This window comes from Pleurodeles waltl, chromosome 9, assembly GCF_031143425.1.
Source record: "Pleurodeles waltl isolate 20211129_DDA chromosome 9, aPleWal1.hap1.20221129, whole genome shotgun sequence".
Taxonomy (NCBI): domain Eukaryota; kingdom Metazoa; phylum Chordata; class Amphibia; order Caudata; family Salamandridae; genus Pleurodeles; species Pleurodeles waltl.
In genome coordinates this window covers 1,121,563,173-1,121,851,530 of record NC_090448.1, presented here as the reverse complement: position 1 = coordinate 1,121,851,530, position 288,358 = coordinate 1,121,563,173, and the positions used below count along the sequence as shown (strand labels likewise).

Genomic DNA, 288,358 nt, shown 5'->3' with positions numbered 1-288,358 from the left:
TCAGTGGCTTCACCAGAACCGATTGAGTTTGGCACAGACCGACACAGGATCCCGCATCCTAGCACCAGGGACAAGAAGGTACTACTCTTAGTGGCTGAACCCACTCCCATACCCGGCTCGAGCACCATAATGGTTGGTCTGAAATTGTGACTTCAGACAAGTCCATGGCGACCAGAGGACTGCAATTTATTGCTTTGCGCCTTTTGGAGCTAATTTTATCTGAAACCATAAAAGCTCATATCTCTGACTCTACTGATTAGATTTTAATGTTATTTTACTTTTTTTAAATTACACTCTTTTTCTTAGTTGGTTTGGGATTTTTCTGTTGGGTTTTCACTTTTTAACTATTTGTGTGCTGCAATAATACGTTTACATAATGCCTCTAAACTTAGTTACCAGAAGGTTGAGCACAGGTTAATTTATAAGCTTTTGTGGTTCACCCTTGCAAGGACTGTGTTTATTATTTGAGTGGGGCCACCCCCCTCAACTAATAATGCAATTTCTTACATTCATTTTATTAGCAAACTATAATGATATAGTAACTTCCTAAGTACAGAATTTGATATAAATCAGATATAAATTTATTCACTATTAATTCAAGATGATGATAATGTAAGCAGCATCCCTGAACTGATTCTATGATAATCAACAACTAGAACTTTTACTTGATAACATATAATGAAGGACAGCAAATTATTACTGTTGAACAGAGGAGTTTAAAAATGGTTTTTTTATGGCTTTAAATATTAGGTTATAAACCTAATGTTATAGAATAAGGAGCCGCACAATAAAGACTAACTAACCAGTATGATATACATTTAATATAACACTTTCCAAAGTGGCTACTAATGCAAGCACTGTCACAACTCTTCAGTTGAATAATGAGAACTAATATAGAACCATATTTAAAGAGTGGCTCTGCCATCTCACCTAATATGGTCACTGCAAACAAGTTTATTAGTGTGGTGAAACATAGGGGGTATTCACAAAGGTAATTTACACCTGTAAGTAATTTACACATGAATGTTTATCCTTACAATTTAGAGTTTAAAAAACTACTTTTGATACTTTTTTGGGTATTTTTTGGCAATACTTACCTTAGAAGTGGAGTTTGTCCATAGCAATTGGCTTACTCCTTTGTGGGTGGTTGGATGTCTGTCCCTAATCCCCTCCCAATCATCTCTTAACACCTTCTTACTCATCCCTAAACTTTACCTATTTTGTAGTAAATAGGATCACATTTTCAACCACTGCTCTTGTCCCTCTCCCATTTACTACTAAGTAGTAGGCTTACATGTGTGAGGATCTTCCCACAGAAAAGAGAGGTGAAGTAGAGGTAAAGATTTGCACTTGTAGGTTTATCAATAGCATTTTGAAGTACTTTAATAGTACTATTTTAATACTATGAATTTACTAGAAAATGCTGTTTGTGAATAGGGCCCATAGAGTGTGATCCCCAAAAAATGCTTTCGGGGGCGCAAAATATGAACATTTATGTTACTGTTGCTCGAAGCAGATCATTTAGAAGAGAGGATATACTAACAGTGAAAGTGCAGAAGAAGGTAACTTAGTACCAATCCCTGTATCCCACTTAATATGGATGCTACAAAAAAAAAGATTAAGACATAGAGTGCAGCCATAAATGGAAAGCTTTCAAAATGAACAAGACATCTAGGTATATGGAACTAAGAAACTGTCACACCCCCAGGAAGAAGATGCAAGCACCCAGAGTTACCAGCATTTTCAGGGGTATGGTCTGTCCACGAAGAAGACAAATTCAGTGTCAACCTTAACTGAGCACACTTATTAGAAGGGAGTGGACTTACTTGCAGAGGGAGAAGAGAATCCTTGAAAGTCTGCGTTAAGAACCCAATGTCTGCTCTCATAACATCTAAGCCAGAGATCACTGAATATCAGTGGCGGCTCCTCCGCTAGGGCAGAGGAGCGCTACCTCCTGCCAGCAGCCGCAGCTGCAAAACGTCTACAAGAAAATGATAATAAACTCTGTTTAATATCCTTTTCTTGTAAACACTTGGGCCACGGACTCTGAGGAGCACTGAGGGGGAGTGCGCAGCACTCCCCCTCAGTGCGCATGTATGTTTGGCTGGCCGTCTCAGGCCGGCGAAACACACATGCGCACAGGGCTCTCTCTGTGTTGCCGGGCTGGAGAGAACATGCACAGGCTCCCAGTCTGCCTGAAGCGCCCTGGTTGGGCGCTCCCAGCCAATCTTGATGCTGCTCTGAGGAGCCTCAGGACTGGCCGCACGACAGGCTGGGAGCCTGTGCTTTCTGTCATGAAGAAGGAGTGGCGGTGCGGCGACAAAGGTAGCTTCCTTCCTCCCGCACGTGTGCGCCACCCCACCCCTTTACAGGCAGCAAACTGCGACTGTTGAATTTTCTCATTACCCTAGACATTCTCTATGAGTGAACACAGTCAGATAAGGTGATCTTGATCCACCCTGTGAGAAGTGGAGAGGGAATCAAAACATGTGACAACTTACAATGAAGAGCTAATGAAACTATACCATAGTGTTGCCCCATGTGAGAGGGACATCACTATCATTGAGCGTATGCTCTGTGCAGTCAGTGAAGAAATAAAAAGTGATAACTTGACTCATTAATATGAAAGCCATAATTGCAAAAGTATTGACCTTGCCTGTGAGAGCTTATACAAGTAAGTAAGAGAGATAGCCTGATCTCTCTCCAAGATCTGAATGAGCAAGGATATGTGGAATAAACTTGAGTCTTGAGGACACAGAAACAAAGTAATTAGCTGAGATAGAAGATCTACAACATTAGAAGGCAGCTGTACACATTGCTAGCTCTATATCCTTGTCATTCCGATCAGAGAGAGACTCATCAAGACAGATACCAGGTAGGACCAGAAATAAGCAGAGAGATAAGACAAGTCAGCATGAGGAACATGCACAAACAGACTGAGGCATTCCATTTTTGTTTCAAATGAGGAGAAAATAGCACATCCTGTGAATCCAACGCAGGTAACATAGTGATTGAGGGCCCACAGATACTTGAGGCCACAGGGAATTGGAAGAGAGGGGTCTCCGGGAGGGAAAACACAAGAAGAAGAAGGAAAGCTTACACTCTCTAACTAATAAGAAGCAAGCAAATGTGAATGACTCTAACAAATAAGAAGCAAGTAAATGTGAGTGACAATGTGAGTGACAATGAAGCCATCCAATGATAAGCGCTTTAAACCCACTGTAATATAAAAATACATCTTGCAACTGACAACACATGAGCTGTCTAGTAGACAAGACTAAAAGTGACCTAATATATGAAAATAACTGAACGAACTATCTATTATGGCTTAATCCAGTTTATGTAGTGCCACGTAAAATTATGTATATATTTAAGTAGTAGCTTTAGAACCCATCAAACATGCATCCCAAAACTCCATTATATAAGTTATATCACTATTTGTCATACTGTTGTAGTGAATGGCTTCTAGACTAGGGTTCATTTTAAAAAGGAAATCCTATTCCAGTAACACTCTAATAGGTTATCAACAGTGTTTAGTATTGTCTCCACTGCTTTTAATTTGTAATTCCAAGAGACCTCAATTTTCTTCTTAAGTCTCAACACTCTATCATCACCTTTTCTCTGTGACGTACTGTTTGAATTCCAGTAAATCTAATCTCTGTAATACATTGTCCCTTATGTTCATTTTCAAATTCTTCTTTCTCAATCCCCTTATATGTTCTTGTAATCTAAACTTTAATTTCCTGATCGTAGAGCCCACATAAACTTTATGACATAGGTGATTATATAAATATGGAATGTTGTGTTACAGTTTATAAAGTCACATGTTTTAAATATCCTGCTTTCTGTGATGTCTGAGAAATTGTTTTGGCTTCCATTAGTGAATGGGCAGCAACTACATCATCCACATTTAAAGAAACATTTTTCTGTTGATAACATTACAGTACTACACTTTTGTTTCTTGTACACTAATGTGTCACTTGGGCTTAACATGTCACTTAATGTCGCATTACATCTGCATGTTATTTGAAGCTTTATACTCAATTATTTAAACACAAACAGATCTATCTGCAGTAGATGCAAATGTCTATTGATTATACCATATAACTTAGCATTCTCAGCAGTATACTGAATGACAAAATGCACATTATCCTTAGTAAAGCTATTCTTCCTCAATAAAGGTTTAGTTTTTAATAGCTCTTTCCTTTCTTTTCTATTTGCTCTATTTAATGCCTTATTTATCATTTTCTCAAAATAACCTCCTCCTATAGCTTCACAGGTATTTCTTCTTCTTTCTGGTGGAATTTCCCATTACTGCAACACTTTCTGGCCCTACATATGATGTCTATGATGAGATGAGGTTGGGTGACGCGTGCTATTGCCAAAAGTTTTTGACTACAAAGAGTGTTGTGCTATATGCAAAGTTCACAATCAGGAACGCTGAAAGGTTTACTACAGAATTCTAGAAAGAGTATTGGTTGTAATTGTTCTGATTCAGAAAGCATGAAATAGTTTCAAGTTATCCTCAAACCTTTTCCAAATCAAGAAAAGATAGTCAATAAAGCGACCACAAAAATGTTATTTTGTTTAACCACTAGTATGTCATTGTTCCCTATTGCTCCCTCTCAGGCCTCCACACAAGACAGTTAGCATAAGTGGGAGCACATATGGAGACTACTGCTCTTCTCCTGAGTTTCTTGTATAGGCATTTTGGATATAGAAATAAATTGTTATGCAGTGCAAAGGTGGCCATTTCAGGTAACGTCTGATTGCGCATAAAGAAATGTTCAGATTTCGTTAAGAAAAATTCCTTAATCTCATTAAGCCCTTGTATATAAACAATACATGTTATCATGACTTAACATTGATGGTGGCCACGATGCAATCAGGCTCCCATGGAATGTCATAAATTCGATTCAGTAAATCATTGGTGTGGCTAATGCATGGTGGCAATGTTCAGACCAATGGCCTCAAAAAGACATTGATAAACTCAGAGAGATGATTTGTGTTGGAGTACCCTGTCTGACCACTCTATTTAGAGTCGGTGGACCATCAGCTTCCCCTCAGTGTTGCTGCAGTTGCCTCCATCAACAGAAGGCTTACTCCAATAGCTTGATGTGATTCTGGTCATAGGAGTATGGGCATCACACTGCCAGCCATATATAGGGCTGATGGATTTCTGTCCTTTTTCTGTTTGTCAATGCCATGTTTCCCTGGTAGTGACATATAGAACAATTAAAATGATGCCCCGCCCACCAGGACCATTTGGGGACCTTTAATTCTTTATTTTTTCAAAGCAAACTTCCACTTTGGGAGTTTGTTTCTGAGAAACATAATATTTGGTGGATGGCTGTCAAAACTGAAGGTAGCCATCAACCATATGTTTAGTACCTTCAGAGAAATTATATTGATGGTGGTTCCTCTTAAGGTATTGAGTGTAGGTGGTTTCTCTGAAGGCATTGAGATCAACACTGGGCTGATGAGGATCTCTATTGGGTATTGGTTTAAGACACAGCACAAGAGAAACAGGAAAAATAACATGTGTAGGAGATGGAGGATGGGGCAATGGAAACTACAGTCACGGGGGAAAATAGCTTCTAAGGCAGGGTCTGAAACACACTGCACTAGCCCCACACGGGCACCGGCAGCTGCCTTGCAGGTCAGAGAGGGCAGATAAGTGGAAAGGGTTAGTGGACGCATAAGGCAGTGCCTGGCAACATTGTCTTTGTCGACTACCTTGCTTGACAGTATAGTTCTTACCTAAAAATAATTCCCACACTTTTGCAGTATTTCCACCATAATCTGTTTTCTAGGTCACATTTCTCTCTTCTAGTGTTTTTTACATTGCACCACTACGCCCTGTGATTGGGTTTAATCGACATGGAACCCAATTGTGTCCTGGCTTTATATTTCCACTTTTAGTTTGGTGACTACAATTCAGCTTTGTGTCGGAAAGGAGTACTAGTTATCTTCGACTCTCAGGCAATTTTCCCGGTTTGCCTGGGAGCTAGTTACAGTGACGCCTGACCTCACACTTGGTAAGCGGCCTCAAGTATTTCTGTAGTACTTACCAGTTATATGAACCCTCTTCCCTTATCTGTTACTCATTGTCTTCAGTTTTCTCTCTTGGCAGTGAGTCATAATATGCCTCTGTGATGCTGTGCCATCCAGTGTCTTAGAAAGTCAACTCAAGATATTCTTCGAAACATCCTGCTGGTAATGAGTGTTTTCTCTCTCTAATCCAATGCCCACTGCAGGAAAGTGCCACTTTTGGCATGGTTAACCCCCCCACACAAACATCTTATGCCTGATATTGATGCTGACTTGACTAAGAGTGTGCTGGGATCCTGCTAACCAGGCCCCAGCACCAGTGTTCTTTCCCTAAAATGTACCATTGTTCCCACAATTGGCACACCCCCGGCACACAACTAAGATCCCTGCAAAAGGTACCAGTGGTAGCAAGAGCTTTGTGACCAGGGAGGGTCCCTAAGGGCTGCAGCACGTATTGTGCCACCCTAAGGGACCCCTCACCAAGCACATGCACATTGCCATGGCAGATTGTGTGTGTTGGTGGGAAGAAAAAAGGTAAAGTGGACCCTCTCAGGGTGCCATGCCCACCAACCACTGCCTGTGGCATAGGTAAGTCACACCCCTAGCAGCCCTTGCAGCCCTACAGCAGGGTGCACTATTCCACAGGAGAGGGCATAGCTGCATGAGCAATATGTCCCTACAGTGTCTAAGTCCATTCTTAAGTTTGACACTGTAAGTGCATTGTGGCCATATTAAGTACATGGGCTGGGAATTCGTCATTACGAACTCCACAGCTCCAAGATGGCTTCACTGAAGGCTGGGAAGTTTTGTATCAAACTTCTCAGCACAATAAACCCACACTGATGGCAGTGATGGATTTATTGCAAGGTCCACACACAGGGCATCTTAGAGATGCCCCCTGTAACCTAACCAACCCTTTAGTGTTAGGCTGACCAGTCTGTGCCAGCCTGCTACTAACAGATGAGTTTCTGACCCCATGGGGTGAGATCCTTTGTACTCTCTGGGGTCAGAAACAAAGCCTGCTCCTGGGGGAGGTGCTTCACACCTCCCCTCTGCAGAAACTGTAGCACTTGGCAGTGAGCCTCAAAGGCTCAGGCCTTCTGTTACAGTACCCCAGGGCACTCCAGCTTGTGGGGATGCACGCTCCATGTACGAAACCCCACTTTTGGAGGCAAGTCCGGTGGGAAAATTAGGTAAAACAGGGAGGAGTCACCACCCCAGATAGGACCCCCCCCTAAGGTGTCCAGAGCTGAAGTGACCCCCCTACCTGCAGAATCCTCCATCTTAGTTTGGAAGACAGGGACCAATAGGGTTAGGAATATGCCCCCCTCCCAATGGGAGTAGGTACATGAAGGGTGTAGCCACCCTTAGGGACAGTAGCCTTTGGCTACTGCCCTCTGACCCCTGTAACGCCCCTAAATCAAGGATTTAAGGGCACCCTTGAACCTAGCTCACTAGATTCCTGGCAACATCAAGAAGAAAAGAAGAAAAATGCAAGAAGAAGGACTGCTAAGCTGAACCCAGCAGAGAAGACTCCAGACGCCTACTGACTTGGCCCCAGCCCTACTGGCCTGTCTGCAGCTTCAGAAGCCCTGCTATAAAATGGCAACGCATCCGGCAGGACCAGTGACCTTTACAAACCCCCAGAGGACTGCCTGCCCACCAGAAGCCCAACAACTCCCGAGGACAGTGGCCCTGTTCACAAGAAATTCCAAGAAGGGCTCCAGAACCGCCCTGGATCCGAGAGTCATGCCCACTCTGCACATGACACCCACAGCCCGTGTACAGGTGGCCCACTGGTTAAAAGTAGGTCTGCAGGCGATTACCTACTTGTGTCCACTCTGGGTTGACCCCTCCTGGCCAACACGATGACGCCTGCAGCCTAAATTTAGAGGACTTCCCTGACCGCAAGAGAACTGGACAAAGATACCCAACGCCCAAAGGTACCTGTGCACCCACAGCCCCCTGTCCTTGGGGAATCCGACCAATGGTCCAGCAACGTTCAGCAGGTAGCCCTCTTCCTTGTCCAGGCTTTGGTTTTCCAGAACCAACCCCCTGGACCCAGCCTGCAGCATCTTTGTGACCCCAAGGGTCCCCGTATTGAAAAGCATAAGGAGCCCGACGCTGTGTTTGAACCCTGCACCCGTCCAGCCCCGTGTTGCTGGTGGTGTATGTTTAGTGTCATCTTGAACCTTGACCAGAGGACAGCCTACCTCCCATAGACTGGAACTGAAGGTCGAGTACTTAGCACAAAACTGCACTAACACTTCCACACCCCACCCCCCTCACCCCCAGGACTGTTCTGAAAATTGCAGTGTCAACTTTTGAAAGTGAAAAGTGTTACTTGCCTGTAAACTGTTTTATGTGCCAAACCTAAACAAAGTACATTTGATACATATGCACGATACATACTTACAACTGTACTTACCTGAAACAAGAAACTCTTGGTTGTAGAAATAAAGCAACAAATATATTTTCTCATATAAATACATTGGCCTGAAGTTAGTCATTTAGTGTGTGCCTCATTTCTGGACTGTGTGTGGACAACAAATGCTTTGCCATACCCTCTGATAAGCCTAACTGCTCGTCCACACTAACACAAAGAGAGTATTAGTATTTAGCCTCTGTTAAGCCTCTGGGGAATCCCTGGACTCTGTGCACACTATATCTCATTTTGATATAGTATACACAGAACCAGTTTCCTACAACCATTCATTCTCTTTTTAGAGTCCGGCATTCCCTATTTACCTGGAGAGTGATACAGGAAGTAGGATCACATAAAAGGGGGCAAGGCAGAATTAACCTTGCTGTCCTTCAGCCTTAATTATTGCTATAGTGATTTCACCTGACATCATTTCGAAAATTCTTTAATCAAACGTCCTTTAATAAACACATCTTCAATTCCTTTCATATGTTGACGGTCCATTGTCAATTCTATGGGGGATTTACTAAAAGGAAATGTTGCCAATTCTTCACATTCTATTACTGTTTAGTCATCTTGGTATATTCAAATTTATTATGCTCTATCAGTTTGCTTATCAAAACCAATCTCCATAGGCTTAGACCTGCAATATTCTCCCTCGGGCCACACCAGTTTGCCCTATTGGGTATGGTATTGAAAACCAAAGACCATAGACATGCGAGGGGCAAAAAATCAATATGTAGTCTCAATAGTGTTGACTTCAATTAATTGACTAATAATTCTGTGGCCAACATGTTTAATGATAGACAGTAAGATGGGATAGGTTGAGGCGCCTTGCCACATACGTTCAAATCACGAACAAGAGAGATTGAGCTAAAACAATGTGACCAAAACCCTAGGCTTCATCCAGGCAACATGAATTAAACCTAGGGCTCAGGAATTGTGTGTGTAGCAGAAAATGTATATTAATTCTGAGAGCTGAATTTCGTTTATGGTAGAGCTTCTACACAGAGGTTTATTTACAAACCCTGTGGTGCAGGGGAAAGGGCGGAAATGCACCGTATCTCAAACATACAGCACATTTCTGTCCTCTCTCCCAATGCTGGTGCACAAATTGCTGTCTAGCACCAATGCAGGCACCCTTGCACCATGGTGCAAGGATGCCTGCATTGTGGGAATAACTGTTTTTGTGCAGGAAAGGACACCAACCTGCACAAAAACAATCAAAAGAGGTGTTTTCCTCTTTCTATGTGTGATGCAGAATGCAGCATACATAGAAAGAGGAAAAAACAGGGCGAAATAAAGATGTGTGAAAGGGGTCCATATTTACAAGGCCATGAAAAGACACGCAAGGTAGCTTTGCTTTGCCTTGTAAATATGGGCTGACACATTGCGCCACCAGCATAAAAAATGATGCTCCGGTGGCGCAGTGTGCCGATAGGGCTTCGTAAATGAGGCCCATAGTTTTTTTGTGTATTGTTTAGTTACAGGTGTTGATTTTTCATTAACTACTATAATAGTTATAGGTTTATGTATATATTATTTTTTCTAATGTAATTAGTTTTTTGTAAATTATTTTATAGTGATTGTGTACTGTAATATACACGTTAAAGATTTCTTATTGAATACATTAAAGGTAATACTATTAGGAATTCAACCTAGAAGCCAGCTGTAGGAAACTGCCCTTTTTGACATGGTCACCCCCAGTTTTTGCCTGGTATTCGATAAACTTTTGTCTGAAAGTGCACTGGGTTCCTGCTAACCAGCTCCCCAATGCCAGATCTCTTTCACTAAAATTGTGCAATTGTTTCCCAATTGACAATACCGCTGGTCCCACTGTAAGTCTCTAGTAAATGGTACCCCTGGTACCTAGGGCATAGGTAACAGAGAGGGTCCCCAAGGGCTGCAGCACGTATTGTGCCAGTCTCAGGGACCCCTCACCTAGCACATGCAAACTGCCATTGCAGGCTTTGTGTCTTGGTGCAGCTAAAAGTGAAAACACGACATGGTACACAGCCTGTGTGCCATGTCTGCTAACACTGCATGCAATATATGTAAGTCAACCCTACAGCAGGCCTCACAGCACTAAGGCAGGGTACACTATATTACATGTGAGGGCATATCTGTAAGAGCAGATATGCCCCTGCTATGACTTTTTCAATTCTTAGACATAGTGAGTGAACAGGGAAACCATTTTAAGTACATGTGCTGGACTCTGGTCACTACAAGTTCCCAAGCTACATGATGCCTTCACTGAAAATAGAGATACTTAGTATCAAACATCTCATATTAATAAAACCCTCACTGATGCCAGTGATGGATTTATTAATACATGCACCCAGAGGGTACTACCAGTGTGCGGACTGTCTAGTTTTAGCCAGCCTGCCACTACCAGACATGATTCTGACCCCAAAGGGTGAGAGCCTTTGCTCCCGGGAGGTCAGAAACAAAGCCTGTTCTGGGAGAGGTGTTTACACACCCCACCCAACAGGATGACCTGCAAATCTGCATTCCAAGGCACAGGGCTTCAAAGAAGCCCACCACCCTTGGTATGCAAATCTGGCTTCACTCAAAGGAGAGATGCCGACCCCCCTGCCCCAGGGACCATTTGGCACCTGGACAGGCAGGACATTTAGTATTCAGAAAGGTTTGTCCACCCCTCAGGTCAGTCCCACCCCTAAGGTGTGCTGCCTAATGTGGACACAACATTTAGAAATCTTCCATCTTGGTGTTGGCAGATTAAGGAACTCTGGGACAGGGTTATGCCCATTTCCAGCAGGAAGTGGTCATATAGGGGGGTATAGTGACCTCAGATGTAAGTAGCCTATTGGCTATTACCCTACACTCCCCACAATAATCGTAAATTCAGTATTTAGGGGAGCCCCTGGCACCAGGAAATCAGATTCTTGATGACATACAAAGAAGGGCACTCCAGAGCCGCAAAAGCAAAGTCTGAGGAAAAAGCACCTGACTTAGCCCCAGCCCTGCCTGCCTGTCTGTTGTCCCCACTGATCTGCACCAAAGTCGACTCGTCCTGTGATCTCTGTGCCTCCAAAAGCCTGGGAGGACTGCCTGCCTTCACATAGACCCAGAAATTCATGTGGCGCAGCGGAGCTGCTTCCCTGCATCTTGCACTCACCCCAAGAGACCTTAGAGGACTCTTGACTGCAAAAACCCAGCCCCGGAAAGCACCACTCCACCCATGCTGCATAGCTGGAGCTGAAGTGCCAATGTGGTCCCCCAGCCCTTCAGAGACAAAGTCTACCTTGGACCTGTCAACTGTGGACTCACGCCGCCGCCTGCAGCCTCTGCCCGCAGGCCCTCTCAACCGCAAGTGCTCCTGTTGGAGAAATCTGATGCCTTAGGACACCTCTGCGCTTGTCCCCTCTGGCAAATGAAGAAGAGGACCAACGGTGTCTCTCCATCCCCGACCATCTCAAGACTCAAACCCACCAGTTGTTTTTCCTCGACTGGACTCTTTGTCCAAACCTGCAGTCTCTTTTCAACAGGACCAATCCCCATTGACTAACACTGGGAACCCAGCCACCCCAGTGCCGCCTGGTGTGACCTGTTGGTATGGTCTTGACCTTTGCCCAATACTTACCTTAAGTCTAGGAGATTGGTCCCGTAAGTCGCATACTGTACCTGTTTGCTGTATTTGTTTTTCCTCCATAGGATAAGATTGCAGCTTCCAAAAATTCCATGTCGACTTTTCAAAACTGTGAAGCTTTTTCTTACAAAACTGATTGTATTGATTCAGGTGCCTAAACATATATGAAGATGCTTGCTATTTTTGTAAATTGGTGTGGATCTCCTTATTGAGTCGTGAGTCTCATTTATTGACTGTGTGTGTATTTGCAGATGTTTGACACTCCTCTCTGATAAGCTTAAAGCTGCTCGACCACACTAGCCCCTAAAGAGAACACCTTAGGATTGCTAGAGTAAGACCCTGTCCCTCTAGTAAGGAAACCCCTGGATTCTTTGCACAATATAGCTCATTTTGATCTATCATTTAAATAGGCAGCTTCCTACACAAGCATGCTGAGGGATGGAAGGATTGTACTTGGCACTTGAAGAGGACATACTGTCCAGCAAGAAAGGCTCAGTGTGTTCTCACCATGTGGAGCTCCTACAGTAACATAATGACCCCAGGGAGCAATCCAGGAGCAACCTGTGCTATGTGGCTCTCTGTGCAGTCGAATTAGGTCTGTTTCAAAGCATTAATCAGCATCACCCAGCAGCTTCCCTTCGGCCAAATGACTGATGCCATTACTGCCAATGACAAGGTAATTGAATTGCCATCAGCGGGAAGCCCTGAAATGGCTCGGCATTTGTAACTGCCCCCTAAAACGATGAGAACACTCAGCCTAGACGCCACGACCCTCGCAAGCTGAGTGCCAATCTGCAGTCTGCCCAGAGGGCTGCTGCTGCTGAGGACTGGTGCTCCTAAGTAAATCTGTCTCCTTGACCCCACCTGTGTGGATTACCCTGCACACTGCAGACGCTGTAGTAGCCTGAAATTAAGGAGTTAATCCCATGAGGGTGGAAATGCCACCTGTGGCCACCACAACATCTGATTTGCTGTTGACCATCATTAGGTCACTGCGGAGTTTAAATCTACCTGGGAACGAGAGGGACTGAGGTGCTGCATTAATTTGTGAGATTTTTTGTGCATTCTGCACCTGATCCTAACCCTTGTCTTAGCCCATAGAACAGCGGGGATGGTAATAGTGGGATTTCCAACTACAGCAGGAGAGAATACAATTACCATGAAGCAGGAAGCAGTGTAGTGTCTCACTGTTAATGCACAACGTATGCCTCTGTGATGTGCTAATTAGAGTGTGTAGTATATACTTCTGCTGTGAGATTCAAATCAAATCAAATCAAAAACATTTATAAAGCGCGCTACTCACCCGTGAGGGTCTCAAGGCGCTAGGGGGAGGGGGTTACTGCTGCTCGAAGAGACAGGTCTTGAGTTGCCTCCGGAAAGCAAGGTGGTCCTGGGTGGTCCTGAGGTTGGTGGGGAGGGAATTCCATGTCTTGGCCGCCAGGTAGGAGAAGGATTTCCCACCTGCCGTGATGCGGCGGATGCGAGGGACGGCGGTGAGTGCGAGGTTGGCGGAGCGAAGTTGACGGGTGGGCGTGTAGAAACTGAGGCGACGGTTGATGTATTCGGGTCCCTTGTTGTGGAGGGCTTTGTGTGCGTGGGTGAGGAGCCGGAAGGTGATCCTTTTGCTGACGGGAAGCCAATGCAGGTGTCTCAGGTGGGCGGAGATGTGGCTGTTGTGGGGTATGTCGAGGACGAGGCGGGAGGAGGCGTTTTGTATTCGCTGCAGACGTTTCTGGAGTTTAGTGGTGGTTCCTGCGTATAGGGTGTTTCCGTAGTCCAGGCGGCTCGTGACGAGGGCGTGGGTCACAGTCTTTCTGGTGTCGGCGGGGATCCAGCGGAAGATCTTTCGGAGCATGCGGAGAGTGAGGAAGCAGGAAGATGATACGGCGTTGACTTGTTTGGTCATGGTGAGAAGTGGGTCCAGGATGAATCCGAGGTTGCGTGCGTGGTCTGAGGGGGTTGGTGCGGTGCCAAGGGCCATGGGCCACCAGGAGTCGTCCCAGGCGGAAGGGGTGTTTCCGAGGATGAGGACTTCCGTTTTGTCTGAGTTCAGTTTCAGACGGCTGAGTTTCATCCATTCTGCGACGTCTTTCATTCCATCTTGCAGGTTGGTCTTGGCGCTGGTGGGGTCCTTGGTGAGGGAGAGTATCAGTTGAGTGTCGTAGGTGTAGGAGGTGATGTTGATGTTGTGTTTGCGTACGATGTCGGCGAGGGGGCTCATGTAGACATTGAAGAGAGTCGGGCTGAGCGAGGAGCCTTGTGGGACGCCGCAGATGATTTCGGTGGGGTCTGAGCGGAACGGTGGGAGGTAGACTCTTTGGGAGCGGTTGGAGAGGAAAGAGGTGATCCAGTCCACGGCCTGTCCTTGGATACCGGTGGAGCGGAGGCGGGCTATTAGGGTTCGGTGGCAGACGGTGTCGAAGGCAGCCGAGAGGTCGAGGAGGATGAGGGCGACTGTTTCTCCGTTGTCCATCAGAGATCTGATGTCGTCTGTGACTGAGATGAGGGCGGTTTCTGTGCTGTGATTGGCTCGGAATCCGGACTGAGAGGGGTCGAGTAGGTTGTTGTCTTCAAGGAAGTTGGTAAGTTGCTTGTTGACGGTCTTCTCTATGACTTTGGCAGGGAAGGGGAGGAGCGAGATGGGGCGGAAGTTCTTCAGGTCGCTGGGGTCCACCGTGGGTTTCTTCAGTAGGGCGTTGACTTCTGCGTGTTTCCAGCTCTCGGGGAAGGTGGCAGAGACAAACGAGCTGTTGATGGTGGTCTGGAGATGCGGGGCGATGATGTTGTCGGCTTTGTTGAAGATGAAGTGTGGGCAGGGGTCCGAGGGGGCACCGGAGTGGATGGAGTTCATGGTAGCTTTGGTCTCTTCCGTGCTGATGTGAGTCCAGGCGTTGAGGGTGATGGCTGGGGTTGTAGGTTCAGTGGTGGTTGGCTGGGTCTGGTGTCCGAAACTGTCGTGTAGGTCGGTGATCTTACGATGGAAGAAGGTGGCGAGGGAGTTGCAGAGGTCTTGTGAGGGCGTGATGGCGTTGGTGTTGGCGTTAGGATTGGAGAGCTCTTTGACAAAGTTGAAGAGTTCTTTGCTGTTGTGAGTGTTCTTGTCCAGTCTGTCTGTGAAGGAAGTTCTTTTGGTGGCGCGGATCAGTTGGTGGTGTTCGCGGGTGGCGTTTTTGAGGGCAGACATGTTTTCTGCGGTGTGGTCCTTGCGCCAGGCTTTCTCGAGGGTGCAGCAGGTTTTTTTAGATTCCTTGAGGGTGTCTGTGAACCAAAGAGGTTTCCTGGTGTTGGTCTGTCTTGGGAGGCGTCTGAGGGGTGCGAGGTTGTCCGCGCTTTTGGTGATCCAATGCGTGAGGCTGAGGGCTGCGTCGTTGGGGTCGGTGGAGAAGGTGGGTTGGTTGTCGCTGAAAGTGTCGAGAAGCTGTTCCGTGGGGATTTTGTTCCAATGTCTGCATGGGATGGGTTGTGTGCAGAGGTGGAGAGTCTCGCGTCGGAAGGTGAAGTGGACACATCTGTGGTCGGTCCAGTGTATTACGGAGGAGTGGCTGAAGGATACGTGGTTGCTGGCGGAGAAGATGGGGTTGAGCGTGTGTCCGGCGAGGTGGGTGGGGGTGTTCACCAGTTGCTTGAGACCGAGGTTGGCAAGGTTGTCGAGCAGGGTGGTGGTGTTGGGGTCGTTGTTCTGTTCCAGGTGGAAGTTGAGGTCACCGAGGAGGATGTAGTCCGGCGAGGCAAGGGCGTGCGGGGAGATGAAGTCAGTGATAGATTCGCTGAAGAGGGCGCGTGGTCCAGGGGGTCTGTAGATGAGAGTTCCTCTGAGGGTGGTCCTGGGGTCGGTGTGGATCTGGAAGTGCAGGTGTTCGGAGGCGAGGGGGGTGTCTTCGGTGGAGGTGGTGACGTTGATGGAGTCCTTGAAGACGATGGCGATTCCTCCACCGACTTGGTTGGTGCGGTCTCTCCTGGAGATCTTGTAGCCGTAGGGGATGGCGATGTCGGGGGCCGAAGAGGCGTTCATCCAGGTCTCAGTGATGAAGGCGACGTCCGGTGCGGTGGAGTCCAGGAGGTCCCATAGTTCAATGGCGTGCTTGTGGACGGAGCGTGCGTTGATCAGGATGCATTTGAGGTGGTTGTTGGCGCGTGGGCTGGCGGGCGGGGTGGTTTCGCGGTGGAAGGTGAGTTTGCAGGTGAGGCATGCGAAGGGTCCATGGGTGTGTTTAGGGTTGGCTTGGAGGCAGGTTCTGGAGCGCCCCGGGTTGAGGGCGTGGAGGGTGTTGGGGTCGTAGTGGTGCTGTGGGGTTTGGGAGTGCTGGCGGCCAGGGGTCGTGGCGCTGGGCGCGGTCCAGGCGCGGACGGGCGCAGACGGGCAGGCACGCCAGCGGCCGCCATAAGAGGGAGGAGGGGGGGAAGAGGGGTCAGCTGGGGGCGGGGGCGGGAGGGGGGGGGCGACGAATGGGAGCAGGGGGGGCGGGGCCGAGCAGGAGGTGGCGGCGGGAAAGCGGAGGGTGGGGGGTCAGGTAGAGGGGAGGGGAGAAAAGATGGGGGAGGGGAGATTACAGAGGAGGAGGGGAGTCAGGAAGAACAGAAGAGGAGGAGAGAAGAGTCAAGAAGAAGAGTCCAGAAGAAGTGGAGAGAAGAGTCAAGAGAGAAGAGATTAAAACTACCTCCTCTTTATTAAAGATTTGCACTAAACTTGACATCTCATCATTGTGTCTGTTGTTTGACTTTTGAGCTCTGAGCTCTAGCCCCCATGCTCCCTTTCTGAGAAGCTGCCTGTTACTCCTTGCTTTTGCTACCCTGAGAGTCAAGTGTGGGAAGGGTTGTACTTTGCCAAGTTTGCAGAGCTACAGTAGGATGCATCCAAGAACGCCGCCAGCAAACAAACGTAACCACCACAGTTGCGACCCAGTGTCCCCTGTCTGGCATGTGGCACTGCTGATCTGCCAGTGCAGAACAAAAAGTTGGAAGACACCATCAAAAATGTGAAGTTCACTCATTGCCGATGCTTGTGAAACTAGAGATAATAGGTTTCAGTCTGACACTCAGCTCTGATGCTGAAGCGAGTAAGGCAGAATAGATGTGTTTGAGATGAGTTTAAGAAAGCTCCGTGGGCCCTGCGACAGTGTGTCATGCTGAATTGGCCCTGATGCCTAACAAAGTAAACATTGAGGCAGACAACGTATTCATACTCTTGCCTCTAAAGAAACCAGTCATATCCTGGGCAGAACCATCAGCAGTTGGGATAAACACACCATCTATCCAGTAGCCAACCAATTAAGAGCAACTGAGTTTCTTTCTACCAGTACTGAACCCCTTCCACCAGCCTATTGTAATGTCTGAGACCTGACATCCCTACTATGCTCTCAACATTAAGATAAATATACAGCTCTGCTGGTGGCTGCCAAAATGTTCATGTTACTGATGACAAAGAAAACAAACATTGAGCAAACCAATGGGTCTAGCTTAAGAGAAAGCAATGGGCTTTGTCAGTGTATTTTAGCCATGTTGTACAGCAGCGCAGCTGAAAGTAAAAGGTTATATTATGCAGCCGGCTCTAGCCACATCATAGTGCTTCTGCTCTTGCTGTCCGGATGAGAGAAAAGATGAAGGAAGCAAGAGCATGTGAGGAGACAACATGGAGGTTGTGGGAAAAACTGCTATGATGTGACCAGTGCTAGCTGTGTCACAGCACTTTTTTTTGTTTATTACGGGGTGTGAGGTTGGAGGGAACATGAACGGGAGAGAGGTGTGAGGCAATTTGGAGGGAAAGGAGGGGAGGTGGGAGGCAACACAGAGCGAGGGTATGGGCGACAACATAGGGAAGGAGGGCAAATTGGGGCAATAGAGGGGGAGGGAGTGTGAGTCGAGGCAACACGCACAACAAGGGTGAAAGAGGGACTGGGAGCAAGTACACAGGCAACAGAGGATGGGATGAGGAGAAGCTGAGGACAACAGAAGGTGGGGAGCTGGAGCACGGGCAACAAATGAAGCAGGGAGGTAGGGGGGGGGCATACAAAAATATGGACAACAACCGAATGAGGGAGGGCGGGCTGGAGCTAGCAACAACACAGACAGCAATGGAAAAAGGGAGGGCAAGTGAGTACAGTTGACAATATGGACAACAATAGAAGGAGTAAGGATGGGGGCAATCAACAACATGGACATCAAAGAGAAAGGGATGTGGGGTCAAGCAACACAGATGAGTGAAGGAGGGAGGAACATGCAGGATGGAGAAGTACACAAGGGAGCCAGCTGAAAAAGAGGCAGTCTGGTAGAGTATTTAAACACAAATTCAAAAGTCGGGCCAAACAACTTAGCACTGGAAGGACACAGGTAATATTTCCCTGCTCCAGGCGAAGGACAAACAAATGAAGAGGAAGTAAGTCTATGGCACATGATCAAAAAGAAGCGAGCAAATATGAGTGAAGATGAAGCCAACCAATGATAAGCAATGGGTGGCCTTTAAGCCCACTGTTAGAAAACAAAACACAAGCATTCAGTCTCTAGAAAGACAGAAATGTGTTGTCAGTACAACCTCAGGAGAGTCGTAAAATACTACTCTAGTCTCTCCATGATGACAATCGAATGCTAGGATTTAACAATTCTTCCAATCTGTTTCCAAGACTGTTCTACTGGCAGTATATTAGCCACAAAAGGTGACTGGTATTGCAACAACTGTACATACTACATAACCAAGAACATACAATTCAAGAAGATAGAGATGTAACAACTTCAAATCAGTCAGCCTATAGATATGGCCTGCGTGGATGTTCTATCATTGGCACCTGACAGCAAGAGAGTTGAAAACATCTGTGCCAATACAGATCACTTAATTAGGTTAACGCAGACAGTCCCATGCAAAGACCAGAAAGTTTATACTGCGGTCACAGTGCTCTAGAAGAAATGATTTGGGCAATACAGCGGGTCAGCTAAACTGCATACTCTGGCTAAGATCAGGCCTTGAAGAGCAAATTCATTATGTTGGATCTGATAGGGGTCCGGAAGGCCAGAGGTACACCTTATCATCCTCAGTGTGCTGCTCAGATAGAACGATTCAAAAGGACATACTGGTCATCCTGAAGTACCACCAAAGTCAAAGTGTCAGTTTGTGGAAGCAACCTGTTATACACTGCCACACCAGCAGAGGAAAGAATCCTTCTGGTTTTCTCCCTACAGCCAATCTTTACCCTTTACATGGAGATAGAAATTAAAACAGTAACTTTCTGCTTGATGGTTCTTTTAATGCCCACCTACGAAAAACATGCTCACAAACTCTTTGGGAGCGGCAAGGTCCATTATATAGAAGGGATGGCTACCAATACTAGATTGTGTATAAATGAAGGGGTGGTGTAGCGGAAGTCTCCCCTGTAAGGAGCCCTACATGGCAGAGGTGTTTATCAGTGTTGGATGCAAAACAAAGTTCCGAGTATATGTACCCAATACTTTGTATGCAAAGGTGAACATGTGCAGCATTTGTGCTTCTATCCAGTCCCACTATCCAACAAACTAACAGGTCCCTATGTGACTAGGGGAAGTGAGCTCGCTTGCCACAGATGTGAATCACTGCTTTGTCTTTTTGTGCCTTTTAAGTACAATGTGCAGAAGACAACTGCTTTTCTCGAATGGCAAGTACTGGGTTAATCTGCAGTTGCTGTGGCTCCCTTGTGTGATGTATTTGTCTAGCTGAAGTTTATCCTGAAGAGGCGTCCTCCAGACCAGCAGGCCAAAACTGTTCCCCATCTCACCAAGCGGTCACGCAGGGGAAAAATTAGCATCCATGTTTATGGAAGTGCATTAAACATAAACAGTGCAACTGTATGAAAACATTGCATATTTCAGACAGCTCTTGAATTTTGTAACAATCTTGCAGATTCCATGCAAGGGGAGTCGTGCCTCCAAACAGGCGCCCCAGTAGGAAAGAAATGCCTAGAAATAGCGTTACTAGAAAGGGAGGCGGGTCTCCTCTCTCGCTCAGATCTATCAGATCAGTGTTTGCACTGGGCTCATTGAATGCCCGTTGTATTTTCAGCAGTAAACATAACTGAAGGTGCGGTACATGGTGGAGGAGGATGATGCGAGCAGTTGACCATATCGCCCAGTGATGGAGGTACCCAGGCTGACCTTCAGGAGACAAGGAGGTGGAGCGGCTAAGCGTGTGGTGCCGCGTGTCTAAGTCCGGTTACTGCCACGCCATAATGGAGGCAACGCAGCACTGGCAGGCCTGGCAAAGTTGTCACGTGTCCAACGGATGAAAGAAAGGACCACACAGCACAAGGAAAGGCTCTCTAACCTGGCACGGCAGAAGAAAAGGGGCTATAAAATCCTTTCTTGCGTGGTCAACCTTTTGCGTCCCAGCGTGGTTGCTTTAATGCACGGGCGTCAGTTTCCAAAGAGCACGTGAGCCTTCTCAGCAGACTGCAGGATCCTGCTGGGCTGCGTGCGCGTCTCAGTAACATCCGTGGCGTGCTCTCACTGAGCAAATAACCCGCGCTGCTTGTGTGTTTTAAAATACTGTACCATTCGCAATCCTAAACACACTTTTACATTAACAAAATTATCACATCTTATTTGCTAAGTAATGACAGACGTGCAAGTTTTAAATGTACTAGGCAAGGTAATGTGACATGTGTTTGGGTATGTTTTGAGTTTGAGTGATTACAGCTCTATTACTCCTTCAAGTGGGAGAGGGATACACGTGGTTTACAGTTGGTGAAATTTGCGTTGGATTTGCTCATGCTTGTTGTGAGAGGGAACAAGAATGGATGATTCATAGCTTATTTACTGAGACCACGCACAGTCCCACAGAACCAGCTGCTCACAAGCCTCTGAATACAGAGCCTGTCCTATGGTCCAGTACTGCCCATACTAGGGCCCATATTTATGAGCGGCTTGCCCCGCCGCTGCGTCACTTTTAGTGTTGCAGTGGTGGTGTAAACCTCTCAACCATATCTATAAGGGCACGAAAAGACACTTTAGGTGGCTTTGAATGGCCTCATAAATATGGAGTAAGGCAAGGCGGTGCAAATCACTGCGTTGCGTACTCTGTGACAGGGCGGCGTTCAATGGGTGTTGCAGTGGGTTTTCTCATTCATGACGCATCCCCAAATTTGCAAGAGCCTGTAAACCTAGCAATGCGCCAAAACCTTAAACTTCCCCAAGGGGGGGCCAACGAGGAGGAATATCTTCATTTTTCCTTGTTTGCTCATCTTTCTATGTGTGCTGCATTGTGCAGCACATATAGAAACAGGAAAAAGCTTCCTGGGATTGTTTTGGTGCAGGAAGGTGCCTCTTCCTACACAAAAACAATCCTGCCGACAACGTAGAAAACCTTGCGTCATGGTGCAAGCATGCCTGCGTTGGCGCTAGGCAGCCAAAACAACACCAGCATTGTTGGAAGGGATAGGAATGCACAGTATCGCAAAGGTACAGTGCATCCCTGCCCTTTCCTTTTGACGCAGGGCAGCGTAGTGCAACAAAATGACTTGCTGCGCTGCCCTGCACCTAATTCTCTTAAATTTGGCCCCAGGTGCACACAGTTTGGCCACAACAGGTTAATTGTGTCCTTGGTCAAGCCCTGCACAAGAACCCCTCTTTTCCAAACAAAATTAACATGACCTTTGGCTGAGTGCAGTCACTTCTGGATGCAGGGCTTCATCCCCTCCAAACAACCTGTGCATGTTCTTCAGTGTGCATTGTGGGCTTTGGGCACACTGTCTGGCCTACTGCCATGTTCTGTGCCCAAGCTTTCTCCCAAAAAAGTAGCAGCGTAAATCCTTTATCCCCATGCAATGACCTTTTGGTGCCAGGGCTGGACCTAGCAACAGGTCCAGTGCCAGCACCCTTAACATGAAGGCCAGTTATGTGCTATCCTCAGTCATGCACAGTGGGCTCTATGTGCAGCGCCGGGCTTAAAACCAGGCTCTGGCCCACCAAAGCAGCGATACTCAACCTTTCATCGTATGTAGGTGACATAGGTTTTTTTTAAATCTGTGGATCATGATCCTCATATCATACCATGGAATTGAGGACCCATATTTGAGGGTGTGGACAGGATTCGATTTTCCAGATTCAAGGATCCGGATCTAGAAATCCAAAATCCAGAGCTGGGACATTTGTGATAATTACAGTTGCATTTAAAAAAAATATTTGGGTTGAAGATCTGTCCCACTGAGAGCCCGCCACTTGCATTGTCCCTCGGTTCAGGGGATGCTTTCTGTTCTATTTATGTGTTCCCTAACATTTTTTCCAGAAAGTAGGTCTCAGTGCCTCAGTCCTGTAATGTCTACTGAATCAAAAAATGACAGTTTCAGCTAGCTAATCACACTGACCGGATTTACAAATCGTCCAAGGATCTGAAACTCTACAGTTGACCAATGGAAAAAAAAAACAATCTCTGGTCCACTCAGATACCATTAATTTTCAATTTTTGATTAACAGATTTGGAAAATCCAATAGGGCAGCCCAAATTGCCATAATATCTTCACATATTTCCCTTCATTTGACCACTAGGTATTTTTGCATTTTTCCTAAAACCAATCAAAAGAGTGAAATTCTGGCTTAAGGTTTTTCCAGTTGGTGCAGCAGTTTTCCCTACTGGATTTAACATAATTTCTCGGATCCTCAGGTGTATAATTTTGTGCCTGTAAAAGATCTTATCAGAATTCTCCAGGATTGAGTAAATGGATGTGAATCAAACTTTAGGAATGTTTTATGACGTTTTGACACACAGCATCAAAACTATTAATGATTTGCAAAAATTAATTGCCTAAGGAGCATGTGATGGAACCAAAACTACAGAGTTGTGACTGAAACTGTTTATAAATACAAAAAGGGATATATTACTGCTGGACCAAAGCAGGATTGTTTCCTCGTCAGTGATGGTTTATCATCAGCATATTAGTAGTAAGGTTTCCTGAGTTCTTGAGGATGATTGTAGGAAATTGAATTCAAATATGAAAGGTGGTTGTCACCAAAATGGATCATAGTGGTACTCTCTCTGGCAAACTAGGTGAGCTACATTAAGGCTGCCAATTTAGATTTGCTGGTTTCAGTTAGTCACATTACCTACTACAAACCTTTTAAGGACTAGACCATCACTGCCGGTGCTCTGTTCGTGGATTTTATGCAGTTTGTTGGGAGTCTTCACAGTGCCTCAGTCCTTTTCTGAGGGCTTCAAACAGGTATGAGTATTAACTCCTTTGCCTCTGATTGTACTCTGGGGACTCAGGGCACATGTGAGCTCTTTTTACTTTCCCTTCTACTCTACTTAATGAGCCCCTTTGCCAGGCCTTGGGGTGCCAATCACACCCTGGTTTCCACCTCCACAAAGCAATGAGTATACCTCGGCTACGACCATGAGTGCTGCAGAGTGCGTGTGAATCCAGGCGTGTAGATGACCTTGAGAAGCAGCAGCTGTAAAATGTGCAACGCGTTGCTTTCTCTGACACTGCCTCCGCGCCTTCACTGATGTATGACTGACTGTGGAGCTGGGCAGTGGAGCAGAGCGTGTCCTCCCAGGTGCCAAATATGAGTGTTAAACCTCAGCACAGGGGCAAAGAAATCCCGGGCAGGTATTGAAATCCGTGAATACTTACTCTGAGTTTGTCTTGTATTGATTTATTGATTTTATTGTTTCGTTTTATAGCACTTAGGCAACCAATGAGCCACTTCAAAGCACTTTGAAAGCCGAAGTAAAATAGGAAAGACACTGAATGAATATTAAGAAAGGGACAGGACAAAACCTTGTGGAAGAGGTGAGTTTTCAGTAGTTTCCTTAACCTAGGCAAATTATCCTCCGATCAGAACGGTAAGGGAACCAAGTGCCAAACTGACTACCCTTGGCAATGGGTGATCTGCCACCAAAGCGTGAGCAAACCGTGAGTTGCTGTGGGCAGCTTATCTTAGGCGTCTGGTGAGATGGTGAGGCAGCAGGGGTTGCACACCACCATAATGACCATAGCTGCTGTGCATCTCTATGTCACGTGAAACAGCTTCAGTCTTTGCTGCCCTTTTAGCCAACATCCATTGCATTCTGAGGTCTATGGCTCTGTTTTTGATTGTGCAGCTGTAGGAGGCTGGACTGGCTTGTAGTGAGTACCAAGGGGTACTTGCACCTTGCACCAGTCCCAGTTATCCCTTATTAGTGTATAGGGTGTCTAGCAGCTTAGGCTGATAGATAATGGTAGCTTAGCAGAGCAGCTTAGGCTGAACTAGGAGACGTGTGAAGCTACTACAGTACCACTTAGTGTCATATGCACAATATCATAAGAAAACACAATACACAGTTATACTAAAAATAAAGGTACTTTATTTTTATGACAATATGCCAAAGTATCTTAGAGTGTACCCTCAGTGAGAGGATAGGAAATATACACAAGATATATATACACAATAGCAAAAATATGCAGTATAGTCTTAGAAAACAGTGCAAACAATGTATAGTTACAATAGGATGCAATGGGGAAACATAGGGATAGGGGCAACACAAACCATATACTCCAAAAGTGGAATGCGAACCACGAATGGACCCCAAACCTATGTGACCTTGTAGAGGGTCGCTGGGACTATTAGAAAATAGTGAGAGTTAGAAAAATAACCCTCCCCAAGACCCTGAAAAGTGAGTGCAAAGTGCACTAAAGTTCCCCTAAGGACAAAATAGTCGTGTTAGAGGAATAATGCAGGAAAGACACAAACCAGCAATGCAACAACTGTGGATTTCCAATCTAGGGTACCTGTGGAACAAGGGGACCAAGTCCAAAAGTCACAAGCAAGTCGGAGATGGGCAGATGCCCAGGAAATGCCAGCTGCGGGTGCAAAGAAGCTTCGACTGGACAGAAGAAGCTGAGGTTTCTGCAGGAACGAAAAGGGCTAGAGACTTCCCCTTTGGTGGACGGATCCCACTCGCCTTGGGGAGTCGTGCAGAAGTGTTTTCCCGCCGAAAGGACGCCAACAAGCTTTGCTAGGCACAAATCGTGCGTTTGGCGTTTTTGGACGCTGCTGGGGCCCAGGAGGGACCAGGAGGTCGCAAATTAGACCTGAAGAGAGAGGGGACGTCGAGCAATACAAAGAGCCCTCACTGAAGCAGGTAGCACCCGGAGAAGTGCCAGAAACAGGCACTACGAGGATGCGTGAAACGGTGCTCGCCGAAGTTGCACAAAGGAGTCCCACGTCGCCGGAGACCAACTTAGAAAGTCGTGCAATGCAGGTTAGAGTGCCGTGGACCCAGGCTTGGCTGTGCACAAAGGATTTCCGCCGGAAGTGCACAGGGGCCGGAGTAGCTGCAAAGTCGCGGTTCCCAGCAATGCAGCCCAGCGAGGTGAGGCAAGGACTTACCTCCACCAAACTTGGGCTGAAGAGTCACTGGACTGTGGGGGTCACTTGGACAGCGTCGCTGGATTCGAGGGACCTCGCTCGTCGTGCTGAGAGGAGACCCAAGGGACCGGTAATGCAGCTTTTTGGTGCCTGCGGTTGCAGGGGGAAGATTCCGTCGACCCACGGGAGATTTCTTCGGAGCTTCTGGTGCAGAGAGGAGGCAGACTACCCCCACAGCATGCACAAGCAGGAAAACAGTCGAGAAGGCGGCAGGATCAGCGTTACAGAGTTGCAGTAGTCATCTTTGCTACTATGTTGCAGGTTTGCAGGCCTCCAGCGCGGTCAGCAGTCGATTCCTTATCAGAAGGTGAAGAGGGAGATGCAGAGGAACTCGGATGAGCTCTTGCATTCGTTATCTAAAGTTTCCCCAGAGACAGAGACCCTAAATAGCCAGAAAAGAGGGTTTGGCTACTTAGGAGAGAGGATAGGCTACTAACACCTGAAGGAGCCTATCAGCGGGAGTCTCTGACGTCACCTGGTGGCACTGGCCACTCAGAGCAGTCCAGTGTGCCAGCAGCACCTCTTTTTCCAAGATGGCAGAGGTCTGGAGCACACTGGAGGAGCTCTGGACACCTCCCAGGGGAGGTGCAGGTCAGGGGAGTGGTCACTCCCCTTTCCTTTGTCCAGTTTCGCGCCAGAGCAGGGGCTAAGGGGTCCCTGAACCGGTGTAGACTGGCTTATGCAGAATTGGGCACCTCTGTGCCCAACAAAGCATTTCCAGAGGCTGGGGGAGGCTACTCCTCCCCTGCCTTCACACCATTTTCCAAAGGGAGAGGGTGTCACACCCTCTCTCAGAGGAAGTTCTTTGTTCTGCCATCCTGGGCCAGGCCTGGCTGGACCCCAGGAGGGCAGCTGCCTGTCTGAGGGGTTGGCAGCAGCAGCAGCTGCAGTGAAACCCCAGGAAGGGCAGTTTGGCAGTACCAGGGTCTGTGCTACAGACCACTGGGATCATGGGATTGTGCCAACTATGCCAGGATGGTATAGAGGGGGCAATTCCATGATCATAGACATGTTACATGGCCATATTCGGAGTTACCATGGTGAAGCTACATATAGGTAGTGACCTATATGTAGTGCACGCGTGTAATGGTGTCCCCGCACTCACAAAGTTCAGGGAATTGGCTCTGAACAATGTGGGGGCACCTTGGCTAGTGCCAGGGTGCCCTCACACTAAGTAACTTTGCACCTAACCTTTACCAGGTAAAGGTTAGACATATAGGTGACTTATAAGTTACTTAAGTGCAGTGTAAAATGGCTGTGAAATAACGTGGACGTTATTTCACTCAGGCTGCAGTGGCAGGCCTGTGTAAGAATTGTCAGAGCTCCCTATGGGTGGCAAAAGAAATGCTGCAGCCCATAGGGATCTCCTGGAACCCCAATACCCTGGGTACCTCAGTACCATATACTAGGGAATTATAAGGGTGTTCCAGTAAGCCAATGTAAATTGGTAAAAATGGTCACTAGCCTGTCAGTGACAATTTGGAAAGAAATGAGAGAGCATAACCACTGAGGTTCTGATTAGCAGAGCCTCAGTGAGACAGTTAGTCACTACACAGGTAACACATTCAGGCACACTTATGAGCACTGGGGCCCTGGGTTACCAGGGTCCCAGTGACACATACAACTAAAACAACATATATACAGTGAAAAATGGGGGTAACATGCCAGGCAAGATGGTACTTTCCTACAGCAGCCCTGGGCACAAATGCATAAGAAGGAAGCAAGGCACTTCTGAGTTACAGTCACCACATGACTCCATGTCATCAGGTACACAGAGTTCCAGTCTTGGACTTTTGTTTTACAATTCGTTGTTTTCAGGTGTGTTGGCTCCATTAAAATAACGAAGACAGCAACTCCCAGAATCCCTTAGGCTGTTAACCGAAGCACTGGAAAATTGCTATCCATAATGCTACAGAGCCATCCGATAACCATATGTTGACTCAAAATCTAGAAGTCGCTGAACTGTCAAATATTATGCACATGTGATAAAAAATGATCTTAAAATCACCAGTTCACAAACTGAAATAATGTGAAATGGTACGGAATTCACTAAGAGACATGTTTGAAAACACCACCCGTGATAAAGAGGGAATCCTCCGATCAAACTGTTTTATCGAGCAAGCTGAGCAGATAAATGTTCTGGTTACTTACCGGAAATCTTCATTACTCCAGGTCCAAGTCCACCCCCATACAGCCCTGGGTCCTCTCCCCCCCTCCACTCCCTCTGGGGGGATTGATTATATGTGATTCTTTTTGCTGTGGTTTGCCTGCTATTACAAGATGTGTGTTTCCAACTTCCCCCTTTGTATTGGCCCCTGGGTAATGGTGGCCATGCTGAGGGAAGTTATTTGAGTCAGCTAGGGACTAGCCTCTGCCAGAAGGAGATGATACCTCAATAGTATGGACTGGATCTGGGAGGATGGAAATGGAGGTAATGGCATCTTCCCATGGTTGTCATTTGGGTGGAAGACATAGATTGACACAACCGATCCCGGAGACGTTACTGTTCTGTGAATGTACTGTTACCTGCATTTAAAAACACAGGCAGGGGCTGACCGGATTCAAGATGGCCGCACTGTTTGGGATCTACTATCCCAAATCCAGCGTTTCCTCGTACATGTTCCAGGCGCTGAGGTGCTGCTGTGACTGGAGTATTAGGAAAGATGTGAGCCCATCAAGTATTGAAAACAGGGTCCAGCCACTGTACCAGTCAGCCCAGTGACTCCCCTGCATGTCCCCCCAGTGTGAGTGGCATACTTGCCAACATTCTGTGATGAAAAAGAGGGAGGCTTATTCGTATTTTGGATTTGCTCATAACTTCTCACAGTGATGACAGTAGTGTAAACTACATTATGACACTGAGGAATGAAGCGTACTGGTCCAACAGGGGATGCAGAGGACAGTTTCTGACAATTGCTGAACTGGTCACACACCAGTTGGAACAAGCTTTGGCAAAGCCAAAAGGTCTGGCTTTGGCAAGCTGATGCAATAGTTAAATTTCTTTTTAATTTTTATTTCAAGAATGTGCCACAAAAATAAAAAAGGTAAACATGCCACCACCTAAACGTGGAAGCCATACACTTGTGATAAAAATGTTGAAATTAAAAATAATTAAATTGTTTTAATAGAACAGTATGGGTGCTCTCTAGCAGGCAGGTGCACTTAGAACATGTACAGAAACCCTTTTGAGGTCGAGCCAACCAGACTGCACAAGCTGTCTGGTTTTGAAAGACTTATTTTAGACTTACCAAGAATAAACAGGGCGTAACAGCCCTTCGCTTACCATTGGTTGGCTTTATTGTCGTTCTTATTTGATGGCTTTCCTTGTCGCAGCCTGTCCATCTTGTCTTTGAACTGCCTTTGGAGCATACTCACTTCATCAGTGCTCTGATTTACTCGCTTCTATTCTTTCACTGCTCTCTTTCAGGGATCTGTTGTTTTTCTTTTTGGTTAAGCACGCCACAAAAATGCCTGTGTTTTCCAGGTCTCTTCTTCTTACCCCTGTGAGCTCCCTCCAAATGCCAACCATTCCATGCTCTGTGTTTCTGACTCGCATACTTCCCCACCCTTTTTGGCTCCATGTTGTTCTCACATTCTTGTGCTTCTCCCCTGCTCTCAGTATTGCTGTCACTTTTGTGTTGTTCTGCCCCACCACACATTCTGTTCTCTCCATGTGTGCTTCTCCACATCCCTGTTTTGCTCTCTGCCTTGCAATGCGTTTTCCTTCCTTTCCTCTACCTGCTCCCCCCATTGACTTCTCCGTTATCCCTCAACCCGTGATACCTATGTTTTTTAATTTTATGCTTTAAAATCTTAGGCCCATATTTATGGAAAATGGTGCGCTAACACAGTTGTGCGTCATTTTCGTTAACGAAATTCCTTAAAGTCATCTGTGTGCCATATTTATGAAATGACGCACAATGGCTGTAAGGAATGGCTAGAGTAAAAAAAAAAGACGCTAGCCGTGGGGGGGTATGGGGCTAGGGGGAATTACGCTAGTGGGTCTGAAATGACGGTAGGCTGGTTAGCGGCAACATTTCTGCCGCTATTTAGCCCAGAGTCATTTTTTGACGAACAAGCAGCCAAAAAAATCCACCACCCCATGCCCACCACAGGCGACCAGTGACCCCTGGGCAAGCCCTACATACCCAGTGCCAGGCAGGGGGCTCCATGTAAGGGGCCCCCAGTGGCACACCACACACACACACAAACACTTACCTGCAACTTACCTGAGATGGTCTCCCTCCTCCTGTAGTGTCCCTGTGGTGTGGGTGTTGCTGGGGATTGGGGTGGACATCATTGTGCCCATTCCATGGTGTTTAGCCATGGATATGGGCCTACCTGCACTCTAACGCCTGGTCTGACCCAGGCATTAAATAATGGCACTAAGCGAGCTTAGCACCATTATTTAGGCACGCCTTCCACCCGCGCGTCGTTTCTGCGCCGGGAGTTGAACATGGCACTGGGGGCTAGCGTCATTTTTAGGATGGGAACGCCTACCTTGGATCTCATTGACGCAAGGTGGTTTTGCGCAGCCTAGAAGTGGCGCTAACTCCAATATTTTGACGCTAGACGGGTCTAGTGTCAAAATATAAATATGGAGTTATGTTAGCACTGCTTTAGCGCCAAAATAAAGGGTGCTAAGGCGACGCTAAGGTTCCATAAACATGGGCCTTAATCTTTTAATGATTCAAGTGGTGTGCACCATATTGGACCAGTGAATAAAAAGTCAAACCAAATCCCGCCAATGTCATTCACTGATGCACACATGTGCCATCATGTCATTTTTTTAAAAATTGATGATGCTGCACAGCGCCGGGAAAAAGTCTAGCACTGTAGAGCATCGCTAAAAGGCATTGGCAAAGCCAGTAGGTCCCAAAGTTAAGGTCTGTTGGTTTTACTAATACTTGTGAATATTGAAGCTCATTACAAGAATATATGATTCCTAGAGATTGGCTGATGGGTTACTCCGTCATAATCGTGACAGATATTCCGTCCGCAGTATTACAAGTGCCATGGGATATAATGGACTTGCAGTACAGAGGATGGGATATCTAGCATGTTTGTAAATCGCCCACCAAGCTCTAAATCAGGCCCATAGTTTGAACACACAAAAATGATCAAAAACGATTCTAAAAAAATATAAAGCAATGAAAGAAAAAAGCCCTCAATTGTCTTTAAGGCCTACATGAAGCAGTGAGGTTGCATGCTGAAGTCTAGTAGTACAATGTTTCATCAAAAGGCAGATGTGGGATGGACAGATAGAGGCTACCTGTTTTACAGTGCTTTACTTCATGAGTTCAAAACTCACCTATAATCTTAGCTTGCCCACATTTCAGTATGATGATATATTTAGATTTACCCTAATGAGTGCATTTTGTATTAAGAGTTAATCATAGTTAGTTTGTTTAAATTAAGTTAGCCATAGTCTCTGTAGGCCTCGATGTGAATGGTCCTTATTAAATTAAATGTTGTCTTTCGGCTTGCTGTGCATCATCTTTTCTCTTGTTTAAGAAGCAAATCTCCAGCAGTCAAAATGCATCTCTAAATGAGCTGAACAGTAAATCGTAGCACCTGTGCATGAGATGAACCAGTGGAAGAAGAATGCTCCCTGGCATCTCTGAAGGTCGCAGCATTAACAGATCTTCCAAGGGATGAGTAATAGAAGCGGGCCCACGCTGAGAGTTTGTAATTGTTTAGTTTTGATTGGTTTCTTCTCCGTGGGAACAGTAAGTGTCCACTGTGTTAAATTCTATAGTTTAATTGTGTTCTCCTTGTGTTGTCCTTTTGCCATTCTTCAGACCCGATGTGTCTTTTATGCCTGTCCCTAGAGTTAATCTCTTCAGCAAGCACATTTCTTCTTTTCCTTATTTGAACCTTCATTTGGTTCTGCCTCAGAGGCTATATTTGCAGACACTTGCTACTTAAAACTTCTTTGACTTAATTTCTGGAACCTTAGGCGTTAGGGAGTTTATTTCAGGGGAACCAAACCTATTATGATTTGACTACAAACTTTTTTACTTGCCGTTGTATTTGCTATTCTGACTTGCTTGGACTAATTTGATTTATGCTGTAACCAGATGATTATAGATTTGAGACTAATTTAATTCATTTGCTCATAAACTCTCATGGTTTACAAATCTGATACCCTGGCATTCTTGAGCAGCACAATGTGAATATGGTTCATTATTATTGATAGGCAATTGATCTGCCGATGCTAAGCCTCAAGTCGAGTCAAAGGTTCATCCTCTTGGGGACAGCTGAGACTTCAGACTTGCACCAAACCTTTGCACAGTGCAGACATTGTTCTTGTCTACTAAGTTACTGTTTACTCAGACAGAGACAGTGTTTCCGACCTACAGTGCTTGTCCTAAAGATAAAAGCCAAAGCGCCTTACAGACGTGGACCGTCATGTTGCCTTTTGCTCATACTAGCCAACGTGACAAATAAACAAACATAAACAAAAAGAGTGAGTTTTCACCCTAAAGCTGTCTCTGCCTTCAGTGCCTCTCTCCTCAATCTTTGCTTTCCTCTCATATGTGAGGACACTTTTAGAGGAAATTTTCTGGATTTAATTCCTGGCTGCCTTGTCTGGGCATTTTTTTATTTTACTCAATTGGTCGCGGCAGGTGTAGGGGCAAAGTGGTGTGGCACAAAACAAAAGCACAACCCCCAACCCCCCAAAAAAACGTACCTGCCGCATAGGTGCATCCCCGCTCTTCAGACTCCACCACAGGCTCCCAGACTGCCCTGTGGCCAATCCTAATGCTGCTCTCATGCTGCTGGAGTGGCCTGAGCACCCTCGTTGTGCGCTCCCAGGCAGACTGGGAGCCTGTGCCTGCTGTCTCCAACCCGGCAACACAGCTCGGATTGGAGACAGCTCAGTGCACATGTTGGTTTGCCGTCCTGAGATGGGCAGCCAAACCCATATGCACACTGACAGTAGTATCACCACTCCTCCTCCTACCTGCCTGTCATCCCCCATGGCCCCGCCCCCTCGAAAAATAAAACAATGATAAACATGGTTTATTATCATTTTATTTTTCAAGTTTTGCAGCTGCTGGAGGGCGGGACGCTCCTCCGCCACAGCGGAGGAGCTGCCGCTGGTCTCAATGCAGAGGGTGCAGGCTGAAATTGGCGGGCTGCAGAACTGTCCAAAAAGCAGTAGTCTACTGACTAAATTGGTATAGTTAGCAAGCATGGAGTTGTGTCGCGCTGTTGTGCAAGAGGCAAAAGGGCGGACGTTGCATTTCACTCTTTACCGATCCACAACATGAGAGATGGGTGTAGGGGGAGAGCAGTCTGGAATGCATTCGTAAGTTGAGTGTGTAAGGCTGGCGCGGCTGTTCCCTTTGACAACAGCGTATTACCAGATCCACAAATTGAATTGTTAGTGCCTGGAAAACATGTAAACTCACTTGTGTGGCATCTGAGAGAAGAAATTGAAAAGTGGACTTCTTTGCACCTCAAATCACAGCAAACAAAAGTCACCAAAAGACAGTGATGAGCGATCCCAGAATAGAAGAAGATGACGGTGGGGAAGAAGATCTTGTACCCGTCCATGAAAGCTATGCATGCTGATCATAGTTAAAAACACAAACATAACTGAGTCTGCTGTGAGAAGCATTTTTGTACCAAATGATTTTATGGATTTTTTCTGAACAGAGAAATGACCCTGGGGTCAAGAGAACAGTAGCAAAATACTATTACTTAAGAGTACAGTACTGAGCCTGAAAGTCATCAAATACCAATTATATTTAGAGAATATAAATCCATGCAGTCATCAGTTCAGAGCTGAGATGTTAAAAAAATAAATAAATGAAAGCAACTTAAGAGGACAAGAAAGAAACTGACTGAGAAAACCATCAGTGAAGATTTTGGGTTATGCAGGCAGTACATATAATTAGTAATCAGACAGTAAAATATTTGATGTCAAATTTCACATATCAGTTAATGGGTGGCTGGTGGTCAATCAAAGTAGAAGATATTTCATATCAGCTGCTGTCTTGAGGGAACCATTAGTTACCTCAAGTCAAGGCGGTTTGGTCTTTCTAGGTAATTACCTATCTTATTCCATAAAGTTTTCAAGTGTCCTTGGCTTTTTGATGCATTCGGTCGGTTCTCTTCCAATCCCATGAGGTCACCTTAGTGCACATGGTTAGCAGTAAATCCGCCAACAATAGATCTGATAAGCTGATGTAGTAGAGGGTCCTTCACAAAGATTCCCAATACTTCGGTAAATACGTTCACTGGTATATAGATATGAAAAATCTTTTTCAGATATGATTAAGTATGTGACCCGATTGGAGATACAAACCTGTGTCCATACAGCATACAGTAAAGATAGCTTTTGGCCTCAGGGCAGTTCCAATTTTTGTCAGTGGCTAACTTAAACAGTTTATCTGTGGTGCCCAATAAATCCACTAGCTATATTAGTAACTACACTGTAGTAATATTGGGCTGATCGTAGCCAAGCTGGAATATTTCCAGATGTAGTTCCAATGTTTGTTTACTAATGGAGACAAACCCATGGCCACAAGTTATTCATTCCATTTTTTATACTTTTTAAATAGTGTCAAGATTTACTAGGTGATAGTAGTTTATACATTTTACATGGTAAACCAAGGTAGAGAAACTGCCCTACTTCGAAATCAGCACCTATAATTTAAAATACAAATGTAGTAGTCAATGTTTTGAAGCCCACTTTGTATTTAAATCAATGCATCCCTGATAGATGAATATCAGAAGCACATTTTCCCAACATCAACAATTACTGGGTTTGCCTAATTTTCTCTGTAAATGATTTTCCTTTTCAATTTAATTCGTTTGTTATACCACAGAGAAGTTGGGGTAGATTTAAACATTTTACTTTGCAATCTCTTACCTGGCTGTTACAAGGACAGTGTCTAGTAACAGCAATTATGATTGGAATGATAGTCATGAGGATAGAGGCATAGTTTCATAATGCACTGAATGGACCTGTGATGTTGAAAGTGAGTCTTTAACACGTTGTTGCGGCTACTGGAAAGAGCTTTATAGGCATGAAATTGGTTTTAAGACCTCTTTCAGTTGACACAAAAACATTACAATTCGAGACCCAATTGTCTGCCTCCTAATCCATGCCTACCTCTAAAATCAGGTTCGTGTCAAGTTCTTAAGGGCTGACATCCTCATGTCGTTCTGGCGTCTGCTTTTGAGAATGACTTTGTAAACACCTTTCAGCCTGCACATTTGTCATTCCTCTTGAGTAAGTTACATTCCACACTTAGTTCATAAGCAACATGGTAAAAAGATCATGCGGCACTTGTAAGACCTCTTCATGAGATCACACATTTTCTTATAATTTTCACCACCATGTCATTGCTATCAACATTTAACCATTTTTAGGTTTCACGTGCGACAGCGCATGTCCTGCAGGAGCTCCTGCTTGCGAGAGCTATTGTATACAACAAAGAGCTTCCAGCCCGCCCACTGAGTAACATTGGTTGGCTTCATTGACACTCTTATATACTGCCTTCTAATTGGCCAGCACATGCTGGCTTCACCTCCTCTTCTTTTGGCTGGTTCCGCTGAGCGTGCTGTGATTTAGGCATTACTTTTATTTCTTCATCTATCTTGTCTTCCATGTTGAACCTCTTTCCATTTATAGATATGTCTTACTATGATGCATGATCTTCAAATAAGTCATTTTCTCCATTGAAATGGATGTCTACTGTGGCAACAGATATTATCTGCTTTTATTCTGAAAACGGAAGTTATCTGCTTCCAAATGTATTTTCAGTAAGATATGGACCTGGTTGCAATTGCTTTCTTTATGTGATAGGACTTTGCCAACCGTCATATTTTCTTTTCACTCATGGAGAGATTAATGGATTTGCTCCCTTTTGAGATGGTGACACGAGAAATGCTTGAAAAGATCCAGTTTATTCAGTCACAAGTAATGATCCCTGGCAGGCAGCCACATCTCCACCAACTGCCGCCTCACAATTCCACTCCTTTACAGAACCTTCTTTTCCTAACCATTCCAATATTCCAAGCAGGAGCAGTAATGAAAATCATATAACAAGAATATAATACTCAGAACCACAGGGTGTTTTTAAAAGACCTAACAAGCATGGGAAAGCCAATAGGTCCCTCCTTTGACTAATGGCTCTGCCAGTGCCTTTTGTTCATGTAGTACAGCATGTGCCTTGCCAACTTTGACAGTTGTTTTTAGCCATGCAGTACAGTATTGCATCTGCTGTGCAGCATGGCTAAAAATAATAATTAAAGAAGGACTTCGATGCCTCCAGCACTAATGTACGTTTTTAAAACAAAAGCACATTAGCCCTGGCTGCAACACAGTGTTTTTTTAAATTACTTTTAACCGCACTGCAAAGCATCTCCCCAGATGTACAGCAAAACATTGCCAAAGTCAATAGCTCTCATAGGCGAGACCTGCTGGCTTTGCCAATGCTTGTTCCAGACAACCACAACCAAAGGACTGCTTAACAACTTCAGGTACAGCTGCAACAACATGTGTTTCTACACATTCAGATTCGTTTTGAACATGAGACAGAAAGTCTTGACAAGCAATCAACTGCCCAATTGTTTTTTACAGATCCAAACATTTTATCATAAGAATACACCTGTACTTTTGAGCTGATGCAATCAATGTGGGCTGTGAAAATAACTCCCTGCTGGAAGAGACAAAATACTTGAACAATGGTTTGTGATTGGTCCTCAACACACACTGTTTCCACAGACATGGCTGAAATTATCTATGGTATGAACACAAGCCAGGAGCTCCGTCTCCTTGAGAGTATATTTACGTTCAGTTTCATTGAAAGTCCAAGAACAAAGCAGGGGAGGCTGGCAACTACCGAGAGTGGTGGGGTGGGCAAATGGGTGGGTGTGGGTGCATGCATGCCCGTGATATATGAAAGGAGGGGGGACATAAAATAAATTTAAAAAAAAATAACTTAGATTGCAGCGAGGATGAAGTGTCTGTCAGACACTTCATCCTCGCTGCGGTTTCCTTCTTCACTTCAAGCTCAATCAGAGGCCCCATCCAACTCCCTTAACCAATCCTGGCGCTGTTCTCATGTTGTTAATCAGCATGAGAGCAGTGCCAGGATTGGGGGAGTGGCCTCTCTTGACGCTTCCGAGGGCAGTGGAGGCCTCTGCTTGCTCTCAACCCAGCTGTCCAAGAGAGCTGGGTTGAGAGGTTTAAAGTGCAGATGTCTGGCTGGCCGTCGTAAGACAGCCGACCAAAGAGACAGCCTATCACTTCTCCCATCTACTAGCACTCAGCTAGCCCTGCCCCATCCTGACACTCGGTTTCAGGACAAGTGATGAAAAATGGTAATAAATTAATGTTATTGCCATTTTATTTTTCATCTCTGGGCAGTGCCTGAGGGCATTGTTGCCAGTGGGGTCAATCAATCATAATACTTGTAAAGCGCGACTAGTCACCCGCTGGGGTGATGCTCTTCCCCTCGAACGGAGGAGCCGCCCCCGGCAAAAGCTGCATTCCTTTCAGGGTTACCTGTTTCTGTGAGGGGACTACTTCCTCCAGACCATACACACTTGAATTTTCAGTAACAATCAGTTTCTAGAGTCAGGAGCAAGGGTGGTTGTATGACATCAACTGATTACTTTTTTGGTACAATGCTGTTCTCAGAAATTGAATGCACAGAGTAGCCTGGATTGAACTAACACGCCCTTCTCACCACTGAGAACCAGTCTTTTTTCTGTTCATCTTGGACAAACCTTTCCAACCACTTCTTGATGAGTTCAGTGTCCTTTGTGAAAGCTAAAATGGCATGTTGGGAACATTTAACACAACCTTCCGAGTCCTTAAACAACAGGAACATTGCTATGTGTAAGACTGAAGCTGTAGAAGCTTCTTTAACAAAAGCATACAAAATGAGTAATGAAGACCTTCAATGGCCTTAATTCCAGTATAAGTTCTATTTGATGGTAAGCTTTTCTCATGGAGAGGATTGTGAACACAGTGACTCCCTCCAGCTTTATGATAACTTCTTTTAAATTTTAGATAGCAGATGGTTGTCAATCACAATTCAAACATCCACAGCCCTCAAATCCACACTTAGGGCTTCATTACGACTTTGGCAGTCTGATGGTAAGACCGCCCTCTTGGCAGCTGACAAAAGACGGCCATGTTGGCCATCATCTGACCGCTGTATTATGAGTTACACAGCTCACTCGGCCAAAAAACAGCCAAGTTCCTGAAACCGCCAGGACAGTGGAGGATGGACAAAAGGTGGTTGGACCACCAGCACCGCCAGCCCGACACAAATCATCCGATCAAATTACGATCCCCAATCACGAAAGCGGTTCTTCCGTTACGGAAAACCATTGGCTGTGGGAACCGCATCGGTCTGAAGTCACATGAGTCAGAACACTACACCACTTTGGATAGTTTGAATACCCCACACCTGACACACATTCACACACCTGACACACCTAGTCACTGCACTATATAACACACCCCTACACAAAACACAATCCTTTGCGACCAGAACACCACACATATCCACAGACAAGCAACATTTTAGAGGGATACAAAAAGCAAGGATAGGCACCCATACACATTTCACTATGGACACATCCCACACCTGAACAACATACACAATAAAAAATTAACTAGCACACACAATACACAAAAACCATCACCCACTCACATCACAGCACCCACAACTCATCACTAACATTTTTTTCATCCTTTTTTCACTACCTCACCGTCTTTACCAACACTACCATGTCTCCCCCAAAACATCCATGAGTTCAGGATCATGGTGGACGAAATTGTCAGGATAGAGCCATATCTATTCGGATCACAGGTCCAGCACACATCAATGGCCACGGAAATGAAGTTGTTGCAAAGGATAGTCGGCAGGGTGAATGCTGTAGTAGTGTGTTGTTTGCGTATGTGCATGTGTGTGCCTGTACGTGAGTGTGTGTGTCAGTGTGAAGTTGTGTGTGTGTGAGTGTCGCCCTCGCACCCCCTTCCTGATTGTATGTTGTGTGAGTGTACAAACATTGACAACATACAACAGTTACAGGTAAGTGTTTGTACTTTCAGTTGCAGTCCTCGGTGAACATTCCGAAGTCTTTGGGCAAGCAGGAGCAGCGGGTTGACGTCTAGTTCTAGTTCCATGGCGACTCTGGATGAATATGGCATCCTGAAGGTGAGTATCTCCCTTTTCTGCAGTTCGTTTCCGTCTGGGTTTCCATGGTGGTACAACTGCAGAGGAAAGCTTGGCTGCCTCGTAATCTGTCCGGTGTAAACATGGTTTCCGCCGCCCTGCAGGTGCCATCTGTTGCGGTCTGACCGCAGTGGCGGTGCCATTGGTGCTTTGGCTATATTCTGTTGGGAATACCACCATGGTCATCATTTGGCAGTCTTCTCCACCAGCCTTTTGGCAGTACAACCGCCTCCGCTAACATGGAAGTTCTGAGACCCCCAAACCCGTAATGAGGTCCATAGTCATGGTTTGCTTTCTCCATCAAGAAAATGAACTGGCAAGCTCTCCCTCCCTCTCGAGTGCATTCAACACTTTGGAAGGCGCCTGGGGGCCTGGAGTAAAGGATTAACAATTGCCTTTGTTCAACACAGGGTACAAAAGTCTGAAGCACTAGAAGATTTTTATACAATGGAGTAGCAAGGTTAAAGCAAGTAGGGAAGATCGGCCTCTCTAGCCCCAGTTTGGTAGTAAAAGGCAGACATTACTGGGGGGGCACCAGTGGTGTAACAAAGGGCCGTGCAGCCCCCAAGGTGTGGGGGCGAGCTCTAGGGAGGCCCCTCAGCACAGTACACTGCACACTGCGCACGGGCGGCAGGCTCCTGACTGGGTCCGTCGGGAGTGGGCCCCCTCAAAGTACTTTGCAAGGGGTCCCCTCAAGTTTTGTCACGCCACTGGGGAGCACTGGGTCCCTGTGGCATGCATTCTCAATGTACTGTTACACACCCTGATACTGTGCTGTCGCATGGTTTTCTTTCGCATAAACGATTGTGAACATCCTATTGGCAGTAGTGAGGGACTGTGTAAGTAAACCCCATCCAAAATGTTAAAGTTTATTTTGTAACTATAGCCAAAGGAAGTGGTACGTGTATCGAAGGCAAATGAGTAAACATACAGGAAGAAATACCCTGTGTAAGCATGGGAGAGGGGTTTGTAAATATGCTGGCATTGTTCCGACAGGGCCCAGACTACTTCCTGTTTCCTTATCTGCTCAATCAGAAGTCACTAAAGTAACAGCCCACTCTGTTGATGACCAAAGCCAAGAGCGAACGACCCCAGGATCAAGTCTTTATTGAAGGCACTATGCCTTTTTCTAACCAATAAATAATGCCCCCACCTTTCAGTTTTTTGTGATTTTTACAGATACATACGTACAGAACTTTTACTGTCTCTATTTCTTTTAAAATAGGGATGAATGCAGAAAATAGGTTTACTTTTGGACAATTCTCACCACTGACAATCAAATCATGAGTGCTAGGTCAAAAGCTGTGCAGATTGACAGGTAGGGTAATAAAAAAAATACAAGAATTCCAAATGACACTTAAATAACTACAGTGGTACAGCTGTTTAAGGTATTCTACAAAACAAATGATTTTAAATGACAGTAAATGGCTAAAACCTATTGGATATTCAAACAAGAGTAAACATTTGTTTTTTTAGTCCTCATACACCTCTGACCTTCAATCAACTCCATATCGCCTGCCAACACTTCTCATATATGAAGATAACTGATGCCAGGGAAACCGTAACTCTCTCATTTAAACCTTGGCGCAGATTAGCGTCGATGGTAAGAGAGTCATCTAGTTCCTAATCATAGGACATAGAGGGGGTCATTCCGACCCCGGCGGGCGGCGGGAGCCGCCCGCCTGGAGGGAGCCGCCAAATGGCCGCTCCGCGGTCGAAAGACCGCGGAGGCCATTCTGGCTTTCCCGCTGGGCTGGCGGGCGACCGCCAGAAGGCCGCCCGCCAGCCCAGCGGGAAACCCCTCCCCACGAGGAAGCCGGCTCCGAATGGAGCCGGCGGAGTGGGTATGTGCGACGGGTGCAGTGGCACCCGTCGCGTATTTCAGTGTCTGCAAAGCAGACACTGAAATACAAAGTGGGGCCCTCTTAGGGGCTGCGCCGCCATGGGGGATTCCCAGGGCAGCGGAAAACCGGCGGGAGACCGCCGGTTTTCCTTGTCTGACCGCGGCCAAACCGCCGCGGTCAGAATGCCCTGCGGGGCACCGCCAGCCTGTTGGCGGTGCTCCCGCATCCCCGGCCCCGGCGAATGACCCCCAGAGTGATTAGTACGCCCGAGTAATATATTATTCTACAGTGCCCTTCCATTCCCACAAGCGCGACCATATTTTGATTTTCTTTTCCTTATTTAATTTACTCCCTCCACATCCAATTTTGATGCAACAATCAAGACATTAAGCAAGTCCATATAGGAAGGAGAAGACACTAATATCCATTTCCGACAATTTCCCTCCTAGCCAGGAGTATTGCATAAAGAAGTATTGTCCTTGCTGCTCTGCTACTTGTTTCACCCTCCTCCGGTGTAATAAAGATGACTAAAGAAAGGGTTGGAGAAATATGTTACTGGGTAATACTTGAAAGTGTTTTGCATACTTTTTCCCAAAAACAGAAAACCCCTGGGCATTCTAGAAACATATGGGTATCGGACGTCACTGGTAGACCACATTTTGCACAATCAACTTCTTCTCCTAGTCTAGCTGGGGAGAAAAAGGCCCTGTGCAAAGTGAAAAGATGATTCCTCCTTAATGAAACTGGTTTAACTATCTTAAATACCATTCGCATTGATGATCCCCACCACAATTGCACCTGCTCTGGAGGCATCACTCCCCCCCCAGAGAGAAACAGGCAATTCAAAGTCGCCATCGAGGTATCCAACATACCACAATACTATTTTGAAACTTTCTGTAATCTCCAGTGGTTGTTAATCAAATTGTCCTCTAACTGATTTACAGACCCCAAAGTAACTTTGGCCCCTTGTGTCCAGTTCCTTAATTGAACATACTTCAATCTTGAAAGGGATCCTCCTGTCCGTCCTGTAAGTTCCTCCCAAGATAACAAAACCCCTCCCTTAGTTAGGTCTCCCCAAAATTCGATCCCTGCCTTCTTGAGAGGCAAAGCCAATACATCTGTTAAACATTCAGGGGTTCCCGGGGAGTCCCAAACCGGAGCCCACTGACTGTAATATTCTATTTTTGCCACTTGGCGCAACTTAAACCAAGCCTTAGCTGCATCCTGCAGTATTTTCAATTTCACTTTCTTAAAGAATTTGGGGTCACCAAACTTGTATAAGAAGTATTTTGCTGCACCTTTTTCTGTAACTACCAAGGAACTAAACATTGTCCCTGCCGCTGAGTGGTCTGTGGAGGAAAACAACATTCTGATATTCTTAAGATGAAATGCCCATGCATAATATTGCATATCGGGAAGAGTCAGGCCCCCCTTTTCTTTTCTCTACGCAGTTTCTTCCATGCAATCCTGGGACCCTTTTGCGCCCAAATAAAAGAGTTTCTTTTCTGTGAAACATAGCCAGGAGTTTTTTATCCATATGCAGGAGAATAGAGTTACAAAGAAAATTCAATTTAGGTAAAATTATCATTTTAACCAAATTAACCCTCCCAATAACTGTAAGTGGAAGATGTAGCCAACCTAACATTAACTTACTACACTCTGTTATAACAGACCTAATGTTTACCACAGGTATTTGTTGCAAATTCTGAACAATTGATCATCCTAAGTACCTCGTAGAATTAGTAGTACCCCAATTGTCAACCTTAGAATTCCACACCATTATCTCAGTCTTTTCAGGGTAAATATGATAGCCCAAGATCTTCCCAAATTTCTCTGTAATGTCCAATAAAGTAGGTAACGTTGTAGATAGGTCAGAAGTATAAACCAAGAGGTCGTCAGCAAACAAAGCAACTTTCTTCACCCACCCCTTACTGCTAAAAGGGAGAATTCTCGAATCCTGCCTAATCCTCCTAGCCAAGCTTCTATATACAAATTGAACAACAGAGGAGAAAGAGGGCAACCCTGTCTTGTACCCCTAGTAATCTTAAAAGAATCTGTTAGCCTTCCATTAACCATCACCCTGGCCACAGGTGCCTGATAAATTAGTCGAATGACACAACAAAATTTAAGCCCCAAATTACTACGGTCAAGAACCGTATGTAAATATTTCCAATTGACTCTGTCGAAAGCCTTCATTGCATCTAAAGCTATAACAGCCAAAGGTTCTTGATATGTGGTAGCTAGATCAATAGCCCCAATTAAATTAAATGTATGTTCATATAAGAACATATCCCGGATAAATCCTTTCTGGTCCGGGTGAATCAGATCACTCACCACCCCATTTAACCTATTAGCCAATATCTTAGCAAACAACTTACAATCGCTATTTAACTAGGAAATTGGTCTATAAGACTCACATTTCAATGGGGATTTCCCAGTTTTTAAAATAAGGGAAATAGTGGCCTTGCGCCAAGAAGCGGGCAGTGGGACTCCTTTCTCAAAGCTCTCTGAAAACAATTGAAGAATTAATGGAACTATAGAGTCGCTCAAAACCTTATATAACTCAACCGGAATACCATCCGGCCCCGGGGCTTTGCCACTCTTACTTTCTTTTAAGACTGCTCTTATTTCCCCCTCAGTAATGGGCCTAGTCAAATAATTATGTTTGCTGTGCACAAGACAAGGAAGCATATCCATATCCAACCACTCACCAATCACCTCTTCCCTCACTTCCCTCTCCTCCGTGTAAAGCACTGAAGAAAACTTATAACAAGCCTCTTCTATAGCCTCCGGAAGTGTAAGACTAACCCCTGACTGACTGTCCACTAATTCCTTAACCATATTTCGTGCCTGATCTTTTTTACCCTTCCAAGCTAATAGTTTTCCCACATTGTCTCCATATTCAAAGTGAATTTGTTCCCTTGCCTCCCATCGCTTTGCAATCCTTGCTTGTAATATAGATTTGATCTGTAGTTTTATTGGCTCATCCTATTACTCAAATACACCTTATCCCAACCCTACTCATAATGAGTAATATATAACAAGATTTCCTGCTCTAAATGTTTCAATTCCTCCCTATACTGCTTATTTCTATAGCTCACAAGACTTATAATTCTGCCCCTCATCACTGCCTTGATGGTATCCCAAACTACAATTTTAGGTGAGGATCCTTGATTAGTTCTAAAACAAAATCATCAGTCTCCTTAGGAAGATAACAAATAACCTCCTCCTCCAATAAGAGGGTCCGATCTATGGTCCATCTCACCCCACCTACCTCCTGAGGGCAGCTCAATCTTAAAGTTAAAGTTACTGCTGCGTGATCTGATAAATGGGCAGGTGAATACGTGATATCCTCTACTAGATCACACACCATGTTATCAACTAAAATATAATCAATTCGAGAGGCATGATCATACTTCCTATTATGAAATGAAAATTCCTGCTTGCCCCCAACCCTCTGCCTCCACAAATCACATAGGGGCTGATTACAACTTTGGCGGAGTGGGTTAATCCGTCCCAAATGTGACGGATATCCCGCCTGCCGTATTACGAGTCCATTATATCCTATGGAACTCGTCCAGATCATGGTTTTCTCAAGCAAATTACATAAGTCCATTCTTTCATATAGACACAATATAGCCTTTATTATTAAGCAAAATATTACATTTGCCTGTAGCCTGTGATCCATTTGTTTGCAACACGTTTCGATCATTGGAACTTTTTCACAGCAAAGATCTTTTCACAGAAACTTCGACAAACGTGTTGTGATCCTGAAGCATTTCTGCTACTCTGTATTGTACATCCATGTATTGATTACTGATACACTTGTGAATCCATCCATGGTGTGTAATTGTTGCATTTGAAGTAATTCCTGAACGTAAGTCCTGTATATTGGGTGCTTCACTGAGCTCATGTGGTCCCAATTTGGTATAGCGCGTTTAAACAGGAGCTATCTGCATTTTAGAGCATACCTGGTCAGTAAGATATCTGGGGACGGTTTAAAGGCAACTTTGAATGTATACCTGCAAGGCATTTCTGGAGATTTGTGATGAATAGACTATTTTAGAGTACATCAGACCAGTACCCGTTGTCATACCTGGATAAGAAATTCAGTGTGAATTTTAAAGCTCAATGATTTATAACAAAAGATACTGGTCCAGCAACAGTGATGTGATGTACGTGGTATACAATTTAATGTCAGCTCACAGGGTCTAGAGATGTTGAGTTTCTCTCTTCAAGAGCTTTATGAAAATATTTGGTTAATGGTTGCATTTCAAATCACTTTTGTCAAGTTACAGTGGTGAACATTTGATTTAAAGATCACTTGATATCAGGGACATGGAATCTCCCAATGAAAGGAAATGTTGAAAAATGTGGGAACATTTTAAGTATTTCATTTTGGTGTGAGGATTGCCAACTGATGAAAGGGGAACTCAAAAGGATGATGGGTGGGTAGCTTGATTTAATGTCAGGTACTGCTGCACCGGGTGCTGACCTGGATGTGGGAGGGGGTTGCGCTGACCTCAGGGGGGCGCTATGTGTAGCAATAACTTACGAAACATGCGATTTAAAAGTACCTGCTGAAAAGTTCCTTGTGTGTCCTGCCTTCAGGAAGCAATTAAAATGCCTGGATAACTCCTCTGATTAATGTTCTTGCTAGAGAGAGAGATGGGAGTTTTGTCTAGTGGCAGTTTTGACTCAATATAAAGTAGCGCAGAGGGTTCATTTGCCTACTGCAAAGAACAGAACTATGTTTTACGTGGACAGCTGAGTGGATTAGTAAAACCAGACTTTATCTGCGCATTAAAACAAATGTAATATAAGTGAGATATGGGCTATGGAGAGATGAGTGGCACTTTTGCCAGGTGTTAGTGTGGGAATCCGAGGAGGAGGACATGGGGGGGGGGAAGGGGTGCCAAAAAAGATTGAGGCACCGGGCGCCACCAACGCCAAAGCCGGCCGTGCCCACTCTAGGCAGAGAGCAGCCAAATGCAAAACAGCTTTGGTCCTGCTCCAACAGAAGGAAGCCAACCCAAACCACCAGGCCAAATCCCCTCTGAACTAAAACAAAACCAGTGCAGACCAGATTTGGCCTAATTTGCGCCTCATCAGTGAGGTTTTCTATGACACAGCAAGCATGGGACCCACATCTGGGCAGACATATTGCACCTAGATTGTCACACTGAGAAAAAAAGTGATGGGTGGACATTTAGAATTTATCTCAACCATGGGTAATTACAGTCCATCATTTTTGCCCTCTATTCCTTTCTAGATAGAGGCAGTCTTAAACAAATTAGCTTTGGTTTTTCTCCATTCCAATCCAGCACAAACTACAAGGAGATTTTCGAAAATAAGGACAGTGTTCTAATTTAAAGCAAACCGGGCCATTAATGTTGGTGAGAATTTAAGAAAGCCCATATATCAAAGGAACCTTTTTATCATAGTCATATAGGTAATTCCTACAGTAAGAACACCAAGCACCTCACAGCAGATGAGGCCCTGCTAAAGTCTCCTATGAACTTTATCTACAACAGCACAGGCCAATACGTTTTAACCATGGTAAAAAAAGAATTTAAATATGGGGATGGTCGTTGTGTGGGAGTACAGACAAGGACATACATGTTCGACTTAAATATAATTTGTACTCCTGAGCAATTTCATAACCTGAAAATAGTTCGGAGTCATTTGTGACAGCTCTTAAGTGATGTTTGCTCTAAGTAATCCAGCCTTGAGATCATAAGTGCTTGGATTAATGTTCTCTTGATAGCACCAAGGAGCAGAGGCAGGATTTTCTTAATGACTTTAACCATTAGCAAACAAGTCGAAGTTTGGTTCTTTGAGATCCAAAAGTGAGGTTTTCGTGAAGATTCTGCCTAAATTTGCAGCTGAGGAAGATGGAATTGGAGGAGGGCTAAAAGAGCAGGCTACCAGCTCATAGAGATGCTGAAAATAATCACCTCACTTTTGTCTGAGGGCAGGTTAAGATGATTAGAATCTTGCCAATGGGCCACAGTGCTAAGTCAATTTTTAAATTGCTCTTGAAAGTTAGTCATGTTGCCATTTAGCCTGGGGATTATTGGAGTATAGTCTGCAAAACCATAGCACCACTGGCTGAAAGCATCTATGAGTGGAATGCACTGACGTAAAAAATGTCACTGCAGCCCCTATGGTGTGCGGTGCGGAGCTCCACGGGGCCCCGAGTGAGCCCAGAAGGGGGCCCCCTCCATGCTCTTTGCAGGGGGACCCCCTCCAGTTTTGTTATGCCACTGGTGGAATGGCATAGATGTCGAACAGTAGTAAGTTTGAAAAAACATGCAGTGCTTGAGCTGATAGGCTCAAATTCAGACCAAAATCAGCCAAGCTGAATGGCCTGAAACCATTCTTTCACAATTGGATAATGTGTCAAAGGCAGCCAGTAGATATAATGAAATAGTTTACCTACCAGAATGCAGGCTCATGCGGATGTCATTGCAGGCAGATACAAGAACACTTTCAGTGCTTATGTGAGGTTTAAATTTAGATCAGAAAGGTTTCAAGAAGTTGAATTCCTCCACAAAGATGAAGAATTGATGATTGATAAGAAGTTCTGCTATTTTGGCGGGGAGATAAAGAAGAGCAAAAGCTTGTTTCCAGAGATCAGGGACAACACCTGATTTGAAAGAGGAGTTACAATCAGCTGTGAGAAAGGGGGCTGAAGAGGATGTCACAGAATTGGCTACTTTAGAAGAGCAGGGATGAAGAGGAGAACCTGAGCAGACGACAGTGATAAAAAACTGTGTTCTGACTCACAGTGGAGACAAAGTAGGATTTACTGTGATAGTTGATCAAGGTTGTTTCAGGGAAGAAACTGATAGAGCAAGAGAGACCTTATGAAGAGACAATAGAAACTTAACCATTTTCTCATAGAAGAAGTCAGATAGTTGAGATCAAAGCAACTGAGAGGGAAGAATCATGGAGGATGCAGATTCTGAATGTGCCAGACTTTTATAGGTGGCAAAGGTTTCTTTACTGGTTTTGGCTACAGTAGAGGCAACTTTAGCAATAACAAGCCTAAAAGAATGTGCAGTAGGCTTCTAAACATTTTTAATTCATGTTTATAAGTGAATTTGTGTTTGGGAATGAGAGAGTCTCCAAAGGCATTCAAGTTTTTTCACTTTCTTTTGACATCCGCCAGCTCTGTGGTGTACCAAGGGGCAGAAGTAAATGACCGAAACTAAGGGTTAGAGGGCATAATAGATGCCATAATCTCCAGCAAATGTGAAGAATGCTTTACCTGTTAATTCAAGGGCACCTGTTATCTCATCTGCACCAGAAGTCATCAAGGGAAGAAGTCTCACTTTGTATTTCACATGTCTATGCACCCAAGAAAGAGACTCATGGAGGCAGTTTTTCTCCAAAACGCGTGGTATATTTCTGCTTATGTTTCATGGGAATTGTAATTTTCACAAGTGCTTTTTTACAAGAATATTTTAGAATAAGGAAACTCCATAACATTTACCTTCATAGGTGTAGACAATGAGATTTTCAAGCACGTCAGATAAAATATTTATTTTTTCACTGCTCTTTGTCCTGGGTAATAATGGCATTGCACTGCTCCATGCTGGTGTAGCCCTCCGCCTCCCTCAAAAGGTGCAAGGGCTGGTAAGGACAGTAAAGTTTCCGACTTGAGCCTAAAGGTTTATAATGGGCTCAGGTAGAGGACAAGAACTTCCTAAAAGTCGACAAGTTACTCCCCTTGTAGACAGGTGGGCTCTGGTTAAGACTTCTTGTCAGAGGAGACGGGGAACAGCAGTTTACATGGTGGTAAATGATGCAGGAATCTCTTTGCACTCCTTCCTTGTTCTGTATATTTTTGGTTAATGGGACTGAATCTAAACTGCGCCCTTAGGTAGTTACACCTGCCCGGCTGACCGTAAAAGTAACAGAAAGATGTTCTGTGGTTCAGATGTTCTCAAAAGTCTATGTGAATTGTTTCATTACCGGGGTCTTGAACAGTGGCATAACGCAAAGTGATCGGGCCTCTCTGCAGAATGTGATCAGGGGCCCTAAAGTCTACCATTTCTCACAGATATTCATTGATTTTAAACTGAATGGGGGGCCCAGAAGTTTGGAGGCCCCATAAATGGATGCCCCACTTATGGCCAGGTAGGCATTGCAGGGGCCTGTGTTACGCCCTTGGCTATGAACTGTGTTGCTTGGGCTGCCTGAGAAATGTAGGCTCTCAGGGTACATTGTGGGCAAGCACAGGGACCTGTCAGTTTACTGCTTCCTCCCTTTTCAGCAAGCCTAGCATTTCTGTCCCACCTGCGACTGTGTCTCATCCATTCATTCACTTTCACATAGTGCTATTTACTTTCTGCCTTATTTACTGTTTTCACGGTGCTTTTCTATCACTCACCCACTGAACAGTGCCCCTTCCTCACTGACTTAAACTTAGTTTATACATAATTATCTCTCACTGTCAGCCAGTCACCCAATCACTGAATGGGGCTTCTTTCTCATTCACCATCTATGCAGCACGTTTCTACAGCTTATTACCTCTAAGATGGAAACTGACTCCCTGATTCTGGCAGCTTTAAAGCACTCTAGCAGAGGGGACATGGTGGGGCAGACATACCTGTGTAAATAGGCAACACCTCTCTCTTGCAGCCAGAGACACCCCTGGGTCATCCTTAAAGATGGACTATTGAGTCGCGTGGCAAACTGGCGGACCCTCACATCGAACTTACAGTGAGCACAGCTCTTTCTTCAGGTGCACCCTACCAGGTGCACTCTACCCCCATTCATGAAAATGGCCTTACATCAGCTGTTTGGTCCAGAGCATTTAACAAAGGTGCCTATTGGCCGCTTCCAGACGTGTACCTTCAGATGAGGTCTCCCTGTGAAACCTGAGGATCAGGCAGATTCCAACAAGAGCCTGTCCTCTGTCTTGCTAGCTCCACTGCACTGCAAGATCGAGCTGTTTCATTGCAATACAGTGCCCATGTTAGGGAAGTCACTCATTCAGAGGAACAGTGACCCTGCAGTCTGTGAATGGTAAGGCGCACAACAGTAATAGTGATGTCATAAGCCCACCATCAAAAGGCCTGCATCAGTTTCTAGAGTAAGATGACTCTTCTCGTTCTTATCAAGCGCTGAAAGCAGTTTGTGCTGCGCGTGTGCCGCGTGTGTAGCTCATGATGAGTGTCAAAGTCTAGACATACAGGATGATTGCTCACCTGTTTCCAAGATGTTTTGAAGTAACCAGAACCCCCACGGTCTGTGTTGATATCAAAAAGTTTTGGAGAAGGATGAGCTACGGAAAGTAGTGCCAACTGCCAGAGATGGAAAAGGCTGATGGCGTAAAATGTTACCGGTGCCACAACCATGACCGGCACTGATGGCTGCATCTTCAGGCAAGCAGACGACAAACTAGAGTAATCACATCATTGGTTACAAGGAGTTTACCTGGAGAATGTTTACTTGCATGACAGGAGCCAATAGAAATGGAGATTGTGTCTCTGGACCATTAGTACCGACAGTAAGGGTTGAAGCTAACAGGACTGGAGAGAGCAGCCCTGGGCAATGCTCACAGAACGGATTTAGGCACAACTACCAGAGCAGTTCAGACAGGAAGCCAACAGCATAGAGATAATGAAACAGACCATCTCCCACTAGTAAAATGGGCTTGATCACTAGAGAGCCCAATCCTGGGGATGAATTGTTAGACCTGTGACAGCAGCCACAATCTTTCCACTCATCCATCCCTCCTGCTTGCCCATGGCTTCCTTGGAAAGAGACAAAGAAAGCGACAGCCCAGACAGGAGAAGGGACAAAAGAGATGCAACCTCTTGGAGAACTGGTGGATGATACCTCTTTCAGAAAAACAAATACTGAAGACGGCCTCCAAAGCAGAAACCTCGCGCTTATTTCTCTTCAGGTTCAGGATTTTCTGCTCGTTAGCCGAAAATTGGTGACGTCTCGTAGCAACTTGGACACGGTTATTATATGCACATTTGACCCTAGAAAGTAATATAATTGCACTGCAATGTGTAAAAAGTGACAAATAAAATAAATGCAAGTATTTTGTATCAAAGGCGCTTAAAGAAAATATATCAATGTAATGTATTAAAAAATACATATATTATTTCACTACAATGTATTAAAAAATAAACGTTAAATAAAACAGATAGTGTGATTTCGCTCTCACATGCATGACAAAGAAGTTACTGTATTGCAGACAGGTACAGGAAAGTCATCAGTAATTTAAAGGGGCCATTCTTTTTTTCAAATTAGTCACCACTGGATGCAAACAATGCGACCAAGGATGATTTATAGAAGCCTTTACCGGGACCGAAGCGCACACATTTGTAGGGAGAGCAACACGCAAGTAGTTTTGGTCTTGAAACAACAGACACACAATTTTTCTTAAAGTCTCTGTTGGAAAAGTCAAGAAAAACTTATGGATGTGTGCTTTGCGCAAAGACTGGAAGTAAAGCAAACTGTTCTTGTGAAATATGCAAGCTTTCTTTAAATGTCAGTGAACAAAGTACAATTGTGTTCATACCAGCACCAAGAGCAGTTCTGCTGGAAAGCACTTCTGGCCTCATTTCAAGTGCGGCGGGTGGCCTCCACCTCTCTGGCAGCATACTGTCCATGGGCGTGGCGGATGCCCTCTCAGCACTGATGACTACTGCGGAGGCGCTATGCTTATTGGCCTCGCTCTGCTTTCTCTTTGTTCTTTTTGGAACAGTCTTAAACCTGGAGTTTGTTAAAAATACAAGGGCCACAACGAGCTAGGTGTTTTCTGCCTGTGCATCAGAGCCATTCATTGAATTGCCTGCCTTGGATTGCCCAGACTTGCCTGGCAGTGCTTGGCATGGAAATCCAGTGACGGTGCCCCCGCCCCACACAGGGTGATGCTACTGACACTTTCACTTGATAGTTCAGTGGCAGAAGGGCCTGCAGGTCAAATTATCTGCTAATGGAAAAAGCTGAAGACTTGCGGACAGGAAACTTGTGGTTCCGCTAACTCTAAATAAGCCTAGAACCACTCTTTTTGTGCTGTGTGAATAGGAGCATCCCAGTCTATTGCAGAGAACCTGCTTCTCACTCAGAGGCCCGTAATCTAGCAGAACGTGGTGAAAGGCAGCAGCTGGAGAATCCTTTCAGAAATGACAGAGAACTTCCCACTTTCAGGTGTTTTGAGAAAGGTGGCCATAATTCACCAATTCATACCAGAAGATGCCTCTAATTGTTTCATGGCGGGAACTGAGCAGAAGTCGGCATTGATCTGTCCCAGGGGAGTCATGCACATAGGCTCTGCTATGAGGGGTGCCAGCCTGATCATGGCTTGGTGTCAATATTACACAATATAGCAGTGATAAAAGTTGTTGAGTTGCAGGAAATAAGTCCAATGGTGCCTGTTAAATGCTTACTGCAATTGGAGAGCTAAATATGAGGCTATTTAGGATCGAGGGAAAGTTGGCATGTGTGGCACTGCACGCCGCAGCAAAACAAAACTTGAATCTCTCGGGGAAATATTATGATTGCATAAAATGAGAGGGAAGCCAGAGTCTTCTCACTTCCCAAAGCAGTTTGCATTTGGTAGTCATTGGAGACAGTGTCTTGTGGTTGAAGCATCAGGTTGAAACTTTTGACTTCCTACTTTTTGCACTATCTTGAATATTCAGGTTGTTCTCACAATCATTACCATTTTCAAGACCTTGAATATTTGTAACTATTCTGTGCTCGCACAATTTCCTATCACGTTTTTGAGTTTTTTGGCACATTCATAGTTTGCATTTTGTGACTCTCCTGTCTTCATCATCGGCATTGGACATATCATCATTTTCACGGATTTACAAGACTTAAGATACTTTAAACTTATGGGCTCTGAACTTTCTAGTAAGCCCATAAGATTCTTATGCAAAAGCTACAGCACAAGGCTTTTCAAATTATAACCAGTGTTTTCTTATAGTTCCATTAAGAGTACTGTATTGAGTCTCACAGAAGAAAGTGCAGATTTAGAGGAATTATTACTTGAGGTAGTTAGATATAAGGATTGTGTAGAGTCCGTGCCCTCGTCTCTACTCAGATATGGAACGTGAGGGGAAGCAAGAGCGTGGGTGAGCTAGAGGGAGTAGTGGGGAGTGCGAGGGAGGATGCAGGTGAGTGTGGGCAGAGAGGGGTGGTGGTTGGAGAGACTGGCGGTCGTTGGAGGTGCCGATCCTCCTTTGGCAAATAAAATGCATATACTTCCAGTACTGCATCTTTCTGTGATGACTCTGCAGATTGTATATGATATGATTGTTACAAGTTTTTTTTTTAATCTGGTATTGTTTCATTGCAGACTTCCATAAGCAGATCTGAAGGAACTGTGATAAGCCTTGCATCTGTGTTTTCTCTTTCTAATCCCAGCCCCCTAGTATACCTCCGTCAACAAGTTGTTGTCCAGAGATTTTCATTTTTGATTTGTGTTTTTGGATCATTAGAGTAGTAATTTAGCTTGGATAGACATTGCTGATCTGGCCTGAATTTTTCTGGATGAAATTTTTAAAAATGGCAGATGTGTTGCAGATTTCAGGAACCATGTGACCTATATTCTTCATTTTGGTGTCAAGACATAGGTTTTAGGGGGTCAAGTAGTCTTATAGAGACAGCAAATAACTCCTCAGAGCAACTCTTCTACCATTTTCCAAAATGGCAGCTATAAAAGAGGAAGAAGGGACAAATAATGTTTATCACTCCTATTTTCATAGTTCACTTTATTTATTTGTTTCGGCAATCGCTTGTGGTATATTTGCAGAATGTCGAACATTTCAGAAGAGCATATCGATGGGGACATCTTTTTGTAGTACAGGTTTTGCAAGTACATGTATGTGTACGTTCTGTGGGTGGAGGCTTTAAACATTTTGTAGGTTTTACCATCCCATCAATATCTTCCCAACTAAAAGCCACACAGCTGTTTCTCTACATATGCATGATCCAGAACATTTACACTCTTCTGATCAAGTAGAACACTCTTTTAATGCGTCCATGCACAGAATATGATGTCCATAGAAGGTCACTTAGTGCTACTGATCTCTTGAACTCACTGTACCGAAGATCATCAAATGTGCAACAGTCAGAACTCATTTTCCACACATGCAAAGGGTATTTGTCTACATCTTGAAAGTCACATTTTTCTTCTGTCTCAGCAAATCCTTTTAGAAATGTCACTGGTTCAACAGTTAAAGCTCCAATCTTTGGTCCAATTTTGCTCATATTGTCATCACCCTTAAGAATATGTGCCTTGTACTCGGCATCACTGGGTCAAGTTTCCTGGACGGAATATGAAGCAGGATTAAGTGTTAATTTTTGATCCAGGCAAGAAAGGTCAATTGTTTCACTTGTAGTCATTTGTCTGATTCTCTCACTATCTTTGAAAGATAGTTCAAGAGAACTGTCAAAAACAATGTGCAGTTCTTGCAAGGTGCACACTGACTTTTATATCTGTAGAACCTCCTAAATGACCCCGTCGAAGTTTTGCCCCAAACTAAGCAACAGTATCCACAGCTCTAAAATAAATTCCAAAATGTGCATGCTCATCTTGAAGACCATCTTTTCTGCCAATTTTCGGTGATGAAGGAATTTTCTGTATTGTAACTGACATTTCTATGAGCATTCCAGTCAAATTTCATGATCTTTATCCAATGATGGGTGTTTTCCACATGAAAAAAGTTGTGTTGCATTGTGCAGGAAGTTATCTCAGTGGATGTGGCATAGACGATGCACTTATTGAGGCTGAAATCTTTGGAAGCAAAACTGTCCGATCAGTATTGAGCGGAACTCATTATGTTGGGTTATACATTTACAGCTTCCGTTGCTTATGCCTACAGCAGACACCGCTTGTTTTCCAGCAGCTACATCTTTGGTACAGTCTTGAAAAATCACCATAGCAGTATCATGTGTGCTGGATGTTCCAAACAAAGAAGATCTGTCTTCAAAACCAAAATTATCAAGAGCAGCAATTTTAAATCCTTTCCTTGCAAAGTGACTTGGAAGTGGTGTGCTGTTGTATTCACAAGATTTTACCACATGAGTTGCTAACAAGTTCCTGCTCCGTATTGTGCCATTATAACTTGTTCATACACCAATTCTGTTATTTAAGTGATTAGCTCTCTACTTTTGCACTTGTCATAGAATGCGTGGGCATTCATCATGTGAAGCAGAGTTGCCGTGATGTAATTCATAAAACATGATTTGGAAAAAACAGTACATTTGCACAGTATAAGCCCATCAGTTCATGGGGGTGCTACTGATCTCTTGAACTCACTGTACCGAAGATCATCAAATGTGCAACAGTCAGAACTCATTTTCCACACATGCAAAGGGTATTTGTCTACATCTTTAAAGTCACATTTTTCTTCTGTCTCAGCAAATCCTTTTAGAAATGTCACTGGTTCAACAGTTAAAGCTCCAAGCTTTGGTCCAATTTTGCTCATATTGTGATCACCCTTAAGAATATGTGCCTTGTACTCAGCATCTCTGGGTCAAGTTTCCTGGACGGAATATGAAGCGGGATTAAGTGATAATTTTTGATTCAGGCAAGAAAGGTCAATTGTTTCACTTGTAGTCATTTGTCTGATTCTCTCACTATCTTTGAAAGATAGTTCAAGATAACTGTCAAAAACAATGTGCAGTTCTTGCAAGGTGCACACTGACTTTTATATCTGTAGAAACTCCTAAATGACCCCGTCGAAGTTTTGCCCCAAACTAAGCAACAGTATCCACAGCTCTAAAATAAATTCCAAAATGTGCATGCTCATCTTGAAGACCATCTTTTCTGCCAATTTTCGGTGATGAAGGTATTTTCTGTATTGTAACTGACATTTCTATGAGCATTCCAGTCGAATTTCATGATCTTTATCCAATGATGGGTGTTTTCCACATGAAAAAAGTTGTGTTGCAGTGTGCAGAAAGTTCTCAGTGGATGTGGCATAGACGATGCACTTATTGAGGCTGAAATCTTTGGAAGCAAAACTGTCCGATCAGTATCGAGCAGAACTCATTATGTTGGGTTATACATTTACAGCTTCCTTTGCTTATGCCTACAGCAGACACCGCTTGTTTTCCAGCAGCTACATCTTTGGTACAGTCTTGAATAAAGCACCATAGCAGTATCATGTGTGCTGGATGTTCCAAACAAAGAAGATCTGTCTTCAAAACCAAAATTATCAAGAGCAGCAATTTTAAATCCTTTCCTTGTAAAGTGACTTGGAAGTGGTGTGCTGTTGTATTCACAAGATTTTACCACATGAGTTGCTAACAAGTTCCTGCTCCGTACTGTGCCATTATAACTTGTTCATACACCAATTCTGTTATTTAAGTGATTAGCTCTCTACTTTTGCACTTGTCATAGAATGCGTGGGCATTCATCATGTGTAGCAGAGTTGCCGTGATGTAATTCATAAAACATGATTTGGAAAAGACAGTACATTTGCAAAGTATAAGCCCATCAGTTCATGGGGTTGTCTTCCACTTCTTCGAGTATATCTTCAGAGCCATCATCAATGGTGTTGGCTTCTGTTCCGAACTCAAGAACTTTAATTTGTAACAGTTTTGCTTTGCTGATATTAAGCAGTGATGTAAAAAATGTTAAGACAAAATCGGGAGGGGGACAATGGCTAGAAGGCACAGCGCTCCTGGTGCTGCTCGGTTGTGACAGGGAGGTGCAGAAAACAGATCCGCGTTTGATATCCATGGGACTGTTACTGCTAAGCCTAGGATCGCCATGCGATGGGATCGAGGGCCACTGCCGATGATTGGGGAATGGCACACTGACATGTTATATTGCAACACACAAACAGATGCATTTAATTAACTTGCTCCTCCAACCAGCAGACCTACACAATATTGGTGAGCTTATAAGAAGTACCTTCTCGGAAAAGAAACGGGTGAACCTGAGGGAGGTGGGTCTCGGGCCACAGGGAACGCTAGCCCCAGAAACACCCTGCAAGTGTTGAATGGGCTCTGGGTACCAACGGACGGCTGAGATCTATAACGTATTAAAGTTGGGGGCTAGGGTGGATGCTGGGAAGGTCCTCATTGAGTGGTACTGTTTTGGTCCAAACTCATTGCTGTAGTAAGAGAATATGCATATAATACAGTATTTGACTGTGAGAGATACATTGAAATTGTAATGTGTGAAGATGCAATTGAACCTTGTTTAAGAGTTTTATTAAAAAAAAGCATAAATAAAGATATTTTTTTTAAAAAGACAACATCGGGCATTCTTGTTGACTCCCATGATTTGCAGAGCCCTGGGCATCACAAAATTTGTCATTAAGTCCAAAATCTAAATTTTTCAGGACATTTCTTAAAATAGTTCCTGCTGATTTTACTGTATCCTGTGATCTTATTTTGGCAGCAAGAACTCCAGGAATCAAGTCAGCTGAGAATACCATAAGTGGCTCATCCTTTTTGTTAGACTGAGAAAAACTATTCTGTCATTGTACATTCTCACAAAAAAACTCAATTTCATTATTATGGATCAATACAGTTTCATCAGTGTTGACCATTTTTTGTTCTCAACGAGTGTAAACCCTTAGCCACCACCCAAGAGTGGCTTTAAAACTTAATTTGATTTTTTAAAGAGTGCAAGCTTAACTGAAGGCTGGCGGTTACGTTGCTGCTGGGAGCTCATTGTATATTCATATTTGCGACTGTATAGATGCATGAAGCTCGGGTGGACATACAACTCCACTACAAATACATTCACTTCACTGTTTAGATCAGCTACTCAGCTGAAAAATGTATCTTGAAAGAAACTAGCTGCAGATAAAAACATGTTTGCCCTTTGAGACTTACAAACACTGTACTTTGTTCTTTCGTCAATCCTTTTGGCCTTTGTTCTGGCTAAACCACACATAACACAATGAAAATCCTCTGCTTTCTGATCAGTTGTTGGAGGCTGATGAGGGGCAGCCATCGGTCTTCTAAGTGGGTGGGCACTGAGTTTGGTTGTCGTCGATTTCTCAGAGCACTCAGATTTTTGTTGTGATTCACTGGTTTCTGCTATATTTTTTACACATTTTTTCCAGGCTTTTTTCCTTTGTATTCGACTTGAAACACTTGTTTTTACAATGATAAAATATTTGATCCTCTTCACCCATCAGTTTCAATCTTTTGTGAACTTCATCCTGTCATATTTCTGCAGCATCTCTAACTCTGTCAGCCACAGTTGCTTTTCTTACTGATTAGTTTGGCATATGACACATTTTTCTTTGCTGAAAGAGTTTTCAGATTTTGTAGTTAGCAACACTCTGTCAGGAGGTAAAGATCCTCTTCTACCACCTGCTTCACTCATGTTTACAAATTTGAATCAAAGGAAAACCTGAAACAAACATAATATTAAAATAAATTACCAATATGATGTCAATACACATCATTATAGAGCCGCTATTTTGGAAAATGGCAGATGGGATTGCTCTGAGGAGTTATTTTATGTCTCTATAAGACTACTTGACCCCCCAAACTTATGTTTTGACACCAAAATGAAGTATATAGGTCTCATGGTTCCTGAAATATTACATCATCACTGCAACACATCTGCCATTTCTACAAATGTTGTCCAGAAACAAATTGTCACAGATTAGCGATGTCAACCCAAGCTAAATTACTTCGATAATGGTACAAAAACACAAATCAAAAATTTAAATCTCTGGACAACCATTTTTTACAGAGGCATATCAAGGGGCCAGGACTATTCTTCCTGTTCCCCTTTTCACCCCTGTATGGGCTGCTGGGATTTATGTTTCACTTAGAAGTCACAGTCTCTCTGTGGAGGGGAACAGGATTAGCTTCTTGGGATTCCTGCAGACCTGTAATGAAAATCAGTGAACTACGACACCTTGTCTATGAAACACTGCTGTGCTTCATTTCACACAGCAGTGTTGATTCCTGGAAGTACACTTTGTATTTGAGTTGGACAATTGTCTTTGCCATAGCCTGATCACAGCTGTGGCCCACCTAACCCATGATACCTTAGTGTTGTTGGCACAGGAACGTGTAGTTCTCTCAGCACTATCACTTCCAGTGATACATATATTTCATGCAAGACACTAGGACACATTTGAACTCTTGTCCATGGGCAGGGCCATGGGAATTATGTGACTGTGTATTGTTTTCCACAGAGTTAGAAACTTACTATACCTGCCACATAATCCACCATCTGCCCCATAATTTGCAGATTTCAATAACTACATTGTTTGTAGCTCCAACAGATCAAAAGATACTAAAATAAGTGACATAGTGGTGTGAAGTGAAATATCTTTTGCATGGGCTAACTTTTCAGTTACTGATTGCTTTGTTCAGGTGTTAATGAGGTATTGATATTTTATCCAGACAGCATTACTGTGTATTGAAATGACAAAATATTGAAATAATGCTGCAACACAAGGTACCACAATATGCTGAATTATTTGCTTTTTCAAGCTGCGTCATTTAGTCAACCCTACTGCATACTTTGGTCTACACCTGCTACATAACTCCAGTGTCTCTGTCTCCAGTGGTGTAATGATTCAAGCTTCATAGCTGCCTCTTCCATCTGTATTATTAGAATGCTTGTAAAATTTTTCCATGAGAGCATCTTGGGGCATGAGATCTGTTATTTCTACAAGGCTTATGATGCCCACCATGGCTCGCTCTAGTACAATTTACATGTTAATCAGTGCTTTGAACTCTCTCCTGTTTCTGGAGAAGTACAGGTCGCAGGTGGTGTGAAAGGAGGTCTCCTGGACTGTCAGAGACCAGACAATCTTTTATGGTGAGGTTGTGTTTATGCAGTTGGGAAATCTATTTCTTTATCTGTGACAGAGATAGGGGTGATTTAACTGAATATGGAACCCATTACTTGTACTGTATGGGTATTGTTACATATTCATGAGGAAATGTAAGCATTTCCCGAGTATAGCAATCGTTTCTTTCTCTACATCAAGAATCCTTTCTCAGTTTCTGTCAAGGCTCTGCTGGTGCAGGAGCTGCACAATATCAGGCCTCTTGGGTCTTTTTTAACTAAAATGGCCCATACCCCACAGCGTTGATGTCCACTAATGGTTCCATGTTGCCATTGGGATTACAGACAGCAAAGGTGGTATCACTTTGGCATAGACCCTTTGTTTTTTTAAATATCTTGTGGTGGCTGCTTGTATCTACATATCTCTAGTTAACTTTTCAGAGATTTAATAATACGTCGATGTTGAGTCTGTGTTCTCTGAGTCACTGCAGTTTGATCCTCAACTGAATGTGGTTCTCCTGGCGGGTGCTGGTTATATGGCTCAATTAAATTGATTATTGATTTCCTTCAGTATGATGGTCATTTCACACTAGTCCATGCTCCTGGCATTGTGAATTAAATGAATGTAGACTTCTGCTGTGCCAGATATTCTTATGGAGACCAGGCTCCCTCATAAGTGACGTACATTTTTATGTCAGCTGTCATTCTCTGTGGCCAACGATCTGTGAGTTTTCTACTTCTGTGGAACCACCCTCCCAGTGGAAGCATGTCTTGACTCTCAAATGTAGTAATTCTCATCCTTGTGGTGGCTACTGATGGCCGGGGAGAGAAGATGTTTAGATTATTTAGTGGTCAAGACGTTTACCACTGAGCTGTCTCAATGATATCTCTACCTTGAATGATGATGTCACACTTCAGGTGGGGCACCATTCTGCGTTTAGATGATGTGCATTTTATTGTCAATGTCTCATTTGTCAAGTCCCTCTATATCAGCTTCTGGGCTTGGATTTACCATGTGGATGGCCTCTCTCCTTCTCCGTGAGATCTCTTGTAGTTGCTGTTGTCACTCAAGCAGCATTTCCTGGAGGAGCAGTTATCCTTTCTGCATTTTGAGCATTGTCTCAACCTAGTTCAGTTATCTTGTTGTGGAAGTGATCCTTCTCATTAGTCCCAGTGCATGGGCTTTTAATTTTGGGTACCCTTCTGTATCTTTGGGTCTTGCCACCTCCGTTACTTTCTCTCAGAGCTTGCTTTGGGGTTTCCGTTAGATACTCACTGATCTGAGCAAGGTCTTTAAGAGGGCGGCTCTGGTATGGCATAGCTCAGTGCTCATCCACATTGCTGGGTTCACTGGCAGTTTGATCCCGGGTCCCTTCAGAAATTGCTGTATGAGCATTGCTGGCTTCCATCCAACAGTGATGTGCATGCAAAACTCTTCTCTTGAGTCAGGTACAGAACATTATCACACAAACTGTTGGAGGATTGTGTGATGTGACCAGTGACTCCACCATAGAGTATTGCGCAATTCATGCAGGAAACAGTTCAGTCTGCCTCCATTCCAGCCTACTCGAGGGTGGTGAGGCCTGAAAGGTTGGAGTGTTGTTCAAGTCCACACTGTTGTGCCACAGCCTCTCTGTATTCCCCACCATACTGCTGAAGGCTCCTTCTTTTCCTGTGAAATGCCACTGTGGTCTTAACAGTGGCGGCTGGTACTCTTTGAAAATGGTGGGGCAAGTAAAGTGCCCCAGCACTACACCCCTCCTTCCAAAACCCCAAAGTAAACCACTCCCCCTCCAAAAGTCCAAACCATAACACTAAGTACAAAATAAACACAACTTCTACACTCACATGCATTACACACATACATGCATTATACACATAGATGCATTACACACACGCACATTTTTTTTAAACAGCACTAACCCACGGGCTGTGCGTCCTCCTCTGTGCTCTTCTTCTTTGCCAATGCCAGAAGAGCTGCCCTAACCAATCCAGGCGCTGCTCTCATGCTGGTAATCAGCATGAGAGCAGCGCCTGGATTGGATGGAGCAGCCTAGCTGGACGCTCCTTCAGGACCTTAAGGCCTGTGCTGGGTCTTCACCCAGTTGTCTTAAGACAGCTAAGTGGAGAGCTTTAAAGTGCACAAGTCACTTTAGCATGCGCAAAACAGCGGTCCAAAGTGACATGTGCACTTTGGAGCATCCAGGCAAGCCAGTGCCCCAGTCCTTTGCTGCCAATCGGCAGCAGACGACACGCCTAGCATGACACTGGGCTAGTGCGCGCTGCACCAGTAAAAATAGAATGCCAATGAAAGCTTTTCACTGCCATTTTATTTTTGCCTGTGCGGCTCGAAGCGGTCGGGGGGGGCGACGCTCCCCAGCCCTCGAAAAGAAACCGCTACTGGGCATTAATCTACACTTCCCCTAACATACAAATATGCACCAAGATAGCTTATCAATAATCCATTTAATTCTTAGGCCATGTGGATGTTCATGAAACAGTTGTGCGAATGCGACTGGGGAAGTACCTCCTTGCGCCAATTGACTTGCTGGGAAAGTTGGGAAAGGATAGCTTTGTAAAGACCCAACCCAACCTTATGCACCAACAATTAGATCTCTGTGGTAGGGATTTCACAGATGATAAGGTTGGTCTGGTTATTTGTGTGTAGCTCAAGCCTTTTATCTTTGAGGGTAGTCATGTCTGAAGTTTTGTTATGGTTGTGTCCACTCAGGAGGAGTGTTGTGTTGATGAGGCTTCGCCGACGGCAGGCCGCATGAGGTAATAATGACCACACGCCTACAGATATATATTTTCACAACTTGTGTTCGGTCAGGCTGGTTACCTTGTGGTCAGCGTTACCTGAACCATACCTGCCAACCTCCTTTATTTATTGCCTGTCCCCCACATGGTGTGGGGCTACACTAATAGTACTCAGCATGAAGGGGGTCTAACACTTCGACCCCTCACTCTCGATGAGCAACCTCATAGTGCCTGTGACCAGTTGCGTCACTGGCATGACACTACATTCCTCCCCAAAATAAAACAAAACTTCACAAAATAAAAGTTCAGGCAGCATTCACTGCCTCAACACATTACACCAGATGATCCCTCAGTCTCTGAGACGGTACTGGATTGCCCCAAGGTTCATACCTGGTGTGGGAATTAGAGGTTCGCCTGCATGACCTCTATCCAACGGTCTTGTGTCACAGCTTGGTGGAGAAAAAAGGGGCACCATGGGAGGAGAGCTATCAGTTTCCGACAGCTCATCTTGGTCAACTTCATGAGGATCATTCTCCGCCTCATATTCCGACTGGCGGGGAGAATCTTTTGAACATGGATATATTCCGGGAGACCTTTTCCGCCCCTCGTCGGACAATGACCATCGTGCCTTGTCAGCAGATGATAGTCCACAGGACTCTCTAAAACATCAAGCGAAACTTGCTCCCAAAGGTTTGGTCCTTGAGGAGCACCAGATCTCCAACCTTCAGATCAGAGGATTTTGCACGCTGGCGTCGATTAGCTTTGTCATTTGCTTCTTTTCTCTTCCGGTGCACTAGCAGATCGTGCACCAGGGTGGGTGTCCAGAGAGGATGGTGCGGAATGGGATCTGCAACCACCCGCCCCATGCATAGGTGCCCAGATATGGCCCCATGGTCGAGGCGGGGTCTGGCGTTAGTTTCACAAAAAGGAATAAACGGACGTTTCTGGGGCTTGTTGACAGGCTGGTGCTATTCAGATGACTTTATTTAATGTTTGCATGAACCTTTTGACTTCTCCGTTAGCCTGAGGCCAGCAAGGGGTACTCTCCCCGGTGATGTATGGCCAGTGACTTGAGCTAGGACTACAGCTCTTGGCTTTAAAATGAGGGTCCATTATTCGTTTTCAGTTCTGATATCAGGCCATGTGTGGCCAGAATTATTTCTACCTTGGGAATCACCTCACTGTCATTAAGGGATGGTTTGACTTCCACTTCTGGATACTTTGAACAGTCATCTATCACCACCATGGTGTGCCGCCCATCGGGGAGACTCCCAAAATCCAGGCTGGCTGATACCCACGGCTGTTGTGGTCCCCTTTCAGTCTCTATGACCGCAGATCGGCTGGGCTCCCCTGAGGCTTGGCACCATTAATAGGACCGAACTAGCGCCTCGACTTTCTTGTCCATCAAGGGGAACCAGACCTTGGTCCTTAGTCAATTTTTCATTTTTCACCATTCCTTGATGTCCGTTGTGAGCTAACCGGACGGCACAGTCGGTGAGGGTAGAAGGAATAACCAGCCTGTGTGTTCTCAGTAGGCACCCTTCTGGGTCAACAGTCAGCTCCTGCCTGACATGATAACGACTTCCCATGACTCGCCAGGCTTCTGGGGTGAGTTGGGCCCACTGTTTCTTCACAGCGTGCCATTGATTGGTAGATATGACGCTTAGTGCCTTCTGGAGGCACTTGTCTTGGATGGTTGCTTGACGAATGTCCTCAGTGCAAGATGGGAGTGGTCGAGACTGGTTGGCGATGTACCTCACATACTTTTCCATCTTCCGGGCTTCGCTCTCTTCTTCCTCAGTGGCTGCCCTTGGATGACGAGACAGTTAATCCTCTGGGTTGTGTGATCCTGGGGGGCAGTCAATGAGGGAATTGTACTCTTGTAGTTGGAGCATCCATTTCTCAATCCCTGGGGGCCGCTTTGACACAGTGCCATTGAACAGCGGGATGAGTGGCTTATGGTCGGTGGTATCGGTGAAGGGATTGCCTTAGACATACAGATGGAAATGCCTAAACCCCCAGTGTATCGCAATCGCCTCCTTTTCGATCTGGGAATATCTTTGCTCTGTTTCAGCTAGAGAACTGCTCACGTATGCAATTGGTGCCCATTCACCACCGTGGTGTCTCTGCAATAGTACTGCGCCCAGTCCTTCGGGACCTGCATCAATGGCAATTGTGGTATCTTTGCGAGGATCAAAGTACCTGAGAATAGTATTCGCCGAGAAAGCATCCTTGGTGGCATGGAACAATGTATCCTGAGTTGCGCCCCATGACCAGGGTGCTGACGCTTTGGTGAGGTCTCGGATCAGTTGGGTGAGTGTCGAGAGGTCTTTGATGAACCATCTGCAGTAGCTTACCATCCCTAGGAAACTGCAGACTTCCAACACTGTGATCGGCGGTAGGGCTTCTTTGATGTCTCGTACTTTCTCCAGGTCGGGAGCTACTCCTTCGGAAGAGAACACATATCTGAAGAACTGGAGTTTTTGTTTCAGAAGCTCATATTTGCTGCAATGGAGCATCAGGCCTGTGCTCTGTATTTGTTAGAGTTTGCCCTTTAACCTCACATTGTGTTCTGTTATTGTTTTGACATACACCAGGATGTAGTTGCTGATGTTAACGACACCGGGGAGACCTGCGATGGTTCTTAGTTAACGTTCTGAAACACCTCTGCGGCGCTTGATATCCCAAAGTTCAGCCTCTTGTAGCGCAGGAGGCCTATGTGCATTGAGAAAGTTGTGATGTAGTGATATTCCTCTGCGAGAACCAGTTGATGATATCCAGACCGCAGATCTAGCTTGGAGACCCAGCTGGCCCCGCTCAACTTGCAGATCAGGTCCTCGATCGTGGGGGTTAGATGTCGCTCCCTTTTTATCGCCACATTTGGTAGCCTCATGTCTATGCATATGCCTACTTCGCCCAGTTGCTTGGGTTTACAGGCTACTGTGATCGGAGATACCCAGGTCGTGGACCTGGTTACCTTTTCGATGATTCTAGCTTTATCAAGCTTGTCTAGCTCCTTTTCCACTTGTGGCCACGGATTAAATGTGACGCATCGGTGTCAGATGGCCACTGGCTGTATGGAACTACTGATGTACAGCGGCAGCCGATGCCGCTTAACACCTCTGGGAACTCTTCTAGTATGTCTGCCACCGATCCTTGGTGCACCTCAAATGCATAGTCAGTATGCCAAGTGTCTCTGCTGTCTTGCACCCTAGCAGCATGCCTTGGCCGTCCTCCATGACATACACTTGGGCTTCTAGAGACTGCAGTCCATGAGTTATTGTCGTCTTGAATCTGCCTCGCAGGTTGAGCAGGCGAACCTGGTCATACGCAAATACTTTCACCTTGGCAGGAAGGAGACTGGGAGGTGGAGTCATGTGATGGTAGGCATCTGAGGACATGATATTGATGGAGGCTCCCGTGTGTATTACCTCAAGGGTGGGGTGTTCTTCTACTAGTATTCGGCATTGGGGTGGTCTCCATGGAGCCTGGGTTGCTGACCCTATGGCGAAGATTGAGTAAATATTGTGTTCTTTGCCATCATCGTCCATGTCACTGTTGCTATCTGGTGTGCTGATGGTAGCATTTACAGTTCTGTGGGCAGCCTTTGTTTTGCTTGACCAACATACCTTCAGGAAGTGATTGATCTTCCCACATCTGACACATCATTTCCCTCTTACTTGGCATTCTGTGGAGCGCTGTGTGGGCCCTTAGCAGTATCCACACGTTCGGGTGGTGGGTTGTTCCTTTTGGTGTTGGGCTTACTAGCCTTTGGCTTGACAGCATTGACAGGTTCCTCCTTGATTGGTCTTTACAGTGCGGCTTCCATATGGGACGTTCGAGCCTTCGATAACTCTTTGGTCTGCCCCATCAACAGGATGTCAGCTAGAGACCTCCCTGACTCCTCTAGGATCCTTTTGCGTAGTTTGGCTGAGGTACATCTTTGAATAATCTGCCCCCTGATTTCCTCCTTTTCTCTCCGGCAAACCTAAAGGTGCTAGCTAGCTCTTTTAGTCGCATGTGGAACATGTCAATGGACTCATCTGCTAGTTCCCTGGCTTGTCGAAATACAAATAGTTCATAGTCTGTATTTGCCATGGGATGGAAGTGAACATTGACGGCAGGGATGAGCGTGAGGTGCACCTTGGGGGTGGCTTCTGTAAGCGTTTTGTAGATCATGTGTATGTCCTTGCACCCCAGGTGAAGAGTAATTTCTTGTTTCTGGTTTTTTTTGTATTTTGGTGGCTTCGAAAAACAGCAATACTCTATCAACGCAGTCCTTCCATCTGGGAGCTTGGGCCTACGGGCACCTTCTCTGACAAAAGTCTTAATGGAACGAATGGTGGTCATGTTAAATGAACTTTTGTTGTACTTTGGCAGCTTTGTGGGGGTACTCAGGATGGTGCTGTGGGCCTCACTAGCGTTGCGGTAGTGTGCCTGGTGATTTCTGGGACCCCTGAGGAGTGTGTCTGCTGCTGTGGAGTGAGTTTCCCTTTTTGTTTTTTCCTGTCTCCTTTTTTTTGGAGACTGCCCCTCTTATTGTATGATCTCTTTTCTCACACAGTTCCCACATTGTGTCCCTTATTAATGTAGAGAGCTGGTGCCTGTGTGTGTTGTCTGTTTCGTTTTTTCCTTTCCAGTGGTGGGGCAGAGGCTGTAGGCAGCGGGCTAGCGCGGAGGAGCAGGTGTGGAACGAGCCACGTGCATGCCGGCAGGGTGAGCTTACCGCGTCAGGGCGCATGCCCACTTCTGGCAGTAGGCGGCACCGTGTGCGGCCTCCGGGTCCCCTCTGGGAGCTCGCACAGTGCTGGACCGGCTCACGGACAAGGAGGCAGCCGGGGGTAGGGATGGGCGGGCAGTGGCACTGAGGTTATGCATGGGTGCAGTGAACAAGTCTGCACACAGCGCTATTCCAGCTGCACGTCTGCCTCGGAGTCCGGGGCGCAGATTGTCCAAATACACCCTTGTCACCAGAATGTTGTGTTGACAGGGCTTCGCCGACAGCAGGCCGTACAAGGTAATAATGACCACACACACACACACACACACATTTATATTTTCACAACTCGTGGTCGGTCAGGCTTGTTACTGGGTGCTCAGCATAGCCTAAATCACACCTGTCTACCTCCTCTATTTATCACCTGTGCCTGATGTGATGTGGGGCTACACTATTAGCACTCATTATGAAGGGGGGTCTAATACTTCGATCCCTCGCTCTCAACTAGCAACTTAGTAGTGCACGCAACCACATGCGTCACAGGAGGGACACTACAGAAGAGGTGGCACTACTTAGAGTACAGCCAGTGCTTTAAATCAGTGGTTTCCAACCTTTTGATTTCTGTGGACCCCCACTTTAACATTAATGGAACCCAGGGACCCCCACTGAATCATCATTGGAATCCGGGAACCCCCGCCTGAGTCATTACTGGAAGCTGGGGACCTAATGTGTCAATATTTGTTAATGTTTTTTAATTTTCTAGGCTCTCGCGGACCCCCTGGTTGTGAACCACTGCTTTAAATGGAAAAACAGAAGTGCAGGTACTCGCTATCCAGAGTACCTGCTGGTGTCTGAGAAGTGCAGGTTTTCTTACATTAAATGTATTGCAGCAGTGCTGAGAAGATAAGGTACTCTCCTTTTCAAATTAAAGAAGTGCAGATACTCAGTGCTCGATAGTACCTGCGCATTTAAAGTACTGAGTACAGCAATAGGCAACACTAAGGGCACTAGAAAAGGCAGGGGCAATACAGGTAGTTTTACTACGAAAAAGAGTTCACATTCGGTATTTTTAAAAAAACAAGACGACTGGTAAAAACGTTGACACTCGGGCGTCTCATAAATTTCTTAAGCGTGGGCAAGCATGTGAAAAAAAGAAGTCGGAAAAGAATACAAATTGCAGCAAGAGCCCTCCCTCCACGCCCACTCGGTGCCTCTGTTTCGGGCATTATCTGCCTCGCACAGCAGCGCGAGGCGCAGCGTTGGCGCGCGGAGGGACGGGTTCCAGGAAGGAATGTCCCGAACATCGGTGAGCGGAGCGCGCAGACGGCGGAGATGCGATCCACGCATAGCTCACCCCGCCTCCTCCAATCCGAGGCGCGCCTGGGAGCGGTGGGCGGAGCCTGAAGGTACACAGCGAGGGCCGGAGCCCGGGCGCTGAATCAGAGAGAATAGGGAGAGCAGGAGGCGTGGAGAGACCGACCGTGCGCAGCCAGAGGTGCAGAGAGCAGCCGACAGCAGACCATGGCATCCAAGTGCCCAAAATGCGACAAGACCGTGTATTTTGGTGAGCGCGCGTGATTTTTTTAAATTCCTCTCAGACCTCTGACTCCTATTTTATTTTCAGTTCATAAATATGTACTTTTGCCTAAGCATGCTGTGCACCTGTCCCATTCTCCTACAGGGTTTCTTATTTTGGTGGCTGCCACGTTATTTTGGTGTTTGCTTCTTTGAACAGACGTCTGCACCTCTCATCCATCTTGCTTCAACACAAAAGGGTGATGCTATTATAATTGGCTTTCTCCGCTGCCTGCTCTCCTTTCATCCCCACTCTGTGCTTGCGGTGCTGAGGATGCTGCTGCCGAGGCGTGGCCGACTCCTTCCTTTTCGAATCGTGCCAAAAAACATTTCTAACGAGGCGCTACAATAGCTGCACGCTGTTTCCTATCTATTGCAAGGTTTGGAAAGGGACGGCAGCCTTGATATGCATTGTTTTTTTTCCTCCAGGATATTATGAAATCAGGACACAATGAGGACAGGAGCAGGCAGCTTTGCTGCCAGCAGAAGCCGGAACCAAAGTCAGTCACGAATGCCATGGAAACGCCCTAGGCATGTCGGTGTACCATGTGCACTTACATAACAACCACTAATGTATGCACAGCGCAAGCTGGTATGTGGAACATTCCCACACTTCGTGCATGCGTGCATAGTATGTGGGCACTACAGATTCGGGCAGCCTAGGAGGAAGAGAATGGCATTAGAAATGCATTTTCGGGCAGCTTCACAAAAAGAGCCACACATTGATCTGTGCGTGTTTGTTTTAGCCAGGTTTGCTGATTCTCCACATAGTGTATGTACTCTTAGTTTCCCAATTCGGACTTCAGCCCCTTCTTTCTCCCCTGGGGTCGCTAGACCAGCTCATCTGAAATGTGATGTTTATACATATATGAGGTGACCAAGTGCCCCATGCAGTGTGAAGAATGCACCCCCTCCGCCCTCATCCTACTCTAGGAGCCCTCTTGGAGAGGTGCCCAGAGTGGATTTATATGGGTTCTTTAAAAACATATAAATGAACATTTTGGTTGTCTCTACTCATGGTGTTTGAAACACTGCATTTAAAAGAACACACCCCTCATCTTGGACCCTTCCCTTGTGCCTACTGCAATGCTCTTATTCGGGAACCTAAGTCTGCTTTTGATACTTAATCACCATTAAACAGTTTACTTTGAAAACTATTTTTTCTCCAAGGATTGTGTATGTTTTTTAGTTTTCACGAGGATAATCTCCTGCCAGCTTTCCTCTCATTGTAAATGATATCAAACTTCCTTCTGCCCTGGAGACTCGCGCTGCCGCTTCTCTTCAGAGCTTGTGTGTGGTTGTGTGGGTACATCCCTCAATTTCCTCAAGTATTCAGTCGTGTTTATTTATTTTGTAAGTGACTGCCGTCGACTGTGAGTGGGAGTTCACAAACCCTTGAGAAGAATGGCTGCCTCGCGTTCCTCTCCAGTGCATCCTTATTTAATAAAACATCCAACGCATCTCCTCTCTCTAATACCATTATCTCTTTACGCTCTCAGCCAATCTCTTAAGGTTTCCCAGCCGTGTTTGTTTTTTAGATTTTTGCTGCAAACGTGACTTGCCATTCGGTCAAAGAACCTCAGTAAATGTTTTTAGATTCCTTTTGGGGCAGGTGTACGTTATTGGATGGATCATGGTGTGTGGGTGGGGGGGCGATCTTTTGGGTCGTATCCCACTCTATCATTTCCCACCCACTATGCCAATCTAGACAGAAACCAGACATATGCAAATCAGCCTTAGTCCTGCCCCAATAGTAATAGCCCAGCCCAGACTGCAAAAACTGGTGCACAATGTCACAGCGGCCAAAAAACGGTTTGGGGCTACATGGGCCTTACGACGCACAGGATTTATTTTGATTATAGGAATTAGTCTGGTTGAGGATGTTTGATAAAGAGTGAAAAGAGCAGTGTGTATTCATCGTTGAAGTGTAATCAACCAATCAAGGATTTGTAGCACACGGCTCATCGCCCATAGGGTCTCAAGGTGCTGTATGTGGGCGTGCTGCTCAGTCGAAGAGCCAGGTCTTGAGGTTCTTCATGAACTGCTTCAGTGATGCCGTCTACCTGAGCTTGAGTGTAAGTGTGGTAGATTTGTAGGGGAGTTTCAAGGAGTGTCCTAGTTTGATTTTTAAGGAGAATATTGAGGTGCAGTCAATGACTGATATCCATGGTTTGCAGACAGTTGAGTCTGATAGCTAGTAGGGTCTTAATAGTGCATGCAAGTCGATGAGGGGGATGCCACAATGAGGTATGATTTTCAAGGTAAATGGAGGTGTCAACAGATTCAGAGAGTGTGAGAAAGGTTTGTACCTATTCTTTAAGTTGTTGTTTTTTTATTCTAGTACTATTTGTATGAAAGTGTTCTCATGTTGATTTTGAGAGTTAGAGTGTTAGGTGATAGCCAGGGTTGTGGATGTGAAGTAGTTGTTTACTGGGATGGAAAGTGCGTATGTAAAACACGTTTTAAAGGTTTGTTTCATCCTAAAGTCAAAGTGACCACAGGCGTTGTTGGGTCATAGTAGGGTGCGGTCATTCTGCAATGCGAATCTGGTGTAGGGGATTCAGGAAGGGAGTCTTTTCATTTAGAAACGGGGATATGCTGGGAATACGTTGACTTGCATGTGCAATATGTTATGGTCAGACAGGAAGGTAAAATAGTTTAGATTGGATTAGAGGAGGATAGTGAGCTAAGTATAAGTATGGGGTAAATGATTAGAGGGACATTACAAGACTTGGGCTTGTAGTCGATTGTCAGAGTCAGGTTAACATCACCAAGAAGGATGACAGGAGTGGACGGTTCAAGTGTGTCAAGAACAGTATTGAGTTAAAGAAGAGACTAATCGTTGCAACTAGCTGGCGAGTGTGCGCGCATTCAAGAGTACCATGACTGATATGCAGTGACTTCAAACAAGTACAGTAAGTAGTATTTGTGGGAATGGTGGTTGAGTGGTGTGTGGAGGAGTATACCGTCTTCCCTTCCTCTGTGGGCGTATCTGGACATATGGGATAAAGTGGAGAGGTCAGTGTGGAGGGCTGCAGGTGTAGCCGAGTACTTGGGTCTCTGTAATGGCAGTAAAGTGTAATGTGGGGATGAGAGAGCTGAAAATGCTTACACCTGCAGTACACGGTGTGGTATATTTTTTAAAGTAAGCTGTAGTGCTTACTGGTGTTTCACGCCACAGAATAGTTAGCAGTGTTGAAGGTGAGATTTTATGGGAGTTAGGTAGAGAAACATGGCTTCGCTGTGTAGTTTACCATGACCAAAGGCCAGCGCTCTAAGGCCACGTATGCTCACAGGTGCAGTAGATTCATATGCCTTTGTCCGTTTACTGGGCAGTGCTGTAACACAGGTAAAAAGGTTAATATGCCAAGGAGAGAGGAGGGATGTAGGACTCTGAAGTCAGGCCCCAAAACTGCATTAAACGATGGAGACTGGAGCACACACAGGCAATAGAGTTGCAGAAGATCATACATTGTGTATTGCTGAAATGGAACTTGACAGAGAGGTTTCAGACGCAACGTTTAGAGTCTCAATTGCAAAATGCAATACGTCTTCCATGCACCAAATCAGAGAGAAGCTCGATTAAGTTTAGCATATCAAATACCTCTGTGCTAGAGTCAAACCACCTCTGACCCAGTAGCCATAGTTCCACACTGTACAGAACAGCGTACGTGAAAGGTGACCTCTTTGTCAATTCAGTACCTCTGGATTGAAGATCAATACTAAAGCAATTAGAAGGGCACTAAACTCCGACATCAAAGAAGAGAAAAGAACCAAGCAAGAATATCTAGAAAGAGAATCCAGTAGAAGTTCCAGTAGAAGTTCCAAGGGACAACAATAGTAGCAAGGGAGCTAAGAACATTAAAAAAACAAGGGAACCAATTTGTTGTAACACATCTATCAAGCACATTCTTACATTTGAAAAGACTCTACTTTATCTTGGATTGAGAACCTTTCGTAACACCTTATTGGCAGACCACCATCCAATGGCAATTTAAGTGGCTTGCCAACAACTCTTCCAGACCTAAAAAAAAGATTCCACAACGACAATTCAGCTGATGTTCAGTTTATTGCACTATCAATCATTTTATTGCAGTGCCTCACGTAAATGCATGATCATTACTCAGAATTTATCACCAATTGCACAAGTGGGATTCAGAAAGGAGGCATGCACTGTGTTTAATCTCTACACTTGTGAAAACTGCAGTAGACAATTGTGTTACGTGGATTATTCGTCACCATTGAATCATGTTGGAGGCTGCGTTGCATGGGTATTGATCAAATTATCTGGTCTTGGCTAAGAATGTTTAGTACCAAGACTTGGTTATGATCAGGCTTGGGTTGGGAGACACACTGTCCTGAACCGTTCACATCAAGACCACGAGTTGGCCTAGAGTCATATAATGTATACTTAGCTGACACACCTGATGCCCTACTGCCGGCTTGATCCTTTCCCTTGTAACTGGGTCTAAAGATTCTATGGTTACTACTCTGCGCAGGTGATCTGGTGCCAATAGACCCCATTGCTTCTGTGTTATAAAGACATTCTGATCTTTATGGAGTGTACAGTGTTGCTGATCATGTGTGTAAAGTTGAAAGGAATGGTGTTTGGGTGTGGCCACAACAAAATATTTAGATGGGCATTTATTGGTAAACCACTAGAATTAATTTAGGAATATCTTTTATTCGCTCCTTAAACTGGGCTATTCATCTGAAAATCCTTGAATCCAGACACTAAGAGCCCGATTCACAAAGATACTTATGTTTAGTACAGTTTTGCACTTGTGGCAAAATCTACGGATTCAGAGCGGAATCTTTGCACAGCGCACTGCAGAGAGTGTGCAGTGTGGTGTGTCCACTTTGAGTGCAGAGATACCGCCACAAGTGTGGAGACTCCGCACTCATAACTTTAGTACACATCAATATCTTTGCGAAACAGGCCCTAACTATTAGTCACAGACAGTTTAATCTCAGTTGAACCACAAATGGGTGCCTTTAGAAGTAGAGCAATGTTGGTTTTAATGCGCGTGGCTAGTCCAAATAGTTTAGCTGATTTGAAAATGAATGTATAACCAGCTATCAAGTTTGCTCTTAGGAGAACAATCCCACGGGTGCCAGAGATGCATTAATGCATGGGAAAACTGGGCAATTGCCTAGGGCCTCCAGCTTTCAAGGGGCCTCCTGGTAATATTTTTCAAACCCGATCTCACTTTTGTCGACTTGTCAGAGCCGGTGCTTAATTTGTAAATAGAATGTGCTGGTGCCCAAAGCCCTCCTCTTAAACATGTGGCTGCTGCAATTGAATGTGTGAACACAGAATACTGAGGCAGAGTAATCCTGAAGCCATCTCGAGTCTCTTCAATCCATTTACAGCCACTTGCTGCCCCTTCAGCTCACCCTTGCAGCTTTCTGCTTTCTCCCATTGTGACGCTTTTTCGTTTTTCTCTTTCTTCGTTTTTCCCATATGTGTCTTTTGCTCACAGTAATTCTTGAGGCAGAAAAATAAGCGCCGGCTCTGAAAAATAAGTGCCGGTGCTCTGCACCGGAATCAACAAGCACAAATTAAGCACTGGTCAGAGCCTCTCTTTGCCTTATTCTAATTCACCTCTGTCTTTTTCTCTCTCTTTCTAGCCTGTGGCATTTTAAGGATTTTTGGGCCCCTTGGCAAGGCATATTTCTGCTGTCTTTTGTGTGAAAGTTTAAGTATTAGTCCAAGTTGTTTAGCATAAGGCAGGCTTAAATTATCAGAAATTAGGTAATAAAATTCAAAGTTGTTCTGATGAAGGGGCCCCAAAATATATCTATCCCAGGACCCCAAAGATCCTTAAGATGACACTGACTGGCCCTAATATGCTTGTAACAAGGGTGAGCCGCAGTGTCGCTGCTTACCATCATAAGCCAGCGCTTCTGTGTGTCCGGTGTTTAGAACTTCCTGTTCCGGGTACCTTGGTGCTTTCTGATGGGGACATATGACCTATCCCAATAATCAGAGTGAAGGGTTGACCATTTTTAATAAAATGAATTCTTAACTGTTCATTAAGTAGTGGTTGAAATTACTTGGATCTCTCATGTAAAATAGAGGGTGTGAATATTAACGAGGCAGCTAATTGAATTCAGTTTGATTGTGACCTGGTTATTCACCTAAAAGTTTAGGTTGGTTTAGCTGCTAGGCATGGACGTCATTTAGGAGTCGCAGCTGCGACCCCTGGCTTGTCCTTTGCGACCCCTGACCCAGGCTTGGAATAATAAGTCCCCAAAAACACAGTCGTGGCTTTCATTACCAGCGTCAGGCTCCAGCATCCACGTATGCTAATTTTTTATTACAACAACAGTGAATAATCGATCTTTCACTATTAATGTAATAAAAAGGTGGAGCAGCAGGATCTGGAATGAACTTTCACTGCCATCTTAGGTAAGTAAATTAAATCGATTTTCAGTTCATGTCGTGTGAGTGCATGTGTTGGAGAGAGAATATGAGTGACAGAGCACGAGTATGTGTGAGCATGAATGTTAGTATGTGGGATAGTGTGTGTTTGTGTGCAAGTGAGCGAGTGAGAAAGTATTGGTGAGTGAGAGTAAAAGTGAGCAAGAGAGTGCAAATGAGTGAGTCGGGTGGGGGTGAGTGCAAGTGTTGTGATGTCGTGAGGGTTAATGTCGTGTGACATCACTTCTGTGACATAATCATGGTCAAAGGGTGTATGATATCACTTCCGCTACCCCTGGCATTTTTGTGAATCGACGCCCATACTGGTAGGTATTTGGCACTAAAATACAAACAATATTTACCATCTCTGACCTAAAGTACGCAGGGCTTACTTGAGGTATTGTCTGCAGTAGATACGTTTTAAACACAGAAGGCTCGTGGAGTACGGTTCAGAGAAAGTCTAATGGTTGCCAATCAAAACCCAGATGCATTACAATGCATGAACTTGGTACAGGCATCAGAGTCGGCCGCAGACAGGGATATATTTTTGGTTAATATTCATTGCACATTGTCCACCATCAGGGATTAACAATTTATGCTTCTGTTGAGATTGTCCGACCAGTTCACGATGCTTATTTTATTAGGTTTTATAGAATAATATTCTGTTAAATATGTTTTCTTGAATCAAAGCTTATTATGTTTTAAAGCTACATCGTGTGTTTTTAATACTGTTATTATTATATATATTTTTTTTTTTACAAAAATTGTGAACAAAGAATACTGGGAATTTGGGTGATTTCTTAAATTAATACCGGTAGGTGCTCTAATATAATTGATCTCATTTGCATTTCTCTTTTGTTAAAACACTCACTTCGCAGATGTATTGTTACCATGGAAACCTGCTGCTTAAACAAGGGATGAGTTTGCAGGAAAGTGGGGGGCGTTTATTACAGTTGTTCTTTGTGTTTGGGATGCTCTGTGCCTCTCTCGGGTGTCCGGGTCTTGTAAGTAACGAGTTTTAGGGGGTAAATTGCCTCCTGCCCTTGACCATATGTTAATTCTGCCTCCACGTGAGTTCTTTTAGCTCTGTGCCTACAGCGCACATTGCAGAACTTTTCTATGCGGAAATCTGGACCACGAACCTTTTCTCCCAAAAATGAATCCTCTGCTTTTACACATATTATTATTTTAATTTATTTGTCAGAGAGGAGACTCTTGTTGGCAGCAAATAGCTGAATTTGGTTCTCCGAACGTAAAAGTAAAATGAGAGTATAATAAGAAAGTCACTTGTTCAAGGTTAGAAAGGTACTTGGGTCATGGTCTTCTCACTATTTTTCATGGTGGGCGAGGGCTGAAACATTAAAATGATGATAATTCCCGCTGCCTGCCCCCCAGAGCCGCAGTTGTTTAAATCACGAACCATATCTTATTATTATAGGTTACGTTGGTGTCCCTTTCAGTTTTTTACTTCTTTTGTTTGTCGTACTTCCCTCCTTATTTTTCTCTGTGTTTCCTATTTATTCTTCATTGATATTGGTGTGTATATATATATATATATATATATATATATATATATTATATATATATATATATATATATGTAACGCTCACGTCAACTTTGAATTGATAATTCCAAAGTCTTTGAGGTTCTTCGTTACTAACTTACGATTTAGATCTTTTTGTTGCCTGAATGTACGTTTAACAATGTTAGTTTTTCTATAACTTTACTAAACATATTCGAGTTAAACATAATTTAGATGTGCCCAGGTGTACCCAGTAAGGTCACAGAGTTCTCCAGAGAGCTCAGGTGTGCACACAGACATCTGAATCTTTGGGCAGATGGAAAACATTCTCGGAATGTGCGGCTTCATACTTAGGTGATCCCAATGAATGAGTCACAGACATAAAGCACCATCAGGCTGTGTAGTTGTAAAAAAAAAGATGCAGGAACCGATGAACCACGATAAGGCAATGAAGATTAAAATGCACAGATTTCATCTATAACCAGAACCAATCAGGTGCTGTCTACCACTAACGGCTTCCCATACACTTCACCGCCTAGCTTCTAACAGGCCTTCTCTCCACCCTGCAGTTGCCTCCTCCTAAGCAGGCTTCTAGCAATCACAAAAACAATGCAGTGCAATTGTCCTTCATGTAACCTTCCACCAAAAGTAGTTCCATGGAGAGTGTGCTGTCGTACAAAAATATTATGAAATACATCAATGTTTCTGGTAGCTGTTAACGGGATAAGAGTTTGATTGGTTCCCAGACATTACCATGGCACCCCCTAAACTACCTCTTACAACTTCCTCTAACACCACTGATCTTTACGGCCAGCTCTAACCGACCGACCTGTCACCAAAGCCTTGTTAACCCCAGCCTGTTCCCCACCGTACACAACCTCTGATGTTGTGTATGGCAGTCTAGAGGGACACTGCGGGTGGGATCACTATCCCAAGGGCATGCGTGTGGCTATGAAAGTCTTAGCTTGCAGCCTTTTATCTTATCTGTAGAGGAAACTGGTGAGTGGCCAGAGTATCAGGCTCACACTCAACAAATATAAGTAGGTTTGTTACTGGTGTAGCTCCAAAAGTCAGGTCACGCGTTATAAACTTTCAATGTATAATGCTCATCTGCAGTGAGTCAGGGAATCTATTTCCTTTACAAATTGGGGCCAGATTGACAAAAATGTAAGATAAATACGGGAAGAGAGCTCCACCTCTGCTTGAATGTACTTTTCCTACACTTTGTATTTACAAGCATTCCAAGGAGCAGACCCCGGACAGCTGTGCCTGGCGCAGGCTTCCAGGCGCTCTCCTGGGAAGGTTAGGTGGTTTTCTATGCAGGTTCTAGTTTCTTCCCCGTAGAGTTCTCCAGGGTAGACATCTCTCCACAACGGGAATTGGATTCCCTCTGCTAATGCATTTTCTTCTCCTTGGGGAAAATATTATTTCCTGTGAGCAAAGCACTTCCCAATAAACGTGGGAGTGGTATGCTCTCATCATCGACAGGTAGTCCCCTACTCCTTGGCCGGAGTAAATTTCTGACCCTTTCCAGGGTGAAAAGTGGATAGAGAGGAGTTTGCGACTGCACAGAAACATACGTTTGTGGGCATTCCCAAACCTCCAAGGGCTCTGTGCCTTTTAAAGCTCATTCCTCTTCCCCATGAGTAACATTTATTACTGTGTAAGCCTCCTTACTTGTGGGTAGGATCTCTGTCACTATAAGTGGAACTTTGCATGCCAGGTATCTTTTAAAGAACTTTTGCCAGGCGTGCAAAGTGTAAATATGGTCATTGACATATGTTGGCAACCAGATTTACCTGTGTGAAGTGAGCCCTTGGTTTTTAGAGTCATAAAATCCCCAAAAAAGGGTAATTGCTTATAGATCCTGGAGAGCGTATGTTCCACAGTCTAGCATCTTCTAAAGTCGACTGGAATCTCCAAAGGCATGATGGCCCTTGATATGAGTTTCCTCATAAATCCTGATTGAAGTGGAAAGTGGAGTTCGTTAAAATTGGAATTACGAGATTTGCATTAACCTGCAAATTTTGTGGGGTTTTTTTCAAACGCGTTTTGCATTTAAAATGAAGGCAGAATTAATCTGGGAAAAAAGAGCATTGAAAAAAGTCTTTCAAAAACATTGACTCTCTGGGTTATTACTCATTCTGAGGGTGAAATCTCACAATGCTTTGATGATAACGCACCCACTAATAATATACCCTATGTTATTGGCCACTTCACGTATGGCTTTACCATGCCGTTTTTCACACGGACATCACAAGGCCTTTGTGTTTTTCACTAGTGAGATGCTCTTTTCTAAGAAAGACAAGAACACAAGTTTGGGAGTCCACCACTTATGAATTGGTTACGTAATTTGGTACCGCTGTATGGCACCCTTGCCCCCTCTAATATCCCACTCTCCAGAGATCACCAGTCACTGGACTAGAGTAGGGGGATGGCATAAGTTGATTGAAACATATAATTGGTGGTGACCCACAAGTCAGTTTCATCAATGTGCCTTCATAAACACCAGTCTAGGCACCTAAACATGCTCCCTCAGCCCTGGCTGTCTGCTGTTGGCTGCAGGCATCTTGGGGGCAGGTATGGGGCTTAGGAAATGTAGCCCACTATTGATCTGCTGTGGCACGGTGGGATTTACAATGAGTGCTGTGGAGCACTCGTAAATGGGGGTTACGATTACAGAGAGGAATTTTATGCTTAGAGGCCACAAATAATTGCATGTCTCTTGTCATGCGATTACAGCCATGAATCCGGTTCCGTTGCCCCCTAACTGAACACAGTGCCACAGGTTATGATTACAGGCATGAATCCGGTTCCATGGGCTATGATTACAGGCATGAATCCGGTTCCATGGGCTATGATTACAGGCATGAATCTGGTTCCTTGGGCTATGATTACAGACATGAATCCGGTTCTGTGGGCTATGATCACAGCTATGAATCCAGTGCCTTGGGCTATGATTATAGGCATGAATCCGGTTCCGTGGGCTATGATTACAGGCATGAATCCGGTTCCTTGGGCTATGATTACAGGCATGAATCCGGTTCCATGGGCTATGATTAGAGGCATGAATCCGGTGCCTTGGGCTATGATTAGAGGCATGAATCCGGTTCCATGGGCTATGACTACAGGCATGAATCCGGTTCCATGGGCTATGATTACAGGCATGAATCCGGTTCCGTGGGCTATGATTACAGGCATGAATCCGGTTCCAAGGGCTATGATTACAGACATTAATCCGGTTCCATGGGCTATGATTACAGGCATGAATCCGGTTCCTTGGGCTTTGATTACAGGCATGAGTCCAGTTCCTTGGGCTATGATTACAGGCATGAATCCGGTTCCATGGGGTATGACTACAGGCATGAATCCGGTTCCATGGGCTATGATTACAGGCATGAATCCGGTTCCTTGGGCTATGATTACAGGCATGAATCCGGTTCCATGGGCTATGATTACAGGCATTAATCCGGTTCCGTGGGCTATGATTACAGGCATGAATCCGGTTCCGTGGGCTATGATTACAGGCATGAATCCGGTGCCTTGGGCTATGATTACAGGCATGAATCCGGTTCCGTGGGCTTTGATTTCAGGCAAGAATCCGGTTCTGTGGGCTATGATCACAGCTATGAATCCAGTGCCTGGGCCCCATGGATACTGACACAAATCTTGTGCTGTGGGGCAATTTTTTAGATGCCGGAAAGACCTGCTTATTATTATTGATAACTGCGACAAAGAGAACGTTGAGTCATTATTACTGATGCAAGAATAATTGCATATATTTTATTTTTCCTGAAAAATGTTTTATTTATTTATCTATCAAATGTGCATTTACACATAGATGTGCCTTGTCAAAATGCATAATTATTATAATTTCTTTGTGGTGGATACAGAAATGCTGAGTATCCTGTAGGCAGCAGCAGGTGTACCGATGCCCAGGAGTGGATATTTCCTCGAGGAGCAAGTAGGCGCTTGCCTCGTGTTCAGGGGATGGTCACTCTGGGTTGTCTCGCGATGAGCTGAATGCGAATTCAGAGGATGGAAATGTCAGTTTCCAGCATTACCACTTTAACAGTAGGGCATTTCTGTTTCCATGCTGGCATCCTGATGTAATCCAACCACTTCCCTTGTTTGGTGGGAAAAAGGGCGTGCTGGCCATCTCACGGAAGTCAAATAAAGGTGTGGATTTGGCAAATTTGGAAATGATTTGTCATTGGCGACCACAACTGAATATCATCTGTTTGTCTCCTATCTGTGGGCCCTTCATAAAATATTTGGTGTAGTTGGGATTTGGAAAATCGTATTAGGAAGCACTGGTTAAGGGCCCTTCCTATGTGGCACAATGATCACCCGAAATGAGGCATCAGCATATACTAGCAGTGTTATTGGTGAAACATTGGCACTGCCAAGCTGGACAGCACATTGCCGAGTTAAGGTAGTAGGCGACACGAAACGTCTGCTCTGTGCATTTGGTGTGCACTGAGCATTGCCAGGATTGCAAAAGGGCGGGAGCCTGTAAAATATTTATCAAAGAAAATCTGTAACTTTTGATACTTTCTGCCGCTTCTGATGTTTTTTTCTTTTGTTTCATTGCTCAGCTGCTGCATATTTTTCTGTGTTTTGGCACAAAAACCCAGGCGCATTTGTCCAGTGAGCCACCGGCTGTGCAGTGTTTTATAGTTTGCAAGAAATACCTTCATACGTGACTTAAAGTTAACAACCTTTGGGTCTAGTTCCACAGAGCTGCACTGATAGATGCTCCTGACCCCATGTGGTCTTAGAGGGAAAGTGTGAACGCGCCTTTTATTTACGCCCCGCCCCCTGGCTTTCTTTTACATGAAGAGGAGGAGTGCGATGGGGACGAAGGAGCCCTGAAAGCATCCTCCAGTGTTTACCTTAGACTTTACGGCTACATTAACACTTAAAACAAAGTATATTTGTTTTGGGATTATAGTGCTCCTTCGTGGCCACTCAAGAAGGCACGAAACAGAGTTTTCACTCGTTTCTTTGTAACATGTTTTTGAGACGTCGTGTGGTCTTCCTCACAGATGCAGACAGTTTTTAGGTCTCGCCTGCGTCTGCACGTGCGGCATGCGTTCTCGCTTGCAAGAGATAGTGTATTGAAGGACTTTTAGCCCGTCCATTGCTTGACATTAGTTGGCTTCACTGTCACTCTTATTTGCTGCCTTCTAATTGGTCAGCACACACTGGCTTCACTCCATCTTCTTTCAGTTGGAGCATGTGCTAAGTACTGATTGCTTAAGCTTTTATTGCTCTCCTTCCGCTGATCGTGCTGTGATACGGTACTACTTTTATTTTTTCTACTTCTGCGTCCTCCTTGTGAACCTCTTGCCATTTGTAGCTATGTTTTATTATGCCACATGCACTTCTTAGAAGCCCTCTGAAATGGATGTTTAGTGTGACAACAGATTTTACCTGCTTTTATTGTGACAAGGAATGTTATCGGTTTCCAAATATATTTTCACTAAGACGTGGACATGGACGGAATTGTTTTCCTTATGTAATGGGTATTTTTGCCAAATGCTATATTTTTTTCTTTTTCACGCATAGGGAGGCCAGCTGATTTTCCCAGAATCACAGGGCTGTTGTGCTGAGACCCAACAAGCTTTGGCAAAACCAATAAGTCTCATCTTTGACAAAATTGGCTCTAATATTGCTTTTTGTTTATGCGTGCAGCATTGGCATTACCCACTTTAGCAATGATTTGTAGTCATGCTGTTCAATATCTAAATTACACCATTCGCCAACATCATTGTTCAATACCACCCAGTCCCAAAACATAACCATCATCCCCCACGCCGACGACGCCAAACTCATCCTCTCATTGACGTACAAGACAGCCACCACCAGAACCAACTTTACTACCAGCATGGCCATGATAGGAGGTTGGATGAGGACCAACTGCTTGAAGCTCAACTCCGACAAGAAGGAAGTACTGATCCTCAGAAAAAATACCTACCCATGGGACTCCAGCTGGTGGAGCTAGGATCAACACCCATCAACCATGCAAAAATTCTGGGTATCATTCTAGACAAGCTCAACAGTACAGCACAAATCAACACAGTGAGCACCTCTTGCTTCCACATCCTACGCATGCTACATAAGGTCTTCAAGTGGCGGCCACAGAATACCAGAAGGATTGTCATACAAGCACTGATCACAAGCAGGCTTGACTATGGCAATGAACTCCACAGTGGAATCTCCAAGCAAGGTCTACACAGACTCCAGGCCATACACATTGCCACTGCAAGACTCATACTCAACCTCCAATGCCACACCCACATCACACTTCAAGGAGCTTCACTGGCTCTCCATTCACACATGATGCCAAACCAAACTTCTCTCGCACAAATACAAAGCCTTTCACAACAGTGGGCCAGCATAGCCAAACAGCCACATGCACTACCACTAGTCTTCTAGACACCTATGCTTTGTCTCACATGCACTCGCACACACATAACATAACATAGTTTTTAGGTCTGGCCCTAGCCCAGAAGAAAAAAATGTTGGGATGGCGCGGCTGCAATTGCCATTAAATAGATGCATGCATTTGTCACCATGTATACACGTGCTCAGAACGTGTATAAATAATGATGCCGCACCATTTTCTTTTCTTTTATTTACCAATTCAAGATGAAGAATCCCACTTAGATCCGTAAATAAAACAATGAAATTGTTTTAGCAACAAAGTGCAACTTAAAATAAGTAAGGCCCCCAGGGGTGGGAGGAGCGTAACAGGAGTGGGTGGGGAAAGCGGCTAGGGAAGAAGGGCAAAAGTAGCATGAGAGAGAGAGCAACACAGAGCATGGATGTGGCAAGGGGGACAAACACAGAGTGAGCAACACATGGGGAAGGGAGTGAGCAACATAGTAGGAAGGGACCAACACAAGGGTGGGGTTTAGTAGTGCACGAGGGAGAAAGCAATGCAGAATATGGGTTTGGATAGTTAGCAGGAGAAATAGCACATAAGGGCTAGAGCTGGAATACAAACACACTGTGATTGCGTGCTTGTCCAGAAGAATAAGGTTGTTCCTATAAAGTGAGCAGTAAAAGGACATTTCAGCCAATCAAAAAGATGGTAAAGAGCATATGGTCAATGAGAGCAACAAACAAAAGAAGAGGTATGCAAGCCATCAAATAAGGAGCAAGAAAATGAGAATGACAATCAAGCCAACCAATGGTAAGCAGTGGTCTTGCTGTAGGCCTACTGTATGTTCACAATAGGTCTTTTGCAACCGAACAGCATGGCCTGTCTGGTAGGTGAGACGTAAAATTACCCAATACCGAATTCCATAATGTTTTAATTCATAAAGGATAATATTTTTAATGCTCCCCTCAGGCCATGATTGTGAGTTACACACTACTGGCATAATTTCTGGGATTTTGTGTTATAGATGTTACATGAAACTCCGAAACTTACGCCATTATTCCACGTCAGATTTAAAGTCTATTTGTGTAAAAATCCTATCAGTGGAGCACAGTAACAAGGTGAACAAACAGACCGAGAGTGGCTTATTGCTTTATGTATTTATTTTTTGCATTATGTTTTAAGCACAAAATGCGGGAATCCGAGAATGCATTTCACGCTAAAATATAGCAGTAAAAACCACATTTGCATTTTGTGTAATTTCACGTAGTTTTTCTGAAAAAACACAAAAGGGAGTTATGGAAAATGTTCACACCCCTACTTTCGACCGAGAAGAGAAAGTTATTAGCAATAGAGTCTAGCAAAACAGGGAAACTTCTCTTTTTTCTGTTCCTCCAGTATTGCCCTTCACCTGCCTTAAATCGTCCACAGCCATTTGTGTCCTATGCAGATGTTGTGCCGCCTCCTGTCCCCTCGCCAGATACAGCTGAAGGCACTCAGGAATGTGTCAGTGCGGGCCTGCACATTCCTGCAGCATGGAGACCACAGGAATGCAAGAGTGCCAGCTCCAAGGGCTTTCCCAGCAGAGACAGGGTGCAGTGCCATGTGTAGGTCTCCTGTGGTACCCGTACAGCATCCTCACCAGACTTCACCTCAGTACAAAATGTGTACTGCTCCACCCAAAATAAATATGGGATTTTCACAGTAATGGCAAGGAATAAAGGGAAGGTAAAAACGGACATTCCTGGGGGGTTTAATTGGAAACCCACCGTAGTTTACTTGTCTGTACAGTATACAACAGCAGAGAACTTGATGAGGCTGTCACTCCTCGCCGGATTTATTCAATTACACTCATGACTCTCCTTTGAAATTCAGAAGCTGTTCATTAACAGGCGAATTTTGCATTAGAAATTGAGCCTGCTGGAGAAAAGATGAGACAAATTTCCAGTAATGAATTGCTTCAGGTCGAGGTGAGTGGGGCTTGCAGCTGTGCAGAAGCGAAGGCAAGATCTCAGCTCACAATTGGATGGTGGGGCAGTGGCTGGAGTAACAGCGCTGATGCTACAGTGCCAACCCTGGGGCAGCTGGGACAGTACTGAGTGTAAGGTGGAAGCATTGAGGGCAAGTGAATCTGGAGTGAAAGGAAGTGCAGTGGCTGCTGCTGCTATTATGTGCGTGCGCTGGCAGTGCTGAGGTTTCAGCCGCAGTGACGATTCTGGACTGGCAGTGCAGTGTTGCCTATAAAGCGAGTGCCTGGGATGTACCGCCGGTGGAGAGATCACATTCTAAAGTACACAAAAAAGTGCTGGATGGAATGCTTGAATTAATCTCAGCCAATGGTGATTACTCTGGCCAGCAATCCTGCCAGATGTTCTTTTGGCCACCATTCCATCTCACACAGGAACCAGTCATATGCAAATCAGCTGTGATAGTGCTCCTATAGTAATGGCCCGCCCTGTACTGCCACAATAGGTCCCCTCTAAATGAGAAACAAGCAACAATAGTCTTGTATAGGTCTATTTGGGCCTCTTTAGTAAGGTGCTGCTATATTCATATCACGTTGTGAGCATGAGACCCACGTATGGGCATAACCGTTGCACTTAGAGTGTCATCCTAAGGAAAAACAGAAAAGTGATTGGTCGATTGCTTGAATTAATCTCAGCCACTGGTAATTACTCTGGGCTGCAAACCTGCCGGATGTTCTTTGTGGCCACCATTCCATCTCACACAGGAACCAGTCATATGCAAATCAGCCTTGGCAATGCTCTATAGGAATGGTCCACTCTGAACTACCACAATAGGTCCCATCTAAATGAGAAACAGGCAACCACAGTCTCTTTTAGGTCTGTTTGGGTCTCTTCAGTAGGCTGCCACTTTATTCATATCACGTTGTGAGCATGAGACCCACGTATGGGCATAACCGCTGCACTTAGATGGCCGTTCTTAGGAAAAACAGAACAGTGATGGGTCGATTGCTTGAATTAATGTCAGCCACTGGTAATAACTCTGGCCACAATCCAGTCCATTGTTATTTTGTCCTGACCCCTATTAAAAGGGACACAAGCAAGCTGTAGATAGATTTTGGCATATGTTGCCATCATTAGTAGGGTGCAGCCTAATTCTTATGGCATAGTGAACATGGGTCCCATGTCTGGGCATCCCTCAGTGCGACGCTTTAAGTGTGATGGGTATGCCTAGAAGTGGTACTGTGCTCTCTTTGCCAGTGGAACCAAGCGCTTCTCTACTTACTAGGCACAAATAGCCCATTGCTGGTCTGGTATTGCTTGGGTTCCAGTTTAGTGGAGCTTGACCTGGCAGTTTTTCTAAACTGGGATTATTGTATTCAAGGCAAGACACTGATACACACAAGGCCATCGTTTTGCTGTAATTCAGTTCCTCAGAGGTACACCGCAAATATTCCTTAAGATTCCAGCAGCAGGGAGTCTGTGGCCTCGTTCCAACCATAATCGAAGCTCACAGGTCTTCCAGAGAGAGATTGTTTATGAACCATTTAAAGGCCCTTGTTTCTGAAAATTTGTTAGTTAATACATTATTATAATAATAGAATAGAACTAAGCCAATGGATGTGCAGTGCAGAGTCCCATCAACCCAGCCTGTGGTCAGAATATGAATATTTCCTGCACAACAGTGGTGTGAGAGTGTATACCATGTGATTCTGCCTTCGTGGTGGTTCATAGACATCAACCGAAGTAACATACCACACCTACCACGGCAAAGCTAGTGACCTGAACAGTGGCGGCTGCCATTGAACAGGGGTGGCGGGCGGTGGTGTGGGGGAGGTGGATGGGAAAGGGGGAAATAAAAAAAAGAAAGGAAAAAAAAACACTTACGTCTTTCCTACAAACTTAGAAGGGTTCGTCTCCTCTGTCCTCTTCCTGGAAGCACACAGGCTTATAGACTCCCCTCCAATCATGACAATGCTGTCACCAGCATGACAGCAGTGCCGTGATTGCCGTGAGCGCTTTGCTTTGGCGCTCACAGAGGGAGTGGCACCCTGTGCACTTTCTGCTCCCGACTGTTCAAGACAGCCAGGTGGAGAAATGCGAACTGTGCATGTCTGTTTGGCTGTCCCAACACAGCCGGACAAAGAGACATGCACATTTATATTGCACCAACCACTAGCCCCGTCTGTCCCCGCCCTAACCTGGCACACTGAAAAATAAAACAATATTAATGCTGCGTTATTATCGTTTTATTTTTCCTCCCCCTTCTGCTGAAAGCAGAGGGGTGACGCTCCTCCGCCTTAATGGAGGAGCCGTCCCTGGACCTGAATCGTCAAACTACACCTACCACATACACATATTCTCCAAGTTGGAGCTCAATCTTATGTCTTACAGGAGAAGCAACACAAGTTTCATGCATTTCTAAATGCCTAATTTTCTATTTTCTTTTATAGACATGCTAGGTGATAAAAGGCGTGCACCCTTTATTCAGATCACACCTCTATAATGTTGACTGGCGATCCCTTTTATTATCAGTATGTGTACATAGAAGCCGGTGCTTCTGTGAGTGAGGAATTGTTTCTGCTTGTCTTTCACTCTCCTGAAATTCTGAGATCTAACTAACTACATGAAACTATATCACTGGGCTCTTCCTGATTTGCTTAAGCTAGAATGTCCTTTTCTTTGTGCTGAACTGTTTAGAGATGCACAGAAACACACTCAAAACTGGTTTCCTACTGAGATACTTTATGAGGTGCTCGCTGATTGGCTGAGAGAGTGGAGAAGGGATGTCAGCAGACATTGGCTAGAACAGAAAGGGGTGCACCAGCTTAAAGTTGGTTCAAATGAATTGTATGAGCACTCAGGAAGTAGTAGCCCCGATGTCTAGGTGGCTTGCAAAACAACTGTAGAGCTTTATTCACGCCTCGCAAGTTGGCAACACCACAATATTTTTTACATCTTTTAGGTGGGTTCCATTATAAAGTCCATTACAATGAATGCATTGTTTGTCCAGAGTGAGAGTGTAGTGTTAACCTCTGATTGTACCAGTAACAGGTCACTGATTAACCTAACGGAAGCGCATTGTTTGGTATGTTGCTGGCTCATTGATTGGCCTGACATCAGCGCCTTAATGTCCCAGTATCAGCTTAATCATTGGCCTAGCACATGCACGTCAATTGGTTATAGGTTGGCCTAACACTCTGCTACCCTGTGCCAGCCCATTGACATAAACACATTGATTGGCCCAGAATCAGCTCATTTTTTGGCCTTGCAGAGATGCACTGCTCATCCCAGTAAAATCTCGCTGAATGGCCTGACATGAACAGATTGATGGGCCCAGTACTAGCTCACTGATTGGCTAAGGCTAACATAAGAGCACTGGTTTGCAAACATTGTCTCATGGGTTGGCCCAGTACATTGATTGCCCGAAGAATAGTTAATTGATTCGCCTAAAGTAAATACTTTAACTGACCTAGCACCAGCTCACTGTTTGCTGCATTAGGCAAGTAGAGGACCCTTCACACACCAACATTCTGCCCAGACATTTCGACACCCACATAAGCAAGCAAGAGATGATGGTTGTTCAGGTGCATCGTGGACAGTGAGGATGGCTTTGTTGAGCATACCTGTAGGCGTCAGGCAGACAGGTTGCAGCTCTTGTATTGGGCCCGAACCACTAATGACAGTGGTGCCCCCAGCCCAGCTGACCTGAGTCTGCTGCAATGCACCCTGAGGCCGGTCACCCGCTTCAAAGCGGTATGGTCTGGGTTTAGCCTGCAGTGTGATGCAACCACCAGTACCAGTTAGGCCAGCAGAGGGTCTAAAGTAGGGCTGTTTAGCCAGGCAAATGGCATCGACTGGCCGGTGGGTCCCTCCCAAGGCCACATCCATGACTGCTTGGAAATCAGTTAGTAGGCTGCCCTTAACTGGCTGTTTGCGGAGTGGGCTCTGCAGTCTGATCCTGCAGGCAGTCGGCCAATCGGATCACCTATGCTTCAGTGTGGGGGTCACTGTTGTCCTTTGGAGGGGCCCCACCCCTTGTAATACCCACAGTATTGGTCATGCCAATAAATAAAGACCTGGATGAAAGCAGGCCATATGTTGGACAATGCTGAAGGCAGACCTTCCTTTGGCTCTGCCCCACACTTTAAATGGGGCCGAGGATTACTAAGGCATCCGACAATTTCTAGCAGATGTCAAGTTACCATCCGGCTGTAAATGAGCCCCTTAAACACTTGGGTCAGAAAATCTAAACAAAATCCAATCTCATAGTGTTAGCCACAATGGTGCTCTGAATCCGGTACACAACAAAGGGGGCTGGGAGGAGTGCAAGAAGCGTTCACCTGTGTAGTATTAATGACCGCAGAGCTGGTCAGTAATACTAGTTATTGATCCTCACGGATCTTAGAGGGTAAGGGACCATAGCGTTAAAATCCGGCTGCAATACCCTGTTAGCTATTATGAGAGCCCAAGCTGATAACCTCTGTTTTTTTAAGCCTGATTACCTGCCCTCCACCAACCCAAGAAAAGAAAGTTCTAAAAAGAAATGCAAAGGGCTTCCTTACTTTAAGGACATAACACTTTGCAAGACTTGGAAGTAGTTTTATGTATAGCAGGTGAGTGAAGTTACACACAGCATCACAGGTGTGAAGGAAGGATGGTGTGGGGGCTCTGTTAAAATGAACTACAGACCTAATGAATGTACGCCCCAGACAGGCAAGGCCTCTAGTCTGTTAGCCCACCTTTCTTTGCGTACAGGTAACATTTTTTTTAATTTTACCCAGCAGCCCTTGTGTGCTCCACGCGCCCGTAGCCCGCTTGCCAGCATCGTTTATATTTATTTTTTTCTCTCGTGGTTGCCGGAGGCTGAAGGATATTAGGAGAAGGCTTGCGCTTGCAGTCTCAGGATCAGTTCTAAATGAGGGAGATGGGTTGGGGGGTCACAAATAGATGTTAGGTGAATGAGGTGGCATGTTGATATTTGGGTGGGTAAACAACTGAATTGAGAAAGTCGTATTTTAGCACGACTTTGAAAACTAGCAGACCGCATTTTAAAATAATTCACAATATTTTTTAAAGGATTGAATGAATTGCGCTTTTTAGAAGGGCACAAAGTACACCCACTACCCCCCTCCTGACTTTGTGCTTTTGTTTATGTAAACGTCCATCTGTAGTAATTTAGCCATGAGAGGAACCTAGAGACCGAGGTCACAGTTGCTTCCACCCCCGGGGTGTTTTGGACAGATGGAGCAGTCCTCTTTAAGCACCACTTGCCACGGGTGCTACAGGAGTGGGACTTGGGTTGTGTGCATTTTAGGGGGGCCTGTTTTCTTCCGCTGTTCAGTCCTCTTTTCAGATATTTTTTGGGTCGTTATAGTACGGTTTTTATAGGGAGATGGTGAAATGAGTGAGTGTTTTCAGTATTCTGATTCCCATTTTTAGGTCTGGCCCATAGACCGCTTAAGCTGTGTGAGTCTCCCTTATGTTTTAAAAAAAATACATACATATACATACATACATATGCATACATACATGACGTTTGGTCAGCTCTCTTCGTCTATTGAGCTGTTCAGTTGCTTCACAATTATTATCCACAAACTACAGCACACAGCATTGAGCAGTGGGTCAGCCCACTTCATCCATTGGCTGCCTTGTACTGTGAGTGATGTCACTTTTCCTGATCACATGCACAAGGCCCCTGAAAAGTACTACAATTCAGTTCATTGGCTGGTGCGCATCGGCTGCACTGCATATGACAAAATATATTTATACAAAAAATGGCATGCTTGCTAAGTCCAGGCCTATTTGCTTTGTCAGCGCTTATATTTGAGATTGTTATTGGTTTAGGATTGTGTAAGGAGTGGTTCTGTTTTTGTCAACTGTGGGTTGGAACAGACATGTTCAATTACTTAGGTGGGTAGATGCGGCTTATAGAATGGTAAGATGGGGGAGTGTTACTTACAGATTTTAGAACAGAGACATTGGGCCGGAGCTGGCCTGATAACATGGATACAGCCCATCTCCGAGTGCTTGGCCGCATGGTAAACCAGTATGACAGAAGACCAGAAATGTCCTGAGCGGGAGGTCATTGGGGATTGAAGACTGGACATTTGGGTCCAAGTAAATGGAAATAGGAGATAGGTAGGCACGGGAAGTGACGGAGGACAAGTAGGCACAAGAATGGGGTAACCCTTGTTGCTTGGGGCCTCCTTTCTCTTCTTCAAACCTTGCTACTGGAGCAGGTATTACACATGGCTAGACTCTTGAAGGAGCTGACCCTTAATCCAGTCTTCTCTTCTTTTCTCTCCCTTCCCTTCTCTTCTCTTCTCTTCTCTTCTCTTCTCTTCTCTTCTCTTCTCTTCTCTTCTCTTCTCTTCTCTTCTCTTCTCCTCCATGCACAGACACACACACTCACACATATATGTATATACACACAAATGCGATATATTTCGATTTATATAGGTAATAGAAATAGAGTATGTATAGTAATTTACGTATGAGTGAAATGTGTCTATAAGTTCTGGTGTATGTGTAATGCTGTGTGTTTCTGATGGATATATAGGTATGGGACTAAGCACTGAGTGCTGTGCCTATATAAGTGCTGGTGTGTGCCTGCAATGTTTGTGTGTGTTTGTGATGGGTGTATTGGTATGAGACTTTGTGCAGTGACCATCTGTGTGGTCATAAAAAGGTTACGTTGAACTATATTTTCTCTGTCTTTGGAATACTCTACGGAAGATGTCTCTCAAATCGGCTTCTGTTGTATTTTTCTGTTGGGAAGGCTATTGGTAATAGTCACTACAGGGCTGTTTTGATCAGAAGAATGGTACTGATAGGACGTGGAGCTTGAAAGCTAAGTTCAATGTATTCATTGGTCTGCCAAGAAAGCTAAGCTTCTCACGTCCTCGGGTCTTATTTTTAACTTCCAGAGGACATCCAGCTGCAAAGATCATGCAGCGTTGCCAGCGATGTATGACAACAGCAGTGCACTTGGCTGAGTTAAGAAGTCCTAAGAACGTCCACTTGCCCCAGCAACAAACTGTTCCCTGTTTACATACAAACTCCTTGGAAACTCTATCCCTCTTTTTCTCCTTTCTAATAACTACTTACTTCCTCTTGTTTGCCTGCAGTGTTGAAGATTGCTCGCCCTGTTGCTTCCATCACGCATCACCAAAGCAAGCCGGATCTATTCCTGATATGTTTTTCAAAATGGTGCCTCCAGCTCATTATTGGGACACCTACTTTGCCCGGCCCTCTCACTACATGTATGGTTTCAGCATAGGTGAAGAAATAGCTATAAAAGCCACTGTTTCCCTTGAAGGGTTGCTTGGAATGTATCTGCCTCTTATGACTGTCTCTTGTTTCTCCTCTGGACCTTTCCTGCCATTGACTACGTGCCCTTTGCACTTGGAGCTTTGCCTTTAGATCAAACATCTGTCCCTCCCAAGATCAGGTAAAGATCTGGCTCTTTGGGAAGTGGCATTCATAGCTGCACTTGAGATGGTGTTGATCCCAACATCTGTTCCAGGGTCACTTTGATGATTGCACATTAGCTCTGGATGAGACATTTATCTAAAATTCATACCACCCTGTTGCATGCAGTGTCTAGAAACAAGGATATATTTTCCTTTGTCTTCTTTGAATGGAATTTAAAAAGGGTGGGTTTGCCTGTGCCATCTAAGCAGGTTGATAGGTTTTCCATTTCTTGGATGAGACATATAAATTCATTTTATAACCTCTCTGAGATACTATTCGTATCAATAGGGAATCCTCCTTTGTGCATGTGCCAAAATGGGCCATTATCAGGAGGCTACCACATGGGGAAATCAATGATAATATCCTCCCATAAGACCCTTTATTCCGCTGTTCATTTTCTGTCTTCGTTCTGCCATCCTGGCCATGGCCATCTGCCTGCAACTCCCGCTCAGTTCAAGACTCTGCTATTAAAAGGAAAAGTCCTCATTTTGAGGATGCCATCTTCTTTGGAACTAACAACGTGAGGATGGAAAGCTGTTGTGCAATACAATCGGGAAAACAGAAACATGGGATAAAAATATTTGGGCAGAGTACAGGTAAGATTATGGCTCAAGATTATGGCAAGGCTAAGGTATAGTCTGAGGGAAAGATTAGCGTGTAAAGTAAGAGACGAGGTTCATGGAAGGGGCATAGGCGGTTTCACCCCACGAATAAATAGGTGTTTTCAAAACCAATAGGCCAGACCATAGCTAGCTGATTTGATGGTTAGATTGTTTTTAGATTTATTGGAAACGTGCACAAAAATATAAATATACTGCCCAAGTATGGCTGCTACATGCTTGCAAAACAAATGTTACATTTAAATATAAATTGACCATGACAAATAATGCAATAGCATTGAAATGTGCTCCTTTTTATGTGAACGTACAAATGGGACCTGGTGAAATGTAATCAGTCACAGTTCAGGAGAGCTAATGGGTAAAGTCGCCTCACCTGTTGTTCAGTGATGTATGGCTTGGAGGGTGAAAGAAAATGTGAATGACAGTTGAACAGACCAGTGGTTGATTAGGGCTCACCCAAAACTGCTCTGTGAATGTACACATGTATATGTTTTCTATTTATGATTCTTTATGACACGAGGTAGGCAAGACACTTAGGGCCATATGTACAAACACATTTTCCCATAGACACAGAATAGGCAAAACTGCTTGCTACATCTGGCCCTAAATGCTGTCTCTGGGTCAGACCTTACAAAGGAAAATCCGAAACTTGTCTCAGATTTCCTGAAAATAAAATAAACCATGATTATTGTCAAAATCATTTAAAAATATCAGCACCTGACAATCCCTCCACGATTAAATTAACCGTCGTAAATAAATCTCACTGTGATTCATCTTATTGAATGTCCAACTTTTAGACATTCAGTGTGTTTGACTCCTAAAGTAACGTTTGGCCTTAAAAACTTTTTACGGGGCCTTCATAAACTTAAACTGCCATGTTCTTATCAAAACATGGGGAGATTGCTGTAGCCAGGTCAGTATGCAGCTTTATACAATTAGATCCTACTGGGCAACTGCTGTCTTGAACAACTGTGGAACATATTAGGCCTACCCTGCCAGACAGTGCATGCTATTCATTTGCAAACAGACCTGTTTCAGCTTATGGTGGGCTTAGAGCCTGCCCCCTGCACATGACAGGTTGGCTTTATTGTCACTCCTATTTGATTGCTTTCTACTTGTTAACTAGTGTAGGCTTTCTTTACTCTTTTTGCGTCTGTCCCTCCCTTGGAGCATGGCCTCATTACTTGTGTCGGTCCACTGCTTCCTTTTCAGGCACTATTTTTTTCTTTTGAGTTAATTGCCCCTTAAGCTTGCATGTGTTTTCCATCTGTCTGCTTCATGTACTTCTTTTCCCCTTGCTCTACACTCCTTGTTGCTCTTTCTCGCCTGTGTGCTTCCCCCACCACATCATGCACTCACCCTCATGTGCTTCCCCCTAATTGATTTCTTATCCATGTGCTTCACATCCCAACTCCACCTTCCATTCTTTCGGCCATGTAATTTTTCACATTCGCGTTCTATATTGTTGTCTCATCCAAGTTGTGTACTTCTCTCTGTGTTGCTTCCACCCACTGTTGCTTCTGGCCCTCCCCCATGCTTTCTATGTTGTTTTTGTTCCCCTGCTGTCTGAGTTGCTTCGCCTCGTTTACCATTCCTATTGCTTCCCTCCGTGCCCTCTGTATTGCTTTGCTTTCCCCCCTTTTGCTCTATTTTTTGGGGGTAAAAAATTTAAAACACGCCTGCATCATCTTGCACTGCTGGGGCCGCTTCGTAGAACCATTTTTAGGTCGAGCGCGCAAGCGCTGTGGCCTCTTGTAATCTATTTTGGGCTTTTAACCACGCCCACCGCACGCCCATCATTATCACTCGTTCGTGGGCTTGCCTTTCAAAATCCTTTGTTATCAATGGTAAATGCTTTACGTTTATCCCTCCTTGGGGCCGTTTTGTTACCCTTGTGGCCATCAACCCTGTTACATGGATAATTGTATGTTTGCCGATACGGTTGACTGCGAGTGAACTTCTTTTTCCTTTTGTGTCTCTCCTTTGCGCCCATGCTCATGACGGCCGTAGTGCTTTGAATTGGCGTGCTTATGTCAACTGTTTTACTTTTCATTTTCAATTTATGTGGCAAGTTAAGTCCAGTCAGGAATTTACAACCCTAATAGCTCTAAGTCGAGCACATGCAAGACCCACTGCATTGCAAATGCTTGTTGTTTTTTTCCCCTCTACAGTCATGCTGCACAGCATCGGAATATGTTGTAGAGCACATCTAAAACAAATGCTGTTGTGCAGTTGTGTAGCAAACATTGCCAGTTGTATGGCTCCGTAGAACGGTCAGTGTCTGGATACTCTCTGAAATGGTTCTGACTTTTCATCAGAAAATTGTGTTTTTGATGGTGCAAGGTTAGTGAAGATTTGTTTGTCCAGTGTATTACGCAATAATGCCTCAAGGATTTTAGTAGTATACTATGCACGTGCTGATGCACTTTGCAGTGATGTACGGATGTCATTGTCCAGCCTAAGACGTGGAATTGGTAAATGTTGAAATGAGACTTGCCTCGGACACACAGTTGTGGCCTATTCGGCTGAATGAATTGAGAGATTGAGTGGGAGTGAGAGGCATACCCTGGTCCACCCTGGGTTTCCTAGTGCACCACAAAGTTTACAAAAAAACAGCTGGGACCCAGCCTGGCAGCATTCTCCCAACGGCACTAATACAGCACAGACTTTTCCTGTTTTTGGAAGGATAAACGATGAGTTATGTCTTGGTTTACGTGCGGATTTTGCCACTTGTTTGGTTTAAGACACGATAAAGTGCTGGAAACCTATGTTTTTTCGCTGGCACATAAATTGACTGCTTGAAACAAAGGCCTCTAACTGCTTATTTCCTCTCTGACATCTTAACTCATTCAGTTTTAGGCTGATCTAATATTTCCTGTCTTTATCTCCTCTGTTTGGCTTCTTTATCGGCTTCTGCACACCCTGCGGGTGGGCGGGCGCACTGCCTCTCAGTCTTGGTGAGGTTGACACAGGGAGAACAGTGAACTCTCAGCTCTTTATTCTCATATTGGTATATGAGCTGTGAAATGACACAGAGGGACTCAATAACCCAGAGAGGTGTTAAAGCCTCAGGATGCCTTTGACAGGCGTTAATATGACCTTTGGAAGTATTTTATGTCATATAATGTACCAACTAAAACTTATATCATTCAGTTTTCTCTCTGTCTCATTTAAAGTCATATTCCTTCTTTTTCTGTTTGATGTTCACTCAGCCCTCCTCCGTTATTGTGATTTTAAAACTTGCATGCATTTTTTTTTAACCAAAGCTACACTACAACAATGGGCAAAAGGGATAACAAATTACACAACAACTGTGGAGGGTATAGTTAAGATACATTATGTACAATACTGAGGCAAGTGAGTATATACCAGACCTTACAGGATTGCTAACTTTCCATGGCAGTTTCAATCTATTACTATCAATAACTGATGAACAGTCTAGATATGGAATACCGATTTTCTTATTATGCATTATTAATGATGAATGTAGTAAGTTGTGTAGATAGCCATAGCTTATTGGTTTTTCTCCCCGGCGTCAGTGGTGTGGACCAGACTTTCTTTTCCACCCGGCCTTTAAACAAATCTTTGACTCTTGTCCAGCAAGAACATTCTCTTTGCCAATAACCCGATAAGATTGGCAGGGCTCAGGAAATGGAAATGATCTCGTTAGGAAATTAGTTCATTTTCTCAAACGCTCATTGTCTCTGACCGAGAGACATGGTGGAGGGCCAGTATGCGTCAGTGCAGTGCGGGCGTCTTGAAAGTCCAGAGTTACATTCATCCGGCTGATCAGCGCAGACAGTGGCAATACCGTCATGCCCGAAAAACTTACTACAGCAGGTGTCCCAGGTACATGGAGCTTCTCAGGGCAGAAAGCAGTGAGTTTCTGGAAATTTGCTTGAATATGCTCCATCAGAGTGGGAGCTTGGACTGTGACATGACTAGGGCCAGTGAGGATTTGCTTGTCGCTGTTTAATTCAAATCAGATTCAGTGCTGGTTAGACCCCTGTTTGCCTCTGAGGTTGCATCTTTAGTCTGCATGAAGCAAGTCGGTGATTTTGCACCACTTAATTAAGTCACTGCATTTAAGTGGACCGAGGAACACAAAGATTGCTGCATTACTGACATGTTGTAGTCCTCCAAGCGTCAGAGTCTAGCTTAAATTCATGCTGTAAATTCTGCTCTCAGTTACGATGCTCCATTTTCAAAGCACAATATTGAGTACAACAGACCTCAAGCACCAAGATGCACCTATGATGGAGACCATATGTCCCCTAACCACTTGCACAGGGACCATTCAGTGATGCCATTCACCCATTTGAGACGTTCATATCACAGTGCATTCACAACTAGCAGAAGAACTGAGAGCTATTCACCCAGCTCAGAAAACAAAATAGGCAAGTCCTTCGGCACACCCACCCATAAACGTATGACCCTACAACTGTCTTCCAAGATTGAACTAATTTTACTTTCACACTAAACTACACCAACAACTTTTAAACTAAACATTGAACACATTACTACCTTCACATAATCAACTGCTGAAACAGCCGACAGTCGATTGATGGCACTCCCTGATCTACATGAAACAGTGTCCAGATAGACAATGCCATCAGTTTGTAGGAAGCACTACACGAATGCCATCTTAACATAGCAGCGATTCCCACCTCTTCCTTTTCATATTTTTGGTTGGATCAGTATTTGAACTGGTTCCAGTGATGACTTTTGTCTCTCGAACACCTCGTCCATGCCGCTGTTAGAGGCGATGTATTTTCCTGCTGCTTCTTCCCTTCCCTGTGTGTACTAATCTTGATGTTAGCCTCTTCGGGTTAAATTTAAAAAGTGTCATCCAAAAGCCAAATCAAGGACATAGCAATTAGGTAAACATCCTAGTTGGGGAATCCAATCTCCTTCATCAAGAGAGCCCACTTTAGGATCCATAGTTCAGGGAGTCAGATAAATGATAGGTCCGTAATCCGTACAGTCACATGAAGGACTAGTCATTAATCCAAGAATCCAGATAATTGATGAATCAATAACCTAGGAATTCAGATACATGGCATTTCAGTAATCAAGGAAGTCAGATAGCATGATGGGCCAATAATACACAAATTCATATATTTGGTGGGCCAGTAAACCTGGGAGTGAGATGATGGATAGGCTAGTAAACCAGGAAATCAGTTAAATCACAGCTATGTAATGAAGATTTTAGGATAAAGAAAAAATATGGTGGCTGGGAAATTATGATCTGCCTGTAAAAAAAAGGCACAAGTGAATGTGTTGTGACGGAAAGCCACTCACGAATGCCACCTCAGTGTTCGTTGACTAATTACTATCCCTCGCTAGCCAAGCCTCTACTTAGGGTTAAAACTAAAAGTTCAATGCACATAAAACGGAGACTTGTGAAACTGCTGCTTTCTTTCCAGGGCACCTTTCCATGTGTGCTATAAAAACAACTTTCATTCACTTATTTTTACAATTCCTGTACATTGTTTGCCTGAATATATTGTGCCATAGTGTGCCTAAATATTACCTAAGTATCTCTTTGCAGAAAGTAGGTTGTTTTCAACCACAACTGGGTGATAGGGGCAAATCAGTGTTTGTTTACGCTGATAATTCCTTGCTTTGGATCTCTGTTCGGCTTTGTGCTTGCTTTGCCTTCCCTCTCTAGACACAAGGAAATTAACCACTTATGAATTTAAACAAAAGAAAAATCATGGTCCTTTAGAGAGGGTAGCACAAATTCTCCTGGTCTAGGGACAAGAGTAAGATTGAGCTGATCAATTTTTATGCCCACTTGGGTATAACATTGATTTCTTCTTTGCCTTAAGATCCTACAGTTTCGTTTTTTCACTTTAAAATGCTGGAGAATGAACCCTGAAATGTGTAGATTTTAATGTAACTAATCAGGCTATTTTACAATAATGACAACGTTTTTATGTCAGTCTGTTCCTATATTGACTCTAAGCTGTCAATTATAAACCTATTTTAAAGATATTTTAAAGATCAGTAGATATGGAGTTAGGAATAGTAGATCTTTACTTTCCAGTTAGGGCTACCTTGACCATATGTTGGAGTTGAAACTAAGGAGTGAGTCAATCAATCAGTCAATCAATTAGTCTTTATTCAGTATAAAACCATAAAAGGTACATAAACAAAGAAGCATAAAAAGTTCAATAAACATTACAAAAGGTTTTACACAATTATTATTGCAAGTTGATTAAACAGTGGAGTCAATAAATTTGCAGGTCAGTAGTATTGACCTTGATATTGTTGTATTGTTACACACAAGCTTATGGGAAGTTACCACAGTCTCCAGACCTTCAATTTCCATTAAGTAAAGTTAACTTTGATTGAAAAAAATTGCTGGAAAGTCTCAAATGTGATGAATTTAGAAAAACATTTAGAGTGAGACCCCCCACACTTCAAACCATAGCTCAGCTTGAACTAGACCCAATAGTGGCAAGCAAAATGGTGGATGAATTATCCTTACAGCGCTGTTTTTCAGGTTCCGTGTGTATTCTTAAAGGGGAGGTTTTGCTGCCTGATATTGAAGGAGACCTTGAGAGCTTTGTTTTGGAGACCCGGCAAGTGTTTAGCTCAGCTACTTAATTACTACGCCGTGAATGATGTATGGACAGGTGATTCGTTTAGTCTGAACTCCTTTAAAAACACATTCACTTTATAACAGGGAGATCCTTCCTTGGGGAACACCCGGCAGCAGCTGATATGATTTATTTGAAAAAAGCTCATAATATTTATTCTGCAAAATAATCTCATTTATGGTGTCAGACACGGTTTAACCACATTGAGAGATGGGATACAATTGCATTTTTGGAGTTGCCTTTGCTGCTTTAAAGAAAGCCATTAAGTGATTTTCTTTGTAATGTATTCAGTTATTGATTTTATTGTGTTTTTGTGCCCAGTCCCACACATTTTAAATATTATTTATGCATTTAAGCTGTTCAAATGTTTTACTGACTGCAGCAAAATATCACTTACTTACCTTGTTTAAGCATTAAAGGATGAATTTGCAGTGTGCACACCTGGGTGCCCTACCCAATTGACCAACCCAATTCTGCTGCACTGCTCTTGTGACAATGCCTATTTGCCTCATCTTTTGAAAGTTTTTTCAATTACAGGTAGGTGGGTGACTAAATGCTTGAAACAGATGCCTGTCTCTGACATGGCTCGAGGTCCTATTGGACCATCGACCCCAAAAGAGCTGAACTTTCATGTGGCTTCTGCTTACCACCCAAAGGGCAACGTCATGCGCTAAGAATGAAAGACAGCATTAATCTTAGTTGCAAAATCAGGTAACAAGATACCCACCTATCGGTTGAATTGCACAATGTGAAACTAGGCTGAATCATGACTTCCTTGCCTGACCAATTTGTGTGAGCCTAGGCAAATGTTTTATTTCAGTGAGCCTCCTTTTTTCATTTGCACATAAGAGAGCACCTTCAAATACCTGTGATCAGGGTGAACTCTGCACAGAAACCTGTTCTGTTTGATTTAGTAGCCTATAATGTTGCTCCATCTACACTAATAATCTAATCCAGTTATAGAGTGCAAAAGACAACTGACTTGGATCTTAGCTCACTACTGGCATTGTCAGGGCAGTACAGGGCAAGAATGTTTCCACAGATGTTTAAAATCAATCACTTTTAATAAATGCCTCTCAATGCCGTGATATAATCTGATGTACATGATGTTTGTTGCATGCTTTACATGGCAAACATTGTTATTGTTCGGCTCGTGCCCAGGCTGTTGGGGCCTAATCAGACCCTAGGCTCGGCTAAGCTCTGCCCTCCTTGTTAATTTCCTGGCTTGCCCACCTCTATTTTTTAGGCCCTTTGTCTGCACACTTTCCACAGAATACCACAGGATTGTGTCAGAATGTTGAGTGGAAAAGTGTCCTCAAACATCCTTTAGATGACCTTACAAAGCTGAAAATTGCTTGGAGCATTTAAAAGGCATGAGGGTTTGGCCTCACCAGGTGTGACAAGCTTTTAGGTTAATACTCCACTGTAGAGTCAAGGTTATTCATTAGGTTTGGTTCTGCTAATATAGGTATTAGACATCATAAAATTACATAATTTTGAATCAATAAAACACACCTGTAAACAACCATCACTGTTCATCAGTTTTCCAAACCTCCCTAACTTGTATATACCTCCTTACATTTTATTACATAAGTCAGTGCTTTCCTGACTTTTTAGAACCATGGGTCTAAAAATGTTGTGAAGCACTGACTTATGAAATGAAACGTAAGGATATATACAGTTATTTTTTAAGTTAGGGAAGTTTGAGATTTTTAGAGCGGCAAACTTTTGCCACCCACCTAGCTTTAATGGAGATGAGGAGGACTTTTTTCTAATAACAGCAATTGTTTGCAAACGTCTCAACCTTGACCACGCCTTTTGGCATGGACTGTGCCCAAGATGTTGATTTGCCCTTAAAAGTGGCAGATGGTGAACTGCATTGGAAAATGGAGCTTAAACACTTTTCAGAGGGGGTGCTAGCAAGCGGCATTCGTTCAAAACCTCTTCAGCAGCAGAGTATAGGATAAGGCCTCATATCCATTTTGTGTTAGAAAGAGGCCCACTTGTGTAATTTGGGCTTCATAATTTTACAGTTTGCACTTTTATGTATTGCACAAATATGGTCCATGGGCAGTTTACAAGAGCACCCAATTACTTTACACAAGGTCAGATCCATTTTATTTTAAGGCTGGGAGATTAAGTGATTTGCCCAGAATCAAAGTAGGTTGAGCCAACAGCGGAACTCGCAGCGAGTTTCCCAGACCCTGCTTTGGCAGATCTGGCCATTAGTCCACATCTATATTTCTTAATCTATGTAATAAAGTCATACACAAGAGTCATGATTGTGTATGATCATGTATAGTCAGCACATTCTCTGTTTAAATGGCTTAATGAAGTAGAAAAATCAGCAGCAACAAATACTAGAAGGTTTACCTGGAGCAATGCATTGTTCACTACCTATGCAGTGGTACACAAACAAGGCTAATTATTTTAGGTATTACATATAGTCCAGGACTTTCACGACCCACCAAAAATTAGCTCCTGGTCCACAAGATGGTCCAGACCCACAGTTTGGGAAACTCTGATTTAAGTCAGTAGCTCCTGCACTCTATTCAATTTCAGTTTCTTAACAAATATAGGCGGCAGCATTATTTTTCATTAGTAGGTGCTTTGCAGAAAACCAGGAAAAGTATGCATGTTTGAGGGCAGAGTTACACAGTAATTTGTAATAATTCATCCGAACCTGTCTAAAATAGAGTGCATGCATATCACTGGGAGAACAATTTCAGTGGTAGGTGTGGTTTCTTGGAACTATAACTTGGGGGGCTACATGCAAGATGGTGAAGATACACTACACGAAATTAGACTTGACACAGGTTGTGAGGGTATCCTGGGGAATATACTCTTAACGAAAGCACAAGCCAGATTTGAATTCACATGCACACTTCTTTCCTTACATTCCAGGGGCTGTCTGTGAGGTTCGAGGACACGTAATGGGCATTCCTGTAAATTAATGAGGGTGGAAAGTACAACAGTTCACTTCTCGCAGCAATCAAGGATTAATTGAGGATTAAAGTGAAGTTTGCATTTAATATATGCTTCCCATTCGTACATTCATGAGATTCTTCATCTTACAGGCAGATGCAAATGTGCTGAGTGAGCCGTGACTGCCCTGACATTTCAGGTTTCGAAGGAAATGTGTTTGTTTGGTGGCAATTTGTTTGATGTTTAGTAATACCAAAAAATAACTCCACTTGCCCCATTTGCCACCTTTAATTCTTTGACTGTTGAATAAGGAAAGTTGTTAAGGGGTGCAGAAGGCAGCAGCCAGTCCTATGTGTGGCTCTGGTTGTTCGAACATGGATTGTTCGTATCTCACACCCATGGCACCACATTAGGCTTTGGGAGCTGAGATCTCTGCCTGTCCATGTAATCAGCCATGGGTATCTCCCCAATGCAGTGAATTAATGCTGTGGAGCATGTTTACCTACGAGCAGATATTAGCTGATAGAAGAGGCTGAATTTGAGAGGACAGCCGGAGCCTGGTCACCCAGGCCTACTTACACTTGTGGAAGAGTCTTCCAATTTGCCAGTTTCACTTTTGCTGTACCCTATATTTTTGCTGGCTGTAGAACTCTGTGCACTTTATCACTGCTAACCAGTAGCAAAGTGCTTGTGCTCCCCCTTTAACCATGATTAAATTGTCTTATTCCTAATTGGCATGTTTAACTTGCCTACAAGTCCCTTGTATAATTGTACAAAGTGTACTCAGATTCTGAAGTTAAATGCTACTTGTGGACTGCAGCACCTATTGTGGCGTTGACTACATTGGAAATGGAAACATGTCTTCACGGCTACCCTGTCCATGCCAGTGTAAACCTGGCACGTGACCTGTAAAAATAGCCCTTTAGACAGATAAAAGCCTCCCTTTTTAATATTAGTAGGTCATATCAATGAGAGCCTTGTAACTCACAATGCAGAGTGCATGGTATATAAAACTGGTATATGTAGAAAATAAATATTAACATATCCGTATTGTGACAATGTCCTAAAAGCTATTTGGACTGTGGCAGGCCTAGCTGCGCTGTGTAGAAAACAGAGTACAGATTAAAATACTAATACCGTATCTCAGGTATGAGACCACCTAGAAATATAATTACCCACTATTTTAAAAGTTACTAAAAGTCCAATGGAATGATAAAGTCAGAATTTTAATAAATATTAAGAAAAAGGAACTAACTGTGCATGCTTAAATGCTTCCCTTGCTGTGGAGATAACTCAGATGACTGGAAGAATAGAGCGTTTCCTTTTTTTAAACAGCATTGACAGGAACTGTCCTAAAGGTGGTTCTTTCTAATGCTTTAAAAATGACCACCAGCCTGGCTGTCATTTCTAAATTAGGCAGGCAAAGTAGTCGGCGTGGCGGACGTTAAGTCCTCTGACAGACCACCAGAGATTACTCCATCCCCTAAACATAAATCTGGTCCAAAGACAGATGGTAAAATCTTGGACCAGGGCGAACCTGGTTGGTACTCCATCGCGGTCAGCCTCAAATTGCAGCTAGATCTTGGTCTACTGCGAACATTAACTACCATTGGCTCTTTGGGCTTTTGGGTGCTTTTTCTACTTGGAACTTTAAAAATTGATTTCTCCAGTTCCTCTTATTGGATTGCTGTCATTTTGATGTAAATTTGCTTATTAACTTCTACTCTGTTTTTTTTTCTTATTCGGTTTAGTTTTTTTATTATTTAGCATTTTGACTTTATTACTGTTTTGGTACTGAATAAATACTTCACACATATTTTATCCATCTGATCTGAGAACGAGCTTCAACAACTGCAAGACTTTTATGAAGTGAAGGATGGTTATCACAATTATTCATTGTGTCAACTTTTCACCCAGTTATTTTTTTCACAGTGATTTTTTTTAAGATAGATTTTGCCTCAGCATGAGAGAACCACAGCAGAAACATCTTGGCTCTTAATAAGGACTCAAAGTTTCTAGTCCCAACCGCCAGCTGACAAAAATGGGGTCAAATGATGCATTCAAGTAGTACCTAGAAAGCATATTTCCCATTGAGAGAACTTAGGTAGACCTTGGGACCATGTGGGGCCCAGTGCTAGGGGAGGCGACTTTTAAGGAGCTCAGCAGAAGAATATATGTATTTGGTTCACACACAGTGTGCACTAGGCACTTAGTAACAAACATATTTCGATGCTAGACTGGCCACGCTGATCTATTGGAGACCTGGCCTTGGCTAGGAAAATTCACCAACCACCTGCTAAGACTGTGAACCAGTTTATCCTCAAGTGATGTTCAATTTGCAGCTTTGACCTTGTGCTATATATAGACAGGGGAACGAGCCATGTCATACATTTGAATGTGCTAAGGATGCCAGTGTGCTTCCAACATTCAAACACTTGTCTTTGCCTTGTTGGAAAGCAGTGTAGGAATAAGAGGGGTAGGGCATTAGACTTGGATTTCCACATGTGCAGCTATATCCTGAGAAAGTGCAGTTTGGGATGCACAGCGCGCTGGCTGAGCCTCCTAAAGGTTGAAGAGGGTGACAGAACCCATCAATCAGTTGATTTCTGTGGGTGAGGGATTGAAAGGGGACCCAGCAGAGTCACATAAATGCATCACATTCAACTAAGTGGTAGTAGCATTCATAACTTATAAAGGTCAATGTTCATCCAGCCTTTTGAGTACTCTCTTAGGTGAAACACAAACTGTGTTTGGTGTCCGGTGAGCAAGTTTGTGGCTTAGATGCAATTTTGTATGTAAATGTTTACAGGGGCGTCATTTCATAATGCACTAAGGCGGTCATTCCTACCTTGGCGGGCGGCGGTCGCCTGGCGGGAACCGCCAGAAGACCGTGCCGCGGTCAAAAGACTGCAGCGGTCATTCTGTCTTTCCCGCTGGGCTGGCGGGCGACCGCCAAAAGGCCGCCCACCCGCCCAGCAGGAAAGCACCAGCAACGAGGAAGCCGCCTCCGAATGGAGCCGGCGGAGTTGCTGGTGTGCGACGGGTGCAGTTGCACCCGTCGCGATTTTCAGTGTCTGCCAAGCAGACACTGAAAATCAATGTGGGGCCCTGTTAGGGGGCCCCTGCAGTGCCCATGCCAGTGGCATGGGCACTGCAGGGGCCCCCAGGGGCCCACGACACCCATTCCCACCAGCCAGGTTCTGGCGGTGAAAACCGCCAGAACCAGGCTGGCAGGAAGGGGGTCGGAATCCCCATGGCGGCGCTGCTTGCAGCGCCGCCGTGGAGGATTCACAGGGGCAGCGGGAAGCCGGCGGGAAACCGCCGGCTTCCCTTTTCTGACCGCGGCTTTACCGCCGCGGTCAGAATAGCCCCAGAAGCACCGCCAGCCTGTTGCCGGTGCTTCCTCCGTCCCCTACCCAGGAATGACCCCCTAAATGTGTTATAGGCGCAGGACCATCGCAATTAAGTGCTTTCAGGGCTGCTACTTTTTTTAGTGGGAATGTGGATTTGCCACATTTGCTACATAATCCACAATATTTAGATCTCAGATTTCTACAAAATACACTTTCTTTCTAGCTTAGTCGATCAAAATTTACTAAAACGCAGCACATGGGTTATAAATGTTAACTGATCACCTTTTAACTGTGGATTGCTGTATTAGGTCTTCGGAAAGGTGACAGTATTGCCCATAATGTGTTAACATTCCCACTGGGGTACAGCTTTAGTCTTCAGGTGGAACTCTCAGTAAGAAACATACATTAAAATATTTAATGTACAGTGTTGTACAGAGATATTTGTTAATAAAAAGAGGGGCTTCCTGGTGCACTATACTGTCAATAAAGAATAAAGCAGAAACTAACGGCACATTTGAAAGGGTAAGTGGGATGAGCTGAATAAAAATAGTAAAAAGAGTGTGTAAATGTGGATTTGTGTACACATGAAGGCAACATTGTATGTGAATTAAACAAGCAATTTTACTATGGGAGATAGATAATGCTGAGTTTCCTTGCCACATGATTTAAGCAACACTGCTGAATGAATTGGTTCTTTGCTGCGTAGTGCTAATAGTACTGGTTGTTAGCCGGCAGAGCTACAGAGTTAAAGGGGCTGAGCAGTAGAGACATAGACCTTGTTTTTAGGTTGAGCGCAAGAGCTCTGGCCTGTTGTAATCTATCTGTGGGCTTTTAACCACGCCCACCTTAAGGCCCATCACTATCACTCGTTCTTGGGCTTGCCTTTCAAAAATCCTTTATCATTGGTAAATGCTTTATGTTTGTCCCTCTTTGGGGCACTTTTGTTACCGCCTTGGCCATCGACCTTGTTACATGGATAATTGTACGTTTGCCGATACGTTTGACTGCAAGCGAACTGCTTTTTCCTGATGTGTTTCTCCTTCGCGCTCATGGCGGCTGTGGCGCTTTGAATCGGCTTGCTTATGTCAACTTTTACTTTTCATTTTCAATGTATGTGACAAGAAAAGCCCGGTTAGGAATTTACAACGCTAATAGCTGAGCAATCGTGAGACCCGTTGCATTGCAAATGCTTGTTTCTGTACACACAGCTTAAGGTGACCTGGCGTCCAGTATTTGCTGTGACAATCCCTGTTTTTCACCAGCTGTCCCTGCAGAGTTCTGCAATTTGGGTCAGGTTCCGGTTTTAAGTTGGGGTCGACTTCAAACAGTGAAGGCACTTTTTTATGTGTTACAAAGCAGCAATAGCTAGCAGCTGTTATTAGAGAGCTTTTTAAATAACATATATGCTGCTGGGTATTAAAATTGACATGGTATTTATTTCCCTTAGTGCCTCAACTGTGGTTCTATATGAGTGAGCGCTGTAATTCTGTGCCACTTGGATCATGATGAATTAGTTCTTCTTCTATATTTTTTTTGTGTGAAATGTTCCCGGCTTTTGGCTTTCAAAATCTGGTCACCCTAGCACAGCTGCATTTCAGTGGAGGGTTCAGCATCCTTTATCCTGGCATCCTCAGTTGACACTGGATTTCTTGTTGGAAACTGTGGGCTATTGAAAGCTGCCCCTCCTCCCTCCACACATTCACACACCCCCTACACCAACGTGACGCACTCAATAAAAAAGGGGAAAAACTATTGCTTTAGAATGCAGCCGCTACAGAAGCTCCATTCATCTGTACACGCCCCGCAGTGGTTCTGGAAACAGCAGGCGTGGAGGGCTGAGGTGGCGAGTGGAGCAGCTGGGATCCACCGAGGCCTGGAGCCTGGGCCAAGGGAAGGTGCTCGAAGTCACACCCAGCCTTATCCCGGTAAGCCGGGAACAGAAACGGCTGTCTGTCTGCCCGTGGCGGGGTTGGCCCAGACGTTGCACCGGAGATGCCTTGTTGGCATCCGGTTCTCGTTTGTCTGACTCCCTCGCCCTGCTCTTGCGGCCTGGCGCGGCGCTCCTGCCAGTCTGGGGCGCCGCAGGGTGTGGCGGGGGTGAGCGCGGCCCAGTGCACGTGCTGAGGTGAGCGCGCGACAGCCTCCTAGCACATTCCCAGGGCCTAGGATGGGGGGTGCGCTCGTGACGCAATGGACCCAGAGACGCCTGCAAACATACACAGGAGTACACGCCCAATTACACACATGCCAACATTTTATCAGGCAATTTCAGGCGGTAGACACCCAAAATAAAGCCATTTTGGACTCTCCCGCCTAAAACGGGTCTATTGGCATGTATGCAATTACATAAGGCTGAATAAAGGTGCCCTATGCAATCTGAGACTATGAGCCTTTGGTCTCCCACATCATACAGATGGTAATTTGCCTTTGGCCCAGTGGGGGCCCCATGATGGACTAGTGGGCCCCTGAAGGGCAACGGAGACCCCCTGGTCTCTAAGGGATGGCAAAGGCCTGTGTTATGCCCCTATACACACCAACAACGAGATGGGCCCAATGGGATGGGTAGAATAGGAAAATCCAAAGGGGATTCCTATGGAAATTCCGGTTGATGGGTTACAAATGATTACCCGTCTCAGCTGTAGTGTAGCAAGGGCAAATGGACCCTAGTGCAAGCAAAGAAAGAGGGCCCTGATGCAACAGTGATCAGGATTCGGTGGGCCCCGCAGGCTTCTGGGCCCCAGTACCACTACCTACTGGCTCATTGATAGCCAAGACCCTACATCTCAGGGTGAAAAGTCTTTCTACTCGTGCAACACCAAAGAGAGGAAATGTGTTTCGGTGGTGTCCTGAACCACAGCGTCTACCTGCATCTTCACCATGTCCCAGATGTCTGACTAGTAGCGCTCCTAGGGCTCCAGCCGTGCCCCATGGTATAAGACCACCCTGAGGATGCAGGGAGGCGTGACACCTGGAGGCGTGCAGGTCATCAAGGGGAGGAAGGACTCCAGCAGCCTTTGGACTTCAATTACTATTGATGGGATGGACTAGAACTGAGCAGGCAAAGGTAGACTCCGAAGTCTTTTTTTAAATATAACATCTTTTATTTTAAACACAGCCATACACATACAGTGCAGTAAATAAGATTCAGGGTGCAGCAGATTAGAATGGCATATATCGTTATAGCGTAGGCATCATTGGCAGTCAAGAATACATATACAGGTGTGCAATCCCGGTGCCCTGGCATATATACACCAGGCCTCCCCATCTTTTTGGCATCATCACTTCTACCCCTGGTTATCTCCGTTGTCACGCTAAGGTGGACTCTAACGTCTTAAGCACGCTGCGGGCTCCCCCCTATTCGCCCTGCACACTAATACATGCCACAGTGGACAGGGTTCATCTGAAGGAGGGGCAGGGGTCACAGCACTGAGGAAAGTTTCATATTCAGTAAAGCGGTCCAACTAGGGTTACCACTTTTCCCAGAGAAAAAATAGCAGGCATCTGTGCACGTTTTACAATTCTGCAAAACCCTAGAGGATCCTTAAGTAGAACTTTAAATGGAAAAGTCTGAATTCTTATGTATCATGGCCTTTTTTTACTTTAATTATCAGTCAGGTTCATAAGGGCAGCTGCAGAACATATTTTAGAGTGTTTTGTGCTTACATTTACTGTTTAAATTATGAACTCATAAGGGGAAAAATACCAGCTTTGCCTATTTTTTAAAATATTTTTTGTACTCACTGAGACACTATAATACCGTTCATGCAGGTATAAAACCGGCCAGGTGGCAACTCCCGGTCCAACAGTAGACCCCGCCCCCCCCCCCCCCCCCACCCCTTTAAAGCTTTTAATGGCGCCTGAAGGATCCGGCATTACAAAGCTGAGTTAAAGCTGTGTAAGGCGGGGGGATCGAAGTACTCCCAGAATGTAGAGCAGTGCACAAACTAAACAAAGAACTGAGTAAAGCAAGACACCAGAACAAAATCACTGACCACATCCTCCATCCATTCACGAACACCCACAACTTTGGCCAGTGACTGTTATAAGGGTTGTGACGTGGGGCACCTACATGCTTCCCTGGCATATGCATGTCTTGGCACGTTAACTCTTTACCAAAGGGAGAAGATGACACTTTTGGACACACTCTGATGTGTTACATCATTCTCGGGTCTGACGTGTCGCACCTCCCTCACGCACATACACTCTCATGCCATGGGGCTGTGCTGTGGCACAAGCGGCCTGACTGACCCAGTGCATTTGTAAAGGAGGCCGGACTCGAGGTTGGCATACAAAGTGGCCATTGCCAACTGAAATGCATTGTATACATCTGCAGGAAGACACACCCGACGGCATGGTACTCCAGATGCATTTGTAAAGAGTTGTTACAAGCAGGCTCAGCTCTATTGGGTCCACCAAGGAATGACAGCGACAGATAAATGTCACCAAAAGAAATGGATTGTTACAAGAATATGAGAGAAAAATGATCGACAAACAGTATATCGTGGATGTAAGAATATATTGATAAGTTTCTGGACTGCACATCCACATACCTTTAGGATGGTAAATAATACATTTGTCATCATAGTACATATATGTGGATGTTGTCTGTGTACACTTTGGAAATATTTGTTCAACGTTTTTGTTACAGTATTCTTGTAGCACAAAACGTAAAGCTCTGTATTCCAGCACCATGCCCAGGAGACTGACCCGGTGGTTGTGCACCGGGCACAGGTGGCCGTGTCCATCCGAGAGTGACGCGGAGTGACCCATTGGCGGACACTGACCTAGCGCAGCCATGTGAATGCTCACCCAAGAGCTACACCAGGAGCGGTGGCATTCGTTGCCGCCCTTATTTCTTCACACTCAGCCCTCCCCAACAGTGTCCAATTCTCCCTCTTTAAGACGCATTTTTAACCTCACAGGTCAGTGTTTGTGGGTTCTGCCCCCTTGGAAATGTGGACCTTCAGGTTCAGTTCTCTGCCTCAGTTGTGTCTTCCTGGTTCCTCCTTCCGTTCCCGCTGTTGACGTTCTCGTCAAGGACGGGTGAATAACCTTCCTCCTCCTCCATGGTGTTGTTTAAGGGGCTGTGATTGGCACATACTTATTCCCTCCTCCGCCCCTTCCCCGCTTCTTTCCTTCGCCCACCGGGCAGACAGATACAATCGAGGATACAGGCGTGTTAATTTGCCCTTTGAGGTGCCCCGCCAACCATTCCAGTGTGGGCCTGGGACACCGAAACAAAGCCCGATTCATGGCAAGGACGGAGAGGGGGGGGGTCGGATGACATTTCCCTCGTCCCAGGCCGGCTCGAGCTCTGTTGTGGCGCGCGCTGCACCAGCAGCCACTCAGCTATGGAAGGACAAAAAGTGCTGACCCCTGGGGAAGCTGTCCAGAAAGAGACTGAAGGGAGGCCTCAGTCGCTTGAGTGATGGCTCCCCGCTGCCCGGGAAGGGACAGATTAGCCATGCTCATAAAGGTGGCTTTATGCTGCCTAGAAAGGGGCAGAGGTCCCATGACTATAAAGATGGCACCACGCAGCCTAGAAAGGCACCGGATCCCGACCCCTAGTGATGCTGCCATGGTACCCATCATGGTGCAGAATGGATGGGCCTAGCCCATGACATCAGAGTAAGGTGCCATGCCTCTTAGGCGCACAGAGGCCCCTTTGCTAATGAATATGGTGCCATGCTTCCCGTGAAGGTATCGAAGGCCCTGTCTTGAAGTTGGCACAGTGGTGTCCAAATAGATACAAAAGTTCTTTGCGCATAATATTGTCACAGGAAGGCACAGAAGATACTGACCTCTGTGAAAGGTGACCTCCTGGCAAGTGTGGCACAGAAGATGCTTCCCCTAGGTGCCATCCTGCCAAGGAAAGTGTAGAAGGCAACTACGAGTGAGTATGGTGGGCACTAAGGTTCTTGCTTGTAAAGATGGTGCCAGGCCCCCCTCGAGCCATAAATGACCCCTCCATCATTCTCCCTATGAAGGCATCCTCTGTGAAGGGGGTGTCGTGATGCCACACAAGTCACAGAAGGTCCGGACCTCTGAGATGAATCCTGCACCATTAGGATAGGAGATGGGGGGTGGCACCGTTATTCCTGGGGGAGGGGCTGAGTGAAGGTCCCTGGGGTCGTTGCCAGGCTCTCTAGAGAGGCGCAGATAGTTTCACCACTGTGTGTGGTGCCATGCTGCCCAGGGAGGCACAGAAGACCCCCCCCCCCCCCCTCCCCCGTGGCCAGGGCCTCGAGCCCAAGGAGGCAAAGAGGTGCTGGCCCCGTGCATGGTGCATGCTGCCCAGGTGGCACAGTAGGCCATGTTACCAAGGAGGCATAGAAGGCCCCCATGCCTCAATATAGTGCTGCGAAGCTATCAGTTCTCACCCCAGGCCCTTATTACCATTTTTTTACACAATAAGAAGTGCCAGAGCAATATTAATTGCACTGAAAGTATGAGCACTTTCCCCTAACAAGAGACCTTAATATGTTCTATGTAATCTATCCCCGGGGGCGCTGCTCTTGATTACAGATCACCCAGGACCCCTCTTGGAATTCAGACCAGCCTTGTGTACACGACACCTATGTTTTGTATACTGCCCAGGGATGCACGCACGCGCGGCCGCCGAGACTCGCGGGTTAGGATAGCTCGATAGGTTGAGCGTCCACTCCAGAGATACTTTTAGTAATAGATAAAGGACCAATATTAAGATGCTACCCTCCCTTTTATTCAAGCGCTTTGGCCAGTTCAGTTGATGGTGTGCGCTATATAATAGTATTCCTCAACGAGAGGAAACGTCTCGTGTCGCCCACAGCCCAGTCACTCGCTGGGGAAGTCTACATATGACACCCCACTGGCCGCACGTGCACGTATTTCAACGCCGTTCTGTTACCCCCGCACCCCTCCCCCCACCACCAGCACTCGCGGAAGCTTGCATGCTGTGAAACTAATTAGGCACACAATAGCCCGGCGACGTCTTCCTGCTGATGCGGTTTAAAGACCTCCTTGTATCCGGTTACACTGACTCCATCCTGCCCGCCTACCTTCACTCTGTGGATGCAGGAGTAACATCCGTCTATTGTTACTTTATACCAGCCTCATGCATTGATAGCTCCCCGAAGCCCTTATTGTTGTGCAGTGTCCTGCTCAGTCGGGTGCATCTATAGAGTTCCTATGAATTGGCAATTGGCTATTGTGAAATATTGGAGTCTGCAAGCCTAATCACCAGCTACCAGATAAAATACTCGAATATCCCACAGAATGAGCTCCCCAGACTACGTACAGATGTTGCAGCGTTGTGGCACACTGATCCACACGTCGCGAAGATAGCACAGTTTTATTGTAGCAGCATCGTCGCCAATCCGAGCTGCTGTGTGGACCGCTCTGGGGACCAGATGAAAACTGAGCACAAAAATTTGATCTGAGCGGAAGGGAGGTGGGGCATGTAACTGCACCTTGCAAGTACACGTTACATTGCAACGAGGCAGTGAGCGCCAGTGAGGGAGCACGTCAGTGAGGTTACGGGAATTTCCCATAAACTCAAGTGCATTGGTTAATACTGGGCACACAAGCTGCGTGTTTTAGATTGAACGCGCAAGCGCTCTGACCTGTTTTAATCTATCTGTGGGTTTTTAACCACGCACACTGTACGTACATCACTATCACTCGTTCGTGGGTTTGCCTTTCAAAAATCCTTTGTTATCATTGCTAAATGCTTTACATTTGTCCCTGCTTGGTGTGGTTTGGTTACTGCCTTGGCCACCGACCCTGTTACATGGATAATTGCGTGATTGCCTATACGTTTGACTGCAAGGGAACTTCTTTTTCCTTTTGTGCCTCTCCTTCGCGCTCATGGCTGCCGTGGTGCTTTGAAATGGCCTGCTTATGTCAACTGTTTACTTTTCATTTTCAGTTTAAGTGGCAAGTTAGGAATTTACCATGTTAACAGTTCTAACACGAGCAAACAGGAGACCCATTGCATTGCAAATGCTTGTTTCAAAGTTGGATCCTTTGTCTTTGGACAGCATCCAAGTCAGGATACATGACTGGCCATGTCACAGTGGATAACACCCGTGGGCGTAGCTTGATCAGTAAGATGGGGGTGGGGGCAAGTGAACTTCAGAATTATAATGTTTAAATAAATTATACAACAAGCAGGGCACACAACAGGGGCCGTAGAGGCAGTGGACAGAGAAAGGAACATGTTTTTTAGTAGAAGCAGTAGGAGAGAAAGCAAAATATTCTGAAAATAATCAATATTTTTGAGGGCTTTCACACAGAGTGTGTGTGCGTTTTAGGTCTGTGTATGTAAACATTCTTGCTGAAATCCTATGGACATCTCACATTATGCAACAAAAAGAACCTGTACCCAACTATTTATAAGAAAATTAATTTATTTGGGGGTGTGGTGTAACACCCCAAATACCCTCAGAGGAAGTTACGCCCCTAAGTACAGCACAAACATAGTGCCCAGAGGCAAGTATAGCTCTGATGGCCAGTGCATATGTTTTGGCTGTGGGCAGCGAGGTTGGCCAACCTTTCATCCGTGGGAACGGGTGCTTGGGTTCATGCCATATTTTGTGGGCATTGGCGTGTGATAAATTAACATGCAATACATCTAATTCTGAGATATTTACGTATTGGTTATCCTGATAATCTGGCATGGATCAGCCTCGGGAGGCTTATTAGTGGATAACCCCGACCCAAACTCGCTCGATCCAGGTTTATTTATGCCTGAGACTTAACACAGTCCTATTTTCAACACTGTGGGTTAAAAATACATGACATCACTCATGAGGCTAAAAGTGCTCAATGGTGAATTCACTTAAAGGAGCCTCTTTCCTACTTTAACAGTGAGATGCAACATGGTGCCAAAGAATACTCCTGTGTCCGCTATGCTGCTCTTCCAGGGTGTGACATCAGCTGGGTCCAGGCACATGATGGCACCCTCAGAGTCCTTTATTTTAAAAATGTCTCACGGTGCAATTGTTTTTGTTTGCTTTCTGTTGTGGCTACAAGCCAATCAGAAACCTAGGCAGAGAAGATTAAAGAAAATCAGAACATCAGATAAGGACCTGCAGAGCTGATCAGAGCTGGCAGCATGCTGTATGATGCAAGCCATGAAGTCATTCTCTTGTCACACGTTTTCCAAACTTCCTGATCTTTCACACTGCTAAGTGCTCCACACCTCGGTGGTCATCACGTAGACATGGAAACACTTCCCACATAAGATCAAAACAATGACAACATCCTACGAGCCACACCCCCTGAGCTATACAGCATGCTGGCAAGCGCTACAACACAACATTTAGTGGCATCGTAAGCGAAGTAACTGCTACAATAAAATACAATATTGAGCCCACACACGTTTCACACTTCCATAAACAGAGAGTTGCACAATAATGCAGAGAGTATATGCCTTTCAAGAGAGGTTTGACAACACATCTATTCAAGGAGGCTGTGGAATCTCAACCTACCACCATCGGGACCACCCATCCTTTGAGAAGGGTCTCTCCCCTTTAATGGTCAGGAATCTGTGGGCCGGTGTCAGCCTGTCTAGTTGTGATAGATGCCAGGATCTGGTGCCACACTAATGGAAGACAGGATGCAGGACTCTTAAGCTCTGATAAGTAGCCAGAAGGTGATATGTTGCTACTTCACAAAACTCTTAAACAAATAAATAATATAAACTTTCTAAAACGCACAAGGTCTCGTCACCAGTTTCCAAAATATGGCAGAGAAATTACAAAAATATGACGGATCTCAAATGGCGACACTTTTAAATTGACCCTATTTTGATAAGTCTTCAGAGAGATACATCCATTCTTATGAAGTTTTGTGATTTGGATATTTCTTCTGAAGAGTTGGATGAGGTATTTTCCCTTCGTGAACTGTTTCAGCTACAGGGGTCATTCACTTTCTTCTTTTGTCCAATTTTACATCTCCAACAATAGAATCCAACATTTCCATTTGTTAGATGATTATCTGTTTGGGTTTTGAGGCACGCTGTGAAATGACAGATTAGTTATTACTGCCAAACCTATATTGCAGACCTAAAAAAAGACAGAACAGTATTTCACCTTTCCATGTTCCAGAGATGGAAATCTCCTCTATTTTAGAAAGTTTTCTGTCTTGGTCCCTTAAATTTAGGTGCTCTGTGCAGTTCCCTACCCTGTGGAATGGTCCGCCGTTTTCCCTCAAACATTGTATACCCTCTTGTCATTCAGTAGTAGTAGTGTAGCGGCTAAGATGGTGTGTTTTGATGGCGGGGTTTTATTCCTAGCTTCCTTAATTGACCAAACCCCACTTTCTTCCTTGGCCCCTGTTACCACATTGGCCAAAATCGAGATCACTGAACACCCGTACGGATTCTTTGTTAAGATTAGGGTGATTCAGTTCATGATGTTGTGCCGTATAAGTCTATCCTCTCACTGATCATGCATGGCGTCTAGAACAAGAACGTGGTCACGTAATATCTCGTTGTGAATGCCAAGAGCTGATCTCTTGGAGCCATGAGGTGGCGCACAGTACCATGCAATGCTATACAGGTGACTGTTTCTTTCTTGATTCGCCACCAGGTACTCACTTGCCCTACATACTAGATCAATTTCACTGTTCCATGTGAAACCACAGACTGAAAACACACAAGAGTACCATCCATCAGGGTGGTATGGAACTTAACATGTGTCACACGATGACCTCCGGCCCAGTGGTCATCTTTGTATTTTGAAGGCAACCTCCGTCACTGCAGTTTCCTTTGAGGTGCAAAAAGTTTGGTGGAGGGTCCCCGTTGGTTTTGATCACCAAGCTTTTCACATTTTCTGCTTTAAAAAAAAAAAACCCAAAAAAAACACAGTTATTGAAAAACAAAAAACTAATGACGCTCACATTGGGAGTTTACTTTCAGGGTGTGGTGTGATTGTGTTTTTTTCTATACCTCACTGCCAGCTTTTCACTCTCGGTGAGAGAGAGATAGAGAAAGAGAGGAGAGAGAGAGAGAGAGAAGCCATCAGACCGTCCACTCCAAGTAGATTGGGCAGTGTGATGGCCTTACTCGATTGCCCATACTTTGTCGGGCCGTAGGCAGGGAGCTTTCCATTGATAGAGCCAACGGACGTCAGTTTGTTGCAAACACGACGGAGTACCCTGCCTGCTAGAGTATCCTGTCGACCAAACTCTAAATCAGCCCATTAAACTGTAAGAACATTGACTCAAAAACATCAACAACCAAATAACTCCCATTCATAAACAATTTCAGACAAAAATTTCAACCTGCTTTAAATTACAAGTATCTAGCGAACCTCATTGTCCACCAATTGAACTACTGGATTTACTTGTTCTTCTAACTCCAGTATGGTGTGTCCAGGGCCATGTGCTTGGTAGTAGGCTTAGCTGCATGTTGAGTTTTATAGGGAGATGTTTGTGTCTGGTAGATATTTTCCAAGTGGATGTTTTTGAGTCCATTTGTTTGCCTTTTATTCTTTTTCGGTCTGTCTTCTGAAAAGCTACCAACTTCACATGCACCCTTGTAGAATGCATCACTGCCTGTAACTGTAAGGTTAGCACCAATTCATTGCACACTAGAATTTAATGAAATGGTGCCCTAACCCATAGCACTCACAGATTAAGGAGCGGTTATAGCAGATACATTTAGGTTATGTTGTGTGGTAACACTATGGTTCTGATCATTATTGGAAAGGACATCCTGTATTGGGGGCAATCTCCAGTATGGCCCGAAAAAATGAGTACAATTCGAGTGCAAATCGCAGGAGTTTGCTTCCACAGTTTGCAGCGGGTCAAAGCGCCTGCAACGTCAGGAAGCAAATAGCACACATGCCAGTTTTGCATCTCAAACTGAGGCATAACCAGGGCTGTCGGCGCATTTCCCTCCTTTTTCAGGTGTCAAACGTGGAATTGTGCATTTTCTCAACCCACTAATTTGCACATACTGTGCAAGCGTAAACTCGTGGGTGGCAGTTTTCACCTATATTTTGTGGGCCTATTGTCATTAGTGCTTTTATGTTGTTTTTTATAAACAATTGTATTGGCATGACCATATATTTCATGCACAAAATAAAGAATGAGTTTGTGGGAACTATTTGAAGATCTCAGGCCGGAAAGGGGTTACCAGACTGAGATTGTGGCTATCAGCTTTTTGCCACTGGTGTCTTGGGCTTAAACTTACTATTGACTGCAAAACTGCACCAAGTACACCCACTTCACTACTCTGAGGGTCGAGTGCTGAGTGGAGGAGTCCACGGTTTAGAGGGAGGTGGTGTGGCGTTAGAGGCTTAGAACGCAATAAAATAACCAACACGAGTCAATAACTCAATGTTCAGCCTGAGTTTAGTCTCTGAAAAAGAAGTAGTCATTTACTCAGATCACACACATAATAGTGTAGATAATATATTAGAAAGCAGCAATGTATAGAGGGTGTTGCAAGTAATCTTCACCAGTTACTAGGGTGGTCACCTGGGACAACCTCTTCTAGTACTCCTTGTGCCACAGTTCACAGGAAGTCTCTGGTATTTCCCTTGACTGGACATGGAGTACTGTAAGTGTTTAGGGGAGTCCAACCTGGCTGAATGCAGTGGGTCGATGACAGGGGACAACGCGGCGAGAGGGCTCCAGCTGCCAGTAACAGTGACATTCAGTTCAGGGAACCGTACCCAAGGCATGCATGGGAAAATATTTGCGGGAGAGGCAGGGCCAGCAGCTGTGTGAACCTTGGAATTCTTAGGAGAATGTGAAGAACCTCAACCATGGACTCAGAAGAAGAGAGACAGTGACTTCTTACCCTGCACTTTTTGGACAAGGAGCCTTCTACAGGGCTACTGCATGCCTTGGACATGGTGCGGGTGGGCGATATGCAAGTAGTTGTTTCTAGTTACCATTATCTCTGCCAGAGGGTGGCAGCAACTTCTCTTAGAAGAACAATCATCTGAGAGGCGTGTTACTCAGAAGGTTTTGCACTCTTTTGGCACCATCTGGTAGCCCAGCTTTGATTTATTTTCTCTGGTAAGCAAAACATGCTGATCAGGGTAATATGGCACTCGTGTCTGCACATTCGCTCCATCAGGGTAACCTGGCACTCATTGTGTCTACACATTCTCTGAATCAGGGTAACCTGGCACTCGTGTCTGCACATTCTCTGAACCAGAGTAACCTGGCAGTCAGTGTGTCTCGTGCTCTAAATCCAGGTAACCTGGCACTCGTGTCTTCACATTCTCCGAATTCAGGGTAACCTTGCCCTCATTGTGTCTTCACTGGCTCTGAATCAGGGTAACCTGGCACTTATTGTTTCAGCACGTGCTCTAAATCAGGGTAACCTGGCACTCTGTACATGTAGGGAGCCGGGGTATCCTGGCACTCATTGTGCACGTGCACTGAATCAGGGTAACCGGACCCTCATGTCTGCACTCACTCTGAATTACAAAGCCCACAGGGTATAGTTAAGGCCCAGCCCATTAAACTCTTTTTGGCGGGATTAGTTTTGCTTGCTCGTCTCTTTTCGTGGTAAACGTGTCCAGTCTGCAGTGAGGTAAAAGCGTCCCGAGTACCTTCATCCGGCTTTGAAAATTTTACGATGCACTATGTAGGCCACAGGCAGAGCTCCGCATCCAAACCACCCCGGGAATTGTGTCAGCGTCTGGTTCCCCCAGTTATTTTTAGTTTCCTGTGTGTGACCTCGATTTCTTTGGCAGAAGCAGCACTTGAAATCTGTGTGTGATAAAAGCTGACAAAATGAGGGCGGGAAAAGGGAGCGCGAGAGGGGGAACATTCTACACCGACTACGAGCCGGCAGGGCATTCTGGGACATTGGTTCATTCATGTCGGCTCCGGCCCTCGAGTGCGCGCTGATGAACAATAACTTTATTTTTTAAAGGGGAAGTGTTGCGCCTCCCATCAGAGCTGACATACCTGAAATAGCACAGCATAGCGCTTCCAAGCAGTGAGAACCTTCACTTACATTTCTTAAATTGTAATCATTTACCTATAGGAGTTTGCCATGGAACTCGGTTCTTCTCTTATCGCTTTAGGCCGCTGTACAGGTCGAACTAAGTATTCATAGTTATGGAGTCGCTGGAATGCCACCAGATGTGGGAGATGCCTCTGTTCAGCATTCCTCACGCACTGCCACAATCTTAGTAACTAGTCAATGCCAAGTGGAACTGTAGGAGTTTCCTGTGTCACAGGTGGTTAGTTTGGTCCTGCCCTCAAGGTTGGGTTCAGACCATTCCACAAATTTGTAATTTGGGCCTTGAATACCTTGTTAAATCCCTCTGTAGATTAGTTTCTTGAAGGTTTGCAAACACTTCTCTAAAAGCAGATCTTGTTCTTTAAGTAGTGTGCGTGCGCGCGCGCACACCCACACCACATGACATACCGTAAAGAAGTGTGAATTTACTATTCTAACTCCACGTGCTCTTTGATAGTAGGGAAGGTGGACCGAGGCAAATATAACTGCACTTTTATTTTTTTGATGCGCTGGCTCAAAACTACCTAAACACACTGTGGGGACCGGTCCTCCTAACGCACCGGTCCAACAAGCTTAGTGCAGTTGCAGCAGAGAACTTTACACACAACTTCCTTTCACAACTGGTGCTTGAGATTCTATTATTTGGATATTGAATGGTGTGTGTGCGCATGCATGCATGTTTATGTGTGTGCACATGCATGTGCAGTAAGTAAACCTACCTTATGGAAAACAGGATGTGATGGAACTGGGAGGGGCATGAGGCTGCGATAATACTTGACTTGGTCTCTTCTGTTGTTTTTAATTAATCACTCTACAGTAGATATATTGACCAGTTGCTGCACAAGTAAGTATGAGTGAATTGCCTAGAATCATACACTTTTCGGGTTAGTGCCAAAGCTGGGATTCACATCTAATTTTCCATTTCCAAGGTCAACACCTTAGCCAATACCTAAAGGATAAATGCTGGGATAAGATCTCCATTTCTGTCTGGAAAGCAACAGGTGGCCCAACTAATGACATCACAGAATATCACATCACACATTTGACAACGATGAGAGCACAGAAAGTGAAGTCACAGTAACTGAAACTGAATTGACATCACATGAAGTGACATAGCAAGAAGTAAAATAACTAAACGTTACTCCCATACTGCAATTAGGTTACTCTAAAGTAGGCATAAGTCACTCTGGTAGGAAGGTTTGCGAAGGATGGCGCAGAGAAAAACATAGATGGCACCTGTGTGAGATGGCTAAGATGCACTTAATGAGAAACTTTAGCTCGCAAACCAATCTGCTATTGACCTGAGATTTGAAACAAAGCACAGACAATTTAATTTATCATGTCAACCAAGACCTCCTAGTATGAAGGCAAGCACAAATCAATTTCTGCCGTGCATGGCTGGCCTTCACACCACCTCCAATTATGCTGTGGTCTGATATTCTATTATTTCAACATTTAGGGCCTCATTATGACCCTGGCGGTAGAGAACCGCCAGGGCCAACGGGGGCGGGAGCACCGCCGACAGGCCGGCGGTGCTCCCTTGGGCATTCTGACCGCGGCGCTTTGGCCGCGGTCAGAAAGGGAAAACCGGCGGTCTCCCGCCGGTTTTCCACTGCCCCTAAGAATCCTCCAAGGCGGCGCAGCTCGCTGCGCCGCCGAGGGGATTCTGACAATCCTTCCCGCCATCCTGTTCCTGGCGGCTTGCCCTCCAGGAACAGGATGGCGGTAAGGATTGTCGTGGGGCCCCTGGGGGCCCCTGCAGTGCCCATGCCAAAGGCATGGGCACTGCAGGGGCCCCCGTAAGAGGGCCCCACTAGTATTTCACTGTCTGCATAGCAGACAGTGAAATACGCGACGGGTGCAGTAGCACCCGTCGCACCTTCCCACTCCGCCGGCTCGATTACGAGCCGGCATCCTCGTGGGAAGGGAGTTTTTCCCTGGGCTGGCGGGCGGTCTTTTGGAGACCGCCCGCCAGCCCAGGGAAAAACTCATAATACCCTCCGCGGTCTTTTGACCGCGGAGCGGTATTATGGAGGGCTGAATTCTGGTGGGCGGCCTCCGCCGCCCGCCAGAATCAGAATGAGGGCCTTAATCTAGGTGCCCACCAGCTTCGGAGTGGAAGTGTCGCTAGGCTGCTCATTGGTAATTGGAGAGGGAGGAGTGTACAGTCTTGCATGTAATCTTCCTAATGGAGTGTAACTTCTAGACAGAAATAGGATTTCAACCAACCAAGGACCACCAGGATTTAATTAATTCTTTCCTAGCGCAGTTCTTGGTGTCAGCTAATTTTCCATTGGGAAAATGCTAGGTGCCACCTTGCAATAGAGACGGATACCCAGGCTCTCTTGTAATGCTCGGGCATCGGTACACTACTCAGTCAAGTCAGTGGGGCGCATGCTTACACAGTCAGTTTACTTTGTAAAATTTTGTGTTTCCCAAATAGGTGGAATACATTTTCACATATAGTGAAGGTAAGTAAATATAGATAAATATAAATGTATTCTTCTTTACTCCACAAGCATGCAATGTAAATATATATATATATATATATATATATATATATATATATATATATATATATATTCCACACTGCAAACTCCGTTAAAGAGGGCCTCCAACTCTGCAGGGCGGCTCCACAACACGGGAACGGAGAATCCCGTGAAATTGATCCAAAAAACAAAGTGCAGGAGCCCCGATTCCATGTAAGCCACACGTTTATTTCTCAATAATACTGGCAGCAGAGATCACTTTCCTGACGCGTTTCGGCATTGTTGCCTTGTTCACAGGTGATTGCAAGTTACCATAGGTGCTTAAATATCATTCAGTCACGTGCCAATTAGCGTATAATACTTCAATGTCCATAATGCATCCTTATAGTCTTTAAAACAATGGTGTAGTCTTCAGTATTGCTTAATAGCGTTATTTCACCACAGTTTCTCATTGCATATTTAAAGGTGCCAAATATTCATGTTCATAAAGTGGCCACGTGCACTCCATTATATATGATTTTTAGCAACTCGCATTTCTTTATACTCACTGCCATGAATAGTCTCTTTAACAAGTGGAGAACAGGAACATATATATATATATATATATATATATATATATATATATATATATTTTTTTTTTTTTTCACTGTAAAAAACAGAAATTACAGGGATGTTAAAGTTAGGTTCAGATTTTACACACACAAAACTGTAGCAATTCAGCAGTTATAGTCAAGTAACTGTAAGTCGAGCCCCAGACATGCACAGGTTTCTGATTAATAATTTCACTGTGTATCTTGCAATGATATTATCAGTGATGCAATAGAAGATGTCATGAGTGATGTAATGTGTGCTAATTAGCAGTGCATGGTGAGGTTACAATTTATAGTTACTGTAAGGAACGAGTTATAGTTATCATATATATATATATATATATATATATATATATATATATATTTTATTTTTTTCTTCACAGTCCTCACTTTACTTTTGGTTCAGTACACATGGGGCTGGTGTATGTGACAGGGTGTGAGGTACCCTGTACTTCATGAGATCTACACATCAGTTGAATTGACATGCAGCGCACGTTCCAAGGTCTGCATTGAATATACAATTATTTTATTATGAACGAGAAAAACACCTGTTGTTCATTTGTTACACAATAATTGCACATTCATTGTCTGTCAATTCAACGGAAGTGTGAAACTCATTGATCTATAACCGATGTGTCTCTCTACTCGAGAGGAAGAACAGAACCACACGCACAGGGTTGCCATCAAAAATAGTTGAATGAGAAATGGGACAGCACATCCAATGCGTTTTGTCATGCCAATCCATGATCAAGGCCTGTGTCAGGCTGAAATGCATTGGATGTACTGCCAATTTTTCCATTAAAGTATTTTTTGGCATCCCTGTATGTGAGTGTGGTTTTATTTTTCCACTTAAGTGGAGGGACAAATGGGATGGATCGAAGCAAGATTGAGCACCAGCCCGCTTGGAATTCACACTGTATCGCTCAGGAGCTCACTTGTATCCACACTCACATCCAAGGGGCATAAATGTGGAGTGTTTACAATTGTGTATAGTTACTTACACATACTTACCCTCACGATTTTACAGTAGTCAATATCCTGGCTATAATATTTTTGAATGATGACAATTTTGCATTCAATATTCTGACGTCCAGCTGTGTAAAATACCCGAAGACAATTAACAAACTTCTGTTTTGCTCATTGTGCTTTTTGTTTTGCAGAAGAGGTTTTTTTCTCTTTCAGGATGCAAAGCTGTCTTAATAATAAAAAGTTTGAAAATTGTATTCCTCCCCCTAGTCTCTCCCACGTGCACCCCTCTGTGAGAAGTTTATTCAGAGCTGTGTAACCAACTTCTTTCCAACTTTTCCAAAAGCTATGTTGGCAGAGTGTGAGGGCAATCCACCAGCAATATTTAATTTGAACTTTAGAAACCAAGAGGCAGGAGGCCAAGTGGCAGTAAAAAAGAGAACTGGGACATAAGTGGGATAAATTACTGCAATTTAGATTTTTAGCTCTTATTAGTAAAACATTTTCCCAAAATGTATTTTGCACTTTGCGACTGAGAGGTCGGTAGTATCACCATCATCAATAAGCCTGGCAGGTAGAAAGTATAGCAAAAAATATTATTCTGGCCACATGCTGTTTAACCAGAGTGTGGTGAGAATTAAAACCGGTTTGTCTTTACCTGATGAAAATACATCATGGACAAATATGTCCTCTGTGTAGTATTTTCAACATCATAAGCATAAATACATACCTGTGGTCTAATATGCTTATTGTGCAACCTGTGTACTTCCATGAGGTTTGAGAATTAGTAGGATGACTTAGGCTTTCAATATTTGTTTGGTAAATGTATGACCCATTATTTACAGACTATGTACTTGCTAGTGATTTAAAAAACACATTGGCTATTATTCAACACTAGGTAGTCGAGCATGTACAATCGCAATAGTGATGCAATCTACCAATGCATTATCCCTGGACTAAATCCATACTGTGTGGCGAATGCACCGTTCTGTTGCATGCTCAGTCTTTGGTTGCCATTGAAATATAGAGAGATCTTATGCCCTTTGTGCTGCCAGATGTGCCCTGCTCCTCTTCTCTTCTGCAGTAGCCTCTAGTATGCCTCAGCCCTGCATGCTTTATGTCAAGGCGTTTTCTGCTGCTACAGAGGCTTCATCCCTTGGTGGAGCCGCATTGCACGTGTTGGTTTCCCAATTTGGCCCATATCGAACATCTTAGACCCATCCAGAGCAAGTTGCATGGGAAAGTACCTTGGAGGGTTTGCTTGTACAGAGTGATCCTACCGCAAGCATATTAGACGTCTTTGATTCTAAACAAGATCAAGTTTCCTCAAGTCACATAGATCCAGAATACAGTTGCATAAATAGCCAATGTATGGAACTTCTACTTGGCTCAGACGTGCCCATTCATATGTGGGGATATAGATATTCACTTATCGACCTGACTCCATGCGATCACAGCTGTCTTGTTCAAAAATTACATGGTGGCAATATCTCAAAGTTGATTTAATTGTAAATATTAGCTGACGGCTGAGTGCCAAATAAATGATTTCTTGAATGCCGAGGAGTCCAGGAGAGCGCCAGAAATCTTATATTATCAAAACCACAAATTAGCCATGCTTAACATTTGTTAGGCATGCGAATGTGTCTTCTGTCTCCAGTACAGGACAAACTTTCTGCCCAAATTATCAACTTTGAGGGATGACGAGTAACAATTACAACTCCCTCCTGTGTCCTTACCTCACACATATTTTCTCTCGTCCCAGCAGCTATTAATTAAGAATATTGCGGATTTACCCAAAGTACTTTTCATCTGCTCCATAATGTCTTCTTCTTACAAATTTGTTTTTAAACCTAGTGCAATTCATCTTCTTACCAGCATTCTCAAGTTTGGTACAACAGGTGGCATCAATGAATAACCCTTTTATCCCCTTTTACATTGGTTATTGAAATATCCAAACTGCTTCTTTCTTCTGCAAACTTCACTCATCCTCAGTGCATTTGATTCATGTCTCACGCTCTAGCATTGCTGGTTATCCCTCTTTGGTTCTTGGATAATCATTGTTATTCTTTGTCTAAGCTTTGTACAATATGTCATTCTAAAGGGAATGGAAGGTGGTGTTACTTTTCCAAACTTCATTCACTGTGAGGGTCAGGATCTCCTACATTACATAGTATGAAAACAACCCCCCTAGACCATCTGCGAGTACTTGTTACAGAAAATATTCACTGTCGTAGATGACCATATTCCCGTGTGAGTCATCTCAGCTATTACACCAAAGGAGTTTACAAAGCATTATAGTCCCTTCAAAGAACGTCAAAGTAAGGATAATTGAAGTAACATTCTTATATTAAGAACACTAAAGGAATTTGAAGATAAAATACATAAGAAATCTATCTATGCCTGATTTTGTGAGCAAGCTGTCCAGCTAGTATTGACACAATCTTTGAAGTTCAGTGGACTCAAAGATCCGACATTGCTGCAAAGCAAGCCTCCAAAGACCACCTCGACCTCAGAGATTCTGATTTCAGACCTTGTTGTATACATCCAAAGGGATTATGTGGAAAATCTCATTCATGAGTTAAAAAAGATTGCTTTTGTTAGGGATTTTTGGCATCCTTCACTGACCACCACGTAAAGTGATATTCAGTGTGTTTCAATGGCGTGTGTAATATACATAGAATCCTGAATTAAATGTAACTTCTTAGCTAAATGACCGCTCTCCTCCCCCACCAAAATAGCTTTGATGGACTGCTTGGCCATCCCTCCAGGCTAACTATGCTGTTTTTCCAAACATTTTTCACAACAGCACAACTTGATGTTCATATGTTTATTATTAATTTATAGCTTCATGCCCTTTTTATGGGTGAGCACAAAGTGCTCCGTCCATTCTGTTATCTCTCTTTGGGCTTGAAACCACGCCCATGCCACGTCAGTCACTTACATTGGTTTGTGGGCTTGCCTTTTAAAATCTGCTTGCTTTCATTTGTGAAAGGCATGCATACGTCATGCCTTTTCTGGTGTTTAGCCCACCTACACAGCACTGGTAAAGTACCAAAAACATACAAGGCTCAATGTTTTCAGCCTGGAGTCTGGACTACTTTATCTGTTTATTTTCCACGCAGTGCGATCGCGCTGCATTTTACATAGCGCTATTGTGCTGCCTTTTTTTTTTTGCTGTGCAACTCTAATAGCTCTAACTCGAACAAATGCGAGACCCGTTGCATTGAAAATGCTTGTTAGTCAAGCAACTGTTTGGTTTGACTTATGACGGGCAGATTTGGCACATTTTGATCTTCTGTCTTGTTTTAAGGGAGGGTCCTATTCTTCGTTTCATGGGGGCAAGGTAACCTCTCATTGACTGACCACTAAACCTTATGTTGTGTATACATTTATAACTCATGGGCATCATTGCTTATGATTATAGTTATTATCGTAAAATCATATTTGGATAAGCATTGAAGGTTATTCCTTACTGCAGAATAATATTGCTTTCTTACTTAGGTTCAATGTTGCATGTTAGAATATTGTATCCACAAATATTATCTGACCTAAATATCATGTCCTGTATTGTAAATATGGCTTGCAAATAATACTATCCTATTACAAGTAGATTTTTTGGACTATTAGCTCCATTGAGTGATATTCTTGTAGATGACGTTTAGGGCACTTTAATATGTGAGCCAGTATTTTGACAGCGGTATTCTGGTACAGTACCATGGTTCAGTCCTGGGCCTTGGGTATGCCACAGCGGTCTACATTTATGGTTAGGGTATTGCATATTGTACGTGATACTCATCATTGATTGGGATTGCCCCTGATGTAGTGCACTTTGTCTAAATTGTGCTGAAAGTATTATCTAGATCAAATATTACCTGTATGTTCAATAAAGTGGATCCCAGTGATCATTAAGCTGGTTGACACACTTAGTCGCTGATCCTGGCATGCTGTTCATTAGCATTCATGAACCTTCTGCTGTAATTGTTGCCTAATTGCACTGATTACATTTTCCACTTGGAAAGTGGAGGGTCTCAGTGACATTAATGCGTGGGCCAAAGATAAGTACTTTTGAGAACCTTAGTTGATAATTGGATCTCTGCAAAGAAAGCACTCAGATCCTGAGTAAGTACTTAAAGTTCAAAGACTGCATTTGTCACGGGTGCTCTTATTCCTGACAAAGCGGGAGGGTTTGACATATTTTTCCACCATCACCTTTAGACCTGGGTACATATGCAAATGTTAGATCAAAAAGGTAAATGGGTACGAGTTTTGTAAGAGACAGAGCCGCAATGTAGATAATGCAGCTTTTGCGGATGGCATGACAGACCCTGCACTTATTTATGTATTTTTGCATGAATTTTGAAGTACAGAATAATCTCGGATAGGTTATGTCTATATTGTCGTTGAGTAATTGGCTTAGTAATGTATTTGCATGCGGTCTGTAAAAAAAGTTCTGCTGGGAAATTGAAAACTATGCAACGGTTTGGAAAGCCAAAGTGAAAAAAGGACCACATGGAAAAAACCAAAGGGATAGTAAGAAAGAAAATGTAAAAAAACAGCCATGCACAAAGACAGTGAAGGCAGGAAGAGCTGGGATAAAGCCAAAGAGTGTTCATAGTCCCAGGGTGCTACACGAGACCTTTTGTGTACACTGTAATGTCAGTAGTATTTTTATGATGTCAATTTTCATGTTTGAACACCTTCTCGCTTCTTCTTCTGGAACACTTTAAATTTGGGAATTTAGTAATGTAGTGATGTGACCATCAACCTGGATCCTTTATATAACCATCAACATAAGAATGTGGATTTAGCAGTAAAAAACATGTATGTACAGTAGTGCAAATTTTACTTTCGGTCATTGAACTACAAATATACAATCACACAGCACTAAGCAAAAGAGATGGGGAATTGATTTCTGTAATTTTCAGACAAAGCCTGTAAAGTTATTTCCCGCTTACCTAATTTCAAACAAATGAAATCTAAATTGAGAGCCATCACACCCCTAGTAGAAATATAGTTGGTGCCACACCCGTTGACATTTTTCACTGTTTTTAATGTGTTTTTTTAGGCCAGGTGCATTAAATCCCATTGAACACTGTGGACTTTTAAAAATAAATATCAGATCTCTCATTGATTGGCTCAAAACCATTTAACATTATCTGGACCTGTTGCTAAGAAGGTTTGGTGCTGATCTTTGCTGGTGGTTGTTCCATATAAATATGCACAGTGGGTTTGCTGGTCTCAAATGCTGGGTATGTTACAGTTGTTTGAGGAATAGTGTGACCCTATTACAAACCCACAACGCCAAATAAATTCAGAAAATGATTTGGCTTTTGCTACAGTAGAGAGGCCAAGGTTGGAAGGGCAGATTCCTCTTTCTGGCTTGAAAAGTGAATCCCTCTATTTATAACTTTTTGTAATGAAGAAGGAATGCCAATAGCATGGGGGTCACTTACCATTGCCACAGGGAATGTGACACACACTTGTGCACCCTACTGCCAAGACTGATAAATCTCCTGTCTAGCTCCTGTAAAGTGTTTACACAAAACCCTGAAACTCGTAATAAAATCATATATTTCGCTCATTCCAGTAAAAGGATATGAAATAAACCCACCAATTGCAGCCAATAGCAGCCTAATCACTTGAGTCCTATCTGTTTGCACATTTCTCTTTCAGTCTTACCTTCACCCTCCAGACATTCTCCTGAAGGCGTGGTCTACAGGCAGTTTATTTCAAGGGGTCCATCCTAGGTCGAAGAGGGCAGAATCCATGCCACATTTCCCGAATTACCAGCGAATGTGTAAATAATTTCCATTTAGGTTTATTGCATGCACATGTATGAATGAATGACTGAACCTATTTATAGAGCATGCAGCTACTGTTAGGAGTGTGTTTCAGTGCTTAAAACTAACAATACTGAAATGACACCCATCAAGCCAAAGCAAATTGAAAGTAATTTATCTTACGTTGATATCTTGAAAATTTGGAGTGGTCCGACCCACCCGGTCAATGTTGAATGCCCTTGGTTTGGTTTGTAGTGTTGTGTGCTAACAGCAGCCAACACAACACGGAGCTTAATTTGTGCAGTGAAGTTTTACAAAGGAAAGCCGCAAACAAACAAGTTTTACATGTGAGGATTTAATTGGCGTTTTGTTGAGGGAATTTGCCCTTCTCTGTTGGTGGTGCGGTGGTACATCGCTGCCAGGGCCGAGAGCTGTACCCAAGCACTTCGACATTTAAAAGCATTACTCTGAATGAAAGCGTGCAGGGCCAAGGGAGGAGGGCCGGGGGCACGCGCCGTGTAAATCCAGAAGAAACAAACCGAAAGCCACTGGCGCCATCTTGGCAAGAGACGGCCACACTTCATTTAGAACTTGTACATATAATTTAAATGTTTTTTCAGGAAACGGTTCTTGCCAAGGATGAGTGTTTGAACGAATCACGGAGTGTGTGGCCTCCCATTACTCAAGTAGAGGGGAGTATTGTATACCAGGGGCAGCTATGCGTCTTGAAGTGTATGCGAGTCACTGCGTGTCGGTTCATCTGTCTGCAGCCACCACCTCCGGCTTGTTAGAAGGAGCCGGTGGGGCCGACTAGGATCCTTGGAGGTGGTCCAGTTCGGAGTGTGCGATATTATATGCATAAATAATTAAATAAAATATGAAGAAGAGACCATAATTTTTAGCAATGGGATTTGAGTCAGAGACGGGCAGCTCTTACAGCTGCTCTGATGCTTTTGTTCAATGTTGGCTTCCGGGAAGTTATTACTTCTAATTATACGAAGTACCATTCGACCTAATTATTCAGCTTCAAGGTAGCATAACTGTTGGTTCAGTGATTAATCTTCTTGGAGCATGGTCAACAGACTGACCATTCAGTTCATCAATATTTATGAGGTTGATGTCCATCTATTCAATCTAAATGGACATTATTTGCATACTCGTTGCCGGCGGATAACCCCGACTGGTTGGCAGCATACGAGGAGCTGTACTCTTAGGATTAAAGGATTCGTGTCATCCTGGTGGGTGGGGCAGATCTTAGCACATGCAAACAAGTAATAACTACACACACTGTCACCGCACTTAAATATCACAGCACCTGAGTATTTTATGGTATAATTCGACCCTGGTTATTTTGACATAGAATGCCGTTGTGCCGCATGATTTTTTTGTTGTTGCATAATTTATTCAACCCCAACATATGATTTGGTCCCCCATTACCACATAATTCCAGTGACCATATTAATAGGTCAAAAGGCAGTAGTAAGTGGGCTGCACGTCAAAGAGACTAGACTAGAAACTAGTAGTTAATTAGGAATGATTTTATGATTAGCAGAATGAAGGGAAGAGCGCTATAGTTCAATAACCTCTTAGTTCCATACAAAAATCTCATCCCACACTGGGCATTGAGAGCGGACTCCTACTGCCAGTAGCGTCACCAGGGTGCGGCCATCTTAAGGCTTGTCCCCGTGATCCATTCCTTAAGCCCCATCCCCCATCACCAAGAATGTTAGGCAAAGTAAATAGCATTTTTAAATAAAACGAGCATTGGCAAAACCAATTGGTATTGTCATTAAGACCTACTGGTGCTGCCAGTGCCCTTTGTTCATGCTGATGCTCTTTACCAGGAACAAAAGTGCATAAAGGTGCGATGGCATGGCCACGTCATTTAGTAGGCACGCACATGCAACATGACACGTACATGATGCTGGCTCCATTTCATTTATTAACCGATCCGACATGGATTGGGAAATAAAAAAACAATGTGAAAATGAAGTGGCAGTTCTTGGCAGTTCGTGGACAGTCCCTATATTTACTTTTATTTATAAAGCAGAATAACTGCCAGATAGCAATTTGCTGCCTGGACCTCCAAAAAAAAGGAAATATTAAAAAAATATATAGGGTTCTAGTTGGGGGCAGAGGGGCAGCAGAGGAGACGGCCAGGTTAGCAGGTGTGTAGGAGTAAGGAAAAGAAGCACAAGAGAGAGTGACCAACAAAGAGGACCGTGAAGACGCACGTGAGAGAATGAACTACACAGGTGAAGGGAGAAGCACATAAGCAAGAGCAACACGGAGCGCAGTGAGGGATGTGCATGGGCAAGAGAGAACACCATGTGAGAGGGAAGAAGCACATGGAGGGTACAGCTGGAAAAACATCCAGTTTAATGGACTGCTTAAGTAAAAAATAAAAAATCCTTAAAGTGAGCAGTGGAAAGACACAAGTAAAGAGGCTGTGCTCCAGAGGTGGGGACAAACATAAGATGGACAAGGCAAGTCATGGAATAAGAACCAATTACTTAAGAGTGACAATAAAACAAACCAATGGCAAGCAATTAGTGGACTATAAGCCCACTGTAAATTTTTGGTAAGCTCACAGTAGGTTTGCTGCAACCAGACAGATTGCGCTATGTGGTGGGACCGACTAGAAAAAGAAGGAAACCAGGACCAGAGCTAAGTTTGCAAGAGCAGGTAGAAGTGTAGAAGCAGAAACAGAAAAATTACAAAATGTAAAGAAAATGGAGTTGTGATAGCAATAAACATGAAAATGAGGACAGGTATACGATTGAAGGGAAAATGTCACTCCATCCTGGTTGCTGCGCCAGGCTGGTGCCCACCCACACCATTTCTCCACATGCTCCCAGCCGCACCCCATCCGCCTTGCTTGCACCTCACTCCAGCCCCGCTCTCCACACTCTCGGTGTCACAGTGCTCCCAGTGTGAGGTTTGGGACCTGGGACTTGGTTGTTTTCCATCAGGATTATCTGGACCACTTGATTTTCAATGGCACTTTTGGAATATCCTGCAATATTTTTGCTTGTCTCTTCCGGCGCTCTCTGCTTTTTAGAGCTTGGGAGTTTTGCTGGCGTGTTTTGCACCTTCCCACCTCTCTTCCCCCACATCCCTGCCTCTCATTACCGGAATGGCTGAGCTGACCCTGCGCCTTTGAATCTGGCTTACTGGGGTCACCATCCCTAACCCTCACCAATGGCAGTAGTTACAAGACCATAGAGATAAGGTGACCAGAGTGAGTGGTTAGGGTGGAGCTGGGTTGTTTGGTTGGTGCTGTCACCCTTCTTAGGAAAACTCAGACCCAGAGTTACCTGCTACCTGTGATTTAATTATCTGGCATTTCTTCAGGCAGTCCCCATACGTACATCTAGGGAATAAAAAAATACTAGGTATATGGCGGCTAGACCAGTAGAGCTTGCACAAGTAGGTTACAACTGCTGTTATTACGAGCAATAACTAGTGACCAGTGAGAAACCAATAGCAAACCACTAACAACAGCAACAACCAGCATTCAGCTCCTTGTTCAGAAGCGTAGAACTCAGTGGGTCGGGCACCTGTGAGGTCCCAGGGAGGAGGAGGTAAGTCAGTCTTTTTGGTAATTTTCTCTTAATTTCTCTACTCATTTGCAGTTAGTTTAAATTATTTTTCATTTTATTGCTCCATGTGTTGCTGGTTGCTTTGTGATTACCCCTTTCGACTATCTCCGCAAATTGGCTATTAATTGATTTCTTGATTTATTCACTTCGCCTGGTTCAGTCTGATTTAGCCTGGTCGACTACCACAGTTTTATCGCCAGCTTTGTGCTTGTGCTGTATTATAGCAATGGTAAAGCGCAAAGGGTGAGATAAACCAGTCTAAGGGGTCTAAAAGTACATCTTCATCTTCTGTGACCACATTTGTTTCAATGACTCCAGCTACCATGACGATTGATGGCTTCCTTGTGCTCGCAGTGGAGGTAATATCAAAGGAGATGGAACTGGCAGAAAGGGGTTTGTCGCTCACAGCAGAATAGCTCCCCTCTGTCCTAGCTGTGAACTCAAAAGGACATGTGGTTGTTGATGCCCTAGCAATTGATCCCATTCCCCACGACTCACAACCTGCCTAGACTATGCAGCCCTCACAGTCCCCTCACCTAGCCGAACGACCTGAACCCAAGCACTAAAAGCGCTTGCTAACACCAAGCCGTGAGCGAGACACTATGGGAAAGTGTGCACAGTCTTAGCATATTGTATCATCTGCCCTAGCGCGAGCTGGCTCAGCAATAACGTCATTCAACTAGGACACTTTCGCAGAGTTGGTGTGTACTAAGTTTTTGTCTGTTTTGGATGCCAGGTTATCCTCTTTTCACTCACAACTGGATCTATTCTAAAGTTGCCTGAGTAATTTTGGGAGGCACTCTGGGCCCTCAGGGGCACCTTAGAGGGTGTTTCGCATCTCCCCACCACCTTGATGCCTATGACTCCTGCAACAGACTCTGAGGCCACTACGGAAAAGGCTTAGCCTGTTCAGGTGAGGGGAATTCTAACCAGTGCCCAACCTTGCAACCAGTCTGGTACCCATGCTGCTATCTCACAGGGGCTACGAGAGGAGGATCTGGGGATGGGGCCACAGGTGGTCGAAATTACAAACAACCTTGTTAAGTCTATCGGACAGAACTTCTGGCCCCACAATTCAGTTCCCTCTGGAAGCTTCCCCCTATGTAATTTTCCTTGCAAGTTCACCTCCCCATACAACCCATACCACAGAGTCCCAAGAGCAGCTCAAAAACAAGATCTCACACTAGCTGCATAGAAATGTAGGGAGCAATACTTACATGTTTGATGATATCCTGTTAGTATGAAGGGGTGGTTGGGTTGCTCCGCTGCCAAAAAACTTTCCCTGAGAGTATGTAATAGTGAAGTTCAGGAACTGGGCTATCCCAAGAACCTTTTTACGCCACTCTCGTCATGGCTATCATGCTCCTTATTATTCGGGTCAAGACAAACGTCTGCCTTTGGGCTTTTTCTACAGACTCTTGGAGCTGGCATTTCAACGTTGCCACCCATGCCCACCTGCCAGTGTTTTCCAACTTCCTATCCCTACTGCCAATCGTTTCTCTGCACTGTCGGACCTCCTGGAGAACGACAGCCTTTCATTTGCTACTCTTATTCACCATGCTCCTTGTACCAAGAACATAACCGTGTCAATATATTGCATTCCACGTGGATACAGCATCTGAAGATATTTTGGAAGGAGAGGAGACGGATTTTAGCAAAAGAAAATGCTTCTTGCCCATAAACATTGTACAAGCACAAGGGCCAAGCAATGATGGGGTTTTAAAATGAGGCCACCAAAATCCAGACGCAAGGCTTTTCTCATCTCTTGGAAAGTGGCTGGGCTAAGAGCAAAGATGATTAACAGCGATTGGAGCAACTTCATTGATGGAGACAAACTTTGTATGTTCCAAGAGACGGACCATAGAAAATGTTTCAAAAGCTTCTGTGTGCTCACTGTTCCTTCACGTGTGGGGGACCATCAAGGGGCCTTATAATGCAACACACAGGGATGTTTTTGTCTACGCTACAAGAGAGCTAGCAACGGACACAGTAGACTCTGAGGGTTATATGACGAGATGCCCCTTTTTGTATTTATACAGACACACTTAAAGGCACTAGTGCCCAAACTGAATGGGCCACTCTCCTAGCCCTTAATGTCTCCTTGACAACTTATACTAGTTCTCACCATCTTATAGTTGCACTCAATTTTGTCTTTACATATGACCCTTCATCATTGACTCATAGCGTGAGCAAGGATGAGGATGCATGATGGGGTATAGCACATTTATCAGCCGCGCCGAGGGCACGTTTGTTTGAGTAGACAAGCACTTCACATGGTCAATATAACCCTTACTCATGGCCTCCATGTGTACAACGACCATGTCCCTCCATCATAAATGCTTGCCCAACTTTTCAAAGGGCGGCCTACAGAGGCAATATTGACTATTTTCTTTTCGAGTGAGGTTCTGAAGTGCCATGATCGATATGTCAATCGTCCAGAGAGAAGAGAGTGGTCATTACACATTGGCTCTTGAAATGCATGGCAAATTTCCTGGGGTCCAGCCACCAATTGCTTCTAATCACCTGGACAATTTGATCATTAGTAACAACCACAGGACTGTTAGATGGAACGCCATCACCAATACAAACAAATTCATTTCGAGAATATACGATACTCTGGGTACTACTTTAACACAATTGATAGTGAACCTTAATGCGCCCAATGTAGAGTGCATGCCGATCTTTTTTTTAAACTTGAAGGCTTCTTTCAGAAGGAATCTAAACCTGTATCCAGAGCTCCCAGGCTCTAAGAATGGTTTGCAGTCACCTGTGGAGCTGCTAAAAACGCTCTTTTAGTTGCAATTAAATAGGGAGGCAGGAAAACAATTTCAGAAGCTAGGGCAACTTATAAAGCTAAGCAGGGCACAGCAAAAAGGCTGTGGTAAAGTGGTAGGTGGGAAGTTTATTAAATGCAGCAAAGCTATTGATGTGAACAGCGTCTGGTATGTAGTGAACCGTGGTGGGCGTGACATTGCCTGTCCCTGTGAACTTGTATTGTTTCAAACCCCAAATCTGAGTGCCTTACAGAAATCTCACGATCAGTGCTAAAGGTGCTGGTGACCTAATTCCTCCTTCGTGGAAGGGAGCTAAGATTGTTCTTTTCTTTAAAAAAGATTGCAGAAACCTGCCACGAAATGATCGAACTATCAGTCTCCAAAATAGCTTCCAAAAGATCTTTGCCAAACAAATCCTAGATAGGTTAAATGACTGGATTAAGGAAAAAAATATTTTAGCACTACCAGGCAGGGAGAAAACAGGAACTATTTACAGCTTTTTTAGATTTCTAATGATTTAATCGATGACTGTAGACATTAGCATTGGGAATCTGTATGTTCCTTTCATCGACCTCAGAGCTGCATTTGACCTGGTGCTAAGAAGGAAGCATTGGGAAGTCCTCCCTAAATTGGAAGTTCCTCCAGATCTTTTAAAAATAATAGTGCAGATCCATGAAAATAATTCTGCCTAATGCAGGTGGCGCACAAAGGGAGAACTTTCAGGCAAAATTAGGGTTGACAAAGGCTTCTGCCAAGGTTTTGTCCTAGCCTAGTTCTTTTACTTATTAATGGTTGCATTCGCTTGTTGTCTAATTGCGAAAGTTATGCTCCCAGGTTGGCTGGCTGGAGAGAGGGTACCAGCCTTACTTTTTGCTAATGACACCTTGCTCATTTCCAAATCCTCGAAAGGACTTCAAATCCTCCTCAAGAGGTTCTCTGCCTTCTGTGATATGCACGGACTGTAAACTAATGTCCAGAAGGACAATTGTATGTGTTGCATTCGAGGAACAATGAGCCGGGAGGGAAAACCATCTTGAGAGAATCAATGACTTTGACTACTTGGGAATCAGGTCAACCAACACTAACTCATGGATGACGCAAATTGCAAAAAGTTATTCCTAATAGAGCACAGGGTCTCGACCATTCTTAGGTTTTCCAATCGTATCTCCTTCATCTCATTTCTCTCACAATAGAAATGTATAAAGTTCAAGTAATTAACACTGTTCTTTATGGAACTGAACTCTGGGGTCACTGCAGTGTTTCAAACCTGAGGGACAGAAGAGAATAAATGTAATAGGTCCTCAACGAATCTTGTCCAGGATACCCCTCTGCTCCCTTTACGATTAGATCCTGCACTAAAACCTATTGCAGAGCTTAACAATTTGAGGCCATATTATACCAGATCCATGTCTGGAACACTACTCGGGTTGGCCCATTCAGAAGCGTGCTGCAAAATATTGTTACTTCAATCTGCAAAGATCCCTTGGTTAAACTACATTAAGAAGACTCTGGTAGATCTTGGCCTAAGACGTTATTGGCAGAATACTGCTTCCATCAGCTCAAAAGCGGCTGCCAGATTGAGGGCCACATTCTGGGAAATATTTATAGAGAGAAGGGAATCATCCGCAGCAATGGGAACTTCATCACTAGCATTCTTGCAACACAAAGCTAGTCTTAAGCGCGAAGACATTTTAGAACATGTCAGCCCACCATTCACTAGATCCTTGTACCTGAAAATCAGATATGGTGTTTTGCCCTTAGCCAGATTTACATTTTCATGGACTTTGTCACCCACCAAGTCTCCATTGTGCCCTTTATGCAGCCTTGCAGCATTCTAGACCCAGGGTTAAATGGATTGCTCTGCTGTGTCGTAATATGGACATATCAGAAAGGGTAAATGCTCCAAGAATCTGCAAAGCTGGTTCAAGAATGGCTATAATGTACTGTGTTGCTACATTTTTAATCATTCATAATGAGTACCTGTTGTTTTTAATTGCTCACCCAAATGTTTTTAATTTCTTCTTCAAGTGTTTTTCCAGTATTTGTAAATGATTCTCGTTCCTCTTCAAACGCAGGTGCATGTGTTTAAGGGATATTGCACGTTTTTCTATGTGTTGTATTTTGCTGACTAAATTAGTTATCCGATCAGACAATAAAGATTGATTTATTGGAGGGAGAATGGCAGAAAACAGGAAAAAAGAAATAAGAAAGTGTGAAAAGGATCATGAATACATTAATAATTGGGAAGAAATGAAATAATATCTATCTGCGTGTACAATCTTCACATTAGTTTGTTATAGGTGGCCCCACCAGTTGTATCTGTGGCCTTTAAAGTTATTCGTGAAGATATGACTGCTCACTGCCCTCCTTGGGCTAGCTGGCCTGGGCTCTTGTCATGCATGACCCGAGGCAGAGAAGGCAAGTTCACACATAGACACGGGGATGGAAAAATAAATGATTTCCAGGCTTGCCCTTTCAAAGACACATTCCCCCAAATTTGCTCTATTTATAGCTAGGACAGGAAATATGGTCATTTGTTCCAGTGAGGCTTTTTTAAGCATACCAGTGGGCGAGGAGGCTGTGAAAAATGGCAAGGACGCCAAGAAAACGGCAGCAAATCCTATTTAGCAGGGAGGAGGCCCGAGTGCTTAAAATATGCTTCCTTAGTTTGAATAAACACTACATAATTAAGAAAAACAGCCACCCGCCAGAGGGTTTGTAACATGAAGTGTTATAAGCACCGTGCGCAGCTGCGCGCGCTTTTTTGGACTGTCGGACAGTCTGTCGCTGTCAGGATTACTCTGTGAGACTTGGCTGCCATCTTTAAAGTTACATCTTTATTCTTTCGTAAACAATCGGTGATCATCTTCTCTAACAAAAACGCAGCGACTTTAGCAAGGAGTCGGTCAGAGCTACAAGCATCACAAGCAGGGCCACTGGAGAAATGCGATTCTGTGCCAGCGATTTTTTTTTGGCATAATTATGGATTTCCATCATTTAACACAGAATCCATCACCTTCTGAGTAATCTGCATATTTTAACAAAAGAAAGTTTCTAGCTCAAAAGGAGCAAAAGGTACTAACATTTTTTATACAAATATTGCTTTGCAGTGACAGGTCCTTTTGTTGCGCATTAACAGCTCACTCAGGGTTCTGCATTCCACCGCATGATTTATGTTTTATTGCTGCATAATTTTGCTAACCCTGTTGCATAATTTGTCCCTCCCCTGATGCATAATTTCAGTTGCCCTGACTATATTTTGCTTGCAATAACAGTGGTGCAAACAGCCGCCGAAATCAGGACTCCTTCAGTGAATGTTATTCTACATGGCATCTGACCTGAAGCGCTGTGTCCGATTCACAAAGATTTCACCAGATTTTATTCAGATTTCTCATGCATTCATTACTACATTATTCATGATTCACAAAGGTATAACGGATGAGCGCACACGTGGCATATGTGTGCATACTGTATGTTATGCATCTATATATAAAAACGGACTGGGTTTCAAAAGGAGTGGCCAAAGGAATACAATGCAAATGAGAACATTGAAATGTCGAGAGTTTATAATGGCTGGTATAGGCCTTCTGATCCAACATTCCAGTGTTTGCCTTCCTGTTTGTCCCTTTCTAATTTAGAACATTCTACCCTCAGGGGTTGAATCTCCTAATAGCCCTGTAGCCCTTCTGTCTCGGACTATAATGGTTGTTTAAGGCAGAGGCATAACAAAACTTGAGCCCCCCTCCCCCTGCAAAGTACCTTGAGGGGGCCCCCTCCCCCCTGGACCCAGTCAGGGGCCTGTCGCCCGTGCATAGTGTACTATGCTGAGGGGGCTCCCTGGAGCGCGGATCCCCCGTACCACGGAGGCCTTGTTACACCAGTAGTTTAAGGCTCTCTCCCTCGTTATAGGACCATAACTCTGGGTCAAGGCCTTTAACAACCGATATAGCCTCTGCAGTGTGCTATAAGGCTATATTAAATTACCATTTACAGCGAAATGCATGAAAAGTGCACTTTCCCACTTCTCATGTGGTGAGCAGTGCTTCATTTTTTCCAGGCACCCAATATTTTGGACTGCCCACTGCGAATGCCTTGCCGTGCATCTTTTATGCGGGCATCACTAATTCTCCCAGTGGCTCTCACCATTGTATAGGTATTGAGTTATAATTACTCTTCTTATTTTTTTAAAATATTTGTATTCTTTTTTCTTTTTATATTCTTTTTATATTCAATGCTAACTAATATTTCATGAGTGGATAGTATAGAGAAAAAGATGAAACAGTTCTCATGTCCATCATCACGTATATTTCAACAGTCTTCAAATATTACATAATGTGTTATAAATGTGATTATTTCTGAACCGAGTATCTCATGGGGCCTAACATACAGTGGATTTACCAAATCTTTCGCAAGTGCCTTCCAGTCTACTAAATCTGCGAGCATCCTTGGATATCGCCAAGTCATTTTAATGTGTATCTTCTCCACTGTTGTCCACTCTACAACATCTCTTATCCAGTCTTCAAACTGGGATACTCCGAAAGCCATTGTACAGCCAATCTTCTTTTGCCCACTTGTAATGTGAATTGCATTGCTTTTTAGGTCTCTTCTACAAACAACTTTAGCTGTCTGTTGGACAAGCTTGTTGTTTATAATACATTACATATACATAGAGTGTGGTTTGGGTCAGCCCCTTCTTCATGATTGGATGGCTTTGTTGTTTATTTCACTTCCCTGCTCCTGATTAGATTGCTTTCCTCCCTTTCCTGTTTTTTGTCCCAGCCAGGAGCATTTTGGTCTTACAGTGCTTTGACTGGTTGGCCTGTCCTTCTACTCCTGATGTCTGACCTTGCAGTGCATGTGAGGGAATACTCTGTCTTCCTTGCTCTTTCTCCCTACTCCCTCTCTTACGGATCCCTGGCTGTTATTACCTGTCACCCAGAAGCTCTTGCACCACAGCCCCTCTCTTGACTTGTGAGGTGTGTGTGCATACGCATGCTTGCACAGTAGTTATCTCAGTCTTTATTAGGTTGAGCGTAAGCATTTGACCTCGTGCATACTTTTAGTATACTTCTTATGGCATATAGCGATTTCATTTGTTGGTTGCAGTGTCCTTTAAAAATTCTTACTCGCTACTGGTCAGTTTTGCCTTTTTAGGTAGAGTGTAAGCGTTCCACCTCAATACTTCTTATGGCTTAAAGTGATTTAATTTGTTGGTTACGGTGTCCTGTAAAAATTCTTGCACGCTAGTGGTCAGTTCTGCCTTTTTCTCCCTCCTTTTTCTGTTTCAGAGCAGTGACCAACTACTGTATTATTCCACTTTGGTTTCTTTATCTGTTGCTGTGACAGACTATTTTTGTTATTTCTTTGGTGCTCCCCTTTCATTGTGGGTGTTTTAGGCTGGTAGCTGCTTGCGTTTTATTGCAGCATTCTGTTCCTCTCATCTCCTCCCAAGTAGCTGACATTTGTTTTGACGTTATTCCAGTGCTGTCCTCCTTTACCTCTGGCTCCTAAAATAAGCTTATTTTACAAAAGAAACACCCAGTTGTTTATCTCACTGCTCATGAAAGCCACCAAATGCCCTTTCTGGTAGAATGTAGCTAAACCTAGAAGCAAAGATGTGAACCTTGCTTAGCCTCCCATCGCATCTGGATTCTCTCTCTCCAGGGTCCCTCCCTGCCAGCACTCACAACATTTCACACAGGACATTGCTTATCTACTTTATTGGGGCCATACTTTTTCTCAGGCTGCTCTGCTTGTTGAAACGTGAGGCAAAAATGCTTGCAAGACTTTTCATTCTGTTAAAATAAAAATAAAATACTTTTCCAGCCTTATTTTCCAATTTCTGGTCAGATGTTTCACACAAGGCGAGGCAGTGCAGTTATCTTCTCGTATCTCTTCAATGGCTTGTGATTTCTGATGTCAATAGCTGCCAGTGACCACCAATACGTGCCAGGAAAAGACAACATTATGAGACAGGGTTGACCAATTTATGTGGCAAGAAAAGTCCAGTTCTGAATTTACAATGCCAATAGCGCTAACCCAAGAAAATCTGAGACCTATTGCTTTGTAAATAGTTGTTCTCCCTCCTTTGTCTGTTTCAGAGTAGTGACCAACTACTGTATTATTCCACCTTGGTTTCTTTATCGATTGCTGTGATGGACTATTTTTTTTATTTCTTTGGTGCTCCCCTTTCACTGTGGGTGTTTTAGGCTGGTAGCTGCCTGCGTTTTATTGCACATTCAGTTCCTCCCATCTCCTCCTATGTAGCTGACATTTGTTGTGGTTTTATTCCAGTGCTGTCCTCTTTTACCTTTGGCTCCTAAAATAAGCTTATTTTACAAAATAAGTTTATCTTACAAAAGAAGTTTATCTCACTACTCACGAAACCCACAATATGCCCCTTCTGGTAGAATGTAACTAAACCTGGAAGCAATGAAGTGAAACTTGTTTAGCCTTGCATTGCATCTCAAGTCTCTCTCTCCAGGGCCCCTCCCTGCCAGCACTCACAATATCACACACAGGACACTGCTTCTTTACTTTATTGGGGCCATAAATCTTCTCAGGCTGCTCTGATAATTGAAATGCCAGGCAGGAATGCTTGCAAGACCTTTCATTCTGTTAAAATAAAAATAAAATACTTTTCCAGCCTTAGTTTCCAATTTCTGTTCAAACGTTTACACAACGGGAGGCAGTACAGTCATCTTCTCGTCTCTCCTCAAGAGCTTGTGATTTCTGATATCAGTAGTTCCAGAGACCACCAAAACATGTCAGGAAAAGACGAAATTATGAGACATGGTTGACAAGTTTGTGTGGCAAGAAAAGTCCAGTCCTGAAATTACAATACCAATAGATCTACCTAAAGAAAATGTGAGACCTATTGCATTGCAAATGCTTGTTTTACTAAGTTTACAGTTCCCTTTCAAAGATGCCTGCTGCAGATGTGTGCACCTTCACTGTGGCCATTTTTTATGAAGTTTGTAAAAGTGAAATAAATGCTCTCAAAGACGGCTACAACTGATTTGAGTGGATCCATGGCAGCTATCTTTGACCAGGATTTTTAGAAAAAAAATATAATAATTTGAAAGATGGCTGCCATAGTTGTGCGGGCCTTTGCAATGGTCATCTTGCAAGGCACTATATTTAACTTCTAAAGCTCTTATTCAAACACGGCCATTGTGGATGTGTGGGCATTCGCGGTGGTCACCTGCATAAAACAAAAAGTGATAGTAATGCCAATAGGCTACACAGCTGAGACCTGTTGGCTATGCCAATTCTTTCTTTCCCTGACTGTGTTTAGCATGGAGTTAGCTGTCACTGGGAAAGTCCTTGTTAAGTGATAAAAAAGTGGTACCATCAGAGTCACGGATAGGGCCAGTCAAGTTTCTAGTGGAATTGAATTTACGTAAATTTGCCGTTGGAATATAAGGTCTGCAGAGCATATTGAAATGCATTAACCTAACCCTGGTAGTGCTGGTACTTTTCTGCATCAGTGATAAAACATTGCCCCATTTTGGAGCAGGTCTGACCTCACTGCTGTCAGTTTCCCATTTTCTCTTAACACCTAGCTTGCATTTAATTATTTCATTTCAGTTTGTAATCTGGTTCTCCATGTGTGGGGCGTTGTTCTATGCAGTCTGTGATACTGTAGGAGCTGGCCCTTCTCTACTGCATAATGTTGATGAGCTTTTTCAAACCTGATAAAGGAGTCATTCAGATACAGATAACCCATCACCCGTGCTGTACAATTCTGCACATTGATGCTCATAGTTGTCACTTATTGCACGTTGGAATTCTTAGGGGTACCCACAGTTGCCTCTGTGGGCATAAGTAATTTTGAGCTATGTAATGTAGTACTCCTGGAGTACTCTTTTACTTTCTCTTACATACCTTTATAACTAGGCCCAAAACATCTAAAATGGGAACAAAATGGAAGTATTCAGGAAATATTCATATACAATTAGTGCAAATAGAAATTACTTTGCCCTTTTTCCACATTTACTTCTATGGAGCAGAATATTTTGGGGCAGATTGACAAGTAAGTTAAAGAGTACTCCTGTAGCACTGGTCCCCATATTCAAAAAAGGTTTAGTGAACCTCTTCCCCTCGGTGCCACTCTTACTAGGTGAGGGACTGTGGCGCCTGGAAGGCTGCGGGCTTCCTTTAATCCGGCTGCCCCCGTGTCTATACTTGTGTCCTGTGACCCACCCTGCTATATGCTAAGTTGCAAAGTCATGACTTTCTAGGTCTGGGTCCTGCAATCCGCCGTCCTCATATCTTAAATGCTGCATATCTAATTTAAGTGTACACCCCCCCAGCCCACCCCCACCAACAATCTAAGGCTGTATACAAGGTCTTCTTAGCTACTGAGTACTTCCCATGGCACCGGGTGCGTGCAGCACTGACAAAGATACCATCCTAAATAACCATATTGTGCCCCCAGTGACTGTTGGAACAGAAGTGATTTCTCTATATTCCTTTCCACTCTAGAGGTATGCGCCATTTCTTGTCTGAATGTGTTATATAGATTCTCAAATATTTGAAAGAGGTTCTCTCTCACAGTTGTGCCAGCCTTGGCAAGGTGGCCCCCGTTTGCCGCTGCAGTGCCCATGCATGGAAATACAAATGATTTGTTGCTGTTGATCACTAGTCCTGGTAACTGCCCGAAATGGGCCTTTCTCTGCAACAGTTTGCCTCCAGCTTCCGCTGGGTGCCTTAAATGTACTAACTTGTCGTCAAATCAAAATCAAATCAAATCATTAACATTTATAAAGCGCGCTACTCACCCGTGCGGGTCTCAAGGCGCTAGTCTCTGCATATAATGGCACCACATGAACCCCACCGTTCACTGTCACGCCTGTGTTTTGTGGCCTATTTCTTCTGAGTTCACGCGTAGTGGGCACACTCACCAGGGCATACACCAGGGGACACAATGGACTTCCCTGCCTCGTGCCTCGTTCCAAGTCCCACTGTCAGGACACCATATTGTTTAGTTTCACGTCACAAGCTGAAGACGAAGAGACTGAACACCTGTTGTAGGGCGGCATTTCATTGCAGAATGGTGCAGGCTGATGGAGCAAAGTGTGCAGTTTGGTGGGCGTGCAGAGAAACGTGAAGGTCCCGGAGGCAGTGGTACATGCCACGTACAAAGTGTGAGATGATTGAACCTGAGCTCCCAGAATTGGGCGCCGTGCGCCTGTGTAGTTTGTTGTGTTATGTCGGTGGTGTGGGGCAGGGTGCGTGGCAGGGACAGCAGACCATGCCGGCTGCAGATGGTTCCAAAAGATGGCCTCGAAATTAAATTAATTTTTTATTACATATGAGCTTGAATACTTAATATTCTGGGTATTTACCTAAAATAATTTGATTTATATTTAGAAGGTTTATAATACTTTGACAATTTTCATTGTGTTTCATTTCTTCTTAATTGTTGCATTTGTTCTTAAGATTATTTCATGGAGACCAACTTTATTTAACTGTAATGTCAGCAGTTTGGAGAAATGTACCATTGTTTGGAAGAGGCCTATGGAAGCAGGCAGAATGTGGATTGTTTTTTAACAACATGGATGAACAGGAATTAATGTTTTTTCACTTTATGGGTCTGCGGTGCGCCATGGCATTTGTATTCCGCTGTATTGTACCATTTGTATGGCGCTTACTTTCCCCGCGCTTGGCGCTGAAACACTTACCCACCTGGATAGCAAGGCTCACTATGTAGGGTGTTTGGTTGTAAGGGTATTGTGTTTATTTTGATCTCTCTGGGAGGTGTTTTCAGGTCATGGTTGATGATCACCCAGTTACAGGTTCCATGGTATGGGGCGCACACCGACGATTTGAGGGGTGAGGATGTGTGCTAGACGCACACATTATAATTGTAATAATGACTTAAACATATAGTTAGCTACACAGCAGCAGCCAAGCCGCTGGGGCCATGGGTTGCTGTGTGTATGTACACCAGATAAGAGGCCTGGCACCATGTACCAGGCGGAGATGTGTCAAATGAGTAAAAAGAAGCCAAAAGGACAAGAACTGGAATTAGTGAACATGAGCAGTATCGATGCATCTCTTAAAGCAGAGATACTGCCTACTGCTGAAAAGAATACATCCTATTAAATAGGAAGGAAGTGGAGGAGCACTCAAGACTGCAACCTACACAATCTCCAGAAGGCCCGGACACTGCCTGTGCCTGTTGGAGGAATCCAATATTTTGAGGAGTGTTTCAGCCCTAATACAGGACCGGCCCAGCCGGATGACCTGAGGTTCAGTCCTTAGACAGACTCGATCCCTGCACGTGCGAAGGTGAGAGACAAAGCGATTGGTAGGTTGCGGCTCTGACAGCAGAGGAGCGGATCAGCCTGCCCCGTGCTACCCTTCTGTCCTCACCCCTCCATGCAAGAATAATCTGTTTCATTAGATCCCAGAGACCCTTGCTCTTTCTAGTTTACATAACGAGGCCTTCCTTAATCTCCTCTGAGAAGAGTGCCCACATTCATTGCTAATAGTGAATGACATTTTACAGTAAAAATGAGACAATCTGTCGAAAGGAGACATCCCCTGATTCCATTGTTGCAGTGAGGACAGCAAAATGGCACAGATTTGGTGATTCTCATTTTATTCAACTTTAGTCAAGCATTCCTAATGAATTTGTCATGTGGGGAACTGGTTTGAGTAACTGCCAGAAGTCTTGGCATGTGGAAGGAAGAGTGGTTTTCAGATATTCCTTAAACATCCAGATGTTTACTTCCCACACTTAACTGAACACCTCTATAAGTCCTGGAGTACTAGTGCAGACAGAGTGCAAAAGTTCACTCGTAAGCTCAGTTTTGAGATCGCTGAAAAAGCTTTACTCCATGGAAAACAAGAGTGCCATTAAAACATCACCTTTTTACTAGCAATACATCAATAGGCACATCATGCACATTGTCTACACAGTATCTGTAGTGTTCCGAAAATAGGCATACATGCTCAATGCATGTAGGCATCAGATGTTTATGTACAGACAATAAAACATACATTAGTGAATACCTAAAATGTAGCAAATTAAATGTTCCTAGTTCTTGCATCTAAATTCCTTTGTAAATCTGCCCTTTGTTTTGCAGAGACCTTCCCTCAGAAATGCAGAATAGTCCGCCATCTTTTATATTCTCTGGAAATGAAGTGCACCGTGTGTGCGCCCGCTATGTTTACTAGGAAACCGTTTGTTTCCATGATTCGATCAATGAGTCAGGAATCAAATCAGCCTGTTGGTAACCCGGCTGGGTGATCTAATTTATTGATTCTTTCTTTTTGGCCGTAATTAGTAATATTTTTTCCCAGTGAAAAAAACAGCTCTGTGACCTTTGACCCTTTTGGTTGATATTTTCTATCCTATCCTCTTCTCTAATCGTGTTTCTGTATCATGTGCCTCAGCTGTGAGTGGACAACTGAAAAGGTCATAGCGGTATTAGGAGCCTGCATTTAAGTATCTGGTGAGTTGTGCCTTCATTTTGCCTCTTCCTGTCTCCTGCTTTCTAAAAGATCCACCATTTCAGTGTTGTAGCCTGTGGGTGGGGACAAGCCAGTTATAATGCCTGGGTAAAATTAATCTGATTTCCTTTGAGGAAATTAGATAAAATGCCTAAAAAAATTACGCACAATTCTGTGAAATGCTGGTCTGTCATTGTGTGCTTTTTTTTAGTGCGAAATTGATTCTGCGTCCATTTTGGACGCAAAAGCACATTTCGTGCTAAACAAATTTATCAAATCCCGCGTGACGCAAACAACAGTTCTGTTCAGTTGCACAGATCTCCTGCTTCATCGATAGTGTTTTTACCACAACAAAATGTGACGTGGTTTAACAACGTACTCGCGGGCATTTCGCGTACAAAGCATATCGTGAAGTACTTAAAATATGTGAGATTACGCCAGCGTAAACAGAATTTTGCCTGGGCCTACTTGTTATCCACAGGCCGTATTTAACCACCTCAAGGAAGCAAGAAGTGCAGGAGACAGCCCAGTTAAAATGACAAGACATACAACGCACACCATAACATCACAGTTACAAGTAAAGCCCCTGCTACCAGATGAACGTGTTACGCCACACCTGTTCCTGAGACTCCAACTCCATGGGAAAATCATGAAACGCCAGAGGAGTTTCTTCTGTCCCTTTGTCATTTTAGCCTTGCGCTGTGTGAAAAATAAAGAGCAGAAATGACCATATCTACTAAGATATGGCGCACATCTGCTCCCTCCTTGTGCCGGCAGCATTGTTTTTGTGACGGAAGGGGCTTATTCCTGCACAAAAACAATCCAGAGAGGCATCTTCCGCTGTGTATGTATGCTGCAAAATGTAGCACGCATAGAAAGAGGAAGTAACAAGGTGAAATACAGATATTTCTCTGGTTACGCGTCAGGCAGGCGCACCATCTTGGCACAATCCCAGATCTTTGTAAATCTGGGATTGTGTCAAAAAACCATGGGTGGATGCTTGGGAACGCCCATGCTCCACACATGGAACCCTCCCTGATGCAAGGTAACGCAAGGCAAGCCTTACTTTTAAGTCACTAAACCGCGCAGAGCCTTGCAAGGTGGCTTTGCGTGGCTTATTAAATCAAACTTGAGGATCAAAGCAAGCTCTTAGTAAATCTGAGCCTAGGTTTTTAGTGCTTTATTGATGACCCTGAAACGGCAATATTTATGTAGCATTAAGCAGTATGAGCCGGATCAGTATCCTGTATCACCTCATCTGCTCTCTGAAATCAGAAGTTATCCCCCACCATCTCCCCCTTTTACCTCCTCTTGTTCAATCCACTTGCCCTGTCATCTAGCATTCTATCCTGACTCACATCACTGTTTCAAGCCGCTCCTTTCCTCTTTAGCTTAAGTGTGCAGTTGAACCGCTCTTACCGAAAAAAGTGGATAATAACTTGCCTTCCCACTGCATCCCACTGCTTTTAATGCTCTTTTTCCCTAAAACCGGTAAATGACTAGTGTGCAACAGTTACTTCTTGCAATCTACTGATTCCACTTCAGTCTATTCACTATCAATGTCAGTGCGGAATCCGCTCACATGCGTCTGAGGTGTCCTCAGTTCTGCTCACCACAGTATTCTTTCTTCAATCTTTCTTTTCCTTTTAACACAGTTTGTCACTCTAGTACGCTCCTGTCCCTGACTTGTTTAGGTATTTCTGGAGAAGGTGCTGATGGATCCTCCTTGGACCTTTCGGACCGGCCTTTCCCTGTGTCCTAGAGCATCGCCTGCTGCTCTGACGGCTGTTGTACCTCAAGGGTCCGCTGTGGATCCTCTATTCGTCCTCAGTACCTCCTCGCGAGGTGAAATAATATCCTGGGTCGGCTATTCATGCCATCTATGCCCTGATGATCTTCAGATATTCTTTGCCATCCCACCTTTCCCTCTTAACACCATTTTTTTGCCTGACCGCCTTGGGCATCGGTTGCTTTCCACTCCGTTAACCCAAATGCATCAAACCCTGAATGCCTCTTCTCCTCTTGCCTCCCACATCCCATCATATTTCTCTCTGAATTTCCGACCACCCGCTACCTCTAGAGACGAAGGTGTGGTATATCTTCGAACCGGTCCTATAGGTATTCATTACTTTGCTGAATATATCTGTATCTCACTTCTCTACATTAAAGGAATCAGCAAATGCCTGACGTTGAAATTACAAAAATCCTAATCAGTTTATTTGATTACAGTGCTAGACTACTGCAATAGCCTTCTTCAGAGACTCTGCAAATACAAGTACCCTTTTGTGATAGAATTATTGGCTGTGCTGCAAGGACTGTCTTCACCCTCACCAGAAGATACCACTCCTCGGTGTAATGACAGCAGGCTGGGTACTGGCCAGTCACAGGGCACAACATTCACTTCTCAGCCTGGTCCACAAAGCCATTACCGGCCCAACTCCTGCTCACCTCCGTCAATTTGAATTGTATTGTTACTCAACTCCATGGCATGTTTGGTATCGGCTTTCGAAGGATGAAAGTTTTTATCAGCTGTGTAGGCTTAAAGCCCATGGCCTTACATGATATACACAGATCCCTGCAGTGGCCATTGGACACATTAATCAGTCACCTTCAGACTGAGGCCTCCCACAGTTCTCGTTTCATCTTTGACATCAAATCATCTTTTGTTATACCACGGTCAAGGTCAGCAAAGGCCAATCTGATGTCCTGCTGTGAGAATCCAAAGGTGAGGTTGTTAAATATTAAAATTCATTGCAAAGTTGTCCTTCAAAGACAGGTTGACAGGCCCCCCTCACCTTTTGTATCACTCATAGAGCCCTTAAACATGCTGTCGCTCACCCGTGTCAAAAAGATGAATAAATCATGTGATACATTTTGAGAATACAGGATTCCTAATTGACTGCGCGCGGTAATTCAGTAAGCGTGCATGCCCAGAGTCCGAGACCGTGAAATGAGTATGGGAGTTTCGGTATTGACCGGCGACTGTCAGTCGTGAAGTTCAGCCGACTCTGGAACTGAGGAAGAACATTCGAGTCGCGGCGTCGGCTCAACATCGTGTGATCCTGGGCAAATCACTAAATCTTCCCCTGTCTAAAAAATAGTGATTCCTTGTGTAATGTAACCAGTGCTCAAGTAAAGCGCTCCAATACCTTATGTTCGAGTCTGCGCTATATAAAAATGCAAAAAAAAACAGTCCATTTTGCAAACTGATTTTTTTTGTAAATGTGTCTATTCCTTGTTTGGAATGTTTTGATGTTAAAAGCACCACCTGCTCTGTAAGTTTTCTTTATTATCTAGAGGGTAAATTAGAAAGTCAGCGTTTGGACAACACTGAAAAAAGACTGCTCACAAGGAGGAGCTCGAGGAAATCCAGCTGTGGACATGGCCCCAGGTTTGACATGGTTCACATCCAGAGTCTGAAATCTGTTTGTTAGATTGTATTTTGTGTATCTTGGCGGCAGACTCGGGATACTTACACCTTCTCTGTGTTCCACTCCCCTCAAGCATTCCACATTCTCTGGCTTCCTTGGTGGTTTTAAACACTGCGGTGTGTTGTGTTCTGCAGTGCTTACCTCCTCCGGCACTGATCTCATCTACCACACCTTGCACTAGCCGCAGCCACATCTATTTCGCCTCCTTTCTTTTGCATGTTGCCAACTTCACACCCCTCATTTCAACTGAGTTGTTTCATCTGTTGGGTCTGGCCGCGTAGTGCATCTGACATCTTTTATTTAAAATATTAGACTGGGGCTATGACTCTGCCCAAAGGAGCACATTTTTCTCACCTCATGCTCTTTGGCGTAACTTGACACCTTCTAGGAAGTGCCTCCATTGGAATGCATGAGGCACTAGTTTACATCTGAAATGCACTTAATTATCATAGTATTTGTCACATGCAATTCCTTATCCCCTATATTCATTATATACAGAAAGCAATTATTTTTTTGCTACTCTCCCCCCTCATTGTCAAAGAAAAGAGAACTGCCTTTTGTGTGCTGAGCATCATTTGGCAATGCCTGTGCTAACACATGAAAACCAGACCTAGTGGCTTGTTAATTTATCAATTTACACCACTCAGGCTGTACTTCTAAGCACTGAGACAACGAGAAGATAAAAGCAGGCAGAAGTAAAACAAAGGCTCTGAGGAGAGTCAGCAACATTACCAACTTGTCACTGTGTGCTTGAACAGAACCAAGTATTGAAGGTAGCCAGTGTGGAGCAGAATAGAGTTCCATGCTTTGGGTCCAGGCCCAGCACATCTCCTGTCTCCATAGGAAGAGCAGGTGACAGGTGTTGGGGATGTGTAATGGTAGAAGGGGTGGTGCAGAGACTTGCGAACCACGCCAAGGGGGTGCCTAATTTGTGCAGGGAGTGGGACTGGTAGGGATGCTGTGAGGTGGAGTATGTGGATACTCGTGTTGTTATAGTAGTTGGGTTACTAGAGAGAGCGTTTGGTATGAACATTGCAAGGTGAAGGGGCTGGCACTGTTGGTCAGGGAAAAGAAGTGACTGGTGGTGAGTGGATCATCTGCGGTGCCCCACAAGGCAACTCTCTGAGCCCCACTCTCTTCAACCTCTACATGGCCACCCCAGCTACCATCGTCAGACACCACGCACTCAACATCGTCTCATATGCCGATGACACACTGCTAATCATCTCCCTCACCAATGACCCACAAACAGCCAAAGCCAACTTCCCCAACAGGATGAAGGCAGTCGCCGCCTGGATGAAGGAGAGCTGACTCAAGCTAAATACAGAAAAAACAGAAGTCCTCGTCATCGGCAACAACCCCTCAGCGTGGGACATCTCCTGGTGGTCCTCTGGCCTCGGAAGCACTCTTGCCCCCACCAACCACGCCCGCAACCTACGATTCATCCTGGACTCTCGATGAACCGTCAAGACAGCGTAGTCTCCTCCACCTGCTTCAACACCATGCGCAAGCTTCAGAAGATCTTCAAATGGATCCCTACTGAAACCAAAAGAACAGTCACCCAGGCCCTCATCAGCAGCCGCTTGGACTACGGCAACGCACTCTGTGTCAAAACCACCACCAAGGTACAAAAAAGACTACTACGCATCTAGAAGGCCTCCACCCATCTCATCAAGAATGCCCCCAAACACAGCAACACCTCCTCCCTACTGAGAGACCTGCACTGTTTCCCAATAGACAAGAGAATTACATTCAAACTTCTCACGCACGCATACAAAGCCCTCCACAATGCCAGACCAGAATACCTCAACCAAAGACTCCACTTCTACACGCCCACCAGGCACCTCCAATCTGCCGACGTCGCCCTCACCGCCATCACACGCGTCCGGAAGGCCACAGCCGGAAGAAGGTCCTTCTCCTGCCACGCCGCCAAGTCCTGGAACTCCCTCCCATTCCACCTCAGAAGATCTCCCACGCTTTCACAATTCAGAAAGGACCTCAAAACTTGGCTCTCCACCTGATCCCCTCTGATCTTCACTTACTGCCTCCCCCCTCCCCCCCCCCAGCACTGTGTGAGATTCTAACAGGTGAATAGCTGTGCTTTACAAGTACTTGATTGATGGAGGCAAGTAGGCTGAAATGGCAAATAAATGTGGCAAGGTTTCATGTTGTCTCTTGGATTTGCTGCACTCTGTTTCTTTCTCATTCTGTTTCCAGTTTGTCATTGAGTGTGCAGGCCATATCTAGGTGTTCGTGCAAACGTGTACATTAGTGGCACAGATGCTAACTTGTAACAGCATTAAACCATATTGAAATGAAGTACTTGCGGTTTTTACATGTGTCACATATTACATGTTAGGACTTGGGTAAGGACAGAGGTCCACGGAACTTAGTGCCGCTGTGCCAGCCCTGCCACTTTTTCCTTTGGCCCCTGGGGCCCCCCACTCTTTTTTTGTATTTTACCTTTTTTATCAGCTGCTTATTTATGAGCTGTATTGTGTGTATGGGCTGTTATGGTTAACCGAATAACTTTTATTTGAATTTAAATTATGTTTTTCAACAGTATTTGGGATGCCTGACTCTAAGTGACCCCCCCTCCCCCCCAAGACTGAAAAACTGGTGCCTTTTTGGGGTCACAATTTGGTGTGCCCTGAGACGGGAAGTATATGAAGCTGGGTTTGCCCAGTGGGGCAAATTTCTTCACCGTCGTGCCACACTAGGCCCCAGCTGGGCACACATTGTTTCTCTTAGACAGCCTTGTCTACCCCTTAGTACCGCAGGATTGAGGCAGAAGGCAACTACAGAGTATGGGTGTTAATTATTAACAATACCAGCACAACGTTTGCATCAAGAAACCACTCAGCAAAGACCCTAGACCAATCTCAGTAAAATCAAAAAGTACTTTATGATTAAATTAAGGCCAAAACTGGATCAGTCAGGTAAAGGTGCAGCTTGTTAAAGTGACAGCTCCATTCCACATGGCTCCTCCTTTGTACATGTACAGGCAATGAAAGATCCTGCACAGTACTCACAAGTTTTGTAACACAGTTTTGTTCTCTTGGATATAAGCCCCCTCGAAAGCAATATTCCAATGGTACAATTACTCGATATGTTGTCTTAAAGCACTGTATGTTCCAACATCCAGTTCAATTAGCGATAGGGCATATTCCCAAAAGAAGAAAATTGTGAAAGTGATGAATAGAATATTAAATTTAAGAAGAACGAGAACATTGACATACAATACGTACAGAAAAGATTAAGCCCTGATAAAATTCCGATTGAGAACAAAATGTGTTGGCTGGGACTGATTTCATTTTATGAACGATCCAATCACTGAACTATTTCATGGAGGACGGAGGAATGCTTGGTGTGAACTGTGAACCCTAAGAAGTTGAATTGAAGCGGCATTCTTACCACTGGGGTTGTACTATAGACATACTTGTGATGTTCCAGGACTAAAATATTTCTGAGTGCTTCCCCTGGAAATCTGTGTAATATGTGGTATACTGTCAGGGCTCTCTGGGGCGGCTATTCCCTGGGTTGGTCAAGCACCATCTCTGATGATTCCATCTCTGATGTATGTGCGATGTAGTATGCCACGGCTGCCTTTCAGTATCATCATCGTTGTTAAACTCCTGTAGGTTCAGTCCCTTGTTGTTTTACGCAGACATTTATAGCCAATTTTCTCTTTCTCTTTTAGCGGAAAAGGTGAGCTCGCTGGGGAAGGACTGGCACAAGTTTTGTCTCAAGTGCGAACGCTGTAACAAGACTCTTACTGCTGGTGGACATGCAGAGGTAAGAACAAGATAATGTCTTCCCTACTTTTTGTCCCAGGTGAACAAAACATCATCTGTGGTTCTCAGTGTACAAAATGGCTCAGTGGTCTGTTTCAGGAGTAGTAGTCCTGCTTATCTGTTGGTTGCCAGATGTCTGACCATGATGTGACATAATTGGAGACACCACAGTTACTCCCTGTCCTGAAGTCAATATGAAGAGAGATGACTGTCCTAATCCAGTTCCCTGTGGGCAGATGGACACTCCATTGCAAATCACACTTGCTATTCTACCAAAGTTAGTCCTGATTAGGACCAGTGATTGGGCGGCATGAAGTGTCCGTGCCCAGGTGCCAGTCCATATAGAGACGTTTGACCCACTGATGCTTGTTTAGTTCACACATGGAGGGCATCTTCAGGGAGTAGAGCCTTCCACGAGCTCTGTAGTCAGTCGAAGCCTCAATCACGTCCAGAGTGTCGTAGGCTGAAGTGGTGATATACCTGCAACTCGCATTGTTATTGTTATTTGAACATAAAGATGCAGGTAAGGAATTAAAAAAAGCAGAATTTGATTCTCAAAGCTATTGTTAATGATTAAATGTTTCTTGGTCCTGGGAATGGATGAATAACTCACAATTTAGTAAGATACATGAGAATGCTTTGTGAATTGAGCTTAAAATGGTTATTTAGGAAAGCGTTCACAAACCTTCAGTATTTGTGCTACATTTGATTGCACTCTCCTCTTGAAGAAATTCAGTGACATTTCCAAAGGATAGATGGACAGCTCACCTATGCACAGTGCGTGCTAACCTTTGGAATAGTTACTCCTATTATAGTGTCACTCCATGAAGCCCTATCCAGGATAGACCTCAGCCAAAGTATATCTTCAAGGTACACCAAGATTACACAATGACATCTTTCTAAAGCCACCAACACTTCTGTTTATACTGCAGCCACACAAAAGCATCTTCTTCGAAAACTACAAATATCTACTCATTCCATGGACACTGTAGTTATGTGAATGCATCTTCAGTGAGCACGAGTCACAGAGAAACATTCCATGAACATTGCATGCTCACAGGCACATGCAGTCGCACAGACAAGCTCCATGAACACTGCAATCACTTTCCATGAAAACAGCCCTTATACAAAGACACCTTTGTGATGCAGATTTGTAGAGCGCACGATCACCCTGGAGTTTATCAAGGCACTGAGCAAGTGTGTGTCTAGCAACACCTAGGGCCTACAGGGACTACCTGATCAACCAGGTCTTCAGCTTCTTGCAGAATTCAAGACGTGAGGAGGCTCTTATGTGTAGTGACAGGTCGTTCCACACTTTAGAAGTGATGTAGGAGATGGCTCAACCATGAAATGTGGTTTTCTATATGTGTGGGGTTTGTGCAAGTGGGAGTTCTGACGAGCGGAGGTGCCTGGAAGGTTTGTGAAAGCAGATGCGGCTGTTGAGGTATGCTGAAGCAGTGTTATGTAGTGCCTTGAAAGTGTGGGCAAGGAGTTTGAATTGTGCTCGTTTGTGAATGGAGTGTTAGTGGAGCTCCTTCAGGTGTGGTGTGACAAGAGTGCAGCTTGAGAGGTTGAATGGGATTCTGGACACTGATTTCTGAATGGTCAGCAGCCCTTTGTTAAGTTGTTTTGCTGATCCCAGCATAGAGGGTGTTTCCATAGTCCAGCGTGCTTGTGACCAGGGCGTGTGTGGCAGTTTTCTATAATGAAATACTTTTCATGAAATCAGCTGTCACCTGAAAACACTTTCCATGAAATTACAACAACAGATAACTTTCATGATCACTGCAGGCACGTGAAAATTCCTTGCTTGACCACTGGAGTCACACTAACACAACATCCATGAATACAACAGTCACACATACCATACCACCTTCTATAAAAAAATATGGTTTCTGAAAGCCACTTTCAATGAAAACTATTCACACACACATCTTGTGTCAATCAGCACAACTAAATCAACAGTAAGAAAACACTTTTCATTAAAAAACTGCAGTCATAAGAGGAGACTCCCAAGAACGCTGTAGAAAGACAAAACATCTGCAGGGGTTTCTTCAGTCAAACTGAGACATTGCGAGTCAACAGTACAATCACAGAGACATCTTCCATGAACAGCACACTAACGTAAAGGCACATTCTGTGAAAAGTAAGCTAAATAGGGCACCTTCCACGAATACTGAAACAACACTAGGACACCTTCAATGGAAACAAAAGCCAGCTGAACAGCCAGCAAACAACATTCCACCAAAGTCTCATTTCATGAACTGCTCCTCGTTCCTGCACACAAGCCAGGGCTACCCCTGTCTCTGGGAAGACAAACATAAACTATGCAACGAGGCTGAGGTGAAATGGCATCTGACAGGGAGATACAAGGGACCAGAGTGAGGCAGAGAAAAGCTGAACAGTTTAAAGAAGGTACAGACTAAGAAAATGAGATTAGACTTCGGAGGTTGTTTAGTCACCACATGCTCTTTCTGTTGTCACTAACCAAAAGACCAGTGTCTGGGAAACACTGGCAGAAGTACTGCGAAGGCATATTGGTACACTAGGAAAATTTCCAAAGAACTGGTGTCTTTTTACTTTCTGGTGCTTTACATTTAATTAAAAACAGGTAGAGACTCCAGAATGTGGTGAAGGGAGAGCATCCCCTGCCCCAGCACAAGGAACTTGGGGCCAGATGTAGCAAAGGTTTTTACCCATTCTGTGTCTATGGGAAAAAGTGTTCGTACATATGGCCCTTGCATACTTGTATGAGCAGCACCATTGGCACCCAGAATTGCTGCTGCTGATAGTCTGGCACATTGAGAAGCATTTTAATATTATTGGATCCACCTGGAATATCTAAACAACGCCATGATAGCATGTGCAGCTGTCTGGAGTATTAGAGCACTCAGATGTTATGGAAACACCAGGGTGTAATTGAGCAGTAGCCAAACTGGCATATGATGGCTGCTGCAGGGCATATCGTATCAGAAATTATGATGGTATTTCTTTCGATCACATGTATTTTTTAGGGCAATATACTCGTTATAAACTGATGGACGTGTAAAACTAGTGCCATGCACGTACAACTGGTACCATTCCTCCTGGCCTATGATTTAAAAAAAAAACATTTTTGTTTTTGATTTATATGTGGAGTTTATCCTAGGCTGACAACCCACTTTATAATACACCAGAAGGCAATTTCATTATTCAATTAGATTTAAACAGATAATAGAATACTTAAGTTCACTTAATTCCGCCAATTTCTGCCGTACTTCAGAGTTGATAAGAATCAGTACCTGAAAGTTATTAGTTTCTTCACAATTCGATATACAGTACTTAGCAATCAAGTTAATTCATTCAATGTAAAAGAAAGATCATTCCAATAAAACTACGTTCAACAGATTCAGTATTGGTTACACAGAATCTGCACAATCCATTCTCATTTCTGATCTTGTTCCATGTTCCAGTGGCCTGGCATAGCTAAGTGTATTAATGTCTTGATCTTGTTAGGACAGTATAACCCATTGTTATTCAGTAGAAAAGGCCAACATTTATAGTAGTTTATGTAATGCCCAAATCACTTATTAACAGACATTGATATTATATCTGCTGCTCAAGCTTTCCTCAGTTTACAATTTTAACATACCACTTATTTTCGAATGTTGTATCTTTATCATGAAATTCATTACCCAAATAGAAGAGCTCTAATCATTTTAAGAAATTTGCTAGATACATTTTAGGTCGCAGCCTCCCAGTCAGTATTTGCTTAACACATCATAAGGACTTCCAGAAAGTTGACCTAGGACTGTATTCCACCCATTGATTACCATTGGCTTTGTGGTTTGTAACTCACATTTTCAGGCTTTCTATTTGCTGGTTTTATTTGCTTTAGGCTCTCCAGGTTTAGTTCATCCCTCCCGTTGCCTAAACAGTGTTTATTGTATTCTTCCAAGAACTCCCTATCTGTAAACAGGCCTTTAAATCTTGTTCTTATCTTGTCACATTAGTGGTGCATTCAAAGACCCAGGTCAAATGTCAGGCGCTGTCTTCTGAGGGTGTTTGTTTACTGTTCTTTCTCTGACTTCAGAGTGAGAGGATTTATGTGACAATCGTGCTGGATACTGGGGGTAGGAAAGAGGTTTTATTCCAGCACACAACAACATTTAAATGAACTGTGTAGTATTTCAGAACATATCAGAGTTAGGAACACAAATGGTATGTCTGAAGTGTGTTAGAAACAAATACTTTAATGTGGTCAAAACAAATAATTACTCTAGATGATGCAATTTCCACACATTTTAGTTTGTGCATTTTATAGTTCTATTAGTAGAACTGCATGTGTGTGCAAATGTAATGGTCATTTCAACTGAAAATGTGTTGTCTGTAATGGCAGTGCGCTACCATACCATGCAGACTCCGCTCTAAGCAACTCCACTCTACTCTGCCCCACTACACAACACTGCACTTTACACTAACCCATGTCACTGCACTCTGTATCTTTCCACTATATGCCACTGCAATGTATGCAACTTCACACTACACCTCCCTATTCTACCCTGTACCACTCTTCTATATGCCAATGCACTCTTAGCCACTACACACCACTGCACTCTTTGCTATTGCATTCTGCACCACTTCAGTCCAGGCCACACCAATCTACTTTGTGCAACTCCACTCTACGCCACTACACTCTATGCCACTACACTCTATGCCACTCCTCAATACTGCACTTTAAGCCATTGCACTGTATGCCAAAACTCTGTACGCTAATGCACGTTATTCTGTAACACTAAACTCTATGCCCCTGCACTCTACGCCAATCCACTGTACACCATTCTAATCTACTCTGTACCACTGCACATTATGTCACTGCATTCTACACCACTTTGCTGCATTACACTCTATGCCACTCAACTCAGCTGGCCTCAAACCTGCACCACTCCACTCTATGCCACTTCACTCTACTCTGAAACAATTTACTCTATTCCACTGCACTCTACGCCACTCTGCACCACTCCACTCTATGCCACTGCACTCTATGCCACCCTACTCTTAAACACTGCACTTTATGCCAGTGCACACTATACAGTTGCACTCTGTCACTGCTCTCTTTGCCACCCTACTCTTAATCACTGCACTCTGTGCCACTGCACTCAACTCTGCATCACTGAACTCTATGCCGTTGCTTTCTACTCCACTCTACACACTGATTTCTGACACTACTCTGCAACATTGCACTCTTCCACTGAACTCTATGCCACTCTGCACTACCCTACTGTGCGCCACTGCACTCTATGGCATTATACTCTACTCTGCATCAATCAATGCTACTCTACTCTGCACCACTGTACGCCACTGCACTCCACTGGACTCTACTGTGCTCTCTACACTACTCCACTCTGCACCACTCTACTCTGTGCCACTCCACTCTGCACCAGTGCACTCTACTGCGCACCACTCTAATCTTTGTCACTACATTCTACAGTGCTGCATTTTATGCCACTGAATTCAATTCCACTGCACTCAATGCTACCGCACTCTATGCCACTATACTCTGCAATACTGTACGCCAATGCTGTAGGAGGCTGGACTGGCTTGTAGTGAGTACCAAGGGGTACTTGCACCTTGCACCAGGCCCAGTTATCCCTTATTAGTGTATAGGGTGTCTAGCAGCTTAGGCTGATAGATAATGGTAGCTTAGCAGAGCAGCTTAGGCTGAACTAGGAGACGTGTGAAGCTACTACAGTACCACTTAGTGTCATATGCACAATATCATAAGAAAACACAATACACAGTTATACTAAAAATAAAGGTACTTTATTTTTATGACAATATGCCAAAGTATCTTAGAGTGTACCCTCAGTGAGAGGATAGGAGATATACACAAGATATATATACACAATAGCAAAAATATGCAGTATAGTCTTAGAAAACAGTGCAAACAATGTATAGTTACAATAGGATGCAATAGGGAAACATAGGGATAGGGGCAACACAAACCATATACTCCAGAAGTGGAATGCGAACCACGAATGGACCCCAAACCTATGTGACCTTCTGGAGGGTCGCTGGGACTATTAGAAAATAGTGAGAGTTAGAAAAATAACCCTCCCCAAGACCCTGAAAAGTGAGTGCAAAGTGCACTAAAGTTCCCCTAAGGACAAAATAGTCGTGTTAGAGGGAAAATGCAAGGAAAACACAAATCAGCAATGCAACAACGATGGATTCCTGACTGAGGGTACCTGTGGAACAAGGGGACCAAGTCCAAAAGTCACAAGCAGCTCGGAGATGGGCAGATGCCAAAGAAATGCCAGCGGTTGGTGCAAAGAAGCTCTTACTAGGCTGAAGAACTGTGAATACTGCAGGAACGACAAGGGCTAGAGACTTCCCGTTTGGAGGATGGATCCCCCACGCCTTGGAGAGTCGTGCAGAAGTGTTTTCCCGCCGGATGGACGCCAACAAGCCTTGCTACACGCAAATCGTGCGTTTGGCGTTTTTGGACGCTGCTGGGGCCCAGGAGGGACCAGGAGGTCGCAAATTGGACCTGCAGAGAGAGGGGACGTCGAGCAAGACAAGGAGCCCTCACTGAAGCAGGTAGCACCCGGAGAAGTGCCAGAAACAGGCACTACGAGGATGCGTGAAACGGTGCTCGCCGAAGTTGCACAAAGGAGTCCCACGTCGCCGGAGACCAACTTAGAAAGTCGTGCAATGCAGGTTAGAGTGCCGTGGACCCAGGCTTGGCTGTGCACGAAGGATTTCCGCTGGAAGTGCACAGGGGCCGGAGTAGCTTGCAAAGTCGCGGTTCCCAGCAATGCAGCCCAGCGAGGTGAGGCAAGGACTTACCTCCACCAAACTTGGGCTGAAGAGTCACTGGACTGTGGGGGTCACTTGGACGGTGTCGCTGGATTCGAGGGACCTCGCTCGTCGTGCTGAGAGGAGACCCAAGGGACCGGTAATGCAGCTTTTTGGTGCCTGCGGTTGCAGGGGGAAGATTCCGTCGACCCACGGGAGATTTCTTCGGAGCTTCTGGTGCAGAGAGGAGGCAGGCTACCCCCACAGCATGCACAAGCAGGAAAACAGTCGAGAAGGCGGCAGGATCAGCGTTACAGAGTTGCAGTAGTCGTCTTTGCTACTATGTTGCAGGTTTGCAGGCTTCCTTCGCGGTCAGCGGTCGATTCCTTATCAGAAGGTGAAGAGGGAGATGCAGAGGAACTCGGCTGAGCTCATGCATTCGTTATCTAAAGTTTCCCCAGAGACAGAGACCCTAAATAGCCAGAAAAGAGGGTTTGGCTACCTAGGAGAGAGGAAAGGCTACTAACACCTGAAGGAGCCTATCACAAGAAGTCTCTGACGTCACCTGGTGGCACTGGCCACTCAGAGCAGTCCAGTGTGCCAGCAGCACCTCTGTTTCCGAGATGGCAGAGGTCTGGAGCACACTGGAGGAGCTCTGGACACCTCCCAGGGGAGGTGCAGGTCAGGGGAGTGGTCACTCCCCTTTCCTTTGTCCAGTTTCGCGCCAGAGCAGGGGCTAAGGGGTCCCTGAACCGGTGTAGACTGGCTTATGCAGAATTGGGCACATCTGTGCCCAACAAAGCATTTCCAGAGGCTGGGGGAGGCTACTCCTCCCCTGCCTTCACACCATTTTCCAAAGGGAGAGGGTGTTACACCCTCTCTCAGAGGAAGTTCTTTGTTCTGCCATCCTGGGCCAGGCCTGGCTGGACCCCAGGAGGGCAGATGCCTGTCTGAGGGGTTGGCAGCAGCAGCAGCTGCAGTGAAACCCCAGGAAGGGCAGTTTGGCAGTACCAGGGTCTGTGCTACAGACCACTGGGATCATGGAATTGTACCAACAATGCCAGGATGGCATAGAGGGGGCAATTCCATGATCATAGACATGTTACATGGCCATATTCGGAATTACCATGGTGAAGCTACATATAGGTAGTGACCTATATGTAGTGCACGCGTGTAATGGTGTCCCCGCACTCACAAAGTTCAGTGAATTGGCTCTGAACAATGTGGGGGCACCTTGGCTAGTGCCAGGGTGCCCTCACACTAAGTAACTTTGCACCTAACCTTTACCAGGTAAAGGTTAGACATATAGGTGACTTATAAGTTACTTAAGTGCAGTGTAAAATGGCTGTGAAATAACGTGGACGTTATTTCACTCAGGCTGCAGTGGCAGGCCTGTGTAAGAATTGTCAGAGCTCCCTATGGGTGGCAAAAGAAATGCTGCAGCCCATAGGGATCTCCTGGAACCCCAATACCCTGGGTACCTTAGTACCATATACTAGGGAATTATAAGGGTGTTCCAGTAAGCCAATGTAAATTGGTAAAATTGGTCACTAGCCTGTTAGTGACAATTTGAAAGTAATGAGAGAGCATAACCACTGAGGTTCTGGTTAGCAGAGCCTCAGTGAGACAGTTAGTCACTACACAGGTAACACATTCAGGCACACTTATGAGCACTGGGGCCCTGGGTTACCAGGGTCCCAGTGACACATACAACTAAAACAACATATATACAGTGAAAAATGGGGGTAACATGCCAGGCAAGATGGTACTTTCCTACACAACCCCCCCCCAAACGAAGGACAATAAGACTAGCCATTACCTGATGAGTCTTCATTGTCTAAGTGGAAATATCTGGAGAGTCCATCTGCATTGGAGTGGCTACTCCCAGGTCTATGTTCCACTGTATAGTCCATTCCCTGTAGGGATATGGACCACCTCAACAATTTAGGATTTTCACCTTTCATTTGTTTTAGCCAAAGTAGAGGTTTGTGGTCTGTCTGAACAATGAAGTGAGTGCCAAACAGGTATGGCCTCAACTTCTTCAGAGCCCAGACCACAGCAAAGGCCTCCCTCTCAATGGCAGACCAACGCTTTTCTCTAGGGGTCAACCTTCTACTAATAAAAGCAACAGGTTGATCCTGGCCCTCAGAATTAAGTTGTGATAGGACTGCCCCTACTCCTAATTCAGATGCATCAGTCTGGACATAGAATTTTTTAGAGTAACAAGGGCTTTTCAGGACAGGTGCAGAGCACATGGCCTGCTTTAGCTCCTCAAAAGCTTTCTGACAGCTTGCTGTCCATAATACCTTTTTAGGCATTTTCTTGGAAGTGAGGTCATTAAGAGGGGCTGCCATGGAGCCATAGTTCTTAATGAACCTCCTGTAATACCCAGTGAGGCCTAGGAAGGCTCTCACCTGAGTCTGAGTGGTAGGGGGAACCCAATCAATAATTGTTTGGATTTTCCCCTGAAGTGGTGCAATCTGTTCCCCACCAACAAGGTGTCCCAGATAAACCACCTTACCCTGCCCTATCTGGCACTTTGAAGCCTTGATAGTGAGGCCTGCCTTTTGCAGGGCCTCCAAAACTTTCCATAGGTGGACCAGGTGATCATCCCAGCTGGAGCTAAAGACAGCTATATCATCCAAATATGCTCCACTGAAAGCTTCCAGCCCTTGCAGGACTGTGTTCACCAACCTCTGAAAAGTGGCAGGTGCATTTTTCAAACCAAAAGGCATTACAGTAAACTGGTAATGTCCTCCAATGGTGGAAAATGCAGTCTCAGGTTTAGCATCTTCTGACAATTTGATCTGCCAATACCCTGCAGTCAAATCAAAAGTGCTTGGATACTTGGCAGATGCCAGTGTATCTATAAGCTCATCTGCCCTGGGTATAGGGTGAGCATCAGTTTTGGTTACCAAGTTGAGACCTCTATAGTCTACACAAAACCTCATTTCCTTCTTTCCATCTTTAGAATTGGGTTTTGGTACCAGTACCACAGGAGAAGCCCATGGACTGTCAGAGTGCTCAACCACTCCTAGTTCCAACATTTTCTGAACTTCTTGCTTTATGCAGTCCCTGACATGGTCAGGCTGCCTATAGATCTTACTTTTGACAGGTAAACTGTCTCCAGTATCTATAGTGTGCTCACACCAAGAAGTGGTGCCTGGCACAATGGAGAAGAGTTCTGAAAATTGTCCTAGGAGATTTATGCAATTATCTTTCTGCTCAGCAGTAAGACAATCAGCCAAAACTACACCTTCCACAAGAGCATCTTGTTCTGTGGAAGAGAAGAGATCAGGTAGAGGATCACTGTCTTCTTCCTGTCCCTCATCTGTTGCCATGAGCAGGGTGAGATCAGCCCTGTCATAGTAGGGTTTCAGGCGGTTGACATGGAGCACCCTAAGGGGACTCCTGGCAGTGCCTAAGTCAACCAAGTAGGTGACTTCACCCTTCTTTTCAACAATTGTGTGGGGACCACTCCATTTATCTTGGAGTGCTCTTGGGGCCACAGGCTCCAAGACCCACACTTTCTGCCCTGGTTGGTACTGAACCAAAACAGCCTTCTGATCATGCCATTGCTTCTGGAGCTCTTGGCTGGCCTGAAGGTTTTTACTGGCCTTTTTCATGTACTCAGCCATCCTTGATCTGAGGCCAAGTACATAATCCACAATATCCTGCTTAGGAGCTTTTAAAGGTTGTTCCCAACCCTCCTTTACAAGTGTGAGTGGACCCCTAACAGGGTGTCCAAAAAGAAGTTCAAAGGGGCTGAAGCCCACTCCTTTCTGGGGTACCTCCCTGTAGGCAAAAAGGAGGCATGGTAGAAGGATATCCCATCTCCTGCGGAGTTTTTCAGGGAGTCCCATAATCATGCCTTTGAGAGTTTTATTAAATCTCTCCACCAGTCCATTTGTTTGTGGATGATAGGGTGTTGTGAACTTGTAAGTTACACCACACTCCTTCCACATGGCCTTTAAGTATGCAGACATGAAATTGCTTCCTCTGTCTGATACTACTTCCTTTGGGAAGCCCACCCTGGAAAATATTCCCAGGAGGGCCTTTGCCACTGCAGGAGCTGTAGTGGTCCTTAAAGGAATAGCTTCAGGATATCTTGTGGCATGGTCCACTACCACTAAGATAAACCTATTGCCTGAAGCAGTAGGAGGGTCAAGGGGGCCAACTATGTCAACCCCTACCCTTTCAAAGGGAACCCCAACCACAGGCAGTGGGATAAGGGGTGCCTTTGGAGTGCCACCTGTCTTGCCACTGGCTTGACAGGTTTCACAGGACTTACAAAATTCTTTTGTGTCCTCAGACATCCTAGGCCAATGAAACAATGGTACCAATCTGTCCCAAGTTTTCATTTGACCCAGGTGCCCAGCTAAGGGAATGTCATGTGCCAGTGTTAGGAGGAACTTTCTGTACTCCTGAGGAATCACTAATCTCCTGGCAGCTCCAGGTTTAGGATCCCTATGCTCAGTGTACAAGAGGTTGTCCTCCCAGTAAACTCTGTGAGAGTCACTGACATCCCCATTAGCCTGTTTGACAGCTTGCTGTCTGAGACCCTCTAATGTGGGACAGGTTTGCTGTGCCACACTCAGCTCCTCTCTGGCAGGCCCCCCTTCACCCAAAAGCTCAGCAGTGTCTGCTTCCAGCTCCTCTGGTGTAGGTTCTGCACAGGGAGGGAATTCTTCTTCCTCAGAATTAGAATCCACTGTAGAGGGAGGGATAGTAGGAAGTGGTTTGCTTCTACTAACCCTAGCTTTAGGGAGCACTTGGTCCATTGTTCCAGGATCCAAGCTTCCCTGTCCTTTTTGCTTTTTGGCCTGAGCCCTTGTCAAAGCAAAAATATGCCCTGGGATGCCCAGCATTGCTGCATGGGCCTCCAACTCCACATCTGACCAAGCTGATGTCTCCAAATCATTCCCTAATAGACAGTCTACAGGTAAATCTGAAGCTACCACAACTTTCTTTGGACCAGATACCCCCCCCCCAGTTGAGATTTACAACAGCCTTGGGGTGGCTTTGTGTTATGTTGTGAGCATCGGTTACTTGGTACTGGTGTCCAAGTATGTGTTGTTCAGGGTGCACCAGTTTCTCAATCACCATTGTGACACTGGCACCTGTGTCCCTGTAGGCCTGGACCTCAACACCATTTATTAGGGTTAGTTGCTTGTACTTCTCCAAGTTATGGGGGCAAGCAACCAAAGTGGCTAAGTCAATAGCCCCTTTAAGAGACTAAAGTAGCCTCTGTGGTCTCCCTAATTAGACCAACCCCAACTAAATTACCAAAAGTGAGCCCAGCTACTCCCTTGGATTGGCTATTAGTAGGTTTGCTCCCACCACCACTGCTATTAGTAGGGACACTAGGTGTAGCAGTAGGGGTTGTAGTGGTAGGAGCTGTGGTGCCTTTCTTTGGACAACTGGGATCTGTTGTCCAATGGCCTTTTATTTTACATAAATAGCACCATGGTTTCTTTTCCTTGTTCTGATTAAAGGAGGATTTGGGCCCACCACCCCCACCAGAGTGTTTTTGTGGGCCTGATGAAGACTCATTTTTAGATTTGTCCCCACCCTTGTCAGAAGACTTACCATCCTTCTTTTTGTTGCCATCTTTGTCACCCCCTGTATGAACTTTTCTGTTCACTCTTGTTCTGACCCATTTGTTTGCCTTCTTTCCCAATTCTTGGGGAGAGGTCAGATCAGAGTCCACCAAGTACTGGTGCAACAAATCAGACACACAATTATTAAGAATATGCTCTCTCAGGATTAAGTTATACAGGCTGTCATAATCAGTAACGTTACTGCCATGTAACCACCCCTCCAAGGCCTTCACTGAATGGTCAATGAAATCAACCCAGTCTTGTGAAGACTCCTTTTTGGTCTCTCTGAACTTTATCCTGTACTGTTCAGTGGTTAAGCCATAACCATCCAGGAGTGCATTCTTAAGAACTTGGAAATTATTGGCATCATTTTCTTTCACTGTAAGGAGCCTATCCCTACCTTTTCCACTAAATGATAGCCATAGGATAGCAGCCCACTGCTTTTGAGGGACATCCTGTACAGCACAGGCCCTCTCAAGTGCAGCAAACCACTTGTTAATGTCATCCCCCTCCTTATAAGGGGGAACTATCTTGTGCAGATTCCTGGAATCATGCTCTTTTGCAGGATGACTATGGGGAATACTGCTGCTGCCACCATGGGTATCTAAACCCAACTTCTGTCTTTCCCTCTCTACTTCTAAAGACTGTCTATCCAAATCCAGCTGTTGCTTCTTGAGCTTCAGTCTGGTTTGTTCCACTCTCAATCTATTGAGCTCCCTTTCTAACAATCTGTCATCAGGGTGGGTGGGAGGGACATTTCTAGATACAGAGGTATGATGGGAATGAACAGAAGGAGACCTGTCCCTTACAGAGGGCACCCTAACAGCTTGGCTACCAGCATAATGTGAGAGCACATCATCAGTATGATGTGATTCAACCTCTGTACCAACTATGCTAGACTGTCTAGTAATGGGCAGGCTGAGAAGTTTCTTTCCTGAACCTTTTCCTGGGGGAGTCCCTGGATCAGATTGAGAACCATTAGCTACTTTTTCTACAGATTGGGCACTTATGGCCTTATCCTGTACTCTAAGCATATTAATTAACAGTTCTAAAGAAGGATTCTTCCCTACACTCAAACCTCTCTCTATGCAGAGACTCCTTGCTCCTTTCCAGCTAAGGTGATCATATGCAAGTTTGGACAGTTCAACATTTTTTCCTGTGCCAGACATTTTTTAGAGAGAGTTAAAGTGATAGAAAAAGAGAAAAAAGTTTTCAGAACTTTTTGGAAAGACAGAAAAAACTTTTTAAACTTTTAAGAACTTTTTGAAAGTTTAGAAGTACTTTTCAGCACTTAGAAAAGAGTGAAAAGAGGAAATGGAAAACTTTTTGGCTATGTGTATATACACTGACCTTGTTTTGTATATTTTTCTCTTATGAAAAGTACAATGACAAGAGTGGTAAGTAGTCTCAAGCACTTATCCCACCGCTGCACAACCAATGTAGGAGGCTGGACTGGCTTGTAGTGAGTACCAAGGGGTACTTGCACCTTGCACCAGGCCCAGTTATCCCTTATTAGTGTATAGGGTGTCTAGCAGCTTAGGCTGATAGATAATGGTAGCTTAGCAGAGCAGCTTAGGCTGAACTAGGAGACGTGTGAAGCTACTACAGTACCACTTAGTGTCATATGCACAATATCATAAGAAAACACAATACACAGTTATACTAAAAATAAAGGTACTTTATTTTTATGACAATATGCCAAAGTATCTTAGAGTGTACCCTCAGTGAGAGGATAGGAGATATACACAAGATATATATACACAATAGCAAAAATATGCAGTATAGTCTTAGAAAACAGTGCAAACAATGTATAGTTACAATAGGATGCAATAGGGAAACATAGGGATAGGGGCAACACAAACCATATACTCCAGAAGTGGAATGCGAACCACGAATGGACCCCAAACCTATGTGACCTTCTGGAGGGTCGCTGGGACTATTAGAAAATAGTGAGAGTTAGAAAAATAACCCTCCCCAAGACCCTGAAAAGTGAGTGCAAAGTGCACTAAAGTTCCCCTAAGGACAAAATAGTCGTGTTAGAGGGAAAATGCAAGGAAAACACAAATCAGCAATGCAACAACGATGGATTCCTGACTGAGGGTACCTGTGGAACAAGGGGACCAAGTCCAAAAGTCACAAGCAGCTCGGAGATGGGCAGATGCCCAAGAAATGCCAGCGGTTGGTGCAAAGAAGCTCTTACTAGGCTGAAGAACTGTGAATACTGCAGGAACGACAAGGGCTAGAGACTTCCCCTTTGGAGGATGGATCCCCCACGCCTTGGAGAGTCGTGCAGAAGTGTTTTCCCGCCGGATGGACGCCAACAAGCCTTGCTACACGCAAATCGTGCGTGTGGCGTTTTTGGACGCTGCTTGGGCCCAGGAGGGACCAGGAGGTCGCAAATTGGACCTGCAGAGAGAGGGGACGTCGAGCAAGACAAGGAGCCCTCACTGAAGCAGGTAGCACCCGGAGAAGTGCCAGAAACAGGCACTACGAGGATGCGTGAAACGGTGCTCGCCGAAGTTGCACAAAGGAGTCCCACGTCGCCGGAGACCAACTTAGAAAGTCGTGCAATGCAGGTTAGAGTGCCGTGGACCCAGGCTTGGCTGTGCACGAAGGATTTCCGCTGGAAGTGCACAGGGGCCGGAGTAGCTTGCAAAGTCGCAGTTCCCAGCAATGCAGCCCAGCGAGGTGAGGCAAGGACTTACCTCCACCAAACTTGGGCTGAAGAGTCACTGGACTGTGGGGGTCACTTGGACGGTGTCGCTGGATTCGAGGGACCTCGCTCGTCGTGCTGAGAGGAGACCCAAGGGACCGGTAATGCAGCTTTTTGGTGCCTGCGGTTGCAGGGGGAAGATTCCGTCGACCCACGGGAGATTTCTTCGGAGCTTCTGGTGCAGAGAGGAGGCAGGCTACCCCCACAGCATGCACAAGCAGGAAAACAGTCGAGAAGGCGGCAGGATCAGCGTTACAGAGTTGCAGTAGTCGTCTTTGCTACTATGTTGCAGGTTTGCAGGCTTCCTTCGCGGTCAGCGGTCGATTCCTTATCAGAAGGTGAAGAGGGAGATGCAGAGGAACTCGGCTGAGCTCATGCATTCGTTATCTAAAGTTTCCCCAGAGACAGAGACCCTAAATAGCCAGAAAAGACGGTTTGGCTACCTAGGAGAGAGGAAAGGCTACTAACACCTGAAGGAGCCTATCACAAGGAGTCTCTGACGTCACCTGGTGGCACTGGCCACTCAGAGCAGTCCAGTGTGCCAGCAGCACCTCTGTTTCCAAGATGGCAGAGGTCTGGAGCACACTGGAGGAGCTCTGGACACCTCCCAGGGGAGGTGCAGGGGAGTGGTCACTCCCCTTTCCTTTGTCCAGTTTCGCGCCAGAGCAGGGGCTAAGGGGTCCCTGAACCGGTGTAGACTGGCTTATGCAGAATTGGGCACATCTGTGCCCAACAAAGCATTTCCAGAGGCTGGGGGAGGCTACTCCTCCCCTGCCTTTACACCATTTTCCAAAGGGAGAGGGTGTTACACCCTCTCTCAGAGGAAGTTCTTTGTTCTGCCATCCTGGGCCAGGCCTGGCTGGACCCCAGGAGGGCAGATGCCTGTCTGAGGGGTTGGCAGCAGCAGCAGCTGCAGTGAAACCCCAGGAAGGGCAGTTTGGCAGTACCAGGGTCTGTGCTACAGACCACTGGGATCATGGAATTGTACCAACAATGCCAGGATGGCATAGAGGGGGCAATTCCATGATCATAGACATGTTACATGGCCATATTCGGAGTTACCATGGTGAAGCTACATATAGGTAGTGACCTATATGTAGTGCACGCGTGTAATGGTGTCCACGCACTCACAAAGTTCAGTGAATTGGCTCTGAACAATGTGGGGGCACCTTGGCTAGTGCCAGGGTGCCCTCACACTAAGTAACTTTGCACCTAACCTTTACCAGGTAAAGGTTAGACATATAGGTGACTTATAAGTTACTTAAGTGCAGTGTAAAATGGCTGTGAAATAACGTGGACGTTATTTCACTCAGGCTGCAGTGGCAGGCCTGTGTAAGAATTGTCAGAGCTCCCTATGGGTGGCAAAAGAAATGCTGCAGCCCATAGGGATCTCCTGGAACCCCAATACCCTGGGTACCTTAGTACCATATACTAGGGAATTATAAGGGTGTTCCAGTAAGCCAATGTAAATTGGTAAAATTGGTCACTAGCCTGTTAGTGACAATTTGAAAGTAATGAGAGAGCATAACCACTGAGGTTCTGGTTAGCAGAGCCTCAGTGAGACAGTTAGTCACTACACAGGTAACACATTCAGGCACACTTATGAGCACTGGGGCCCTGGGTTACCAGGGTCCCAGTGACACATACAACTAAAACAACATATATACAGTGAAAAATGGGGGTAACATGCCAGGCAAGATGGTACTTTCCTACAAATGCGCTCTACACCACTCCTCTCTACTCTATGCCACTTCAATGTATGCCACTGTACACGACTCCACACTACGCCAACCCACACTATGCCAGCCCAATACACAACACTCTCTGCCACTCCACTCTACAGCTCTGTACTCCACTTTTTGCCAGGACCTATTGGCTTTGCTATTGCTTGTTAACATTAGCACAGCTTTGCTTGTGTCGTTCCATGCTTATCCAGGGTACCAGATGGAGCTCTACTTAGTTCAACTACCTAGTTTAACTACCTACAAATTAAAAATGAATGCCAAGCACCAGTTTGAGTGAACTCCAAGTTGTAATCTTATCTTCATCGAAGTAACAGATCTCAGTGGTTACAAACTCTGCCATGATGTAGCCTTTTCCTCGTTCAGTGCATCCTTTTTAGGTTGAGCGCAAAAGCGCTCTGATGTGTTGTGATCTACCTGTGGGCTTTTAATCACGCCCACTGCACGACCATCACTATTCACTCGTTCATGGGCTTGCCTTTCAAAAATCCTTTGTTATCATTGCTAAATGCTTTACGTTTGTCCCTTCTTGGGGCAGATTTGCTACTGCTTTGGCCATCGACCCTGTTACACGGATAATTACACTTTTGCCGATATGTTTGACTGCAAGCAAACTTCTTTTTCCTTTTGTCTTACCTTCACGCTCATGGCGGCCATGGCGCTTTGAATCGGCTCGCTTATGTGAAACTGTTTTACTTTTCATTTTCAATTTATGTGGCAAGAAAAGTCCAGTTAGGAATTACAGCGCTAATAGCTCTAACTTGAGCAAACGCGAGACCCATTGCATTGCAAATGCTTGTTGAGTCTGGTGTGAGCCAAGACATTTTGATTTATATATAAAATATATTGACAAATAGGTTCATTCATCAAGCCCTCTTCATCCTTTGTTCCTTAGGGTCTCAGTGTTGTGATGGGTGGAAAAGCCCGCCTGCACATGGAAGCTCTCGTTTCCACTCCCAACTATATTAAACTATGAGAAAAACAAGTAGTAGGTCCAATGCCCACCACTAGATATGGGAATCAATGCACAAAAAATAAATCTACAGGCAAGTAACATTTTCTTTTTAGTATGCCGCACACAATGACAAAAGTGTGGCTTTAAAGTAATGGGAAACACCCCAAAGATAGCCATACTTGAAAAGTGGACCCGCTACAGAAGAACCATTAAGGTATTTGTTTGTTTAACTGTATGTACTTCTCACTAATGTGTGTAGAGAAAGGTCAGATATTTTTTTTAAATTATTTTTCGGAACAAGTAGATGAAGTGATTTGCCCAGAACTGCAGAATGTTGAACAGTTGCCAGGTTTCTTTCCTGGGGCAGATGTACATATGTATGGACGAAAAATGCTGGTTGCAAATTGTACCCAGCATTTTGCGACCAGTAAAGATTTTTACGAACTGACCTATGCACTAATAGGGTAGTTCTTAAAAATCCGAATCATAGTGGGTCACAATCCGACCTACCTCAAGCAGGAAAGAGGGTCACAGATTGTGGCTCGCTAAGTTTGGAGGCCCTCACAGGGATGGTGGCTTGCTGTGACGAGCACACCACCATGCTTGCGATTGCCTTTCAATAAAGTAAACTTTTTTTAAATGCAGTCTGTTTCCCTTAGTGGAAACTTGACTCTGTTTACAGAGAAATGTTTCCTTTTTCTTGGTTTGTCTATGAGTTGGCAGCAGTCCTGTGGATCACTGCGTACCCTCCAGGAGCATTTATTTTTACATTCAGTGGTCCTTTCGTAAAGGCATGACCACCGCCTTAGATGTGATGGTAAAGTATCAATGTTTTGTGACCAGGTTTCAACTGCAGGACATTGATTGATTCAATATACAGAATTGGTATTCATTCGCAACCCACTTTAGGAGTCAGAAAAGCTTTTCAGACTCCTAAAAAGCGATTAGTACATAAGAAAGAGCATTTTAACGGTCAAAAATGCCAAACTGCAGCGACCTTTAAAATGCTTGGTACACGTAGCCACTGGTTTCCCAAGGCCGTTGGGCCACACCTTCTCTTCACCAATCAAAAGACAGAACGAAAGGCCTCGCACGGGATTATTTTTTCTGTGTATCCTGGCCTGCACTCTACTACATCCCCCCCCCCCGAGACTGCAGCCCCGTTCAATTCTGGCTTTAAGAAGTGCCTTCCCTCTATAACACTGGTTATTCCTCCGAGCTGCAGTATATCGGTGGCTTATGGAATAAAACCTTCATGAAATGGAGGCTTTACTGTAAGTGCTGTTTTTCCTACCCTGGGATCAGAGATTGGTTCTGCGCGACCACAGTCCCGAGAGCAGCTCCTTGTGAGACACGTTCATCTCCAGCGTGGCTCAGCCTCCTGGGAAGCATTGCTAAATTACAGCTCGGTCCCGGCTGCAGAAAGCCCTGCTCTGTTTAAGGTCGGGTTGCCATGGAAACGGGTAAGGTTATACGCTTCTGGTCATGGAAGTAATGTGCAAGAGGGCAGCAGTTGGCTCCCAGGAGGGCACAGCTATTTGGTGCTAAAAGGAGAAGGAACAGGGCTGTCTGCTGGCCCAGCCCCGAGGCACGGAGTGGCCAAGACGAGGAAGGGCAGCTCTGAAGGAAATAGGATCCATCATTAACGGGCTGGGTAGACATGGGGAATGCAACACACCAGTCATCAAGTGCCTGAGGAAATATGACCAGATCGCCCCCTCTCTGACGCAGGGACGTAGTTACCGTTGGTACAGCTGGTGCAGTGGCACCGGGGCCCAGAGCCCCGAGGGCCCCATTGAACCCTGACAATTGCTATATATTGCAACCCCAATAGCAGTCAAAGGGGTCATTACTTGCACCAGGACCCATGGCATCCTTGCTACAGTAACGCTCTGTGGGAACTACACAGGCTCCCTTTGCCAATCTGCACCATCCTCAAAACCAGCTGCACCACCACAAAGTCATCACAACCAGCACCCTTGCCTGTCTGGCTGACAAGCTCACCCTTTCAGGTGTATCACGGCACCCGTGGCCAGGACTCCCTTGGCTGGGAGACGAAGAAGTGCAAAAAAGAAAAAACAAGAAAAACATTCATTCTCCATTTATGCACCCATGATCTGGTACGGCATCCCTGAATCTATGACGACTTCCCAGTCCTGTTCCAGTTTACAAAAGAGTTGTGAAGACTTGCCTCTTTGAAGAACTCTGCATCAAGACGGAACAGGCGCTCCTAGACTTCGACTACATGTTATGTTTTACTAAGAAGTGTTTCATAAGCGCAGGGATTACTTATCGGCTCTGCTGTATGAGTTGTATTGGCTTGGCAGGTTATTTACAAATGTATACTTAATGGACTAAACAACAGGACCAATGCATTGTTTTGGCACAAAAGATGTAAACATTATTGGGAATGGATGTCTAAGACTACAATGTGTCAGCCCTATGATAGGATGTGAAGTTCCCGGTAGCTCTTCCTGTCATCTCGTTGTGTCCTTTTTCAGAAGATGCATAATTTTTCTCTCAATTTTCTTCACTTTTGCGTGCTAAGTCTCTTTTCTTCCTATACAGCTTCATTCACACACTATGTTTCTCTGGTGTTCGTGGGCCCTGAACGGTGCGAGAGAAAATTAAATAGTTTCTGTTTCTGTACTGTGATGCCAGGAGCAGAGCCCGACCTCTCTGCGTCACTCTGATGTCACACCATGTACAGAGCCTGCCCTCACGGACTGCTGAAGCCAGCCTCTGTGGCTCACTCCACTGTCAAACCATGTACAGAGCCTGGCCTCCCTCACTCCACTGTCACACCATGTACAGAGCCTGCCCTCACGGACTGCTGAAGCCAGCCTCTGTGGCTCACTCCACTGTCAAACCATGTTCAGAGCCTGGCCTCCCTCACTCCACTGTCACACCATGTACAGAGCCTGGCCTCCCTCACTCCACTGTCACACCATGTACAGAGCCTGCCCTCACGGACTGCTGAAGCAGCCTCTGTGGCTCACTCCACTGCCACACCATGTACAGAGCCTGCCCTCACTGACTGCTGAAGCAGCCTCTGTGGCTCACTCCACTGTCACACCATGTACAGAGCCTGGCCTCCCTCACTCCACTGTCACACCATGTACAGAGCCTGCCCTCACGGACTGCTGAAGCCAGCCTCTGTGGCTCACTCCACTGTCAAACCATGTACAGAGCCTGGCCTCCCTCACTCCACTGTCACACCATGTACAGAGCCTGGCCTCCCTCACTCCACTGTCACACCATGTACAGAGCCTGCCCTCACGGACTGCTGAAGCCAGCCTCTGTGGCTCACTCCACTGTCAAACCATGTACAGAGCCTGGCCTCACTCACTCCACTGTCACCCCATGTACAGAGCCTGGCCTCACGGACTGCTGAAGCCAGCCTCTGTGGCTCACTCCACTGTCATACCATGTACAGAGCCTGGCCTCCCTCACTCCACTGTCACTCCATGTACAGAGCCTGGCCTCCCTCACTCCACTGTCACACCATGTACAGAGCCTGCCCTCACGGACTGCTGAAGCAGCCTCTGTGGCTCACTCCACTGTCACACCATGTACAGAGCCTGCCCTCACTGACTGCTGAAGCAGCCTCTGTGGCTCACTCCACTGTCAAACCATGTACAGAGCCTGGCCTCCCTCACTCCACTGTCACACCATGTACAGAGCCTGGCCTCACTGACTGCTGAAGCCAGCCTCTATGGCTCACTCCACTGTCAAACCATGTACAGAGCCTGGCCTCCCTCACTCCACTGTCACCCCATGTACAGAGCCTGGCCTCACGGACTGCTGAAGCCAGCCTCTGTGGCTCACTCCACTGTCATACCATGTACAGAGCCTGGCCTCCCTCACTCCACTGTCACTCCATGTACAGAGCCTGGCCTCCCTCACTCCACTGTCACACCATGTACAGAGCCTGCCCTCACGGACTGCTGAAGCAGCCTCTGTGGCTCACTCCACTGCCACACCATGTACAGAGCCTGCCCTCACTGACTGCTGAAGCAGCCTCTGTGGCTCACTCCACTGTCACACCATGTACAGAGCCTGGCCTCCCTCACTCCACTGTCACACCATGTACAGAGCCTGGCCTCACTGACTGCTGAAGCAGCCTCTGTGGCTCACTCCACTGTCACACCATGTACAGAGCCTGGCCTCCCTCACTCCACTGTCACACCATGTACAGAGCCTGGCCTCCCTCACTCCACTGTCACACCATGTACAGAACCTGGCCTCACGGACTGCTGAAGCCAGCCTCTGTGGGTCACTCCCCTGTCAAACCATGTACAGAGCCTGTCCTCCCTCACTCCACTGTCACACCATGTACAGAGCCTGGCCTCACCCACTCCACTGTCACACCATGTACAGAGCCTGCCCTCACAGACTGCTGAAGTAGCCTCTGTGGCTCACTCCACTGTCAAACCATCTACAGAGCCTGGCCTCCCTGAGTGCGGAGCCCAGAGTCTGTGGATCACTCCACTGTCACACCATGTACAGAGCCTGGCCTCACTCACTCCACTGTCACACCATGTACAGAGCCTGCCCTCACGGACTGCTGAAGCCAGCCTCTATGGCTCACTCCACTGTCAAACCATGTACAGAGCCTGGCCTCCCTCACTCCACTGTCACCCCATGTACAGAGCCTGGCCTCACGGACTGCTGAAGCCAGCCTCTGTGGCTCACTCCACTGTCATACCATGTACAGAGCCTGGCCTCCCTCACTCCACTGTCACTCCATGTACAGAGTCTGGCCTCCCTCACTCCACTGTCACACCATGTACAGAGCCTGCCCTCACGGACTGCTGAAGCAGCCTCTGTGGCTCACTCCACTGCCACACCATGTACAGAGCCTGCCCTCACTGACTGCTGAAGCAGCCTCTGTGGCTCACTCCACTGTCACACCATGTACAGAGCCTGGCCTCCCTCACTCCACTGTCACACCATGTACAGAGCCTGGCCTCACTGACTGCTGAAGCAGCCTCTGTGGCTCACTCCACTGTCAAACCATGTACAGAGCCTGGCCTCACTCACTCCACTGTCACACCATGTACAGAGCCTGGCCTCCCTCACTCCACTGTCACACCATGTACAGAGCCTGGCCTCCCTCACTCCACTGTCACACCATGTACAGAACCTGGCCTCACGGACTGCTGAAGCCAGCCTCTGTGGGTCACTCCCCTGTCAAACCATGTACAGAGCCTGTCCTCCCTCACTCCACTGTCACACCATGTACAGAGCCTGGCCTCACCCACTCCACTGTCACACCATGTACAGAGCCTGCCCTCACAGACTGCTGAAGTAGCCTCTGTGGCTCACTCCACTGTCAAACCATCTACAGAGCCTGGCCTCCCTGAGTGCGGAGCCCAGAGTCTGTGGATCACTCCACTGTCACACCATGTACAGAGCCTGGCCTCACTCACTCCACTGTCACACCATGTACAGAGCCTGCCCTCACTGACTGCTGAAGCCAGCCTCTGTGGGTCACTCCACTGTCAAACCATGTACAGAGCCTGGCCTCCCTCACTCCACTGTCACACCATGTACAGAGCCTGCCCTCACGGACTGCTGAAGCAGCCTCTGTGGCTCACTCAACTGTCACACCATGTACAGAGCCTGCCCTCACTGACTGCTGAAGCAGCCTCTGTGGCTCACTCCACTGTCAAACCATGTACAGAGCCTGGCCTCACTCACTCCACTGTCACACCATGTACAGAGCCTGGCCTCCCTCACTCCACTGTCACACCATGTACAGAGCCTGGCCTCACGGACTGCTGAAGCCAGCCTCTGTGGGTCACTCCCCTGTCAAACCATGTACAGAGCCTGGCCTCCCTCACTCCACTGTCACACCATGTACAGAGCCTGGCCTCACTCACTCCACTGTCACACCATGTACAGAGCCTGCTCTCACAGACTTCTGAAGCAGCCTCTGTGGCTCACTCCACTGTCAAACCATCTACAGAGCCTGGCCTCACTGAGTGCGGAGCCCAGAGTCTGTGGATCACTCCACTGTCACACCATGTACAGAGCCTGGCCTCCCTCACTCCACTGTCACCCCATGTACAGAGCCTGGCCTCACGGACTGCTGAAGCCAGCCTCTGTGGCTCACTCCACTGTCATACCATGTACAGAGCCTGGCCTCCCTCACTCCACTGTCACACCATGTACAGAGCCTGCCCTCACGGACTGCTGAAGCCAGCCTCTATGGCTCACTCCACTGTCAAACCATGTACAGAGCCTGGCCTCCCTCACTCCACTGTCACCCCATGTACAGAGCCTGGCCTCACGGACTGCTGAAGCCAGCCTCTGTGGCTCACTCCACTGTCATACCATGTACAGAGCCTGGCCTCCCTCACTCCACTGTCACTCCATGTACAGAGCCTGGCCTCCCTCACTCCACTGTCACACCATGTACAGAGCCTGCCCTCACGGACTGCTGAAGCAGCCTCTGTGGCTCACTCCACTGCCACACCATGTACAGAGCCTGCCCTCACTGACTGCTGAAGCAGCCTCTGTGGCTCACTCCACTGTCACACCATGTACAGAGCCTGGCCTCCCTCACTCCACTGTCACACCATGTACAGAGCCTGGCCTCACTGACTGCTGAAGCAGCCTCTGTGGCTCACTCCACTGTCAAACCATGTACAGAGCCTGGCCTCACTCACTCCACTGTCACACCATGTACAGAGCCTGGCCTCCCTCACTCCACTGTCACACCATGTACAGAGCCTGGCCTCCCTCACTCCACTGTCACACCATGTACAGAACCTGGCCTCACGGACTGCTGAAGCCAGCCTCTGTGGGTCACTCCCCTGTCAAACCATGTACAGAGCCTGTCCTCCCTCACTCCACTGTCACACCATGTACAGAGCCTGGCCTCACCCACTCCACTGTCACACCATGTACAGAGCCTGCCCTCACAGACTGCTGAAGTAGCCTCTGTGGCTCACTCCACTGTCAAACCATCTACAGAGCCTGGCCTCCCTGAGTGCGGAGCCCAGAGTCTGTGGATCACTCCACTGTCACACCATGTACAGAGCCTGGCCTCACTCACTCCACTGTCACACCATGTACAGAGCCTGCCCTCACTGACTGCTGAAGCCAGCCTCTGTGGGTCACTCCACTGTCAAACCATGTACAGAGCCTGGCCTCCCTCACTCCACTGTCACACCATGTACAGAGCCTGCCCTCACGGACTGCTGAAGCAGCCTCTGTGGCTCACTCAACTGTCACACCATGTACAGAGCCTGCCCTCACTGACTGCTGAAGCAGCCTCTGTGGCTCACTCCACTGTCAAACCATGTACAGAGCCTGGCCTCACTCACTCCACTGTCACACCATGTACAGAGCCTGGCCTCCCTCACTCCACTGTCACACCATGTACAGAGCCTGGCCTCACGGACTGCTGAAGCCAGCCTCTGTGGGTCACTCCCCTGTCAAACCATGTACAGAGCCTGGCCTCCCTCACTCCACTGTCACACCATGTACAGAGCCTGCCCTCACAGACTTCTGAAGCAGCCTCTGTGGCTCACTCCACTGTCAAACCATCTACAGAGCCTGGCCTCACTGAGTGCGGAGCCCAGAGTCTGTGGATCACTCCACTGTCACACCATGTACAGAGCCTGGCCTCCCTCACTCCACTGTCACCCCATGTACAGAGCCTGGCCTCACGGACTGCTGAAGCCAGCCTCTGTGGCTCACTCCACTGTCATACCATGTACAGAGCCTGGCCTCCCTCACTCCACTGTCACACCATGTACAGAGCCTGCCCTCACAGACTTCTGAAGCAGCCTCTGTGGCTCACTCCACTGTCACACCATGTACAGAGCCTGGCCTCCCTCACTCCACTGTCACACCATGTACAGAGCCTGGCCTCACTGACTGCTGAAGCAGCCTCTGTGGCTCACTCCACTGTCAAACCATGTACAGAGCCTGGCCTCACTCACTCCACTGTCACACCATGTACAGAGCCTGGCCTCCCTCACTCCACTGTCACACCATGTACAGAGCCTGGCCTCCCTCACTCCACTGTCACACCATGTACAGAACCTGGCCTCACGGACTGCTGAAGCCAGCCTCTGTGGGTCACTCCCCTGTCAAACCATGTACAGAGCCTGTCCTCCCTCACTCCACTGTCACACCATGTACAGAGCCTGGCCTCACCCACTCCACTGTCACACCATGTACAGAGCCTGCCCTCACAGACTGCTGAAGTAGCCTCTGTGGCTCACTCCACTGTCAAACCATCTACAGAGCCTGGCCTCCCTGAGTGCGGAGCCCAGAGTCTGTGGATCACTCCACTGTCACACCATGTACAGAGCCTGGCCTCACTCACTCCACTGTCACACCATGTACAGAGCCTGCCCTCACTGACTGCTGAAGCCAGCCTCTGTGGGTCACTCCACTGTCAAACCATGTACAGAGCCTGGCCTCCCTCACTCCACTGTCACACCATGTACAGAGCCTGCCCTCACGGACTGCTGAAGCAGCCTCTGTGGCTCACTCAACTGTCACACCATGTACAGAGCCTGCCCTCACTGACTGCTGAAGCAGCCTCTGTGGCTCACTCCACTGTCAAACCATGTACAGAGCCTGGCCTCACTCACTCCACTGTCACACCATGTACAGAGCCTGGCCTCCCTCACTCCACTGTCACACCATGTACAGAGCCTGGCCTCACGGACTGCTGAAGCCAGCCTCTGTGGGTCACTCCCCTGTCAAACCATGTACAGAGCCTGGCCTCCCTCACTCCACTGTCACACCATGTACAGAGCCTGGCCTCACTCACTCCACTGTCACACCATGTACAGAGCCTGCCCTCACAGACTTCTGAAGCAGCCTCTGTGGCTCACTCCACTGTCAAACCATCTACAGAGCCTGGCCTCACTGAGTGCGGAGCCCAGAGTCTGTGGATCACTCCACTGTCACACCATGTACAGAGCCTGGCCTCCCTCACTCCACTGTCACCCCATGTACAGAGCCTGGCCTCACGGACTGCTGAAGCCAGCCTCTGTGGCTCACTCCACTGTCATACCATGTACAGAGCCTGGCCTCCCTCACTCCACTGTCACACCATGTACAGAGCCTGGCCTCCCTCACTCCACGGTCACACCATGTACAGAGCCTGCCCTCACGGACTGCTGAAGCAGCCTCTGTGGCTCACTCCACTGTCACACCATGTACAGAGCCTGCCCTCACTGGCTGCTGAAGCAGCCTCTGTGGCTCACTCCACTGTCACACCATGTACAGAGCCTGGCCTCCCTCACTCCACTGTCACACCATGTACAGAGCCTGGCCTCACTGACTGCTGAAGCAGCCTCTGTGGCTCACTCCACTGTCATACCATGTACAGAGCCTGGCCTCACTCACTCCACTGTCACACCATGTACAGAGCCTGCCCTCACAGACTTCTGAAGCAGCCTCTGTGGCTCACTCCACTGTCAAACCATCTACAGAGCCTGGCCTCACTGAGTGCGGAGCCCAGAGTCTGTGGATCACTCCACTGTCACACCATGTACAGAGCCTGGCCTCCCTCACTCCACTGTCACCCCATGTACAGAGCCTGGCCTCACGGACTGCTGAAGCCAGCCTCTGTGGCTCACTCCACTGTCATACCATGTACAGAGCCTGGCCTCCCTCACTCCACTGTCACACCATGTACAGAGCCTGGCCTCCCTCACTCCACGGTCACACCATGTACAGAGCCTGCCCTCACGGACTGCTGAAGCAGCCTCTGTGGCTCACTCCACTGTCACACCATGTACAGAGCCTGCCCTCACTGGCTGCTGAAGCAGCCTCTGTGGCTCACTCCACTGTCACACCATGTACAGAGCCTGGCCTCCCTCACTCCACTGTCACACCATGTACAGAGCCTGGCCTCACTGACTGCTGAAGCAGCCTCTGTGGCTCACTCCACTGTCAAACCATGTACAGAGCCTGGCCTCACTCACTCCACTGTCACACCATGTACAGAGCCTGGCCTCCCTCACTCCACTGTCACACCATGTACAGAGCCTGGCCTCCCTCACTCCACTGTCACACCATGTACAGAGCCTGGCCTCACGGACTGCTGAAGCCAGCCTCTGTGGGTCACTCCCCTGTCAAACCATGTACAGAGCCTGGACTCCCTCACTCCACTGTCACACCATGTACAGAGCCTGGCCTCACTCACTCCACTGTCACACCATGTACAGAGCCTGCCCTCACAGACTGCTGAAGCAGCCTCTGTGGCTCACTCCACTGTCAAACCATCTACAGAGCCTGGCCTCCCTGAGTGCGGAGCCCAGAGTCTGTGGATCACTCCACTGTCACACCATGTACAGAGCCTGGCCTCACTCACTCCACTGTCACACCATGTACAGAGCCTGCCCTCACTGACTGCTGAAGCCAGCCTCTGTGGGTCACTCCACTGTCAAACCATGTACAGAGCCTGGCCTCCCTCACTCCACTGTCACACCATGTACAGAGCCTGCCCTCACGGACTGCTGAAGCAGCCTCTGTGGCTCACTCCACTGTCACACCATGTACAGAGCCTGCCCTCACTGACTGCTGAAGCCAGCCTCTGTGGCTCACTCCACTGTCACACCATGTACAGAGCCTGGCCTCCCTCACTCCACTGTCACACCATGTACAGAGCCTGGCCTCACTGACTGCTGAAGCAGCCTCTGTGGCTCACTCCACTGTCAAACCATGTACAGAGCCTGGCCTCACTCACTCCACTGTCACACCATGTACAGAGCCTGGCCTCCCTCACTTCACTGTCACACCATGTACAGAGCCTGGCCTCCCTCACTCCACTGTCACACCATGTACAGAGCCTGGCCTCACGGACTGCTGAAGCCAGCCTCTGTGGGTCACTCCCCTGTCAAACCATGTACAGAGCCTGGCCTCCCTCACTCCACTGTCACACCATGTACAGAGCCTGGCCTCACTCACTCCACTGTCACACCATGTACAGAGCCTGCCCTCACAGACTTCTGAAGCAGCCTCTGTGGCTCACTCCACTGTCAAACCATCTACAGAGCCTGGCCTCACTGAGTGCGGAGCCCAGAGTCTGTGGATCACTCCACTGTCGCACCATGTACAGAGCCTGGCCTCACTCACTCCACTGTCACACCATGTACAGAGCCTGCCCTCACTGACTGCTGAAGCCAGCCTCTGTGGGTCACTCCACTGTCAAACCATGTACAGAGCCTGGCCTCCCTCACTCCACTGTCACACCATGTACAGAGCCTGCCCTCACGGACTGCTGAAGCAGCCTCTGTGGCTCACTCCACTGTCACACCATGTACAGAGCCTGCCCTCACGGACTGCTGAAGCCAGCCTCTGTGGCTCACTCCACTGTCAAACCATGTACAGAGCCTGGCCTCCCTCACTCCACTGTCACACCATGTACAGAGCCTGGCCTCACGGACTGCTGAAGCAGCCTCTGTGGCTCACTCCACTGTCAAACCATGTACAGAGCCTGGCCTCACTGACTGCTGAAGCCAGCCTCTGTGGGTCAGTCCACTGTCACACCATGTACAGAGCCTGGCCTCACTGAGTGCGGAGCCCAGACTCTGTGGGTCACTCCACTGTCAAACCATGTACAGAGCCTGGCCTCACTGAGTGCGGAGCCCAGACTCTGTGGGTCACTCCACTGTCAAACCATGTACAGAACCTGGCCTCACTGACTGCTGAAGCCAGCCTCTGTGGGTCTCTGTGCTGTCACACCAGGGCCCATAATACCACAAGGGTGCACTTTCCCCGTTTGCGCCACGGTGCGTTGGAAGCAAACAGGGAAAGGGTGCCCTAATATGGTGCATGCTCTGCCCTCAGGGCAGTCACGAAGTAGCGCTGCCATGGGGGCACCTTATTCAAGTGAAATACAGAGTGGCTGCATCAAAGCTGTGTTTCACAGTGCAGGCTGCATGCCACCTGTATTTTCAAGCGGGATTAGAGGTCCCATTGTAGGCTGGTGCAGTGAGTGACGGCACCAGTCTGCAAGGGGATGTCTGGGGGCCCATGGGATCCCCTATATCCCCCCCAGAGGGCTTCCTTGCACCACCTTCCTAAAGCCTTGTTTGCCTCTGCCCCCACGGCCATAGTACAGCGCAGGTGCAGAGGTAATGTGATTCCCTTATTTGGGGACATGCCCTCCTGCACATGAAGGAAAGCCCTCTAATGATAGTGCTCATGTTACATGTGCACCAGCAATATCTGTGTTACAGAAAGGGCTGCATAACTGTCTGTGGACCCTTCTGTAATTCCAAAGTGCCCCAGGGGCACACAGAGCGGACGCACATGCCCTTTGTACCCCAGGGCATTTTCTGTAATACGGACTCTGGTGCAGAGCTTTGCCCCTGTGAGGGCAGAGCCCAGACTCTGTGCCTCTCTCTGCTGTTATTCTAGGTGCAGAGCTAGGCCTCACTGAGTGCAGAGCCCAGCCTCTGTCCATCTCTCCACTGTCACAACAGGTGCATTGTCTAGCCTCTGTGGATTAGTCTGCTGTCACATCTGGTGCACAACTTGGCCTCACTGAGTGCAGAGCCCAGCCTCTGTGTACCTCTCAGCTGCCACACCAGGTATAGAGCCTGGTCTGACTGAGCTCAGAGCCTGGCCTCATGGAGTACAGAGCCCATACTCTGTACACCTCTGCCTCTCTCTCTACTGTCACATCAAGTGCAGAACCTGGCCTTACTGAGCTGAGAGCCCAGCTTTTATGGATCCCTCCTCTGTCACATCAGGTGCAGAGACTGGCATCACTGGAAGTAGAGCCTGGACTCACTGGAGGCGGAAGACAAGCTTCCGCATCTCCCTCTGTCCCAGCTCGGTTAGAGCATGGTTTCACTGGATGCAGAGCCTAGCGTCTCAGGATCTCTCACCTCTTAATCCGGGTGCAGCACTAGGCAGCACTGGGCATAGAACCTGGACTCATCAGGTTCAGAGCCCATCATGCCAGGGCAGAGTCTGGCCTCTGTAGGTCTCTGCCTTGTTACGTTTTGTGTAGACCCTTTCTCTTTATGTAACATCCCTGCCACAGGGGGGCAGGGCCTGTGCTGTATGGGCCTATTTGGCCTCAGGTGCAGAAACTAGTCTCTTTGTGTTTCTCCTTTTCACACTGAAACAGAGACTGGCCTATTCAGTTCTCTCACACTGGAGCAGGGTATTTTCTCTTCTGGCCTCTCCACTCTCACATTGGTGCAGACCTCTGCCTCTGTGGGTCTCAACACTGCCACATGGGGATTGAGTTTCTCCTTTGCCACACTTGATGCAGACCTTGGGATCTCTGAGTTTTTACCCTGTCATAAGGAGCAGTGCTTGAACAAGCTGGGTCTCTCCATCTCGCACTCTAGGGCAGAGCCTGGTCCCTCTGGGTACCTCCACTTTCACAATAGGTGGATAGACCCACACCCCTGGGTCTCTCCCTTGTCGCAAGGTGCTGAGCTGGGCCAATTGGGGATCTCTACCTTTCACAGAGCAACAGAGACTAGTCTATCTTGGATTCACTACTGTCAAATTAGGTGTAGAGACCGGCTTATCAGGGGTATTTCCTTGTCACACTTGGTGCAGGGTCTAACCTTCCGGGGTCTTGCCCTTTCCACATGGCAGCAGAGCCTGGCATCTCTGGGTACCACCCAAGACACATTGGGTGCAGAGCCTGGGCATTGGCTTTCCCTTGTCACACTGGGTGCAGACCCTAGCCTATCTAGGGATGCTCCATGGCCTCTTTAGGTCTCTCTTTGTCACACTGGACATAGAGCCTAGCCTTTCTGGGTCTCCCCTTTGTCTCACTGGGCACAGAGCCTGGCCTGTCTGGGTCACTCACGTATCACCTCGGGCGTGGGGGTGGGCAGACCATACAGCTAACTGGGTAAATTCACCTGTGGAGATGAATCAGTCCCCAGGGCTTATCTGTTGCTGATACAGGGTATCTTCATTGGCGTGTGTGCTTAAAACGAAAAAAGAGTGGTAGGACTGTGCGTGCATCACACTTGTGGTCCTGCTGCACTCCTCTAGCACATGCAAGCACATGTGCAAGTGGCCAGCAGACACTGGTGGCGGTGGTGTTTAATTTCTGCATTTTTAAAGCAGGCAACAGCTGCATCCTGCCGCACCCGGCAGCTGTAGGAAGCCCAGTCCGCTCCTGTATAAGTATTTATAGGCAAAACAGAACATTGGATGTCACCAGTGCGTCGAGTAGAGTGTCCAAGACCTCATTTCACTAACATTTTTCATGAAAATGTACACTGGCTCCAACCCAAAACAGTAATTTTGTCCAGTGCATTGAAACTGAAAATATAGGCTGGGCCTACATTTCATTGATATATAACTGCTGGACACAACACCTTCAAAGACTGTGATCTCATGCTGTGGTCTACTTGTAATTGCCAACTCTTCAACCCAGCTGTAACAATCTGGAAATCATCACCTTCAGGACAAGTAAGGTAATGCTAGTTGGAGGGGCTAGTGGTGATAGATCTACAACCAATAGAAGAGTCATAAATGTTCATACTCAGTGAGTTTACAGTGATATATGTAAATTGGCTTCCCCATTTGACCATTTTAACTGTTGGGGAAATATACACCAATGGCCATGTGTTAAAAAGTCACCAATTCACTCAGAATGTCTGAACATGGCACAACTGATGTGCAAAATAAAGATAGAGCTGACCATTCCTGACCTTTAGAGTCCAGCAGTCTTCCACTGAGATGCCACTGCTGAAAATCGCAAAGAAGTGGCCAAAATGGTGCCCGCCTAAATTGAGCACTCTGTTCTAAATTTTATTTGGTGACATCACCACTGCCTGATAGTGGACATGATGACAGGGTCAGAGATGCTAGGCTTTCTCTATTAGATAGAGAACATGATAGCAGGGTTATAGAGGCTAGACGTCTCTATTGTGTCCATCAACCGTACTCTGCCCGTGTGGGCAGGGTGATGCGGAGGACATAGAGAGCTTCAGCCCTTTTATAATAGAAGCTGTGCTACCAACATCCTCTAAATGAGGTTAATAGTCATTACAGTGTCCAGAAACTTCAGGATCCCACATCTTAAAATGGAAAGCGCTCAAAGGCTCAGATACATGTGGGTTAGTTACCTGTTCTTGTGGGGAAGGTGGACAAGGTGTAGTGGGGCCCCATGGAAACCAAAGGGATTCATCCCTACTACGGAAGACGTATGCAGGCTTAAGAGTTAATATGGTATTGTATTGTACCCCACATTGCTTTCAGATAGACTGACATAAAGTTAGTACCCCTATCTGATATGTCCTCCTTAGGAAACACAATCCTGGTGAAGATTCCAAGGGGGGCCCTAGCCTCTGCAGGAGCAGTGACTGTCTTAAAGGGAATAGCTTCTGGGCATCTGGTGGCATGGCCTGCTACCACCAAGATAAACCTGTTACCAGAGGTGGTTTGTGGGTGTAGGGGAAGAACAATGTCAAATCTCACTCTCTAAAAGAGAGTCCCCGCCACATGAAGTGGTAGGAGAGTAGCCTTTGGCTTGTCTCCTGCCTTGCCATTTTCTTAGTAGGTGACATGATAGTGACAAAAATCCCTCACATTCTTAGCCAGCTCAGGCAAGTAATACTGATTGACCATCCTTTCCCAGATCTTGGTCTGCTTCAGGTATCAGCTAAGGGGACGTTGTGGGACAGAGTAAGGAGGAACTCTGTATTTTTGTTGGACCACCATACTCCTAGGTGCCCTGGTTTGGAGTCCGTTCCCTCATTGTACAGTAGCCCCTCATCCCAGTGCACTGTATGGGTACTACAGGTATATTCTTGCTCCTGTTTGACAGCTAACTGTTGCAGATCCCCAAGAGTGGGACAAGTCCTTTGTCCCTGGCTCACGTCCTCCCTTGGGGGACCTCAGGCCTCTGGAGTTCTGCCAGCTCTGGCAAGATTCCTAAGGCAGGAGCCTCCTTTTCAGGCACCAGGTCTTCTCCCTGAGGGTTTGGATACTTCTGGGCCTGTGGACTTTGGAAAGCAGCTTACAGCCTTCCTGCCCCTCTCTCTTGGTGCTAGGTACCTGGTTCATTGTTTTAGACTCCAGAGACCCTTGCCTTTCCCTAAGGGCCTTTTGTGCTCTTTTGGATACACACACACACTCAGGGAGACCCAGCATTGCTGCATAGGTCCTTCTCTCCACCTCTGCCCAGGCAGAAGTCTCAAGGTCCTTTCCCTACCCTAGAATGCCCAGTAGTCTTCAAGACCACAATTAGTGATGACCGCATGGGAAAAGCCAGCATTTCTTCATGCTAAAGGGAACGGACGTGTCAGATATTGACAGTCATGTGCCACCCCTCATAATGTTTGTGCGTTCTTTGTTTCTCCCACCATCACTGGATATCGTGGTGCTCTGTAAGAGCATTTAGCTATTGTGTTTCAGTATCTACCGAAAACTGTGTTGTAAATGCACATTTTCCCCTATATTTTAAAAACTCTTCTGGGGAGACCCATCGCACTTCCGCCGCCCCTACCAGCCTCCCCCCACCACACCCACCCACCCACAGTGGCTTGGCTCGACCCTTGAATTGCTCAGTGCGGTATTGATGCTGATGTGACTAAACTAGCCCGGGCTTCTTTTGGTCCCCAGAGCGACCATGCCTTTGGTGACTGTGTAGAATGCATTGAGATATTTGGGTGCAGTTGGTAAAAGTGGAATAAAAAGAAATATTTCATCAAAATGAAAGGCCTGATTGTCTTAAGAAGTCCCATATGAAGTGGTAAGAATCCCTGCTTTCTCCTCACATTTAAGCTGTTTACTGGATCAAGAACTGATTCTTTTCATATGGTTATTTGCATTATTATTCTATGTGCGTTTTCTGTAAAGTGTATTCTAATAGTGCCCTTCACGCAGCTAAACAATGTGTCCCTCCGTTGAATGTTGGTGCCGGGTGGGAGTTCTGTTCTTGAGTGAAAGCTCATTCAGCATCACAGGGAGGAGGGGAGTTGTAATGGTTGTGGCTTGAGATGTTTGGTTTTGTTGCTGTTTTCGGAAGCTAAAATATGTTAACTCGCGTGTCAGCGCAGAAGAGCCCTGGCTGCAATGGTCAACTGTCATGCAAGAATTGTCGGTAAATAGGACGAAATTAGGTTTTAGGCCTTTGGATTTTCCCTTTCTCCTAGCAAAAAGACAATGTTTACACCATTTACTGCAACCTAGTGTCCTCTAGAGGCCTTTTGTGGTGGTGCAGTAGGGGACCTGTCACTGGCCTTGCATGTCGTACTGTATAGAGACCTTCTCGGCCTCCCCAGAGGGCATACACAGAGCCCTCTGATCCTGTTCCAGTTAGAGGGGGTGGGGGCAGTGTGGAGAGGAGAGATCTGAGGCCTGTGCAATGTCAGGAGTGGAGTTACCTATCCCCGGACCTCACACTTGCGCTGTTCGTTCCTAATTCTATGAGCTGCTTCTCACCCAGTTATTGGGCGGTTTCCCCGGAGCATCTCAGGTCCACCAGGATGTTCCTCTTATGCAGCACACGGTGAACACTAGTGAAATGGGTGATTTGCTTAAAGCGTCTTCATCTGTTTTTCAGTGCCCTGTAATCATAGAGAAAGCAGCAGTGAAGTCACAGGCGATTACTTTATAGTAAGAATACCCAAGTACAAAAGGGGGTCTAAATGCTGCATAGAGACTATGCCACGCCCCTCGCTCTGATTTGGAAAGTATCCCCTCCTTGGGCTCAGAAAGTAGGGGCTGCTGAGGTATGGGGTGACGAGGTCAGATATGCTATAGTGTGGTATATGGACACAATACAATGTGAAGAAGTACCACACGAGCATTGCGGAAAGTGTCAATGATGCGCTGGTCCATGATGTTTTAGATTTGCGTAATGAACCCACTTCCGTAGCATCCTTGCTGGGCGTAATGGAACAACGCTCCATGGGCTGACTGGACCCAGTGATCACAGTTGGCTACCTTGTGCGGACTGAACCTATTGTAAACAACCAATGATGTGCAGACTGGGCATAATGGAAGGTGACCAATATGTAGTAAAAAGGCACATGGTAAGCTGGCTCTTACATGCTTCTAGGCGTCATGGAGACTGCCCATGATTTCCTGACTGAACATAAAAAACAAATCTGACAATTGGAGAGTTGTCTGGACATGTCATGTTAGAAACTGACCAGGATCTGCCGACTCAGCGTAAAGGAATGTAGAACTGTGGTGCTGGCTGGATATGCTGGAAACCAGCAATAAAGTGCCATCAGGACTTAAAGTGAACTGGGTATAATGAGGAAATGCCAAAAGGGCGTTTGTAGGCATAAAGCAAACTAGCAGTAATGTGATGACTAAGCATTCTGGAAATTGTCGGTGACGCACTAACTGGGCATAATGGAAATTGCCATTCAGGCGGGAACTGGACATAACAGAAACTGGCAAAGATGCGCCAGCTGTGCACGTAGGATGTCACCAGTGCTGTTACCTCTATTTAAGACCAAGTAGCCCAACATTCCTTGGAAAGATTCCTAGCAAGTCCTGACCCATGTTGCTTCTGTGAATGTTTTAAAATTAATACTGTGGTGCTAGTTTTCCCAGGGATTTATTGAAGGAAAAAGGAGAACCCCAAACTATCATGTAAAGCTGCATTTATTCTATTATGAGCTTCACCACGTTTTATTAAAAAACACACGTTGGGGAGAACCTCCACTGCGCCAGAATTGTCTTTAAAAATGGTCGCCCTCTTATGAATGTTACTGGCTTAATGTGCTTTAGGAAGCAGTGTTTGACATTAAAGTTTCCAAAACGTCCACGCGGAATCTTGCTTTAACACTGTGAAGTTTAAACACATTTTACCCACCCAATGACGTTTAAAATGCAGAAATGCCCAGTTTATCCCAAGTTTCTTCTAGGAGCAGTCTCCCAGGAACCTGATGAAAAGGTGTCTGTGGGGCCTGGACAAATTATCACAGACATTTTGGTTTTGAAATGTTGGCATACGTGAAAATTTGTCATCTCTTTTGATCTTTATGGTGCAACCTCGTACATCTGTGCTCACCCTCCTTGAAGAGTAAACACAAATAGAAACATTGGCACTGTCTGTGGGAATGTGGTGAGTTACAGGTTTGGGAGGTGGAGAAAAGCTCAGTCTGGCAGACGTTGTCGATCCGACAGTAGATAATAAAAGTTATTAAAAGCTGCATCCACACTATCTACCAAGAATACAGAACAGAGAGACATTACAACTCACAGTGAGCAGGATCAGGGCTGATCGGCATAGGGCTGGGTCTAATCTGAGGTGGCATTGTGGGTGAAAACACGATGGACTGGGATGATGCATTATCAGTGGCTAAGATTAATTCAAGCACCCCACCCATCACTGTTTATGGTCTGGTTCGAGAGTGCAGCTGTCACCAATTATATGAGCATTATTAGAGAGGGGCTTTGACTCCGACCACATGTTGGGAGACAGGAGTACGTGTTTTGATTGGGCAGAAGATGTGTGCCTCCACAAAAAAGTACTTGCCCTCCACACATCGCTAGTCATTTTGTTTATTTATCCAGCTAACCAAGTTTGAACTTTAAGGGGCACACATGACATTAGAATGCTACTAATGTGTCTTAGATAACTAGACACGTTACGGTTTTCTCTTGCAGCAGCACAGATGGGAGGTGGGCAGTCATTAGCTTATATGGTTGTTTAGGTCTGCATTAACAGTGCAACTGTCCCTGGCCTTGTAACCTACACTAATCTAATTATACATTTCAATGATTCCACACATATATATCCATTCCCATGGCATTTACTTGTAATGCTTTATATTACCATACAACATTGTTTTAAAGCCAGTCTCATTGGCATTGCCAGTGCTTGTTTGTTTACTGCAGTGTGACACCCTAAGTGTGAAGAATATGCCCAGACTGGATTCCATGCTCACTTTACTGCTGGAACCAAGCTGCCCCGGACTGAAGACGTCCAAAAAGGGTAAAACCGGTCTTGGGTTGCTTGTGTTCTGGTTCAGGGAGGACCTGGCCTGGCAGTTTGGAAAAAAATTGATCCTAGTAGAGCAGGATCAGGGCTGATTTGCATATGGCCGGTTCTAATTTGAGGTGACATTGTGGGCAAAAAATCAATGGAGTGGGATGCTGTCATGAGTAATTACCAGTGGCTGAGATTAAGGCAGACATCCCACCCATCACGTATTTGTTTGCTCCAGTGCCATGTAGCAGTGGCACTGTGGTGGGGTGTACTGCTGTCTAAAGGTTTCCGAGCGCAGAGCAAACTCTAAGTGAGCCAGGCGGCCAATGAGTTTGGTGGGGGGGAGCCATCCCACTTTATGGCAGGCATCCTTCTCCACCGGACTCAATTTTTTTTTTGATAAAGAGATTTTATTAATTTTGGCATAAAACAGTGCTACACCCTCCCACTTCCCCCATATCTTATTGTGTTTGTGTAAACAACCTCTGGCCTCATACACAAGTCTCTCTCGCTGCGCACACCAATCCACTCCCCGTCTCCACTTAGTCAGTGTCAGAGCAACTCTGGCCTTCCAATCTGCCATTATATCTCTTTTGGCCACTAGACAAGCCACCCCCAATAAGGACCGATCTGCTCTTCGTAGCCCTGTATCTCCCATGACCCCCAGAAGGAGGGGCAGTGGCAACCTCTCTACCTCCTCCTGTAGGACCCCGGAGATCTCTTGCACCACCGTTTCCCAATAGGCCGCTATAATCGGGCATGCCCATACCATGTGGAAGAAATCAGCCGTGTGACACCTGCAGCGGGGGCATTCCGCTGTGACCGGACTCAAATTTACTGCTACCCCTCGAACTTCTCCCTCTCCGCCCAAGAGTTTGCACAAGTTAGCTTCTAAACATATTGAACTTGAAAATTATATATATATTTAATGAAAGCTCTGGTCAAGTACCCCCATCTCACATTGTGGGTAGATGTGATCGAAGGTTTTCTGTCTGTCATATTACAAGGCTACATGAGAGGGGCATTTTCACGCCTGCCTTCTTGAACACACGGTTATTTTGATCGTGGCGTGACTATCACGGGTGAAGCATATCCCATGGCTGTTCCATGTGATTGACTTTATTCTACACTGCTTTTTTTTGCTTCTGCTTCTTCCAACTGATCTGTGCTTTGTTGCTAGTTCAGTTGCCATAGAGATATTTACTAGCGTCAATGTCATGTAGTGGCTAAGCTTAGAGGAATAATTTACCTTATTGTGAGGCTCCATAAAAAGAACAAAGACAAGTATTCATTGAATTGTATGGTCACCTTCCTCTTGCACCCACATAGAAGTGAATGCAGCATTTCCTGCCTAAGAGCTGCTTGCCAGGAATGTAGGCAGTGGGGGTGAGGCGGACTCAGGATGCTGTGTTGTGAAATTGAGAGATTGTGAAAGGCCGGTTGGGCATGGGCAGTCACATGTAAGGTAAGCCTAACATGTCACTGAATTCTTTATTTGTATTTGGGATTTCTCTCTGGCCTTTTAGAGGCACCACCCTGTGAGGACTTTTTCTAAAATCCCAGTAGGCCAGTCTACCTCTAAATCTAGTGTCAATTGATATAGTCTGTCTGGCTGGATTCTCAGTCTAGCCTTCTTTGATTTTCCTGTATGATTCCCAACTTTATGCAGAAGACCTAAATAATTCTGTAATCGATCGAAACAATTCGAGGAATTATATCCATCAAATCACCAAGAGTCATAGACGACTGAATAGATAAAACAACAACAATGCATTAATATGTGTGGTTGTATAGCATACATCTACCTGCAAAGCAATATAGCACTGAACAGAAGGGTGACTTTACAAAAGACAATTGTGCAAAGGTGGACTAACAGAGGGAGCATGGTAGATATGGTGGAGAGTGCTATTTTTTGTTTTGCAGTTTTATGTAGCGCAAACTCATCCCAGGAGCTATGGAGCACTTTACATGTCCACCAGATTACATTAAACAAGGCCAGGTACATTTTTTTTAAGGCACAGGGAGATCAAATGATTTGCCCATGAACACGGCATGTTGAACCTGCTTTACCAATTCCAAAGTCACCAGCTCTAGCCATTAGGCCACAATAAAGAACTGATCTCGCAATGAAGAACCAAGCTGCACTATAGTTGTATAAAGTAGGGGCGCTACGGTACAGAAAAGTTGGGGGGTGTTTACAAAGGCTGATGATCTTCAATGGGAGGCCGGTAATTGGGTGATCAGAATGCAGGTTATAGATTGAACACTCCAGTGTTTGACATCCTTTAGGGCACTCCTCTTCTTGGGACCCGCACACTAAATAAACACACATCAGGCATTGTCCAGGACGCTAAATCACACAACTTAGTGTGCAGGAAAGTTTTACATTTAAAAAGAGGTGACATTTAATGAAGATGGTTTCCACAAGACAAATCAAAGATGTTTTTCCAAGGTTTTGAGTTATGCATGGTCTGTCCAAAGAAATGCTCACTTAAGAAAGCAAATGCCACAGTTTGATGTTCACAATATTTCTATGAGCCATTCTGTGCCCAACAAGATCTGTGGAAACTGTGAAATTGGCCTCTTTCATGGTAAGGGGAGTGCTCCAACTGGCGAAAGCCTATTTTGCCTGGGCCGCAAAACCCTTGCATCATTCCTGGGGTTCACTGGAATGGATCCATTTCAAGTTCAAAATACATACTCGGCCACTCCAGTCGCTGGAGGTCAGCGCCAAGAGACCCAGATGGGTGGTGTGCGCTAAATAAAAGTGCTTATGTATTTTTCAACGTAAGGAAGATTGCAGGGGTTTGTGTTTGCTTCAGGCTGTGTTTGCTTTAATACCAGAGAGATCAACAGTAAAACCCTGCCCAGCAGACCATAAAGCAGGCCCGCAAACAGCCAGAAAACCGGCCCACACACTAACCTGTGAGACCAGCCCATTGGGCACTGCCTAATTGTCCTATAGACGGGGCCACTGGAATTATGCGATTGTGCTGCTGCTGCGATTTTTGCATAGTTATAGATTTGCCACATTTTCCACAGAATCCATCATCTGCTGCAAAATCTGCAGATTTTAACAAAAAAATGTGTTTCTAACTCAAACGGCTCACAAGTTACTAAAAAGGCAGTGACAAGGTTGCTGCGCCATGGAAGGCTCTTTGCAAAACCGGAATGATCACCTTTCTATTGCTTATAGCTATATTCTGGTCTTAAACTGGTATTAATGAGGTGCAGCCAATGCCCAGACATTGTTAACAATTAAAAAATTATGAAATAATGAAGTAATCCTGTTACAGAATGTGGCGCATTATTCCGCATAATGTGCCTTTCCTTGCCGCATAATTTACTCACCCTGCCGCATACTTTGGCCCTCTCCTGCCGCATTGTTCCAGTGGCCCTGCCTACAGGTCAGTCCGACCCTGGAAGAAGGTGATGCCCCCCAATTGAAGCTAGGTTCGGAGGTGTGATCTCTGTGTCTACTGGGGCAGCTCAGTGGGTGAGGCGGTAGTTGGCAGAAGCGTGAAGCCTTCTCGTGTGGTACAGAGTGTGCGTATAAAGACTGTGGTGACTCGGGCCGGTGCTCCCACGGGCCCCGCAGTGTGGGAGCCGCAGTACGTGCCCGGGCAGCCATCTGGATCTCGCATCCTGACAGCTCTAATCGCCCCACAGTAGCAATGGCATCTCTCAGATTAGGGGGTGACACCACGGGGCCCTTATCGCCTGCCTCAGCAGGCCGGAGAGGAAATCTCGGGGAAGGGAGGCTTGATACCAGCAGTCCAGTTCCGAGGAGCCGCGAATGACGGGTGTCGGCCGCCCAGAAGCTGTCTGAATAGTTTTTTTTTTTGTCGGAGGGAGCGCAGGTGGGGTCCACGACCTCTGAGGCTGAATATCCATCAAATGTGTATTGACTCCAACACTAGAGGTTCAACATAAACGAGTTTCTCTTTTCAAGTCGGAGGACTGGCGCCTCTATGTGACTTGTGTAATATAGACAAAAATAATGGCTAAATCCTCCAGGACTGCACCCTGTGTCACAGGTGTGCCCTGTGGATTTGCCAGTGCTTGTTTTTCATGCTATTAGAAACTATATGTTATTTGGATTGCTTTTTAAAACCGGAAATCTGAGACCAGTACTAAGCAACGTCAAGTGCAAATCACAGTTAAAAGGTCTGCTGTGTGTCAAAAAGATGCACTGGCTTTGCCTGAAATCTGAAATTGTTATTGGCTGCAGGTGCGACACGCGCCAATGTGAAATATAACAGCAGTATAAGGACCGTCGGAACCCCTATCAAAGGGGTGGGGGGGGGGAGATGAAGAAGAAATGGATACAGATTAGTGAACATGGGCTTACGATTGAAAGTGTGCGCAGCAGCAGCGATAAATCACCGTCCAGCCAAATACTCACCTTCATGAAACAAGCATTTACAATGTAACGTGTCTCGCGTTTGCTCGTGTTAGAGCTGATCGCTTTGTAAACTCCTAACCCGACTTTTCACCTATCGGGCAAAAGTGCATTTATGTACATGACCCGAAAATGTGAAATTAACTATGTAAAGTGCTGGACTACTGCCAAGCGAGATCGCGCTTGTAAATTAGAGAAAAAGAAGTCCACGAGCCCGATGGAAAACAGCGAGCCTCGCATGTTTTCTGTACTTGGTCGCTGCGCTCGAGGAGGGCTAGCCACCGGAAAAGGCATGACTTATGCGTGCCTTCGACTAATGAAAGCAAGCAGATTTTATTAGGCCAGTCCACGAACCAATAAAAAACACTGACGTGACGTTGACAGGGCTCCGAGCCCTTTTCGAAACACTAAAGCGTCTCGCTGCGACGCAGGCTCGACCCTAAAAAGAAGTATTTTAGGTCTACTGCTAGCCACACAAACGAATACGACATGAACAAAGACTAACACAATTCCCCTTGAGGTCGAGGCTCAATTGTTTCAATAGCAATTCTCTTTTCAACTCCCTCCTCGCATTAGCGATAGTGGTTATTCCCCATTAACTGTTGGCAATACTAAGGAATGCCTTACTAGCAGTCTGTGTCTCAAGAGTCCATTCTGACTTTTAAATTTGACTGAAAAGCATCCTGGGGCTGCCACGCTCTCAGCAGCGAGTTACCCCAGGGCGAAAGGCCTGAAACAAGTCTTACCCACTCCGGTAGGAGCGAAACATGCAAAGTCCTGAAGGGCCCCTATCCGTGGGTGCTTGAAGCAGCTCAGGTCCTGATCAGGGGAGTTGGCTGCATGCAGACTTAGCAGCTGCACTTAGCAGGCACAGGCTCTCTCCCCCTTGCTGTACCACTCAGAGGTTTCCTGCATTCCTCCCGCAGGGTAAGTCTCTTCACGCTCCCGATTAGGGTGGTGGGGTGATGTCGATGCCGATCGAAGTCCTCGATCCAGAACTTGGGTGATGATGCTCCCACTGCATCTTCACATGCCTAACGGGGTCGGACTAGTCTCAATCATTGTTGCTTCAGTGACCTACGGCCGCCAATACTCGCAGGCCACGGATTCTGAATGGTCAACATGGCACACATATTCCCAGTAGCCCCTCCCGCCATGCAGGGTCGATGCACAGCTGCCACACAAGGCTTTGGCCCTTACTGCTTATCTCTCTTTACCACGCTAGCCCCTCTTACATACAGGGATCACTGCAACATTACCACGCCAGCTTCAGCTCTAACGGCAGGGCAGTCTTTTCCACTGCAGACCTGCCTGGCATACGGGGTCACCACAATGTTATCACACAGTGCTTCAGCCATTACAGCACGTCACATTGTCTTTTCCACAGCTGTCTTCACGACGGCCCTCTCCTGGCATACAGGGATTACCGACTCAATCCAACTCACAGGCAACGACCCGATCGGTGCAGCAGCTTTTTTCTCACACCTCGCACACGGAGTCCACTCGACAGAGCTCTCCACTGGAACTTGCTTCTTCCTGTACTCTCCTCTTCCTCACAGGGTACACTGGTCTTGGCAAGCAGGCAGGAGCTGGTGCGCCAGTCTCCAGGGCAGGTGGTCCTGGATTCCCTGAGTGATGTCCCCTCTCCCAGCAGGGATACTAGCAGACCTGGGTCCTCAGTCCTCGTCACAGGCAGAAAGAAGTCTTGCATGCAGCCTGTCTGGAAGTTGATACATTTTTGGGGTCTCAACGTTCCCTTCTTATAGTCTTTTTGCAGACACCAAAAGCGATTTAGGATCTGAGTCTTTGAAGTTTTATGTGGGGTTCTGCTTCTTTTGAAGTATCTACTTCTCTGTTCCCTCTTCCTCTTGAATAGCAGTTTATCACAGCAGGAATGTCTCTGAAGCTGATAGTCCGACTGTACAGGCCATGGGAGTGACCTGGATGTCAGACACAGTGATATGTGTCTGAAAAGGTTTACCCCAGGCTCCCAGCCATACTCTATGATTTTCTTATCAGCCCCAGATCCTTTTTGAGATGTGCACAGACCCCTTCGTTGTGACCTCACACTGAATCAAAGAACACCCTGAAGTCTACAGAGGTCTGGCCCTCCCATCCTGGGTAAGCCACCCAGCCTACAGAAATGCAACAATACATAAATCTGACTGGGGGATTTGTGTACTCCCTCCCCGTGGTCCACCATGAAGGCCTGGGCGTTCCCAAAATGGAACCCAGGTCCCTCAGTGTATTGTACACATTCACCCAGGGCATGTATACAGCATACACGCACTGCAAAGTACTGTATCCTCCATGTACTGTACCACTCACAGGCACACATACATCCAGCATATGCATTTAACATGCACACATTGTCCAGCACTGGATCCCTTATGTACTGTGCCACTCACAAGAAGACATACATAAAGCATGTACATTTAACATGCACACCATGCACCATTCATGTATTGCACCACTCACAGGCACACATACGCCCAGCATATGCATCTAACATGCACACAATGCCTCATTCATGTATTGTACTACTCACAGGTACACATACAACCAGCACAGGCACTTATTCTGCATGCACTGCACAGCACTACATCCTTCAGGTAGGTACTGTACCAGTCACAGACACATGCACCTCCAGCACATGCATACACCAGCACACACTACTCAGTACTGCATTATGCCGGTATGGCACCCTCACCAGGCACACATACATACAGCACAGATACGCCACCTCTGAGCAACGCAGCATTTCGCACTGGCCTGATGTAGGCCAGGGGCAAGTTAAGCACACAACAGAGGAACCTTTAAAAGGCGATAAGCCTGTAGGCCTAACACACCAGTGATACATGTTATAAAGGACCTGTTCACTCCTACTGCTGATCACTACAGGGTATGCTGCCAATACCACGCTCGTGCTGCTTAAGTCCTTGTGAAGATAGTAACCTTCCACCACTGTGAGAATAGGGCTTTGTACCAACAAGACCACAATCGGTGAGACATGCCTATGTCATAGTGTCATGGTGCACACACATTATCTGTGTTTGTCTATGGTAACAGAAATCAGCAGTAGAGATCCAGACATCAGTATAGTTGGGCACTCGGGGCAGGGGTGCACATCCATTACCATGAAGATGACTTTTCCGTACCAATAAGGTCTGTAACCGGCTGGGTGGGAATAAGGCAAGGGTGGATGTTTTGATGAAGTAAGGGCTTGTCAAAACAGAGTACAGTTAGAATGCTTCCTACTTCATCAGGACCACAAGTGAAACACTTTAAAGTGTGATTGTCACAATTGTAAATTGAAGAGGGATGCATTAACCTGAAAAAGACTGTTACTATAGCATGAAAATAATTGTAAAACTACTGAAACCATAACTCAAGAAAATAAAAGTAGTGGAATGCAGTTCTCCTTCCTTTTTGTTCAATTCGATCTTTACATGAAAGTCGTTGCCTAATTCTTTGTGCATAGATTTCTTTCTCTTCTCTTTTATAAATCACCCCTTTTCTGCTTTTTTACAATTTATAGCATGATGGGAAGCCCTACTGTCACAAGCCTTGCTATGCTACGCTCTTTGGTCCCAAAGGTAAGTTCACAATCCAATATTTTACTAAAACTTCTGAACCTGAATCAGAATGTATGTTGTTTGGCTTTCTTGAATGTCCTTTACGTACTCTGAATATCTCTGAATAACTCTGCTGTCATGACACCCAAATCCAATTGGCGAGTGTCAGTGCAACCAATTTTAAAACATGGAACCACGGCGTAGAGGGTCCTACAGTATCCCAATCAGTTTAATCCACAGAGAAGTGCTGGGACTGGACCATTAAAGACAATATAGTCCTGCTTAGAGGAGCGGTCACTGTCCAGTTAGTTTTAGCCCAAAAGGAAAGGAACTGGACTTGAAGACCCACAGGGACGTGCTGATCCTCACCTTTTTAAAGTATGACTGTTGTGTAGGGAAGCTGAGCCTCTGTCTCATTAGCATCACTATTGGGGAAGATGCTGGTGCTGGCCCATTAAATGTACGAAAGTCCTCCAGAGAAGTACTGGTGCTGTTCCATTAGCCCTCATCCTACAGCTTTTCCATCAGCTTTCACCTTGGAAAAGGCGCTGGTAGTGGTTCATGTAAAAGTATGTCCGTCCCATATAGAAGCTCGGGTTCTGTCGCATTATTTTGCAATTCTGCTGAATGTGCAAATCCTGGCCCATTAAAAGTATGACTGTTCTGCAGAGAAACACAGTCCTCTTGAGTTGTTGGTTTTAGTCTGGAGGAAGGCCATCTACTTTTACATTGAGGTTGTTTATGCCATGGATAGAAGGGACTCTATTTAGACCCCTGGGGAATTGATGTGACTGCTCGAAACCTTGCAGACAAGTGCTGGCCCTGTCCCGATGAAGTTATTGCAGTTCTGCGGGATGCACCAGTATTGCCCTGTTCAAAGTGTTGCAGTTCTACACAGAAATGCTAGACTGTGTAACTTACATGTCACTATCTCACAATGAGCATTGGCCGTTGGACCAAAATGTGCGTTGATGGCCACAAGGGTTGTGTCATATGTGAAAAAAGTTTTAATGTAGGTCGGTGAGATCTATACTTTATAGTCTTCCTCACGTGCCAGAAGAATGAATGATGGTTCTTTGATTTCCTGATCCATCTTAGTGTCTGAGAAGTACATTTCTAAATGGGTCAACCTAGAGTCTCCACTTCAGGGCTGTGCTGATGCACTCCTGTCATTTCAAAGTGGCCAACCATCGGGATGTTTGACATGGTGCGACGTGTTGGGCACATGTTGGTTTTTTGGATGATTAGTGATCGTGGTGCCGGGCTGGTGCTTGTTAGTGCGGAGGACGATGGCCTTGCCAACAGGGGAGGAGGTTTGAATCGCGCTGTGCAATCACTGGCCGGATCTGGTTGGATGTTATCGCCCCTCTCCAGCTCTTTGGGTCTTCATGGCTTTTCCATCACTCCAGTCAGACTTGGAAGACTGTGAACCTGTCCAGTGCCTGTCCAGTTGATCGCTGGCATCACTCACGGGAATGAGGTGGTACCGCTTGTGAGGTGGGGTTAGGTGCATGATGTGCAGCTTTCATGTTGATGGAGAGCTGGAGAGAGGGGACTGCACCCTATCGCCCATCGCCGGTGTGTCGTGGTGGGTGCAGATCACTGGCCATGAACTTCAGGCACGTGCTGAGACGAACCAGCAAGAGCAATGGGACACATAGTGGCAGTAACCAGGCCAGCCTGCCCTCCTGCCACCAGAGCCACACCATTTTGTCATGGACCAAACCACATTAGCCTCTTCGCAGGAGGGGGGCTTCACTCCTGACATGCATGCTCACCCATAAAAGTACATATGCTATTCTAGCGATCATTTTAAAAAATGTATAGTTAGAGAAAAAGAGGTATTGTGCAAAGTTGGAAACGATTGGCATGTGCAGCCCAGCAATTACCCCGTTTTAGTTTTTCCTTCATTATTAAAGTATGTTTTCAACACTCACAAATGATAGCGCATGTGATAAGTGGGTGTAGTCTAGGGTTAGCCTTTGGTCACGTTGGGTCAGTCTCTCTCTTTCTCTATCTCTCTGTGCCTGTCTCTCTCTTGAATACGGGGTCATTAGGATTCTTGTATGGCATCTACACACAGCAGTATAGATAGAACATACATGCTCTCCCAGCTTGATAAGTAGGACATTGCGACTCATGCATCAAACAGTTATGATGAAGTCTCGTGCAACCTTCGCAGCCCACAATGGACACAACACAGCCCCAGAGATGGATGAAAAAACACTCCCCAAAGCAGGTCCTCATATGCCGATTCATAACCAGGGCTGCGAGGAACCCTGATAACCGGCGGAAACACCCATGACTCAAGGCTCGAAATGATACAAGGCCATATGAACAGCAGACGCATGCTATGCACTCATGGAATAACATACTATCATCCGTAATACATACTTATGAAAGCTATTTTGCTGTTCAAATTCAACTTTATGATTCACACAATAGGAAACTGCACTTGTAACTGGATTTTCTCACACAAAGTTACAACTGTATGGTCATGTTCGATGGCATCTGTCGCTGTAGATACACATGTTGTGCATAGCCCGCCATCTGGTGTTGGGTCGGAGTGTTACAAGTTGTTTTTCTTCGAAGAAGTCTTTCGAGTCACGGGACCGAGGGACTCCTCCTCTTTGTCTCCATTGCGCATGGGCGTCGACTCCATCTTCGATTGTTTTCTTTCCGCCATCGGGTTCGGACGTGTTTCTTTCGCTCCGGGTTTCGGAATGGAAAGTTAGCTCAAAATCGGAAAATTACGTCGGTATTGTTGCGTTCGGGATCGGGTTAGATAGCATCGACATCGCATCGATACGATAACATCTCCGTTGCCCTTCGGGGTAGTTTTCGATCCCCCGTCGGGGCCTGGTCGGCCCGACAGCGTGTGACATCGACGCTGATGGAACGGACCCCGTTCCGTTTCTGTCCTAAATGCCACAACAAATACCCATATACAGACCAACATTCGGTCTGTAACCTGTGCCTGTCTCCCGAGCACAGAGAAGAAACTTGTGAGGCCTGTTGTGCGTTCCGGTCCCGAAAAACGCTCCGTGACCGCCGAGCCAGAAGACTGCAAATGGCGTCCATGCCGACAGGACACCAAGATTTCGAGGAACAAAAAGAAGTAGAAGCCTTCTCGATCCATGAATCGGACTCGGACGAATTCGACGACCATGAAACAGTGAGTAAGACGTCAAAGATAGCACATAAGAAAACTAACAAGGCCCAGGGGACGCCACTGCCGTCAGGCCATGGCTCAACCCATAAACTCGGTGACCGACCATCGGCACTGAAGAAGGCCGAAATAGTGCCGAGATCGTCCGACTCGGGTCGAGACACAGGCACCCAGCCATCTCGGGACCGAGATAGTGCTGCCGGCAAAGATCGACGCCGAGATAGCGGAGCCGAAGCTGCTCGACGCAGAGACAGCGGCACCGAGGAGGATCAACGCCGAGAGGGGCCGGCTCCGAAAAAGAGGAAAGTCGCCTCGGAGCCGAAAAAGAGCGTGGACATGGTTTCGGTGCCAAAACGACCCGCAACCGAGCCAACTACCGGTTCCTATTCAGAGGAACAATCACTGTCCTCTCAGATGCGAAAGCATAGATTCGAAGAGGAATTACAATCCACCGAAGTGGACCACACTCAAAAAAGGATTTTTATACAGAGTGGAACAGGGAAAATAAGCACCCTTCCCCCTATTAGGAGGAAGAGGACACTGGAGTTCCAACAATAACAAACACCACAAACAAAATTGGTGAAGAAGGTAACTCCGCCACCCTCTCCTCCACCTGTGGCTCCCATTTCACCAGCACAGACTCCGTCACATTCACCGGCTCACACCACCTTAAGCCAAGGTGACCAGGACCAAGATGCTTGGGACTTATACGACGCCCCAGTGTCGGACAACAGTCCTGAGGCGTATCCTACAAAGCCCTCACCACCAGAAGACAGCACAGCATATTCACAAGTGGTGGCTAGAGCAGCAGAGTTCCACAACGTGTCTCTACACTCGGAGCCTGTCGAAGATGACTTCCTCTTCAACACCCTCTCTTCCACACATAGCACCTACCAAAGCCTGCCTATGCTCCCAGGAATGCTAAGGCACGCAAAGGACATATTCAAAGAGCCTGTCAAAAGTAGGGCAATAACACAGAGGGTGGAAAAAAAATATAAAGCACCTCCCTCAGACCCAGCTTTCATCACCTCACAACTGCCACCAGATTCGGTTGTGGTAGGGGCGGCTCGCAAGAGAGCAAACTCCCACACAAGTTCGATGCAGCCGGTAAAAGGGTCGCAGTACAGGCTGCAAACCAGTGGCGCATCGCAAACTCTCAAGCGCTCCTAGCGCGATATGACAGAGCCCACTGGGATGAGATGCAACACCTCATTGAGCATCTACCCACAGAACTACAAAAGAGGGCGAAACAAGTGGTTGAGGAGGGCCAAAACATCTCCAATAACCAGATACGCTCCTCTATGGACGCAGCGGACACAGCAGCAAGAACGGTTAACACGGCAGTAACCATCCGAAGGCACGCGTGGCTACGAACATCTGGTTTTAAACCAGAGATACAGCAGGCGGTGCACAATATGCCATTCAATGAGCAACAATTGTTCGGACCTGAAGTGGACACGGCAATTGAGAAGCTAAAAAAGGACACTGACACTGCAAAAGCCATGGGCGCACTCTACTCCCCGCAGAGCAGAGGCACTTTCAACACCTTCCACAAGACAACCTTTAGAGGGGGGTTTCGGGGTCAATCCACACAACCCAGTACCTCACAGTCAACACCGTCCACCTACCAGGGACAGTACCAAAGGGGAGGCTTTCAGGGCCAATACAGAGGGGGACAATTCCCTAGAAGCAGGGGAAAATTTCAAGGCCCCAGAACACCTACAAACAAACAGTGACTCACACGTCACTCATCCCCTCCACACAACACCAGTGGGGGGAAGAATAAGTCAGTATTACCAAGAGTGGGAAAACATAACAACAGACACTTGGGTCTTAGCAATTATCCAACATGGTTATTGCATATAATTTCTACAAATCCCTCCAAACATACCACCAAAGGCACAAAATATATCAAAACAACATTCGGACCTCCTAGAAATAGAAGTTCAAGCATTACTGCAAAAGAACGCAATAGAACTGGTACCAGATACACAAACAAATACAGGGGTTTACTCACTGTACTTTCTAATACCAAAGAAAGACAAAACACTGAGACCAATCCTAGACCTCAGAACACTAAACACATACATCAAATCAGAACACTTTCACATGGTCACGCTACAGGAAGGGTTACCATTGCTAAAGCAACAAGATTACATGACAACCTTAGATCTCAAAGACGCGTATTTCCACATACCAATACATCCGTCGCACAGGAAATACCTAAGGTTCGTATTCAAAGGAATACATTACCAATTCAAAGTATTGCCCTTCGGTTTAACAACTGCACCAAGAGTCTTCACAAAGTGCCTAGCAGTAGTGGCTGCACACATCAGAAGGCAGCAAATACACGTATTCCCGTATCTAGACGACTGGCTAATCAAGACCGACTCACTGACAAGGTGCTCACACCACACAGATCAGGTCATACAAACCCTCTACAAACTCGGTTTCACCATCAACTATGCAAAATCACACATTCTGCCGTGCAAAGTACAACAATACCCAGGAGCGACAATAGATACAACAAAGGGAATAGCCACTCCAAGTCCACAAAGGGTTCAAAATTTCCAAAAGATTATACAACGCATGTATCCAACACAAAAAATACAGGCGAAGATGATATTACAACTCCTAGGCATGATGTCCTCATGCATAGCCATTGTCCCACACGCAAGGTTGCACATGCGGCCCTTACAACAGTGCCTAGCATCACAATGGTCACAAGCACAGGGTCAGCTTCTAGATCTGGTGTTGATAGACCGCCTAACATACCTCTCGCTTCTATGGTGGAACAACATAAATTTAAACAAAGGGCGGCCTTTCCAAGACCCAGTGCCACAATACGTGATAACAACAGATGCTTCCATGACAGGGTGGGGAGCACACCTCAATCACCACAGCATACAAGGACAATGGGACGTACATCAAAGAAAGCTGCATATAAATCACCTCGAACTACTAGCAGTTTTCCAAGCATTAAAAGCATTTCAACCACTCATAACTCACAAATACATTCTTGTCAAAACGGACAACATGACAACAATGTATTATCTAAACAAACAGGGGGGGACACACTCGACACAGCTGTGCCTGCTGGCACAAAAAATATGGCAATGGGCAATTCACAACCACATTCGCCTAATAGCACAGTTTATTCCAGGGATCCAGAATCAACTTGCAGACAATCTCTCTCGAGATCACCAACAGGTCCACGAGTGGGAAATTCACCCCCAAATTCTAAACACTTCCTTCAAACGTTGGGGAACACCTCAAATAGACTTATTTGCAACAAAGGAGAACGCAAAATGCCAAAACTTCGCATCCAGATACACACACAGGCAGTCTCAAGGCAATGCCCTATGGATGAACTGGTCAGGGATATTTGCGTACGCTTTTCCCCCTCTCCCTCTCCTTCCATATCTAGTAAACAAATTGAGTCAAAACAGACTCAAACTCATACTGATAGCACCAACGTGGGCAAGGCAACCATGGTACACAACACTGCTAGACCTATCAGTAGTACCCCACGTCAAGTTGCCCAACAGGCCAGATCTGTTAACGCAACACAAACAACAGATCAGGCATCCAAACCCAGCATCGCTGAATCTAGCAATCTGGCTCCTGAAATCCTAGAATTCGGACACTTAAACCTCACACAAGAATGTATGGAAGTCATAAAGCAAGCCAGAAGACCATCCACTAGACACTGCTATGCAAGCAAATGGAAAAGGTTTGTTTGCTACTGCCATCAGAATCAAATTCAACCATTACATGCATCTCCAAAAGATGTAGTGGGTTACTTACTACACTTACAAAAATCAAACCTGGCCTTCTCTTCCATTAAAATACACCTAGCAGCAATATCTGCATACCTGCAGATTACCCATTCAACTTCACTATTTAGGATACCTGTCATTAAAACGTTTATGGAAGGCCTCAAAAGAATTATACCACCAAGGACACCACCCGTTCCTTCATGGAACCTCAACATCGTCTTAACAAGACTCATGGGTCCACCCTTTGAACCTATGCACTCTTGCGAAATACAATTCCTAACCTGGAAAGTTGCATTTCTCATCGCCATCACATCTCTAAGAAGAATAAGTGAAATTCAGGCGTTTACAATACAAGAACCTTTTATCCAACTACACAAAAATAAAGTAGTCCTTAGGACCAATCCTAAATTTTTGCCAAAGGTTATTTCACCGTTCCACCTAAATCAAACGGTAGAGCTACCAGTGTTCTTCCCACAGCCAGATTCCATAGCTGAAAGGGCACTACATACATTAGACGTCAAAAGAGCACTAATGTACTACATCGACAGGACTAAACACATCAGAAAAACTAAACAACTGTTTATTGCATTTCAAAAACCTCACGCAGGAAACCCAATATCGAAACAGGGTATAGCCAGATGGATAGTAAAGTGCATCCAAATCTGCTACCTTAAAGCAAAAAGACAACTGCCCATTACACCAAGGGCACACTCAACCAGAAAGAAAGGCGCTACCATGGCCTTCCTAGGGAATATTCCAATGCACGAAATATGTAAGGCAGCCACATGGTCTACGCCTCACACATTTACCAAGCACTACTGTGTAGACGTGCTATCAGCACAACAAGCCACAGTAGGTCAAGCCGTACTAAGAACCTTATTTCAGACTACTTCCACTCCTACAGGCTGAGCCACCGCTTTTGGGGAGATAACTGCTTACTAGTCTATGCACAACATGTGTATCTACAGCGACAGATGCCATCGAACTAAAAATGTCACTTACCCAGTGTACATCTGTTCGTGGCATCATTTGCTGAAGATTCACATGTGCCCACCCACCTCCCCGGGAGCCTGTAGCCGTTTGGAAGTTAGCTTCAACTTTGTACATTTGTAAATATATTAAATCTTAAATAGGTACATACTTATTCACTCCATTGCATAGGCACTATTACTAACAAACAACTCCTACCTCACCCTCTGCGGGGAAAACAATCGAAGATGGAGTCGACGCCCATGCGCAATGGAGACAAAGAGGAGGAGTCCCTCGGTCCCGTGACTCGAAAGACTTCTTCGAAGAAAAACAACTTGTAACACTCCGACCCAACACCAGATGGCGGGCTATGCACAACATGTGAATCTTCAGCGACTGATGCCACGAACAGATGTACACTGGGTAAGTGACATTTTCATTTCTGTTCAAGCAAATGTCTGCACAGGTGCAAGTTGTAGACTTTCCAGGGTGGAGTCCGCCTGCAAATTTTGATGATCACTCACAAGCGTGCAAGATTGTGAGTGCTTTTCAAACAAATCCTTTGCAAGTAGTTTCCATTCTTCAAAATTGCCCAAGATTTACTAATCATTTCTGGTGTAGGATAGGGGAGGCAAAGCCTCCATAACTGGTGGAGGTGTACAGGAGAGCCTCTACCAGCAAAAAGTTGTTCCATGTACAGAAAAGAAATGAAAGAATGAAAGATGCACTTACACATTAGACTTTCCAATTTCAGAATAAATGTTTCATTTATGAGTGCTTGCGGGAAACTGCAGCATTTAGCATGTTTACCAAGAGTGTCCCCGAAGCTCCTCGTGACTTCCAAAAAAGCCAGAATTTGCTTCAAAAGTGGGAGCAAGGCCTAAAGTTGCAGTTTTTGGCTTTCTTTGAGAATCAAGAACCCAGTTGGTACCTCACAGGTCTTAAACATAGGGGTTCCACAATGTGTAAACTTCGTACTTGTATAGCACACTACTCACCCGTTAGGGTCTCAAGGTGCTGTACGCATACCGCTGTGAAACCCCTCCTGGCTTTTCCCTGTGAGGTGCCCACTCCTGGGCAACCTCCAAGGTGAAGCGAGGCATCCCAGCACTGTTGGGGCGATTAAGCAAGCTATTGCCCAGAGTGGGACCCATGAATTAGATTAGGCACCGATGCGAGAATTATCAGGTCCAAGGAAATTGAACCCACTGAGGGGGGAATTGAACCCTGGTCCCAGGCCAGATTTCTGCATCAGAGTCTGCCACTCTAACCATTGAGCCACACTTCTCCACAAGGAGAAGAGTGCTGAGGAGGTCTGGTTTTGTGGTTCAGTTGCCAATCCCAGGCCCAATAAAACTGGGCTCCAATCCTGGATTTTACACTTCATCAAGAGGCTTGCAATCCTCGACAAACCCCTGCCTTCCTATTTTCAAGTTATAAACATGAGCAATCCTCATTGTTATTTGTGCAGTGCACAGTTGTGTCCAAAGCTTTTGCATGCTGGAGCTCCGATCAGTGTGTTGGTTGAGTGTATGTTACATGGAGGGTGTTGGCTGTCATGGGTGAAAGTAAGAGATTGGTTGTTGTTGAGTAGCGCCGAGCCACGCTGTATGGTTGGAGTCCATGATTGCAGTTGTCCTACATGGTAGTGTATTGTCGATAACGGCCAACGATGACCACCATTCATCTTGCTGCAAATGTGTCAAACATGTATTTCAGTTTGTCGTCAAAAGTTGTTATAGAGAAAAGACTTGATCGTATATAGCACATTGATGCATTGGTTCACAATCACGAAAAGGTAAGTATGTAGAAACACAGCTATCCAGTGGATTGTCCTAGTTACTGTTTCTAGTCCCATTCTATAAGACCTTGTTGTTTGTCCTGCCTCAACAGGACCCACACAATTTACTGTTCTGTGCGCGGTACATGATGTGCCCTGAGATTGGTCTTTCTGGTTGTTGAGTACACTTTGTCCTGCAAGAGGATGGAGCACTTGTTCATCAGCCAAATTTGGCTTCCTTAGGAGGGCCAGGCCTCTGCGGCTCCACTCTGGGGACCATGGCTGTGGCCTTGCCATCTTGTTTAAATCAGGCCTTACCTACTGTCTGGTTTCTATGCATCCGTCCTCAGGCTTCTCACCTACAGTATGAGGAGCATGTAAAGTATTATGCACACGGCCAATATGTTGAAATATCCCTGTAGCATGTTATATGTTATTGGCTTACTTAAACGCCTTGACCGCCTTTATTCATAACCATGATGATGTCTCAAGGATTCTTCTTTGTTGGCGGTACTTTGTTTTGCAAGTGATATATTCAGAGTGGGCGAGAGATGTCCTGCTACAAGTCTTGTGTGTACCATTGAACACTGCACCCGCCCTTGTTTTGTTTTTCCAGTTCTTGTACAACCTTTGTTTGTTCTATAAACTCATCTCAGGTCACACGTGGGTGACTGTTTCTCAAACCATGGGGACAGGTTTTGGACATCTTCAACCAGCTTAATAAGGCTGTGTGTTTCTTTTGTTTTAGGTGTTAATATTGGTGGGGCTGGTTCATACATCTATGAAAGAAGTCAAAGTGAAGACCAGCCCATTTCTCCACCTCCCACTGACTTTGTTCCCAAACTACTGGAAGAACGGAAAAGCAATGCGCCACCCAAGGGTCCCAGCAGAGGTAGGTACTTTAAGCCTCTGTTGTCGAAAAAGAATGAAAAAGAGAGCACCCTCTGTCAGAACCCACTGTCTGTTGTCAGTACAGCGTTGCTGTAGTCTTGTCTGTAGGTCTGTTGTTCTTCTGGTCAACCACCAGAGGGCAATGCTTATCTGATATTGATGCATCTGATTATGATGCATAATTGATACTTATCAGGCTTTGTCGTATTGTACGCATTGTATGTTTGTTATGAAAACCACTCCCCATTGTGCTTTATCTTAACTTACCCCTCAGCATCTTCAACAGGTCCTCCCTCCCTCCCTTTTCATATTCTCTCAGTGTAAAAATTTGTTGAAGACATGTTTTTCTTTCATTATCGCCTTCGGGCTAAATCCACTCTATATGAATACCTGAAATGAAATAAACAGAAATGATGTGACCTATATATATGGGTGTCTGTACAGTGTTTCAAGACATGTAATTGAATGGCAGTGTCCTTTGACAATAAGGGGAGTTATCAGTAGAGCCATAGGAAAAATGCAGTTGGATGGAGCTAAGAGGCATATATACTATCATTTCATACAACATAGGGCAGCAAGCAGAGTTGCTTTGCTGCGTTAGATGAAAGGGAGACAGCAGAAATGCGATATATCTACGGAGATATGCCATGTTTCTGCTGCCGCTTATCGCAGACGCACTGTGTGCTGTCTAGTGTCAACGTAGGCACCCTTGCACCATGGGGCAAGGGTGTCTGCATTGCAGGAGGGATTCTTGTTTTGTGCAGAAAAACAATTCTTATAAGCAGTTTCCTCTTTCTATATGTGCTGCAGAATGCCATGCAAAGTGGCTTTGTGTGGCTTAGTAAGTGCCAAAAAAGGATTTTGCGTCAGGCTATGGTATAAAAGTGACACAACCCTGACACAAAACCTTAGTAAATCTGGACCCTGGTGTTTTATACTTAAATATGATTTTGCCACACTCCCCATATGATACATCACATGCTACAGAATATGCAAAGTTCAACAAACTGATTTTTTTCTCCAGCAAAAGGATCAAAGGTTATTAAAATTGCTACACACCACGTGCAGTGACATGGCAGAAACTTTATGAGAGCTGCTTGACCATCCTCAGCCATTGCTCACTGCAGGTAATCATTTTGGGCCTGATTTACTAAAACTGGTAGCAGGAAACTGGTCTCAATTTACCAGTATTTTTGCGACCAGTCAGTTTGTGAAATTCTCATGAATATTAATGAGGTGGGTCGCAACTTGTGACTCACTTTGATAGTAACCATCACGTCGACAGTGGCCTGCTAGGGTCAGCAGACCACCGTTTCAGTGATTGCCTTTAGATAAAGTAAACCTATTCTTACATAGCCGTTTTCTTTAAAGCAAAGGGTGCTGTGTTTAAAAAGGAAGGTTTACTTCATTTTAAAAATTTGTTTTAGAGTGGCCAACTACATTCACAAAGGGAAGATGTCCCAATGAGACCCCTTTCCTTTCACGAGTGGCTTAACACCTCTACTCAGGAGTCAGCATTTGGAGGGGATGTCTACAACACACCCCGTTCTAAAGGGCTCTTTGCTCTGGAGCTGCAAAATACTTTTAGGAGTCAGTAAAATGTACTGACTCCTAAAATGCCATTAGTACATAGAAAATCCTTTGGCAGTTGCAAGCTGTGATTTAAGCGTATAGTACATCTGACCCTTGAGCATGAGAACACTTTGGGCCTGATTCTAACTTTGGAGGACGGTGTTAAACCGTCCCAAAAGTGGCGGATATACCACCTACCGTATTACGAGTTCCATAGGATATAATGGACTCGTAATACGGTAGGTGGTATATCCGCCACTTTTGGGACAGTTTAACACCGTCCTCCAAAGTTAGAATCAGGCCCTTTGTGTCCTACAATAAACAGCCTTATTCATGGGCTAGAGCTTTTTCTGCTGCAGGAAACAAGCACTTTAAATTCTTAAGTGTAATACAAACAAGCTAAACAAATGATACCTCCTTTGTCATGCTTTTTTATTTCAGTGTTAGCACAGATTCATGTTTACATTGCAGGCACTGTTCTCAACGATGCGGTTATTTGACCAGTGCTCAAAGACTTTAGAAGAAGCACAAATATGATGCACCTCTTTGTAAGGTTCCATATTTTGAAACCTATATCATATCTTAGTGTGGCATGTACATAATCGATATGAACTACACTAAACTGTTCTGAAGAGCTGTTTTAATGGAAAGACGTGCTCTATTATTGCAGCATAGTTGGCCTTTCCTTGCCATATAATTAAGTAAACGCTTCCGCATAATTTTACTCCTTCGTGGCTGCATAATTCTTGTCATCCTACGTATGAGTTATCAGTTGTGCAAGCGATAACATTCGTGGTTAAACAGGATGAATGCTGCTTTGGAAACATTGTGGATTGACAGATACGTATTGCAGCGGTTGAGCCCTCAGTATCAGCACATGCAGAAAATGCGGATTAGAGACCATCTTTACTCCACTGTTTGGACATAAACTGTATGTCTGTTGATGTACGTCATAAAACAGCAACACAGGAAGTCCCAGACTTTGTTTTTGGATTCATTGGAAGTGGAGAGTGTTTGTTCCAAGCTGAGTGTTTCCACTGTATTGAATGATGGTCATTCCAGATGTTAACACTTATCGACCATATCAGAGAAGCTGCCAGTTCCCACTCATAAAGCTGCTGGAAGGGGTGGGCAGATCTCACCCAGCTGTTTCCTGGAACTGGAAAAAAGATTAGTGACTTTGGCGGGGAAGATAAGTCTTGATAAAGCTGTGTGAAACTCAATGTGCCGCTTGAGGGAGTAAACACAGTAGAACCGGTGTATTAGTCCATTAGTTGTGAGGTGCACGATTACTCAACAGGGTTCTGCTGGTTAGTTAAGGGCCTTGGGACCAGGCTAGTTGTTAATTTCGGGTGCAGTCTTTGCACCCCTCACTCTGCTGCAGCGAGGGATAATATCTATCCATTAGGGGAGAGAGCACAAGCACTTTAGCACTGGTCAGCAGTGGTAAAGTGCGCAAAGTGCAAAGCCCTAAAACCAGCAAAAATAAGATCAGAAAAATGGAGGGAGGCAGCCAAAAAATTGTGGGAAGACCACCCTAAGACTGTGCGGTGTAACAACCAACTTGTCAAGTAGCTTCTGCAGAAGTGTGTCATACATCAGGCCACGTGGCAACAATAACGCCCATCACCCATCTACCCCTAGGAGAGGCACTAAAGCGAAGCAGAAGTTAAGTGTAGATTTCTGCGCTCTGCTTGACGGAACATGCCGCCTTGCTGTTGAGCAATATTCCTGCCCATGGACCCTCCACAAAGGCTGCAAAACAAGCCATTCCCAGGATAGAAAAGTTGATGCCTATGTCAAGAATTCTTGTGATCAAAAGCAACACTAATACGCCATATCGGGGACAGCAGTTGCAGGCGTACTCCTAGAGACTGCACGTGCTGCACTGTTACACCACTCTTAGCTGGCCACAGGCAAATGCTGAAGGGGGAAGAGTTATATGAACAATTATGTCCATACTCTGGTGTAAGTTTAGGACTGGAAGGCAGTGGTGTACCCCTTTGTAAGAAGTACAAGTCCACGTCTCACATAGCCACCAGCGGTACTCCTCCTAAGGTTGAAATCACCACTTGTCCTGGACAGCCCGACTTGTGGACCAAAAGAAAATTAAGATAAAAAAATGAAGGTGTAGAAACAATATATACACTTGACATTGCCTTTGATTTCAGGATATTAAGCAAACATTGGGAAAGCCAGTCTGTCTTGCTTTTGAAATCAGAGTGGTGAGATTTTGGCTTTGTCAATGCCTGTTTGTTGTGGGAAAAAAAATCTGATTGTGTTTGCTGATGCATGTGTAATTGCTGTGAGATCACCATGCCCGAACTTGCAATAGTGGTCATTTTGGAATGTGTTTTCAATAAGAAAGCACCATGGCCATTGTGGTGCGCATGCATGTTGTGATGTCACAATGTAGTCACACTGGCGGTCATCTTAGAATTGGAATTGGAAGAGTTTAAAGAGTGTTTTTTGGGAGATCATAGTAGTGCAATGAATGTTGATTTCTCAAAAAAAAACACATTCCACGATGCCCATGCCTGTGATTATTCGGCATGATGCACCGGCAGCAAATTTGAAATTTATAATAGGTTTAATTTGCCGTTTGAAGATGGCCCAAAGACATTTGTAGTGGTAAATTCCATTACCAAAAACTAAGCGCAGGAAAGGAAAAGTAAAAGACCAAGCTGCTCAATAGTCAAGCACAGATGCCGGGCTCTTCGAAAAAAAGTACAATTATTTGAAAAAAACAATAAGCCAGGAGGGGAGGGAAGGAGTGGAGGAGCAGCGGTGAGGAGGAGTGAGTGGCCCAACAGGAGCGTGCAGCTGCCGGGCTGTCACGATGAATAATAAGAGCGAGGAAGGAAAAGGTGGGGCAGGAGAGCATGCGAGAAACAAGAAGCCCGGCAGCTGGGGACAGATGCCATGCAATCATAAATTAAAGAAAACAAATTAAAGATGAAAAATAAACATAAAGGGGATAGAAAAAAGAATTTGGAGGGATCAGGAGGAGTGGGCAGAGAAAGAAAGGACTTGTGCTCCCATGGAATAGTATATAGAAAATGAACACGCATTTGCAATGCAACTGGTCTTGCATATTTCGAACAAGTTAGTTGTCATCTTATGACAGCAGCGCCCATTAGCAAAAACAAAAGAAAACAGGAGAAGAAACTGGGAAAAGACAACTTGGCAAAAAAAAGCTAGCTTTAAAAATTAAAACTTTGCAATTTTGTGCTTACTGGGCACGTTTTTACCAGTCACAAGCCTTCTGTTTGGCGGGGTACTCGAATAGTACCTCGATAACATCGGGGGCAGCAGGCGGGCACTAATTAAGTTGCATCAATTAGTGCTTGATCCCTTCTCCACACAGAAAAACAGAAGTGATGTCAGGCGTGCCTTGACGAACTACAAGGTTGTAAAGAAGAGTGGCACGCAAACCATCAAATGGTGAGCGACAGGCGGGCTCAAGCCCTTTACTGGACACAACAGAGTCTTGCATATGAGACGCATGCGCAAGCATATGCCCTTGGTGTTAGCAGTGGAAGGACACAAGTCATCCAATCAAAACAATGGTAAAGAAGTAAACTCCAGGGTCAGAACAAAAAGAATAGGATGAGAAGCTTTTTAATCAGGACCACGGATCTGAGATAGACAATAAAGGCCACCTAATCCAGCGCAAGGGGCTCACCCAACCCCATTTGTTGTATTTTTTTTATTGTGGCTGCGAAGAATACCTCGCTCTTCAATGCCGTCTATGTAGCTATAATTGCAAGACACATATTCAGTCAGAGCTCACATGTATATTACCCGCATATTGCAGCGGCTCCTGCCAGTTCCAGTCTCGCCACGCAAAATTGTTTGCCTTGTGTGCGCCGTCCAGTTCTCATTCTTAAGGCCTTTGCTCCCCCTTGTGGCTGCAAAGACAAAGGCGCAAAATCTACTGCAATTTATTGTAGTCTACTTCTATCACCTTCCGACATCTACCAATGACTATTCACAATTAAAAAGAAGGGAGGGGCAAAGAGTGAACAAGAGAGCCAAGTCCCAGTTTCATTTGGTGTGGAAAGGACATCATTGGCTGTGCTTTCAAGTTTATGATGTGACGGAGGGTAACATAATCCCTTTGCCCTATAGTGATGACATTCCTAAGCCTTTTTGTCTGATTCTTCACCTATCATTACTGTCCGAGCTCCAGATATAATTAGGATGCCTGGTAACTATGAGCATCCCTTCTGGGACAGTATGTTATGACTTCCCCTAATGTTTGAGACGTCTCATCTATTCCTCACACCCTCAGACTTGAACCAGTACACTAACACTCTCTCCACCTGCACCAGCTTCTGCAGCTTTTCACAAATAACCATAGCCACTCCTGGCATCAGCATCAAAAGATGCACAAGGAGGCTAGTTTGGCAGCGCTGCGCAATAGGACATCTCCCCAGCTTATCACCAAACACCCCCACCTCCCATATTTTGAATGCATTCAACATGTTTCATTTTTTTACTAGTGTGTGCTTCTATAGGGCTGGGCTTCAATGGCCATTGTCTTGTCTCCCATTGCATTTTGGGTTTTGAGATTTCTATGCATTCCAAGAGCTGTTTTTGATACCTTTTCTACCTTCTTCCCAGTTTTAGATTGCAACCCAAGCCCTTTTTTTATTTAAGACGGGTGGCAAGTATGCCACTCATTATATGGCTGTGGCGCCTTTTTTCACCGGCCTCACTCAGGTCTACTCTAGTGTCCATCACCCTGAAGTTGTCTCTGCTGCCTCACCCAGAGATGGAAACCTTAGATCAGTTCATACTCAGTTCTTCTGACCCTCAGTGAGCTTTTGTAATACCCTAAAATTATTTTTTTGTGGTCCCTGTTATACGTTTTGGGTCCTACTGCTTCAGTAATCCACCGTTTTTTATCTGTTCTGTTGTTTTAATGACATACTGTTTGTATGAGATTATGTAATTGTATGCAACTGCCTAACTGTATGCATGAAACACTTATTAGAGATTTAGAGTTTTTTTAAATTAAATGTTAGGTATTAAGGGACTTGAAAATAATCCAGTTCAGAAAGAAAGAGAAGCTCAGACTGTTTTAATGGTGTCTGGCCGGCTCTGGACTCGACCAGCAGTTGACGTCTCTGCTCCTGAATTCACAAATAGGCTCTCTGTCAACAACCCATAGACAGCAATATGTGCATACGTTCAAACGATAGATTTAAAGAGAGAGACATTTTGAGCTAGATACATGGATATTTTCAAATGCGCCTTCAAAAAGCAGTAAGGAAATTGGATTCTGAAAATAGACAATAAAAATCATTTAAATTGGCCACGGAAGAGACTCCAGTGGGGATTGTCTCTCAGGGAACGAGTGCTGAGAGATGTACACTTGTGGCAGTTGTTGTGTTTGCGTTTGAGAGTTTTGTTTACACTCTCAGAATGAGGGGACCAGGGCTTGCAAGATGGCTGACACCTTCTCCCTTCGTTTTCTAGCTTCTTCTGTGACCACCTTCACCGGAGAGCCCAACATGTGTCCACGCTGCGGCAAGAAGGTATATTTCGGTAAGGCCTGGTTTATGTCATCTCTTCTTCACCTAGGCCAAGGATTAATGGAGGGGAAGTTGCAAAGCTGTCATTCGCACACTTTATGAGGTTGTTTTCCGCAAAACCTTCATGAGGATTCTGTTAGGAAACTGAATAAAGATTTGTGGACACAGTACTGCACTGGTGTTTTTTTAAAAAAAGAAGCCCAGTAAACATACACTTTAATTGTGAGAATTTGCTGCAATGAAAGTTTTTTCGTGGGAAAATGAGTCCATAAATCTTTGATGGCAGCAATTTTCACCCAGAAACAAAGTATTGCAAAGGTGACAAATATTGCAAATTCATTATTTTGTGATTGTTGTTGCTTTTACAATAATACAACATATAATTTTAAACACTGTGAATGAAACTAGTAGCTCCTGGGCTACTTGAAGACTAAAACATGTTTATTGTACACGAGTAAGCAAACAGCGGTGCCGCAGCCCAGCCAGACAGAGCTACGTCTCCCCAAGCATTTGACCATCTACTGCCACCCTTCACCAAATCTACCCAACTTTTATACTTTCTCTTCATGTGGGCAGTGCCCATGTGACAGACACCGAAACTTTAGTTAGTGTTACTGACAGGTGCGTGGTTTTCTCATGTGACGAACAGAAGCTTCCCTCTAAAGAGACACCACAGTGGCAGTCTCAGGCACCGGGTTACCTTGGTTGAGATTTCTCGCTGTGCCATGCCAAGCACAAAACGAGGACTGCGCGCGCCAGGGTTGAAAGGACTCAAACATATGGCATGCAAAAATGGTTGAAGGTTAATCAATGTGACTCTCATTAATGCATTATTAAATCTCAATAAGAGAGCAAAATATGTTCCTCAGCATCCTTTTAAAGACCTGCAGGATAGTGTACTATCTTTTGCAAGGGGCGAGCCCCTAAATTATTGGAAGGGAGTGGTCTGGCCTGGGAGGAAGATAATACTGAGTGTCAGTCTCTGTTCTGCTTCTTACACCTGGGTTTGTTTCTAGACTACACAAACTAATTGTGTTCACAAACTGCAAAACCTACATTTTCTTTGTTGCCAAATCTAAAATTACTCCATATGTCATTAGTTAGTTCAGTTCTGCATTTCTGCTGTTCTAGTGCTTGTAATTTTGTTATTCTGTTTAAAGCCCGGTCCATAAGTGCCACAGCAGAGAGACACAGACATTATTAGATAAGATGACTTGGGGCAATTTGGGATCTTTAGGAAATTGTAAACATATCTCCAGCATCGGATCTTTCTTAGATTCACACACCAGAATTACTCTCCTTCATCAGACTCAGTGATAAATTAATAAATATATTTCTTTCCAGGATTGGATCTTTCATAGATTCACATGTTTGAATTATTGCACCTCATTGGAATTCTGGGCTGGAAATGTGGAATAATTCTAGCGTGCGAATCTATGAAAGATGCCAAAGATGGAGGACAGCAGATGCAGCTAACTTATTCTTTACAATGCAGTAGTCAGTGTCTGAACCCAATGGCACATTCCAGAGTACAAGAACCATACTGTAAATCAGAAAATTGTTGCACATTTCCTGTTATCCTGCTGTCAGATTGGTTTTGTTAAACCAGTTTACAATTGACTAGGTGTCACATTATGTAAAGGATGTGCTTAAAAAGTGCACCAAAACATTATTGATCGTGGAGCAGTAACTGGCATCTGAAAACAGTGAGCTCCACATCCGTCCATTGAGCCAGGGTGAGGCCAGTTGGTGTACGAATGTGGGGGACCTGGAATCTAGAGCTGACTTAACCCTCTGCAGGTATAATGGAGGAAACAAGATTCAAAGTCTCTTGGTTCCAACACGTTACCTACGCCTCTGTTGCTAAAATCAGTCAGTTATTGGTTCTCAGTCAAAATGAAAGCCAGAGAACAAGCAGCAGTCATACAGGACATGAACCAGGCTCTGCGGGCCTCACTGAGTTACTTAGATTTGGGCTATGCCTGTCTTGTGTGCATTTCTTGCACATTTGATCAACACAGTGCACTGTTTAAATGGACACTGCCTTTCTCTAGTTTCACTAGGCTTTCCACTTTTGACAAAGTCAAAATTCCAACTTGTTCGACCATCACTCTAGAGTGCACCGTCAGTAATGGCAGCATCCAGCATTGATATATATATTTTATTGGTCTTCATTTTTATTTGTGTTTCCTTTTCTGCAGCTGAGAAGGTGACTTCGCTGGGCAAAGACTGGCATCGTCCCTGTCTACGTTGTGAACGCTGTTCGAAGACCCTGACCCCAGGAGGGCATGCTGAGGTAAGAAACGCCAAAACAGTGCTTGCAGGTGAACTCGTTAGCTGTATTCTTAGAGGTGGTCCTAGCCGACCAGAACATTTCCAGTCAGAGACTCCACTGCTCTATGAAGGTGGGACGAGGCTATTATATATGTAACACACCAACTCCTGTTTGTTAATGATGCCCAGTTTGTTGAAGTGTGGGATCTTCACCTCTTCAAACACATGATTGAACTGGCTGGGTAATATATTTGTAAAACATCTATTATAATTTGCTGTTTTACATAATTTAGACACTCAGAAGAAGGTTTAAAGACTCATAAGGCGAAGACTGTTTATGTGTGTGTACGTGTGTGACATTTGTATAGCATAAATGTATATATAGAGTATTGCCAGAATCTGGATCAGAGATTAGCACACAACAGAACGCTCTCTGTAGATCCCTTTGTGGCTATACTCTAAATAAGTAATAGAATGTGCTCCTTCCTCGAAGCAATTATAGCAGAGAGAACATCCCTGAACTAAAATGATTTTATACCCATCTACAAGAACATACACCACTTGTAGTTGAAAGGGCTCCTCCAGGCAATAGTTTGTATTCTATTTGACTCCACAGTCCACCTTCTGGAGGCTTCGGAAAAATTATTCAGATTGGGGAATGTGGGACTTGCAGTTATTTTTGATAGAACCCTCCTTTAAGCAGTCTTCAAGATTGCTGTATTTCACTTCCCTCCTCGCATATTGTTAATGTCAAGGGTGGAATAAATATGAGCACCGTGACTGTAATGCATCATAAGAGGAAGTCCAACCTCCTTACAGAAAGTCAATCAACCAATCAATCAGTCAATCAGGATTTATAAAGCACAGTTAATCACCCGATGGGGTATCCAGGCGCTTGCAGGTCCAAGAGGCTCATTCGAACAGCCAGGTCCTGAGAGCCATTCAAAATTCCAGAAGTGAGGTGGTGTCCGGAGGTGCGTGGGGAGGCTGTTCCAGGTTTTTGCTGCAATGGGAGAGAAAGAACGTCCTCCACTTCTGCTTCGGCAGGGAGCACAGGCAAGTGAAAAGGAGGCAGAGCGAAGTCTTCTCGATGGCTGGTAAAAGTTCAGGCGGTAGTTAAAGTATGTGAGTCCTTGGTTGTGTAGAGCCTTGTGTGCATGGGTCAGCAGCTTGAATTGACATTGCTTCTGTACGGGGAGCCAGTGGAGTTGACTGAGGTGGGATGTGATGTGGGTTCGTCGGGGGAGGCAGAGACTGAGTCTTGCTGTGGCGTTGTGTGTGGTTTGTGTGGCGATTCCTACATAGATGAGGTTGCCGTAGTCTAGTCGGCTGGTGATGAGGGCCTGTGTCATGGAGCATCTCATGTGTAGAGGTAGCCACTTGAATATCTTACGTAGCATGTGCAAAGTGAGAAAGCAGGCGGAGGAGACGGCGTTGATCCATGGTTTCATGGTGAGCTTGTTGTCAGTGATGATTCCGAAGTTTCTGGCATGGTCGGAGGGAGTGGGTGCGGATCCTATGTCTGATGGCCACAAGGAATCGTTCCATGTGTTGCTGCTATTGCCAAAGATCACTACTTCTGTCTTGTCTGTGTTCAGCTGAAGGCAGTTGTTCTCCATCCAGTCAGTGACATTTGTCATGCATCTGTGGAAGTTGGTTCTGGTGGTGGAGTTGGGTGTTGCCTGCATAGGTAATTATGTGGAGATCGTGGGATCTGACAATTTTGGCCAGCAGGGTCATGTATGCATTGAAGAGCATGGGGCTTAGGGAGGAGCCCTGGGGGACAACGTTTGTAATCTCCTTGGGTTCAGAGGTGAAAGATGGGACATGGATCCTCTGGGTTCTTCTAGTGAGGAAGGAGGTAATCCATCTGAGCGCCTCCCCTTGCCGATGTAGTGGAGTCTTTTGTTCAGCATGTGGAGGGATACGGTATTGAAGGCTGCAGAGAGATTGAGGAGGATCAAAGCTGCTGTTTCTCCTTGGCCAAGGAGGGTTTGTATGTCCTCGGTGGCTGCGATCAGGGCAGTTTCGGTGCTGTGATTGCTGCAGAAGCCAGATTTGAAGATGTTGAGTAGCTGGTTCTGCTCCAGGTATGTCATGAGTTGCTTGTTGATGATCTTTTCCAGTACCTTCGCTGGGAATGGGAGCAGGGAGATTGAATGGTAGTTTATGGGTTTGCTGGGGTCAGCTGAAGTCTTTTTGAGTAGTGCTCTGACTTTGGCTTGCAGTGGTGATAAGAGGTGTTGAGCAGGGTGGTGAGTTCCTGGCCAAGCCTTTGGTTTCCAAGGTAGAAGATGTGGTAAGGGCTTGGGTCTGTGGGAGTTTCCAAGTGGATGGATTTCATGGTGGAGGTGATGCCCTGGATGGAGAGGATGTTCCAGGTGGTGTGTGTGTGGTTTGTGTCAGTTACGGTGGTGGCGTATCTATTGAGGAAGTCCATAGGTGTGGGTTGGGGTTCGAAGTTTCTGTATATGGGTGCGATCTTGTCATGGAAGAAGTGGCCGAGGTTATTGCACAGTGAGGGTGTGATGCTGGTTTCGCTGGCAGCCGGATTGGAGAATTCCTTAAAGATGTTGAAAAGTTCCTTGGTGTTGTTGGCGCTGGTTTCAATCCATGCAGCACGGGCTGTCTTCTTTGTTGCCCTCAGCAGGCGGTGGTCGAGGATGAGGAAGGTCTAGAAAGCAGCTCTGTTGGAGTCATCCTTCCTGCTGCCTCTCTAGCTGTTGGCTGTCTCATTTGCTGTTCTGAGTTTTTGGAGGATTTTCTGTGGTTGTTGCTCTTGATGGGGACGATGCGGTTGACGCAATTGGTGACCCAGGCGTTGAAGTTTTTCACTCCCTGTGGCAAGTGGCAGCTGATAAAGTTTGCAACTCACAGCGCACAGTGTGCAAATCTTTTTTCACCATAACTATTTCCTCACCAAGGCTTCAGAAAGGGAATACAGCAGATGTATCCAATGAGGAGAGTTGGGGCAATAACAGAACCAACAAAACCTTTTTCACTAAGTTATTTCTTCAAAGCACAGTTAAAAAGTGATTGTTTCTTCCACTACATCCTATCCCTCCCTCAGCTGCTGGTGGGAATTTGCCTTCAGGTCTTTTCTACTTGGTTCATAGCTCACATTCTCCAGCTGTGTAACTGAGACACTCCCATCTCATCCTACTATGAAGCAGGTCTTATCGAATAATGCCATCTTCTTTCATTCCTGTGATTCAGGCATCAGTCGAGAGGTGTCACCTTATTCTCATTTCTGGATCCATTCATGTGGGACAATCTTCCTGTTGCTTTCTTAATCGAGAAAAGCATATTTAGCATTAGAAAGTCTTTTAACACCTACCTTACCCTAGTTAATGTCCCTTGCTGTAAAATTCCTCAGTGTGGGCTATTTTTCCAGCTTTTAGTGCCATGTAACCTTCAGTGCGATTGACAAGACACTCAAATAAAACAATGTCCCATTACTCGTTGAAGTTACTTCCTGATCCCTGATAGACCAGGGATCTATTCGAAAACAGGCGACTAGTTTAGAGGAAGCTTCCACTCAGGAGGGTGAAAGAACCAGGAGTTGAATGTGTAGAGAGAAGCACAGAAAACGCGATGGGTGCTGCTTCGTGCCCGCAGAATGCCTGGTCCCAGCCGAAGCCGCTCCCTCGGGGGACTCTGCTGACAGTGTAATCACAGGCGAGCCTGGCAGCCGGGAAGCTCCCCCTGTGGGGGGCTGTCCTTGCAATTACCGCGCCCCCCTGAAAATCACTGCCAGGCTGCGAGGCATCCACCTCATGAAAAATAAATGGAGAACAAGCTACTGTACAAATTCCCTGGGGCGGCGGCGTTGTGGGTAATTAGCTCTAATTATTTCTTGAAAGTGGATTTTTCTCAGCAGCCATTTTGTTGCATACGAGGCTGAACTCTGTAGTTTTGGCTCAGTGACCTTTGCTTTGTTTAAGGTGAGAAGGAGGGCTGGTTCCATTGCATTTACATTCTTTATGGATTTTGATAGAACATACACAAATTACCCATTGCATGTGCTCTTCGCGTTCATACTGCTAACCTGGCACAATTCAGAATAAATACCTTAACCACCAGAATAGGATGGGAACAGATAGGAGAGGGGGCAGTTCCATTTGACTTGAAAATAAATAGTACCAGTTTCACAGTCTAAAAACGTAACATCAGAAAAATACAACACTGCGAAATATGTTCATACTCAATATTATTACTAAAACGATGCTAAGTGGTTAGGGGTGGAAATGAGCATTATTTTTTGTGTTATATAGTCCAACTACTTTTTTTTAGAACAGTTTTCAAAGTTTCAATATTTTTTCTGTTACATTTAGAGAATACCCCTTTTTTATTTTATTTTTTAATGCTGAAAAACAACATGGTGCCTCTCTGTTCCTGGAGGGATGCATTTAATTGTAATTCATTTTGATGTCCCCTGAGCCCAAAGTCCAGGTTTGCTTTTTTTCCTTTCTGAAGGTGGAATACCACTTGTGAGTATTATCAAAAACGTTGTGTTTGGAGTTTTTGCCAGCGTCTGGACATCTTTGACGCAACTTCTTTGTCGGGCCTGCACTGTTTTACCCATTCATCGAGGACACTAGGGATGGCACTTCATGGTTATTGTGACCACAGTGAAGAGATGGAGAAAAGATAAAGGTTTGTCTGTCAGATCTATACATTTCCTCCAAGTTTACTGTGTGGCTGTGTCATTGTAAACCCCCTAACAAACCTGTTTACAAAAATATCCTTAAAAATGCCGAAGTGTATTCCCTTCAAGATTAGCACACACGATAACCTTCCATTTTATATTACATACATTCACTTATTCATTATTCATCAGTAACACAATGTCAAACGTTAGCAAGGTATTCAGTGATGTAATGGACACTGCTGACCTGACTGCTCACCCGCTGGCCTATGAGGTCCCATTGTTAGCACCAGGAGGACAAAAAGAAGAGAAGGTAGAACATTTCCTTTACTCTCCTTTGGGAACTGGAGCCAAGTTAAGTGGAAGGAAGAACTGATGCTCTGGTCTTTATCCAAGGAAAAGCGAACTACGCTATGAAAGGCAAAAAAAGGCACCAACTAATACACAAGACAACTGGAGAGGTCACAATCCATAACAAATAGCACACCAACCGGTTTATGAACAGGGCTGTGTTCTGTGATGCAACTGATATCCTAACCACTCAAATCACAAAATGTATATTTGTAGGAAGCATTTTGTGACCTCCTGTGAGCAGTAATGTAGCAAGGATGCAATGGGCCTTGGTGCAAGCAAGAACAAGTATCTGTTCAAAGGCTGTTGGGGTAGTTAAATACAGCAATTATCTGGGTTCCACGGGCCCCTCCGGGCCCTGGTGCCACTGCACCACTGGTAGGAATGTCCCGGTCTGTGAGCGGGTGTAGAGGTGTGCAGAGCCATTGAAAGCTCGAGTTAGGTTGACGAGCCACTGGAAGCTCAAGCCTGGCTCTGGCTCAGCTCGAGGTCTTGTTGGAACCTCGAGCCCATAACGAGCTGAGCTTTCATGTGGCTTCTGTCGGTCTACCTCCCTGTACCCTGGATGTGCATAATGGCAAGAGCTGTTGACTTTGCTACTGGAGAACCATTTTCGAGTCTCAGTGTCACTCCTGTGATCCATGTCAAATCACACAATCTCCCCATGCCTACAAACAATGAACTGTGACATTTTTTCTTGCAACTGGTCCTGCGGGTCGAGTTTGCACTATATAAAAACTGCAAAAAAATGCACATATAGGTAAAAACAAAGCCTTAACATTAGGAAATACAAATAGATATCCATTTAGTGCCTGATTTGTGCATAGTGAAAACCCTGGATAAATCAGTGCTTCCCCTGCTTAAACTATGCAACAGTAGGCAAATATTTTCTTCTTTATCGCATATTTTTTTTGAATTTCGAAAAGACTTGATCATATTTTACGTGATGTTTGCTGTATGATTTACATAAGAAACATTTTAAGGCTCTGCTTGTGTACGGGCTCTAAGGACCGAGCCAGACCCTTGCTTTGGCTCTGCTCTCCCTGTTAATTTGTTGGCTCGCTCACCTCTAAACAGATAAGAACAAAGTTATCAAGTCTTGCAAGTGACAACAACCCGAAATCCTGCCTTTACTTTTCCTTCTTTGAAACATTTTTTAAGCAGCCCATGCCCCTTAAACAAACTGATGTTGCTATGAACAAAAATATCTCTAGGTAGTGAAGACATTGGTGGATCATGCATTGCCCAACTTGGACCAGTATCTGCTCCCACTCTAGCCACTTACAATGATCCGCAAAAGGGAAGCTTTCCCATGGGTCACTTCCCATTTGTGGATCTGTTATCACCCCAGCTTGCAGGTCCGTAACTGATCAATGGTTTGTTACAGCAACTGATTTGTGCCTTTATGACTCTGCAAATGAGAGACAGACTCCATCCTATTTGCGATTTAGAAAGGGTCGCAAAACCTCCTTTGATAGTCATAAATAGGGGTGGGCAGAACTGTTGGGGTTTCACTTCACACAGTTCTGCGGAATTTCATAAAAATAGTGAGATTCCGCAGAGTTCCAAATGGCACCATGCGGTGCGCAAAAGGGGGGGCTTCTGCTCGATTTGGTTTTGCTGCTGCTCGAGTAGATTTTCTACATGACTGGCAGCTTTTCTAACATGAAGGGTCGCGACCGCCCACATTAGGAAAATTCGCCAGGTACCCTCAGAGCACCCCGAAATTCACACTAGGGGACACCAATTCTCACTTGCGCTCGCTAACTTACCACTGACAAGCCGCTCGTGAGAAAAAATGCCACCATGTGGCAGAGTGGGGAATTTGTCCAGAGGTCCCCTATGTGCATAATACGGAGTGGCCATAATCTGCAAAGTCTGCTGGCGGAGCGGAATTTTTCACCCACCCTTTCGTCATACACAATTTTGTAACAGATTACTTTATATGCTTTTCACAAGAGCATTTTGCATTTATAGACAAATGATACTATTGTACAACAGGCCCAAAATGCTTGCATCTCAGCTGTTTCACTCCTGGTGTAAAGATGACACATACTCCTGAAGGCATAAGCAGCTTGCTAACTGTAGGGAAATCTGGGGGAACAACGGGAACAGCTTGTGATAGCACCTTCTTGTGCAGTGAAATATGTCACCGGTGTCAAACATTCAGTCGAACCAGAGACAAAAGAGGCCAGCGGAACGGATGGAGAATGTCTAGGTGATGTCAGTTCACACCTTCAATCAATCAATCAGGAATTTGTAAAGCACACTACTCACCGGTGAGGGTCTCAAGGCGCTGAGGAGGGGAGGGGGGAAAAGGAGTGGGGAGGTCTTACTACTCCCCGAACAGCCAGGTCTTGAGAAGTTTCCTGAAGGTAAGGAGGTCTTTGGTCTGGCACAGGTGGGTGGGAAGAGTATTCCACCTTTTGGCGGCGAGGTGCGAGAATGATCTACCGCCGGTTGTAGTTCTGCGGACGAGTGGGACGGTTGCGAGGGCGAAGTCGGCGGTGTGGAGATGCCGGGTCGGGGTGTAGAAGGAGCGTTGTTTGTTGAGGTATTCTGGTCCGATGTTATGCAGTGCTTTGTGAGCAGGGGTGAGGAGTTTGAAGGTGATTCTCTTGTTGGCTGGGAGCCAGTGCAGGTTTTTCTGGTGGTCTGTGATGTGGCAGTGGCGGGGGATGTCCAGGATGAGGCGTGCAGAGGCGTTCTGGATGCGTTGCAGCCTCTTCTGGAGTTTGGCCGTGGTTCCTGCGTAGAGGGCATTGCCGTAGTCCAGCTTGCTGCTTACGAGGGCTTGGGTGACTGTTCTGGTTTCGGTGGGTATCCATTTGTAGATCTTTTTGAGCATGCAGAGGGTGTAGAAGCAGGAGGAGGAGATGGCGTTGACTTGTTGGGTCATGGATAGTGAGGGGTCCAATATGAATCCTAGGTTGCGTGCATGGTCGGAGGGAGTCAGAGTGGTTCCGAGAGTGGCAGGCCACCAGGAGTCATCCCATGCGGAGGGGGTGGAGCCGCAGATGAGGACTTCCGTCTCGTCGGAATTGAGTTTGAGGCAGCTGCTCTTCATCTATTTGGCGATGACCTTCATTCCTTCGTGGAGGTAGGTCTTGGCGGAGACCTTGGTGAGGGAGAGGATCAGCTAGGTGTCGTCGGCGTATGAGATGATGTTGAGGTTGTGGGATCAGGCAATGTTAGCGAGCGAGGCCATGTAGACGTTAAAGAGGGTCGGGCTGAGGGATGAACCCTGGGGTACGCGGCAGATGATTTTGGTGGCCTCCGAGCGGAATGGGGGGAGGCGGACTCCCTGGGTTCTGCCAGTGAGAAAGGAGGTGACCCAGTCCAGGGCTCTGTCCCGGATTCCAGCATTGCTGAGGCGTGAGCGTAGGGTGTGGTGGCAGACAGTGTCAAACGCGGCCAAGAGGTCCAGGAGGATGAGGGCCGCGGTTTCGCCGCTGTCCAGTATGGTTCTGATGTCATCAGTGGCGGCGATGAGGGCGGTTTCGGTGCTGTGGTTGCTGCGGAATCCGGATTGGGAAGGGTCCAGGGTGCGGTTCTCCTCGAGGAAGCGGGTTAGTTGTCTGTTGACAGCCTTCTCGATGACTTTTGCCGGGAAGAGGAGCAGGGAGATAGGCCGGAAGTTCTTGAGGCCTTTTGGGTCCGCCTTTGGTTTTTTGAGGAGGGCGTTGATCTCGGTGTGTTTCCACTCTCCTTGAAGGTGGCAGACTCGAAGCAGCTGTTGATGATCTTCCGTAGTTGGGGTGTGATGACGGAGCTTGCTTTGTTGAAGATGTAATGAGGGCAGGGGTCAGATGGAGAGCCGGAGTGGATGGTGTTCATGATTTCGATGGTGTTGTTGTCGTTGATGGGGGTCCAAGAGAGCAGGAGGTTGGTTGGAGGTGAATCTGCGGTATTGATGGTTGCCGGGTGGGGTCTGGGTGCTGAAGCTGTTGTGGATGTCTGCAATCTTGCTGTGGAAGTAGGAGGCTAGGGAGTCGCAGAGGTCTTGGGATGGCGGGATGTCGCTGACGTTGGAGCTGGGGTTGGAGAGTTCCTTCACGACATTGAAGAGCTCCTTGTGGCTGTGTGTGTTGTTGTTGATTCAGTCTTTGAAGGTGGTTCTCGTGACGGCTCGGATGAGTTGGTGGTGTCTGCGGATGGCGTTTTTGATGGCTGTGAGGTTGTCCAGAGTCTGAACTTGGCGCCACTTTCTTTGAGTCTTCGGCAGCTTTGCTTAGATTCGTGGAGGTCGGCGGTAAACGAGAAGGCCTTTCTGTTGGTGCATCTGTTGGAGGGATTCTTGATTGGGGCAAGAGTATTGGCACAGGTGTTGACCCATTGCCTGAAGTTGCGGGCAGTTGCATCAGTGTTGTGGTGTCGATGGGTGGGTTCTGGGAGAGGGTCGCGATAATTGTGGTCTTCGGTGACTTTGTTCCAACTGCGGTGGGGGATCCGTTGTGCGTGGTGGTGTGTTGTGGGTTTCTTGAAGGAGAAGTGGATGCAGCGGTGGTCTGTCCAGTGGAGTTCGGTGGTGTGGCTGAAAGAGACGTGATTGCTGGTGGAGAAAATAGGGTTGAGTGTGTGTCTTGCGGAGTGGGTTGGTGTTGTGACGAGCTTTTTGAGGCCAAGGTTGGAGAGGTTGTCGAGTAGGGTGGCGGTGTTGTTGTCGTTGGTGCTCTCGAGATGGAAGTTTAAGTCTCCGAGGAGTATGTAGTCAGTGGATGCGAGAGCGTGGGTGCTGATGATGTCGGTAATGGAGTCGCTGAACTGCTGTCGTGGGCCGGGGGGCCTGTAGACGAGGGTCCCTCGGAGGGTGGTGTTTGGGTCAGCATGGATTTGGAAGTGCAGGTGTTCGGCGGTGCTGAGGGTGTCTTCGGTGTTGGTCACGATCCTGAGGCTGTTCTTGTGGATGATGGTGATGCCTCCTGGTTTGTTGGAGCGATCCCTGCAGGTGATCTTGTAGCCGTCCGGGATGGCTATGGCAGTTTAAGGCACTGAGGAGGGGTTCATCCAGGCCTTGGTCAGGAAGGCGACGTCTGGGGAGGCTGAGTCGAGTAGATTCCATAGTTATACTGCGTGCTTGTGGACAGAGCGCGTTTTGAGGAGGATACATATGAGATGGTTGCGTACTGCTCACACTCGATCCGTCCCTTTACTCTCTTACATTTCCCAGTCTTCCCACCTCTCCTAATTTATAGGTGCTCAGATGACATTGTTTTAATTTCCAGCACTTTCCTATTCATTGGATAGCTGTATGCCTCCAAAATTTGTATTAATCGAAACAATGAAATAGAAGTTCGGCAGCCCCTCTGTAGTTCGCATTCACAGACGATAGGTCTTGAAGATGTACCACACGTAGCCACCAGGTGGCGCCAAGTGACCACTAGAAAGCCAGAAACAATTTTTCGCTTATTGTATGATGTAGGAAGTGGAAAGAAAATATGTTGCCTTTAGTAAACATGAATTGGTTATTTCCTGTATTACTGTTGTAACTGTATTTAAATAATGACTACAAAAAAGCCACGAAATACCTTCTTTTCGAAAGAAAATTATCTAATGACACCGTAATGGCACAGTTATGTTTCAAACTGCACAACATACAAATGAATAGATTTGCACTCATCCGGTATGCGAGCAAACATTACTATAATAATATACACACAGATGTTGTGTGTTCAGTGACGACAATATGGATATATTGTAGGATAACACAAATAAATCACTTTGAGTCCACTACCTGATAAACACTAGAACTCTTCAGCTACACAACCACAATAGAACATCCCACAGCAGGAAGGGATGAGGCATTTCAGCATGCCCGGTGGTGATTACAACAGAGCTTCAGCCGCCTGACAGTGCTTAATTTGTGTCGGTGCCCAAAGCCCTCCTCTTAAACACGCGTGTGCTGCAATTAAATGTGCGAGCACAAATACTGTGGCAGCGTAATCCTGAAGCCATCTCGGGCCTCTTTAATCCATTTATAACCGCTCCCTGCACCTTCAGCTCACTCTTGCAGCTTCCTGCTTTTCCCCTTTGTGGCGCTTTTTTTTGTTTTTCTCTTCCTCCGTCTTTCCCGTATGTGTCTTTTGCTCACAGTAAATGCTTGAGGCAGAAAAATAAATGCCGGCCCTGAAAAATAAGTGCCGGTGCCCCGCAGCGGAAACCACAAGCACAAATTAAGCACTGCCGCCTGAAAGCAATGGTCAGTGTCTGAGACCCGCAATGTTTCCAAGGGCTGGTGTAACCGCTGGGGACAGTATCCACTGGACATATTCTGCAGGACTGTCAAAGATGAAGTGGCTGACCGTCCAGCATAATACTCAGTGTACTTGACCTGCAACTGAGTCATCCTTTAACTGGACATACAACATGTCCTTTGGCGATGCCCTGTTCTGAGTACTTGTCATTCTCAATCATATATTTGTGTGAACCTTTAGCATATTTTAACCCTCTCCTGGTGTCCTGTTTTGTTTTTGCACCTGAAGTGCTAAGTGTGAAACAATTTGTAAAATTTGCTTCTTGAACTAGGTAAAGAACCTCTTGTCTCAAATAGGAATTTTGTGAAAAATTGACATTTACCTCTTCTCTGGAGTATACTCTGGCCCCCAGAGAGTGAGGTGACTGTCACCTGCCCCCACATAGCACTACTGTTTTCACTGTAAGGATTGTCAGCCGGTTAGTTTTCACAGATTCTCTAAAATTGGTGGACTTTGCTAAAATGATCAGTCATATTCCAGGCCTCACATTTTGGCTTGTGGACGTATTCACGACCCAAACGGCCACATACTGCTTTTGTGGTGTCATCAAAAACACTAAAAAGATTAACACCAAACCATTTGAAGGATTTATGGTGAGCCTGGTTTGATGTACACCTATTCAGCAGTTTTTCTTGAAGTTGGAAACTAAATGTTCTATTTGATTTGTCAGTGTTTGACGGGCCCTTGAGTCTTCAAAGCTCAGCAGTCGGAAGTGGGAATTAGCATTGGACCCCACTCTTCTGCTATGGTTGCCTTATACCCACTTTTCTTGTCAGATTCGTGACTCTCACTTTTCCAGACCTTGTGACGTGTCTCCAGAGTCTTTGATCCCACCTTTAGCTGGTGGTGCATGAGCAGTGCGACCCCAGCTGCACGGACAAGCAGTCGTTGCTCCAGGCCTGCGCGCCAGTGTACGTAGAGTAGAATTACACAATCTGGTCAGTGGCTACTGTTTGGTTCGCTGCTAAAGAGAAGCCAGAAGCTAATAAAATGCCAGTTCCTACGTCCAGGCTCCTAATTTACTTGATGCTGAGCCCTTACTCAAGCCCTGCTATATAACAAGCAATCGAATAATCAATGCTGTGCCCAACTCAATGGTGCTCATTTTATTTGTCTCTGAATGTTTAAAGGTTGAGTTGCACATGTGATATGCAGGTCTTTGGGCAGTGGCTAAATCCTAGCTAAGCAAATTCAAGTACATACATATGAAAGAGCTTTGGTGATTTCTAAATTCACCACTTCACAGTGCAACTGCCATTGCACATGCAAAGTGCCAATTCATAGAGCACAAAAGTGCATTGTAATTTGCAGTTGTTATTATGATCCAGTTTTGAGCAATATACTCTCTGCAAGCACATGCAGCTTGTATCAGGAGGAGCATCCAGCAGTCCCATGGTCCACTGCGTGCTTTCCCCCTGTGACTTTCCCATTGTGTCTCCTTTTTCAGGCCTTTCAACCCCTTTCTCTTTATATAGCAGGGAATGTTGAGTTCGAGGTCTGCTGTCCATGGCAAGCCTCAGTCCCATGCATCAGTAGTGTGCACAGCTAGGCACCGCCAGTCACTACCCCATTGAAACTGATGAAGCAGGTGACGTGTACCTATAGTTCAAAGGCCCTTTAACATAGGCCCGCTTAGTACACTGGGCGCACTACAATGATCTTGCCTCGCAGCCATGCACCGCCCCCTTTAGTGATGCGGGTACTTTAGTTTACGACGCCAGAGGATAAAACAGCTATTTGCTTTTGTGCAGGATAATCAGTTGGCCATTTGAAGGCAAACTGGATGAAGTCAATGGTTGCTTTTGCTCTACTCCAAGCACTTCTGCAACTTTTGATCATAGGATGTAAATACCTTCTGCCTGATTGTATCTGGCGCAAGACACAACAATGGCTTCTGAACACATTACCAGTCAACTTCCTGGGAAGAAAAAAAACAGGAAAAGACCTTCTTGAGGAAAGGGACAATGCAAAAAGCGCTGCTCCTGGTCCATTCAGAGACCTCGACAGCGAGCCCGCCGACACCAGACAGCTGGGCTAGCAAGTGGAGAGTACGCGGCTCCAAGTGTTGCTGCTAAGTGACGTTTCCGCCCTTTGTGAGGCGCGGCAGAAGCAGAGACAGACTTGTCATGAAAGGCCAGACTAGCCATTTGGGACACCGGGCAAACCCTAGTGAGCTGGGGGGAGGAGGGATTGGGCGGTGGGAGGGGCTCTAGTTCACTACCTTCTGGACTGGGTGACCTATGGGATTCTTAGCCCATCCACCCTGAAATCTTCACTGAGAGAGCAGCACACGATTTTCTTGTAGACATATACATGTTTTCTTGCTGCAGGGATTTAATACATCCGCAGTATGTGCCAGACCCAGAAGTATTGGAATATTCCATGAACAACTATTCCTGTCGACTAATTTTTTTTTGACTTACTTAGACAATGTGGTGTAAAATTAATTGTGAAGTCCTAAAATATTTTTATAGGATTTCCTTTGACACAGTCCTTGGACAGGGTATACCTGCTCGTTTCACTCACTCGCCTACTCATGCACTCACTCGCTCACTTGATCAGTGCATTTTTTTACTGAAATTAAAGTTTTTTTCAAGGCTGTTTTTTAGCTTCCAGACCTGCCCTCTTCCACGATAAAATGAAATTGGAGACATTCAAAATGTGGAAAAAAACTGCTTTTGAGCTGTCTTACATAAGCCACCCGCAAGAGGACCACCTCATGACTAATATGGACAAGCATCTTAGGCACGAGGCAGATGTGGAAAAAAAGGCTCTTACAGGTAATCTGAAAGTTTATTAGGGCAAAACCTGATGCACGCATTCGTTGTGGCTTATTCGTACCCTGTCGTGTCTGGAAAATGACAAGCCATTTGGAAACTTTAATCCTAAGAAACACTCCCATCTAACAAGTTAAGTGGGTATTTATTGCCATATGGTTTTCACCAGTTCGTATTTGAACAGCGACTGTTTCTGAAAGCTTGAAAGACCATTTTTAACCTCCTCCCTTGTAAGAGAGTTCTCATTGGAGGCCTCTGAGTTTTACCTTGGATGTTTAAGATCAGCAAACAAGTAGATATCTAGAACTATTATAGCGCATGCCTATTTATCTAAATAGCATCTTGTGTGACATAAACATTGAGCTGGAATGTTATACTTTAGGCGCCAACTGTAAGATCTCCAAAGTATCAAAAAATGTGTTCTCAAACTTTGAAGGTAAAATTCTATCCTGCATATTTTGTGGTCATGGAATGACCTAAAACACAAAATCCCAGAATCATTCAGTCATTTTATTTTTCCCAGTATATCTTCTGTAACTTTTTCCAACTTTAGCAGCTGAAAATACCCACTGGCAGCAGCCATCTTTCAGCCTCCTGTTTATTTCCTGATATAGTTCAAGAGGAAAAGAGACACATGATACTTTGTTACTTCACGAGAAGACATTGGCATAAAGTAACTAAGTAACACATGTGTTTCCTTCGCTTTAAATGTTTGACCGAATAGCAACTTTCATTTTTGGTGACTGTCTCTGCTCTTAGGCCTGGTGTTATATTAGAACAAGAGTAACAAGAGTGTTTGTGTGCATTACTCAGGCCTTGCAACCTCTGCGGTGCAGGGGGCTCACCCCTTCAGGGGCCCCTAACTCTTCTGGAAGGCCCCCATTCAGCCCAAAGCTTATGAATATTTTTCAGATATTAGGTATTCGGGTTCCCCCATCACATTCTGGGGGGAATCCTGGTGGGTTGAGGTGGGGGGGAGGATTGCCATCATTTTGTATTACTCCACTGGTTTTGCCCAATATTGTTCGAAAAGGTGAATTTTAAGGACTTGTGCGACTCATACGATGGGGAAGGTGTGAATCCTCAGGGTTAGGAATGCCGTGGTTGTGGCACATAGCTGGAGAACAATATTAGCCTTCATTTATTAAAGTTTGCGTGGTCACTTGCACAGTGAAATGCAGTCCTGCGATGCGCATGTGGGCTTTTACAATGGTAAGCAAATTGACACTTTTTTTGCATTACCTTGCGTCGCGCAACAGCCCATGTAAAATTTTAGTAAACAAGGGCCTCTGTTGGTAATTTTCATTGTTGGACGCTTTGGGATTTCCAGCATTAGGTGGGAATTCCCTCTGGTATAACGTGCATCTTTAAACTGACACACTGTTTAGCAGTTCACGCCCCGCATTCTTCCCAGAACGTCTCCAACCTTCCTGTGCCCGAGTGGAACCCAGTCTGTCCTCATTGGTGAGGCTGGTCCTACACCTGGGCGTAGTGATAAAAGCATGCATGTAAAGCGCAGCCGGTGCTCGCTGGTGCTGGGGTAGTAGCTGTAGTAACCGCTACTGCCCAAGCAGGACATCCCTCCGTCTTGTGAGAAGCAGTTTTTACACAATGACAGTGCGTCTCTCCCGAAGGTTCCATTGTCCCTGTTGGTGCTGAATGTGCCTGGATGCTTAGTCTCCTGGTGCTAATGGGACGTGTCCTAGGCAGGGGCATGGCACAAGCTGATGTGGTGCAGGGACCCGCACCTCTCAGGAGGAACTGCTTGTGGACACCCTCACTGAAATCTAAGGTCACAGACACCATATTTCAAGGAGCTCCATCATTTTGTGTTACACCCACTGGTTCTAGGCAGTGCCTTTGTGCCAGATGTCCCAGGTACGTATCATCAACAATAGACTTCTATGTAATAGGCAGTCCAAGGCAAGACACTATGGCAGTACTTCATGCTCAGCAGATAGACCAGCTGTTCAAACTCAGGATGTGTGTTCAGTGGGGACACGTAGTAGGATTTTCTGTGTCATTTTCCATCACCCTGCCAACTGAAAATCATAGTAGCCCCATCCAGCCACTGAATTTCTTTCATACCCTCTAAACCAAGTGGTTCCCAAGCTGTGGTCCGGGGACCCCTGGGCATCCGCAAAGCCTTATCAGGGGGTCCATGAATGGTTAGAAAATTAACGTAACAATAAAGTGTATATAAATAAAGTGGCAAAATGTAGAATTTAAATTTTTAAAATGTACTGTAAATGTCAAGGAATTTGAAATTGAAGGCTAACATTTAAATTAGTATCCTCAAATTGATTTGTGGGAGCAGTGCAGGTCCATAAAACAGAATATAGCATGGACAATGTGTTGCTTCAAATGAGTTTAGAAAAAAGATCCAACCTTCCTATGTAATTTAAATTTTTTATTTTTTAATTTTTATTTCTTTGCTCATTAAATAACGTGTTTGCATTTGTGTATGTGCTTGATAGAATGCTTGTTTCTGTATTTTTTGTATATTGTTTTGCGGTTCAAATCATCCACAATGTATAGGTCCCAAGCTTCCAGTTATGACTCACTGGGGGGTCCCCAGATACCTATAATAATTTAATTCAGTGGGGGGGGGTCCCTGGGTTCCAGTAATGATAAAGTGGGGGTCCACGGAAGTTGAAAGGTTGGGAACCACAGCTCTAAACATATTCTTGCTTTTTGGCCATCTGCTGTTCCCAGCAGCTACCCACACATCTTTGTGTCGTCCAGCAGACAATACATGCCATCATCTTCTTTGTGCCTGAAGGGGTCGCTCTCTAAACTTGAATCAGCTTTGCTGGAGCACAACCACTATTACAGTGTTTGAAACATTATAGTTAGGACACTTAAACACTAGCTGCAACACAGAGCACATCTGACTGACAGACGCCATAAGTAGCCTCTTCTTTCGATCCCTAATTTTTTTTTTTATCTACCCCGCTCCGTATAGTTGTCATTTCTACCCTGAAAAACAGATCTTCTCACAGTTCGAAGCCGCACATCGTATGACATCATATTCAGGTGTTAGCCATACTGGTGACGTGATGTCATCACTGCTTCTTTTTTAGGTCGAGCATAGCAGCTTGACGTGTTGGTATCTATCTGGGCTTTTAACCACACCCACATTCCGCCCACCACTATTACTCGTTCATGGGCTTGCATTTCAAAAATCCTTTGTTATCATTGGTAAATGCTTTACGTTTGCCTCTCATTGGGGCAGTTTTGTTACTGCTATGGACATCGACCCTGTTACATGGATAATTGCACTTTTGCCAATACGTTTGACTGCAAGGGAACTTCTTTTTCCTTTTGTGTCTCTCCTTCGCGCTCATGGTGGCCATGGCGCTTTGAATCAGCTCGCTTATGTCAACTATTTTACTTTTCATTTTCAATTTATCTGGCAAGAAAAGTCCAATTAGGAGTTTTCAACGCTAATAGCTCTAACTTGAGCAATCGCGAGACCCATAGCATTGCAAATGCTTGTCTGTCTTTGGGAGGGGTTTGTGTTTGCTTCATTCTAAATAGTAGCCTTCCGCGCTTTCTGAAGGCCTCGTGAATGAATGTTTCACACTGAATTTAGAAATGACAGCAAGAGGGACCTCTGTTGAGCAGCGAAGAACGCAGCTTGCTGATATTTTCTAGAGTGTCAGATGAGAAATTGTTTGCCTTGGGAGTGTCAGGCTTCGCAGGCTGCCTGGAGACCAAGGAAATGATGTGGTGTTGGCAAACATCCATCTGGGTCTGTCGCTGAAGGAGTTACTGGTCTACGCCTCTGTTATTAGTCATTCTTTTTTCCAAGCACCTGTCTCCATCACATAACTGCCCATCAGAGTGTCGGTTCCTTTCAGAAGCACTGTGTAGATGCCAAACCGTTCAGACAAAAAAACACAGAAGTTTGGTTTTTGTGAGCTGGAAAATTCCCTCAGATAAAGGCAGCAGCGTGTGTTGTTTGCAGGTAGAGACCAAGCCCCTCAAATCTGTGTGGATATCTTCTACTGTAATGCCAACAAAGTACTTATCCATAGGAATCAGCATTTTGTGTGTGTGTGTGCTCTCGCACAACCTGGGAATTGTTCCATTGTGATGTGCTTGTGCAACTAAGATAGCTTTCCAATGTGTACATGTGTGCGCAGGGGCACCCATGCATGTGTGTGTGTGTGCGCATGTGTGCGTGCGGCTCATGGACCTGCTGGTTCTGTGCATATTTTTTTTATGCAGACTGAGGCCAATCCCCTCAAATCTATGTTACCTGGACTTTAGTTTATGAATCTTTGTAATTCAGGACTTTGTTGAAGCTATTGCTGAACTTATATGATTATGTATTCAACCCAGTGAGTTCTGCAGGAGGGATGTTAGTGTAGTTTCTTAACAATGGAAGTTATCCAGTGGGTACATATTCCAATCACTGCCTGGTCAGTGCAATGGCTTGACATATATTTATCTTCAGATCATGGGGGGGGGGGCTACCGTTTCCGAAACCCAAACACTTGGTTTAGTCACAGATTTATGGAGAGGGTTCTCACATATGGTGGTGGTCTGAGAAATTTGGACGCTGGGAGAGATTGGAGGGCTGAGGTCTACCCTTAACCACAGTTACTGTCCCCAATTGTTCCACCAAGTAGCATTTTCCTTATATTGCCTGGGTAGAACAGCTTCTTGATATATTAGCATTTGACAAGCAAAGGAAGCCTGCACTATTGTATGTTTGAAAACGCAGGTGGCAAAATAGATTCTAATGACAAGACTTGGCATAGGGTGTGTAATCCAAGGGTGGACACTGATATCATTGGAGTACCACTTAGTGGCTGCTAGAGATGGCAGAGATACCCAAGGACCCTATAACTCTCTTCCCCGTGTAGGGTTTCTCACCAGAGGCCGCATTACCTAAAGGACGCTGCACTGCCCCTGTTTGCGCCATGGTGCACCTAACAAAAGTGTGCCCTAATGCAGATAATGTGCAGTCCTAGGGCAGCCGTGAAGTCGCAGCTGCCGGGGTGCACGGATAAAAGGCGGCCAGCCATCTAAAGCAGACACTCCGTTTTTCACAGTTCATGTGACATGTCTCCCTGTTCACAGTGAGACACAGAAATCACCCTGCAGGCGGATACAGTGAGTGAGTACACCCCTACTCCCCTCCTCCCCCCGCAGGAAGATAGCCGGGCTCCAGAAGTCTGCCTTTCCTCTTTTGTGGTTCCCTCTTTTGATTGACCTCTGGCGTGGAGGGCATTACCAGCTCATTCTTGCTCACTGTCAGTGCGCCTTCTGATGTCTTCTTTGCCTCTGAGCCCTCATCCATAATACGATTTAGGCACAGTGGCAAAGTGTATCCCTCATTTGCATGGGAACACACCTTCATGCAAATGAGGGAACACCCCTCTTGGGACTGTGCTGGTGCAATATGTGGGTCAGCGTAATCTGTATTGCAGAAGTGGTTGTGAAAGTGTCCATGGCCTCTTCTCTAATACCAAAGTGCCCCGGGTCCACAGAAAGTGGGCGCACATGCCTGTTGTGCCCCTAGGAACATTATGTAAACTCGCCAGGTGTTCCAGGAATGTAGTGGTTTACATATAGTGGTAACAACTTGGGAAGGCTGGGATGAGATGCACAGCTTTAAGATGGCCAAACCCAAAAGTCTGTAGTCTCCACTTGTGGGTCTCTGTAACAACCATTGTTTGTACAGAGCAGCAGATGGGCAAGCCTCCAGCCACCATAAGTAAAAGGAAGGAATAGTGTGCCACAATAACTGCTCATTCGCAAACATTATTTGACAGAGTGGCAGAGTAACCCATGAAGGAGCACTCCGTGGCACAATAGCTATAGAGACCATTCAGTGAATAACGTTACAGACGACCTCAAAACTCAAGCAGACATCATCAGACAAAAAAAAACATTGTGGTTGCCTGAATGTTGATGATTGTTAGAGATACAGAATTGGGTCAAGAGAATTGTTATTTTTCTCTACGCTACATGGCCCCTCTAATGTATCACCTTTTCTGATGACTAAACCATTCTCATATTTTTTAATTTATATATATATTTATTTTTCATTCCTCTAGTTAGTATACATGTAACTAGAGATACATACCCATATTATTTCTGTTTTTCCCATTAATAATTATTATTTGTTTTTATTATTTTATTTTTGATTGATGTGTCTGTTTTTTTTTTATTTAAAGAATTTTGAATAGTTAAAATATACACATACTTTCTGTATCGTCATGGTTATATGATGTGAGATGAGTGATCGTAATAAATAGAGGCTCCTAAGCATGTGGTCAAATACTTATATTTTATTTATGTTATGATACGTAATGATCTATATACATTTCAAGCATAAATATAAAGAAGGATATATATTTCAACCATGAGTATTATAAACCTGTGTTAAGCATCAATATAAGTAAGTATACATAGTTTTATTCCTACGTTATATGTGCATTTGTACAAAGAGATGCACATATCTGAATACATATGTATTATCAAACTATACATGTTTACAAACACACACACATTTGCACCATTGTTGTCTTGTGCATACTGTTGATGTACATTTATATATTGAATATGGTGGCGATGTAGGAAAGAGCCATCTCTTGGGTAATCTTCTGAAGATAAGATGGTTATCTGTGAATTCCATAGTTTGGTTCTAGAACAGAGGTAGCCAGTGGCTGGTCTCCTTGAAGGCAGTGATACATGCATATCTTTTGTACTTCTAGTCAAACACCCTGCCATGCTGCTACAAAAATGTGAAAATAAAGACTACAAAGGCTATTGTCCCTCATTACGAGCGGCCTGCAACTTCTGTCACTGCACATATAGCAATTATGGGTTTTGTGATAAATATCGGCAGGTCAATCCTCCCAATATTTATTGGTGGAAGATGCCTAGTATTTACCAGATCATGCGGATTTGGTCCAAAATCTGCGTGCTATTCTGGAAAAAGTTGTAATTCACTCATATTTATTACACCTCATATATTCCGACTTTACCAGGCCGCTTGTAATGAGTGCCATAGACTCAAAAAGAGGGCACTTGTAGCCCTGTGCACAGAAGGTTTAGTTACTATGGGCCTGGTTTAGAGATTTATGGATGGATTAGTCCATCACAAAGATGACGGATATTCCATCCTCCTTCTTACAAATCCTATAGGATATAATGCATTTGTAACAAGGTAGACAGGACATTCGTCACATGTGAGATGGACCAACCTGTCCGCCACACTCTGAATGAGACCTTATGGTGTTTCGCTGCAGCACAGTGTCCATCCCCTCACATGATGTCCTTTTGAATTTGGCTGACATTTTCACTTGCATTAGTTTAGTGCCAGGACATCTGCTGGCACCATTGTGTGTCCAGTTATAAAACTGCCATTGACTCTGCAACTCAGCGATAAATGAATGAAGAGGGCACCAAAACCTTTAGAGGGGGCTGCCAAGTGGTAGATGCCTGAGTATTTTACATACAACATTCCACAGTCTGTGGCTTGGAAGCTCACTAATGATTGGTTTGGGGGTCAGCCAGACATGCTTGCAATGTTTTATTTAAGTAAAGAAGCAAAGTAAAGTTTTTATGTTTGATGTGACCAGGCACGATAGTTTTATTTCTGTAGCAAGGCTGTGCTGCTTCCGTTGTTAAGGAAAGCAACACAGACAAATAAATAGTTTTATGGCAAGATCAGGACCTGTTTTAGGTTCACACATAGTTCAAAAGCATAAAATGAAAAATATCTGAACTTTCAATATAGAATGGAAACAGGAGTGCAGACTAATGTGCTTCAAGGCTGGATGTCAGCCAGGGCCCCTTTTGTAGATATTTGTACCCACATTCCTTTGAACATGTATACTGGGTTTGCAGAGACTGCTTGGAGTACCCTCCTTTGTCCTTTAGCATGGTCCTGATGCCCCCTTGATTATGTATACATCTTGTGGAGGTGAGCACCTTCTCTGGGAGCAGTTTTACAGGCTCAGCCTCAGCTGTACTGTCAAGGACCGGTTGGTGAGAAGGTTTGCCACGTTTCTTTTTTGACTGTCCAAGGAAAGGGTGATGGCTTCCAGTAGCCGTGTTACCATCCTGTACTTTAATGTACCCGTGACATTTGTCAAGTGACTACTTAAGAGAGTCCCAGTTAGAAGGAGAAACCACCTTGACGTTCTTGTGGTTCATGATTGAAGTTGAATGCAGATGTAACTAGCAGGGCAGCAATCTCTCCATGACATCAGGAAAGCGGAAAGAACCAAGCAAACACATCCAGCAGGAAAATTCTAACTGTAAATAGCGAAAATCAGGAGCACAATAGTAGCAAGAAGCCAACGAACTTGATGAAAAATAAGGGAACAAAGGTTTTACGAGGCATCCGTCATTCATAAATGCCTCCTTATGTATGATATGAGCAGAAACAGACATCACAGCAAAAGTCTCAACTTTATCTTTGGTTGGGAACTTCAGGCAGAGTTCCTTGAATAGGCCATCATCTTGAAAACACCAGTTCATAAGGTCTGTCTGTGCCCCTTAACTGTAATTTATGGTTTCGCCAGACTGATGAATTGCATATTTCCATTGCTGCATATCCCGATTGAGGGACACCTCTCCAGTTCACCGCAACCATGGAAACGCCAGCGTAGTCCATGCCGTGTGGACACCCAGGTACAGGCTGAGCGTGGTGTGTGACAACATGCTGCTTGGCTGTGCAGCACATGCACTGTCTCCTTCTTGATATTTGCGAGTTCAGGCCTTGGCATTGATGTAACGTGTTGCCTGAGACTCTTCCTCAGCCCACCTTCAGCGGGGCTAGAGCCTCTTCTCGAGCCCACCTTCAGCTTTACCTCATCAACCTGCAGATGCCCAACTTCAAAAGAAGCCCGAGCATCATTTCCAGCTGTCCATCAACTGTGCCCAATACAGCATCAGTGGCCACCTTCATTTGAACCTCAAGCCTGCTTCTTCTGCCACCTTTTCCCCTGCCTACATCTCCTTCAGATATCCATCGCATTTGAACCCCAGTCTTCTTCAGAGGCTCCCAGCCATAGGACATCTCATTTTTTGCTGCACCCTTAAACTGGGATTTCAATCATTTAGACATCAACTTAGTGTACGCATTCACCCTCCATTGGATAAGCTTTCAGCTAGTAATAGCCTTCGCCGGGACCTCCCATGTATGGGGACTGCCGTATAAAAGTCTTACCTATCCTTGTTCTTCCTTGAGGTGAAACTCAACCTCCACTGAGTTACCCCCTTCACCTGGACCTGACCTTACTATGGTGCCCTTCTTTACTGGACACCTGTTAGGTTCTGTTACCAACTTGCATCTTAATTGGAGAAAGTGATTTGCAGTTTTGAGCCACCATGCCTTTACGTCATCGCCGCTGGTTAACCACACTCCGTCATACCAATACCTGCTACCCTGCCTTTGCACAATCCAACCTCTCCTGTGGCCAATCTCCTAGAAGACAAAATTATAGTGCCAATCAGTTCAAGTTCTCTCAATCAATTTTCTTTTATTCTGGCCACAAAGTTATTTAAATTCCTCCTCCATGTTCTTTATCCAGCTTTTAGTATGCTCTTCATCCTTGAACTGTGTAAAGTTAGCGTGAGAAGTGCTATCACTCAAGAAACGGAAATAGGTCAACATGTCTTTGTTCTGTGCGCTTCAGTGGTCGTTGACTTGGAGGAGATGAGGGGTCTTCAGTCTGAAATGCAGCGACCACATCAGTATTAGACTTGGAAAACCTGAAAATGTATACATTATGTGATGCTATGAGCATAGGTTGACAGACTATTGGAGCTTAGTGGTGATAATTGTTGGTTAAGAAAAGTGAGCTCAGCATGGAGTCCCCGGACAACCTGGAGGGCTAGAGAGGCTGACAGACTGAGTATGAGCTGTGCTTTTAGACACTTCCTAAATTTTGTTCAGATGGGGGCAAATCTTATTTAATGTTAGGTAAGGGCGTTTGTACATTGCTCTTTTACCTCAAAGGGTGAATCTTGGTGCATTTTCAAGGGGAGAACAAAAAACAAATAGGCAAATCGGTCACCATTATTGAATGTAAAGTGAGTAGTCGTTTTTCGCAAAGACATGTGGTTTCGCGAGGGCTCCTGAGGGTAGCCATCTGCACGCGAAAATCCTGATGCCAGATATGGCATGACAGGATGACATGGTCAGAAGAACTGCTGCAGTTCGGATCTCAGTGGAGAGGCTTTTATTTGTCAGTTTGTCTTTCAGGGATGCTAGTCTACAATCAAGGAAGGCTTTATGCAGAATTTATACCAATACCATTAATGATTGTGTGTGCGTGCGATCGTGCGTGTGTGTGTTATATATTTGGGTGATTTTATTGCCCAAAATGCAAAACCCATATTTCACAGGGAACTGTGAAATATGCAAAATATTTCAGAGTGCAGTATGAAATATGATATCATCATGGTAATGACAGTCTCAAACCATGCTGCACAGCTTTATCATTGTCAGGGACATTAGGGTTTTGGCTCTTGAAGGACTAAATTATGCGCCAAGGTTATCTAAGATATGTGGCACCAAATACAGATTGTCTGCCAGAATCGTTTGCAGTTTCATTTACTCACTACTTTATTTCAGAACAAGCAGCGCTTTTTGTGAAATCAACATGTTATGTGGCAAATGCAGGAAATCCAAAATTGTATGGTACACGCTGCAGCCACAGACATGCATAAGTGCACCAGCACTCATTATTGTCCCTTGTTTTAGTACCAATTTATTAATAAAAGGTAAGCAAAACCTTCACATTCTAATTCCAAACAGTGTAAATCTAGGAAAACATGCCTTTCAATCTAACTGCACTAAAATAAACGTAATAGATCATGCATAACAGATATTAATGTGATATGGTCCACCAGGGTTGCCATTGAGGGGTCCTGGTGGCGCCATAAACCATGAGACTGCAGGCCGAGTGGTTTGTAAATGTCTCCGGAATCTTGGAATGGTCACATTGCGCATGTTTGTGCCACTGTAGGCATCTTTGTATATTATATGCTTTAGTTTGGGGCATTGCACATGAAAAAGGTGTTTCTTCAAGCATGGAAATATGTGTAGAAAGTAGAAAGTGAAACACTGGATTATAGCGTTTGGTTGTCTACAATATAAAGAAAAGAACAATGCTTAATTATGTAGTTTAGAATGTGAAGGTTTTAGAAAAAAATCACCCTTTGGTTTGACATTCTTTCTAAGGATATTAGAGTCAGTGATTGCTGGTGCGGTAACAGTGGTCAGTAATTGCTCTGCCATCAAAACGTGACTCCAAAATGATCTGTTCATGACCTAACAGATGAAATTGCAAAAGCCATCAGAACTGACATTGATGACATCACTGGTGACATTAGGTCACCTGTCATTTGACTTGGATGCAGTATAAGTTTGCATACGTGTTGTTAAGGCAATTCTATTCTGTGGGTTTAAGTCCATTTGTTTAGTGGTAACATTTTGTGAGTACACAAACAGCCTGTATAGAGCAAAGTATGATTATGATGACGTGGACGACGAGCCCCCTTCACATTAACGGTTATAAAACATTTCACTCACCAGCTGCCCCGTCTAGTCACGGAAGATCAAAAGGGGGTCTATGCACATACATCTCTAACAAGCTACGACTACAAAACTTAGAGATGAAATTCACGAGTCTATACTATCAAATGATAGAGGGCAACTTGGATCATAAGACTCACCTAGTCCTCATTAACTTTTATAATAATGCAATCCCAGGAGAGCTTGTCAACATTCTAACGGAGATGGGTAATGACCTTAAAAAAATAACAAGCACCAATAACAGCCGGGAGATCTTCATGATCTGGGGAGGTGACTTCAACGTCCACCCCTGTAAAGAAACTACTGACAAGGTTTGTGGCTGGGATTCTGAGGGCGTTGGCTTAAGTCTCCATTTTGCACATAACACCCAAGGAGACGCATTAAACTTACTCGCACAAACCCATAATTTATCCTTTCCAAATGAATTACACACTGCTGAATCAAAGTTTAATCCAACATACAATGGAAGGGGTGCAAATACTGTGATTGATTATGTCTTAATGTCAACCCATTTCTCACACTACCTCAAGAAATATACCCTGCATGACATCGCAATTAGCGATCACTACCCCCAGAGCCTCAACCTCCTAGTAACCCCCATAACACCTGATAGAGATGACAGGCCCACCCCGTTAGATGATACTGAGTCAACACCACATAACAAATACATCCTGAAATGGTCGCAGATCGACCCCGACTTCCTCCTCAAACAGCTACTAATTAACTGCAAGTACGCTTTCGCAGACTGTTTAAGTGAGAACATAAACCCAGGGCGACGTTTGAACGCCTTTATATTGATCATGCAATCTATAAAGAAAGCCCTAACCACCAGAAGGGGTAACCAGGGAAAAAAAAGGGCCACCGGTTGGTTTGATTATAATTGCTCACAAGCACATAAGAAACTGAAAAAAGCTCTAAAAGCCCCAAAAAGATCTTCATCCGAGATACGTAAGTGTAGACAAGAATACAAAGCAGCAATGAAGGGAAGGAAAATGTCCCTAAAAAGAACCTTGTGGGAAACTCTTCATACAGCTAGCCGCACAAAAGATAATATTCTTTTTTGGAAAACCATTAATGCACCTATGCTTGGGGATAGAGACCCCCCCAGAATGGAAATAGCGATATCCGAAGAAGATTGGATAGCACACTTCTCCAAAATATATGCGCGAGTCAGCGTAGAGAACCCTACACTGTCCGCACATGATCAAGCCCTACAGGAAGGCACACGCCCGTTAATAACCCCGCAATTTAGCCTTGAGGAGGTAGAGGAAGCCATATCTCTAAGCAAATCAGGAAAAGCTCCGGGCCCCGATGGCGTCCCGATAGATATATACAAGGCCAACATCCACCTATGGGGCCCTGTACTAACGCAGTCACTAAGGGACATTTGCACCCAACGTCCCCTACCATCTTGGCGAGATTCTAATATAATTCCTATATTTAAAAAAGGTGACTGTCTCAACCCAGCCTGTTATAGACCCATCTCTCTGCTGGATTCAACAGCTAAACTAGCAGGGAGAATTATCTTGAATAGATTGCAAACATGGGCAGAAGAAAAAAGAGTCTTATCCCCTGTCCAATATGGATTTCGGAAAGGCATTGGGACAGTGGAACAAAGCCTGAATCTAAGCATCATTATAGGAAAATATACAAGGAAGAAAGAAGGTAATCTGTACCTGGCTTTTATTGACCTATCATCAGCATTTGACTGTGTACTACACGACAAGTTATGGGACATTTTAACCAGCTTGGGGGTAGAACCAGCTATAATCCAGTTTATACGAGACATGTATTCAGGGTGCAGTGCAAGAGTGAGGTATGGCCTAAAGGGGGAGAGTACACGCCCTTTTGGCATATTTAGAGGTGTGCGCCAGGGCTGTGTTCTCGCCCCATTCCTATTCTCGATGTATATAAACAACCTAGAAAACATATTGGCTACTAACTGCAACGATCTACCCCAAATAGGCAATCGCGCTGTCCCGGTTCTACTCTATGCAGACGATGCAGTTCTAATGGCCAGGACCCCGCTAGCCCTACAAAAATTATTAACTACTTGTATCACATTCATGTCACAACTGGGTCTCACTGTCAATCACTCAAAAACATTCATTATGAATTGTGGTGGGAAACGCGGAAAATCCTACAACATTACAACTGCGGAGGGGAGAGTAGAAACTGCGCGTTCCTTTTCCTATCTGGGCTTAATGTTTGACAATCAGGGCTCTTGGGCCAATTGTAGGAAGTCAAAAAAAGCCCAGCTTATAAAAACAACGATGGCCATAAGGTTTTTTTCTAAAAGAATAGGGGGGATTACTCCGCCAAACATGATAAAAATTTACAAAGCAAAGTGCATCCCAGCAGTCACGTACGGGTCCGGCATCTGGGGACATACTGATTGTAACCTAGTACAGACGGTTGAAAACGACTTTTTAAGATATTTACTGATGGTCCCAAAAGGTACATCATCTTACATAATCCATTCAGAACTGGGATCCCCTTTTATTACCGATTTGATAAAGATTCAACCCTTACTGTTATGGCACAAAATCTGGACCTCGGAACATACTGAACTAAATAAGGCCATTTTGACCGACTGTATGGAATCTACATACGCAACAAGGGTGCCTTGGCTAAAATACATTATGACTTTTTTTTTAAACATGGGCAATAAAGCTTTTTACACAAATCCAGCTCTTCTGGAAACAATCTCTAGGAAGGACCTGAGCGCTTTGGCATTAAAATATTTAGAAGACTTACGATGGGAGGCTGAATCAAAAAAGCCCACTGTCATTCATAATCAAATAATCCTGTCAACGGAGGCTATCCAGCCTTACCTGATGAACATGATAAACCCCCGCCATCGTTTTGTGCTCACCAGACTGAGGCTGGATACATTCCATCGACTAGTAACCTTCCCAACCATGAATGATTGGAGCACCACCTTGAAGGCCTGCCCCTGTGACGCAAAGTCACTACAAACCACAATCCATGTGGTTTTATTTTGCAAACTGTATGCCAAGCAAAGAAAGCGCCTAGTAGCCCCTCTCTTAAGGATAATCAACCTCCCTCAGTGTCGTACTGCGTACGCAAGCCTCCAGGTTCTATCATCCATAGAGATGTGTGGAACCTTGGCCAATTTTTTATGCTCCGTACTAAGCACAAGAAAGCACATGGGGGTAGCAATATAACCTGAACTATTTTAGACCTTTTATTATTGTAAACCATTAAGATTTTAGCCTATTTATTGTATTTATTTATTGTATATTGTATATTAAAATGTAAATTATTGTTACTTTTATGACTTGTTGAAAGTCGAATAAAGTCTTTGTTGTTGTTGTTGTTGATGACGTGCATGTGAGTTATGGTCGGTGTAGTGGAACAAATATTCAAATATACAGCAAGGAAATGCATATGAGGCCTTTGTGGATCTTCAGATGTTTTCAAAAAGGTCCAGGGGACACTTCTTTGCTAAAAAAGATTGCTGAAGCTGAAAGGCCCCCTGGGGTTCCTTTTTGCTCTTTGTATGCTTCACACAGTTGCTTGACTGTCAGTATAGTTGAGTGAGGTCACAGTTTCTGAGAAATTGGTTAAGAAAAATGGGTTATGAGGGTTGCGTCCTTGGAACAGCCTTGTTTAACATTGTTGTGAATGATATCCCTTCGATCCTTAGAGCCAACAGTGCATACATTCCGGTTGGTTCTTTGGAAGCCAGCCTCCAGAAAACATCAATACTGCATGTAACACCTGGGGACCTACAAGATCAGCTACATTTAAAAAAGGAGTAAACGCAAAACAGTCATCTTATTATACACAGCACCAAGACAAAAATGATGGTTCTCGTCCAGCATTCTGTGCTCCTTCAGCAAGGTTCTCGCTTTACAAATACACAAATTAAAAATAAATACATTTGGAAGCAGAATGCCACTTTAGGACATTTATATGGTATTACAGTGGCAACCATGTTCCCTTTTTTAAATACCTAGGCTGCCATGTATGTGAGACCTGTAGATGGGATGTCCATGGTATGTCCACCTTAACCTTCTGTACTGTACAGAAACCTCAACCATGAAATTATTTTCCAAGTTTGTTTACGTATTGATTTTCAATGGCCCCATTACGTTTAGGGCTTAAATCTGGTGAGGGATTCCAAGATCGAATATAGCTCACACTGAAAGGAAATGTGGAAAGGAGTTTTGTCCCTCTTACCTTAGACTCCTTTGAGGGCAACTATTTGGGAATTGGGATTACTTCCTTTGCCGTGTTATGTTATTAGTAGGGCTCCATGATTTCCATTTGTACTGATTTTTACAGATAAATACAGACAGAAAACATTGTCTTTCCTGGCTGTATTTGTTTTTAAAAGCAGAAAAATACAGATAATTTGAATTGTTTTGAGTGACTCACCATGCTGAGATTAATGACTTTCAGGCCACTAGCTGTAGATATTGGCAGCATGGGGAGTTACAAAGCTCAATGAGATTTGCTTAAATTACTACATATGGCAGCATGTATATGTACCATTATACTATTTTAATGTGGTTTATTATTTTATTGTTTTTGACTGTGTAATGTGCTAAAACCAGACAGGCATCTAAGTATGAGTGCATGTTTATCCATTAAATAAATGCAGAAATATATGAGTTATCACCTCGTCTATTCACAAAACACAAAATAAATATGGATAAATACTAATAAAAGAGCTCAAAAATAAATATGGATAAATACAGACAGAAATGTTCAAATAAAAAATACCATAAAACCAGGAGCCCTAGTTATTAGTCAGCTTTAACTGTTCTTGAGAATAATGGCACTTTAGCCGGTCATGCTTTGCTGGAGCAACAAAAATGTTTTTCCAGCAGGATATTTTATTGATTGCTAGATTTTAATTACATTTACAATAAATGTGTTGATTTTTCGAAATGATGTGTTTGACCTTCCTAGTTGTCATCAATAGACGTTTGCATAAATTCTGGTGACTTGAAGAAAGCTGATCTGAATGCACCACATCTCTCCCTACAACTGTGCAATTACGTATTTTATTTAAGTCTACGTGTATGTAGCTAAAAGTGCAGGATCATTTCATTGCTGCATGATAAGGTATTCCTTTAGTCAACAGGAAAAGATAGATGTGTTTGTTAACCCGATGTTTTCTTCTCTCTATTCATCTTCACCAGCACGATGGACAACCCTACTGCCACAAGCCGTGCTATGGCATCCTCTATGGACCAAAGGGTGAGATCTTTTTTCTTATCAATTTTACAGATCTTGCTATTCTTTTAAGCTAATCCTGAAGCTCGCCACCCTAAAGTGAAGTCCAGAGGTTCCCTGTCTGTAAAAGGATCACAGGGATCTTTGAATTAAGTTTTGATTCAGTGACATGCATTTTACACATCAGGCGAGGACTGTACTCACTTGCTAATCCCAGAGAGTGTACTCTCCTATACCGCTATAGCCTTTCAGAGACAGGAACTTCTTTGGAAACACCTATTCTTCCCCAAGGACAGGATGTCTCTGTGTTCACTTCCTACAAAATTCAGGGTGCTCCCACTTATTTATTTTTTTAGAATGAGCCTTTGTGTACAAAACATCCAAGGGACAGTGCTGATGCATTAACACGTTTTTATAGATTGCTTATGAAGCCGCTATGGAGGAATACTTTACTCCCATCAAGGCGAGGGTACGCAGCATATCAAATTCAGGGATGTCCACCAGCCCAGTGAACATCTCTTGCATTTACACTAACCTCCATCATGGCAGTTCCTGTAAATGCATTGAAAGTGTGTTGCACAACTCCGTCAACAAGATGGCGCCGCACTGCACACTTTCATTTTCCTTTTTACATTTCGATTCTCAAAAACAAAATTCCAAAGTGTGAATTTGTTTTTTAAAATAAAAAAGGCAGTGACCTTGCCCCCCGTACCCGCTGCTCCCCCTCACAGCCCCCTGGGGTTTTCCCCACAGCCCAGGGGTCATGGAAAAGTTTTTACATACTGCAATGTTTTAGGTGGTGGTTTGTAAAAGTAAAACAAGCCATGTGTCCATCCACTCTAAATTGGGCATGCGGACACGGCCAAACCTCTAATGGGCCTTACTCTATTGAGCCATCAGAGGGGTGCGTAGGCGGCAGAGATGGAGTACTATCTGCCGTCTGCATCCTGAATGTCCAGCCGTCCGCAAATCAGAATGGGCGGACCTTCAGTTTGATGGAGAGGGCACTCCGTCGCCTTTGCAGCAGAGTGCTTCCTCCACCAAACTCTAAACTGGACCCATAGTCCCTTGAGATGCTTCTTAAATACGCGTGGAGGTTTAAACAATCTGAAGGAGGATCTTCAAGTCTCATCTTACTCCTCTTTGTTGAGGAGTTCCTTGTCTTTCTTGGATTTGGTTTCTGAAAGTAGCAAGCCTTACTCAGAAACAAGGACTCACAAAACAAAAAAAACACTTCTGAAATTCTCAATGTTTAGAATATTCCGATATCAAGATGAAAGTTAGACCATAAAGGGAGCTAGGCATGTGCAATGATGGGTAGTTTGGCCATGGGGATTTCTTTGTGTTGTTTCTGCATGGGAGGCTTCAGTAACTAGCCTGTCACACCTACTCCTCCCCATCTACCTCTCAGCATGCATAGTTCACCCATTAGCAGTCAAAAGGCCTGGTTGTACATTGTGGGGCGTGGTGTACAGCCAATGTGGCTTCCAGCTGACTGGCTATGCTGTAAGATGCTTCTCAGACCCCTTTTGTCACTTGGTCTGAAGTCAATTTACTGTGGCGAATCTCAACAGCAAGTTCTCTGGTAAACTTTCTGCAGTTAATTCCTCAGATCCCTTCACCAATAACAAATCTTAATGCTTTTTTTAAATATTCACGTATATTCCTCTTCTTCAAATAAATTAATGACAGAGTTTGCTTCAAAACTGAAACTGTCAAGTGGATGTTATTGGCAAACCTTAAACTTTGTATTTTCTGAATTCTAAGGGTTTTCCGGAAACAAATATGTAATTAATTGTATTGCTATAGTTGCTAGAAATGCATATTGTAAAGAGAAATCTGATTTAACTAGCAATTTAGGGACACAAGAGTATTTTAGCAGTATAGAGAAAAGCAAAATACCCTTATAATATAGGCCCTCATTCTAACCGCGGCGGGCGGCGGTAGCCGCCAGCCATGCGGTAACCGCCATATGGCCGCTCCGCGGTCAAAAGACCGCTGGGGCCATTTCAACTTTCCCGCTGGGCCGGCGGGCGCTAGCCAAGTTAGCGCCCGCCGGCCCAGCGGGAAAGGGGCCTGCAACACTGAAGCCGGCTCCGAATGGAGCCGGCGGTGTTGCAGGTGTGCGACTGGTGCAGTAGCACCCGTCGCGCTTTTCACTGTCTGCTAGGCAGACAGTGAAAAGCAGGCTGGGGCCCTGTTAGGGGGCCCCTGCACTGCCCATGCTGTTGGCATGGGCAGTGCAGGGGGCCCCAGGACACCCGTTCCCGCCATCCTGTTCCTGGCGGTAAAAACCGCCAGAAACAGGGTGGCGGGAAGGGGGTCAGAATCCCCATGGCGGCGCTGCTTGCAGCGCCGCCATGGCGGATTTGGGCAACCGGGGGAAATCCGGCGGGAAACCGCCGGACCCGGTTTTCTGACCGCGGCTTTACCGCCGCGGTCAGAATGGCCCAGGAAGCACCGCCAGCCTGTTGGCGGTGCTTCCGTCACCCGCGGCCCTGGCGGTCTATGACCGCCAGGGTCGGAATGAGGGCCATAGTCTTTTCAGCTGCTAGTGTCCTGAGGTGGGCTTTTCTTTGGAATTGCTGATCCTCAAGAATCACCTTTGCGTTCCAGTTATAAGAGTGCATGCTGATAGTAGTACACTCATCAGAGGAATAACTCTAAAACACGGGCCCTACAAGTAAACTGTTGATCTGATAGAACTCTTTTTATCTCTGTGCCCTTACAGGAGTGAACACTGGTGCCGTCGGCAGTTACATCTACGACAAGGAGCCTGACACCAAGGCCCAGCCGTAGAAAGAGGTTTTCTGTCCTTTTCGTCCAAAGGCAATAAAGGGACTCGACCACCTTCGCCAACGAAATTATCTGTCTGTACTTTTCACTATACTGCAGCCTGTAGAAGTATCGTAGATGTCCCTGGCTTGTTTGCGTCAGAAGAAACATTGGCAATCCTTGGGTTATATTAGCTTATTCAACAAAGCCAAAAGTTAAAAAGAAAAAAATAGCTGTCACTTAGTTTTCTTATTGTGTTGTGTAAGGATTGGATTGATGTACAACTATCGTGCTTGCTGGATATCTCTGGTGTGAAGCGACAAGGTATTATTATTGTCAGATGAATTAAAATAAGAAGACGTAATGCATCAGCGGAAACATGGGATCCACTTTTAATATAAATTAGAAGGTGCTTAAGTAATTCAATGTCACTTCAAGTCTTCTGGCGTTAATGCAGGTAATTTACAAAGAGTTTCTATTACTAAGTGTCCAGGGTGAAGTATTTCACAGGCTCAAACGTTCATCGATTAAAATTATGGGTGCCTACTTTATTTCAACTCTGTTTTCAGATAGGCGGGAAGACACTAGTTTTATTGTGATCCAGTTCAGAATTAAGAGCGGAGTCCTCCTAAGCTGGGACGGTAGGTACCCTAGGGATCTTAGACCAAGGTGACCTTTGTTTGGTATTGGCTTGACTCCTGGATTTTCCAGCAATTGCTAAATCAGACTGTAACAAAGACCTTCACATAATTCATATGGTCTCCAGAAAAAGGGAGGGTATCTCTTAGACAATTCTATCTTCCTTGAGCTTATTAGCAGCTTGATGACTTTACTCATCAATTATTGGAATACCTTGTCTTGCCAATCACTTCTTCCTAGATATCCACATTGGTTTGCAATGGATACAATGTGCCACTAGCTCATCCAAAAAAAGTATTGTTGGTTAGTGCTCTCCGTGAAATGTTTCAATTAAATACGGCAAGGTTACTGAAATCATTCCAGTGATAGGAACATGTTTGTTAAAATGTATCTGCAGAAATGGATTTAAAGATCAAGCACTGATTAAAGAAAGACGGGGATCTGAAGGATGAAAACATATTTATTGAAGCCATCGTTTCCTTGAACAACTACACAGAAAAAAGACTACAATGGCAATTTTTGATTGAGCCTTCCCACAAGTAGGCAACACTTAAATTCTTGGGCATGTTAACATTGTTTGCACTAAAAACAAGCTCTAGGAGTAAACAGGCATTTTAATTATTTATAAGGTAAGTAAAGTAATATTGTTAGAGAGCACATTCTCCTGTGAGCCTACTGGCAATGTTGTGCCTCTGGGAAGTCTCTGCCATTGTAGTCTTTCTTCTGTTTCCTTTGGATCAGGGTTAAGTCAATTAATTGGAGACTAGTGAGACTTTACTTTTTATTGCTGCAAGGTCTTTACGTAGAGTCTTCACAGCATAAACATGTTAGCTATACATTTTTTTGCTGTGTTGTATTCTCTACACAGTGATTTACTTAGTGTTCTGTGCTGCAACCCGGACTGAAATGTACTTATTGTGTAGCACATTTTATGTTCTGTTCACCACCAGAAGAAAAGGCGGTGTAATGATTAATTTGAGGTGGTTCCTGCTCGGCACATACCTTTTTGCGCCACTGCTTGTAGCACAATGGCGTGCTTGAACCATGATTTATGTTATGAATGTACAGTATTGCTTTTATTGTATTATGGGAGACTCCTGCTGCCAACATAATGCTGACTTTGATTTACCCTGCAGAGAGAACTGTGTGGCACATCCATTCCATGACACAGCATCTAAACAAGACCTTTCAGGCTTTCTAGAAAACGCTGGATTTTGTTGTACTGGGACCACCACGTAACTAACACACACACACACACACACACACAGACACACACACACTCTGTCTCTCCCCTTTCTCTCACCCACTGCCTCTCTCTCTTTCTCTCTCTCTCTCTGATACTCTCCTTGTTGTGTTCTGTTTCTCACTTTTGTAAACACATGCTTGCATCCCCTATCCATCAAAGGCAAAGTCATTTGCCACCATTGCAAACTTAATGGGCAACAAGACTGTTGAAAATGGAGGCATTCGTTCAACCGGATAGTTGAGCTGTGCACACTGTTGTCATGTCACAATGTCACTGTTGTTATTACGTCTACAAGAAGGTAACCTTGAGCTTTTCCTACCGGTCGCATCAGCGCATCGCCAAAACCTGTTATTTGACCATTCGATACTTCAAACCTTGATGAATTTCCATGGCTGCTATTAAATGACTGTTGGTATGCAACACAGTGACATGGCCCTTAAAAGGGGTCCTCTGGCGGACGAGTGCCCGTTCTATGCGCAGTGGTTTCGGGGAAAAAAACAATTTCTCTAATTAGCGTTAAAAAAAAAAAAAAATGAAAAATGTATTCGCCTGCTACAGAGTCCACTTACTGAAGATCTGGATAAATGACCATCCTAAAAGATCGAACAAATTTGCAATATGAACATTTTCACTCAAGGCATTTTACGCAGAACCATCTCTGCTAACAGCTTTCTGGATGTCCCCCTTGGTGATTTGAATCCAGGAATTCCAAATTAGCCTAGATAGAAATCAACATGGTAGGAACATCTTAAACCTTTCTTGGAGGACTGCCAGTAGTACATAACCCCCTGTTCACCCTCCCACCGTGACAGCTGTCTCCACCTGCAGGAATCTGCACGTCATAGCACCTTTCCATGCAAATCTACGCCAATCCCCTAGCCCTATCAGCCTTCCCCTCTTAACATTTCCTTCCAACCACAAGTGATTCCCGCTCAAGAGCCCCAGTACTTCAGCTACCAGCCGATATCCATCAGTCATGACCTGTCCAGTCATAACGTTCCCAGGTCCCACCCTCTTCTTGTTCCCACCAAACCAGCCACTAATGGCCCTTCGCAAACATACAGAGATTTAAATGCCATTCGACCAACTCGACAGAATCTGTTACCTGAACTGCCTTACACAGGAACATAAAAAGTGACATGGGTGAACTCAACTATGCACCTTTTCAATGTAGGCCTCTGGAAAGCATGTAAGGAACACAGGTGTGCCGCTGCCTTTTTCCATACTCGATAGCACTTCTGTTGGCTTAATGCTGTGTTACACCGAGTTGTGTCTCATAGGTGAAGAAGCATAAGAGTGCTTAAGGCAGTGAAAACCTATCCTTAGGCACAATGCTGAAAGGTCATAATAGATTGGAGTAAAGGTAATGGGAATCCTTAGCATGAAGGTTAAAAAAAAAACTATTATTTTTATTAAAAACTAGAATCAATAACACTGGAACGAGTGATAGCGTTTGAGGTTGGCACGATGACCAAATTTGAGTGTGGAACCAGTAGGTCAGTAAAAATGGCTTTCAATCAACCTCTCCATCCCTCTTTGTCCCTTTTGCCTTGATCATTTGAGATGAGAACCCATAAGCTTTCTCTTTAATTGTGATATATCATCCCCAGTAATTTCCCAGCTTACCATCTTTAGTTACATCACCCTTGCCCTAAAAAGATGCTGGAAAAGTGACCTTGATGAAAGAGCTGAGAAGATGATGTAGAGTTAGTTGAAGGGAAGAGTGAGGATTGCAGAAGAACATCAACCTCACTGAGATCACATATGCAGTAATAAAGGTGTTGTAATGGAGGGGGGCATTTTTAATTACCCTTTGCATCTTAAAACCAGTTCCCAGTCTGTCACATGGATTTGGCATAAGGTTCTCTCTGTTGGTAAACAATTGTCTTCTTCACTTGTATTGTATTTTGTAAAATATTGTGGGTAAGAAAAATACACACAAAGGCTTTCTGATGTCTGCCTGCTTCTGAAGTAAAGATGATCGTTTTTCATTGTGATTATTGGGTATTATTTATAACATGTCTTTTTGCATTGCGAAATTGAACCAAAGTAAAAATGTGATGCCTGCAGTTAACAGTATTGGCATTTTTAAGTTTCTGGCCATGTTGGAAAATGAATATAAATGCTATTTGAAATCCGACACAAGTTACCAGTGGTTAGCCTCCAGTCAGTATCCTTTGTATGAAAAAATGGCTCAATTTCCCCTTTCCACGCCCTCTGCAGCCATTTCGAATCTTCATGGCCAGCAAATTCACACAAAATGTATTTCTTTTGTTTGTATTCCGCACTATTACTGCTAAAGAACATGTGGGTGCAATGTGGGGAAAAAGATTAAAATTCACACTTGTTCTGTGTCACGTCCAGAGTTTTCTTCTCAGCTTTCTTGCCCCATTATCTGTGAATGAAAAAATGGATGTTGGCTGAAACGAATGGGTGTTTGCTTTCTTGATTGTGTTTGCATGTTATGTAACCAACAAAGACTAAAGAAAAGGCATGCCCGGCTTGGATGAGTTCACAGAAAAAGGGCCATGTACATGGAAATAACACTTTATAATTTTGTTCTTTATAACAAAATATGTTTGTTCCCTGTGTTCGTGGAGCAGCCAGCACTTACAACTTCCAAATGACGTAAATTAAAAAGCATTGTCAAAGCAGGTAAGTTGGTGTTTGTGAAGTTCACAGTGTATAGGTATACATGCACACACACACACACACACACAGAATTATTATCACAAAGCCCAACAAACGTATGCTGCCACTGTGCACAAAGACAAATGGACATATACGCATCAGTCCACATAGACCAGCAGAAATGCATCAGTGGGCAGAGGGCGATGTGCATCTCTAGAGCTCAGGAGCATGTGCAGCAAGAGACAAAAGGAGATGTGCATCGGTGGAGCACAGGATGATGTGCAGCAAGGGACACAAGACAATGTGCACCCAAGATGCTCCAGTGATGCACTCCAGGGGGAAATGGGTAATGTACCATGGTAGCACTAGTTGCTATGCATTGTGGGAAGTACAGTTTAGGAACACAGTGCTGCACGCATTATGGGACGCTATGTTGTTCGTGGTGAGTGTACATCGTGGACAAAGTCAACATGTTGATGAGTTGCTTGTCGTGTATAACACCTTCATTCATCCCTGCTCTCTTGTTCAGCTGGGAATGTTGGGAATTTTACAATGGTAAAAGCAAACCCACGCGTTTCAGAATGCAAAGTTCTGTGGATGAAAGATAACTAGGACTGTGTGAGGGTGCCAACCCTCATTTGGCCCACGTGTCACCAGTATACATTCACTGATGGATGAAAAATAAAAAGGTATCTATAAATGGCCTAGCCTCAACTCTCCAGAACTCAGCCACTGGCCAGGACTTATCTGTCCTAAGTTTCCGAAAGAGGGCTGCATAAACATGTACGTTATGGTACGTAGGTTTATTCCAACTGGTCCCTCTTCTTTCTGAGTTAAACTCGGCTTAGATCAGAATCTAGAAACATTGTCTTTTCTCCTAGAGCTCATACCATCAACACACAATACACAGAGCGACTGGCCGCAATTCAGTCCAATTCAGCCATTCGTTGATGTATTATGTGGTAATTGCAACTGTTGTTCCTGCATTATTGAGTTTTAACTCGTTACAAGATTTTCCTTTGGTTTGTGACAGCCACAGTCTTGATTTTATAATGTGTGCAAAAAAAAGGTTTGGACTGGAGTAACAGGGGCAAGATGGCTGACCTGCATCGCTAGAGAGGAACTCCCGGCCCTGCCTTACATATCCTCTACAATCCTGCTGTGGAACCGCAGTGCCACCCTCGCAACGGAGTGTCACTGCCTGCTGTACTTGAGGGCTGGAGCCGGCTCGGGGGAGGCTGTGATGTGGCGATGGGCCTTGCTAGCGGGCCGCCTTTGCAGCAATTGGGCCCTGGGGGCCTCCTGCTGGGCCTGACACGACTCATTTTGGATGGTGGCGTCTGGATGGGCCCACGACACCCCTGGGATTGTGGAACATTGGCAGTGAACCCACCCTTCCTGGTTAATGGCCTGCTTCATCATCTCCTGCCTGGAGGTGGCCTGACCCTATTGCAACTGGTGAGCATAGGCGGACCAGGGAGAGCTTGGGGCTGCCCCTGTGAATCAGCTTAGCTCGGGCGCAGATCCATGAATATGGACCCACCTGGTGGCAACTGGGGCTGCTGTGCTGTGCTCTGCGCCCTGGAGGCTGGGACTGGTTTTTTAAAGGGTCCAGGCATCGCTTTATGCTGGTTGGTCGGCATGTGGCGCTCAGGCCCACTGGCAGCGACGGTGCTGTGACCCAGAGGAGGAATCACAAGGTGGGTATGTTAGTCACTTCGTGGCCCCAGTGGATTTGGACTCCCCCAATGAGTGGTGTCGCAGTGAGTACTTACCTAGTGGAACAGGCGAAGACTGGACATGAGTGATGCTTTCCTTTTTCTTGGTGGCTTGCAGACAGAGCAGTGGCTCTGGATCCCGGACGTCCGCTTTAGTGCGTGTGTCGCGTTAGGATCCTCATGGGCTGATCAAATAATGGGTAAAGATAAGGTGCCACGGGGTGCCCAACAGATGAGAATTGACCAACTTATGGCCCCAGGTACCGGAGGCTGCCCGCCTGCTCCAGACGGGCAGGGGCTTGGTGACCAATAAGGTTCCACGGGCATGTAGGTCCTTGCGAATGATGCCTCTTGCGCCTACATACAAGCCAAGATAGAATCAGTATCTATGGCTGTCAATCTGCTGTGAGGGCTCTTGCATACGGTTGCCGAGAAGCCCTTAGTGATGGAGCAGCATGTTACAATACTTCAGGAAAAAGTGGCCATTCTCAAGTCTACTGTTGCCAACCAGGCGACCCAAACGCAGTGGTTAAAATGCGAGCAGAAGATGCAGAGGCATGCTCCCAGCGCTGCAAAGTACGATTTGTGAGTTTTCCAGTGGAGAAGTGTGGCTCAATGGTTAGAGCGGCAGACCCTGATGCAGAATCTGGCCTGGGACCAGGGTTCAATTCCCGCCTCGGCGGGTCTTGGGCTCAATTTCCTCGGACCTGATAATTCTCGCATCAGTGCCTAATCTAATTCATGGGTCCCACTCTGTAACTCTGGGCAATAGCTTGCTTAATCTCCACAACGGCCCCAACAGTGCTGGGATGCCTGGCTTCACCTTGGAGGTTGCCTAGGAGTGGGCACCTCACAGGGAAAAGCCAGGAGGGGTTCCACAGCGGTATGCGTACAGCGCCTTGAGACCCTAACGGGTGAGTAGTGTGCTATACAAGTACGAAGTTTACAGAGGTTGTTGAGGCAACTGCCCTGGAACTGTTTCTTGGACAATGGATTCGGAAACCCACCTTATCAAATGTCTTTGTGGTGGAATGTGCCCACAATGATCGCCCAGATCCTTAACTATGTAGGCAGGTATGTTGTCCTGCAGACCATCTGACGGCAGGGAGATCTCTCCTTTGAGGACCGCACCATTCGGATCTTCCTAGACTACACACAACATGTACAGCAGATGTGAAAACGTTTGGCGGTGTAAAATAGAAACTGAGAGCCATAGGGCTCAAATATATGCTGCTATACACCGCAAAGCGGAAAGTTTTCCATTAGGGTCAGTCTCACTTCTTTGTAAAGCTGAAGGAGGTGTGGTACTCATTGGAGATTCGGGGAGATGGCAGAATCCCAGTACCCAGAATGGAAGATGTCCCCTCCATCTGGTCCCACGGCTCATGACGGAGAGTTGCGGCGGGACAGAACCGAGGCAGCCGTAAGAGACAGAGTCACCAGAACTCACAGATGGTGGTCAGACAGGATGGCACCTAAGATGTGGAATGGCAGCGAATGGAGAAAGAGGAAATGAGAGCCCTGGTAGAAGCGGTCATGTTGTCGACATCTGGAGACAGTGGCTCGGATTTGGTTGAGGAGACACTGGACCTGTCTGGTCGCTAATCCCCGTGGACGATTGGTGCTGCTGGCCCTGCTTCCGGTCTGGAGGGCTTGCGATGCTTCCTGGATGCTGTGTTGAGAACTGTGGTGACGCTTCTGCGGCTGCTGGTTTGGACTGCGGAGGTGTTCTCTCCCTGTGGGAGACGCGGGGGCTCCCTGCAGATGCAGACTGGAGGATTTGCTCTGTTGCTACATATGCCTACGCATGGCCGAAAAATAGGTGACACAGTGCACTGTGGAAGGGCATTGGATAATCTCATCATCAAACCCACACTCTCTTTTTTCCCCTCTTTTTCTTTCCCTCTTGTTACATTTCTCTCCTGTCTTGTTACTGGAGTGGCGGTTGAGTGGTATTTTAGGTGAGTGAGGTTGGGTGACAGACCTCTCTTGCCTCACTAACGAGTGGTTGTCCAGTTGACATGAGCAGTTGTACCCGCTAAGGTAGGTGGGGAGGGGAGAGGACGTGGCTCCTTTGTGGGTGTTTCTTAGTTATTTTGTTGACTTTTTCAGTTTTTTGAGGAGGATGCTACACTCGAACTAATGTTTTCAACACATGGGTGGGGGAGGACCTCGACATGGTCTTACAAATACCTTTGTGATGCAGGGTAGATACTCAATAATGTCCTGGAGTGTTAATGGACTGGGTAGCGAGGTGAAGCGATACCTTCTTGCACAGCACATTCGATGCCTAAAACCCGATATAGTTCTACTGCCTAGGTAGGGTAGCCTACACTGCATTAGTACGCATGCGGTTCACCACTGGCTCAAGGGGTGAGGCCATACTGTTAAAAAAACTTTTCAGGTACAATGGACATGGACAGACAGTAAAGGAGATATGTCAGTTAAGGGTATGGTGGGGGAGGACTTTGGTCACACTGGTTAGCATATATGCACATCCCCATCGCCAAGTGTCCGTACCGGAGGAGGTGGCAGCCATACCCCTAGATGCTAACTTTGTCCTACATATCATGGGTGGTGCCTTTAACAGTGTTATGTCCCTGGTGGCGGACCGCCTGTGCCTAAAATCACACTGTTTATGAGCTCTAAGGTACTTCAGCTCAAAGAGAAAACAAAGTACTAGAAAACTACACTGCCAAATTAAGATAGACTCACCCAAATATATGGAATCTCTTTGCTGCATTTTTTGTGGAACAATTATTGAGTCTTTTCTCCAGGAAGGCCCTAGTCAAGTCTGGCCTAAATCCATTTCTGGATATTATTATGTAAGTGGGCCAGTTGTTCTACTTAAATAAATTACCTCCACTGAGTGCCACCCGCCTTACCTTTGAAGTTTCAATAGCCGTTCCACCCATCACCATGATTTCTATTCTATAAAGCTAGAAAGCTAACATCCCATATCCAATCATCAGATTGCTGACTGCATGCCAAGAAAGGTTGTGTTTCTTCCAGACTGAGGAAGCCAAACGCAATTACAAGAACATCAACATTCCCATTGAATCAGGGAAAGAAAATACGACTCCTCTTGTAGTTTTAGAAAGATGATGCTTTGAGCTTCAGACTGTGCTTTGAAGTTCATATTGTAAAAATAAAATCTAAACTCTTCTCTGAAGCCACGTGTTCTAAACTCCTGCCGAATTATGTCTGCAGTCACCAGTATGCACACAGCTAGTATTCTCTAGGACAGTGAATGATTTCTGCACCACGGTTCATATTTACCTTCACAGATAATGTACATACCAGGGGGCATATTTATGAGTATTTTTGCCACTTTTGCACCACGCAACATGGTACATGCAAGATGCAAACCTTAAATGTGATTTATAAAGCCACACAAGGCCACTTTACATTGCGTGAGTGGCTCGATAAATCTGGAGTACGGCAATGCAGCGTAAATCTCTGTGTTGCTTTACTCTGCCCTGGGTAGGCGTTCCATGGGTGTCGCATGGGTGTTCCCACACAACTTTTATGGATTTTGATGCATTCCCAATTATCAGAACTGGTAAACCTGAGAATGCACCCAAGGTTGGTGCTGCAAATTTGGCAGAGAGCTAGATCGTGGTCCAGAAAGTTGCTTTTTTGTGATTTACTGTAACTCCATTCAGTAGTTTTTGAAAAATTAAAGTTGAAAAACTGTGTACATTTCACACAGCAGAGGATCCGTGCAGCCGATAGACATAGAGATAAGATCTGATGGCTGCCACTACATCACCAAAGATTTGAAGGTAGCCATTTTAGGACTCAGAACTCAGTCTCCTGCTCTGAAATGAAGTATAAAAAAATATATTAAGTTGTAGGATAGGGATACCGTTCGCAGAGGGACCGCCCCCGACACCAAAAATGATTTGTTTTTTAAATGTTACTGCAAATTTGTGCACTTGCCAGGAACTCATGCCTTCGCTAAGCTCTGCTTATCACCTTGCATATTACATCACTCATGACATGTTCTATGACATCAATGATATCATGACTGCAACACCTGAAATTACACCTTTGATGTCAACACTGTGCATATCAGGGGCGCGGGTTATAGTTACTTTAGGGCATGGATTATAGTTGAATTTCAAAGGTTTTGGTCAGACCAAAGATCCATGATTGCACTTTACAATCTACCTTACAAATCAGCAAAAACTCTCCTACAAAAATATGAAGATAAATATTAAGACACCCTTAAACTAGGTATGTAAAGAACAATTATTATAATTTGAGAATACCAATATGTGTGGATGTAACTTTCAATGAATGGTCAGGGTGGAGGTACAAGGAGCTTAAGAAGCTGGAAGCCAGTTTAGAGCTGGTGTCCCAGGAGGGGGATCGGACGCTAGACATGGTATGCTCAGTAGCACAGTAGGAATAGAAGTAGCAAAAAGAAGAAAGTACTGAGATTTTTGCTGAAGGAAAGCAGGTCTGTGGTGCATCCGATGAGTTCTGGTAAAGAGTTCCAGAGGGCGGAGCGGCACCTATCACTCACTCACTGAGTGATACGCTGTAAACGTCTTACATTCTTGCAGAAACAAGTCACCAAATAGTTCTATCCTAGAAATTTAATTTCAAGGCTAGCAAGCACCGTGTCTAATAAATAATCCAAGCATCCAAGAAAAAAAGGTGGGTGACATCACTTTCACTGTTTCAGCTGCTCATGTCTGCCAACCTATGCCCCTTAACTACTTGCCTAACCCCAAAGAGGATTCATTATGCACAAGAGCCTAATGTTGACTGGTGACTCCCAGTGCACAGATGTTGGCTCACTTTCCAGTGAATGTCTTGACTCATTTAAAGTTACTTCCTTGATATTGAAACAAATGATTCAACTTCTTTTCAAATTTCTGCAGTGTATCTTTACCAAAGAGTGTGTTCACTAATGTCTCCGCTATTTACATAGCAATGCACCTTGTGTCTCAGTGGAGTACGGCTGGGCCAGTTGCCAGAGGCAAATTGTGGAACAAAGATGAAAACTCAAAGATTTCTGCAATGAAGCAGAGAAAAAGAAACGTAGGGCCTCGCTTACTGCAAACTGCTGCATCGCTCACGATGCACCAGTTTGCTTGTGCCGCCCTGCGCCTCCCTAACGACACCATGCTAGCACTGTATTCACAATATAGCGCACCATGGCACTTGTTGGCATAACTGCGTCCAAATTTCTGATGCAGTTGTGGCACTTTGCATGATTAGCATAAAAAATGTTAATGCTAGTCCAGCAAAGTATGGGGAGGCCCATAGAACAAAGCACAGCACCACTTTAACGCCTGCCCTTGGGCAGGCGTTAAAAAATGACGCTGGAATGATGCAGTGAAATCTTGTAGATTTCACTGCGCCATTCCTGAGGGCCTCTTTGTGGGGGAGCACCTCCCTTGCATACTTTATACCTGGCGCAGGTATAATGTGGCACAAGGGTTTACAGACTGGTGCATTGGCACTATTGCGCCAGTTTGTAAATACAGCTCAGGGTAGCGGACTTTTCTGGGCCGCCGAAACGTTAGAAAAAATGCTGCTGCGGCGCATGGGGCTTGTAAATGAGTCCCTTCGAGCTATTTACAGTAGCAACCTGTTTGCAATCTGTGAATTATTAATCAACACATATTGCTCTGTTCGCAATAGTTAACACACGTGATGGTGCCAGTGCTTAATTGGTACATAAAAAGGTGCCGGTGCCCAAAGCCCTCCTCTGAAACATGCGGCTGCTGCAATTAAATGTGCCAGCACGGAATACTGACGCAGGGCAATCCTGAAGCCATCTCGGGCCCATTCAATCCATTTACAGCCACTCCCTGCCCCATCAGCGCACTCTTACAGCTTTCTACTTTCTCTCTCTGTGACGCTTTTTCGTTTTTCTCTTCCTCCGCATTTCCCATACGTATCTTTTGCTCACAGTAAATGCCTGAGGGAAAAGATTAAGAGCCGGCCCCCAAAAATAAGCCCCGGTGCTCAGCACTGGAAACAGCAAGCACAAATTAAGCACTGGATGGTGCTCGAAATCATTCTTAGTCGATACAACTCGAATTATAGCATTTGTAGCGAGCATAACGATATTTAAGTCAATCATACTTAATGCAGGATCAAAGACTACAATTGAAAAACTTAATTAACAAATTTAAAAAATGGACTAACTGCTATCCCTGGGTTCCCAAAGTAGCGCTTCAGCACCTCGTCCGAGGTAGTAGCAAGCACTATGTAAACTCAATTACAATGCAGTACAAACCACTGCATTCAGGGGTGGAAGTTTTCTTTGGCAGGGACGGTGTTATGCAGGCTTGGAGGTGCACCACCCGTGCCCGGGTCACACTTCTAGAATGTGCTTCAGTGAAAATAGCTTTCACTGCTCTGACAGGCGAGGAGAGTGCGCTGTACAAAGGATTCTTGCACACAGGCACTCGTGTCTAGTTTTGAGCAGACATGGGAATGTCTAGGCCAGGAGTCGGTTTCAGGGGAACAGAGACAATGTATAGACTACTTGACCCAGAGCCAACCTGAAACCACCACATCTGAGAGCCCTCGTCGGTCGTGAGAAGGCGGGCGCATGTGTGTGTTTATGTTTCAAAGGTTGCCATGGAGACGGGTGCTGATGGCAGAGCGGCAGAAACTGCAGAGAACATCCCCAAAGCTTCTCCCTGGAGCAGAACTTGACAGCTCATTTGCCAATAATAGCTTCTGGCTACAATGGCGCACTGTGTGATGCGGGCGGATAATTTGACAGAATTTCATACCCAGCAAGGAAGATGGCTTTAACAGGCGGCGGGTTCTCCTTTCGGTGGGAGTTTCCGCCGTGTCTGCCTCCAGGCTCCTGCCATGCAGGATTAATACCGGGGGTCGTATTTAAGAACCCTTTGTGGGAGGGTAGGGGGTTCTCTGGAAATGCAATGTCTGTTCTTGGCCTATCTCCAAGGTAAACCCTAGTGTGTCATTGGCTGAAGCTATGGGGTATTCATGTGCGCCCTTTCGAGAGTGTTGTTCAGTGCTTACTTTGTTAAGCATTTGCAATGCAATGGGTCTCGCATTTGCTCGAGCTATAGCTATTAGCGTTGGAAACTCCTAATTGGACTTTCCTTGCCACTTAAGTCGAAAATTAAAAGTAAAACAGTTTCACATAAGCGAGCCGATTCACAGCGCTATGGCCGCCATGAGCATTAGCATGAAGAGACACACAAAAGGAAAAAGAAGTTCGCTTGCAGTCAAACTTATTTGCAAAAGAGCAATTAGCCTTGTAACAGGGGCGATGGCCAAGGCGATAACAAAACCTCCCCAAGGAGAGACAAACCTAAACCATTTACCAATGTCATCAAAGGATTTTTGAAGGGCAAGCCCACGAACGAGTGGTAGTGATGGGCGTGAGGTGGACATTGTTAAAAGCCCAGATACATACCAACATGTCAGAAATTTGCGCTTGCGCGCTTCTATGCTCGACCTAAAAAGAAAACAAATCCATAAATACAGGGGCCGCAAAGTTCTACTTAGGAGCCTGCCGCGGATGGCGCTGTTGTACACGAAGGTGTGCATTACTGAGGCTGCAGCCTTGATTCCATCTCATTTCTTATTCTTCCACCTCCCTTCACTCTTGCTTCTTTATCACACAGTGGAAAGTTCTTTTACGTCTCTCCTAAGACAGTGCATGCAATGTTTGTTTCAACACGTATTGTTAGCTTGTTAGCTTGTACCGCTGCTTATCATTGGTTGGCTTAGTTGGCACTCTCATTGGCTTGCTTCATGGTTGTCCCTTGTGTGGGCTTTCCTGCCTCTTTTTGTGTTTGTGCCACCATTGAAGCATGAATGTGTTACTACGTTCTTTCACTGCTCACTTTTTAGGTGCTACTTTTTTCATTTTGTTTAAGCACTGTACGAGATTGCATGTGTTTTCCAGCTGTCTCTCTTTTGTACTTTTTCCCCTCGTCCACCTTGCTCCATGTTCCATTCTCACCTGTATGCAACTCCCTACCAGCTCTTTCACCAGTATGGTCCCCCTCCAGTGCTCAATTTTGCTGTCCCTCCTCTGTTTGCTTTCCTTCTCCCCAAGCCCTTTGTGTAGCTTCCAATCCCGCTTCCACCCCTGGTGTTGATTCCACCCCATCTCCACATGTGTCTTCCACCCCACGTCCATGCTCCCCATGTTGCTTCTGACATCTTTCCTTGAGCCACCCTGTGGTCCTTCCCTCACTTGACCACCTTTGAAAAAAATGTTTTACACTTTTTAGTTTCCGATTCAATCTGGATCCAACCTGGACCGGTAACTCAAAAGAACAAAAAAACACGGCTGCCCCATTTTTTAGGCATCCATGCATGGTGTACACACCTACAAAATGGTGGGGCCAGCCACATAAAAAGCGTTTTTCTTAAATTCTTAAGTCATGCTGCACAACATCAGGGATGCTGTGCAGCTTTGCTAAAAGTCATTACCAAAGCCAGTAGGTCCCAGAGGTGAGATCTATTGGTTTTGCCAGTGCTTACTGTAGGTATTTATATGGTATTTCTACAGCGCAAACCTAGTCATAAGGCAGTGAAGTACTGTACATAGTCACCCCTTTTTCATCCCTCCTTTCTCTTTTTGTCACTGTTTTTCTATCTTTCTCTGCCCCCGGTCTCACTTTTCCTTTTTTCTCTCTCTTGCACTGGGCCAAAATATGACAATGAAAAATAAATCCGGACCTCAAAATCAGTGCTATGGATAGCAGCTGCTACACCTGGCAACATATAGGCACTGGTGCTGTTAGTCAAAAAACAAGATTGACTGAATGTTATCCTAGTGACAAGAGAGAGAGAGACCAGTTGGCAGCTGTGCATCAAGGAGTAGATTATTTCTGATTGCTATCCCTACCCCAGCAGAACTCTTGCATAGGAATTCAGAGGGAAAGAGCATAGGATATGCATATAGTGTGCCTCTATGCAGCACCAGGAAGGGAAGTTATGCAAAAATGCCAGTCCACAAACCTACAAAAACAGACTTGGGTGACAGGAAGGTCGACAACTGCCTGTCGCTCTCCTAGCCGCCCACTAGACCCAGGACAAGTCGGTCAACTTAAGCCAGGTTTGACTTGTTAGCCGCCAGCCCTATGTATTCTTGTAGCTTTGCTTTTAGGGTCCTCATGCATCTGGGATGGAAGGATCTGTTTCAGGGCCCAGTTCCTGCAAATCATGTTTATGCATTTGTTGTGATGTCTAAGAGGGTCTGCCGACACAGCATCACAACCTAGCATATTGAATCTTGCAAGTGGCATTTACAATGTACATTTTCAGTATGAGGAAGGGCCAAGATCCATGGGATGCGAGGCCTCGAGTGAGTCCCGCTATCCCTATTTAAACCATAATTGTGCTACTATTTCTTTCTGTCAGTTCATATTGGTATCATATGAGATTCACATTGAGGACAAGATCTGAGGTTTGTTATGTTCATAACGTGCCATCCTAAATTATTAAATGTTCTGCACATATCAGTCTGCACACCTATCAGTGTGCGCAGCAACCTCAGCGCCCAGATACCCCTGGGGTGATAGTGTTGCGCTTTACAAATTAATGATTTATTGAGTGTTCCATAGTACTTTGCATGTGGTATTGTGGCATAGCAGTGTTATGTATGTGAAAGGTACATTCCCTGTACGTGTAATCACAATTGATTTAATTATTAATAATATGGGTTTTGAAACGTAGTATTGTATGTGTAAATTAACGTGTTAAGGAAATTCCTTACATTTTAAATTTCACTTCCTTTTAGGTTTTGTGTTGTAGCTAATATGGACACACCCATCAAACTTAACTCCCCCAGGGCTTTGTTTTTTTTCAGATGTCATTGTTTCTAAAACCTCAGTCCAGGTGAGTGAATGCACCCGGGCATACACGAGGATCATGAGCCTTAAAGTCCCTAGCCATCTCTGAGCATTAAGGTGGTACTTCCTCTAATGATCCTTCACTGTGATAATGGGCCTAGTTTGTATGGAAGTTGAAAGGGCTCTTGCATAAGTATAAATGTCCTCAGGCAGTATTGAGTTTTAAAGTCCCATCAAAATCAATAAAAGCTCTGGGTTCTAAATGACATTAGGCCACGTGTGGGGAGGTGGGATTTCGTGTCCACCTTGGCCACCAGAAGGAAGGCTATTTGATTTCCTCCTCACCTTGCCAAGCTTTCCAGAATTCCAAAATGCACCAGTTTATCGCCTGTGGGCACCCTGAAGCAACAGAACCCTCAAACAAATCTGGTAGCCCAATGCTCTTCAGGCCCAGAGCACCAAATCTGGGGTGGTCAAGGCTTTACAGGATATGTTTCTGAGTGAGGGAGGCTGGAGGTTATTACCATGTTTTGGAAAAACATGATAAAAATCTGACAAATGTCATGTTCTGGTTGTTGTTCTGCTAACTAGCCAGTTAAGGCAAGGGCGGTCCTTAGACCAATAGATACATTAGATTGTTCAAACTATAAAATATCTTGGGGCATATTTATGACTTTGTCATGCCGAGCAGAAAGTCACCTTGCTGTGCTGCGTGACAGGGAAAGGGCGGAAATGCGCTGTATTTAGGTCAATATGGCGTATATCTGCCTGTTCCCCTGTGCTGGTGCACTTTTGCCAGCTTAGCGCCAACGCAGGCACCCTTGCACCATGGTGCCTGTGTTGCATACAGGATTGTTTTTGTGCAGGAAGGACACCTTCCTGCACAAAAACAATCCCCTTATGCATATTTCTCTATCTTTGTGTGCTACATAACGCAGCACACGTACACAGAGGAAGAAATGCAGAGAAATAAAGATATTTCTCCTAGTTGCGCCTTCCCTGGGAAGCTGTAGCATTTTGGCGCATTCCCAGGTTTACCAGTTCTGGTAAACCAGGGAATGTGTCAAAATCCATGGGCGGTGCATGGGAACACCCACGCAATGCCCAAAGAACACCTTCACGTGGCAGAGTAAGACAATGTAGCGATTTGCGCTACGTTGTCTTACTCCAGATATATGGAGCCGCTCAGGGCCACGCAAAATGGCCTTGCTTGGCTTCATAAATCGCATTTAAGGTTTCTGTCAAACATGTAACACGTTGTGTGGTGAAAATGCAATGCAAACCTGTTCATAAATATGCCCTCAAGTTTTTATTATTTTTATATTTTGCGTTTGATAACTGGTATCAAATCAAAGGTGCACAATAAACAGCGATTCTGCCACAATTTAATGATCTGCTCTAATATTACATAATTGAGTATGCAGAATACATTCCTTAGGAAAACGCACAAATATTTGTATTGCCAGATAACAAAAATAAGGAAAACATTTTCTTGGTTAGTGTTCCTGGATTTATGTTTCTCAGTTTGAGAAATGCGACAAAATATTGAAAACATTTGTTAAAAACCTATGGGGCATGTTTAAAAGCCCTAGCACCACGAAGCATCACTTTTTGTGACGCTCCGATGGCGCTGTGCACTGCGCCGTATTCACAAGGTGGCATTAAGCCACTTTTTGCAGCTTAACACCACTTTGTAAACATGGCCCCTCAACATGCAGCTCTTTGCATGGAAGGGGAGTGCAATGGGTGTTGCTGCGGGTGTTCCACAGCAACACCCATTGCATTTTGACACTGCCCCAGATTTACTAGATTTCATAAATCTGAAGCAGCGCTAAAAACTAACACTACCCCAGCTGTGGCGTTATCATGGCGCAATGAGGAGAAATGCTTTCATATCGCCTTGTTTTTTGCTCTTTCAATGTGTGCTGCATTTTGCAGCACACTTAGAAAGAGCAAATTACCATTGAAGATTGTTTTTGTGCAGGAAGGTGTCCTTTCCTGCACAAAAAAAATCTTCCCCGCATCGCAGCCATCCTTACATCATGGTGCAAGGGTGGCTGCGTTGGCGCTCGGCAGCAAATTTAGCACCGGCGCAGGGGTAAACACAGGGGTGCACCATATTCTTGTTAATACGGTGCATCCCTGTATTTCTATATTTCGGATCCCTTTGTTGTTTAACCCCTCATTCCTTCCACAATTTACATTCAAAAGTGTCCACTGCTAAGTTATTGGAATCCAAATAGTGGGAACTCATAGTGTTTCACAATGTACATTATTGGATTTCTTTTACTCATCTGGGACACTCCATACCAGCACATTTTTGGCAAAGGTACTTTTTCTCTCCTGACTATCGCAGACACATTCATGATTACCAGACCCTTACGGTGGGTAATCAGTCTTAACTGAGATGTGTTCAAGTCTCTCTGTAATGTACAATGTATGTGCATACTTTCCTTAAGAGGGAAGTCTGGTTGCATGCTCCATTTCCAGTCCATCAGCATGTCTCTGGAGAATTTGCCTCCTGGGTACCAACCCTTATGCAGAAGAGCCTCCAGGGCAACCAGGACAAGCAATGGAAAGACGTGATGCAAAACAAATTAAAATGGCAGCATGGAAAAAGCTTACTGTTCATTTGAGAGGTTAAAAATGCATTCCACTGCCCTGTAATTCTTTGAATAGAGCTTCAGTTCTTTTATGACAACCTGTGGATACAAGAAGATAGAAAACTATAACGCAGAGGCGTGAATTCAGTGTAGGAGGTGAATGGTACTAGGATCAAGGCAATGTACTGTTTGGGATATCTTGCATAGTGTAGATCACAATGGTTAGGGAGACTGAATAAAACATTTTCACATTTCGGTTTCTACTTCAGGACCTGCCCTTAGGGCACCCTGCCTTTTTTGCTGCTTTATTTTAGACCTATCCGTCATGTTAGTGTGTCGGCCGCAGAACGTGCTCGTGATTCGGCGGCCATGGCAGTGTGGAATGTGAGCAGTACAGCTAATCCAGGTGTAGCTTTCTTCTCCCAGCGGAGATGTCTTTGGTGCCAGCATTGCTAATCATGACGATTGATCCATTAGTTCTGGTATGATGGGTCTGACTGGGCATTCCCAAGGTTCACATGCCAGCCCTTGCCCCCGAGATCCCACAAGCTGACTTCTGATCCAGCCTATTGTATGCCAAGGACTTTGTGTTACATTGAAGTAGTCGACCCCGCATTCCACGTGGGTGAGGGAGGAGACAGTCTTAGGAGAGCCAACTCTGATGCACGAATGTGAACTGGTGCAGTGCAAGGTCCTTGTTAGAAACTGGGTTTCTGGTTGGCAGAGGTATGCACCCTGTCCGAGCAGGAACCACAGTCCTAGTCACGGTAAGTCACAAACACACCCTAGGTTAACCTGTGCTCCCCGCGGGTAGTTTGGCACAGAGCAGTCAGGCTTAACTTAAGAGGCAATATATAAAGTATCTGTGCAACACTTTACACAAAAATCAGTAAAAAGACAACATAAATATAATCCACATCAGGTTAGAAAAGTAGAACTTAATTTAATTAATAAAACGCAACCAAAATGACAAAAATCCAATAAGTAGAAGTCGAGATTAGAATTTTTAAATAATAAATGTAAAAAAGCACTTAGAAACAATGAGCCTGATTTAAGAAAAGTGGTGCCGCATCCAATGCAGCGTCACTTTTCTTGCGCTCATTAGCGCCCCCTACTGCCACCATGTGTGCGCCATATTTAATATATGGCACACCATGGGGCAGGGTAGGGGCAACAGCGTTGAAATTCTTGACGCTACTGATGTACTGTGTAGGATTAGTGTCAACATTTTGGCACTGATCCTGCCCAGTACATAGGGGCCCATTGAAAGCAATTGTGTCCCCCTTTTAATGCCTACTCTGTGCAGGCGTTAAAACTAGCAGCAAACAATGATGCAGGGGAATCCCTTTTTGTGGTCCCCCTAATGGGGGAATGACCCCTTTGCATATATTATGCCTGGTGCAGGCACAATGTGGCACAAGGGGTAACAAAGTGGCATAATGCATGCATTGTGCCACTTTCTATATATGGCATGGTGAATTTGGCCACATTGGGCCACTAGGGTGAAAAAAATGACACTAATGTGGCGCAAGGAGGCACTAGGCCCTCTTAAATGTGGGCCAATAAGCACTTAAATTGGATATCTGGTCACGTTGGACCGGGGCAAAGTCAAAAGTTCAGGTTGACCGCAATGGTGTGTGGGCCGGGTACAGGGGCCTACTTGGGTTGCTGAACAAAAGTACCTTGATCTGGGATGTGTCACTGTCAGCAAAGATCGAAGGTGCAGCTGAAGCGATGCATCGGTGTCTAGCTACGCAGTGGACGAAATGCATCAGGTTTCTCCAAACAACTGTGGTGAGGCGTTGGCTCTGGGTGTGATGCGCTGATTCAGAATGTGATAAGAGGCTGCTGCTGCCGCAGTAGATGATGCGTCCATTCAGAAGTCGAAGGATCGGTTCCGAGGGAGATGCACTGGGTCCACTCTACACAATGACAAGGTTGCACTGGTTCTGAGTCACGCAAAGTTGAAGAAACTCTGGTTCTGATGAGGATTCGTAGGTTCTAGTTGAAGCAGAACTTTATACTCACTTCAAGGGGCCCAGAACTGGGATGACACCACTTGGCAGTGCAAGACTTGCAGCACACAAAGTCCAGGTGCTGTAGTAGGATGAAATAAAGTCTTTTGTGTCCCTGAGACTTCAGAAAACACAAGATTAGTCAGCTGGCCCTTGGAGTCACTCTAGTTTCTGGGTTGTAGCGATACAAGCCTACTCCTTCTCACTCCCAGGCAGGAGGGCAGTAGGTGACAGGTCAACTTAGCAAAGCAGGAGTCCAGCAGGGTAGTAGCCTAGAAGAGTGGCAGTCCTTCTTCCTGGCTAAGTATCCACAGGTCAAAAAGTGTACTGAGGTGGTGGTGTCAGAGGTCCAGTACTTATACCCAGTTGTTCCTTTGAAGTGGGGGAGACTTCAATTAATGGTCTCAGATGTGCACAGAAGTCCTCCTTTCTTGCCCTGGCTCCAGTCTCACTATAGAGAGGTGTGTAGCCCTTTGTGTGGGGCAGGACAATGCAGGCTGTGGATGCCCCATCAGTCTCACCTAAGCTCCCCTTGTGTGTGGCTGTCGAGAGGAAATGCACAAACCCAGCTGTCACCCCATACATCTATTGGAGATAGGCAGCAGGCACCAAATGGCTAAAGTAAGAAAATGCCAACTTTCTAAAAGTGGCATTTTCAGAACTGCAATTTAAAATCTGACTTCATTATAAGGTGCAATTTTAAATTGTGAGTCCAGAGACACCAAACTTGACAAGCTCTCAAAGAAATTCATTGACAGGCTGCAAAAACTTCAAAACTAGATTACCAGAATGAGCCTCAGCATGCAAAAGAGCAACTGCATACAGCCAGCCCTCAGAATCCCTCACAAAGCCACAGGGATCAAGTTTGCATTAAATTTACAATTAGTAAATAATCTAGAACAGACTGTTCTACTAAGGCATCCTTGTGCCGAGGAGGAAAAGTCAGAAGACTAGGAAGAAGTCTAGAAGAAAAGAAAAGTTTTCAACGTTTTGAGAATAGTGAGATGGGTATGTTCTTTACACGGATCCAATGGGAAAGTGTTACAGTGTTTGTGGCAAAGCAAGGAAAAGATCGCCTTCAAAGGCAAGACTTTTAATATTTGCGACTTGAAGATTGGCGGTGGCCGAATGAAGGATTCTTTGTGACATTTCTGTACAGATCCAGGAACCTGTGCTGAACTACTGCGCACCTATTCTCCCAAAGAGCGTTCAAGAAGTTGTAACACAGAGGCATGTCTGTGGGTGTCCAGGCCCCAGGCTGTGAAATGCACTGAATGCAGACAACAGAACTGAGCCGGATGTAGTTCATAGGGTGACCTCCTCCTTCCAGGTTATTACAGCCACTGTTTCCTATGCTGAACTTCGGTGTGATAACCTGATGTGTTCTGTTGCTGTAGTCTTGTTTTCCTTCTATTGAATGAATTAGAATAACACACCTGAAAACAGTGATTTGTAGGTGAAAGGTTCAGGACTGGAGCCAGTGGGAGTCGGTGTCCGTAATGACCTGGAGTGCACTGGTCACCCTAATAGTTCAGGAAAGACTTGACAACTGAACCTTTCCTGCTTGCCTTCAACTGAATTCCATGCACAGTGGCCAAGTGTCCCAGGTCCATGTGTGATGGCCTGCTCCAGCCCAGGTCTTTTCCTTTGAATTCTGGGATTTGTAGTTCTGTTATATAATGGGATAAACAAGACTACAAGTCCCAGAATTCAAAGAAAGAACCTGTACAGGAGCAGCACATCACTCATGGACCTGGGAAACCTGGCAGGGGTGTCCGTGACAACCTAGGACCACAATGAAGAATACGGAGTCTCACCCTCCCCAGCGTGGACTTTAATTCCTCAATACTCCACACAACAGACTGTCAATACCTACAGCGCTCCGAAGGGACGGAAAGACGATGCTAAGCACTTTATAAGGCTACTGTATGCATGTATTAATAAGACGTGTGGTTACCAGGTGACATCTTGGCTCTGCTCTAATAAACAGATTATTTACCAACTGTCAGTTTCTGGTTTAGAAAGACTTTCCTTAGTTCAGTAGGTTTCTGGATGCGCAAGTCACTGTGGATGTCAGAGGCAGGTTTACAAGCTCCAAACTTCAAACTCAGCTATCCAGCTGCAGGCATACCGGAAACCAGCAACAGCACCCAGGGGGCTACGGAAAATAAACTATAAATAGACGGGAAGAGATAGAAACAAGCACTGATACAATCAACGGGCTTTTTATAGTGAAAAGATGTTATGCACTGTGATTTCGAAAGATTAGGGCCCATATTTATACTTTTTGACGGAAAAACGGCGCAAACTTGCAAAATACAATCGTATTTTGCAAGTTTGAGCCGCTTTTGCGTCACAAAATTACGCAAATGCGGCGCAAAAAAAGTATAAATATGGGCCTAGGTGTGTGAATCGGGGTCCGGTGTTGGTCAATGCTCAAATTCCTAATTTCAGATCTAGATGAGCTGTGATCAAATTATGGCTTCCAATGTTATCACAATATATGACTGTGGTAATACTGGGCAAATCACCTATTTTTGTAACTCAGATCCTATATCTGCAAGATTTAGAGGCGCATAGAAATCCACTGGTACTAATTGCTATCTATAGTATAACTTGATTTTACATTACTTCCTGGCATTATTAGGGACTGATTTGAAAACCCATGGAGTCTGAACTCCTGCTTCATCATCTAAGCAAGTGCAGTTCGTGTGCCTGCTAAATATAGAGTAGGGAATATTAGGGGACTTGAAGGATAAAATATGGAACGGTAAGTATGTATGGATTTTGTATACCGAAGCAACCAATGCACCCGACACATCCACCAAGACTACTACGACACAACTTCAGTGCATCCTACTCAACGCACATTCAGTAGTTAAACACACCACTGAGTTCTGGGACACAATCGCCTCCCCCGCCCCGGACATCATCTTCCTCATAGAAACCTGCCTCAATCCCGCCTCCGCACCAGACATTGCCTCTGCCATCCCTGAAGGTTATAAACTAACACACCAAAACAGAACCAACAAGTACGGAGGCAGAATCACCATCATCTACAGGGACACCATCCGCTGCTCGACATCCCCTATTGACCAGACACCGGTAATAGAACACCTCAACGTCCAACTCTACACAATCGGAAAAAGCACCATCAGAGGCACCCTTGCCTACAGACTACCAGGACCATGTCCCAGCTTGTGCAACACCATCCCAGAACTCATTGCCCTGGAACCATTCGACTCTGAGCACTACATATTCCTAGCGGACCTCAACTTCCACCTCAACTACCCAAGTGACTCAAAGTCCACCGACCTCTGGAAAGCTTGAGCAGCACCGGCCTCAAGCAACTCGTCACCGCACCACTCGTCACCAAGATCGCAGGACACACACTCAACCCCATCTTCACCTCCAGCAACAGAGTCAGGTACATGCATACCACACCACTCACCTGGTCTGACCACCACAGCGTACACTTCACCATCTCTGGACCCACATACCCCAGCACATGCCCCCCAGATACACACGAAGAAGCTGGAAAAAGGTATCAGAAGACTAATGGAACTACACTCTGCGCTCCCACCTCCCAGACTCTACAAATGACCCAGAACAAGCAGCAAAGAGCTTCTCTGAGTGGATAACAGAATGTGCCTATGCCATTGCCCCCATCAAGACAGCCAAGGTCAAAGAACAAAGCAGAAGAGCAAGCTGGTTCACAGAAGAACTGCACTCTTTCAAATGCAAATGCTGACAACTTGAAAGGAAGTGGCGCATCAGCTAAGAAATTGAAAGACCACACCACCTTCAGGACCAACCTCAACCAGTACCACTGCCTCCCGAAAGAAACCAAGAAAAGCGAACTAGCAGACCGCATCAAAGCCAGCACAAACCGCAGCAAAGAACTCTTTGCCAATGTGAAGTGTGAAGCTGACTTCTTCCACAGCAAGATCTTGGAGTATCTATGAAAACTTTGAATGCCAACCCTCTGCTGTAGACAGCATCAACACGCTCACATACATAAACACGAACCCCGAACACCTTCTCACCCACTGGAAAGACCTCACCACGCAATCCTTGCGCCCACCACGTCTTGAAAGCAAGACAATCGACGACAAACTCATAAAGGTCCTAAATTCCTCCATCACTGTGGCCTCCTTCCCGGAGGTCTGAAAGCACACTGAAGTGAGGTCCCTCCTGAAAAAACCATCTGCCGACCCAGCCGAATTAAAGAACTACCGGCTCATCTCTCTGCTCCCCTATCCAGAAAAGGTCCTTGAGCAAGTGATCAAACTGCAACTCACCCAACACCTAGAAGACCACAACCTCCTGGACCCCTCCCAATCTGGATTTCGAGCTAACCACAGCACTGAGACAACCCTGATTGCAGCCACAGATGACATCAGAGCCCTCCTGGACTGTGGGGAAACAGCAGCTCTCATCCTCTTGGACCTGTCTACCGCATTTGACGCCGTCTCCCACCACATCCTGATCAACAGACTTCACCACACCGGGATTCAAAGAAATGCCCTCAAAAGGATTGCCTCGTATCTCACCAGCAGAACCCAAAGGATCAGTCTCCCACCTTCATCTCAGAGCCCAAGAAGATCATCTGTGGATTCCCCCAATGATCATTCCTCAGCCTAACCTTCTTCAACACCTAAATGACCACCCTGGCCGTCACTGTCAGATGACACAGACTCAACATCATCTCCTACACCGATGACACACAGTTTATCCTCTCACTGTCTGCCACAAACGCTAACTTCCACAGATGCATGATGAACATAGTGGAGTGGATGAAGGACAGCTGTCTTAAACTCAACACTGAAACAACCAGAAGCCCTCATCTTTGGGAACAACAGCTCACCATGGACTGACACATAGTGGCCTGCAGAGCTTGGCACCCCCCACCCTAACAGACTACACCCACTACCTCGGCATCATCCTGAATAGCAAGCTTTCCATAAAGAAACAAGCTGATGCAGGCTCATCTGCCTGTATAGACACCCTTTGCATGCTCAGCACGGTCTTCAGGTGGCTCCCAGAAAGCCCTGATCACCAGCATACTGGACTACGGAAACACGCTCTACATAGGAATCACAGCAATCCTCCTGAAAAGACTCCAGACAATACGGAACTCAACAGCAAGATTCATACTTGACCTTCTCAGAAAAACCCACATCACACCCCATCTCAAAATACTACACTGGCTTCCAATTGAGAAGAGATGCCAGTTTAAGACCCTGCACAACGAAGTACCAGCATACATCAACAAATGCCTGACCTTCCACCAACCGACCAGACAGCTACGATCAGCTTCCCTCTCCCTAGCAAACACCCCAAGGATCCGTCGAGCCAACAGCGGAGGACGCTCCATCTCGCACGTGGCGGCCAAGGTCTGGAACAACCTCCCCCTGCACCTCAGTACTTCACCGTCACTCCAGCGATTCAGAAGGGCACTTAAGCTTAAGACATGGATCATCAAATGATCATTCCTCCACGCAGCAGCATACGGCTCCAGCGCCTCTAGACCCTCATGGGTGGTTTGAGGTGCTTCATAGATGTTTGATTGACTGACCTAACTCCACATGGATGGCCCCAACTAATTATCAACCCTACCTAGATTAAACCCCTTGGGTGCCAGGGACAAGCTGGTCTCGTCTGTGCCGAGGGTGAGACCAGCTCGTCCTTCACCCGGCCCATGGGGGGAGCGCCAGCACTTCCCCTGTTGGCCTCCCACCCCTTCCCCTGGGCAGGGATGGTAGGGGAAGCTTTTCACCTCCCACCCCCAACCTCCCAAATCCCCCCAGAGACGTCTGATGATGTCAGCATGCAAATGAGTGCTGACCTCATCAGAGGTCACCCTCATCGCGCTGGAAGCCATGCCTGATTTGTTTCTCCTCAGACAGGGGAAGGAGGAGGTCAGAGAGGCATAAAAAGGAAAGGAAAGGCTTTTCCTTTTAATGTCTCTCTGACCATTCCTTCAGCACGATCGCATACCGATCGTGATGCAAGTATGCCCGCTAGATACCAGGGAGTTTATTTTTTGTTTGTTTATGATTAAGGGGAGCGTCCCTTGGGCAAGGGTCGCTCGCCATGGGGGGCAATTTATTTTAAAGCCATTTCTGTCCCCTTGGGAGTAGATTGACCTATTCTAAGTAGGCTGATCTTCCCCCAAAGGGGGCAGAAAACCCTAGTCACCAGGGCCATTTTTATTTTTTTACAGGAGGAGAGCACCTCCTTAGGCAAGGGTCGCTCCCCTGGGGGACACATTTATTTTAGGTCATTTCTGCCCTCCTCGGGGGCAGATCGGCCTATTTTTATTAGGCCAATATACCCCTAAGGGGAGCAGGAAACCACTAGACACCAGGATTTTTTTGTATTTATAATTTCATAAGGGGAACAACCCCTTAGGCAAGGGTCGCTCCCCAGGGAGCATGTTATATTAGGCCGTTTCTGCCCCCCTTAGGGGCGGATCAGCCTTCTTTTATTAGGCCAATCTGCCCCCAAGGGGGGCAGAAACCAATAGACAACAGGGATTTTTGTTTTATATATAATTTCATAAGGGGAGCGACCTCTTAGGCAAGGGTCGCTCCCCATGGGGGCGTATTCTTATAGGCCATTTAGCAGATTGGCCTATTTCTATTAGGCCCATCTGCCCCCATGGGGGGGCAGAAACCACTTGGGCACCAGGGATTGTTGTGTGTGTGTTTTGTTTCGGGGAGCTCCCCATGGGGACACTTTAGTGTTGGCCATTTCGCCTATTTTTATTAAGCCCTTCTGCCCCCATGGGGGGCAGAAAGCCCACTAGACACCAGAGAAGAATTTTCTAAAAAAAAGAGGGTGGGGGTATGGCCAAACCCCCACCCCAAGTAAATGGGGACAAAATTGTTCTGCCCACCGGTGGACAGATGGTGCAGTTACCCCAAGTCCACTCCCCAGGGGGAGCAGAAAGCCTACTTGATGCCAGGGAATTAAACAAAATACAGGGGTGGGGGCTGCCAACCAGTATGGGCATGGCTATGCCCTCCTCACCCTAACTAAAGGGGGTAACAGTCTTTCAGCCCTCTGCAAACTAAAGGATCCTATTCCAACAGCAAGGAAGTGGGCATTTGATTATTTTGGGTTTTTATTTTACATTTGGGCCAAGAGAGCTTGGCTAACTCTCAATATCATCCCACTTGGAATGGTGAGCAGCTGCACTTTTTAGACTTTGGGACTGTGCCACCTAGAAAAATCTAAGGGACCTAGTCACATCTGAAAACTGGGTGAGTCCAGGGTGGTGTGCTTCACATGTACCCCATATCATTTTCTTACCCACAATGCCCTGCAAACCTCCAACTTTGCTTGAATTCATGAATGTTCCCCACATTTTTGTGATGGAACCTTCCGTAATCCGCAGGAATCCACAAAAATTCCTACCACCCAGCATAGTCGCATCTATACCGATAAAAATTCTGCCCCACTTGTCAGCCTAAAAAGTGCCCTTTTGGACCTGCTTTGGTTCCCTCTCAATTTCGGCATGTTTTTAGGCCTTCCCTGCTACAGGCACTGGGCCCACCTACACAAGTGAGGTGTTTATCGAGAGACTGAGGGGAACGTTGGGTGGTAGGAAATTTGTGCCGGTGCGGTGACCCCACACAGAAATATGAAGAAAATGGGATTTTTTTGCTAAACTTGAGCTTTGCTGAGGATTCTGGGAAGAAAAACCTCGGGGGATCCACGCAAGTCACACCTATCTGGACTCCCTCAGAAATGTCTGGGTTTGGTAGGTTTCCCTAGATGGCTGCTGAGCCCAGGACCAAAAACTCAGGTGCACTCCTTGCAAAAACAGGTACTTTTGTAATAGATAATTTTGATTTGTCCATGTTGTGTTTTGGGGCATTTCCTGTTGCGGGCAATAGGCATACCCACACAAGTGAGGTACTATTTTTATCAGGAGACTTGGGGGAATGCTGGGTGGAATGGAATTTGAGGCTGTTCTGCCCCACAAGTCGCCCTATCCTGGATTATCCCAGCTGTCTAAAAAATGCACAGGTTTGCTAGGTTTTGGTAGGTGCCGGCTGAGCTAGAGGCCAAAATCTACCTGCCATGCACTTTCCAAAACACACATCAGATGTCAATGTAAAAATATGATGTGTCCATGTTGCGCTCCTGTAGCGGGCACTAGGCCTACCCACACAAGTTGTTGTGTTGCCATTTTACCTATAACTGTACACATGTTATTTTAGCAAACTAGGCCTGCCGCTGTGCACTTTAACCTAGATCGGCTTTGTTTTATTATTTTAACATTAGCTACATTTGCAGTCTTGTTTTATTTTCTCTATGTAGCTGTTCTTCGCGTAGGTCAGCCCAGCGTTCTTAAACTAGACATTTCTTTCACTATGTGCTTTTCTCAAGGATGCAGTAAGAAAGGTTGCCGGTAAAAGTGGTACGCTTTGTCTCCAATGTTCACAGAAACATACACACTCTTACGTGAGGATCCTTTCTTGGAACTTCAGATGTTTTATTATAAAAACACTACTATGACCCATGTACGTGAGTGGGAGATTCCAGCCAAATGACCACGACTGTATGCTGATTGCTTGACTACACCTGCTTATGTAGAACATCAGACCTTTTGCCCAGATATGAGGGATAAAGTCTTCCCATGGGGAACCTGAAGGGCAGAATTAGAGCTTAACATGCTGTGCTCTAACATAGCTTAGGTAGGAACTATCTCTACAAACCTTAGTGACAGAATGGTAGCGTTATTCTTGTGTTTTAGTCTCCTTGTCACAATTTTAATCTTATTGTGCTTCATCGTCCTGGTTATTGCAATACATGCTTTATTATCTAAGATGCAGTTACTTCAATGAAAACCTTATTGAACTTTACCTCTGATGGTCCTTGCATATGTGAGACTAATGTAACTGAGAGAAACGGATGAGATCCTAGTGACCACGATTCCCCTGAGGAGTCATGTATGTAATGCGCTGGTTGTCCCAATCATCCTTGCTCTTGGGTGGAGATGAGGCACTGCTAGTTACAAACCTGGATTAAGCCGACAGGTGTCACATGGTGCGGGATCATACTCAGTCCCCACAGTACAAGTAATTCTGCCACCCGAATCCAGTGGCGTCATTAGGATAATGAGAACCTATGCAACAAAATGAGGCGCCATTTTTATCGGGAGATTTGGGGGGGACGCAGAATAGAAGAACAAGTGTTATTGTCCCTTGTCTTTCTCTACATTTTTTCCTTCAAAATGTAAGACAGCGTGTAAGAAAGAAGTCTATTTGAGAAATGCCCTGTAATTCACATGCTAGTTTGGGAATCCCCAAATTCAGAGATGTGCAAATAACCAGTGTTTCTAAACACCTTATCCTGGGCCCATTTTGGAAATACAAAGGTTTCCTTGATACCTATTTTTCACTCTCTATATTTTACCAAATGAATTGCTGTATACCCAGTACACAATTAAAACCCATTGCAAGGTGCAGCTCATTTTTTGGCTCTGGGTACCTAGGGTTCTTGATTAACCTACAAGCCCTGTATATCATCACAACCAGAAGAGTCCAGCAGACGTAACAATAAAAAATGCTTTAAAAAATCTGTCATAGGTGGAAAAAGTTACAGAAGAAAAGGTGGACAGAAATGGTTGTTTTTTCAACTCAATTTCAATATTTTTTTATTTCAGCTGTTACGTTCTGTATGAAAACCTTGAAGGATCTTCACAAATGACCCCTTGCTGAATTCAGAATTTCGGGCTATGTCCCAGTAAATGCCAAAAGTTTGTTGAAAAATTAGATTTTCTGATTCAAGTCTTCCTGTTCCTGAAAGCTAGGAAGATGGTGATTTTAGCACCACAAACCCTTTGTTGATGCCATTTCCAGGGGAAAAAAATGCATGGTTTCTACTGCAACACTTTGTTTTCCCCAAAAGACACATTTTAGCTGTATTTTGGCTAATTTCTCGGTCTCCTCCAGGGGAACCCACAAACTCTGGGTACCTTTAGAATCCCTAGTAAGTTGGGAAAAAAGGGCGCAAATTTGACATGGATAGCTTATGTCGACAAAAAGTTATGAGGGCCTAAGAACAAACTACCCCAAATAACCAAAAATGCTTGGCCCCTGAGGAGGAAAAGACCTGGCAGCGAAGGGGTTAATAAATCATAAAGTGGCTGGAGTAAATGCATGCAATTATTTTTCTTGAGAGCACATACCTAATCGCAATAACCAACAATAACCACCAGATGAGCCACTAACCTTGTGTTTCTGGGAGAGTGTGCAACTTGTTGTAAAGTGTTTCAATGCCTCGTAAGCAGTAAAAAGTGCTACATAAATCCAATTACAATTAAAAATATGATATATGTACCATGACAATATATGTATCTTCGAGATACATACATGTGGAGTTAAGAATTGTAAATCCACACTTCCTCTAGATGTAATGATCTTTTGATATTTGTTCCCCCAATATTTTGTCTATGATATTATGATACCATGATATTCCTATGCTTGTTATTCTGTGGTACAATTGAATAATTAACACTCTTGGTCAATGTGCCAAGCTATCATAGGTGAGTTAGTTTGCATTTGGACATACTACCCTTCTTGGCAGGCTAATCATATTTTTAATGAGACAGAACCTGTAAGCCTTACTACTCTCATTTTAATGCCACATTACCACAATCCACAGCAGTGGCACAATACTTACTTCATTGTAAATTTCAAAGCACTTCCTAGCAGAGCTTCTTTTAATGGGACCAGCGTTTCTTAGCAGTCTCAGCAAAGAGCCCAAGGATTGAATGGTTCTGTGCAGTATCAGAAGGTGTCACTGGCACATGTTATGAATGTTCCCTATCCCATGCCTCTCAAGTGGCTGGCATAGCCAGAACATCTTGATATCTTGGCCACAGTAGTCGCTCCTTATAACCTCTCTATGGTCACTTATGCTGATGACACGCAATTGGTGGTTTCCCTCTCTAGTAGTAGGGACTCCCCCTCTGCCAACCTGGCCGACTGCATGAAAGATATTGGGGACTGGATGACCCTGTCGAAACTGAAATTTAATGACAGCAAATCAGAGGTAATGATAATAGGTAATGGCGCCCCTACCGCCCCTCTGGCTATGTACTCTGAGGCTTTTAACAGCCTGCCTCCTCCAATAACACAAGTAAAAAGCCTCAGCTTTCTGCTTGACCCACGCTTAACTATGGAGCCACAAGCTAAAAGAATCTCCTCGATCTGCTTCAGCTTAATTAGAAGTGTCAGGAAGATTCTTGGACTTCTGCCATTCGCTGCCAGAAGAATTCTTGTACAAGCCCTAGTTCTCTCCCGCCTGGACTACGGGAACTCCCTATATCTTAGTTCTCCAGATTATGTAATAAAGAGGCTGCAGGTTACGCAGAACGCGGCAGCTAGACTTCTCATGAATACCCCTGTAAATGGGTTCGTTATCTGACGTATGTAAGATATTGGAAGAATGCAACAGGCACTGCTATTTGAGGGAATAGTAACTGTTTTATTTATATTTTGGCCAGTCCTCTCTTGTTCCTCTTCACAAGATCAGCCCTAATTTCTATTTCCTCAAAGCCCCTTTTCTTTTCCCTTTTCAGGCTCTGGTGGTGTCTTGGCTCCGTCTTGAGGCGGTCTGGTTTCCCGTCCTCCGGTCCCCGTATTCCCCAAAAGAAAATAAAAATAAAAATAATCAGGTAAGTGAAAATGAAGTAGGGGTAAGGTAAGGAATCAGATAGGGGTTAGTAGGGGTTGTGAAATAGATAGTGGCGGCGGTGCTGGTTGTGGTGAGTTTCTCTATTTAGTTATTGTGCCTTCTCTCCCCCTTTTGTCCCAGACAACCCCTTCTCTCCTTTCTAGGGTTTCTCGGGAGGTGTCCCAGTCCGTGGGTTAAGTAAACGGGTTTCCCCTCTCTTTGCAGGGTTATGCCCTTCTTTTAAAAAGTCCTCCCCGTCCTCCCTTTTCTCCCCCCACCTCCCTCTTTTCCCTGTGAGCCAACCTGACAGAGTCTGCCAGGCAGGGTATAGTCGTACCTGGGAGGGCCACGTCCCTCCAGGGGCGCGGCCGGCACGTAGGTGGTCCCCCGATTTCTCTTCGGTCGGGTTGGGGGTCGCCCACTGGTTCTCCTTTTCCTCGAGGCGTCCCGACTTCCGGGTCTCTCCCTCCGTCTCGATTACTTTGCTGGCGGTGTCTTCCTCTCCCTCCAGCTCCTGGTTGATGACGGGTTCTCCTTTCGTACTCTGCTCTCCTGCCACGGTGTTTTCTCGCTCTTCCTCCGACTCCTGGGTGATGGTGGTTTCCTCTCCTCGGCTTCTCCGCGTTCTCGGCTCCTCCTTTTCCTCCGACCTCTCTTCCCGTCCGTCTTCTCTTTTCCTCTTTATGACGCCCTCAGCGTCATACGTCATTATAGGGGAATCCTCTTCCGTGCCCCGGGGGTATCGGTTTTCTTCCCCGACGGGAGCTTCGGACCCGGGATCGGCACCTCGCCCGTTACACATCCCCTCCCTTGGATGGGGCTGTTCGAGCCCCCCAGGTCCCGGAAATCGAGACAGATAGTCCGCTTGCCCCATAAGGTCCCCAGGGAGATGACAAACCTGGAAGGAGAAAGGTTGAAGCTCCATAAACCATCTTAAAATGCGAACGTTGGTATCTTTATACCTCGAGAGCCAGGTAAGAGGTGCGTGGTCGGTGTATAAAAGGAAGGACCTCCCTAGGAGGTAATATTGAAGACTTTCCACAGCCCATTTAATGGCCAGGCACTCACGCTCTATTATGGGATAGTTCTGTTCCCGTGGAAATAGCTTACGACTAATGAAGACCACTGGATGGCTTATCTCGTTTTCATCTTTTTGGAAAAGTACTGCACCCAGGCCTACGTCCGATGCGTCTGTTTGGAGGTGGAAGGGACGGCTGAACTCAGGACATTTTAATACCGGTTGCGTGGTTAGACATCGTTGTAAGGTACGATAGCTATGGGACTGTAGAACAGTTAAACTTGTGATGATCTTAGGTTGACCTTTCCTCAAAAGGTCAGTGAGAGGGGCGGCCACTGTAGAGTAGTGGGGTATGAATCTACGATAATATCCCACTAGTCCGAGGAAGGAACGGATCTCTTTTTTTGTACTGGGTGCGCTTATGCGTAAAATGGCTTCAATTTTACTCATTTGTGGCCTAATATTCCCGTTTCCAATATGATACCCCAGATAGGGAATCTCATTGAAGGCCAGCCGGCTCTTGGAAGGATTGGCGGTCAATCCGGCCGCCGCCAGTGCTTTAATGATCAGTTCTAAATGGGATAAATGGTCTTCCCAGGTTTCGCTATGAATAACGATGTCATCCAGATAGGCGGCTGCGTATCTGGTATGTGGTCGCAATATAGTATCGATGAGTCTCTGAAAAGTGGCGGGGGCCCCATGTAGTCCAAAGGGAAGTACCTTAAAGTGATATAGACCGGAAGAGGTGGAGAACGCCGTTTTTTCTTTATCTGCTTTAGCTAAAGGAATCTGCCAGTACCCCTTGGTTAGGTCCAGGGTAGACATGTATTTAGCTTTACCCAGCCGTTCTAGAAGTTCGTCTACCCTGGGAAGAGGATACGTATCAAATTGGGACACGGCATTGACTTGTCTAAAGTCGATACAGAACCGTATATGCTGCGGCCCGACTGGTGACTGGTCTCCCCAGGCGATGTTCGGTGTCCAATACTCTGCGCTCTCTCCACTGGCTCCCTGTGCAGCAGAGGATTAGATTTAAGGTTCTCTGTTTTGCATTTAAAATCTTAAAGGGCACTTCCCCACAAATCATGGAGAAATTGCTGATTCCTTATGTTCCCTCTCGCACTCTTAGATCGTTAGGCCAGAACTTAGCAGTGGTTCCGCGCTTTAAGCTGAGCAGAATTGGGGGCCGCTCCTTTCGAGTCCTGGCAGCGAGTTGGTGGAATTCTCTTCCTCCACAAATCCGGGCCATTGATGAGCTCCTTCAGTTTAGGCGGGCTATTAAGACCTTTTTATTTGT

General features: G+C 45.3%; 1 protein-coding gene across 2 annotated transcripts; it reads left to right on the top strand.

Moving 5' to 3' along the window:
* Positions 1–67,980: 67,980 nt before the first annotated feature.
* On the top strand, positions 67,981–257,927 carry CRIP2 (cysteine rich protein 2). Of its 2 annotated transcripts, none has more exons than XM_069208848.1 (8): positions 67,981–68,301; positions 154,357–154,451; positions 200,093–200,150; positions 210,575–210,718; positions 217,774–217,842; positions 220,031–220,125; positions 250,877–250,934; positions 253,642–257,927. In XM_069208848.1, the coding sequence occupies exons 1-8, from the start codon at positions 68,259–68,261 to the stop codon at positions 253,707–253,709; spliced, it is 630 nt and encodes a 209-aa protein (XP_069064949.1). In that variant the 5' UTR covers positions 67,981–68,258; the 3' UTR covers positions 253,710–257,927. The 2 variants fall into 2 exon arrangements, with proteins under 2 accessions (XP_069064949.1, XP_069064948.1); XM_069208847.1 differs by lacking the exon at positions 67,981–68,301 and adding an exon at positions 107,347–107,514.
* Positions 257,928–288,358: the final 30,431 nt, after the last annotated feature.

What these genes read in the sequence shown, in the direction of transcription:
- CRIP2 (XM_069208847.1), top strand. Translation starts at nt 107,352, where the DNA reads ATGCAGCCGCTACAGAAGCTCCATTCATCTGTACACGCCCCGCAGTGG. An exon ending in ACCCAAGGGTCCCAGCAGAG is followed by an intron (nt 210,719 to 217,773) that starts GTAGGTACTTTA and finishes TTCGTTTTCTAG; the next exon opens with CTTCTTCTGTGACCACCTTC. An exon ending in CGGCAAGAAGGTATATTTCG is followed by an intron (nt 217,843 to 220,030) that starts GTAAGGCCTGGT and finishes CCTTTTCTGCAG; the next exon opens with CTGAGAAGGTGACTTCGCTG.